At 37.0% G+C, this 218,291-nt stretch overlaps 2 protein-coding genes across 64 annotated transcripts; one reads left to right on the forward strand and one right to left on the reverse strand.

Annotated features, from left to right (window-relative positions):
• Window positions 1-1,326: 1,326 nt before the first annotated feature.
• On the reverse strand, window positions 1,327-157,289 carry ANKIB1 (ankyrin repeat and IBR domain containing 1). Of its 13 annotated transcripts, none has more exons than XM_077994890.1 (22): window positions 157,005-157,255; window positions 116,541-116,757; window positions 116,249-116,443; window positions 99,010-99,297; window positions 86,211-86,508; window positions 74,808-74,990; window positions 66,388-66,505; window positions 49,768-49,976; window positions 47,958-48,046; window positions 41,622-41,766; window positions 40,047-40,213; window positions 29,598-29,686; window positions 20,866-20,996; window positions 16,054-16,188; window positions 14,813-14,899; window positions 14,656-14,722; window positions 12,581-12,726; window positions 11,352-11,530; window positions 10,404-10,455; window positions 6,220-6,313; window positions 4,846-4,982; window positions 1,327-4,496 (listed from the first exon to the last, which is right to left on the reverse strand). In XM_077994890.1, exons 4-22 carry the CDS (start codon window positions 99,195-99,197, stop codon window positions 3,759-3,761), a joined length of 3,252 nt encoding a protein of 1,083 aa, XP_077851016.1. In that variant the 5' UTR covers window positions 99,198-99,297; window positions 116,249-116,443; window positions 116,541-116,757; window positions 157,005-157,255; the 3' UTR covers window positions 1,327-3,758.
• An 84-nt stretch (window positions 157,290-157,373) lies between these two features.
• KRIT1 (KRIT1 ankyrin repeat containing) lies at window positions 157,374-204,378 on the forward strand. Of its 51 annotated transcripts, none has more exons than XM_077994831.1 (20): window positions 157,603-157,727; window positions 157,843-158,054; window positions 158,388-158,620; window positions 159,300-159,523; window positions 161,702-161,805; window positions 162,460-162,619; window positions 165,847-165,939; window positions 167,067-167,196; window positions 167,968-168,211; window positions 168,710-168,825; window positions 169,042-169,185; window positions 177,222-177,378; window positions 178,087-178,194; window positions 180,973-181,129; window positions 182,201-182,352; window positions 189,433-189,599; window positions 190,229-190,316; window positions 190,796-191,002; window positions 202,966-203,082; window positions 203,586-204,378. In XM_077994831.1, exons 5-20 carry the CDS (start codon window positions 161,704-161,706, stop codon window positions 203,652-203,654), a joined length of 2,211 nt encoding a protein of 736 aa, XP_077850957.1. In that variant the 5' UTR covers window positions 157,603-157,727; window positions 157,843-158,054; window positions 158,388-158,620; window positions 159,300-159,523; window positions 161,702-161,703; the 3' UTR covers window positions 203,655-204,378.
• The last annotated feature ends 13,913 nt before the right edge of the window (window positions 204,379-218,291 follow it).

Raw genomic sequence — 218,291 nt, forward strand, 5'->3', positions numbered from 1 at the left:
AGTTCCTAATGTAAGGACTATCACATAATATAGTCTAGAAAGAGCCACTTCTTTCTAGAAAGAAATCTTTCATTCTGGTGAGAAGGTTGTAACAACTGACAAGACAATATAATGTTGCCAAGGAGAAGACCCAGTAATTATGCCTGTAGCACAATGTTGAGATGAAACAACTTCTGGGCCAGGCACAGTGGCTCTCACCTGTAATCCCAGCACTTTCGGAGGCCCAGGCAGGCGGATTTCTGAAGCCCAGGAGTTCAAGACTAGCCTGGGCAAGATGGCAAAGCCCCGTCTCTACAAAAAATACAAAAATTAGCCGGGCGTGGTGGCATGTGCCTGTAGTCCCGTAGGAACTCACCTGAGGTAGGAAAATCACCTGAGCCTGGGAGGTTGAGGCTGCAGTGAGCTATGATCACAACACTGCACTCCAGCCTGGGCGACAGAGTAAGAATCTGTCTCAGAAGAAAATTAAAAAAAAGGAAAGAGAAAAAAAACAATAAACAAAACAAAACTACTACTCAGTCCAAGAGCTGAGTGCATGAAAAATTTTTTCCTTTGGAGTTATTTCAGACTTAAAACACCCCCGAAGTTTGTATTATCACTTAATAGTTAGCTTCCAAGGTTTTACTCTTCAGAGATATACTATCACTGCTTTTAAATTATGATCAAACTTTAATAAATTCCAGATTTTAATTAATAACATGTAAATGATAAATATTTGAGGACTCAAAGGAGATAAAAAATGAGATTAGTAGCTGTGATGAACAACAATTAAGGAATAATTCAGCCTATGAACATTAGTAGTTAAGCTTCAGATCTACACAATGAAAGGCATAAACAAAATGACACCACTTTAAACGATTATCACCGGCAGACTCCATGAAGCACCAGCTGGGGCAAGGTCAAATGTCATGGGTTGTTTTGGTAACTCATAAGGGACACAGAAAGAGAAGCAGGCATTTTAATTCATATGGCATAAAATGTTTTTCTTTCCTAAGCAATTTCACAAAACATATCTTAAAGTTATTTTTCTATGTATTTCTATTAGAGTTCAAGAAAAAATAACATTTTTCTCCTGAAAGCTATAGTGATGTCAATAAAATGAGCACTGAAGTCATAATGTTTTAACACATTGTCATGCAGTGTTTTTGTATTTATAACTGGGATACAAAATGCTCAGTAAGTGGCTAGTGTAAAAGTATTAGGCACTAATCAATTACATGTAAGAACCAAATTGATCCCATCACATTGGAGGGATTTAATCTGAAGAAAATCAGCTTTCTGACTTGGTTAAAACAAAGTCTACAATGTAATGAGACAAGATGGAAGTAGTTTAAGTAATAAATGTTTAATCAAAGAATTTTACATATTATTAACAGCATTCATTTGGCCAAACATCTACACGTTTGTAGAATCCTACTGTATATAAAGTGGGAATGTATCAAGTATAGACTATGAAAGTGCAAATAACAAGTCAAGGTTAGATTAACTTTTTTTTTTTACATTATAAAATTAACTTGTTTACAAAATAGGCTTTGCCAAACTTCATTACTGAATTGTAAAGTCAATGACTGTGTTGTTTTTAAAATATGTACCAAGGAAATACAAATTGGATAATGATCATTTTTCATGCTCAGGAGAGAACAGCACAGAAATAAAGGATACTGCACAAGGAGCAAGGAAACCAGAACCCATTGTGTACACTATCTTCACACAGAGCATTCTTTCTCACCTTAACTGCAGTTGTGCAAGATGCCTCAATGTGATGCAAAGACTCTATATTGGAAAAATTACAACTTGGTCTAAAAACTTATTGGTGTTGATATTTTTAATCCAAAATAAATTTGTAAAAAAATCCTTTAATGGACTATTTCAGTTTAATATACAGTAATACACTGTAGATAAAGTTAATATTTCCCCCCACTAACTTTAAGAGGGATTGATATCAATGTTTCTGATCACTGGAGAAATAAAAACTAATGTGGACCTTTGATATCCATGGCATAAGAGGATTTCCACTAGTTTATCCTAAGAGGATCTGGGGAATATTAAATATTCTAATATAGTGTCCTAGCAATATGAATTTTAAGTACAAGGATATTTCAAAATCAGAGTTTAGAAAAAAAAGTAATCAAAAACCATAATCACATCTCTTGTGGATAACAATACTAATATAACTTTTTACCCAGCCCAGGATTTGCCTGTACAAACTCAGAACTGAAAGTTTGGTATCTGTAGATTTCTGGTAACAATCTGGCAAAACACTAAATTGGAGGGTTGTACTTATCTATTTTGCTTATGTTATGCTAGTTTTGATAATATTTAAGTAAAACAGCCATTCCAACAGTTTACTCTAGTTTTAATTACACACTGTACCATTGTATCTTAATTACAACTAAGACCAGTATTTTCTTCACAGTAAGACACCGATAACTAGGAAGTTGATTTTTTTCAACACTAAACAGTAATCACACAGCAAATGAGTATTGCGCAATAGAACAAACACATGTCAGCATTTGCTAATTAGGCAAACAAACTGATGGAACATTTAGTTATTATATTTAGTGTAAAAGCAAGGCCATGGGTGGTTTTATGGAGGTCTTTGCAATTCATAGCATAGTTACTTCAGAAGAGACATTGAAATTTGAATTACTCACTTATTTAACTGGCAACTATCCATTTAGGTTAGGCAAAGGCACGGTAACATGTTGCGCAGGATGTTTTATTGAATTTCTTAATAATCGTGGGATTTACTATAACTCATGAAAACTCCACTTTTTTTCTATTTTATAAAACACCATTAAAAGTAATTGCACCCATCAGTAATTAGAATGCACTGTAAAATTGTGAAAACAAATAACTATGATTGCACTTCCAATAAAGTGTCTCTTAAAATACAGCACCGCTGTTGCTAATCAACTGTATTTTAATATTAAAATAAACTGTTTTTAACAGCAGCATTAGGTTTAGTTAACTTAAGCTACAGGCTACATTTATATAAATGCAGTCTCCATGGCAACAAAAACCCATTTAATTCTGGAATATCATTGCTACCAAGTGGCACCTTTTACTCCCGAGAACGCTGACACTGCCCTGGAGCACTCTAGGATGCTGCACACCTAAATGCCTTGTTAGTCAGCGCACAAGTCAGAGTTTGGCACAGTTGGACTGTAAATAGACATGAAAGGAAATCTTTGATTCATGTGAAATTAAAACTAATCACACTTGTGGTAGATGTGGTACTAAAGAGACTTCAATTCACATTGCTCAGACAAAAAGGAAGTAAGTTACGGAAGAGCACAAAGAGATTGAAGACATATATGTTATCGGATCTATCCAAAATAAATTTCTAGAATGAAGAAAACTTTTTTTTTTTTTTTAAAGGAAAGCCACCCAAAGATTAGGCAGTAAGCCTTTAGTTTAAATGTTCAATAAAGTATTGTCAAGTCTAGGCTAAATAGAGGACTGCATTTTCTTGAAGAGTGTGGAATACAACTTATTTCATTTTTGTTTCTCTTTCTCTTGCTCTTCTTTTTGTCAGCAAAAAGGGGAAAAGCTATTCAATTAAATACAAAGGAAATTCCCTGTAAGGTTAAAATAAAAAATGAAGCTACCATTCAAGGGAACTCCTTTGGATTCAACCCTAATGTCAGTGGTTTATCACTGAGTTGGAATTAAGTGAATCAAAGTCTCTATCAAGCATACTCCACCTAGCATACCATCTGTAACTGTAATTCACTTAGAGCCCAGATGTGTGCAGTTCACACTAAATGTACTTGTTCAAGCCAGTCACTTGAGGTTTGAGGTGTTTGACTTGAAACATCTGAACCATCTCCTCTGTTGGCCGCCTCATTACCACTGTCACCAGCTTGAGACACTGCTTCCTCAGCCAGAATATTTTCTTCCGAAGGATTTTCTTCTATCTGGGTTCCTCTATCTTCACTGACACTGGCATCTTCAAACACTGAATCTTCTGGCAGCACCAGTTCCACATCCTTCACACCTTCTGACCCATCTTTGATACAGGGGAGCTGGGAATCTGCACTGATTTCTGTAGTTGCTGGAGGAATCAGGGCAATACTCTGAGGGTTCATGTCATGAAACCAAGCCATGATGTTGCCAAGAAGATTGTCATTGATGTTGGGGTCCTGGCCAGCTGAGTCAGGGTCACTAGCTGAGGGACAGAAATCACTTCTTGCCTCACTGAGAGGGTGTGAACTCAGGGTGTCAGTTGAAAATGGGTCACTCTCTGCTCCTAGTCTCGTGAGGCTGTCACCAAGTTCCAAAAGCTCAGAGCTGCTCAATGCAGCCCGAGGGCTATCTGTATTTCTGGGGACAGAGTCCAGCCTGGAAGGTAAAGAAGTGCCTATTGCACCTAAGGATGCTTCATTACTGAGGAAGTCTCTAGTTTCTTCATCGAGGGTCAGTCCAGACTCTTGCAGTGATAACTGTATTGCAAGAAGTATATTGGGATCATCTTCATCCAAGGAACTCAGAGCCTGAAGCAACAGAAAGCAAAACTACTTTAAAATTTGACTAAAGAAAAACTAATTTAACTCAATCAGGTTTACCACTCTTCCTTTACCAACGGATTATTAATTTTATTTATACAGAAAAATTATTTTATCTACTAAAATCTTGTATTTTTCTCCATGCCCATGCTAAAGGAAAAAAAATACCTTAAAATGAATCTAAAATATAGGAAAATCTTTTCCTGCAGCACATCTTTAAAATAAAGATTTTAGAATGGAAAGAAGAAACAGGAAAGTGATGAAAGTAACAACAGGAAACCACACTCAACAGACAAACAGTAAAAGCATAGGCAATGAGGCTGCTCAGAAAGGCTACCTGAAGAGAGTCCTGGTTTTCAGAGCGACTGGCAGGGGTGTAGTCACGCAGGGAAGAGCTGTGCAGCACACTCATAGATGCAGAACTTACCACGGATGTGCCAGGCCTGCGGCTGCTGCTGCCGCCTTCTGGAATATCTGTTTCAAAGCAATTGGTACCAAAGACAATTTAGTGACAAGTAAGACTCATTTATTTTTTTCATACACCTGGTTGTTTAGATTGGCAATTTCTCTTTCAGTGCTGGGGAAAACTTGTGTTGACATGTTCACTTAATCTTTCTGGGATTTCTCATCCATATTTGTCTTAATGAGCAATAATATATATGATACTATCACTTCAAATCCATGATTTTTTACCTTTTTTTTCTTTTTGAGATGGAGTCTTGCTTTGTCGACGACCTAGCTGGAGTGCAGTGGCGCAATCTTGGCTCACTGCAACCTCTGCCTCCTGGGTTCAAGCGATTCTCCTGCCTTAGCCTCCTGAGTGGTTGGGACTACAGACGTGCGCCACCATGCCTGGCTAATTTTTGTATTTTCAGTAGAGATGGGGTTTCATCATGTTGGTCAGGATGGTCTCCATCTCCTGACCTTGTGATGTGCACACCTTGGCCTCCCAAAGTGCTGGGATGACGGGCATGAGCCACCGTGCCTGGCTGACTTTTACATTTTTGCTTGCAGTCTATATGGTTCTTTTCATAAATGCAAGTGCTACTATCCATTTCTCTTTTTTTGTTAAGCAATAACTAGTAAAGGTTTTTCATTTTTAGATTTCTTAAAATTAAATAATTCGGGATTTACAATAGTCTGAACAGCAAATCTTTAGTCCCATTGATCCTGACATTATAGTCAGAAGATTTTCACTTATTAATTTGACATTTAAAAGTTGAATAATTAAAATAATTTATCTCTAATGCCAGAAATTCTCTCTTAAATAATGTCTACAGGACAACTAAGGCTAGGAGACAAATATTCCATGAACACAAAAACAGTATCAATCAATACGACAATTAACTGAGTGCTTCACTAGGTGCTTAAATGTTTTAGAAGCATTATCTAATTTAATACTCACAATGAGCCTATAAGGTGGCACTATTATTATTGTGTCTTTAGAATGTGGAAACAACCTTAGAGAGGCTGTGACTTAAGTTACACAGCTAATATGCAGCAGAGATGGGGTCATGAAGCCAAGTTTGCCTGACTCCACAGACCATGCTCCTAACTCCTCTGATTTTCTGTGTCTTGTCACAACAGAAACATCTGCATATTTATTGCATATCTAAATGACAAACTCGTTCACAAACATTTATATCAGCCAGTTTGAAAGATAAATTCAAGAGAACTATGGGATTAAACCATACTCAACCCAAGGACTTACCTAAAGTGCTTTCACTTGGCTCATCAGGGTCTGGAGGATTACTGAGTAGACTGTGAACGTCTCCTCGACGACGCTGTCTGTGCCTCCTCCGATACTGAAATTCAGCATATTCCTGCATAAACCAAAGGTTATAAAATACAAGAGAGCATGCAATTTTTAAAATGCAAATAAAATAAACTACACACTTTTTTCCAGGGGAAAAAGTTTGTGATTTTATACACATCTTATAAAATCACTTGGCTGAAACATCAGGTTTTGCCATGCCAAGGAAACACAAAAGGTAAAATGGAAAAAGAAAGTTTTCAACAGTCATTACAATTGCCTAAATTAGGAATACTTGCAAGCCCCAATGCTACATTAGAACACCCCTATTTCATATGCCTGATGATTTCAAGAATCTTGTTATCTAATTAACACTACAATCATATTACTCATTTAAGTAAGGCTTTCCTTGAAGGGAGGTTTTTTATTTTTTTATTTTTAGAGTCAGGAGCTTGCTATGTTGCTTAGGCTGGTCTTGAAGTCCTGGCCTCAAGCAATCCCTACTACTCGGCCTCCTAGGTAGCTGGGATTACAGGTGTGAGCCATTGCACCTGGACACGAAAGTGGTTTTAAAAAAGTGACTGGGGGCAGGTGCGGTGGCTCACGCCTATAATCCTAGTGCTGTGGGAGGCCAAAGCAGGCAGATCACCTGATGTCAGGAGTTTGAGACCAGCCTGGCCAACATGGTGAAACCCCATCTCTACTAAAAATACAAAAAATTAGCCGGGCATGGGGGTGGGCACCTGTAATCCCAGCTACTCGGGAGGCTGAGGCAGGAGTATCACTTGAACCCAGGAGGTGGAGATTGCAGTGAGCCAAGATTGTGCCACTGCACTCCAGCCTGGGCAACAGGAGCAAGACTCCATCACAAACAAACAAAAACAAAAACAAAAACAAAAACAAAACAAAAAAGTGACTGGGATACATGTAACAGAAAAAGAAAAAAAGGAACAACAGTAAAAAAGAACACACACTATTAAGTAGTTGCCAGATTGTTGGATTTTCTATTCTTCGGGACTGCTACATACCATATTCACAAATCGAATAACTAGATTAAAAGACAAATGTTAGGTTAGCTTTAAAATAAGATGCTTATTTAGCTTCTTTTCTATATAAGTCAATATGTGGTGCTATTTACAACACAGGTAGGGGAAATGTTTTCTATTTAGCATATGGGATGAACACAGACTTAGGCAGATGTCCTGAGTCTATTTTACATTTGTGACAATGTTTAAAGTGAGTTATCACCAGAGGGTACAACCTGGGACCATCTGCTATTACCTGGGTATAAATGTGACAGAAGGGAAGAGAATAAAAGAGAAAGGAAGAGAAGAGAGGAGGCCAGGGTACATGATACCAACATAAAAAGGCTAATTTAGACAATCATTATGGTGTTTTTCCATGATAAACACTAAGATACTCAACTTTATGATTATCCTGGTTACCCTAGAATATTCAATATGCTTATATTGTGAAAGTACTAGGAGTAGGTGAAGACAAATTTTGTATCACAAATAAAACTTTCACATCATACTACTCTGGTGACTTTATTTAAACTTCTTCATTTATATAAGTAGTTGGACTCCTAAGAAGTGGGAGGCATCCTGTTAGGTTAGAAACTAATAAATGAAAGATACTCCAAGTGCCCTGAAGGTTTATACAGGTTCTTTAAAATGCCTTGCTGAGGTGGGGCATCATTTCCTCTTTTCCTACAGGCCCATGATCTCAAACTGATGACTTATTAAGTGTCATCAAGGCTCAACAGACCGTGAGGAACGGCAGCTACATTTCTTAGACAAAGATGGTATGAAAATTTTATCTCAATTCAAGGTTTATATTAGGGATAATTTGCTGACTTTGTAAACTTGATAATGGTACAAAGTTATGCATTAAACTATTACTGACCATAGACTATACATATTTCCAATTTAAGAAAATGAAACCGTTTAAAAGCAACTGCAAAAGAAACTTGTATATCTAATCGTCTGACAGAAAACTCTCAGATGGCATTCTCTCATGATGCAACAGGCTTAAATATATTGTTCTCATAAAATTTATCTGAAAATTTCCAAGGATTCCTAAGATCTTCAAGAATGTATATTAAAAGGGTTTAGTCAGTATACTCCAAATGGTTTGAGAATGTTAAGGATACAGAGAAGACTAAAATGTTCTAAGATTTACAGAGGGAGAGGCTGTAAGGAGCTGTTTTAAGTAATAATTGCAACAATTTTGTCAGTGGCTTAATGAGATGCTTTAATCCTAGAACTTCCATGGGGTATCACCATCCACATTGTAAAGATGAGAAATTAAGAAAGAACATAGCCTAGGATCTAATAAGTTACACTTAGAACTTGAATTCAGGTGTTTCTCAGACTTTATGCTATTTCCACTGAGCTCCACTGCCTTTAAAGTAGCATAAAACAAACCTTTATGCTTGCCAGACTCAAGTTAAATTGAAAAGAGTACAATGAAATTAACTTCACTGAAAAAAATATAAATTCAATCTAAGTCTACTGAAGTTGGTAACCTTGTTTTTTCCCTCACTATTAAGGCAGAAAGCTATTTTTCAAAAATATAACTCTGGCAGTTACTCGATAGTCATACATATGCAGAATTTGAAAGTCTAACAATGTGTAGTAATTCTTTATATCTGCAATAAGGTTTATGTAAAAGCCTAGTGTTTCAATGTGTCAAAGACTAAAGAAAACTAAAAGTAAATAATTTCTAAAAAATTATCAATTCATAAAAAATAAAGTAACAGTCATATTAGTAGGCCCTCAATATTCAAGGACAAATATTTCATGATTCCTTAAGTTTCTGTCAGAGCCAGAAGCTGCAAGATGATACACATACATGCTTGTGAATACACTGATGAAGGTTTTATTTATTTTTGCTAAATAGTGTTTCTACCTTAAAACACGGAAATCATTAGTATTTTTTTTCTTTTATAATTTCAGTTTGCTTATTCTTCCTTTTATGTGGAAGTTTTCCACAATATCCCCGAAGCTGTAAATGTATTAAAACATAGAAATAATAAATGCAGGATCAGATAAAGGTTCATAATTAGTTTTAAAATGAAAATTTCATTAATATATCACAATTTTTAAAATAATTTAAGTGAATTTAAAATGTCCAGATCAGGGCTCTAAGCACAATTTTTTTCAAGTCAATATTTTCTTGGATGTATCTACCAATACAAAAACCACAGGTGATTGCAAGTATCTTCAGCAGCTGAAAAGAGCAAGTATCTGATTTAAACAAGCCACAGTCATGCCTGGATAATAATCAATTTCATTGTCTTTCAATTGCAGGTAACAAATGGGTTATACATTACAAACCAAGTTCTCCTCATTTGTTCTGTACCCTTCCAAAAATTAAGTTGAAGGGTTATCATATTATAGGCATCAAATACTGGTTAATAAAGAGCAAAGATGGAAAGACAGAAGTAGAGAGAATTGCTAAAACCATTTTAAAATCAGACTCAACAGTGACAGTGGCAATTTAAATCTCAGAAAACAGTTATGTGATTAAGAGTTTCACTCTGTCTTATTTTTATTTGCCACAACTGCTATCTGTAGTGTAATTTAGACCTTCTGTATTTTAAAACGGTATATTAATAATGACAACAAAAAAATAAGAAGAGTGTGAAAGTCTTGAAGATAAGCAGAAAGCAACTAAGCAAAGCATTTCTTTATGCATACACATTATTAATGTCAAGTTTTCCACTTTAGCAACTGATTATAAATCAATTCCCTCAGGTTGTTGCATTAACCTTAAAAATGGATCGTTCTTTTATATTTTTAATAGTTTCAGACTAAAACAATATTATGACTAGAAATGCATTTCTAATAAACTCTCTATTAACAAATTAGAAGATATTTTCCAAAAATGTATATTGTAAATTTGCCTTAATTCTGACTACTCAGTAATTGAAAACAATAAAAGAGTAATGCATTTAACAATGTGATGATATACCAATACCACATAAATAGCTAAATGTAGGCTCTGTCAAGGATTTTTGTTACAAAAGAAAGAGAGCACTGCTGATAATCTCAGTAGGATTTAGAATAGATAAGGATGCAAATGCAAGCACAATTGCAGTAAGAAAAAATACAAAAACAAAAACCCCATAAAACAATTACCTCTGGTGATGCAAATCCTAAATATTCCCAATCCCATGTTCCACCAGCAAAGCTACAAAGAAATTAGACATACCATTTGATTTAATATCAGTACTACAAAGTATATACAATCAGATCCTTGCCCTTTGAACATTACTTTAAATTCCTCTGTTGGAACTTGCTTAACCAAAGTAGATCAACTATTAAAACAGAATTAAAATGATAATTTCATTATTTCTTTCAAATTCTAAGTTTTTATGTTTCTGTAAAAATGATCAAAAAATAAAAATTACCATGTTATAACAAAGTATTTTATAACCGCTTCTATTTTTATTTTACAAGTAAATATTTACTCATAAATATTACATAAAAATAGGATCAAAGGAATTTATGTAAAATAGTGCCAAAGGAATGTTTAATGCTTATAATTATTGTAAATAGGAAAGTATGCTTCAATTTACAGAAGTAGTATGAGTATGTAAAATAAAACAACCACAACTCAAGTGATCTTTAGTGGATGAGTTTATCACTTGAATAACTACAAATATCAAATTTCTCTTTCCTTCACAACTTCTTAATACAAAAATACAAATATGACCATAACAAGCTGGCAAAGTTTCCAAATTCTACATCATGAGATGTTTATAACTATCAAATCACTACATATATTACATATTTGAAATGATACATTAGAATACTTTTAATTATGAGTTCACCTGAAATGTGAAATTAACCTAGGTTAATTTAGTCTAAGGAGCTACACAATGATAAACAACAAATAACAAGAAAAACAGAAATAGCATGGAGGAAAAAAAAAAAATCACCAAAAAAAGTTAACATACTTTTATGAGCTATCCATATTTTAGGTGTAAATAATTTCCAAGAATATGAACCCTAGTTGGATAAAACATAAAACTGCTGGCATTTGTGGCTGGAGCCAGGATGATTTCCAGTGTACATCCTTCTTACCTGCGCCTTGGAGCTTCTGGTGAGTCTGCAGGAGCTACTCCCCGAGCCACAGATGCCAGGAATTCTTGCCTCTTCTGCTGTACAAGGCATGCTGCTTTGATGATCTTGTGGCGGGGTGTGCGAAGGTAAGGCCTATTGACTTTCTGGGCAAGGTCTTCAGTGACCATTTCTAGGTCTGTCTATAGTAAGCAGAGAAAAAAAAAAGATCATAGGCTTCATAGGTTAATCAATAGCAAATCCAGAGTCTATGTGGTTTCTCAGTTAAATCTAACTCTTTTGAAGTAAGAAATTAGTTCAAATTTTGAAATAACTTCCTATGTAATGTATTTTCTATTTTGTACATGTTTTCTAGATTATGAAAGAGAAAGAAGGATTATATATAAAATCATGTGAAATTTTAAAAAAGCACTTATTTGATAGGCATTTATAGAAATGAAATTGGTATAGACTACAAAGAAGCAGTGAGTATAGCAGCTGTTTACAAGGAATTTATAATCTGTCTATGTGAAAAAAACTAATACATTTCAATGCACCATACAAGCAAATGCATGATGCCATAGTGCAGACTATATAAAAGTGCTGAAGGAATTTGAATTAAGGCAAGACAACAGTGATCGGGGTCAAGTCTGGAAGGCTGTATGGAGAAAATGAGTACTGATCCTTGATGGAAATGTAGGATATAAATTAGCAAAGGACAGTTCAAAGGGTGACATGAAAACTGTAACAGGAGAAAGTTTAGTGGCTTCAAAAGAAAAGAAATGTACAATGAAGTTATTTAGCTATAGTGATGCTAACTGGCTTAGGTGTTTTTGTTTTTTAAATACTGTAACTTTTTCAGTTGTATTTAAAAAATAAACTGGTAAATAGCAACTTTCTCATCTTGTAGGTAATATGGGTTGTTTCATCTTTGATGATAAAATTCTTAATTACATAATCAGAAATATGCCTGATTTCAAACATCAACCAGTTTAAAACAAAGACAAAAATGCTATAGGAAATGTTTGCATCACTCATAACTCATTCAGACCTGCAGAGTGACAAATTTAAACAAAGAAAATTTCAATTTATTAGTGGTAACTTTTCCTTTATTTAAAAACTATTTAAAAAATGAAAAGAAAATTATGTTACTGATCATGTCCACATGAAATAAAGTAAGTGGTTTGAAAAAGAAAAAACTCTGTATTTCGTAATAACTGCTGCTATTTAAATGTAATTAAAAAATATCTTACTTGCATTAGTTCGAAAATTTCTTTCTTTGTGCTTTTAGGTTCCAAGAAAAATCCATATGGATAAGAACACTTGAGAATGCGCCGAGTTTTTAAGAGCACATGAACTGCATCTTCAATGAAAGTGGTATCTGGACAGCCTCCTTCAGCTAAAAAGTAATTGAGGCACAGTGAATTTGTTTTTGCAAATATGCCATTTGTAATATTAATTAAACAATCATTTTTCTGAAAAAAGAAAAAAGAAGGATCATTAGGACAAAAACTTTTAAGTAACTGTCTGAAAATACTTATTTGAACCAAACTAAAAAACCACATAAAATACTCATGTGTGACATGTATGTGTTTATAAAAGAAGTATATGCCCCAGCAGCCCAGGAGCACTGATGGTATTCATAAAGGAATGCACATACTCATCTTGGATTCTGGTCTCACTCCATTGGTAAGCAAATCTAGCTTTAGGTCAACCAAAAGGTTCTAGGCTTTACTTTTTCAGATTATCCCTGGCAGAATTTCCCTGCGTAACAATGAGAACAAATGCCTTTTCTAAGTTGCTTATAAAAAAAGCCTAATTATGTAAAATCAATACTGTAAGGAAAAAGATACAACATTCTGGCAAACAACTAGACAACTAATCCTAGTTAATAAAAAAATCCAGAGAAAGAAAGAAGGGGAGGAAGAATGAGGAAGATGGAAGACGAAATTGCCTTAACATCTGAGACTTTTTGTTCTAAGAATATCATTATAACAGTCCAGGTTTTCACTTAACTGAAAAAAAAAACAAAAAATAAAAACCAGAAATTAAGTACGAGAATCTAAGTTTGCAAATACTTTAGAAAATCATATTATTTTGGATGCCTGTAGAAAGAAATTCAGTGTGTGTACACAAACTGACATACAGACTACCCTGAGATTTCTGACGTATGTGAGAAATGTGTGAAGTTTTGCTTCTTCCCTTTCAATTGCTGTACCTTCTTGTTTTTTTCCCCTAATTTGTTATGCTGCCTGGAACTTCCAGAATGCTGAATAGAAGCAATAATTCACATCTACAAATATTGAATGTTGTTAAGTGTCAGGCACAGCTGGAAGCACTAGGGATGCATTAGTGACCAGACAAAAATCCCTGCTGAAGAGCTGTATGACTTGTGAGGATTTTTTTCCTCTCAATTTATACTGTGGACAATACTTCAAGAGTCTGATATTGCCTAATACAGTTATATCTTTAATGAAGTCTAAGAACTAATAATTAACAAGCAGGCTATACTGCTATTGACATATTCTTCCCCACTCCATTTCACTTATGGTATTGTCTTGACTAGGGAATTATCCTAATGGAAAGGATTTTAATATTCATTATTTTGATAAACTGGAGCAACCCAAGTATAACATCACATTTTTCACCTTAAAATGTACTTTTCATATGTAAGCTATTATTTTTAAAAGGTGACTTTTTAAAACAAAAATAACAGAACCTGCACCTTGAGTAGTCATTGTGGGTTATTATATTCTAATGATGCTATCAATACTCAATTCATATTTTGGAATATTCTTATAAAACTTATAATTTAGGACCCACACGTTAGCTCCACCTCATGGCTTTGCTTTTTGACCCCAATGTTCATTATTTACCAGTGAAATGATTTCTCTGCAAACTGTTACTGACTTCCACATCCTTAGGCACTCTGCTAAATTTTCTCAATAATTTTTGGGTATTCAGTTACTTGACAATTGGGTAGCACGTGTATCTTGCTCCTCTAAGTCAGTGATGTCCTTTAGGACCCATCCACTTTTCCCAACATTGTAGAGCATCAGCAGTGACACAGAGTAAGCAAAATCATGAAGTGTTTTTATCTCATAACAGCACAGGCTGCATCAAGAGGAAGCGGCTAGGTGCTGGGTAGAAAATCCAATCACAGAGACCTCATCTGCTAAGCTGCATTCAGGGCTTCAAAGAACTCAAAACAGTACCAGAACGAGCTAATGGACATAATGTATTCCTTTCAGGGCCTAACCTAATAGTGAAGCAACAAGCATGGAAAGATATTTTATATTAATTATCACACATACAACTTATAACTTACTTTCTTTGAGAGCTCTGCTCAATTGTTCCATCTTTTCTTTGGCTGTTTTAAGAAGGCGTTGTTCTAGCTAAAAGAATAGAAATAAAGCATGTAAACCATTCTCTTTATTTATTCACAACAGTATAGGTCAGCTCATTTGAAATTATTTGGGACATACCTGATAACTATGCTCGTGGTTTTTAAATCTTGTATAATAGTGCATAAATCTGTCAAGTTCCTGAAATCGTTTGTGTTTTTTCTCAGCCTAGAAAACAAAAGTCCACAAATGACTTTTATAAAAACTAGTAGCTACTAAAATAGTTTTTTGGGGGAATCATTTAAAACTTTTATTAGTGATAGGTATAGTGCATTCAGATTTGTGAATTATTTTCTTGACAGAAAACAATATTTTCTTTTTTTTTTTTTTTTTTGAGATGGAGTCTCGCTGTGTCACCCAGGCTGGAGTGCAGTGGTGCAATCTGAGCTCACACAAACCTTGCCTCCTGGGTTCAAGTGATTTTCCCGTCTCAGCCTCCTGAGTAGCTGGGATTATAGGAGCCCACCACCATGCCTGGGTAATTTTTGTATTTTTAGTACAGATGGGGTTTTACCATGTTGGCCAGGCTGGTCTTGAACTCCTGACCTCAAATGATCCGCCCACCTCGGCCTCCCAAAAGTGCTGGGATGAAAAGCATGAAACACTGTGCTCGGCCTTCAATGTTTTATTATATGGCTTTTTGCTATGGACTAATGGTATTCCCTTTAAAATTCATATTTTGAAGCCCTACCCCCAATGTGACTGTATTTGAAGATAGGACCTGTAAGAAGGTGATAAAGGTTAAATAAGGTCATCAGGGTGGGCCCTATTCTGATAGGGCTGGGTACCCTTATAAGAAGAGGAAGGGGCACCAGAGGTCTCTCTGTCTTTTCTGGCCACCTGAGGAAATAGTGAGAGGGTGGCTGTCTGCAAACCAAGAAGAGCACCCTCATCAAGAACCAAATTGGCCAGCACCTTGACCTTGGACTTCACAACCTCTAGAACCGTGAGAAATAAATTTCTGTTAAGCCACCCAGTCTGTAGTATTTTCTATGGCAGCTGAGCAGACTAAGACACTTGCTCTACAGTATAATGTAATATTGTATTGTTGATATTAATGTTAAAATTGTTTTTAAGTATTTACAGAGGTAGGCTGGGATATATCACTTTTCATACGTATCTTCACCAAAATTAAAAGAAGGAAAATGTAAAAGGGAAAAAGCTCTTAAGTTTACAGAGCTATTTTGTTGAAATTAAAGGCTACTATAAAGTATATTCAATTTAATACCTTATTAAGATGAAAATGGACAAAGAAATGCAAAATAACTCCAGTAGCAATGAGCGGTTTAGAGAGATGTCTTGGCTTAATTGGTTCTCTTTACCTCCACAGTCATTTCCTTGGATTGCTCCTCCACATGCTGAATGACTTCATAGCGAGTACATCTGTAATAACCTCCAGTGGAGGAACTATGTTTTTTCCACTCTTCAAGGCAAATCCAGCAAAAGTCATACTTGCACTTCAAAAGAAAACACAGATGAAAACATCTCCCCACACTAATATGCAAATTATTTTCTGCTTTATAGCCAACCAATCTGTAAAGATTAAATAACTGTGCTTGTGTGACCAGGAACAAATCTTCTCAAAGATATGCCCTCTTTCTCCTGTTTCCTCTAGAGACATTATCTGCATTATGGAAAGATGTGGGGTAGTTTAAAATTATTGTTTATAGGAATATATTAAAATGTAAAGCATAATATTATGAAGTAATCACAAGGAATCATTAAAAATATCAATAAGATATTCTTTCCAAATAATATCAGATGCAAGTGTTTCATTTTTAAGTGCATTCTAATCTGACACTGGTATATAAAGCTCCACCAGTCTATTTGAAAAACTTCTGGCAATACTGACAAATTGGTTTTGAAACCAGAACTACGCTTAAAAGACCTCTAAGTGGAACAGCTGATATAAAAACGGTTTCCCATTTTAATGTAAATTTCACTGAATTACCATAATTATCAGACAGTGCCAAAAATATGAGCATTCAGTATGAAAACACATCCTTTTTTATGCTTATGGATTTTGAGTCAGTTAAAAAGATCTTCCCATTCTGTTGTCTTCAGGTACTCTTTATGGTTTATTTATTTTTTAATTTATTTTATTATACATTAAGTTCTAGGGTACATGTGCACAACGTGCAGGTTTGTCACATGTGTATACATGTGCTGTGTTGGTTTGCTGCACCCATTAACTCGTCATTTACATTAGGTATTTCTCCTAATGCTATCCTTCCCCCATCCTTCTACCTCACAACAGGACCCGGTATGTGATGTTCCCCACCCTATGTCCAAGTGTTCTCATTGTTCAGTTCCCACCTATGAGTGAGAACACGCAGTGTTTGGTTTTCTGTCCTTGTGATAGTTTGCTCAGAATGATGGTTTCCAGCTTCATCCATGTGGCTACAGAGGACATGGACTCATCCTTTTTTATGGCTGCATAGTATTCCATGGTGTATATCTGCCACATTTTCTTAATCCAGTCTATCATTGATGGGCATTTGGGTTGGCTCCAAGTATTTGCTATTGTGAATAGTGCCGCAATCAACATACAAGTGCATGTGTCTTTATAATAGTATGATTTATAATCCTTTGGGTATATACCCAGTAATGGGATCACTGGGTCAAATGGTATTTCTAGTTCTAGATCCTTGAGAATTGCCACACTGTCTCTTCCACAATGGTTGAACTAGTTTACGCTCCCACCAACAGTGTAAAAGTGTTTCTATTTTTCCGCATTGTCTCCAGCACCTGTTGTTTCCTGACTTTTTAATGATCGCCATTCTAACTGGTGTGAGATGGTATCTCATTGTGGTTTTGATTTGCATTTCTGATGACCAGTGATGATGAGCATTTTTTTCATGTGTCTGTTGGCTGCATAAATGTCTTTTGAGAAGTGTCTGTTCATATCCTCTGCCCACTTTTTATGGGGTTGCTTTTTTCTTGTAAATTTGTTTAAGTTCTTTGTAGATTCTAGATATTAGTCCCTTGTCAGATGGGTAGATTGCAAAAATTTTCTCCCATTCTGAGGGTTGCCTGTTCACTCTGATGGTAGTTTCTTTTGCTGTGCAGAAGCTCTTTAGTTTAATTTGATCCCATTTGACTATTTTGGCTTTTGTTGCCATTGCTTTTGGTGTTTTAGTCATGAAGTCCTTGGGCCCATGCCTATGTCCTGAATGGTACTGCCTAGGTTTTCTTTCAGGGTTTTATGGTTTTAGGTCTAACATTTAAGTCTTTAATCCATCTTGAATTAATTTTTGTATAAGGTGTAAGGAAGGGATCCAGTTTCAGCTTTCTACATACCGCTAGCCAGCTTTCCCTGCACCATTTATTAAACAAGGAGTCCTTTCCCCATTTCTTATTTTTGTCAGTTTTGTCAAAGATCAGATGGTTGTAGATGTGTGCTGTTATTTCTGAGGCCTCTGTTCTGTTCCATTGGTCTATATCTCTGTTTTGGTACCAGTACCATGCTGTTTTGGTTACTGTAGCCTTGTAGTATAGTCTGAAGTCAGGTAGTGTGATGCCTCCAGCTTTGTTCTTTTTGCTCAGGATTTCTTGGCAATGTGGGCTCTTTTTTGGTTCCATATGAACTTTAAAGTAGTTTTTTCCAGTTCTGTGAAGAAAGTCAGTGGTAGCCTGATGGGAATGGCACTGAATTTACAAATTACCCTGGGCAGTATGGACATTTTCACAATATTCATTCTTCCTATCCATGAGCATGGAATGTTCTTCCATTTGTTTGTGTACTCTTTTATGTGGTTGAGCAGCGGTTTGTAGTTCTCCTTGAAGAGGTACTTCCCATCCCTTGTAAGTTGGATTCCTAGGTATTTTACTCTCTTTGAAGCAATTGTGAATGGGGGTTCACTAATGATTTGGCTGTCTGTTATTGGTGTATAGGAATGCCTGTGATTTTTGCACATTGATTTTGTATCCTGAGACTTTGCTGCAGTTGCTTATCAGCTTAAGGAGATATTGGGCTGAAAAGATGGGGTTTTCTAAATATACAATCATGTCATCTGCAAACAGGGACAATGTGACTTCCTCTTTTCCTAATTGAATCCCCTTTCTTTCTTTCTCTTGCCTGATTGCTCTGGCCAGAACTTCCAACACTATGTTGAATAGGAGTGGTGAGAGAGGGCATCCCTGTCTTGTGCCAGTTTTCAAAGGGAATGCTTCCAGTTTTTGCCTACTCAGTATGATACTGGCTATGGGTTTGTCATAAACAGCTCTTATGATTTTGAGATACATTCCATCAATACCTAGTTTATTGAGTTTTTAGCATGCAGGGCTGTTGAATTTTGTCAAAGTCCTTTTCTGCATCTATTGAGATAATCATGTGGTTTTTGTCTTTGGTTCTGTTTATGTGATGGTTTACGTTTATTGATTTGCGTATGTTGAACCAGCCTTGCATCCCAGGGATGAAGCCAACTTGATCTTGCTGCATAAGTTTTTTGATGTGCTGCTGGATTTGGTTTGCCAGTATTTTATTGAGGATTTTTGCACTGATGTTCATCAGGGATATTGGTCTAACATTCTCTTTGGAGATAAGATCGCAAATAGATGAAATAATTTTGGCTGGATCCTCAGCTGAACAATAAATAACACTTTTGAATATTCTGCTCACAACACTGCCCTAGGTTTTTCTTCCTGCCTCTTAGAGAATCATTATTATTGCCTCACTAAGCCAGTTCATTTATGTTAATTTTACAGTAACACAGACTTACAAAAATTATTTTGTACCTGCCATTCTTTTCCAAGTATAGTAACAATCATTAAGCTTCAAAGTTAAAAATCAAGTAATACCTAGAAGATATTATTATATTTTACTGGAATCTTAACCATTTAAATTTCCTTCATGTCCTAAATTAGGAAAAAAAAATACATTTTCCTCTCAATAACTTTAAATAATCATTTTATACATAGATGACATTTCCAATGGTAAAGCAAAATAAATCAGAATATCATTATAATTTTAAACCAAAAAAATGTTCATAATGTAGGTAGGTTATTAATAATAAAATGTTATTAATAATATACCAGCAGAGTTGTTTTAAACACACTGCTGTTTCTTCCTGTACAAGTAATTAAAGAGGGTAGTTATTCTATCCAGCCTTTTGACCTCCAACATTAATCATTTATATTATTTTTCAGCCAAGTGAATCTTTGTTGGCATTTTCATTTTCAATATAATAAAGAGTTACTTATTTTATTGCTTGTTTTTTTAGCAGTCCTAAAGTCTGGCCATTGCTTTGGGTTCTTGTATTATACAGACATCTATATACAGGTGTTCCCTGGTATCCACAGAGGATTGGTTCCAGGACCTCCTGCAAACACCAAAATCTGAGAATAATCAAGTTCCCAATATAAAATGATGTATTATTTGCATACTAACCTATGCACATCCTCTAGTATACTTTCAATAATCTCTAGATTACTTATAATATCTTACAATGTATATGCTATGTAAATAGTTGTTATATTGCATTGTTTAGGGAATAATTACAAGAAAAAAAATCTGTACATGTTCGATACAGATGCAACTTTTTTCCCTAAGTATTTTTGATCCATGGTAGACTGAATCCATGAATGCAGAACCCAACAATATGAAACTCATTGATACAGAGGGCCGACTGTATGGAGACAGTATATGGACTGGATTTGGGCCTAGTTTGGGCCTTGAGTCTAAGCCGTATGCTCCAAAACCAGCTTCACAAGAGATCTATATAAGGCAGCACTTTGTTAATCATTGGATAACACACACACACACACACACATATATACATACACACACACACACACACAAACTCTCTCAAGACTCTCACTGGGGAAGGTGACTAGCAAGGAAGGATTCATGAATTTCTGATCTTCTGGTTGAATACCACAGATTTTTACCCTTACCTTTTGTTTTTGTTTTTGTTTCTAAAGAGATGGCGTTTTTGGGGTTTTGTTACTTTGCTCAGGCTGGTCTTGAACCCCTGGCCTCAAGTGATCCTCCTGCCTCAACCTCTTGAAGTACTGGGATTATAGGCAAGAGCCACTGTACCAGGCCTCCTCAAATAATATATCCTTTGGATTGACAATCAAACTAAATTAAGATTCCAAATGCAAAGCATGAAAAATCCTCTTTAACTTCTTACCTTAGCACACTGCATGTGATTGCAGCCTTCATTCTTCTGTATTGGAGACTTACAGTTGGCACAAGGCTTGGAGTTAGTTAATAACCAGAGACAATTGGCCGCATCCTCGTAGGCTTCACTAACTCCCACAACTTTGGGATATTAAGCACAAACACAAAAATAAATGATTTATTGTACAACTTCTGGGGGAAAAAAACCCTCCAGACTTTTCTTTGCAGGCTCTCAATTTTAATAAAATATTTATTTTCCGATCAGTGTCTGTGGCAACATTTTTAAACTTCTTCATTTTGAGTAGCCTAATTACAAGATAAGGAACTCTATTCCAAAAGACCTATTCATGAAACCTGGTTTAAGGGCAATTTCTACATAAACTTGTGCCCAAATAAACTGGGACCAAAAACAACATACACAAAAAAGGTTTTTTTTTTTTTTTTTTAATGCAACATATTACTCCATTTAAAATAACAATTGTATCAAAGAAAATTACAGAAAGAACAGTTACTTTAGACGATAATTTACAGAACAGGCCAGACGCAAATATAATTATCAGAAACTCTTTACCATAGTAAAAAGCAAAAAATATCAACATCTTTTTTATCCATGAGTATTCTGGATAAACTTAAAATTAATTCAATGTGACACGTCTAAAACTAAGCATCTCATTTATTACACCCTCTTTCTCTATCATATCTGGTTCCTCTCCATTCCCAGTTCTTATGCTTTAAGGTAGGGTCCTTCATACCTCTTGCCTAGACAACTAAAGCATAGAAAATCAACTTATCTCCCCAGTTCCTTCAAGGGCCCACCTCCAACTACACTGCTTGCACAGTGATTTTTAAAAAAATCTCTCCATGTGTTTTTCTTTTATTGACACAAAATATTTTACATATTTATGAGGCAGATGTGACTGTAACATGCATAGAATGTGTCATAAGTCAGGACATCTGAAGTACCCATCACCTTGAGTAATTATCATTTCTATGTGTTGGTATCATTTCAAGTCCTCCCTTCTAGTTATTTTGAAATATAAGAAATATTGTCTTCTATCTAACTCTATGTTTGTCCCCATTAACAAACTTTTCTTCATCCTCCAATCCCCTGCCAGCCACCCATCCCACAGTGATCTTCTTGGAATACACATTGCTTAAAATCTTTTAATTTGCTCCCCACTGACTATAAGATAAAATCCAGCTGCTTTTGCAAAGAATATAAAGCCCATTATGATATGGCCCATCTGGCAAGCTCCTCTCACCCTCCATCCCTAATCAAACTTATACTCTTCATTTTCTTAAACTCAAGTTATTTTACTGTAATTTGAGATCCACAATCTTAAGGAATGTCATGGTTTTTAAAGATTCTAAATTTTACATTTTATAAACTTCCCTCTCCCCTCCATGGAGAGTTAGGGGCTACAGAGTTCCAGATGCATAATTAAAAAATTTTTTCCTGCAAGAATGTCAGCAATCAAGTTGGTTTTGTTTTCTTTTCTAACTCTAAGTGCATTGAGAAGCCCTACATTTACTTTACTCAAAAAGATCCCAGAAAATCATTTTAGAATCACTGAAAGTGGCCCATCTAATCAAAGCTTTGTTTACGTGCCGACACTTTCAGAAGGGTGGAGGGGTAAATGGTTGGCTCTACTGTCAAAGCAGGGGAGAAATCAGACCCTTTGCATTTTGAAATTCAAAAAGAAGAGTTACCCAACCCCTAGATATAAGCCCCTGGGGAGGGAAGGGGGACAAAGGTTTGGGCTCACTGACCCGTGGGAAGTGGCTCTGTGTATGGATTGGAAGGGCTGAGCACCAGAAGTAGTCCTCTGATGGAGCCTAGCAATACAGAAGTGGAGCTGTCTTGCTGCAAGGAACCCCAAGAGCTTGTCTACTTAAGTTTATATTAACAACAGAACAGCAGCTACTGTTGGACTATAAAAGCATTGGTTTTTAACTCCACACAGCAAAGAGAAACAGTGGTAATGAACTGGTCAGACTTTACTCCAGTTCTGAACACACTTGGTAGAAGATGGTTTGATTAAGCTGTTGGTGGAAAGAATTATCAGATAATTTGGTGGGTGACAGGAGTTTCAATAGGAACTTAGTATATTTAGGGCTAACAAGGTCGAGCTGTGGAGGCAATTCCACTTACAAAGGGTATTGCTATAATACCTAATCATTTAAGTACACTTCACATTTAAACATCTAATTTTTGTTAAAAGCAGTGGCCTTTTTTCTTCCTTTAGCATCAACATTATTGTTAGCTCAGAGGCACTAACATATTCTTATGACTTTTATTGTCCATTGTTATAATAAAGAAAGCACAAAGCCATTAAAACAAAGCAGCAGTGTGGCCTGCAACATAATAGTTTTTTCTTCCACCCTCGGAGAGAATGTGATCTCCTAACTGCATTTTAGTGAACTGCATGAAGTAAATCATGTTCAGGGAATAACCAACTATTACTATGATAAAAACTCGTGCTGGAAAAAAGATCCTTATTTCCAATTCTCTGAACATGCTTATTCTACACATCTATCCCTTATACATACTTTTTTTTTTTTTTTTTTGAGATGGACTCTTGTACTGTTGCCCAGGCTGGAGTGCAATGGCACGATCTCAGCTCACTGCAACCTCTGCCTCCTGGGCTCAAGTGATTCTCGTGCCTCAACCTCCCAAGTAGTTGGGACTAAAGGTGCCCGCCACCACACCTGGCTAATTTTTTTTTTTTTTTAATTTTTAGTAGAGACGGGGTTTCACCATGTTGACCAGGCTGGTCTCAAACTCCTGACCTGAAGTGATCTGCCTGTGTTGGCCTCTCAAAGTAGTGGGATTACAGGCATAAGCCACTGCATCCAGCTTATACATACTGTTCTTAACATCAACAACACTGTATCTACCTTCAATCTATCGGGTGAGATTTTTTCACCTCTACTGACTTTCAAACTCTTCACTTCAGTTATAGCTCTTATTATATACTGATGTTCTTTCTTCATAATCTAGTGTGCTTAGGTCTCTTTCTAAAATGTATTAACTTCATAATAAAGTATTAAAATATCACAAAATCTAAGATCTATTAATAGAATCAACATGTATGCATGTGAAAACAGTTGCTTTTAAAAATTGAATTTTTATTTTTAATTTTTTTTAGAAATAGAGATTCACTCTATTATCCAGACTGGAATGCAGTGGTGCAATCATAGCTCACTGTAGCCTTCAACTTCTGGGCTCAAGAGATCCTCCTACCTCAGCTTCCCAAGTAGCTAGGACTACAGGCATGTGCCACTATGCCTGGCTAAGTTTTTAATTTTTTAGAGAGACAGGATCTCACTGTGTTGCCCAGGCTTGTCTTGAACTCTGAGCCTCAAGTGATCCTCTTGCCTCGGCCTCCCAAAGTGCTGGGATTACAGGCATAAACCACTGCACCTAGTCAAAGACTGAATTTTTAAATAATACAATTTGAATTCAGTTTATTGAGTATGTCCCATGAAAAATACTGGTCTGAAAAATTTATAAATTAACCATTTCATAAAAAATATAACCATTCCTGCTTCTTGCTCTAATTAGACACAACAGAGGCAATATCAGTGCTTAACAAACACTATTTAAATCTTTATATGAAATTAATTCCTTGAATTGATTTCAGCATATTTTTTCTCATTAATTAGATTTTCTCATCCTGAGTCTCATAATTCAAAGACTTTGGAAAACTGGGCATAAAGAAGAAAACTATTTGGTTAAACATGCTTATGCCATTTTTTTTTTTTGCATAAAATCCAAAGTAAAAATGCTATGATACAAAGTAATACATAAACTTAACATAGCACCTAATCATATTTTTCCTTTTTGAAATATCATTTTTGTATATTTAATGATGGGGTTCTACTTTAGTATTATAGTTGGCCAATTATTGTTCACTTTAATCCTTGCCCCAAATTTCATAAACATAAGTGGCCGTTACTGGTCACCATCTTTCAGTGTGGAAGACACAAATCAGTAGAGGAGAAAATTCCTAGCCTTTTCTTAACAACAACTGGGACTTTCTCTGCAGCCTTGGCTTGGTTTCCTCTCTGGTAGAACAAACCTCAGGTGTCTTCAGTCTTTTGTCTCCTATCATGTTTTCAGACATTCTTTCATCTTTCCAAATCAAAACCCCCTTTGGGATCTCCCTATCTCTGGCCATCAGAAGTAACCATGTATATACCATGTATACCATTTTCTAGCTTTTCTATTTCTTTCCTCCTCTTAGTATCAGGATCATTATCATGTGGAAGGTCATTTTTTCACAGTCCCACCCATAATCTGTTCTCACTAGCCAGTCCATTCTCCTTCCCCTGTTCCCTAGCAAAAACTTATCTGTGGGTATGGAATGATTCATCCAATTTTAATATGGTAAGAGATAACTAAAAATAGCCATCAATTTAAAAATACTTGCTTTAAAGAGTTTTTCTGTGTTCTGATACCAGATGTGAGATGGATTTGCTGTGTGGCAGGGCATTTTTGTTTCTCTTGGCCTTGGTATCTCCCTCTGTAAAATTGGGGTAATTTGTGAATTAAAGGCAAGTAGGGAGATGTATTACTCTAATTAGATCACAGGCAAAACAGAAGATTATAATGAACTTGAAGAATTGTGGGAAGAAACCCCAAAGTGGGTTTTGATTTGGAAAGAGGGAAGAATATTTGAAAACATGATAGGATACAAAAGACTGAAGACACCTGAGATTTGTTCTACCAGAAAGGACTACATAAACCTAAAAGATTATACCCATAGTTTGAGACTGCTTGAGTGAATGATCAGCAGTCACCTAGTAAGTGATCTGTTCTTACAGTTGGAACCTTTAAAGACGAACAGGTCTTTCAGGGTAATAGATCAGACTTGGGGATAAAATACTGGGAAAGTGATGTACAAAGCCATTTGATGCCACAGGATAGTAGCACTTTGAGAGGGTCAGTGTGTCGCTTAGTGCCCACAAGGAGATTAGTATTCACCTCGAGTTCCCAGGACCCAGGATCTAGACAGCTGTGGAGATGCTAACTCACCTCGGAGGCTGGGGTGGGAGATTTGGGGGAAAATAATAGAAAAATACTTGCTTTATATTTCAAACATTGCTGGGCATTTTCTACTCAAGAATTGAATAATATGCTAGACTAATTACTTCTTATGGTGCATTAAACCTTTCAGGCAACTAGCAGGCACACAAGGTTTACTACTTAAGGCTATTTAATATATCTTATAACTCTCCTGTGTATGCCCCCTCCCACCTGAATTACCCATCTTAAGCCTTCATATCCTCTCACCTGGCCATTCTGAAGTTGTCTCAGAACTAACATTCTTACCTAGTTTCTCAATAGTCTCCATTTCATCATCCATACTTCTGCCTGAGTGATCTTTGTAAGTAAGCATGTTCATTCACCACTCTCCTACTTAAAACTCCTTTTCAGTGTCTCAGGATAAGGTCAGATTTCCTAGCATTGTGCATAACCACCTCTTTGTGCCCAATGCTTGATTTGGATTCCTGTCTGCACAGTCTCATCTCTTAGTGCACCACTAAACTGACTGTAAGAATTATTTGCAGTCCTTGAATATGCCACGCTACTTCACAATGCCACTTCACCCTATGCCTGGAATGTCTTTCCTATTCTGGTTTATGTGAAGAGCATCTATCAGCTTTCAACATGCAGCTTAAGCATCAATTCTTTAGAAAGTGTTTCCTAACCCTCTCCCATAGATAACTGGCCTCCTCCTTCTTTGTCCTTCCCCTCCCCTAAAAGTTATCACATACATGAACAATGTTCTCTCACATTCAAAACACATTTTTCCTTAGTTTTGTATACCGTTGCCTCTCTAATATATACACTTCAAGAGCATAGAGGGCATCTTATTTTTGTATTCTAACATAAAACAGCACTCAATAAACGTTAATTAAATAGCGAAGATAACATTTAAAATCAACAATTTATTCCTAAGTTTCTTAGCATCTTTTCTGAGTTTCAGACGAACACTTATAAAATTCCACAGGATATCTCCACACATATGTTCCGTAAGTACTTCAAGTTCAGAATGTCCACACCAAAACTCATTATTTTCCCTGGAAAGTTACTTGTTTATCTGAGTTTCCTGTTTCACTAATGGCCTAATTTACCCTCTGACCCAAACTAAAAATTCATCTTCCTACCTTTAGTCTATCTTTTCTTCAATTCACCCTTCATACCCATCAGTTATCTTGACAAAAATAACTTTTCTGATACTGCCACTTCTCTACTCTACACACTTTATGGCTTATTCTATTAGGAGGATAAATTCAAACAATTTGGCAATAACACTCACAATCTGGCAACACCTACCTTTCTAGCCTCACCTCTTTGCGAGTTTCTCCTATGGACCTTAACCTTAAGTTCTTAAAGAAATGTATAAAAAAATGTAGGTAGGTGGCCAATAGCAAGCCATTCATAACAGAAATATAAATATTTCTAGCTGCCAGAAGCAAGAAAATAAAGCAAATTCCAATTGTTTTGTCACATCTAAAGGTGTTGCAGGGTAATGGTATGAATCTATTTATGGAAGACAAACGCATATACACACCCATACATATCAGGAGAATAGGGGAAATGGGTGGGTATGAAGAGCAATGGCTAGTACAATGAATCTGGGGAACAAACACAATCTATAAAGGCATTTTTTTTTTTTTTAAATGGAGTCTTGCTCTGGCACCCAGGCTGGAGTGCCGTGGGGCGATTTGGCTCAATGAAACCTCCACCTCCCGGGTTCAAGCGATTCTCCTGCCTCAGCCTCCTGAGTAGCTGGTATTACAGGCGCACACCACCATGCTGGACTAATTTTTGTGTTTTTAGTAGAGATGCAGTTTCATCATGTTGGCCAGGATGGTCTTGAACTCCTGACCTCAAGTGATCCACCTGCCTCGGCCTCCCAAAATGCTAGGATTACAGATGTGAGCCATTGCGCCTGGCTTAAAAAAATCTGTTGACTAAACGATGCATGAACAGGACAAGAACGTTTAATCAGGCTTCACTATAAAATATCCAAAGATCATCCACTTCTCTTTGCTCCTGATAATGGACATGAAGCCTTCTCAACAAGTGAAAGGGATCTCCCTCATTATCAACTAATAAGTGGCATTTTGGTTTATACTGTAGTCTCTTCTCCATGGGTCAGAATAACCCTGAGTCAGTGGACAAAATGAACCTTGTAGATCTAAAATGCTGAGGATCAACCCTCAGGCAGTGGTAAATTCCCTGATATAATACAAGCCTGTAAAGTATGATGGCTGTCGGGCAGTCTCTCTCAATGCCACTTCAGTTGCTGACAGTAATTACCTACTACTAGGCAGAGATGCTAAAATCCAATTCACAGCTCACTGCCTTCAAGAAGATTCTTTGACACCCTTTCTTCCCCCAACCTCAGTTTATCATTATTGTTTCTGGACTCTCATCTTTACTCAACTATATCAGTTATCATATGATACCGTAATGTCTGACTGCTTCCCTCTAGCCTCTGCATGCCCTGAAGTCTGGCATCATCTTTATTATGTGCTTTGCTCATATAAGTGTAGATTTTCTTTTTCTTGTTTTGAGACAGAGTCAGTCTCACTCTGTCACCAGGCTGGAGTGCAGTGGCGCAATCTTGGCTCACTGCAACCTCCACCTCCCAGGTTCAAGCAATTCTCCTGCCTCAGCCTCCCAAGTAGCTGGGACTACAGGCGCACGCCACCACGCCCAGCTAATTTTTTATTTTTAGTAGAGATGGGGTTTCACCATGTTGGCCAGGATGGTCTCCATCTCTTGACCTTGTAATCCGCCTGCCTTGGCCTCCCAAAGTGCTGGGATTACAGGCGTGAGCCCCTGCACCTGGCCCCTATAAGTGTGTAGATTTATTGGGTGAATTCTTGATCCTGACTTGCGACATCTCAAGCTAACATCATTATCTCAGTCTTTTTTTTTTTTTTTAAAGACCAGAACTAATTAATTTTCACTTACATTTTTTGAGAGAAAACAGTTGTCATAAAACACTTTAGAAGATGGGAAATTATTGCAAAGCAGATAGATTTATCTGTTAAATGTGGGAACTGCTATTAGGAAGGCTTTAAAAAGGAGTCCCCTCAGACATTCAAACCCATTCTGTTCACAAGGCACATGCCCTGTCTCATTCAACCCAATCTAAGCATTAGTCTTCCTCTGTAAAACAGGATTACTAACATCACCCTTGTATCATTTCTGTGATGATTAACAGGGATAATGTATTTATAGAAGTCTCAGTGACAATACTTATCTATATGGTATTTAACATCAGTAAATCTATAGAACCACACAACAACAAGAAATTAACTTGCTGTATCCTTCATTGGAAGCTTTCAAGGATATGAGAAGCTCACTCTCACTACAGATCATATACTACTTCCCACAAAGTACAGAACAACTGGTTGGCTCACCCTAGGATAAAAGAAAAGGGCTATGGGAGGAGGATTAAATGTGACCCCCATTTACCCTGTTTATCTTCAGCTGGAAAGTAAGTCTGTTAGAAACATGGAACTTGTCCCTGATTCCTCCTTGCCAAAACTCTATTATTTCCAAAAGGAAGTTAGTCAAAGGGACCGTGATGTTAAACAGGAGAGCGCTAGCATTAACAAATGTGAAAACCTCTTAAATAAAGACTAAAAAAGATATGACCACATTATCTTTTGAATGCTATAAGGAAATATGTAGCAAAGCAATCTAAAATTCCTTACGTTCTTCTGGTTTCATTTCGGTTATTTTTTGCAGCCAATTCTTCCATGTTTGGCAGTCACAAGGCTCATGTGCTTCACCAAGGCACTCCCTAAAGAAAATAAACATAGAAAAGACAATTTTAAAATATTCTTCATCAACATCAAGGCAAAAAAAAGGAAGTGTGTAGAGGCTGGGCGTGGTGGCTCATGCCTGTAATCCCAGTACTTTGGGAGGCCAAGGTGGGTGGATCACCTGAGGTCAGGAGTCCGAGACCAGCCTGGCCAATATGGTGAAACCCCATCTCTATTAAAAACACAAAAAATTAGTAGGCATGGTGGCACATGCCTGTAATCCCAACTACTCAAGAGGCTGACGCAGGAGAATCGCTTGAACCTGGGAGGTGGAGGTTGCAGTGAGCTGAGATCGCACCCTTGCACTCCAGCCTGGGCAACAAGAGCGAAACTGTCTCAAAAAAAAAAAAAAGTAGAAAGTATTCTTCCAATTTTAAAGTTGAAAAAACTAAGACATGGTGATTAATGAGAGATGGAGCATTTCAATGGAGGCATTGAAAATGAGATTCCAAAGCTTGATACCATTAGACCAGTTTTTAAAAAAAAATCAGTACATTCATTTACGTATTTCAAAAGTTCTAAATAGATTAATATTTATAACTTAGATTTGCAAGCCTTCAGAGCTTTAAAACATTTGATTAAATTACGTTTTATCCTCATTAATAATTTAAATTCTTGTTATTCAAAGGTGTATTCCTGGCCATTACTGAGCAGCTTTTTAGACATGCAGAAGAACAGGCCCCATGAGATTTACAGATCAGAATCTATATTTTATCAAAATTACCAAATGAACCTTCTTCATTTTAAAGTTTGAAAAACACTGTTTTAAGTCAAATTATTGTAGTTACTTTTACCTCTGCATCTCCAGGTAACAGCTAGGGTAACTCAATTTACTTTTATTGGAATTTGGGAAATTTTGATTTAAATAATTAAAAACATCAATTTATCATTTGTAACTCTATTTTATATTCTTTCCATAGCTATTTAAGAAGTCAAACACTAAAACGAGCCTAAAGCCTTGATAAACTGCCATTTTAATTCAAGATGATGCTATATTGTATAGAACAAAGGTAATTATTCCAGTCAATGATAAAATATTATTCGGAGGAGGGAACAACCCAATCTGGAAGTGATATCATCACCATCAGTGCTATTTTAAAAAGATTTCATTTACAAAGGTTAAGCTTGGGCAGGGAGGGGTGGCTCACGCCTGTAGTCCCAGCTACTTGGGAGGCTGAGGTAGGAGGATCACTTGAGTCTGGGAGGCAGAGGCTGCAGTGAGCTGAGATCATGCCACTGCAGTCCAGCCTAGGCGACAGAGCAAGACCCCATTTCGAGGAAAAAGAATAAAAAAAGGTTAAGTGTATTAAGAAGATACACCAACTGACTCATGTAGTCTTACAAACTAAGAGGTAATTAAGAATGTATTGATTATACTTCATATTTGTTAAAATGGTGATTATTTAAAAAAAAAAGAAGGTTTTGGTGTGGATGTACAAAGACCGGAACTCTTGTGCACTGCTGATAGAAATGTAAATGCTGATGCAAAGTTAAACTTAGAATTACCATAGGATTCAGCAATTTCATTCTAAGGTATGAAAGAACTGAAAGCAAGAATTCAAACTTGTACACCAACATTCATGGTATTATTCACAACAGCTAAAAGGGGGAAACAACCCAAGCATCTATCAGCAGATGAATGGATAAACAAATTGTGGAGTATACACACACACAAACACACACACATGCTCACACAATACAATATTCAGCCATAAAAAGGAATAATATCTGCATACATGCTACACTATGAATGAGCTTTAAAAACATTTTGTTAAGTGAAATAAGCCAGACACAAAAGTACAGATATTCTAGAATTCCACTTATATTAAATATCTAGAATAGGCAAATTCATAGAGAAAGAAAGTAGAGTGGTTGTTACCAGCCTGGGGGAGGAGAGGATGGCGAGTAACTGCTTAATGGTCATAGAGTTTCTGTTTGGGATCATGAAAAATTTCTGAAAAGGAAAAGTGGCTATGAGACATTATAGTTGCACTCTGAATGCAATTAATGTCACTGAATTGCATACTTAAAAATGGTTAAATGGTTAAAAAAAAAATTCACCAATTGCCTTGAAAGGGTAATTTAGTTTCCTTACACTCCTGACTTGTCACCTAATCTGACACTTGGGAGCTCCTAGCAACTTAGTGGTAGCTTAACAGATATTCAAAAAATACTGGGTTGATTAAAATATGGAAGTGAGCTGGGCACAATGGCTACTCGGCAGGCTGAGGCAGAAGAATCAATGGAGCCCAGGAGTTTCAGGCTGTAGTGTGCTATTACCACTCTGTGAATAGCCACAGCACTCTAGCCTGGGCAACACAACATGACCTAATTTCTTTAAAAAAGTGGATATATAAAGTCAGGAAACAACAGATGCTGTAGAGGATGTGGAAAAACTGGAATGCTTTTACACTGCTGGTGGGAGTGTAAATTAGTTCAACCATTGTGGAAGACAGTGTGGTGATTCCTCAAGGAGCTAGAACTACAAATACCATTTGATCCAGCCATCCCATTACTGGGTATATACCCGAAGGATTATAAATCATGCTACTATAAAGACACATGCACACATGTGTTTATTGTGGCACTATTCACAATAGCAAGACTTGGAACCAACCCAAATGTCCACCAATGATAGACTGGATTAAGAAAATGTGGCACATATAGAACATGGAATACTATGCAGCCATTAAAAAGGATGAGTTCATGGCCTTTGCAGGGACGTGGATGAAGCTGGAAACCATCATTCTGAGCACACTATCACAAGAACAGAAAACCAAACACTGCATGTTCTCACTCATAAGTGGGAGTTTAACAAGGAGAACACATGGACACAGGGTGGGGAACAACACACACTGGGGCCTGTCGGGGGATGGGGGGCTAGGGGAGGGATAGCATTAGGAGAAACACCTAATGTAGGTGATGGGTTGATAGGTGCAGCAAATCACCATGGCATGTGTATGCCTATGTAACAAAACTGTACATTCTGCACATGTATCCCAGAACTTAAAGGTATGAAAAAAAAAGTGGATACATTAGATTCACTTTAGTGCATACTAACATCAACTCTGCTTTCCAGAAATGTAACGGATACCTGTGATAACTGCTAATTTTAATTTGGCACACATGCTAGCAGACATTGAAGTAGGAAATACGCCACAGATCAGGAACAGTGTTTCCATATGGTGCCTACAAACACAGGTGGGAATGCAGAATCAACATTTCTCATGACTCATTTAAGAAAGCTTGTTTGTCATTTGCATTTCAATAAAGCTAGAAAAATTTAAAAAAAGAGCCCTGAAGTACAAAAAGCCCTTATATATCTGCAGTAACTAAAACAAACAAATGCAATCAATGAAATAAATTATTTCTATTAAGATTTTTTTCCCTGGAGACTTCTTCCCCCTGGAGATTAAACAGCATATTCAATATCCATTTCCTGGCAGAATCAACGCTAGTAAATACTGGTTTTGCTGTCAGAACATTTTCTGAAAACGTTCTGGGAAAAAAAAAAAAAAAAGAAAGAAATCATGGGGGAACAAAGCCCAGTGTTTTCAAATAAAGTCTGAAAAAAAAAAAGCCACTTCTTCAAAAGGCCATAATTGCTTATCAATGTGCTTGGCTCTCCAAGACTGTGTTGTCCTAGACAGCAAAAGAAGGTTTTCTTTTCTAGAACCTCACAGGAGGACAAAGATTTGCCGCTTCCTTGGTTGTGAGCCCAATCAGTAGGACCACTTCAGAGTGTTATAACTGGTTGGCACAGTTTCTGCTAGTTTCCAGTGCAATACTAAAAAAGGATTTAAAAAAAAAACAAAACAAAACAGAAAACAGCAGCTTACTAATAAAAAAAGAAGCTACAGCATGGACTGTGAATTAAAGAGGTTGAGGTTGCCATTTTTTTTTTTTTTTTTTTAAGATGGAGTCTTGCTCTGTGGCCCAGGCTGGAGTGCAATAGCATGATCGCCACTCACCACAACCTCTGCCTCCTGGGTTCAAGTGATTCTCCTGCCTCCTAAGTAGCTGCGATTACAGGTGCACACCACCATGCCCAGCTAATTTTTTGTATTTTCAGTAGAGACGGGGTTTCACCATGTTGGCCAGGCTGAACTTGAATTCCTGACCTCGTGATATGCCTGCCTCGGCCTCCCAAAGTGCTGGGATTACAGGCGTGAGCCACTGCGCCTGGCCGAGGTTGCCACTTAATACTATAAAATATATTTAAAAACTAACGCATCTGGAAAAATAAACTCAGAATTCTCCAAAGTATAGTAATAACAAAGTCACTAAACATAGTAGGTAATTGACATTCTAGATGATCAACATAGGGAAGAAAGGTTATTCTGAGAAAAGTAGTGAAGATGCTAGAATGCCAACTTTCTGAAGAAAGTTTATTTTCTTCTTTTTCTTTTTGAGAGTCTTGCTCTGGCACCCAGGCTGGAGTGCAGCGGCATGATCTTGGCTCGCTGCAGCTTCCACCTCCTGAGCTCAAGCCATCCTACTGCCAGCCTCCCAAGTAGTCAGGACAAGAGGTATGCACCACCACGCCCAGCTAATTTTTGTATTTTTTGTAGAGACAGAGTTTCACTACGTTGCCCAAGTGGTCTCAAACTCCCGGGCTCAAGGGATCCGCCAATCTCAGCCCCACAAAATGCTGGGATTACAGCTGTAAGTCCCTGAGACCGGCCTACATCCCTGAACAAAATTTTAACCAATGACTGTTGACAAGTATTCTAAAGTCCCTGGTATCTGTTGCTGAAACTGCATCTCAAAATGTCAGTAAAACAAGAGTATGGGGAGGGGAATCTCAGGACATAGCCTGCTGAATCTCAGCCAGAGACACCAATAGGGTAGGTTTATTCAGGTAAAAAAAAATCCTGGTAAAAGATTATAAAGAAAAAAATAGTTGCCTAATCTAAACTCCTCCACCTAGTTCAAATATGATTGGTTAACCTAACATCAAGTGATCAAGGAATGGCTCTCTTCTTGAAAATGTGCCAGTATGCACAACTGGTTGCATGACTATACAGTGGTTCTAATGGGCTCCGGAAAAGGAAAAAACCTTCCACTAACGTTTTAAAATTTATTACCTGATGGAAGAAATTCCTATCCAGAAGTTGGCAATTTCAATTAAATGCCATTTTAGAACGTTTTATTAATAAGCAATTCTGACTGAATTAAGTAGAAATCCTAATTTCTATGCTTCTCCCCTGTAGCTAACATTTTTTAGTACACCAGGTAATGTTCTAAATACTCCACGTGAACGGACTCATTTAATTCTCTTAACAATTCTTTGTAACTGGTACTATTTATCCTCATTTTAAATGCACAGAGAGGTTCAGTAACCTACCAAAGGCCACACAAGTAAAGAGTGGATAAGCTAAAATCTGAAGCTAAATAGTTTGGTTCTGGAAACTTGCACTCTATGTTGACTGCATTAGATAGGAAGGCTTTATTTATCACATTATTTTAGGAGAGGATATTTATCACCAAGCCACAGAGCTAGTTAGTGGCAGAGCTGTCTCACAGGCAGGTTCCGTCCATCTTCCAGATTATTATCACTCTGTTGAAATTTGATAAATTGAACCATCAAGCGGTATTTATGGAGATGTGTTACTCTGCAGAGAGTATACATGATATTTAAACAAGGTCTTTTGATTGAACTACCAAATAAGTAGTATCATGTTTTTATTTCTGGGACTGTGAAGAGCTGGAAAATGTTCTGCTAGTTGGCAGGAGTCTGATACTTAAATAGCTAGATACTGCCAATCTAGAAAGATCTTTTCTTCTGTAACTAGAGCTGTTAATCTAAGGGCTTAAAACTGATTTTGTAAGAAAAGATGGCCGGGCGCGGTGGCTCACGCCTGTAATCCCAGCACTTTGGGAGGCCGAGGCGGGCGGATCACAAGGTCAGGAGATCGAGACCACGGTGAAACCCCGTCTCTACTAAAAATACAAAAAATTAGCCGGGCGCGGTTGTGGGCGCCTGTAGTCTCAGCTACTCGGGAGGCTGAGGCAGGAGAATGGCGTGAACCCGGGAGGCGGAGCTTGCAGTGAGCCGAGATCGCGCCACTGCACTCCAGCCTGGGCGACAGAGCGAGACTCCGTCTCAAAAAAAAAAAAAAAAAGATGAGACACAATTATTAGGTCTACAAATACAGACTGCTTCATCTATTTTGTCCACAGGACTCCTGGCGAGTCCCTTGGCCTGTGAGGTCTGTGGAGGGGGAGATGATGCATGCAACTATTGCTCTGAATAAAGGAGTAGGTATTGATCAAAATCCTTATTGTGAATGTTGGAGAAAAAAGATACCCACTTTCAAACTTTTCTGCAAACTTGACAGGTCTATATATTGTACTCTCTGATCCACTGGAAACTTAAGTGGACTAGAAACCTGATACTGTGGTTTCTCAAGTTGTACATCACTGTGATTCAAAAATTTGTTCCTTTTAAAGACTTCTTTACACAGTTTCAGTAAATAAGTGCTCAACCGCTAGGTAATATAAACTTTATTATTATTTTTCTCTTTTTTTGAGATGGAGTCTCGCTCTGTTGCCTGGGCTGGAGTGCAGTGGCTTGATCTCGGTTCACTGCAACTTCCACCTCCTGGGTTCAAGCAATTCTCCTGCCTCAGCCTCCCGAGTAGCTGGGACTACAGGAGCGTGCCACCATGCCCAGTTAATTTTTTGTATTTTTAGTAGAGACAGGGATTCACTGTGTTACCCAGGATGGTCTCGACCTCCTGATCTCATGATCCCCCTGCCTCGGCCTCCCAAAGTGCTGGGATTACAGGCGTAAGCCACCATGCCCAGCACCATATTATTATTTAGAATATTTCCTGCCAATCAATTTCAGTGAATAAAATAGGTTTGACTGTCTATGTGTTTAGAAGACAAAATTCCAAGTAAGGTTTTCAGTTTTCAATGCACACTGGTGATTAAAAGGGACCAGAGTAAAAAGACAGGAAAGAAATGGCCACCATACCATCTTAAGTTTGGTGGCCAGGAAGCATTTCTGACAACAAATCTGTGAAGAGTTGTCTCAGAAAAGAGAGACACTTTGTGTCAGTTCAGAAGGCACAGAAGTTACACAGTAGCATATTTTACTTAATTAAAAAGAAAAAAAAAAAAGAGGAAAAGTCATTGGTTCAAGTCAGAACCCATCTAAGTTTTGAATATTGTCTTGAGATAATTTTGCCCAGATCACACAAATTGTAATTATAAAGGCTAGCAGGAGAAACCACGCTAGCTTCAGTTACTAAGGGCATGGAATTTGGTGCACAGCTAGAGAAGGGTATCCTGTGGTGGGAAGGGGAATGCCTATTAATACTACTTGTCTCCCATCAATGAATATATTTAGTTATATCCATGCAGGTATCTCTTGGGTATGGCTCAACTGTTTCTGTCATATACAGTTCCTGAAAAGAAGAAATTATTATTGTCTTTTGTTGTGGTTTTTGTAGTCATCTTTAGAAAATTATTTCTGAGCTTTTCAAGAAGGAAAGAAGCAAAACCAGAATCATTTGCCTTTAATTTGTGAAGATCTCTCTTGCAAAGCGTCTTTTTACATGAACAGATTTTGCTTCTCATTGAAATAAGAGACAAAGGCAACAGAAAGCATATGACAATTTCTACTTAGATTTTAAAATTATAGACAAAGCTCTTATACTATATGAATAAGGGTATAAAGCTAAGAATGCAAAAAAAAAAAAAAACAAAAAAAAAAACAGGAACTGTAAATTAACGCCTAGAGACATGAAGTAGGCAATGCAAAAAAATCCATCCTATAACTTAATAAATACCAAAACTGAAAGGCAAAAGATTAAGTTGAAGAACCTATCTGAGTTTGTCCTTCACTAAAACTTATTTTTATTTCATTTAAGTCCCCTTCTTCTCTTCCTCTCTGGTGCTATGTCCAAAAAGTGATGATTCTGTTAGGTTCTCTACTACCCTAATGAACAGGAGAAAGAGTAAATAATTACCAAGTGTGACCTTAGTCCATGTGGCCATTCACAGATCCCTTGAACTGGGATAAAACTCAAAGTAGGGCCCGTGATCTTGGTATATAGTCTCCAAGGCGTCTTGAGTATAACCAGCCTGATATTTTGGGGCATGAGAAAAAGTCAGCTGATGTATTTCTTCAAATGTTATTCTAGAAATTTACAGTTTATAGCATCGTCTATGTTTATAGACATATATACATAGTTTATAGAGCCTGGCCTATATTGGCAGGTTTTTCCATTAGCTTTCTTATCTTCAGTCGAACCAAACTTATTATTACTTGCAGCATACAAAGAGAATGGGGACGAACACAAGAAATTAAAAACTAAACTACACTGAAAACTGGTAAAAGCTAGATCACAGAAACCACAGTGCTTAAGAAGACACTGCCAATCAAAGTTTCTTCTTTTCCCTTCAAAACTTAACTTTTCTCTTATCTCAGCAAAAGCTAATCTTTTTATCTTTTAGACATTTTCTTAATTCATGTTTTCTTTCTTCACAGCTTCTCCAACTAATCCTCTAAATCATCCTTTTTCAACCACGATTCCTCATGTGAACCACAGAACTCAGAAAATGATTTACGGTGTACGACAATTTTTCTCAATTTTTCCCAAGGATGGTATATAATTAGTACATTTTAGATGCATAGGATGTATACAATGGGTGCTGCTTCAGGACACCAGAGTTTAATTATCTCTGGAAACCACACTGGCTCAGAAAAGAAAGCTCCTTTATTACTTTTATATACTTGTTTTACAGTAAAATAGGTTCATATTCATCTACATACCATTAATCTGCTACCAATTCAGCTCATGTACATTAACTTTCCTTCTCATTTCAAGCCTTATCTCTCATGGTGGGTTAATGAGGTGAGTTAGGAACCAAACTATTGAATAATAAAAATGTAAAACTTTAATAGAAATTTGCCTTTTAAGTGTTTTGAAAAATCACTTGAAGGCATATAGATATAACCCATTGTTCAGTATTTTGTTGCTATTTTGCTTGCTTAGTTTGATTTAGCCATGAAAGCAGTATACAGGGTTTTCCTTTCATTAATCACCATAGCCAAGCACCTAGTATAGGGGTCAGGAAAATTTTTCTGTAAAGGGCCAGACAGTAAATATTTTGAGTTTTGTGGGCCATGCAGTCTCTGTCTCAGCTCTCAATTCTGCTGTCATAGCCCAAAAGCAGGCACAGACAATATATAAAGTGACATGAAATGGTATGGCAAAATGTTATGTTTAATACTAAGTGTAGACAATAGTTTGCTGACCCCTGACTTAAGAGTCAGGGGTTAGCAGTTCAATAAATACTTTTAACTAATGATGATGGCAAAGGTAAGAAGTAGACCAGGGTAGGGACAGTTCCATAACTATACCTTCCTACTATATAGCAGTGATACAATTAGTTTCTGGTTTCTGATAAGTATAAAAGTAAAGACTAGAGTTTTATATCCACCTAAAGTATATCCATGCATTTGCGGTGATTCTGGAAATAAGCAAAAAGGAGAATAAATACTGTTGCTTTTTTTTTTTTAATCATTTAATTAGAACAGTTAACTGAACCTTCTATGAATAAGTAGAGTGCTGATGGCTGACACATATATAGTCAAAAGAGTATTCAGTTACATACCCTTTCCAATACTGATTTATCATCAGTTTGTACTTATTGAGTACTACCAGGCACTAGAAACTAAACAAAACACAAGAAACAACGAGACTGCAGTCATTGATTCCTGACTAGAACTGTGCATTAGAATCACCTGGGAGATTTTTAATTTTCTTTTTTTAGAGCCCCACTCAAAAACCTACTAAATCAAAATCTTACTTGTTAGGGCCCAGGATAAAATTTTGTAAAAGGGACTTTAGTAATTTTGGGAGCTCCTGGTGAAGAATCATTGCTTGAGGTTTATATTTTTAATGAAAGGTTAAACTCTAAACATTTTCTAATCTATGGTCAGCAATTTGATATTATAGTTTAGGCACATGGGCTTTAAAATCAAACAGCTGGGTTCTAATCCCATTTCTGCCAATTCCTAGCTGTATAACCCTGGGGAACTTCTCTGTGCCTGAGTTTCCTTATCTGTAAAATGGGCATAACAACATCAACTCAACTCAGCATTGTTGGGAAAATTCAGTATGTAAAAAATAGCTGGTGTAGCGCTTGGCACACACTAAGCACACAACAAATATGAACTATTACTACTTATTACACATTTCTTAAATTAAGAATACTATCAAGTATACTACAATTTAACGGCCTGACTCAAGGTGCAAAGTCTCTTTAATAACTATTGGAAAGAAAGGTGATTAGACTGATTCCAACTTATCTTATACTAACCAGCAGAAGAGGTGTCCTTTTCCACAATCAACAGCAGGCGCTCTCAGCAATGGGAAGCTGAGTGTATCAGATCCAGATGTATTTGACCCTTGTTTTGTTAGTCTTACTGCTCTGTCACAGCCTGGAGTAGGACACCATTTAATGGCAGGATTATTTTCAACAAAGGCCTGTTTAAACAGCAATAACAAAACACAAAAGAAAATATTTTAATGCTAAATTCTAATACAGAGTATACCTCTATGGTCATTTACTATAAAGCAAAGAAAGAAAAAGAGTGAAATAAAATGCATGGAGTTGTCAGTCTCAAGAAATTTAAACAGTACTGGAGAGTACTGAAAAAATTATTAAAGGGAAAGTGGCAATTAACTTAGTAACAAAATTATTTTTAAAATTTATGTTTTCTTTAGTCTAAAAGCTGTGTAAATGATGATAAGGTAAAAATGTAATTGTTCGCACAGAAAATATGTAATTTTAAAATGTTTTCTCATACAATGTGTCACTTTCCTGATGAATATAATTATTAAGTAGAAACATGCATGTAGCTGTATTAGAAGAGTAAATTTCTAAATGGTACCCAAATAATACATAATAATCAATACTATGATACTTTCTATGTTAAAGAAGAGGGGGCTGGGCACAATGGCTCACGCCTATAATCCCAGCACTTTGGGAGGCCGAGGCAGGCAGATCACCTAAGGTCGGGAGTTGGAGAACAGCTTGGCCAACATGGAGAAACCCCATCTCTACCAAAAATACAAAAATTACCCGGGAATAGTGGTAGGCATCTGTAATCCCAGCTACTCGCAAGGCTGAGGCATGAGAATCGCTTGAACCTTGGAGGCAGAGGTTGCAGTGAGCTGAGACCACACCACTGCACTCCAGCCTGGGAGACAGAGTGAGACTCTGTCTCCAAGAAAAAAAAAAGTAGGACTTGTCTTTTAAAAGTTCACATATTAGACTCAGTAAAATCTGCATAAAGCAGTTAAAATGTAACTTTTAAATCTCACACACACAAAAGAAAGTAACTCACTTATAACTTCTCACACACACAAAAGAAAGTAACTCACTTATAAGTAACCTACACTTATAACTTCTGAAAAAAAAAGACAAAAAAAGATGAAATAAACATTATAATTCATTAAATAAACCTATTACTTGGAATAAAAATAATAAACTTCCAAGTTGAGAATCTTTATTTCCAAATATTTTAGGAGCATGAAAGATAATGTCTTTTAAAAAACTTAAAGTAGGTAAAATCTAATTTGAACATTATGATCAATCAGTTACTAAAGTGCAACAGGCAAATTAATAAAAAGTTCTGATAAATAGTTTTATTTAAAATTTTGTAAATTACTAGTACTTTAGCCTTTCCCCTTTCCTTTTATTATTATGAAATAATGCTTTAGCTTCAAACTTTGTCACCATTCCTTTATGCAACTTTTCTGATAAAGTATTTCTAACAAAAGACCCATTATTTTGTTTTCAAAAATAAAACAAAAAGAAAAAATAATGTTATAAAGGTTTAATAAAATCAAAATTACAGAAATTGGACAGATAATTGGTAGCATACCTTACCTTAATATCAAACTGAAGGTATCGTTTGTCCATCTCCTTTGAAACTACACTTTCTATGATATCCACAGGCACAAGTTGGAAGCAATCATATGCAGGGCAAAAAATGTTGTGAGCTTCACCTTCTTGAATTTTCAGATTCAAAAACCTATTAAAATGATCAATGGACAGCAAAGGAGCAAGGATATTACATTGCACGTACATTCTAAGAATTTTCCCTTTTCTTCCTTTTTTTTTTTTTTTTTTAGAGACAGGGTCTCATTCCATCACCCAGGTTGGAATGCAGTGGCACGATCACAGATCACTGTAGCCTCATACTCTTGGGCTGAAGCAATCCTCCCACCTCAGTCTTCTGAGTAACTAGGCCTCCAGGTGCATGCTGCTATGCTGGGCTAATTTTTAAATTTTTGGTAGCGATGGGTCTTGCTATGTTGTCCAGACTGGTCTCGAACCCCTGGTCTCAAGCGATTCTCCTGCCTTAGCCTCCTAAAGCTCTGGGATTATACGCATGAACCACTGTGCCTGGCCAATTTTTCTTTATGCTGAATTTTTTGTCAGAGTATAATTAAAATAATACCAACAAGTGTGAAACAGCAACTGTAATGCATATTATCTGTTAAGCCATTCATTTTATATATCAATATATACACATACACATAAACATACACTCGTATGTTTTATGTTTCTATTTTGCTTTATTCCCTCTAAAAATCTGAAACAATCTGAAAAAATACTTTTATTTAAAATTAAAAATTCAAAAATGAGTGGCTCAGAAAGGTCATATTCAATTCTCAATATGCTATAGCTTTAAAGAAAAGGAGGCAATGGTATAGAAATGAGCCATAGGTAATTCAAGAATATTTTGGGGTGGCATTAAAATATAGCATAGATTTTTAAGAATAGGTTTATAGGTTTTCTCTTTATATTTCATTTAGACGAATATTAAAATAAGTTTTATGTCCTACTTAGGTATACTTGAGTAGTGAGGAAAAAAATGCCCTGTAAACAAAGAAGCAGGAATCCAGCCCAAGGTTAGATTAAAAGCAGGGTTCTTTTTCTCTTTCTTTTACTTTCTTTCTTTCTTTTTTTTTAAAGGTGGGGTCTCTCTCTTTGCCCAGGTTGGTCTCAAACTCCTGGGCTTAAGTGATCCTCACACCTCAGCCTCCTGAGTGAGTAGCTGGGATTACACGCATGTACTACCATGTCCAGCTAAAAGCAGTGTTTTGAGTTAGAAAATTCCAGGTCTGTCACCAACAAGGCATATGATCTTAAGCAATTTATTTAACTGCTCTAAGCCTCTGTTTCACCATACATAAAGTGGAGATAATAATGTGAACTTCCCAGGGTTGTTATACAGATTATATATGTGAAAAATCTACATGGTGCATGACATAGAGTAAGAATTCATAAATTTTAGTAAGGATTATTATTTGTTTTGTTTTTTTTTAGACGGAGTTTCACTCTTGTTGCCCAGGCTGGAGTGCAGTGGTGCAATCTCCGGCTCACCACAACCTCCGCCTCCTGGATTCAAGCAATTCTCCTGCCTCAGCCTCCCAAGTAGCTGGGATTGTAGGCATGTGCCACCACACCCAGCTAATTTTGTATTTTTAGTAGAGACGGGGTTTCTCCATGTTGGTCAGGGTGGTCTTGAACTCCCAACCTTAGGTGATCTGCCCGCCTCGGCCTCCCAAAGGGATTATTATTGTTATTATCATTTAATACTGCCCTTAGAAAAGCAAGAAACAAACTTTTGAAGTACAGATTATTGCATATTGAATTTAACACTTAAATCTAGAGAAAATAAATGGAAAACCAGGAAATTAAATCACAACTGCTTAGTCCTCACCATCATTTTATTTCACTAACTATATAGTATCTTTTTTCTTTAGTTCTCTCATTCTCTTAATTCCACTGCACTTAACAACAACAACAATAACAACAACAACAACAACAACAAAAACCTTATTGAGACCTTGGCAGGCCCATTCCCTTTGCTCCATCTTCTCTTTCATATCCTCGTCTGGGCAATTCATAGAAAAGAGAGTCCCCAACAGGCAGTTCTCTCACTCCAAGTGCTCCCTACCACACCTCAAACCTAGCAGTATCTTTAGCGTTCTTTCCTTTTCATCCCACTTACTTCTGTGAGAGAGCTTTCTCTTTTACTCCCAGGCTAATCCTCAAATCCTCTGGCCAGCTCTGGGACTTGCACTATCCAATAACCTATCCTTTCTGTCTTTTACTTTCTAATGTCTCTTACCTTGGGCACAATAAACATGCTCAAGTTTTTCCCATTTTGAAAACCCTTACTGACCACATGACTCTCTTGTGTTTCATTTTCTTTTTCTTTCACATCGAAGTTTCTTGACAAAATAGTTTATGATGATCTGTTATTCCTTCCTGAAGCCCATGTCATTCACTTCTCAATCCGCAGCATCTGGCTGCTATCACCTCTTCACCGGGCCACAATGACTACCCATTAGCCTAATTTATTAAAGAATTCACAGTTTTTATCTTCCTTGATTTCTCTAGAGCATGAGACACTGCGAACATTTTCTTCTTTCAAATTCTCTTTGGCTTCCAGGATTTTTTTTTTTCCCTTGGCATTCTTCCTACCTCTGGTAGATCCTTATCCATTTTTTCACAAGTAGTGTTTTCAATCCTGTGCTAAGGAGTGATATATAAGGTATATTGTGGCCTGACACGGTGGCTCACGCCTGTAATCCCAGCACTTTGGGAGGCCAAGGTAGGCAGATCACAAGGTCAGGGGTTCGAGACCACCCTGACCAACATGGTGAAACCCTGTCTCTTCTAAAAATACAAAAATTAGCTGGGCGTGGTGCCAAGCGTCTGTAATCCCAGCTACTCAGGAGGCTGAGGCAGGAGACCCACTTGAACCCGGGAGGCAGAGGTTGCAGTGAGCTGAGATGGTGCCACTGCACTCCTGCCTGGGTGACAGAGCGAGACTCCATTTCAAAAAAAAAAAAAGAAGTCTTAAGACTAAAAGTGGAGAACTGTTAACTGTAGAGTTCTTTTTTCACATAACAAGATTCTCTTCTTTTTAGCTATGAATAGATTCCCTGGGAAGTTGGATAGTCTCTTGTCAAAGTTCACAGTTTGCTTAGACATAGTTACTACATGATGATGTTTTGAATTTTACATATTTTAAATATATCAGAGAAGATTTCATCATCTCTGGGGAATTAAATTACAGAACTGAGAAGACCTCATTGAAGACAGGATCAGTTCTGTTGGCCATGTTATTATTTCTCATCAAGACACAATTCAATAAAAATGTATGAGCAGAACATGGAGTTGATAAGTGTCAGTAAAAGAGATAAATGTGGGGCAAACTTTACCTATATTTTTATCTTGCAGGTAAGATTCACAGATGATATCATAGGTAGGCTCTCTCTGCTTATTACAATGCTTAGGAATATGATAATAATACTTATTGAGCGATTACTACATGCAAGATCCTGTTTTAAGCACTATACATATATTAAGAAATTTAAAAAACTGACGATAATCCTATGAAGTACATACTATCATCACCACTTTATAGATTAGGAAACTGAGGAACAGGCAGGCTACCACTTACCTAAATCAATAACTAATAAATAGCAGAGTTGGAATTCACAACCCAGTGGCCTATTGTATCTAGAACCTGAGCTCTTATATTCTCAATATTAGCAAAGAAATTCTGTTCTGGCTAGAAAATAATAATTTCTATCTAATCTGTTGATTGATCGATCAATCAATTGATAGGATCTTCTTCTGTTACCCAGGCTGGAGTGCAGTGGTGTGGTCACAGCTCACTGTAGTCTTGAACTCCTGGGCTCAAGTGATCCTTCTGCCTCAGCTGCCCAAGTAGCTAGGACTACAGACACGCGCCACTATGCCTGGCTATTCCCTTTTATTTCAGCCCTTGGCATCAATACTTTAAAGCAGGGGTGTCCAATGTTTTGGCTTTTCTGGGCCATACTGGAAGAAGAACTGTCTTGGGCTACACAAAAAATATACTAACAATAATGACAGCTGATGAGCTTAAAACAAAAACAGCAAAACAAACAGCAAAACAAACAAACAAACCAACAAAAAACACAAAAAAACCTCATAATGTTTTAAGGAAGTTTATGAATTTGTGTTGGGCCACATTCAAAGCTGTCCTGGGCCACATGCAGCCTGTGGGCCACAGTTGGACAAGCCTGCACTAAAGCATCTAGCTGTACTAATAAAAAGGTTGGGAAGAGTAAGATAGATTGAGGGACTTTCAAACTATCTGAGGACCTATAAAAACGCTTCCTTGGTTTTAGATAGGAGTTTCTTTTCCTATATGCCTATTTAAAAAAACTGTGATAATTTAAAAATGATTTCATCAACATATGAATCACCCAACATGGACCTTCTTTTATTGGTGCTTGATTTGACAAACTTGGAAGGGATGGAAAGGCGAATCCTAGGTAGGCTAGAAGGTACTAATGAAATCAATAATTAGATCTTTGAAATTTAAATCTTACCATACATTTCTTATGGCTAGTTTGTGATGAGTTTGGGAGATAGTTTCCGTGATACAAATCAGGTGAGGAAGGTCAATGAAGCTCAAAAAAAAAAAAAAAAAAAAAAAAAATTCAAGAAAATCCCTGGGGGACTCAATTTTCATATACATACCAAGACCAATAGCTAACTTGGTAGAGCTCAGGTAATACTTCCTAATTCAGTACAGTTAACAACTAAGATAAATAAAATTTTACCTGGGAAGTATTTTCTGCCTCCACAACTGGGTTAAGGATAGCTTTGGATTGTGAGCTCTGACCTTTGTCAATTAGTTTACCTGTAACAGGTGTACTGATCTGATCCTATTTAAGTAGACTCTGGGTAGAATCTAGTCTATGTCTTAAATGGAACAACCAGATATTCTGACTCAAAAAGCAGTAGTTTTTCCCCCCTCCAAATGAAATCTTACCTCTGACTCCAATTTGGAAAACAGATAAAGAAATGTACTCAAAATCAAACCAGACACATTGGGGGACTGAGGTGAGTGGATCACTTAAGGTCGGGAGTTCGAGACCAACTTGACCAACATGGCAAAACCCCATCTCTACTAAAAATACAAATATTAGCAGGGTGTGGTGGTAGGCACCTATAGTCCCAGCTCCCTGGGAAGGCAGAGGTGTGAGAATCATTTGAACATGGGAAGGAAGATGCTGCAGTGAGCCGAGATCATGCCACTGCACTTCAGCCTGGGTGACAGAGTGAGACCCTGTCTCAGAAAAGAAAAAAAAAAATCAGAATGACAGCTCAGTGGTTGCCTACAAATGGGGGTGATAAAAGGAAGGCAGAAAGAGAAAAGTAGCAGGGATTCAAGGGGAAATGAGGAATTGGGAATGATAGATTCTAGGGGTTGTAGTGATGGTTTCAAGGTTGTATAGAAATATCAAAGCTTATCAAATTATTTCTTTTAAATGTGTGGCTTTATGTATGTCAGCTGTACCTCAACAAAGCTGTTTAAAAAGAAGAACTCAGAAAATCTGCTCAGGTTCTTGTCTCTCACCCACATAGTACTCCCTAGTTCCCTATATTTGCTAACTAATATTCCACACACACACTAAAAAAGTTAAAAACTTCTGATTTCTAAGATTTTTTTAAATACCAACGATATACCTCACTTAGGTCATCGAACAACACTTTGTCTCCAGAGATAACATGATATTACAGTGCTCATTATAGCAATCTTTGTTTAGAAACTTCTCTCGAAAAGTGCAACATGAGAGCCAAGTCAATGGATGGTGAAAAAGTACAAATCTTGAAAGGTAATGGGAAGCGTAAACAGAGATAAACACAAGAAGCAAAACAAATTTTTTACTGGTAAAATATACCCAACTATGTCTAGCTGAAACATTTAACTTTGCATTCACTAAAAAGGAATCTTAAACATCCATATTCTTACAGATTTTCAAGGCAATTTGATTGTCACAAAAAATTGAGACAGCACAAAAACAAATGCTTAAGATTCCTGGGATATAAGACAAACTGATTCTTGCTTGAAATTTACATTAGATGTAATATAAATTAAAATACTAAGAAAAATTATTTGTATAACTGCTTTGTTTCTAAAGGTACCTTACATTAAGCTAAATAGCATTAATTAAAATAGCTGGGGAAGATGTAAAAATAAAAACAAAAATATTTTTCCTTCCTAGTAAAGTCTAAATTCATTTCTGTGTAACTCAGAAGTCAATATAAACAATTTGTATAATTAAATACTGAAAGTAAACAATTTTATTAACAAATCAGAGTGCTATCATGCAGTAAGAAATGCTAAGGTGCTCATATACTCACGACTCCCAACATCCTCTACAAAAGTCATGTCCACAGGGCATATCCACGGGGTCTTCAAATACAGAGATACTGCACATACAAATGTCACACTGGAGATGAAAAAGAACAATGATTTAAACAGAACTATACTTTTGAAAGAGAACAATACATTCATTTTGTTCACTTTTTTAAAAGGCAAAAATACTAGTACAGTAAATAAAAGTTTTTGGAAGTTACCTTTTTCAAAGTTTTAAGGACAGTTAGTGTGCCCTTCAGTAACAAATACTATGACTACCTCACTATAAACAACAGTGGGATTTAAATGTTTTAATGCAGAAATCAAACCCTTAAATTCCAAATTTATGTATTAATCAGCAACTGTGCATTTGGAAAAGGAAGTACAAGAAATAAATCATTCGGGTCAACATCAAGTTGCATGTTGCAAAAAACCACTTCAGTATCATGCCCTTCACATTACACTTACCCTTCAAAATCTATAAAAACAGAGTAACTTTGTATTTTTAATGCAGCAACTCAAGATATCCAGACTTTCCAGGGAGAGAACCCTGTTATAAAACTAAGTATTAGGCCGGGCATGGTGACTCACACCTGTAATCCCAGCACTTTGGGAGGCAGAGCTGGGCAGATCACTTGAGGTCGGGACAGCCTGACCAACATGGTGAAACCCTGTCTCTATTAAAAATACAAAAATTAGCTGAGTGTGGTGGCACGTGCCTGTAATCCCAGCTACTCAGGAGGCTGAGGCAGGAGAATCACTTGAACCCCAGAGGCAGAGGTTGCAGGGAGCCGAGATCGTGCCATTACACCCCAGCCTGGGCAATAAGAGTAAAACTTCATCTCAAAAAAACCCCAAAAAACAACAAAACTCCACCTATGTATTACAACTATGCCATTTTAACAGCCAAAGCTGCAATCACTTTTTCACCTACCTAATACCTTCTAAACAATAGCTCTCTAGAAGCAAAATTTATCATGTTACATACGCAAATTACAGGATTCTGTTTTTCAAAAAGGCACAGATAAAATGAGAAGCACTTTCATATTTATCACATATTTCGAGTGGCTGAGTCATTCAAGAAATATTAAAACCTCCTATAACAGCACACCAATGATATGCCAATTAAAAATGCTGACAATGGCAGTACTGTTTTGTAAAATAATGAAACACTTATTTTGGAAATGCATCTAGATAACAAACTACAGAAGCTTTACTGAAACAAATACATAACTATCAATATATTGTAAATGCTTAAAAATTAGCTTTCAAGAAATTATAAAAAATGTTTTTGTATTTTTGGTTTACAGTGCCTATCACAAACTTAACTTTTTATATTTCAATATATTGTATACATGTGTGTGCGTATTTTGAGATGTGGTCTTGCTATGTTGCCCAGGCTGGTCTCGAACTCCTGAGCTCAGGCAATCCACCCACCTCGGCCTTCCAAAGTGCTAGGATTACAGGCATGAGCCACCAGGCCTGGCCTGTATTTAAATCTTCAAGCAATTGAAGTTTTAAGGGAAAATAAAATAGATGGTTTCCCTAAACTGTTTTAAGTTCTCTGTTTGGAAATGAGGAAAGAAAACCTTTTTTTTTTTTTTTTTTTTTTTCAATCTATAATTCAGAGATCACAAAAATAGTCTGTAATAACAAATATTTACTGAAGCATGGAAATAACTGAACCTTTCAAGAAAGGGACAGGATTCAATTATAAGAACACAACCAGACACTCCACGGAACAATATTAAATCATTTGAATGTTAAAAGACTAAAAACAAAGCTATGAGAAGTACAGTGAATACCAAACCATACCAAACTAGTGTCTAAGTCCCCAGGAGATAAGCTGATTTCATCTGGGGAGGTGACAGAAGAGCGTGTAGTCCTTGGAGTTCTTGGAGATGGGAGCGTGTCCCAGGCATTATACCCACTTGGTGGTGGAGTTGGCATTTGAACACCTGATCGTTGGCAGCAGTTCTCCGGGTTGGACATCCAAGCTTCAAGTAATTTCTCCCTGTCCCAGTCTTAAAGAAAAATGGAATGGATAGCTCTCAAAAAAGAAAATATGGTAATGTTTTAAAAGCTATATAATAACAAAAAATCGGAATGATTTACAAATTTTGGTCATCTAAAGAAAAAAGTATTTATATAAACGTAGTAACTGCAAATGAATGTCTAGGTATGTTCATGTTATTAGCATTTTTACACAAAATTTAAGCTTTCATAATTGATCATGGCTCACAACTATGTCAAGATCTAGCAGTATGGTCAAAATTTCCAGTACTTTCTACTAACAATCAAAACAGGTCACTCACATATCACTCTTGGAATTCACTACATTTTTGCTGGCATAGGTTTAATTTAGCTTCTTTACTCTTCCAAATATATATATATATATATATATACACATATATATATATATATATATAATTTTTTAACTGTCCTCACTGGCATCAGGTTATACATAGTTATACATAATTCACTATAGATATATCAAAATGCCAATAGCAGGTCCTAAAAACCATTTAATAAACAGCATGAAAGCAGAAGAAACTTCGGAAGACATCAGAGTTAGAAAAAAAGTTTTAGTGAATTAGGTATAAATTCTATATTAAGTGATCTTGAACCTGGCTTAACTAAAAAATATTATCTTCCTACTGTGAACATTTTAAAAATTGCCAAGTAAAACATATTATAATGTCTAGAGCCATAAAAACCTAACCCTTTAAAAACAACAAACTAATACATTTGATTACTTTGCTAGGTGTTTTACATAATTTCATTTATTCCTCCCAGCAAACTTTTCAATTATTATTTAGGTGAAGAAATCAAGACTGAAGGAAGTTACATAACTTGTCCAAGCTCACAAAGAGATTTGAAACCAATTTCTGTGATTCCAAAGCCTGTGTTCGTCCCGTGATCACACACTATTTCTGAGAAGACTAAAGGGTAAATTATTCACTGTAGGCACATTCCACAAAATTTTATAGCTTAAACACAAATAACTGGAAATTTTCTACATTTTTTTTTAACCATATTAAGCCAATGGATTTGGCAGTTTAACAGGATAAATATGACTTTGACATGTAATGAAAACAGGGGTGTATTTCCAGCTAAGGAAAATAAACAAGTACATATATAAATACAGATGCTCCTTGACTTACGATGGGGTTAAGTCTTGATAAACCCACTGTAAACTGAAAATATAAGTTGAAAATGTGTGGTTGACTAGAAGCTACAGCTCACTACAGTGGCCCAGCATCTCAAGAGTAGTATGGTTTCTACTGAATGTATATTGAGTTAGCACTATTATAAGTCAAAAAATCATAAGTCAAACCATCTTAAGTCAGGGACTATCTGTATATACAGAGTTTTTCTGGTGATTATTTTACATAAATAGAATATCATATAGGCCGGGCGCGGTGGCTCAAGCCTGTAATCCCAGCACTTTGGGAGGCCGAGACGGGCGGATCACGAGGTCAGGAGATCGAGACCATCCTGGCTAACACCGTGAAACCCCGTCTCTACTAAAAATACAAAAAAAAAAACTAGCCGGGCGAGGTGGCGGGCGCCTGTAGTCCCAGCTACTCCGGAGGCTGAGGCAGGAGAATGGCCTAAACCCGGGAGGCGGAGCTTGCAGTGAGCTGAGATCCGGCCACTGCACTCCAGCCCGGGCTACAGAGCAAGACTCCGTCTCAAAAAAAAAAAAAAAAGAATATCATATAAACTTTATCTCCTTTTCCCATTTAATCAACCTGAAAATCTCTCCAAGTAAACTAGTTTAACATTATTTCCTTCTTTTTAATGACTACATATTAATCCACTGTGTCTCACTGTGTGAAACAATTTGTGTATCATAATTTAGTCAAATATCCCCCTACTTTGTTTACAGTTATTTTTTTGCCACAACAATGAGGCTGCAATCTACATCAGTGCAGTTAAAAGTATATATTCATGTTTATATTGGTATTTCATTGGTATAAATTCCCTGGAATGAGACTAATGAGTCTAAGGCCCATCGTGTTTTTAAAAGAAAATGCTAGATGGCTTTCCAAAAAGGTTATAACAATTTTTTTTTTTTTTTTTTGAGACAGAGTCTTGCTCTGTGACCCTGGCTGGAGTGCAACAGCACAATCTTGGCTCACTGCAGCCTCTGCCTCCCGGGTTCAAGAGATTCTCGTGCCTTAGCCTCTCAAGTAGCTGGGACTACAGGCAAGTGCCACCACTCCAGGCTAAGTTTTACATATATTTTTAGTAGAGACAGGGTTTCACTGTGTTGCCCAGGCTGGTCTCAAACTCCTGACCTCAAGTGATCCGCCCACCTCGGCCTCACAAAGTGCTGGGATTACGGGCATGAGCCACCATGCCAAGGAGGTTATAACAGTTTTTACTTCTGTCAGCAATGAGGAACCTTACCAGTTTCTTCTACAGCAATGGGTGTTAACAGTTCTTTTAAACATTTATAAACTGACAGTTCACTGTTATTTTAATTTGCATTTTCTTGACAACGGATATATTAAAATATCTTTTGATGTGTTTGTTGGCCATCTGGATGTGCTCTTCTGTGAATTACCTATCCATATCTTTTTGCCATTTTGGCACTGGGGTATTTACCAATTTCTTGTCAATTTAAAGAAGGTTTTTATATACAATAAACATTAGCTAATATTGTTTCCAAATCAAAATTATGTTTCTTGACTTTGTTTATGGTATACTTACAACAAAAATTTAAAGATCCAATATATTTTAATATGTCTATCTCTTCTTTAGCTTGTTTTCTTGTCTTAGCAACTCAGAAGTTTTCCTCTGTCCTTAGATTTACATGTAAGTCTCCTAGACAAATTGATGAACTGACTTTATACCCCTCATCCTTTTTTTTTCTTGGTATTCCAATGGCCAGTCATATTAGGGCCATTTAATGAATTATATATCCTTTCCCCACTGATCTATAATGTCATCTTTACATAAATTATATTCCCAAATACTGTAAATTGGATTTACTATTCTGTTTCAATGGTCTATTTGTCTAGAGTTGAACAAGTGCCATACTGACTGAATTACAGTGGCTTATAGTGTGTTCTCTTTTCTGGTAAGGCTAATTCCTTTCACTGGGACCGAATGAGCACACCTGATCTCTGTGACCCTGAGGAAACTGAGGAAGAGCTCAACAGGTAGGTGGAGGCTTCTTATTTAGACCCAAGGTTGGGCTCAGAGTTCAGAGAGACAGTTGCAGAGAGACAGCTGCATTACAGAGAATCAGGATTAGCACAAAAGATTTCCTGGGACAAAAAAAGCCATCATTAAAACAAAAAATTCAGTGGCCAAATAAAGAGAATGGTCCCATTTGAGACACAAATTAATGTTCTTTAAGGCCAAGGGAGAAGAAACACTTCAGAGGAAAAGTAAAGAAAACACTTAGCAAAAAAACTAGAATTTTCTGATTAAGATAATACATGTAATTGAGCCCTCATCATTAAAAAAACAAACAAAAAAACCCTACAAGCAATCAAACCCAAGAAAAGTGGAAGAAGGTGATAAAGGCAAAGTAGAAATCATACGTTAGAAACTATTGATAGAAAAAATGATAGACAACCTATAAACTGCAGGAAAAAAAAGACAAACATCTAAGAACTAAAAATAAAAACTAAGGCAATCGGGAAAACTCAGCATATACACATTAAAACTGAAAATAAGATACAGCTATATGTAGAGAGAAAATTAAAAGAACTGTGACAAAATGCAATGTCTTTCAAACTGTAAACTTATTTAAGGGCAGAGCTTGTACCTATATTACAATCGATTTTTTCTCCATTATTCAGTCTAGAGCCTAGTTCAAAGTGTATATTCAATAGAAATCTGTTGAATGAACAAATTAATATAAAACCACATGCCCCTATTATTAAAATCTAACTGAAGAAGATAACATTCCAAGAAGTTGTAAATGATTACAGCTGAAGAACTCAAGAAAAGGTAGTAATTCTAAGCAGACTAATAACATTGGGAGAAACTGAAAAATACAGTAATTATTTATTTAAAAAGTATAGGGTTCACATGGTTTCATAAGCAAATTTTAAAAAATTTTTGGCAGGTCACAGTGGCTCACGCCTGTAATCCCAGCACTTTGCGAGGCCGAGGTGGGCGGATCACGAGGTCAGATCAAGACCATCCTGGCTAACATGGTGAAACCCCATTGCTACTAAAAATACAAAAAAAATTAGCCAAGTGTGGTGGTGGGCACTTGCAGTCCCAGCTACTCGGGAGGCTGAGGCAGGAGAATGGCATGAACCCAGGAGGTGGAGCTTGCAGGAGCTGAGATCGTGCCACTGCACTCTAGCCTGGGCGACAGAGCAAGACTCAGTTTGAAAAAAAAAAAAAATTCAAGTAGAAATTAATTCTTGCGTCCTTGCACAAGCATAAAGAAAAAGGAAATATTCATATATATATATATGTATACACACACACACATATATTTTCTTTTTTTTGAGATGGAGTTGCACTCTGTCGCCCAGGCTTGAGTGCAGTGGTGCGATCTCAGCTCACTGCAACCTCTGCCTCCCAGGTTCAAGCAATTCTCCTGCCTCAGCCTCCCAAGTAGCTGGGATTATAAGCACCCACCACCACGCCCAGCCAAGTTTTGTACTTTTAGTAGAGATGGGGTTTCACCATGTTGGCCAGGCTGGTCTTGAACTCCTGACCTCAGGTGATCCGCCCGCCTTGGCCTCCCAAGTGCTGGGATTATAGGTGTGAGCCACCACGCCTGGCCAAGTCACACAGATATTTTTAAAAAGCTATTATAAAAACCTGAAATGCCAAAACCCAACCTTATTTATAAAACAAATCTTGACATTATCAGCACAAATAACTGGACATGTAAAATGAAGAATTATAAAATGTAGAATTATTAAAAACAATTATATACACATAACTCAAACATTTAATAAAACATATATATTAACTTACTAATTTTTTTATTTTTATTTTGTTTGAGGCAAGGTCTAGCTCTGTCACCCAGCCTAGAGTGCAGGGGTGCAATCATGGCTCACTGCAGCCTTGGCTTCCTGGGTTCAAGTGATCCTCCTACCTCAGACTCCTGAGTAGCTGAGACTTACAGGCATGTGCCACCAAGCCCAGATTTTTTTTTTTTTTTTTTTTTTTGAGACGGAGTCTTGCTCTGTCGCCCAGGCTGGAGTGCAGTGGCCGGATCTCAGCTCACTGCAAGTTCCGCCTCCTGGGTTTACGCCATTCTCCTGCCTCAGCCTCCCAAGTAGCTGGGACTACAGGCGCCCGCTACCTCGCACGGCTAGTTTTTTGTATTTTTTTAGTAGAGACAGGGTTTCACCGTGTTAGCCAGGATGGTCTCGATCTCCTGACCTCGTGATCCGCCCGTCTTGGCCTCCCAAACTGCTGGGATTACAGTCTTGAGTCACCGCGCCCGGCCTTTTTTTTTTTTTTAACTTTTGTAGAGACAAGGTCTCACACTGTGTTGCCCAAGTATGTCTTGAACTCCTGAGCTCAGGTGATTTTCCCGCCTTGGCTCCCCAAGTGCTAAAATTACAGACGTGAGCCACTACACCTATAATCTTTTTTATGGAGGGCCAAGCCCTTTTCTTTGACTTATCACTCTCCTTCTATTTCCTATTTCTTGCCTAAACTACACCCACAAAAGATTGTCCATTTCTTATTGTTATTTTCTTAGATTAAGATTTAAAACACATTCAGATAGAAATATGAATGTAAAGGCCTAGATTTTTATGACCTCTCCCCTTTTTTTCAGTTATTTTACTAACGCATAATTTAGAGAAATGTTAAAACGAACTTGCCTTTATCAAGGCTTTCCAAAGCCTCCAACTTAGATTTCAACAAATAAATATTTACTCATGTTTTATCAGTATCATTCCATTATATCATGTAATTACTACAACAAGGTATACAACTGAGATAATTAAGTTTGTTACTGGCATGCAATTCAAGCCAGGTGCACGGCAATTCTGAAAAGGAGCCCCCTACACAGAAGCATTCAGTCTATTTGACAAAGGGAATCCTGAAAGTTAAGTTGATGTGGGCTAAGAAAGCATTTACTGTATTATAATGTCAAAATCTACATAAAATATTATCAATAGGAAACTAAATATGTATAACATATACCCCAAGCCCAAGTATGCCTTATTCCTGGAATATAAGAACAACTGAACATTAGGAAAGAAATTTATGATACCAATGTATCAAAGAAGAAAATCAGTATTATCATTTTTAAAAAAGATCTGGAAAAAGTAAGACAATCTGAAAAATTACTCCTGAATTTTTAAAAAGAGAGCTCTTAAATAGTAAGAAAAAGATACTATTTTAACATGATAAGCAGAATCTCTTTCAAACCAATAGCCTAATTCTTAATTTAAAACAAAAGCCATTCTCAGAATTTCAATTATCTATTCACTGATGCATTACAAGAATCTATTTCCTGCTTTAATGATTCTGAGCTCTAGACAACTTCTCCATTTGGAATTCTCCAAGTTTACTGCTTAGTACACAGTAAAGGACAAACTGGTGACTGAATGAATTTCCACTTAAGCCAAGAAAATAATAAGCATCACTTACAATGTTACATAGGAGTGTTAGCCAATGTAATTACACCAGATAAAAGATAAGGGAAAGCTGCAGGCACAATTATCATTATTCACAAACGATAGGATAGCCTTCCTGGTAGTCTTAAGAAAACTATAAGGGATACTCTGAATACAATAGACAGAGTTCTACTTCTGGTAATGTTAAAGTAGCTACTATCAGACCAAGTCTCCTACAGGTAATAGCTATAAATAGTGGACAAAATATAAACTACAACTATCTGAGGACACTAGAGAGCAACCAAAAGCAGGCAGAAATTGGAGAGGAATTAATGTCTGACAAAATGAAAAAGCACTATATGAGTTTCTATTTCTACAAGTTTTTCTCTGTGGGCAGACAACATTTGGCATGAGGACAGAAATTTGAAATTTTACTAGCTTAAGAACCTGAGATTAGATTCAGGGTGAAGAGAACACTTCGGACATGAGGGAGGATATCCTAGAAAGGAGAGAGGCACAGGAAGCACAGATTCTGGATATAGACTCTCCAAATCTCAAACTGAAGCCTACATATATAATGCCTACAGCGATATACTCTAAATGTCTAAGATACAATTCCAAATTACTAGAGATGTGGAAAAACTGGAAAATGTCAGAAAATGCAACAGTGGAAACCAACCTTGAGGTAATCCATATGTTGGAATTAGTAATCACCATGGATTTAAATAACTTTATGATCAAGAACATAAAGAAAAATAGTTTGTAAAGTACAAAAGGCCAGGAAAACTAAGTAAATAAATGAAAGCCATAAAAAAGAACCAAGTGTAAATTCTAGAACTGAAAAACAACTCTAAAAAAAATTTTTACTGTGTTGGCTTAACAGCAGTTTAGAGGAGATAAAAAAGAGATCAGAGGGAAAATTTGGTGAACTTGGAGACAGAAATGATCCAATCTGAAGAACAGAGAAAAAAAACAGATTAGTTTATTTAAAACACATATGGCTGTTTAAAGCAAAAATTATAACACTACATTGTGATATTTGTGATTATGTACTATAATAATAATAGTGTAAGGGATATGTCAATGTACCCATATATAGTTGCAAGATTCTTACATTTTGGGCAGGGCGCAGTGGCTCACGCCTGTAATCCCAGCACTTTGGGAGGCCAAGGCGGGCGGATCGTCTGAGGTCTAAAGTTCGAGACCAGCCTGACCAAGATGGAGAAACCCCATCTCTACTAAAAATACAAAATTAGCCGGCATGGTGGCGCATGCCTGTAATCCCAGCTACTCAGGAAGGCTGAGGCAGGAGAATTGCCTGAATTCCGGGAGGCGGAGGTTGCAGTGAGCTGAGATCGCTCCATTACTCCAGCCTGGGCAACAAAAGCGAAATTCCGTCTCAAAAAAAAAAAAAAAAAAAAAGATTCTTACATTTTATGGGAAGTGGTACTACACTAATTCTAAATAGACTATAAAATGATAAGAATGTATACAACAGCCCAGAAAGCAGCATGTTAAAGAATAAAATGCAAAGAAGAATTAGCTAAAAATCCAACAGATAATTACAATCAAATGCCAAGATTATTCAACTAATTTAAAAGACAGCAGAGGAGAAACAGAGAACAAAAAATAAGAGACAAACAGAAAACAAACAGTGAAATGGAAGACCTAAATCCAACCACAGCAATATAACATTAAATGTAAACGGACTAAACAGTCTATTAGAATGGATAAAGAAATAACTCAACCATATGCTATTTATAAGACATGCAAATAGCATAAAAAAGTTGATGTGCTATATTAATATAAGATAAAGAAAAAATAGTAAAAAAAGATAAGGGACATTTCATGGTGAGAAGAGTCAGAAAGACATAATTATAAATGTATATGAGCCTAATATCAGAGTTTCAAAATAGATTAAGCAAACTGATACCATTAAGGAGGAGCTATATGCAAATCCACATTCATAAATAGAAATTTTAACATCCCCCTCTCAACTGATGGAACTTTAATTTTTGTTAGTAAAAACAATGAGAATTTAGAGAACACCACTGACCTTAATTAACATTTATAGAACACTATGATGAACTTCACAATTACATCCTTGTCAAATGCACATGGTATAGAGTCATCAAGACAGACTACATGCTTAAACCAGTCTCAACAAATGTCAAAAGACTGAAATCTTTTTTTTTTTTTGAGACAGAGTCTCGCTCTGTCGCCGAGGCTGGAGTGCAGTGGCGCCATCTCCGCTCACTGCAAACTCCGCCTCCTGGGTTCACGCCTTTCTCTTGCCTCTGCCTCCTGAGTAGCTGGGACTACAGGCACCCGCCACCACACCTGGCTAATTTTTTTTTTTTTTTGTATTTTTTAGTAGAGACAGGGTTTCACTGTGTTAGCCAGGATGGTCTCGATCTCCTGACCTCGTGACCCGCCCCCCTCGGCCTCCCCAAGTGCTGGGATTACAGGCGTGAGTCACCGTGCCCGGCCAAAAGACTGAAAGTCTTAACCAGTAAAACTGAAGTGAAAACAATAAGACATCCAGAAAAATCTCAAATATTTGAAAATTAGACTATAATATTCTAAATAACTGATGGGGCAATGCAGAAAGGGAAATTTTGAAATATTTAAAAATGAATGATAAAGAAAATACAACATATAAATTTTTGGCCTCAACAGGAAAAAAAAGTAAAAAAGATATGAATGACAAATCACAAAAGAAATACAAATGTACAGGAACCATGAAAATACACTGGACTTTAAATGAGAAATGTACAGTTTTAATTAAGAGCTTATTGTTTGAACCTGTAATTTTATTGCTAAAAATTCATCCTAAGTAAATTAATGGATAGGCACACAAGGGCATATTTGAAGGATGCTAATCACAGCACTGTTTACAACAGCAAAAAGAAAAAAATGGTGCAAATAGCAATAGAGTATGGTATGTTTATATAATGAGATTATGTAGTCATATATGAAAAGCTTTATATCATGCATTTATTTTAAAAAGCATATTATAAAATATATGTAGATTAAGCATACTAGTGTTATAAACGTTTTCTCTGTGCCCTACTGGATTTTCATTCACATAGGTGATATATTTATTACTTTTAGTCATATAAAAATCATGAGAGCCATTTTTGTTTTGAAAATAACAACTACAGAAAAGTTCATTTTTATTTATTTTACTTTGTTCTTCTCTTATTTTACTATTTCAAAATTATTTTCAAAAAATATTTCTTCATACCTAAATCAGGAAACAATTCTTTGTAAGATAATTTTCTAGAATCTGTCTGATAGTATACTACATCTGGAACACATGCCCCATATAGTTCCTCAGATTTTCTCATTGCTGCCATTCAAAATGTTAGCAATGGGGCATAGTACAAAGATTATCCTTTGGAACCAGGAAGTCCTGAGTTCAAATTCCAGATGTTACTTATTTAACTGAGCAAAATACAGGATAATTATACCCACTTTGATTCTAACTGTTTTAAGTCTCTGTAATGCATTACAACACATAAGGAATTCAATAATAACAGCATTAAGGACTATTACCTCTTAAAAATTTATCCTTGGAATAAAGTAATCACAAATAAATGCAAGAATGAGTGCCATCTCCCAAATTTGCTTTAGCTTAGCACATCCAAACAATTTTCTTATATACAGTCATTAAAAGTGGTCATTATAATAACTGTTGAAAAATGTTTAGGATGTTATGTGAAGACTTTTTTTTTTTTTTTTTTTTGAGACGGAGTCTCGCTTTGTCACCCAGGCTGGAGTGCAGTGGCCGGATCTCAGCTCACTGCAAGCTCCGCCTCCCGGGTTTAAGCCATTCTCCTGCCTCAGCCTCCCGAGTAGCTGGGACTACAGGCGCCCACCACCTCGCCCGGCTAGTTTTTTTTTGTATTTTTAGTAGAGACGGGGTTTCACCATATTAGCCAGGATGGTCTCGATCTCCTGACCTCGTGATCCGCCCGTCTCGGCCTCCCAAAGTGCTGGGATTACAGGCTTGAGCCACCGCGCCCGGCCTATGTGAAGACTTTTAATAAGAATAATATTGGTTACTGTGTTAAAATGTGTCACATATAAAAAATGTGAGGCATACAAAGTAAAAATAACTTTCTTAGGATAGTATTACTATTTTTTAAAAATTTCCATTATGTTACTTTTTAATAAAAGTAAAAACAACTAATATAACTAATACAGAGAGACATTAAATATGCTACATTTTAGTCTTTCCTACCACAAATACTTTTCAACAAAATTTGTTTGATTCTATCATATCAGACTCCTTAGCAAATATTTCTTGAATACTTTTTATGTCCCATCCACTATGTCAGGTAGTGGGGATACAATGATAGAAAAACCAGACATAATTCCTTTCCTGTCTCCATGGAACTTAACAGTCTAGTAAGGAGAAAGACATGAGTAAAATAAACACATAAACAACACCAAAAAATCACCACTGTCAGAAACACCAGAAAGAGAGGTAGAAAACCAGAGTCAGGGAGGTCAGAGAGGGCATCCCTAGGGAAATGGCATGGAGTAAACATCTAAAGATGAGCGGGAGTTAACCAGATGAAAGGGGGAGGGAAAGACATTCTAGAAAGATAGAATACAGCATGTTCAAAGGCCTGTGGCAGGAGGGAGGGTAACACCCTTGTGAAATTAAAAAGGTCAATGTAGCTAGAGCATGGGACTAGAGAAGAAGCACTGTAAGAGATAAGGCTAGAGAAACAGGGCAGGGGCTCAGTCATGCCGGATTTTAAAAAAATAACCACTTCCATTTTCAGTTTAGGAGTGATAGGCAGTCAATGAAAACTCAGGACTAGAGATAGGAAGAATAGGCTGTCATGATTAGATTTGATAAGATTATTTTGACTTTCTTTTTTCTGTAATGTAGTTGAGAGATGATGGCAGTGGAAATGAAGAAAAAGGGCGAAGTTTAAAATTGGGGAGGTGAAACTGACAATTAAGTGATGACAGGATGGGAGAAGAAATGTCAAAATTGGTGTTCCAGGTTTCTGCCTAGAATACCCAGTTGGTTGGCTGATGCTGCCATCTATGGAGTTAGGGAACACTAGAGAACCAGGTTCAGTTGCAAGAACATGATCTTAGTTTTAAACACGATGAGTTTAAGGTAGCTTTGAGATAGATTGGAGGGGCTTTCACATAAGCAATTATATACAGTATGAAATATGGAGCTCAGAAGAGAGGCCTAGTCCAGGGTGGAGAAATGTATTACTTCCAAAAAGTCTTGGGAAAAGGTAACATTTCCCAGGAAAATAACAGAATGAGAAGAGAGGATATGGGAACACAAATGTTTAATTGCTTGGAAGATGATGAACCTCCAAAGGAGTTAAAAATAAAGCTTCAATATAAATTTATTCTAAGCACAAGCAAATTAGCCTCCATCACGTATTTTGTAAATTATATTCATTTTCTCATTAGGTAATATTCAATTACATAAGTTACTTTTATTACTGGGGAAATACTCAGAGAATGACCTTTGTATTCCTAATATACTCCTTCTTAAAATGCAACTCCATTTAATAAATACTGCTAAATATTTATGTCGTCGGCTTAATCTACATCAACTTCATTACCTTGGGATTATATTTGACAAGATAGTATAATACTCAAAACTATTTTCCTGTATAAAAATGAATGAATGTTACCAAGGATACAATCTATAAATCTTCCTAATGGTTCAGTTTAATAGCTCTAAAACACAGCCTGTCCTGGCTTTAAGAGGAATTACAGTAAACTATAGTTAATATGCACTGTCTAACTCACAAGCATCACTTACCTTGGTAAATCTTATTTGCTTATCAAATGTCACTGATACTACCTAAACAACAGAGAAGAGATGCTCACTTGAAAACCTAAATTAGCCTCTATTTTATGCCCTAATAGAGGAATGAAATATAGAACAATGCTTTAGTAAGTTATCAATGCCAAGTACGAAAATTTAGTTGGGTTTCATCTTATTGTAAAACAATTAATTTAGAGAAATATCAATAGAGTAAAAATGGAGTTGATCATTTCATAATATTTAATGATACAATGTGTTAAAAAATAGGGATAAAATGTTTCTTTTAATTTTGGTGAAATTACAGGTAAAGTTAGATTCTATATGATACTATAGCTTAAGAGTTATGACACAGTATATGATTTGGCTGAATGTAGAGACCTTTGGCAAAGATGGCCATCTGTACACAAAAATGCTATAGTGTAGAAACATTTTTTTTGTTTGCAGTTAGGTATGGCCACGTGACAGTGAGGTGTGGCCACATGACCGAATTCTGCTCAGTGAATGAAACATGTGCAGGAGTGACATATGTCACTTCCAGGAGTGGCTCATAAAACTTCCCACAATTGTTCCTTCATGCTCTTTTCTCTTTCTGACTAGCTGGCTGTAACTAGTAGGCCTCGATAACCCCCAGGACAACCTCAGAAGTGATGTTGTTGGCCAGGCACAGTAGCTTATGCCTGTAATCCCAACACTTTGGGAGGCTGAGGTGGGCAGATCACTTGAGGTCAGGAGTTCCAGACCAGCCTGGCCAAACCCCATCTAGTGAAACCCCATCTCTACTAAAAATATAAAAATTAGCCAGGCATTGTGGTGTGCACCTGTAGTCCCAGCTACTCGGGAGGCTGAGGCAATAGAATTGCTTGAACCCAGGAGGCGGAGGTTGCAGTAAGCCAAGATCGCACCACTGCACTCCAGCCTGGGTTGACAGAGTTAGACTGTCTCAAAAAAAAAAAAAAAAAAAAAAAAAAAATTGAAGTGATATTGTTTAAGATGACAACGTTCCAGTCAGTCAGAGTCCCTGACCAGAGTCTACATCCTACCTAATCTAAATGAAAATGCTTTGGACTATTACATGATTAAGAAACTTTTACTGTATTTAATCCTACATTTTTGTTTCAGCAGCAGCCTACCCTAACCAGTAACTATGATGCGGTGGCTCCCCGCTGATGTACAGCTTCTACTTTTCTGCCAGCTCTACATTATATTTAAATGCATACCTTGCATTTTAAAAATCTCAAGCAAAGGACAGAGTATACCTTCTGGTGCTATGAACCCTAACATAGGTATTTTGTGTTTCTGTACAAGTTTTTTACATTATGACTATTAAGCATTATTATGGGCTGAAACGAAAATATTTTGTTTTTAAAAACTATTCAGAATTTCTAAATTTAATTTTTTTACTCAGGTCTAAAATTTTTTCTATAGAATTTACTTTGAAGTTTATAAACATGGCAATAAAAACATAATTTTGTAACAAAAACAATGATTTTCAAAAAATATAAAAATAACATTTTTGGCATATTATCTATTCATTCCAAAACTATTTTCTGAGTGATTAATATATATTAGGTATTATGGAAACAAAAAAAAAAAATTAAAAGCTGCCATTTCAAGGAGCTTCAAGGATAATATAAAAGAAGCAAATAGATTACAATATTTCATTCTAAGTGTATGACATATACATGCATGGGATAAAATGGGAATAGACCCATTATATGGGTCCCAGTTGAGACTTTGGAAGACACACTTAGGAAAGGTTTCCTAGAAGAAATGATTTCTAAGGACAAGTTGGAGTGGGAAAGGCAAAGAAATGGGAAGACTGAGAGTCCAGGTAAAGAACTTTATGTGTCATAAAGTCTACTAAAAATTTTGGATGAGTTTAAGTCTGTAGCAAGCCAGTGAAGGGTTTTCAGCAGGGGAATGACATGCTCAGGTTTCCATTTTAAAAGAACGCAATAGTGGCGGTATGAGAAATTAGTTGGGTGAAAGAAGAATGGTAAAACTGGAGACTAGGACTCTGGGCACCTGAATTTAGATGAAAAGTAATGAAAGCCTTAAGTCAGTGGCAGTGGGAATTGAAAGAGCTAGGGAGGGTGAGAGAAGGCTGAAAGATATTTAGAAAGAGAAATAATGGGACTGTGGCCAAATATGATAGAGACAGAGGACTAAAATATGACTTTCAAGTTTCTGGCTAGGAAAATTAGGTGAATATTGCTGCCCACTAATCAACACAATGGGAGAAATGATGAGTCCAGCTGTGATCATCCGTAGATTGCGAGAAATAATAAATAGGCTTTTAGAAATACAGTAGAATACTTGATTAAAGTCAGATTGTAGACATAATCTTTATTGTTTAGGTGGTTTTTGAAGCCACAGATTTTATGAGATAAACGTGCACAGCAATGTTTCTCAGAGAACAGTCCACTTGGTAGGCTTGTTCACAACACGTATTTTTAGGCCTTACACTAGACCTTATGACTTAGATTCTCTGGGGTTATTCCTAGGAATCTACGTTTATTTTCCCAGGCAATTCTTATTTACATTAAAATTTAAGAGCTACAGGTATGTAAGGTGGGAAAAGAATGGCAATTGTAGAACTGTGGGAAACATCAATATTGAAGGTAGGCTGGGTGTGGTGTCTCACGCCTGTAATCCCAGCACTTCGGGAGGGCGAGGCAGGTACATCACCTGGATTGGGCGTTCGAGACCAGCCTGGCCAACATGATGGAACCTTGTCTCTACTAAAAATACAAAAATTAGCCGGGCATGGTGGTGTGCACCTGTAATCCTAGCTACTCAGGAGGCTGAGGCATGAGAATTGCTTGAACCTGGATGGCAGAGGTTGCAGTGAGCCAAGATCACACCACTGCACTCCAGCCTGGGCAACAGAGCAAGACTCTGTCTCAAAAAAAAAAAAAAGTGTGTTTGTGTGTGTGTATCTATATATACATATTATATATAAAATATATAATACATATATTCCATATATTTTTTTTGGTAGTGATTCTGGAGAGTTATATACCACATCATTAACAGTGGTGATCAATGAATGATAAAATAGGGAGTTTAAAATTTTCTTCCGATCAAAAGATTATATAAAAATTTTGGAAGGTGGCATTCTATTTTAGTATAGATGATAAAGATTTATAGTTATAAAGATTTATAACTAAAATCTTTATCAGGGCCTCAAAATGACTAGAATAGAAATTTATCTAGGGCCTCAAAATGACTGGAATAGAATAGCCATTTACTTTTCTTTTTAAACGTATTTTTAGTTTTTATTTTTTAAATTCTGCATTTACTTTTATCTTTTTAAGAATATTTTTAAACCAGAAAATATTTTTCTTTGAAACCAGCCAAAATGTCAAATATCATGTGGGCAATGAAAGGAGCCAACCCAGCATGTGAGAGCGCCCAGAATGCCTGTCATAAAGATTACAGAGAACTTAAAACAAACTAAGTACTTAGGAAAATTTTGTTATACAAAGTTAGTTATGTCTAAAAAAAAACAAAACAAAGCAAAATAAAACAAAAAACAAGAAAACCACCCTTAAAAGGGACAATATATTTTCAAGGTGACCCTTTAACTTCACTTTGTGACTTCATGGGAGAAACAGCTACTACATAAAATAAATACAACTGACAATACAAATAGCACAATTCTTAGGTATTTAATTGAACTACCATAATTTTATACTTGAATGACTTCAGCAAAAATTAATATCAAAACCAGGGCTAGGACTATGGATTTCAATGCTCAATCTCACTCAAATTACACATATTTCTAAAATTAGACAATCTATAATTTGCTTTAGTAGCTCAATTTCTAAAAGGAATTTTCCAATTTCTCCTCTTAGATATATGCCAGTTTATACTTCAACATACAAGATGTTATGAAGAACTGAGTATAGAAGTAACAACTGCATAAAACACAACTTAGACTTTTTTAACCAACCATTTTGTTCTGTATTCATATACAAAAATAGCCCTTTTAAAAACTCAGAAGTTTCAAAAGTTACTTATGTTATCAGAAGCATAAGACATTTCTTTCATTACCATGAGCTCGAAGTAAAGCTTCAGCAGTAAAGAGAGGAGCCTGAAGCATGTCTGCAGTTTCCACAATAAGCATATCTTTTAGTCTACGAAGATCCTGAGGCCTTAATCCTTCATATGGCTTTGAAAAGAAAAAAAAATAAAGTTAAATGGGTATTATACTCATAGGAAGTATCAAAATGCCTATAAACAATATATAGTCAGTACTATGTATCCACAGTTCTGCATTCCATGGATTGGATCAACTGTGGATTGAAAACGTTTGGGGAAAAAAAAAATAAATGGTTGTGTCTATACTAAACATGCACAGACTTTTTTTTGTCATTATTCCTTAAATAACACAGTATAACAACTAATTACATATTATTTGCATTGTATTAGTTATTATAACTAACCTAGAGATGATTTAAAGTATATGGGAGGATGGGCATACATTACATGCAAATACTACCCATTTTATATAAGGGACTTGAGTATCTGTGGGTTTTGGTATCCATGAGGGTCCTGAAACCAATCCCCACAGATACTGAGGGATGACTATACATGATTATCATTTAAAATCTTTCTATTTAAATTTGTTTATTAAACTTCAAAAGGCTTTTTTAATGCTCTACTATCATGGACTTCAAACTGCCCTTTCACAAGTCTCTTTTATGCTATAAAACAGATGCTGGGACTCATGTACCTTATTCTAAAAATAAAATATCATAGTATAAGGGCAAGACCATCTTATCTTACAGTTTTAAAATTTTGGATTATACAAAAAGTATGAGAAATAAAACCCTACAATTCCACCATTGAGCAATAATTATTCAAGTTCTTGGGTATTATTGTCCAGTCTGTTCTTTCTGCAAATCAACTGTGTATGAATATATATGTTCATTTAGGCACAGTTTTGGGTATCCTATCAACATAAAAGAAATGGAGCAGAACTTGGTGAATGCCCACAGTCTCAGCTACTAGGGAGGCTGAGAAGTGGGAGGATCACTTGAGCCCAGGAGTTTGATGCTGTAGTGTGCTACAAGCATGCCGGTGAATAGCCACTGCAGTCTAGCCTGGGCAACATAGTAAGACCTTTTTTTTTTTTTTTAAAGGAAAGTTAACCAAAACTTTTCTATATAGGAATACTATTAAGTAAGAGAGAAAGAAGCACTGTAATTTCATCCAAATTATCCTTTAAAAAGCCCCAAACTATCACATACAATTTGCTTCTAAGCTAATTTATGAAACATGAGTTCCCCTACAAAAACTTAGTAAATTCTTTAATGGTTAAATTAGTACTACCCATTCCAGTACAGAAGTCATACATTGCTTCTAGAAAATGTATTCCAAATCCAGACTTGGGATTCTAGGTACCTCTCCTAGCCTCAGCAATGACAGTGAATACTTCCTGATATTCCCAGTGGTGGCAATTGCATACTTCCTGGTCTTATATTGTAAATGTTCTTTTTCAGGTTAGCCATCATTCGACTTCATTTACGTTGAACCAAATAGGGAGAGAGAAAATGGTGAATTTAATCATGATTCTCCAGATCAGTGTTATCTAGAGAATGACAGTGCAAGTAATGTATAGGAGAAAATCAGCTTTGCTTGCAGTTCTGACATAATGTATCTGAAGATTTAATTTTAGGTAAATTAAGAAAGAAGGGATAATATGAAACAATCTGCCTAGATCCAGTTTTTTAAAATGCATGTAGTTTTAAACTTCAATAGGTAACAGTGGAAGAAAAATAATTCTTAAAGGATAAAGACACACTGCCTTCATGAACATGTAACATATGCACTCTGAATCTTCACAACAGAACTGTAATTAGGTCATGTGAAGCATTTCAATACATTGCTTAGTCCCAAGTGGGCACTACTTCTCTCTTCCACAAGACAGATTAAAATGAAGGTGCCTTTCTCTTTCCTGTTGCAAAGATAAACTGCTTCTATTTTCAGACTAAACAAACCAGCAATAACCTTCAAAGCAGTCAGTACTGACATAAAGAAAAAGAAAAACTAAATTTAAAAGAAACATGAATAAAATTACCTCTTTTGCATCAGTGCATACTATTGCTACCAAAGACCACTGAAAAATTGTGAAACAGCCTATTATACAAACTGCACTATCTTCATATTATTATAATAGTTCTCTTCAAAAATTATTTCAGAAAGGTTGTCACGTAAAGGAGTTATTAAAGTATTTGTTCTTATTTTTTTCACAAGGAAAACAGCCTCCCCTTCCTATCGGTAAAACATGTTTATTGTTAAAAGAAAAAAAAGAATAGGCACTTATTTACCCAAAAGTATCTGTAACTGTTAAAAATTTAAAAGATGTTTAGATGCTCAAGGAGAAAGGATATTTCTAATTCCCCTTAATAGCAATCTCTCATTAGCTGATCCATGAGCTTAGCTTGGGAGGGAGGGAGGAAAAAATAGCCAGGAAAGTTTTTAGGATTCTTTGACCCTTCCCTTCATTTCCGCTTCCTCTCCCCTTATTCAGCAGTTCTTGCTTGTGCATGAAGATCTAGGCTACCCTGAACCGTACTCTGAAATGACAGGAAGCCAGCAGCTTCTGCAGAGCAGAGTAGGTTAAACCTGCTAACTAATATAGTCAGCAATGTCCAGCATGAGTTTCTTGCCAGAAAAAGAACATTGAGCCTTTTAAAGTTATATAGACTAAGAGAGGGGAAGGGAAGGATGATTCTTTAGATGGGCTTTCATAGCAGCATATTGCCCACTTTTCCCTTCATATACTCGGATGTAGCCGTACAGTCCTACTCCTACAGAATCTGACCCCAACCTATGTCTAATACTTGCTAATTTTTCTGTTCTCCCTTTGGTGTTTAAATAAATTGAACACACTTTTCCTAGCCATCACTTAAATATCTCATTTAAGAATCTCTTTACAGCAGTTCCCACTCTCCAAAATTACATGTTCCACTTACTTTTAAACTTATTTGTGTGTTTCTCTCTCCCTGTTGGAACGTAAACACCTAGAATGTAGTCACTTATCTTTGTTCCTCCAAGCATCTAAAACAGCGTCTAGCAGTCACTCAGTTTTGTTGAATGATGGGAATAAGAAGTGGATTTTACCAATTTATAATTTAATTATTTGGAGGAAAAGACTAAATTAAGAAGTTATAGAAATATATTATACACTGTCCAGATCATTAACTAAATTAAAACTCAGCTGAAATATACATTTCACCTTCAGAACATAAATTTTTAAAAGTACCTAAATATATGACTTAATACAATCACACAGCAGGCCATGTAAAATCACTAGCATAAGCAAAATAATCCAGAAGTCAACCAAGGTCAAAGTAGAAGGTACAAATATAAGTTTTAAAGAAAGCACTGACGTTTTTAAAAATTCAAGGGGGCTTGGTGTGGTGGCTCACACCTGTAATCCCAGCACTTTGGGAGGCTGAGGTGGGTGGATCATTTGAGGTCAGGAGTTCAAGACCAGCATGGTCAACACGGTAAAACCCCGTCTCTACTAAAAATACAAAAATTAGCCAGGTGCGGCAGTGGGTGCCTGTAATCCCAGCTACCTGGGAGGCTAAGGCAGGAGAATCACTTGAACCCGGGAGGCGGAGGTTGCAGTGAGCTGAGATCGCACTACTGTACTACAGCCTAGGTAACAGAGTGAGACTCTTTCTCAAACAAAAAATAATTTTAAAAAAATTCAGGTAAAACTCATAACATAAAATTAACCATTTTAAGGTGTACAATTCAGCAACATCTAGAACACTTTCAGTGTCGTACAATCACCTTTATCTAGTTTCAAAACATTTCCATCATTCCAAAAGAACGTCCTATAAACATTAAGCAGTCACTCCTTATAGCAGTCACTCCATAAAGCTCTGAAATGCCCAGTTCTTGGCATTTTAGTTTTCTCTCTCCTTATTCAGCTGTTCTTGCCTGAGCATCACAGGACGCCAGCAGCTCCTGCAGAACAGAGTAGGTTAAACCTGCTAACCAGGTAGCCAGCTAAGGCAATGTCCAGCATATGAGTTCTGTTTCTACGGCTTTTATCTGTTTGGATCTTTCATATAAATGGAATCATCCAAATGTGACCTTTTGTGTCTGGCTTCTTACACTTAGCATACTGTTTTTGAGGTTGATCTATATTATATACAGCATGTATTAGTAGTTCATTCCTTTTTATGGCTGAGCTATATTCTATTGCGTGTATATCTCACATTTTGTTTACCCATTCATTAGGTGATAAACATTTGAGTTGTTTTCACCTTTTGGCTATTATAAATAGTACTGCTGTAAACATCCAGGTAATATAGGCATTTATTTGAGTATGAAAGTATTACTCTTTACATTGTGAAAACAGTAGACAAAACAAATCCAATATGCGTTGAAAAAATCTACCAAACTAGAAAAATACAGGGACATGTGATCATAGTATTAGCAAGTCACAAATTCAGAAGACAAAAAGGAAAAAAATTTATACCTCTGAATACCATGTAAGTAAAAAACTTAGGATATGGAAAAATACACAAAGTTCTCTTAGAAAGCATTAAGAAAACATACTTCATAGAAAATGCACAACTGAACAGTCAATTTACACAATAATCAGAGAAATAAACAAGGTACCATTTATTTGTCCAAATTGGGTAAATATAATAACAATGATAATATTCAATGCTAGCAAGAATGTGGAGAAAAAGATTCTCTAATATACTAATGAAATAAAAGTAAATCAATGTAATCTTTCTGGACAGTTTAAGAGCATCTGACAAAGTTTAAAATCTTATGACCCATCAAACCAATTTCTAAAGACACATAGGAACTACACTTTTAAAATGTGTATACAATGCAATAATGATGACTATGAAGTAATAATCATGATTACAGTAGCAGACAATTAGCTAATGTTGAAAATGAGTCAGGCACTGGTCGAAGCATATACATATATTAACTCATTAAGGATCACTATAACCCTATGAGGTAGGGACTGTTAACTTCATTTTAAGAAGAGACTGAGACAGAGAGTTTAAGTAATCTGCTCAAGGTCACATAGTAAGTTAGTCATTGGGCAAAGATATGAACTCAGACAGTCTGGCTCTAGAATCCGTATTTTTAACTACACTAATGGCACAATTGGATAAAGAAGATATATATCAGGCAAATATTCACTGTAGCCTTGTTTTTAAAGGTAAAAATACATAAATTACTTAGACGTTTGGCAATAGGTAAATGTTTAAAATATGTACATTATATGTTCTGACTTAGGAGAGATGTTCATGATATATTGTTAAGTTGAAAAAATATAGAATACAATATATGACATGATCTTACTTTTGCATTAAAAATTCAATATACATATATGTTTGCTTAACTCTGGTAGTACACATAAGAAACTGTTACCACTTGGGATACAGTCAGGATGAAGAAATTATTTTACATTTTTAGCAATAAATACTCATTATAAATGTCAGGAAATGCATGAAAATAGACAAAATAATAATTGTAAAGGAGATTACCTATAATCAAAATGATCGTTTTGGTATACTTCAATATTCTTCTTGTACATAGTCATTTTTTCCCATAGAATTAGTATCAAACTATTCTGTAACTTTTTTCTTAACATAATAATAGTTATATTAAGTCCATTTAGATCTTAAATCTACTGATAATGCCTACTGTTATTCCCTGATTCAATTATAAATTAAAATAAGACGGTATTTTGGGGAAAAAACTAAATGTCTTACAATTTAATTACATCAATATTATTTCTGGAAATTACTATAATAATTTAGTCTTCTGACTAAATTACTATACTAATTATTACAGTAAAAATTTCTGTTTGACTCAAGATAATGGATTGTCAAAAAGAAGGCAATATGGTAAGTGGAAGTTGCTTGGACCTGAAGTCAGAAGAATCAAGTTCAGCTCACTTTGATTCTGGCAAGTTACTCAGTTATTTTCCAGTTTTTCTTCCTCATTAAAAAAAGGTGGGGAGGAGAGGACAACTGTCATTCAAGGTTCCCATGTGGATTAAATAACCACGTGAAGGGTCAGCAAAATGCTTAGGGCACAGGCCCTCTCTCTTTCTATATGTACTTAATATGAATAAGCTTGTCTATAAAATAACCTAACTACAGAAACAAAAGATGTTTTAAAAAGTAAATTTTAATCCCAACAAACTCAGTTCTTTTGGCCATATGGAGAGTATAAAGCTCTGAAATTGTTGGGAATCCATAGAGAAAATAAACAACACGATCATATGATTATTTTTCTAAACATGTACAAACCAATAGTTACATAATACCTTTTAGAATCAAGTTAGCACTAAACACTGAGGAATCAGAATCCTTTTGGGAGGAAAAAATTTACTGGGTTATAATTTCTTTAAGAAATATCTATGGATGCCTATTTTGTGCAAGCAGTGTTTCAAACACTGAAAATAGTCTGCTGAATAGGCAGATATGGCTCTACCCTTCACGGAGTTGACAGTCTAATAGGAGAGAAAGGCAATAAACAAGTAAACAAATACATAAAATAATCATAGCATGTGATAGGTCCTATGAAAAATAAACAGGGGGTATAAAGTTTCAGATAAGACAGCAAGAATAGGTTTTGAGATCTATTACACAATGGTGACTATAGTCAATAACAATGTATTGTATATTTCAAAATAAGAGTACATTTCAAATGTCTCATCTTAAAAAATGATAGGTGAGTTAGGGATAGATATGTTAATTAGCTTGATTTAATCATTCCACATTGTATATACGTACCAAAACACAACACTGTACTCCCAAATGTATACAATTATTATTTTTCAATCAAAAATACTACTAATAAAAAAGAATTAAAAACTTAAAATAAAAAGGGCATACAGTAAAGAATATTGGGAAGAGAGGAGACCTATTTTAGAAAGAATGGCAGAAAATAACTGGGAGATTTCAGACACAGGAAAGAGCAACTGCAAATGCCTTAGTGTAGTCTAGGCATTACAATGAGAGCAAGGTGTTCTGGGGAAAAATTAGGTCTGAGGTAATGCTGGAAAGGTATAGTGGTCAGATCACATAAGGGCTTACATCCGAGCAAACAGTTTGGATTTTATTCTAAGTACAATGAAAAATCATTAAATGATTTAAATGATATGTATAACATTTAAAATGTCATTCTGAATCCTGTGTACAATATGGATTCTAAAGATACAAGAATAGAAAGAAGAAGACCAGTAAGGAAACTATTACAGTAGCTCAGATAAGAAGTGAAGGTGGTGAGCGCCTAGAGAGGTAGGAGTACAGGTTGGGAAGAACAAATTAATTTACGTTGCATTTTTGGAGGTAAAATTGACAGGATTCCCCAACTGTTTGGATGTGATGATTAAGAAAATGTGAGGAATCAAGAATGCTTCCCCCATTTACGCTTGAGCAACTCAGTGGACAGAGGTAATATTTATTGAGACCAGGAAGACATAAAGGAAAATCAGAAGAGAATGTTGTCCTCAAAGCCTAGAGAAAAGTGTTTCATTAAGAAAGGATTGGTCAATTGCGTCAAGTGCCACTGAGGAATTCAAGTAAGATGAAGGCAGAAAAGTAAAACTACTACATTTGGCAACATGTCACTCCATGACGGGGGGCAGTTCCATCAGAGTAGAAGGGAAGAAAGTCATACTGCAGTGGGCTAAAGAGTGAATGGAAGGTGAGGAAGCGGTTCTCTCCTAAGAAGATAAGAGATATGGGGCTACAACTCAAGGGGAAGAGAGACAGGGCTAGGGAAGGGTTGAGTCAATGGCTGCTTTTATGTTTTTTGTTTGGTTTTTAAGATGGGATCTACCAAAGCAAGTCTGTTGATATGATCAATCCAAAGGAGAAGGTGAGACTGATGAACAGGAGGACTGGAGTCTGGTAGTACGAGGAGTGAATCGGATTCATACCTCACATCAGCACCTTATTTATAAGTAAACACACTCATATATGACAGACAAAAGACCCATAGCTCCAGGTTTCCTAGATGTTATTATTTATTTTTAAAGTTCGAGACAGGGTCTCACTTTGTCACCAGGCTGGAGTACCCTGGCATGATCATAGCTCATGGCAGCCTTGAACTCTTGGGCTCAAGCGATCCTCTTGCCTCAGCCTCCTGAGTAGTTAGGACAATGAGTGTTGGCCACCATTCCTGGCAAATTTTTAAGATTTTTTGTAGAGATAAAGTCTTGCTATAGCCCAGGCTAGTCTCAGAACTCCAGTGCCTTGTCCTCCCAAAGCACTAGAACTACAGGCATGAGCCACCGTGGTTGGCCTAGATGTATTTTTATACTTTATGGCTATGAAGATGACAGGATATTTAGAATCCTGTAAAGAAGAACACACAAACTGAGTTTTAAAGAAGAAAAAAAATATAAAACAACATACAATCTAAAATTACATGTAATTTTTTTACTGAGAAAAAAAAAATAAACTGACCTCTCGTTTGTCTAATGCAGCATATTCAGCTTCTATTTCTTCAGCCTCAGGATCCCGTGAGAATACCATTTGAGATTCCAGATTGAGGGCCAAATCTTTGTGGTGTTGCTTTTCAGCACAATCACAAGGAGTATCTTTATTTTCATTCTCAGCAAACAAGTCTCCTCCATGTTTTACTAAAAGCTAAAAAAGTTTTTTTCAAAAACTTGCAACCACAGGTTTAAATAAGTTATTTCACGCTATTTTTAAAACATTAAAAATATAATAAAATTAACACAACAAAAATGCAACAGTATGTACAGTATGCATTTGAAATGACAAAAAAAAAGGTATTTAGATACCAGTGGCTTCTGATTTTAAGATTAGTAATTCTTGTTTTTCAGTAATGAGTTCCTCTCGTTAAAAAAAAAATTTTAAAAACCCAAACCCAATTTTTTAAACTTCAGAAATTCTTAAGCATTTTGCTTAGTCCAAAAATAAAATTTGAAAAAGTTTATAGTTATTCAGTACTTTAAATTTGTTAATTTCTAATTTCTATAAATCTTTCTTAAACAAGGACACTGCTGATACTGTTAATTTAACTACTAACGTCTGGATGTCCTGGCATGGCAGACAAAAGTTTCATTCATTATCCAGTGAAACACTGAAATGAAATTAGGACGAGCAAGTCACTGAGGTAAAGCTGTTTTCGATATTCTTCAAAGGGACTAGCTACTGAGAGCCACATTGGGAAGCTAAGTCTATCCATCTCTCTTTGACCCAAAGAAATCCCACCTTTAAAAACACATGGAATAGTGATTTGACTTGTTTAGTAATGAGGTTTCTGCTAGCTTTGCAGAAATTAAGTATGTTGTTATCAAGGGCTATAGGTACAAGTTTCCCATTATGTCTGCAAAGACATTAAGAAGGGCATGAATGCCAGGAGAGCCATATCTAAGACAACTCTAATGGACAGCCTGACAGTCACAGGATTATTTTTGTTTTTGTTTTTGAGACAGAGTTTCGATCTGTCACCCAGACTGGAGTACAATGGCATGATCGCGGTTCACTGCAACCTGGGTTCAAGTGATTCTCCCGCCTCAGCCTCCCGAGTAGCAGGGATTACAGATGCCCGCCACCACGCCCAGCTAATTTTTGTATTTTTAGTAGAGATTGGGTTTCACCATGTTGCTTAGGCTAGTCTTGAACTCTTGACCTCAGGTGATCCACCCACCTTGGCCTCTCAAAATACTAGGATTACAGGCTTGGGCCACTGTGCCTGGCCATAGGATTCTTTTATAGGATTCAGTCATACTCATAATAATATAGTAGGTCACTATTTATTGTTTTCTAAACACTTTAAAGCACACACTCTCATTTAATATTAACAACCCCATATAACAGGGGTATTATTGTATCTCAGAATAGTTAAGCAGCTTGACTAACTAAAGTTACCCAGCCAGTAAGCAGTAGAACTGGGATCTGGACATGAGTTTGATCAAGTTTTTAACCATGACTGGAAACTATACTGACTCGTAAGTAGGTAGGCTAATCATATAAATCGAAGTTAAATGCATTCTGGGTCCATCTTGAAGTTCTGCCCAGACTCTTACTTATGATCTAAATATTAACACTTTTTAGAGATTTTCATTTTGCATGAGTTAATCAAAATGGTAGTTTCTTTTTATTTTCTTCCAAATAATTTTATCTTCTTTCCCTCCTCAACAAATACACAACTTTCCTATAAAGTTCTTCGGAACTGGAACCCTCACGGTTCTCCTACAGTCCTAAGAATCCTCACAAAACAAGGGGCTTATATCAATGCCAGATCTGGAAGCCATGGGCTAACTTGACAAGCCCCCTGGATTTGACTTTAGCTTCTTGCTCTAGCCAGAGGTATGCCTTAGAGCTAAGGTGGTTTCTAAGTTGTAAAAATAAGCAAACCACCCGAGACTATGAAATATAGACCTGCGGCCACAAAGCTTAAAATATTTATGATCTGGTCCTTTACAGAAAAATGTTTGCTAAGAATGGCTCTAAATTGTCATTCTGGCAGCCACCTTCTAGATTCCAAGAGCAAGGTCTTATCAGCTGCTACTTACCACCTAGACCCTTTTTAGTGCAAGTGTGGTCTGGGGACCAGTAGTATCTCCTGGGAATTTGTTAGAAATGAAGAATCTCAGCCTCATCCCCCAAACCCCTCCAAGCCCAGGCCTCTGAATCAAAATGTCATTCTGATCTCCAAGAGATTCTTTTTGCACATAAATGTTTGAGAAGCAATGAGCCTAAAGTACAACCAAAGTTGCCATGGAAACTGATAAATTTATATTACCTAATTTATTCAATACTGGGAACTTGTAGTAAATCCAGAGACTTATCATATCCATAGCAGGATCTATTACTGTTTTTACCCTCTCTGTTTCACAGGTTTCCAACACCTAAATACAAAATATACTATCTGTTCCTGACTGCTACAGAACTAAAGAGCTGACTTTATTCTTGAGTTCTCTATTTAGAGTCATAGAAAATTATTTCTAAAATGCATGCTGGCATAACTTTCAAAATCAGGATTTGGTTTACTTTGCAACAGATATCACTATCACTGCACAAAAAAATAATAAATTTTAGAAAACAAGACAAATCATCTTTAACTTAATGCCCTAGTCTTCCTTAACAAAAGCAAAGACAACAAAATTAAAGAAGTTGTACCCTAACAGAATCTTGGTAAGGGGAACCTTATTAAAAGGATATGCCAGAATGTGGACTTCACTCATTGGGGGGTTAAAAAATGTGTTTGAAGAGGGGATGTGTGAGAAGTCATTGTTGAAGGTAACTGCTGACCATTCTTAGAACTTGAGTGAGAATGACTGGTAAACTATCTTTGCAAGGTATTCCCTAATGAGTCTGACTGCAGTTGGGGTGAGGGAACCATAAAGACCTGTATCTCATTGCTGCAATTTGGTACCTGTAGAGAAACTCATAATCAATTATGAAATGGGAGGATCCATGTTTGTAGCATTAGACTTGGCTATGAAAATCCACCTGTAGGTTACCTTGGCATGGAAGATAGCTGACAGCAATAATGCCCGACATTGAGGAGAATGTGTTAAAAAGTACTTCAGCTTGCTGACTTTTAGGGCATAAAGTCAGGAACACCAGTAAGTAAAAAGATGCATTAAGGGGAGATAGCTGCCGAAGTGGAATAAACTTAGGTGTCTTAATTTGACAAAATAGAAAGTTATGTCTGGTTCTGAAGAATACTTTTTAAATGCTTCAACCAAAGCATCCAACTAAGTATCTGCTTTCCCAGTCTCAAATTAGCTAAGGAGGACTTAATAGGAGGACTGAATGTTTTACTTAAATATGGTTGTAAGCCTATCTTGGTGCACATAAAATGTTCTACCTTAAAAGAAACCAAATTATCATGATCACAATATATCTGTTCTTCTATTCTGCCTTTCTTTCCATTCACAGTTCCAGAGGAAGAGGGAGAGGGGGCTTTAAGAGAGGTAACCCCTACTATTCAAGACAAATCCTACCCCATCCCTTTGATCACCCTCTAAATGGGTGGTGACTCTGGAATGACTTACTCAGGATCATAACTTAATCCTGCTATCTCCTTCTAGTTACTTTCCTAAAAATTTTCTATCTTTCTTGGCCTTCACATTTCTCAAATTAGTTATTGATACCGTCTCTCAATTTCCTCAGCAAATGACTCAATTATGCGCAGGAATCTGACTTCTGCCTGGACTATGTTACTGAAACAATATTCCAGAAAGTCATTAATATCTCTTAACTCTCAAATCCATCAGCGTTTCTCAGTCCCCCAATTCCTTTACTTTTCTGCAGCACATCACAAGATTGACCAGCTCCTCTCCTTGAAATTCTTCTCTTGCATCTTTGACATTGTATCATCTTGGTTCTTTTATTTCTCTATTTTTTTGTGTTTCCCTCATAGGCACTACTTCTTGTTCTCATCTCTTTGAACACTGGCATTCTTCAAATTGATGCTGCGACTTTAACTCTGTTATTTTATCTATAACCTAAAGTCTTTCCCTTGCTTCTCTCCTCTATACATTATCCTGCTTTTAATTGTTAACTTTATGTAGGTAAACTCAATTCTAAATTCTAAATGAGTGTCTATATTCTTTATTCCCTAACACTTTCATCATAATTGTCAACAGCCTGCCTATTATTTCATGTAGATAAGCTAGGATGTCAATATCCAGCCTTCTAAATGAAAACTCAATATATTCTCCCTTCCTTTCAACCAATTCCTACATTTCACCTCACTTTCCAATGTCTGTTCACTGTTAGCAGGCTTTGAAGTCGCTCGGGCTCAAAACCATGTCCATGTTATTTAAAAATAAAGTTAATTAATTTTACTCTAATTATAGATGTGACAGCAGGTATAGAGAATGTACACAAATAAAAAAGAGAATTATATCATCTAAAGAGAGCTCACTATTGTCAATATTAAACATTATAGAGCCTCCATCCTTTTTTTTTTAACCTTTCTTTCCCTTGCTTTCTTATTATCAACTGACTGAGTCACCAAAGGCTAACAGTTCTTCACAATGTCCCTGGCATCTGCCTCATTCTTTCCATCTCCAGTACCACCACACAAACCCAGATGCTTTGTCAGTTCACACCAGAATTAGCGCATTAATCTTCTAACTCCTATCACTCCTTCTAATACATTGGTTCTCAACTTACCAATGTCTGGGGTCCCCTCTCACAAATTTAAATTTTATTAGTCTGAGATTTCTGTGTAGTCACGCTTAGAACTACTGTTCCAGCACAAATGTTTTCAAACTGTGTAAGAATTATCTGGGTAGCCCGATAGTCACATTAGGTGGATCTGGAGAAGGGACTGTAAGATGTATGTATACTTTTTACAGGTGATTCCAATATAGGCAGCCCACAAATTATGCCCCAAGCCAGGGTTCTCAAGCTTTAAATAACAATCCCTTTGGGATTTTGTTAAACTAGATTCAAATTTGGTTGGTCTTGGATGGAGCTGAGATTTTGCATTTCCAACAAGTTCCCAGGTGATTGATGCCAATGCCAGTCTGAGGACGATTCTTTTGAGTAGCAAGGCTTTAAGAAATACTGCTTTGGAAGTACGCCATTCAAATCTATTGTACATTACAACCATCAGGCTAATCTCATCATATATGCTTTCATAATATCACTCTCCGATTAAAAATTCTTTTTTTCTTTTTTTTTTTTCTGGAGACAGGATCTCGTTCTGTCACCCAGGCTGGAGTACAGTAGCATGAGCACGGCTCAATCTGCATATGTCTGAGACCTACAACAGTGCTTCTCAAACTCTGCCATGCAAATAATCACCAGGAGAACTGGCTAAACATTTCTGCAATCTATTCCCAGAGATACAAGTTCAGAATGTGAAGGTCTGGTTGGGCCAATAATTTGTTAATTATAACAAGTTGTCAGAACTGATGCTGCAGGTCTGAGAGCCACATTTTGAATAGCCTCCTCCAAATACTTAAACTGAAATATTACCCACTCCAATCTTACTACTACCCATGAAACCTTCCAGGATATGTAAAACTAAAATGATCTCTCCTTCCCTTCAATACCTGTAACAGTCACTGCCTAGTTAATATAGGCCTTAGCATCGTAACATTTGAGGGACAATAATGAGATCACAACTATCTTGATTAAAAATTAGAAAACAGAGGCCCAGACAGGCAAAGTTACTCAGCTGCTGAACCGGGAATATAATTCCTGTATTCTTTATACAGTTTTAAAACTCTAGGTGCTAAAAACACAATATAATTAGGTAATATTCTTCAGTCTGACCTGTGAATGGTTTTTATGACTTTTCAATGAAATGTGAAATGCTCTGATAGCTGCCAAAGTGTCAAACAGGCTCTGTAGCTGTAAAGGAAAATGTGTGACTTACCATCTTTGGTTTCATAGTGACCTCTATTTGATCTGACATGAAGCAGCTACACTTAAAACTCTGAATAAGCAAGTAGGGCACAGGTGAGTAGGAAATATCTAAGATAACACTCATTTAAAAAAATTTCTTTTCACAAAGAGTAAAGCACCATCAAAAACAACCCCTGTCGCATTCACCATTTACTGAATCACTACTACAGGTTAAGCACTAATGGAAACATTATGAGGCCTAATGACTAGGGTTGCTCTATGGAAGTCTACCAAAGGAAGAAATATCACTGGATGTTTTACTAAGCCATGCTAATAGACCTAACCCACCACCCCTCTCAAGTCCATTCCTGTTTCCAAGTAGAAAACAAAAACTCTCAGCAACTAAGAACAGTATATTATTTATTAAATTTTTGTCAGACTTATGTTTTAATGGAGCTTTATTTTTGTGTACTGAGTATCCATTACATGGTACTTTTTAAGTCTTTCGTATAACTGAAGCTTATAGGACCTGTTACATATTGATAATGTCATTTTATGTATTTAAAATAAGCTTCAAGTATGGAGTCATCTTAGGCCAAATCAAGCCTGCTGCCTGTTTCTGTATAGCCCACAAACTAAAAACAGTTTTTACATTTTCAAATGGTTGAAAAGAACAAATAGAATTATTTCATGACATATGAAAATTATAAGCAATTCAAATGGTGATGTCCATAAATAAAGATTTATTAGAACACTGCCATTCTCTTTTGTTTCTGTATTGTCTGTGGCTGCTTTCAGGGTACAATGTCAGAGTTGCCTAAAATATTTACTTTCTGGGCTTTCACAGAAAAAAGTTTGCTGACCTGTAAATAATTTTTAGAATATTAAATAAAATTAGAATTTTAGGTGCTTTATTTATAGTCTGTCCTTAATAAATGTTTATCATATAAGCATTTCCAATTTCCAAACAATTGTAGACTATTCCTCTGTGTTATTTTTATCTCACAAATAATTTAGAATAATTAATTTGTGAAACTCCAGGATTTTCTGTGTAAGGGAGTTCTGAAAAATATGCCAAAGTGAGGATTCAACACAAAGCACTTGATGTTAGAAAGTGGCCACAGAAGTAAACAGAGGAACTGGTCCAAAGAGACAGAGGTCTACTCTGCCATGGGTAGTATGAGTTTGATGTAATTAAAAAAAAAAGAGGGAGACCCAAGGTAAGTGCAGGTATCAATACTGGATAAGCAGATAATGGCAGCATCATTAATAGAATCTAGAGTCAAGAATCAAGCACTAGTGAAGTCTCTACTGGGTAGAAAAGAAGATAGTACACTTTTTAAAATGCTGAATTTGACAGATTGTTGGATATCCATATGAGGAAGTCAACCAGGCAACAATACAGCATGAAGAAGTTCAGAGAAGTCAGGTCTAAGCATCAGTGACACAGATAACCAATGCAACTCTCTACATACCGTGTGATACCTTCACACCTGGAGGTTCCCTGAAGAACTCTATAATTAAGGGGTTTTAATTTTATGTTCTGTGTATGTGTGTGGGGGCACTTATTACAGAACATAATTATTACAGGGAGATGGGGAAGTTTTAAAATAAATATTTTATTTCTATGGTACAAAATAATGAGCTATAAGAAACTGTTTAAATTATTAAATGCCAACGATGACTTCATCATCTCTATCCTTAAATAAATATACCAGGGAGAAAAACATTTTCAACAACTAGAGAAGATATACGTCCACAGATGTAGTTAAGAAACAGGTTGGCCCTAACAATGGGAAAAAAGATAATCTCTTTGATCTTAAAGGCTAGACACTAAAAATGGGATATATTTTACTGCAATAACAGGCTAATAGAGAATTTGTGTTAAAAGGAATCTTCCAAATAAATCTAAGATCATCTATTCCAACCACCCAAGAGGAAACTATTACAGTAGCTGAGTGACACATGCAAGGTTCCACAGACTGTTACTCTGAGGACCAAGACTACAAATCAATGCTCCCTCCACCATATAATCTCTTAGTCTCATGAAACATTAATAAATATCTGATGACACTCTTTCATTCAACCCAAACCTTTATATCATGCTTAGTACCAATGAGCACTATAAACATTAGAAAGCATTATACAAATGTTAGTTATTATAACTATTATTCTTACAGCCAATGACTAAAAGTAATGATATAAAGAGATAAGTTTAGAAAAAAAAATTTTAAATTAACCATGATAGTAAACTTTGTAAGAGACATCTAAGCCTTTCCTGTTCATCATAGTAGTATGATACCACCTGAAAATAACTAGAGACTCATACTAAGAATTAAGTTGTACAGTTAAACAGGTCACATATTTTAATGTATAGTCAGTCCTCTCTATCTGTGGTTTCCACATCCTTAGATTCCACATCCCTGGATTCAACCAAAAGCAGGTAAAAAATATTTGGAAAACAAATAGGGATGGTTGTGTCTATACTGAACATCCACGTTTTTTTCTTGTCATTATTCCCTAATGACACTTATATTGTACTAGGTATTATACGTAATCTAGAGACAATTTAAAGTATAAGGAGGATGTGTGTAGGTTATATGCAAATACTGTGCCATTTTCTATAAGGGATTTGAGCATCTGTGGATTTTCGTATCTGCAGAGAGTCCTGGAACAAATCTCCCTTGGATACCAAGTGACAACTGTATTTATTGTATGCACTTGTACAAGAAAAAAAAATAAGGCTTCTGGAGATAGTTAATATATGCTTCCCTGAGAAACTCTTCTGGTTTAATTAGCAGTATGCATAATAAAAAATAATTAAGGGCCTAAGGCTGGACAAGAGTATATATAATCAACTATATATAAGAGATTAAAGATAAGCTTTATCTGAATAAAATATGCTGAAATGTTATAAAAACCAGAATAAATATAAGGTATTTATATGTTTTATATTTAATATTAAGTCAAAGAGCTCTTCTAAATACAGAAAATGAAAACAGTCATCAAATATTGTGGTATATGTGATGTGATATGCTGATAGGTCAAAAAGTTAAAGCACACACACACATTCACATGCTCACGCATACATAAGCAAATTGTCAGGCCTGCCAGATAGTACAGTATAAACCAGGCACTAATTTCTTTCACTGAGCAAAAAATAACGCTGGTAAAAACACCACTCTCAATTTTTTGAACAATTTAATAAGTATGTCATTGTCAACATACTTTAAAATCAACAACTACTAAAGCAATGCTTACAAAGTTGGAAGATATTAAAGCATTTAATATAATATATATTTTATATATATATATATATATCTTTTTTTTTTTTTTTTAAAGATGGAGTCTCGCTCTGTTGCCCAGGCTGGAGTGCAGTGGTGCCATCTTGACTCACTGCAACCTCTGCCTCCCATGTTCAGGCAATTCTCCTGCCTCAGCCTCCCAAGCAGCTGAGACTACAGGCGCCTGCCACTACGCCTAGCTAATTTTTGTATATTTAGTAGAGATGGGGTTTCACTGTATTGGCCAGGCTGGTCTTGAAATCCTGACCTTGTGATCTGCCAGACTTGGCCTCCCAAAGTGTTGGGATTACAGGCGTGAGCCACCACACCTGGCCTATTTAAAATATTTAAGAGCATTATTGCTACTATCCAGAAAAATCTACTTTCTACTCCAGTCCATTTGAGAAATATGATGCAGTCCCATCAATAATGGTGAGTCATTATAGCAGGAATTCTTCCACAACAGGTAAACATAGGACAATGTACAGAGAAGCTTGTGTAAAAAGCCTTAGGGATTCTGCTATTAGTCCCCTACCCTCCAAATCCTAGGAGATTCCTCCACCACAGTGAATCAATGTTAGAAAACATCATGGCCAGGTTTGGTGGCATGTGGGTGCCTGTAGTTCTAGCTACTCCAAAAGATGAGGCAGGGAGATCGCTGAACCCCAGGAGTTTGAGACCAGCCTGGACAACATAGAGAGACCCTGTCTCTTAAAACAAACAAAAAAAAAGCATTGCTTGAAAAATAGTTTCAAGTTAATGACCATCACTAACTAATGGGTAAAGGTTATACAAACTCAATGAAATGACTAAGACTCTAAAAGATTAACAAGTATCACAAACATTAGCAGTAAACAAAAGATAAGATCACAAGCATATTAGAAATGCAAGAACTGACACTTCAGATATCCTGAAAAATAATATGTGATGGTAATCTTCTAATATAAGAAAATGAATATTCATATTTTTGGCATACTGATCTACTTAGAAGTCTAAAGTATACATGAACAACATTAAGGAAACAAGAAATTTTCAGGTATATTTTAATCTGATTATGATAATTGCTTTTCCAATAAAGGTATATACTTTTAGTAATAAAGATACTCTGTAATCCAGTCTAATACGCTTCTCACACATACTTACACACATCTATGCAAAAGAACTTCTATGAGATATGTAAGGATGGATATGAATGTTGGTAGCTGAGAAAAACCTATTCTGTTTTATGTATGGTAGTGACGATACTATATAATGATTTCTTAACTTAGTTAAGATCTCATATGCGCGATTTTATCTAATTTGTTGTTAAATATTTTGTATATATAATGTTATATATTTATAAATGAAATATATATGGAAAAATTACAACATAATATAGTATGTATTCAGGAGCACTTTAACGCAAATTAAACAGAAAAATACATGTTTTAAAATTCCAAGTGATTTTAAAAAGACTCCAATAAATGTATTCGTTAATATTTATCCGTTGCTTAGTGAGCTCTTCAATTCTACATAAACTATAGGTCTCACTTGCCAAAAATTTGCTATACTCAACATGTATAAATTTTATAAATTGGTGACCAAAAAAATCTGCAAAAAAGCAGAATATATTTCTACTATAACTATGACTCTCAATATGATAGTGCTTAATTGATGACCAATATCTTAAGAGATATTAACAAATTTTTAATTGCTCTTGACTCCACTTCATTACAAAGGTGATTGTTCACCTGTGGGGCTTTCTCCCTCACTAAAACAACGAAATAACTTTATTTAAAAGAGGCCCTTGGCCGGGCGCAGTAACTCCCACCTGTAAACTCAGCACTTTGGGAGGCTGAGGTGGGCGGATCACAAGGTCAAGAGATTGAGACCATCCTGGCCAACATGATGAAACCCCGTCTCTAGTAAAAATCCAAAAATTAGCTGGGCGTGGTGGTGCGTGCCTGTAGTCCCAGCTACTGGGGAGGCTGAGGCAGGAGAAGCTCTTGAACCGGGAGGCAGAGGTTACAGTGAGCCAAGATCACTCCACTGCACTCCAGCCTGGCAAAACAGCAAGACTCCAACTCAAAAAAAAAAAAAAAAAGAGGCCCTTTATTTAAGAGTCTTTTAGAAGACAAAAGAGAAAAAAAAAGACCAAATTACTAAGATAATAAAAAAAAAAAAATACTGACAATTACATATTACCTGGATACACATTTTACAATGCAGAATATTTAAAAAAAAAAGAAAAGAAAAGGTTTACCTCTACACAGGCTTTCATCCCTGAGGCAGCAGCATAGTGCAAGGGTGTGTTTTTTTTGTTATCAACAGCATCAATAGCTGCTCTCTCATATTCACCCTGGTCAAGTTTTGCTCCTTTCCATTTTAAGATCATCTGCAGACAATCTGCTCTTCTGAAATCATCTTCTGTGGGGCGTGCCAAGCGAGGATGAAGGGCTCCTTCAGATATCATAATTTGAGGTCCCATACACAACAAATGCATAGATGTTTCATTGTGCACATTCCGTTTATTTGGATTTCCATCTCTACCAAGAAAAGTCCTAAAATGGAGAGGAAGGGAAAAATAAAGGATGAAAATCACTTATTTTCTACCTTGAAATACATTGAAGATAACACATTTAAAAGATAAACTCTACTTCTAAGCTAATAATCCAATTTATACTGAAGGCCTGGTTTACAACAGCTTGAATGATTAATTCTTAGTTTTAAAAAACTCTATTCTAGAACAACAATACTAAGAAAAATAAACGTAAATATCTTTATACTACTTGCTAATTAAAGGGGAGGGAAAGGAAGGGAAAAGGAAGAAAAAAGGAAGATGAGAAATGTAAGGGGTGAGGAATGGACAGGAAAAGAAAACACTGATAATTTACAGATTAATGTCAATTATATAGATGCCTAAGGGTGTATTAAGCATTGCACACTAATTTTTAATTCTTCCTTTATTGCTCTGATCTATTTGTTGCATACATAGTTATTTAATAGTGACAACTACTATATCAGTGGCAACTAATTTAAGGACAGAAAGTAATACGTAAACCTGAGACTAAATCTAGAGAAAATTTTCTCCACCAAGGTCATCAGCTAACCTTTAAAATAATAAGGATTATATTTACAGTGTCTTAATCTGCTTGAGTTATTACAAAAATACCATAAACTGAATGGCTTATAAACAAGAAACACTTATTTCTCACAGTACAGTTCTGCACACTGGTAAGTCCAATATTAACGTGCCAGGCGATTCAGTGTCTGGTAAGGGCTCGTTCCTCAGAGGCCTTCTCATTGTGTTCTCTCACATGGTGGGAGGGGCAACTACTCCCACCATGTCACTGTGCACTACTCCCATTCCTTAGGGCTCCAACCTCATGATCTAATTACCCTCCAATGCCCCATTCAGACCACAGCACACAGTATAATACCTTCTGAGGGGAGCTGTGGTTAGATCTAGAAGACTAAGATCTAATTCCACGGTGAGTGTTTATCTCAAAGACAGGTCTAGGTGAGTTGCCTTTACTATTGCCAAACCCAGATCTAAGAGTTGTGCCTAGCTCCTAAAATGAGTCACAGGATTAACAGTTGAGTTAGAAAAGGCAAGGGAAGGGATTCAACCCTGGAGCCTCCAAAAATAATGCAGCCTTGCCAACACCTAGAGTAGTCCAGTAGAATGATTATAGTCTTCTGAACCCCAGAACTGTAAGAATTGTATTGTTTTAAGCCACTAATTTGTGGCACTTTGAGACAGCAGCAATAGGAAATTAACTCAGCAAGGAACCCTGAAAATATCAATCTGGGATGTTATATAGTAAGCCTTGTATTAACAGACCTCTTCCTCTCTGGACACCAGAAGGTGGGGTGGGCTGGGGCAGGGTGGTGGTTGGGAGGAAGAATCTATCCGTGAGTAAAAGCAAATTTTCCTAGGGAAAAGATAAGACTAGTGTCTCTGAGTTTTACAACTTAGGGAATACTTCCGTGGTCTAGAGGATCATCCACTCCTCACTCCCTTCAAATGTAAATACATATCTCATAGGCAGTAAGTCTCTCTGGAGTCCTCAACGTCTATTCAGCCATAATTTAATTTCCAGAGCTAATTTTTTAGTCCAGGTTCCAAGTTTTAGTAAACTTTGCTCAGGTTTTCTCTACATGCTTATTTTCTCTACAGCTCCACGTAGCCTTTATGGTCTTCTGATGCCGGCAGTACACTCCAATACTTGCTCAATTTGGTTTCCCAGGAACTGATTCAGGCCACTTAAGCAAACCCAACACTACTTAGAAGCCTCTTTACACTAGGCTCCCCTCGTTCAGTCTGTCACTCTTTTGTCTTCATACAGCATCCTAATTCTATAACCCATTACATTTTATCATACTTTCTTACCTTTCTGTTCCCTCCTCCCAAATAGTTTATAGGCTTTTAAGGCAGGGCTTATAAATTCTGTTCTTTCTTGAATCCCCAACAGTGTCTCATACACAGCAAATTCATGCCATAATTTTGATAAATGAATTGGATGCATATTAAACTTTCATGATCCAGATCAGTGACATGGGATTGGGGATCTCTTGAGCCAGTAGTGCAGCACATTGGTTAAGAACGTGGTCCCCGACTGCTAGGTTCTAATCCTAGTTCTGTCATTTTCTAGCTGTGTCACCTTGGGCAAGTTACATAATAGCTCATAACAACTAATATATGATTTCACATCCTTTGACTGAGTAAAACTGCTCCTGAGAGTTTACCTTAAGGGAAATAAATAAAAATTTATAGAAACAAAGAAAATCAATAGTGTTACTTTGAACAGAAAAATTTGGAAATCACTTAAGCGTTTAATAATAGAAATGGGAAACATAAATCTGATATACAATAGAAAATTATGGTTATTTAAAGTCTATCCACGAGTGTTATAGCTAAGTGGAAATATAAGAATAGAATTCCCTTTCCCTTCTCAATCTTCTGAATATATATGGATAAAAACTAGAAGGGAAGATGGAATAATTCTAACATTTGTTTAGGGGAGGCAAGAATATGGGTAATTTTTTTATACAGCCATAATGTTGCTTAATAGTTAAAATATATATTTTCCCTATGTCAACTGCTGATAATAAAATTCCCAATCATATTTCCTTGTATTTATGATTGAATTACAGTGGATAGCCAAAATTAAAACCATACACTAAAACGTATTCAAGATTAATACCTCTTCTACGAGGTATGATTGACAAAAAAAGATTTCACTTTCTTAAAAATTTAATTAAGAAAGAAATTATTAAAGTTAATTCCGATTCTGTAAATACCCTGTACATAATCACATTTATCTAGCCTTTCTTACCCCATTTCCAATATATCAATTATTCTCTTATTTAGCTCAGGAGAGTTCAGGTTCTTATCACAAAGAAATTTAAGGTAAACTGAGAGGATGTCAGTTGATATGGAAGGACCAATCTCACTCTCTCTAGTATTAAATGTCTCTAGATCCTCCCCATATAGAGAAGAGAATGAGACACTCTCTTGCCAATCTGCCAGGCTCATTAATCAAACCAAACACACAGAGTGTATTATTCTGAAGTAAAAGTATTAAAATAACTTCTTTATACATATTTACTCAAGAAAGAGTCTCAAATTATTAGACACAGTAGGATATCTGCATAAATATTTCATGCTAGAACTATTTAATAAATTGAATAATTTTATTGATTCCTCTCATCTGTTTAAATTCAAAGGAGACTCTTCTTAAATTTACATAAATGTATAAATAGAATAATGAGTACAAAATTGATATGTATGTTTTAGACCCCGTTCTGTAACTATGTTAGTAGTTAAGGATTTTTTTTTTTAACTACTAGCATATGAAGTTAATTCTGGAACCGGGATAGGAGATAATTAACAGGAAGGTGGGATAGGGAAAACATTAACCTGGGGAAAAAAATCCATCCCTTTCATGTGACCCTAATAACCCATCCAGGAGCCACGTGTTTTTTCTAGATTCTTTCACTGTTAATTCTCAAGCAGCCAGTTTATAGCTGTTACCTCTATTTCTTCTACATTCATTCTCCACTTCAATATGACCCTATTCTTATCACTACATGGAAGTTTCACTCTCTCATGTAACCAGCAATTTCCTAAGAGCTAAATTATTCATCATTGTCCTTAATTTTTGTTCTACACTTTAAATTGTCAATTGCTTCATTCACCTCTTGACCTTTCTATTACTTTGGCTTCCATAATCACACTTTTTCAATAATCCTCTTAATTTTTTTCAGTACAACTTCTCTTTTACCCATGATGATGGCTCTAATTCCTACCCCATTACTGGAAGTAAGTTTCAGTTCTTAACCCCCATGTTCTTCTCCACACACATTCTCTTCTTTCAGAGAGTCCATCCACTCTGAAAGCCATTTCTCTTTCAATGGTTTATGTGAATACACTTTGTAAATTGGGAAGTATGACCAGAACCCAAATGACAGGCAGTAGTGGCAGAATCACAGATTTCCCTCAAAGGGTTTCTACTATAGATTGAGTATCCCTAATCCAGAAATCTGAAACACTTCAAAATCTGAAATGTTTTGAGTGCCAATGTGACTCTCAAAGAAAATGCTCATTTGAGCGTTTAGATTTCAAATTTTTGCATGTGGGATGCTCAACTAGGTAAGTGTAATGCAAATATTCAAAATCCAAAGAAATCTGAAATCTGAAACAATCTAGTCCCACTCATTTTGAATAAGAAATGCTCGATTTGTGTTACTTCTGTGATAATTCTTAATGCTCTATCATCCTATATGACTTCTCATCTGACCCCATACCATATTCTCACATCTTATAGGCCTCTTTCTCTTGCACTCATACTCAACTGAACTCTCTCTGAAGTAACTGTCTATTCTTCCAGAACCTCAATTTCTTGCAATAACTCTTTTTATTCCACCAGACATATATACTTAAACCTTCAGTTCCTCTGAAATATCCTCTTTCATGCAACATTGACTGAGCACTCATTATTGGCTAGGTACTATTCTAGAAGTTAGGGATATTGTAAAGAAAACAGATAAAGTCTCTGCTCTTATGGGGTTTGCATGCAAGATAAGGGGAGTTGGGGAGAGGAGACCTGTATTTCAACTTACTGAAAATAACTTAGCTCCTAAAATATAAAACAGTCAAAAAGTAGAAATCAATAACTGGAAACTCTATGTTAACTAATCCTCAAAGCTACAGACTTTGATATCAACATGTGCTCTAATAAAGACAGGCTCTAATAAATATTTTCTATTTTATTTATACCAAAAGACAAGCCCCTTTTATTTCCAAATAAGCAAAAGAGGCTGTTTTGTAGAAGATACAACTCATGAATTATATATCCAAATTAGAACACACTAACTCCAAGTCCATGGCTTTTTTATATGTTAAGCAGTAGCTACGAGTATGGATTTAGTTTCCCACAAAAGAGGCAGTGTAATTGTGATGTAATATAATATAAACACACAGCATGTGGGTTCAGAGAGAGAGATGCAAAGGGGCATCTATTACCATATTATTCTACCTAAGAAAGGAAGAAAGTGATGCCTGCTATTGCAGATACCATATAGCTAAAGGAAATAGGAATAAAATCAAGGTCTTATTCCAAATGGGTGCTTTGCTTTATAGCTAAAAGGTCCGTGACTAGGAATATCTACCTTTGCTTACATATATATGTCATATATTAGGAATCTAGGCTGGATGCAGTAGCTCATGCCTGTAATCCCAACACTTTGGGAGGCTGAGGTGAGTGGATCACTTGAGGTCAGGAGTTCCAGACCAGCCTGGCCAACATAGTGAAACTCCATCTCTATTAAAAATACAAAAATTAGCCAGGTGTGGTGGCAGGCGCCTGTAATCCCAGCTACTCGGGAGGCTGGGGCAGAAGAACTGCTTGAACCCAGGACGCAGAAGTTGCAGTGAGTCAAGATCATGCCACTGCACTCCAGCCTGAGTGACAGAGTGAGACTCCGTCTCAAAACAAAACAAAAAAGGAATCTAGCCAAGCTCAGCTAGAGTCTACACTGAAGTCTCAGAAAGGCATCCCAGATTATATGAGGCAGCATGAGAAAGTAATAGTCATCAACTTGTGAGATAGTAAAGTAGGATTAAATATAGCACAACATTTTTTTTTTTTTTTTTTGAGACGGAGTCTCACGCTGTTGCCCAGGCTGGAGTGCAGTGGCGCGATCTCGGCTCACTGCAAGCTCCGCCTCCTGGGTTCACGCCATTCTCCTGCCTCAGCCTCCTGAGTAGCTAGGACTACAGGCGCCCGCCACCGCGCCCAGCTAATTTTTTGTATTTTTAGTAGAGACGGGGTTTCACTGTGGTCTCGATCTCCTGACCTTGTGATCCGCCCGCCTCGGCCTCCCAAAGTGCTGGGATTACAGGCTTGAGCCACCGCGCCCGGCCTAGCACAACATTTTAACCTATCTAAAACAAAAATAATTAAATAAAAGTTATTTTACTTAATGCTGATAAGTAAATGCTATTTATCCTTATTTGACATGATGTAAAAGTATAAAAGAGTTAATTTCTTATAACAAAATCAATTAATTATTTAAAATAATAATCTGGCAAAATGAAAAGGCAACCTGTAGAACTGGAGAATATATTTGCAAACCATACACCTGAAAAATGAATAAAAACTGTAAAGAACTCATAAAATGCAATAACACAAAACAAATAACTCAATTAAAAAATGGGCAAAGGACCTAAATAATTTTCCAAACAAGATATACAAATGACCAACAGTCATATAAAAAATGTTCAACATCACTAATAATCACGGAAATGCAAATCAAAATCACAGTGAAATATTACCTCATACCTGTTCGCATGGCAATTATCAAAAAGGCAAAAGGTAATTGATGGCAAAATGTGCAAAGAAGGGAAACCTGGTACACTGCTCATGAAAATGTAAATTGGTACAACCATATGGAAAACAGTATGGAAGTTGAGCAAAACATTAAAAACAGAACTACCATATGATCCAGGAATCTTACTTCTGGGTATATATTCAAGGAAATAAAATCACAAACTTGGAAGAGGTATCAGTACTCCCATGTTCACTACAGCATTATTTATAATAGATAAGATACAGAAATAACCTAAATATCCATAAATGGGTGAATGGATAAAGAGTATGTGGCATATACACAATGATATATTATTCAGTCTTAAAAAAGAAGGAAATCCTGCCATTTTCGACATAGATGAACCTGGAGGACATTTTGCTAAGTGAAATGCATTATACACAGAAACACAAATGAGTGCAAGATCTCACTTCTATGCAGAATTTTAAAAAGTTGAACTCAGGAACAGAGGCTAGAATGGTGGTTAACCAGGGTCAGGGGTAAAGAAAATGGGGAGATGTTTGTCAAAGCGTACACATTTTCAGTTAGAAGATGAATTAAGTTCTGGAGACCTAATAAACAGCATGGTAACTATAGTTAATAATTATATATTATATACTTGAAATTTGCTACAAAAGTATAATTTAAGTATTTTCACCACACAGAAAAACTATTTGAGGAGATAAATATGTTAAGTAGCTTGACTGTGGTAATCAGTTCACAATGTATACATATATATTCAAAACATCATATTGTATACCTTAAATGTATCAATTATACCTAAATAAACCTGGAAAAAAATTGATTTGTGATTCTCTCTGTACTATCTAAATAAATTTCCAAAGACAAAGAATATATGATTAAAGAATTAGGGTTGTTTATTCTTGGGAAATGAGAACAATAAGGTAATTTCTGTTTCTAGCTTAATATGTTAAAAGCTTTAATTAAAAAATTATGAGCCATTGTTCTTCAAACCAGAAAAAAAAAAAGAAAATATCCAAAAACTTTTGGTAGAAGTTGTAAAAACATAAGTATAAAGTTAAGTATCATAAAAGTAACCCAAACTGGTAAGTAAAAGAGAATATACAATCATATTTCCTGTAGGTCTTTAAATACTCATTCAATAAAATGATAACCTTATGACAGGGATAGACAGATATATTTCTGCTTGGAGGAACCAGATCAGCAGTTCTTAAAATATTTTAGGTTACAAGACCCTTATACAATTTTAAAAATTACTGGCCAGGCGTGGTGGCTCATGCCTGTAGTCCCAGCACTTTGGGAAGCCGAGGAAGGGCGGACTACTCGAGCTCAGGAGTTCAAGATCTGCCTGCCAACATGGCAAAATTCCATCTCTACAAAAAAAAAAAAAAAAAAAAATTGGCCAGACATAGTGGCACACGCCTGTAGTCCCAGCTACTTGGGAGGCTGAGGCAGGAAAATTGCTTGAGCCTGAGGTCGGGGCTGCAGTGAGCTGTGATTGTGTCACTGCACTCCAGCCTGGGTAACAGAGCAAGACCCTGTCTCAGAAAAAAAAAAAAAAAATTACTGTAGGTTCCTAAGAGTTTTTGTTTGTATGGGTTATACATTAATTTAAAAAATAAACCCATTATACATTAACACAACATTTTAAAATAAAAATAACTATATTTTTAAAAATTAAGTGAAAAGAGTGGCATTGTTTTACATATTTACAAATCTCTTTTAATGTCTAGTCTAATGGAAGACAGCTGGATTACCACAGGATTCCATCTGTTGTAACGTATTGTTTTGGTTTAACTATATAAAGAAAATCCAGCCTTTATATAGTTAGGAAAGGGAGAAATGTTTTTAAATATCTGTCTCAGATAATAGTGAATATTCATATTTGATACTGTATCAAAAATTCAACATCAGTAATTTCTCAAAGATTAGTTGCAATGTAGTATCTGAAATGATATCAATGTCTTTTTTGTACTGTTACATTAAAGTCCATTGGTCTATCTTACATTTTGAATGTATTTTTCAACCATACATAATTTAAAAAAATCATACACTGATCTTCTCAAAAATATTGATTCACTGGGTTATGCAGATCTTCCAGATGTCACATTTCATTAAATAATATAAAAAGCTATAATCGTCAATTTTATCAGAAAAGTCTGTGTGGAGAAGTTGTTGAGCTGAAGGTAGTGAATACAAGTTTTCCTGGATTTTAATAATCACTTGAAAGCTCAAATTTTATCATTAGCAACAAATAACGGGCAGTAGTTGTCCCTGAATTGACAGACTCAATTCATTTTCAAGAAAATGTTAGCTAAGTACCCAAGTCTGAACAACCATTGTTTTCTTGCTGTTGCTAGTTGTAAAATGGTGTTCCATTAAAAAAGTACGCAGTTAACTCACAATTCAAACAACAGCACAGGTGCGTTTCCTCAGAGTCATTGTCGTATTTTGGTATGTAGCAGAAGTGTTTTATGTATACTTTGAAGTTGTCACAGAATATTAAAAAGATGTGTTACTTAAGGATGGAGATTAATTAAAATTAATTTGACTGTTTTCATTGAAGATTTTTTTAGGGGAAACTGCCTTTTTTTTTTTTTAAACTGCAAGTGCCTAACAGTGATGAATACAATGATTACTAATACAGTTTGGTGCAACTACCTTCATTTACCTTAAAGGTGCCAGCATTTTTATACTCTATTCTTTGCACTACCACTACAAATGCCAACACACTTAAAAAGGCAAATAGTATCTTGGTATAATTATAAAAATAGTTTTGACTTCATGTACTCTTTGAAAGAATCTCAGGATCCAGGAGTCCTCAGAACATATTTTAAGAATCACTGTACTAAATGACTTTCTTATATAATGTTTTCCACTTACATAAAGTATATTTGTAAACTCTACTATAAAGGGTTAAAAAGTATTTTACTATTTGGTTTATGTTAAAATACACACATTACCTTAGTAATAACAATATTTAAATACATTTTATATTGGTATTATAAATGTTTTAATCAATCATATATAATATTTGATATTAAATATTACTGAAGTATCCAATATTAGGAGTTTTGTAATATATCAAGTTTTATAATTTCACTTAAAATGTTCAACTTAAATAAAACAATACAAAAAGGTCATGTTAAAAAGCCTTAATAGATTAGTAATCCACAATCTATTGAGAACAAACTAGGTATCTAGCACTGTATTTATAACATTTACATTCTAGCAGAGATGAGTTTAGTAATAATAATAATAATATGATTTTAAATGTAAATTATAGGAATTTCAGAGAACAGAAATACTGCAGGTCAGAGTAGTTGGGGATGAATTCACAAATACGGCAGAAACTGAGTGAGGACTTAAAGGACAGGTAATTAGAGAAGAGAGAAGCCACTTGAGAATCCAGAAACAACTGGAATGAAGCTAAGTGGGTAGCATTCTTAAAAAGGGGAAAAGCAAGGGGGAAGTCAATCAACCAGTTTGAATGGCAAGATCATGTTAGAAAGTAACAAGAGAACAGGCTTACTGAGTAGAATGAAAGCAGAAGTAAAGAGAGTTTTGAAAGCCAAATAGAATATAATGTAGAAAACAAGGTATTATAACTTTCTCAAGACAAAAAGAACACTGAAAGCATACGCTTTAGTAAAATTAATCTGGACATTAGACTATAAGAGGAAAAGACTTGTAAAAAATACCATTTAGAGGCCAGATACTTTTAAGTATTAGGAGCAGGGCATGATTAAGAGTGAACTAAGTTTAGGGTAAAAGGAATGGAAAGAAGTAAATCCAAGAGTGAGACTTAGTGAACTCAGTAGCATGGTAGTAAAGGAGAAGAGTAAATCAAGGATGATTTAAAGATAGTAAGGATTATAGCGGTGAGAAGTAATAAACATTAGCAAGTGTATATTGTATGTTAGGCAGCATAACAGACATATAACACACTAACTGCTTAATTGTCCTGCAAGTTCTGTGAGGTAAGTATCCATTATACGGATAAGAAAACTGCAGTCCAGAGTGACTAAGTAATTTGCTTTGCTAATGAGTGACGGGCAGCCCTGACACATAGCTGATATGACTATAGAAATAAGAGGCTGTCAGTACAGTGGTTAAGAGCCCAAAGCTTACAGTCGTCTACCTGGGCAACAAGCTTTGCCAGTTACAAGTTGTGAGACCTTACTGTGCTTCAGTTTTCTCACCTACAAAGTACAGACAATAAACTACCTCATAAAATTGTAATGAGGATTCAGATAATGCATGTACAGCACTGTTAATAGCTCCATTAAACAGTAAGCCCTCAATAAACATTTGCCATTATTACATCAGCATAATATGCTGGTGTCATTAACGGGGGAAGGCCCAGTTTTGGGAGGGAAAATATAAAATTTTAAACAAGCTAAGCTGGAGGTGGCTTCTAAGTATCTATTTTTAGAGAAATAAAAATGAAAGATAAAAGCAAAAAAACGAGAAAAGAAATACCTATAAAAATCAAGATAAACCTAATAAAGTCATAGGCCTGGATGATCTAAATTATTTATGAAATTTTTCTCATTCATAAATCCTAATAAAAATATTTCTTTGTGTAATGATTTTATAGAACTTCTACTTACTCTGTGTAAAATACTATGCTAGATGCTAGAAGTACAAAGAAGATACCTTAAAAGAAGTTGTTAATATAGGTAGGCAGAGAGAAGCTATACAAAATTGTAAAACATAATAGGTAATGTACAGCAAATATGTGAGGCAGACAAACAAATGATAAAGAGCCATAAAAGTTTTTTAAAAAAGACAGAGGTTCCTATGGGTTATGACAACCTAAGTATATAGATGAGGCACACATAAGATCTTGAAGAGCAAAATTTAGATAAAAAAGACCCTTTGGGAGGCCAAGTGAGAGGACGGCTTGAGGCTAGGAGTACAAGACTAGACTGGGCAACACAGCAAGATCCCAGATCTACAAAAAATACACAAAATATTAGCTGGCTATGGTGGCCCATGCCTGTAGTCCTAGCTACCTGGGAAGCTGAGGTAGGAGGATAGCTTGAGTCTAAAAGTTTGAGGTTACAGCAAATTATGATCACACCACTACACTCCAGCCTGAGTGATATATAGAGCAAGACCCTGTTTCTATTAAAAAAAAAAAATAGGTAAGAAAGGAAAAAGTGAGAGGAGTGAGAAAGAGGGGGATACTCCTGGCCAAGAGAGCAGTATGAACATGGCAGACAGAAACCTCATGGCATGTTTTGGAGATAGCAAAAAAAGCAGCTTAATTGGAACAAGAATTTGTACATGGAAGAAATACGAAAAAGGCTGAATATTAAGTTTTTTTTTTTTATCAAGTTCAAAAAAGCTTTGAATACTAGTTCTAGAATTATATTTCACTCCATAAGAAAATAAGCATTTTTTTCCGTTCCCTTCTAGCATCAGACTTCTATACCTGCATAATCTACTTCTAAAAAAATTAACCTTGCTTTGTAATTACTGTTCTATTCTTTATTCCTTTTCTTTTATAAGCTAGTAAATATCAAATGTAATTCCCATGTGATCAGGTAAGAATCTTCATATAAACAGATTTGCTATGTCACTAAAGCTTTCTTGTTGAATAGATATTTTTTAAAGTTTCTTAGTATTTTCAGTTTTAAGAAAATGTTTGGATTTTAGAAACGTCTTTTCAAATAACTGAATCCCATTAAAAGAAAGGAAATTCAAACTGATCATGACTAGAAAAGGCAAACGCACCCATTTTTTTAACTAAAAATAGCTAATCAGAGTTTAGAACTTTGCCTTTGGCACCATTCTCTGCATTTCTTTGACAGCTGACAAGTACTGTTCTAGAATTGAAATGTTATAAATTAAATACATTATTACCAAGAATTCATACTATGAAACATTGAGGATCAAAGTATATTTATACTAACAAGAACACATGAACCTACCTCACTATTAAAAGCTTTGGACTAATTCAGATATAATAAAGAAAATTTTACTAAATCATAATAAAGAAAATCATATCAAATATTTAGGTATATTTGGTTTTAGAAAGTTTAATTCACTACAAGACCATATTACATGCACGTGTTTGTATATATATTGTGTCTGTGTATGTCTGTATTTTCAAAAATCATAGTTCTTTTTTCTTTCACCACTTTGTTACCAATTAATTTACGGTAATACCCTAATACCAATTAGTTTATAGTAATACTTACCCTAAAATTTTATTCATTCCATGTCTAGCAGCATAATGTAATGGAGTATTGTGCTGGTAGGGCTCCCCATAAGATGTATTTGGATCAAGAGATTCTTTTAGCTGAGGATTGTTTTCATATATTTGGCAGGCCAGGTTTTCATCACCATTGATGAGTGCTTTACGGAATTTGGTGGTTGTATTTCCCATGTTTTGTTTTGTTTTGTTTTGTTTTTTCTGATAGGCAGTGGCACTTCTTTCCTTCTATCTTCAGCCACTTCTGGAACACTTCTGCAACATCTTTCACATTCTAATGAAGGAAAAGTTATTCAAATTAGATGTAAAACAATAATCACAAAAGAATAACACAATTAGGAACACTAAAAAAAATCTGGGAATCATCAATAAGGGAACCAACTATATTACATTTTACCAAATTTATCTTAACAGCCAAAAAAATCTCAAAGTTTTAACACTGTCCAAATTAACTTCTTGTTAAACTGTAACACTTTCCCACACAGAGACTGTTAAGGTTTCACAGGCTGTCCTTTGGATTACAAAAATTATCTACATATGTAACTTTTCAATTTTCCTCTTTACATGGGCAGAAAATGAGCTTGACTGAATTTTATGGTTGAAAACACTTTAATTTCTGTATAAATTATGTATAAATCTTACTCAGCCAATTTGTGGGATAGTGAAAAATGTAGGAAATTTTGCCCAAACAAGAACTGCAGAAGAGGCGTTAAAATGCAGTAAAGGAAAAGTGAAAGTGCTCAGTATTTTATGAGGACATCACAGAAAAGACTTAAAATGTAAACATACAGGAATACACAATTCAATGATACTCAGATCATCACAAAAAAGTACTAAAACTGATTATACACAGAACAATACTGTGATTATTCTACCATTTAAGACTATTAAATTTATTTCTTTCTGCTGTACAGAATTCAAAACAAGTATGAAAACATCAAATGTTTATGCATACCATTTTTGGAAAGAGGTTATGATAATCATCACATGGGCAATGTGATTGCTAATTTATTTACTACTGAAGCAATGTGAAGTGGGTGGGGGAAGGCCATAGAAACAAACACTGGACATGAAGTTCAAAATACCATATTTGCCTACAACTAGTTGTGTAATTTTAAGCAAGTTATTCATCCCCTAAAAGCCTCAGATTCCCATCTGTACAGCATGGAAAATGACCATTTCTTAGGTATGGCTATGAGGATTATAAGAGTTACTTAAAGTACCTAGTACAGTCCTTAGTTAATGAGTCCAATAAATGCTAGTTTCATTCTATTCCAATAAACGTTGTTTCTGGATCTATTCTTGAGCTATGATGAAAACGAGTGACAAAGAAAACAGCATATGCAAAGGCAGGTATGAAAAAAAAGGCCTACAGAAGGAACAGTTAAGTATGAACAGAGTTCTGCATCTCTAGCATTAGACTAACAAGAGATAAAACAAAAAATAGGTTGGGACCAGATAAGGAACTTACACTTTAACCTGAAAAGAACAGATAATTAAAGGCTTTCATGCAGGGCAATGACACAATTATTTCATGCTTTAGAAAATTATTGTGACAATGTAGAAGAAAGAATAGAGGGAGGAAAACTTAGAGGCAGAGAATACAACAGTCTTTCATGTTACTCTATTAATTCAGTGGGACGCTGGACACTAAAACATAGCTTTAAAAAACAGGTGAAGGGTGTGGTGGCACATGCCTATAATCTCAGTTACTCAAGAGGATGAGGCAGGAGTATCACCTGAACCCAGGAGTTTGAAACCAGTTTGGAGAACATAGCAGATCTCATCTCAAAACAAACAACAACAATAACAACAACAAACACAGGTGAAAATAACATGCACAGTGTTCAACATAGGCTTTGTATAGGGTAGTTCTCAACCTTGGTTGTATCTTATAATAACCTGGGGAACTTCAGAGTCCTACTGACCAAACTACATCTCATAACAAAAATCAGAGTCTCTAGGGAAAGCACCCAGGCACAGGTATTTAAGCTCTTCATATGATTTTCAACATGCAGACACCACTCTATAAAAGGCTTCTGGAGCCCTGAAGCTAAATATCAGGGCAAGATGTCTGTCAAGCCTATTCTGGAGGTAGGCATTAACTACCTACTTACTATAGCAGCACAGTTTCTGGCCCACTACTACATGTAATGAGATCACCATTTGGGTTTTTTAAGGGTTCTTTACTATTGATTTTTTAGTTTTAAATATGCAAATACATACATACAGTGAACTTTTTGAATATATGAACAAAGAATTTAAAAGCTCATGGTTTACTGCAAGAAAACCACTGGTAGCATTCTGATACACAACCACGCTATTTAAATGTGTATGTGTGTGTTTGTGTGCATAAAATACGTATGCATATACACAACATAAACGTGTATACATTAATTGGATCATATGACATAATTAAGTTTTTATTTAATTTTTCAGAGGGTTGCTAAACCTTTAGCCTAAAATATTACACTTTTATTGTTTCATCTTGAATAAGAGGAGCAAATCGTTCTCTCTTACACTATATACAATATAATACAGCTACTATTTGGAAACTTTCAGTTGTTTTGGTCCTTGATAGAATACAACTCAAATTATAAACATTTTCAGAGTTCTGGATTAGATTAATAAATAGCACATTTTCTGAGATTTACACTAGCACTTTAGTGAAATATTCTATAAGAAAAATAATTTGTATTTAAGAAGTAAAAAAATAAATATCTAAGAAAGTAATGTTATGGGGTACTCATTTAAAGTAACAAGTTTTAAAAAAAATCAATAATACTCTAAATGTGCATTAAATATTACTGTTAGTTGAAAAGGATAATGGCATTGAGAAGTCATTTTGTGGCTTTCAGTTATTTTCATATCTGTTTCATTTTAAAATTTTGATCGATGAGCCTGAAAGTCACTAAGAAATGCATCATTTAAATGGTCACAGCTCAATTCCCCTCAGATTTATCTTCACAAACCTTGCCTAGAAATTTGCCACATGTATCCTTTTCCCTAGCCACAGCTATTATTGCCTGAGGTGATTGTTCTCTCTTTGTTTGAATCAAAACCTCAAGTAATATTTCTGGAACTCCAAAATATGTCTATGTATAGAGCTTCATGAGGCAAGCAAAGAGGCGAAAAGAATTCCTTATTTTGGGCTTCTAATTCTTTACAGGAAAACTGGGGCAAAGTTTCATCATCTTTGAGTGGTAAAGCACAGCACTTGATAAGTATTTAATGAGAAGAAGAAAAATGTAGCCTGGGTTGGGCGCGGTGGCTCACGCCTATAATCCCAGCACTTTGGGAGCCTGAGGCAGGTGGACCACGAGGTCAAGGCATTCCAGACCAGCCTGGCCAACACAGTAAAACCCTGTCTCTACTAAAAATGCAAAAAATTAGCCGGGCGTGGTGGTGGGTGCCTGTAATACCCGCTACTCAGGAAGCTGCGGCAGGAGAATCAGTTGAACTTGGGAGGTGGAGCTTGCAGTGAGCTGAGATCATGCCACTGCACTCCAGCCCGGGCCACAGTGTGAGACTCAGTCTCAAAAAAAAAAAAAAAAAAAGAAAAAAACGTAGCCTGTGGATGGACTCCAGAAAGTTTTACTTAATTTCTGATTAACTTTTAATTGTGAATGCCTTTATAACTCTAGCTTTCTTTTTTAAAATTTTTACTTTTGTGGATACATAGTAGGTGTATATATTTAAGGAGTACATGAGATATTTTGAAACAGGCATGCAATGCATAATAATCACACCAGGGTAAATGGGGTATCTACCACCTCAAGCATTTGTCCTTTGTGTTACAAACAAAACAAACCGATTATACTCTTTTTTTTTTTTGAGACGGGATCTTGCTCTGTTGCCCAAATTGAAGTGGAGCAGTGCAATCCCAGCTCACTGCAACCTCCGCCTTCCAAGTTCAAGCGATTCTCATGCCTCAGACTCCCGAGTAGCTGGAACTACAGGCATACACCACCACAACCGACTAATTTTTGTATTTTTAGTGGAGACAGGGTTTCGCCATTTTGGCCAGGCTGGTCTTGAACTCCTGACTTGAGGTGATCTATCACCTCGGCCTCCCAAAATGCTGAGATTACAGGTGTGAGCCACTGCACCTAGCCCAATTATATTCTTATAGTTATTTTTAAATGTACAATAAATTCTATAATCACTCTACTGTGATAGCAAGATCTTAGTCACTCTATTTTTTTTTGTACCCATCAACCATCCCCAGTTCCCCTTCACTGCACAACAACCCTTCCTAGTCTCTGGTAACCATTCTTCTACTTTCTATCTCCATGGCTTCAATTATTTTGACTTTCAACTCCCAGAAATAAGTGTATATTCTAGCTTCAAATCTCTGTCTCCCAAATGCACCATTGATAGGTTAATAATCTGTAACAAAAACTCAACAGTACTTAAATTAACAAACTACTTCTAGAAATCTTTTACAGAAGATGAAGTTCTTCAGAAATAAATAACCAAATCCTAATTCAACTGTTCCCATAAAAATATTTTTAGTAAAAATATTAACTATATAGAAGTATATAACTGACTTCCATTTTTCATTTTAACTGGATATGGGTCACACACACACTCATACTCAATTTAGTCTTCTGCAGTTATCTGCACTATTGATAATAACAACCTTAAATCTACAACTAAACTCTTTAGCCAGTAGAGAAACAAGCAGAAAGTTCATTCAGGCAGCAGGTCCCAATACACACACACACACACACACACACACACAAACACACACACACTTTCATACACATACACAATTTAGTCTTCTGCAATTATCTGCACTACTGATAACAACAACCTTAAATCTATAACTAAACTCTTTAGCCAGTAGAGAAACAGGCAGGAAGTTCAGGCAGCAGGTCCCCACACAACCCCATCCCACTGCAGGCTGAAATCAAACAGATGAGTTTCTAAGATTCCAGGAAGCTCAAATTCCAAAGAAATGCTCTAATGGTTACTGTAATAATACTTCAAGAAAAGGAGAGGATGGGCTGGGCACAGTGGCTTACGCCTGTAATTCCAGAACTTCGGGAGGCTGAGGCAGGAGGATTGCTTGAGCCCAGGAGTTCAAGACAGCCTGGCAAACATGGCAAAACTCTGTTTCTACAAAAAATACAAAAATTAGCCAGGTGTGGTGGTGTGCCCCTGTAGTCCCAGCTACTTGAGAGGCTGAGGTGGAAGAATGGCTTAAGCCCAGGAGGCGGAAGTTGCAGTGAGCCGAGATAGTGCTACTGTACTCCAGCCTGGGTGATAGAGCCAGACTTAACTTTCAAAGGGTAAGGTAAAGAAAGAAAACAAGACAGCAGAAAAAAGAAAAGTCAGTGGACAAAAAGCATGTGGGCAGATAAAATACTAAGCTCTCAACCTGTTCATTCACCCAGTCAACATGCATTTATTGACCAATGGTAATTTTGTCACTGTGCATCAGAATCACCTGAGGAGATGATTTCAACTGGTCTTAAGGGGCACGAGGCCAGAGTGGGAAATTTAAAAGCTTCTCAGTTGATTATAATGCATGTCAGAGTTTAGAACCATGGACTAATTTTGAAACTATGCTAAGCCAAAAGTAGCAGCCAGAAATGTGATGGTGAGAAGCAGTGTGGTAGGAGTCAGCTTGTTATCTAGTTTACCAAGTAACTTAACCTCTTTGAGATGTTTCCTCAAATGTAAACCAGCAGTATTAATATCTACTTTCTTCAGTCAACAAATACAAATGAACAAACGGATAAAAATCACTACATTCATGAAGTTTATATTTCAGTGGGGATACACATATGAACACTGTGAGGCTTTGATTTATTCTGTGTGCAGGTTTTTGAGCTTGATCTTTCTTGGCTCTTGCTTAATATTTTCAGCAAAAGGCATTTAAGATTTATCCATGTTGATACATAAATCAATAGTTCAACCCTTATTATTACTGAATAGTATTCCACTGTATGGGTATACCACTAGTGGTTTAATCATTCACTTATTGAAGGATAACTTGGTTGTTTCCAGCTGGGGCAATTATTAAGGCTGCCATAACATTCATATATAGGCTTTAAATGAACATAAATTTTAATTTTCTTGAGTAAATATCCAAGAGTGGAACTGCTGGGATATGTACTAAGTCACATGTTTAACTTTATAAGAAACCACCAAATTGGTTTTCAGAGCAAATGTACCAGGATTCAGAGCATTCAGAGTTATTCTGAACCCTGGTCAGTATTTAGAATTGTCAGTTTCTAGTTAGTGGGATTTTTTTTTCTTTTTTGGTAGCCATTACAATGGATGTGTAGCAGTATTGTACAGTGGTTTTCATTTTCATTTCCCTAATGATGAATGATGTTGAACATGCTTTCATGCTTATCTGCCATGCATACATCTTGATTTGTAGTGTCTGTTTAAATAATCTTTTGCCCATTTTTAAGAGGAAATATTATTGAATTTGAGATCCAAATAGATGCTATAAAAAGTCCTTTGTTAGAAATGTAATTTGCAAATATTTCACTTTGAGCAAATTTGTATGTAAGGTGTTTTGCATATAGACATCCAATAGTTCCAGCACCATTTGTTGAAAAGATTTTCCCTTCTCCATTGAGTTGCCTTTGTATCTTCGTAAAAAGCCAATTGACTGTGTTCTATTTTTCTGTGTGTCTCTCTTTTTAGCAATACTATATTGTCTTGATTACTGGGAGAACAAACATTTTAACAATACTAAGTCTCCTAATCCATGAACAAGGTATTTCTATTTATGTCTTCTGTAATTGATTTTCAATGACAGTTCTGTAGTTTGTATCATACAAATGGTACACATATTTGTTAGATTTATACCTAAGTATTTCTTTTTTGGGGGTGCTATCATGAATGGTGCTTTAGAAAATGTCAAATGCCAAGAGTTCATATCTAGAACACAGAAATACAATTGAATTTGTATATTGACCCCATATTCTGAAAATGTAATAAATTCACTTATTAGTTCTAGGTTTTTTCTTTTTCATGGATTTTTTGGGATTGTCTAAAGTAGATTTGTATTATCCATGAATGGTGGCAGTTTCCCCCCCTCCCTTTTTTTTTTTTGAGACGGAGTCTTGCTCTGTCGCCCAGTCTGGAGTGCAGTAGCGCAATCTCGGCTCACTGCAAGCTCCATCTCCCAGGTTCAGGCCATTCTCCTGCTTCAGCCTCCCGAGTAGCTGGGACTAAAGGTGCATGCCGCCATGCCTGGCTAATTTTTTTGTATTTTTCGTAGAGACGGGGTTTCACCGTGTTAGCCAGGATGGTCTCGGTCTCCTAACCTCATGATCTGCCCGCCTTGGCCTCCCAAAGTGCTGGGATTACAGGTGTGAGCCACTGCGCCTGGCCTTTTTTTTTCCTTTTATATCTGCATGTCTTCAGTTTATTTTTCTTGCCTTACTGCACTAGATGAATTTAAAAATTCGTGGACAGAAGTTTGAGAAGAAACATGATATTTGCATGGACTCAAAGCATCTCCCCCAAGATATTTCAAAATTAGAATGTAAAAAACAGCAATTCACAGTGGAGAAGCACAGGAGATAATACTCTGACCAGAAAACACCACCTGTAACCTATTGACATCCTGTACCCCAACCTGATGCACTAAAAAAGGCACATAAGTTCCGTAGTACTCTTGTGAAAAAATTTGTAACATCCACCCAATATGAGAAAATATCACAGAAACTCAAGTTGAGAGATGTTCTACAAATAACTGGCTAGTACTCTTCAAAAGCGTCAAGGACATCAAAACAAGACAGCACAACTGTTCACAGTTTAAAGGAGGCTAAGGAGAAAGAAAACTAAATGCCATATAGGGCCCCAGACTGGATTCTGAAATGGATAAAATGACATTAATGGGAAACTGGTGAAATCTAAACACAGTAAATAGTTTAGTTAGTAGTACTGTACCAATGTTAATTCCTTACTTTTGATAACTACGGTTAATGCAAGGTGTTAACATGAGGGTGAAGGGCATACAGAAACTCTCTGTACTATTTTTGCAACCTTTCCATAAGTCTAAAAGTACTTAAAAATAAAAAGGTGAAAACAATTCTAGGTCCTGTGTTTTGGGAAGAGACTGTAGGAAAGCATGAATAGAAACAGGAAGGCCAATTTGCAGGTTACTAGGGTAAACCAGGCAACAGCTGATAGGTTCTTGTACCAGGACTGTAGCAACACAGGTGTTGAGAAGTTGTTTGGATTCTGGATATATTTTAAATAGTGTTTTCTCAAAGAAACCCTTAAAGATGTACACACAGCGGTATGGGTTATTAATCACCCAAAAAAATAAAGCAACAAATGGAATAAAATAAGGATAATATCCTAAATTCACAAACCCTTGAAAGACCAGTTGTCCTCTAGAAAATAAATAGAAAGGCCACTCCAAGAAAAATCAATGTTATTTACTATGATTTTTGGCACCAAACATCGAACCTCTATGCAATCTCTTAACTCAAATTATTAAGCTGGGCCACATGTAAATCACAAGGTCCACTGGTCCCTCTACACTAGATTTCCCTGATGGTGAAAAGAGACAAAGGAAGCGGAGGAAAGGTTTAAAACAGCTGCTGGAATCTAGGTACAATATGCACACCTTCTACTAAAAGGTACACATGCTGGTAATCAGGTCCAACATTAAAATATCTCATTTGGAGAGAAATAAGGCAAATGGCCTCTTTCTGTTAGGGCACGGGGTATTACAGTCAGCTTCAGGGACACCAGGGTTCAAGATTTGACCATATTTAACTTATAGGTGAAGGGGTAGCAGTAGTCATTAAATTACCTTTCTATAAAATCGCCAATGGTTTCCTATAGGTGACAGGATAAAGGCAAACTTAGGAATTGCATAACTAAGGCTACATCACCAAAGTGTTTTTAAGCACAATGAGTTTGCCTGAAGCTGGGGATTTGCATAGGGAATAAGCAGAGGTAAAGCTGTATAGCTAGGTAGGGCTGAGCCCTTTGATTCCTACCTTAAGAGTTTGGCTTCAGCTTTAACATTCTCAAGTTAATTTTAGGTCATCATAGTTTTTAGTGGTATTTCCTATTTCTGAAATGATAGCTCATTTATTATTTTGTCTACTCTGAACTTGGCCAGTGTAATTCAGTGTTATGTATAGATCTTGTTTCCTATGCCAGAATAATTAATGCAATATAGTTTAGTGAGTTGAAAAAGCATTTAAGATAGAGCTAGACTAGAACTTGGCAAGTATTTTAATAACAACTGAGGGTTTCTCATCTAGAAAATAATATTCATTTTAGAAGGCTATTGTAAAGATTAAATTTGATAATACACACAGAGCTTCACAATTCATAATAAATTATCTAACATACCTTATCTTCCATTTAAGACTACGAAGTCCACCAATATAAAAACACGACTTATACTTTTCTATATGAAAAAGTTGATAGTATAAAATTTGTATGAATTTAAAAAATTATAGGACTAGAAAGAACTACATTTAAATCCACTCAGCCTAGGCCGGATGCAGTGGCTCACGCCTGTAATCCTAACACTTTGGGAGGCCGATGTGGGTAGATCACTTGAGGTCAGGAGTTTGAGATCAGCCTGGCCAACATGGTGAAAGCCATCTACTAAAAATACAAAAGTTTGCAGGAAATCGCTTGAACCCGGGAGGCAGAGGTTGCAGTGAGCCGAGATAGTGCCACTGCACTCCAGTTTGGGCAACAGAGAGAGGCTCTGTCTCAAAAAAAAAAAAAAAAAAAAAAAATTCTACCCAGCCTCTACTCCAAGATTTAACCATGAAAGCTCCACTCATAAAACCTCCAAACATTCACGGCTTGTTCTAAGTAAATAATTACCTTCTACGCTAGATACCTAAAAAGCTTATCCTAAATTTGGCTACAGAATGTCACTGAATAAAATAAAAACAATGTCCTAAATTCACAAACCCTTGAAGGACCAGTTGTTCACTGGAAAATAAGTAGAAAGGTCACTCCAAGAAAAATCAATGCTATTCACTACTATTTTGGGTACCAAATATCTAATCTATATGCAATCACTTACAAATTCTTAAGCTGGACCATGAGTAAATAACAAGTTCCATTTAGGACAATACATTATGTACTTCTCTATGTGAAAAAAGAAAAGAAAGAAAGAAGGAACAAACGAATGAATGAAGAAAGGTAAAAGAAGGAACAAATGAAAAAAGAAAAGAAAATGCTAAGAAAATATGAATTTTTAAAAATTAAAATGACTTAATGCTAATTTCCCCCATTTATTCTTTTAACAACTGAGATGTCAAATATTGGCAAACTAGTTTTTAAGTCCATAAAGATTTAGGAAACAAACAAAAACAATAAAAGCATTAGAAAGTATTACAGTAAGATGAAACTGGTGTAGTTCACTCAGAAAATGACTTGCAATAAAAAGGCTGAATCTGATTGACCAACTGAAAATAAATAAGGCCTTTAGAAATGTAACGGCAATCAGGGCAGAGTCAACTAAGAAATTTTATGTTCCCCATAGGTAACACACTATAGCCTCTGTTCCTTATGCGTCCTGACTCCCCAATATATGCCTCTTTATCTTCGTCCTATTACTAAAATAGATTGTTAAAATCTAAGGTATTCTATGCATTGTTATAAACAAAAAAAACTGTGCTGAGTGTAAACATTAATGAACATAACTTAAGGTGTAGTTTAAATGTCACAAATATTATATTGAAAAGTTAACTTGTATTCATCTAAAGTAAACAATAAGGAAGTGGCCGGACACAGTGGCTCATGCCTGTAATCCCAGCACTTTGGGAGGCTGAGGCGGGGGGATCACGAGGTCAGGAGATGGAGACCAGCCTGGCCAACATGATGAAACCCCGTCTCTACTAAAAATATAAAAATTAGCTGGGCCTGGTGGCACATGCCTATAGTCTCAGCTACTCAGGAAGCGGAGGCAGGAGGGTCACCTGAGCCAGGGAGACGGAGGTTGCAGTGAGCCGAGACTGCGCCACTGCACTCCAGCCTGGGAAACAGAGTGAGACCCAGTCTCAAAATAAAATAAAATAAAAATAAAATATAAACACTCTACACTTAGGCCACATTAAATTTATTTAAAAAATAAAAAAATTATACAGTGATGTTACGAGGTCATTAGGAATTTTTTCAGTTCCATTTATAATCTTACGGGACCATTGTGGTAGATCAAAATATTGTTATGAGGCACATGACTGTACTAACTGAAGGGGACACAGAATTCCTAAGTACAAAACCAGGAGCAGGAGACAGACCTTTTACTGGGAGTATGTGTAAAACATACACACCTTTGGCAGGGAGCAAAGAGGTCTTAGTCTGAAATGCTGCTAAAAATGAAGTCTGATTTAGGAGATTTGGGGCTTAGCTTAACAAACTGCATATTAAGTTGAAGTCCAATGTGGCTTTACTCTGGAAGAAGTTCATGAATACCCCGTTTGCAGGAAAACTTCCAAGTATTAGAGGGTACTGAAAATTACCTGAGCTGAGAAAAATCTTTAACCGAGAAAGCAACTTCCCTATAATATAAATTACAGAATTAAAATTCACTTTTCTGTTATTCCAGTATCTTAACATGGCAGCATTCCAAATAAAATGGCTACATAAACACAAAAGTATTATGAGAGTAATAAAAATATCTATGGCAGTTTGGCTGTCTGAGGTTTCTCAGTAAGCAAGGAGATAATACAACATATTCTGGCTCCTCTTAGATATCTTTTAGATCTACATAGCTTTCACAGTGTAAAAAAGGATACTGTAGTTAGAGAAGAAAATAGCTGCAAAAGCTATATTCAAAAGCCTGCATCTTTTTGCCAAACTGGCAAATGAACACTGAAAATAGCTACCATGAGGTCTACAAGCAGAAAACTGTTGAAACTTGGAATACAACTACTGTATGAAACATCACTCTTTTTTATTTCCCATGAAAACACAATTACCTATAATGATCACGGCTCTCTAAATAAGTAAATTTTCAGATAGCTGAAAATTTTCATAGGCAGTATTCAGCTTTTATACATTTGACTTTCCCACTACTCAAAATGTTGTGTTATACTTTAATTTTCCCTTCACAACTATTTTTCAAACTTTGAATTTAGGATTTTATACACTGACTGAAAAATAAATATTTCAAACTCTTACACTATGGTGCTGTCGGCAAAGAGTTTAATTTTAGCAACTTCAGCATCTCTATTCAGTGTTGGCTTTCATAATTTCTGAATAATTTATTGTCCTTAATGCAAAAATACAAGTGAAAATGTTAAACTGGAATGGTTTATCTTGGAATTAGGAAGCCAAGGTCTCAAAGCTGATGCATCTAAGACAGACACAAAAATTACTTATGTTGGCCGGGTATGGTGGCTCGTGCCTGTAATCTCAGCACTTTGGGAGGCAGAGGTAGGTGGATTGCTTGGCAAGACCAGCCTGGGCAACAGGGCAAAACCCTGTCTCTACTAAAAATACAAAAAAATAGCCAAACATGGTGGCATGTGTCTGTAATGCCAGCTACTTGGGAGGCTGAGGTGAGAGGATCACTTGAGCCTGGGGAGCAGAGGGTGTGGTGCACCGAGATGGCGCCACTGAACTCCAGCCCAGATGACAGAGACCCTGTCTCAAAAAAGAGAGAAAGAAAAAAAATACTTATGCCCCAAAAGGTGAACTTTTAGCCTCAACTGAGGCCCCATAAACCTAAATCAATCATATTTTCTATTAAAGAAAAAAGATAAAAATTACACACAATTATGGAAGTTTAGAAATCTATAGTCAAATATCTTTTGAAGTAATTTTTATTGCTTTTAAGCAGTGTTAAATGCTTGAAATTTTTTTAAAAAGTGAATTCTATGTTTACACTTTGGGGAACTGATTTCTCTCTAATATACCTTTAATAATTATGTACTTATAAAGTTAGTACAAGTTCACAAAATATTAAAAGACAACAATTCCCTTTCTCAAACTAACTACAAAAAACAACTACAAATTGCTACAGTACAAAACTGTTTAGATTATATTCACTGGAAAAGAACTTGTTCCACCACCCACTGTTGCAAAGTCATTAAGTCTTCCTAATTTTGCTGTGTCCTCCACCATTAGGTACTGTTTATTACCCATTATTATCACTACAGAGGAAAATCTAGAGGTATTATATTGTGTCAGAGTATAAAACTATTTCACTCCTAGGAGCTCTCCTTTTTAATTCTTCATTGTCCTGCTGAACCTAAATGAATTTATTAAGTTAAATTAAATTTATTCAACATTACAATTTCAGCCCCATTTGTCTGAGGACGTTCTACTTTATTATTTGGAAAAGAGTTAGCATAGCAGGCTTCAGAAGGTTATCCTTAGAAAAGCCTCTTGCCAGACCTAATAGACATCTACAGAACTCTCCACCCCAAATCAACAGAATATACATTCTTCTCAGCACCACATCACACTTATTCCAAAATTGACCACATAATTGGAAGTAAAGCACTCCTCAGCAAATGTACAAGAACAGAAATTATACCAAACTGTCTCTCAGACCACAGTGCAATCAAACGAGAACTCAGGACTAAGAAACTCAATCAAAACTGCTCAACTACATGGAAACTGAATAACCTGCTCCTGAATGACTACTGGGTGCACAACGAAATGAAGGCAAAATAAAGATGTTCTTTGAAACCAATGAGAACAAAGATACAACATACCAGAATCTCTGGGACACATTTAAAGCAGTGTGTAGAGGGAAATTTATAGCACTAAATGCCCACAAGAGAAAGCAGGAAAGATCTAAAATTGACACTCTAACATCACAATTAAAAGAACTAGAGAAGCAAGAGCAAACACATTCAAAAGCGAGCAGAAGGCAAGAAATAACTAAGATCAGAGTAGAACTGAAGGAGATAGAGACACAAAAAACCCTCCAAAAAATCAATGAATCCAGGAGTTGGTTTTTTGAAAAGATCAACAAAATTGATAGACCACTAGCAAGACTAATAAAGAAGAAAAGAGAGAAGAATCAAATAGAGGCAATAAAAAATGATAAAGGGGATATCACCACCGACACCACAGAAATACAAACTACCATCAGAGAATACTATAAACACCTCTACGCAAATAAACCAGAAAATCTAGAAGAAATGGATAATTTCCTGCACACTTACACTCTCCCAAGACTAAACCAGGAAGAAGCTGAATCCCTGAATAGACCAATAGCAGGCTCTGAAATTGAGGCAATAATTAATAGCCTACCAACCAAAAAAAGTCCAGGACCAGATGGATTCACAGCTGAATTCTACCAGAAGTACAAGGAGGAGCTGGTACCATTCCTTCTGAAACTATTCCAATCAATAGAAAAAGAGGGAATCCTCCCTAACTCATTTTAGGAGGCCAACATCATCCTGATACCAAAACCTGGCAGAGACACAACAAAAAAAGAGAATTTTAGACCAACATCCCTGATGAACATCGATGCAAAAATCCTCAATAAAATACTGGCAAACCGGATCCAGCAGCACATCAAGAAGCTTATCCACCATGATCAAGTGGGCTTCATCCCTGGGAGGCAAGGCTGGTTCAACATACGCAAATCAATAAATGTAATCCAGCATATAAACAGAACCAAAGACAAAAACCACATGATTATCTCAATAGATGCAGAAAAGGCCTTTGACAAAATTCAACAGCCCTTCATGCTAAAAACTCTCAATAAATTTGGTATTGATGGAACGTATCTCAAAATCATAAGAGCTATTTATGACAGACCCACAGCCAATATCATTCTGAATGGGCAAAAACTGGAAAAATTCCCTTTGAAAACCGGCACAAGACAGAGATGCCCTCTCTCACCACTCCTATTCAACATAGTGTTGGAAGTTCTGGCTAGGGCAATCAGGCAAGAGAAAGAAATCAAGGGTATTCAGTTAGGAAAAGAAGAAGTCAAATTGTCCCTCTTTGCAGATGACATGATTGTATATTTAGAAAACCCCATTGTCTCAGCCCAAAATCTCCTTAAGCTGATAAGAAACTTCAGCAAAGTCTCAGGATACAAAATTAATGTGCAAAAATCACAAACATTCTTATACACCGGTAGAGAGCCAAATCATGAATGAACTTCCATTCACAATTGCTTCAAAGAGAATAAAATACCTAGGAATCCAACTTACAAGGGATGTAAAGGACCTCTTCAAGGAGAACTACAAACCACTGCTCCGTGAAATAAAAGAGGACACAAACAAATGGAAGAACATACCATGCTCATGGATAGGAAGAGTCAATATCGTGAAAATGGCCATACTGCCCAAGGTAATTTATAGATTCAATGCCATCCCCATCAAGCTACCAATGACTTTCTTCACAGAATTGGAAAAAACTGCTTTAAAGTTCATATAGAGCCAAAAAAGAGCCTGCATCTCCAAGACAATCCTAAGTCAAAAGAACAGAGCTGGAGGCATCACGCTACCTGACTTCAAACTATACTACAAGGCTACAGTAACCAAAACAGCATGATACTGGTACCAAAACAGAGATATAGACCAATGGAACAGAACAGAGTCCTCAGAAATAATACCACACATCTACAGCCATCTGATCTTTGATAAACCTGAGAGAAACAAGAAATGGGGAAAGGATTCCCTATTTAATAAATGGTGCTGGGATAATTGGCTAGCCATAAGTAGAAAGCTGAAACTGGATCCTTTCCTTACTCCTTATACGAAAATTAATTCAAGATGGATTAGAGACTTAAATGTTACACCTAAAACCATAAAAACCCTAGAAGAAAACCTAGGTAATACCATTCAGGACATAGGCACGGGCAAGGACTTCATGTCTAAAACACCAAAAGCAACGGCAACAAAAGCCAAAACTGACAAATGGGATCTAATTAAACTAAAGAGCTTCTGCACAGCAAAAGAAACTACCATCAGAGTGAACAGGCAACCTACAGAATGGGAGAACATTTTTGCAATCTACTCATCAACAAAGGGCTAATATCCAGAACCTACAAAGAACTCAAACAAATTTACAAGAAAAAACAAACAACCCCATCAAAAAGTGGGCAAAGGATATGAACAGACATTTCTCAAAAGAGGACATTCATACAGCCAACAGACACATGAAAAAATGCTCATCATCACTGGCCATCAGAGAAATGCAAATCAAAACCACAATGAGATACCATCTCACACCAGTTAGAATGGCGATCATTAAAAAGTCAGGAAACAACAGGTGCTGGAGAGGATGTGGAGAAACAGGAACACTTTTACACTGTTGGTAGGAATGTAAACTAGTTCAACCATTATGGAAAACAGTATGGCGATTCCTCAAGGATCTAGAACTAGATGTACCATATGACCCAGCCATCCCATTACTGGGGATATACCCAAAGGATTATAAATCATGCTGCTATAAAGACACATGCACACGTATGTTTATTGCAGCACTATTCACAATAGCAAAGACTTGGAATCAACCCAAATGTCCATCAGTGACAGACTGGATTAAGAAAATGTGGCACATATACACCATGGAATACTATGCAGCCATAAAAAAGGATGAGTTTGTGTCCTTTGTAGGGACATGGATGCAGTTGAAAACCATCATTCTCAGCAAACTATCACAAGAACAGAAAACCAAACACCGCATCTTCTCACTCATAGGTGGGAATTGAACAATGAGATCACTTGGACTCGGGAAGGGGAACATCACACACCGGGGCCTATCACGGGGAGGTGGGAGGGGGGAGGGATTGCACTGGGAGTTATACCTGATGTAAATGACGAATTGATGGGTGCTGACGAGTTGATGGGTGCAGCACACCAACATGGCACAAGTATACATATGTAACAAACCTGCACGTTATGCACATGTACCCTAGAACTTAAAGTATAATAAAAAAATAAAATAAAATAGTCTGAGGCTAAGGAAAAAAAAAAAAAAAGAAAAGCCTCTTGCAAGGTTGATCCATGGCTGGTGTCTGGGAACTTGGATTTCAGGAGGGTTCCCACCACTCTAACTGATAGGAATCCTTCAAAGTGCCAAAATTGTTTGTATAAATAATGTGGTACATGCTAATCACTGCTTTTCTTCGGAAAGTCTGGAATGTCGGTACATGCTAGTCAGAAGGTATTTATGTGACCAGCTGTCAAGCAAAATCTTGGACACTGAGTCTCTAAAGAACTTCTTTGGCAGATTACATTTCATACACATTGTCATAATTCAATGCTGGAGAAATTATGTAAATTACATACATATTGTATGATTCCATGGGAAGAAGACTCTTGGAAGCTTGCGCCTGGTTTCCTCTGGGCTTCACTCCATGAACCTTTTCCCTTTGCTGATTTTGCTTCAAATCCTTTTCCCGTTAAGTTTAGCTTTGAACTATATGCTGAGTCCTGTGAGCTCTCTAAGAGAATCACTGAACCTGGCGGTGGTCTTGAGGACCCCTGAAAAAGGTGGTGTCAGAAGTGGGATTTACCAGACCATCTCACTAAAATACGGCAAATGCATTGTTTGGGAAAAGAAAGGATGAATATCACAAACCTTTGATGCCTGGGCAGCTATGGAATTATTCATAATATGAAACAGTAGGTAAGCTGCTTTTTGTTATGAGAGATAAAAGTTGACAGCGAGATTTGAGAATGACAGATCCAATGCTGGGAGAGTTCACCTGCTGATCCCCTGGCTGCTCTGGCAATTTTGGCTAAAGTTGGGGGTTGGGGGATACATCCAAGGTGATGTCTTTTGTTTCTGTTCTTTCCTGAGATAGGAGGAGAAAGAGTCCAAATATTACTAAAAGTAAGCACTGAGTGGGCAAAAAATTTAAAAGTTTACACTGTTTTCTCCTCCAAGTGCCAGGGACAGAGGTTAAATCAACTCCCAAGGCTGGAGTAAAGCTTTAGATAAACTCAGAGGAAAAAAAGAGGGAGGGGGTGCCCTCTAAACGTTTCTTAAGCCTAGCTGCTGCTGCACCAACCCCATCACCCTTGCGTTCCATCCAAGATCTACACAAATCCTCCCACCCCCACCACTGTAATATGAACCTATAAATGAGAAATTTACTGCTACGAGTTTAAATAAACGTGTAATTAAATAGGAAAAAGGAAATTTTCACAAAATCATTTTGTATTTTGTGGGCATTGCATCCGGATGTATGATGAAAGTGATGTAAAATGTTATATGTTTGTAATTTCATAAATGCTAGAGGGATCATCCCAATCAGGAAAGCTGAAAAGAAGAACCGTTAATGGGACAAAACTCCCTTGGTTTCTGCTGCTGGTGAGCAGAATACTTTTTGAGTATCAGAAACAGAGTAAGTCACCATAGCTGATGATTTTTTCCTGCTAGAATGTCTGCAGTTAACGGGAAGCAATTTCTAGACGCAGATACACATTTAGTTTTAAAAACCAGTTTTTATTTACTAATGAGCTCTTATAAAATCAGATTCTGACCCTTAGAGGCTGACAATTTTTCATCCTGATGTGTATGTGTGTGTATGTGTTTGTGTGTGTTTTTTTTTTTTTTTTTTTTTTTGAGTGGGTCAATTTGGACTCTAAGGTTGTCATGATAAAAAAGGCTTAAGAAAAAGCCTTGCTTGTCACTTGGACATGGAACACAGCTGTCTGGTTTTGCAGAGTCTCAGCTTTCTTGCTGCAAAGACTAACTGCAAGCTTTTTGGGAATGTTAAATTCGCAGGTCCTAATTACCTGGGCCTATTAGCTAAAACTGTCTGATATGGGTTGTTTCAGCCTTTCAGCATGAGCTCTGCTGAACGAAAAGCAGGAACAGGCTCAATGAACAGAACTCTGACTCTGGGACTGCTGCAAATTTAGGACACCCCTCTGTGGGCCCTAAACTATGAAAAATATCAATAGATGCCAGCTGAATTGTCTGGGTCACATCCAAATGCCCACAGGAAACGACTTATTCTCTGATGGGACAATCTAAAATTGAGCTGCTGATCGACTCTATATTTCGATGAAGTGGCTAATTGCATTCTTAATTAGTGATTCCTGCCAAAACCTACAAGTTGGGGCACATCACAAGGAGTATGACCCCTCCACACCTATTCCTGACAGACTGGACTCTGGACTCCCTTTAGGGCAGGGGTCCCCAATCCCCGGGCTGTAGCCTGGTACCTGTCCATGGCCTGTTAGGAACCAGGCAACACAGCAGGAGGTGAGCAGCGGGCAAGTGAGCATTACCCCGAGTTCTACCTCCTGTCAGATCAGTGCAGCATTAGATTCTCATAGGAGCGCAAACTCTATTGTGAACTGCACACACAAGGGATCTAGGCTGTGTGCTCATTATGCCTGATGATCCGAGGTAGAAGAGTTTCATCCCGACACCATCCCCACTCTGCTGTACGTGGAAAAACTGTCTTCACATAATCGGTCCCTAGTACCAAAAAGTTTGGGGACCACTGCTCTAGGGGATGTCTCACCGCCTTTGCCTTGTGCTCGGGTTTCTTGATTCGCTGCAACTTACAACAATAGACTGATAAACCTGAGTCTACTTCCCTTACCTTTCTCCTCGCACACACATCTTAGTGAGACAGTTTGATTATTAAATGAAGCTTTCTCCAAAAAGGGATTTTTTCCTAGGCTGCTCACCAGGTAATTGGTTAGGAAAAAAAGAGTAGGGAAGTTATGTAAATTCATTATGAAAATTTTTGAAAATTCAGAGTTCATCCTGACCAATTCCTGAATATAATATGTCTTTCTGGTCAAATTACATAAATACATTGTTCTAAGAAAATGCTTTTGTCCCTCTTGCACTCAAACTTTTGGGATAAAAACTCTGGATAAGAACAAGAGATAGCTGAAAAATTATGAAGTTAAGATTGTTAAATGGGACACATTTTGTAACAAGACATAAAACAAAAACCTGGCACCTACGGAGGCATAGGAAATGATTTGTTTTTCAGAACTGTTTTTGGAAGTGTTCCTCTTTTCCTGAAGGAAAACTGCCCATGCTGCCTTCCTAAGTGTCTTCAGCACTTTGAACTCAAACTGACTGCTGAGCCTATGATTACACCTAACAGCCCTGACTACGAGACAGCAGAGGCCGGCCCACCTTCTGCACTTTCTTTTTCCTTTTTAAAAAAATTCTTTATTTTATTATTTATTTATTTTGAGATAGGGTCTCATTCTGTAGCCCAGGCTGGAGTACAGTGGTATGATCATAGCTCACTGAAACCTTGAACTCCTGGGCTCAAGCAATCTTCCCACCTTAGCATCCTGAGTAGCTAGGACCACAGACACGCATCATCATGCCTGGGTAATTTTTTTTTTTTTTTTTGACACAGAGTTTCACTCTTGCTGCTCAGGCTGGAATGCAGTGGCATGATCTCTGCTCACTGCAACCTCCACCTCCCAGATCCAAACCATATCAGGTACTATGACTGTCCTCTGGAAATGCACTCCTTTCATGTCTACCCTGATTATCAGGACACTGCTGAAAAGCCTGAAGAACTTACATGATTCAACTTAACCAGATACGTGCTGTCCAAACTGATGCTTCAGGCCAGATAAAAACGAAACTAAAATGCAGAAACTGAAGGCGGAAGCTACCTGGCTTTCTATGACAGACCTTTATAATCAATGAAATTTGTTTTAACTGGCTGAATTCTGGACCTCTAAAGAGCTTAGCTGTCAAGGTACCTTGGCTAAATGCCAAGGCAGTGGACCGTGCAGAAAAAAGTTAGCATATCAGGCTTTTGACCTTTTAAGGTTTCCATAGTGGAGACAGGAATTTTTAAAGTTTTAGAAATAAAGATGGCGTCAGTATAAGTATAGTGTCTGTGTCTGTCACAGATGCCATTTCTACCTATTAAATTGGTAAATGAGTTTGGAAACACAAATTGAAGCCATTACTCATTGCTGGTGGAGGTACAATTTGGAACAATTGTTCTGTAGAATAATTTTACAGTATTTGTTCATGTTGAAGACAAATATGCCTTGGACCTAGAATCCTGACTTTACATATATTCACCTCTATATATTATCTAATATATGTATTTTCTGTATCTAAATGAGATGTAATGAGACCAACTTTTAACAAGCTAAAAATATCAGTGTACATCTATGTACTAAGTATAGTTTTGTAAAACTTTTTATATGTAGATGTAGATATATCACACACAAACACATACGGCATGTGTATGTGTACATAAGGTTGTGATATAAAATTACTTATTGTGGGTTATAATTTTGAAAAAGTAATGGATATTATCCTAGGATAATTCCTGTAACAGGTACACAGAGAGACATGTACAATGATGCTTATTTTGGCATTATTTATAATAGCAGGGGTTAGGCAACCAGCAAGGGCTACTGTAGGATGAAACTGACTTGGTGGTTTTATTATGTATCCCAACTGTCAAAATCTTTAGGTCTATTTCTTTAGGCTAAGTGGAGGAAAGAAGCTGGGGGAGGTCTCGCCATTTAGTTTGTACACTTTTACTTAATCCCAATTCCAAAATGGTGCATCACCCCCCGCTCTATGTCCCTGTCCTTCTGGCACACTTTTTCCAGGTTAATATACCTCCTGTCTTCTTCCTGCCATTTGGGATTGAATTAATTTTTCATTGTGTAGGACTATCCCTCACATTTTGCAATGTTAATCACCCCTGACCTCTGCCAATTAAATATCTGTAGTGTTTTCCAGACACTGTTACAATTTTTTCCAGGTATTTTCAAATACCCTCCTGAGTTGATGATAGGCAGCACCACCCCAACTCACAGGAAGAAATCATTAAAACAACTGGGAACAATACTTTTTAAACATCTGCTCATTTGATTCAAAGTAGACTTACATCAGTAATATCTAAGTACAGAGATGTCTATGTCATACTCCCCAGTAATCAAGTAAAAATGAAAACTTAGTCAATATGCTCCTTAAATCCCATTAAATGAGAATAAATTAAGAAAAAAGGATAAATCTACAAGGTCGAAATGCGAGGAAACAACAGCAGATGAAAACTTTCAAAAAAGCTGGAATTTTTTTTGTTTTTTTAATTTCAAGGAAGCTGGAATTTTGAAAGCTGGAAAACAAATACACAAAAGGCAACTAGTTTAGCAAACCTAAATTGAGAAAGCAAAGGTCAAACCTAATTCTATAACCAAGAAAGAAAAAAAGGCTGCCTACTTTTTGTTAAAGAACACCAAGAACACCAAAAAGTCTCAGAAATTGGAGGTATAGGTAGCTTTGAAGTATGGGATGTGGCTAAAAACTGCAGAGACTGAAAAAATATATATATTTTTTGAGACAGGGTCTCATTCTGTTGCCCAGGCTGGAGTGCAGTGCGCTATCACAGCTCACTGTATCTTCACCTCCTGGGCTCGGACATCCTTCTGCCTCAGCCTCCTATGTAGATAATTTTTTGTATTTTTTTTTTTAGTGACAGTGTTTTGCAGGCTGGGTATGTTGCCCAGACTGGTCTCAAACTCCTGGCGTCAAGTGATCTTCCCTCCTTGGCCTCCTGAAGTGCTGGGATTACAGGCATGTGCCACCACACTTGGCAAAAAAATCTTATAAGGAGTTAAGAATGACCAGATTCTCTGTTCCAGCTAATGCAGCTGAGCTAGTGCTCCTGTTCTGAAACACTGATTTTTTTTTTTTAATGACCGCAAAGAAAATTACTAGATTTACAAAAGTATGTATGATAAATGTACATGGCAAACATCCTTATGCATCTAAAATGCAATTTCCATACTTAAAATCCTTCAATATAGTAGTTACTGTAAATTTTTTTAAAGGCACACTCATATAACTTATTACAGTGGAATTTACAATCTTAGGTTCTTTATTACAAACTAATTTTGACCTAAGCATAAATTATCTTTTATTACTGATATTTTGTGTAAATTTCCTACTGCTCTAAGGTGAGTTTAGGTTCCTTAAAGTTAGGGACTACATCTACACTCTTGTTTTTGTTTTTTCAAATCTGCAGTGCCCAGTAGTGTTTTGTATATTATCAATACAAACTTTAAAAATTGTTTGTAGGTACTCGAACTTTAGGAATAAATAATAATACCAGTAGTTCAGGGGAGGGAGGTAAAACAAATTCTTGATTGCAAACAGAAAAGTTTAACTATTAAAAAGCTGTCTGAGACCACAGGTGGTGGCTCACACCTGTAATCCCAATATATTCAGGAAGTCGAGGTGGGACGAATGCTTGAGCCCAAAAGTTCAAGACCAGCCTGGGCAATATAGTGGGACTTCATCTCTACAAAAAATAGAAAAATTAGCCAGCCATGGTGGCACACACTTGTAGTACCTGCTACTCAGGAGGCTGAGGTGGGAGGATCGCTTGAGCCCAGGAGGTCAAGGCTGCAGTGAGCTTTGATCATGTCACTGCACTCCAGCCTTGGTGACAGAGTGATTTTCTATCTCAAAAAAAAAAAAAAAAAAAAGTTGTCTGAAACATTAACCAATATTAAGTAGTGAATCTTTATTGCAGTCATTTCCCAAGTGCTACAAACCTCACTCCCTCTCTATTAGTTCTTGCCTGCCATCCTCTCCTGCCTAGCAGACTATAATCACCCATCTTCCATCTGTTTTCCCTTCTATAAGCATCCACTTATTTTCCCTACATTTACTTCATCAATGATTCTAGTAGTTATTTCTGTAACAATGATTCTCACTATTTAGGCAACGCAATCTTGATTGTGAGGCACAGAGGAACTCTACTGGGTGATCTAGGAGAGGTTTCTGGATCACAAAATGAACCCCATAGTAATAAATCATTTTTTCTGTTTATGGATGTTGTCTAGAGACAGAAAGGACAAAGCTGAAAGTGGAAGACCAGAATATGCAAAGAATCCTAATTCTTTACAATGTCATTCAATCACTGAATTAACCAGTCCTTGATCCATCCTATCTGAGTTCCGCTGAATAAGATGATAAATCATTCTGTTTATGCCATTTTGTGTGACAAAATAAATTTACCATTGTTCATGCTCAAATAAGTTTTCTATTTCTTGAATTTGAAGGCATTCTAACTCATACATAAATTTTCTTTCTTGACTTTCCTGGAATTGATAACTGTTACCTTTTTTGCACTTACGGGGGCCACCATAATATATGCAGTCCATTGTTGACCAAAATGTTATATGGCAAATACTGTACTTATATAGAGTACTATATAAATCCAATAATACTGTATTTTCACTATACTTTTTCTATGTTTTGATATGTTTCAATAGACAAATACTTACCATTTGGTTACAATACAACTGCCTACAGCATTCAGTACAGTAACATGCTGTAGAGGTTTACAGCCTAGGAGAAACAGGCTTTTACATATAACCTGGGTGTATAGTAGGCTATACCATCTAGGTTGGTGTAAGTATACTCTATGATGTTCACATTACAAAATCATCTAATGATGTATTTCTCAAAATGTATCCCCATTTTAAGTGACACACGACTATATTCTTATTTTTTCCAAAATGTTCCATCAGATTCATCATTATCTATCCATATTATTCTCCATATGCAAAATAATCTATCATAATCCCTATTGCACTCCCTACTCCGAGATCCCCTCCTACACCAATCTGGGCCAGATACTCTATGGGCCTGCTGCACAACTGTCATCCTAGGGCTTTTCATTCTGGATCTGGTTCTGCTGTACAGTCTCAGGCTAAATCTTCCTCCCTCTTGAACTATGCCTTCATTTTGCTAGAGCACATGCTCTAGTAGCCTACTGAGAAAGAAAACAATTAAAGGTAAAGTTTTTGTCCTTTTCTTCTACTCTCTCCTTCTACAAGGTTGCTGACAATTTTGACGTAATTACTTTATCATCATCTAGCATACAATATTACTGCTAGGTATCTTAATTCTCAGTACATTTAAATGTCACTCGTTTTGTTCTCTGTGGAATTTTCAGGATCTTCTCTTTATCTCCCCATGGATCTCCATAGATATAAAATTTCGCTGATATGCCTTGGTGCGGTTCTGTTTTTTTAATTGTGGTAAAATATACATAATATAAAATTTACCATTTTAATCATTTTTAGGCATACAATTCAGTGTTTTTTTAATTGTGGTAAAATATACGTAATATAAAATTTACCATTTTAATCATTTTTAGGCATACACATTGTTGTGCAACCATCACCACCACTCAAGTCCAAAATTTTTTCATTTTCTAAAACTGAAAGTCCATACCCACTAAGCACTAGCTCTTCATTTCCCCTTCCCCTAGTAACTACCATTCTCTTTTCTATCTCCATGAAATCATGTGGTTCTTTTTAAAATTCACTTTTCTAATACGGAGATCCAGCTCCTTCATTCAGATCTTGGATAAATTATTTGATCAATTCTGCCTGTCCATTTCATTTCCCTGCTCTACCTTTTTGGAACTCCAATATTTGGATGATGGACCTCCTAGCTAGAGCCTTTACTTTTCCAATCTTTGTCTCATCTTTAATCTCTTTACCTTTTGTTCTACTTTAAGGGAAATCTCCCTAACTTTATTTTCCAACTATTCTACTCAATCTAGATTCCTGCTATCATATTTTAATTTCCATAGCTCTTTCTTGTCATCTTGTTATTCCTTTTCCTATAATATCCTATATTTGCAGCACGGACTTAACGTCTCAGCTATACAAAGGCATTAAATATTCTTTTAAAAAAGTTTTCCAGGCTCAACATAGTTAGAGGTGTCAATTCTCCCCAAACTGGTCTATAGACTGGATGCAATTACAATCAAACTCTTGGCAAGAATTTTTATAGATACAGCTGATTCCAAAATTTGTATGGAAAGGCAAAGGAACTAGAATAACTAAAAAATTTTTAAAAAGAAGAATAAGGTTCAAGGAAACACACTAACTGATCTTAAATCTTACTCTAAAGCATAACAATTAAGACAGGGTCATATTGGCAGAGGGATAGACACAGATTCATGCAACAGAAAAGAATTCAGAAATAGGTGTATACAAATATGGTCAACTTATTTTTGACAATGGAGCAAAAGAACTCGATGGAGAAAGGGTAGTTTTTTCAACAAACGCTGCTGGAACTATTACACAACCACATGGAGAAAAAAAAAGTGCCATCACCCTAGATACAAGGACAACTTATACAAAAATTAACTAAAAATGGATCATAGATTGAAAAGTAAGACTTACAGACACATGAAAAAATGCTCATCATCACTGGCCATCAGAGAAATGCAAATCAAAACCACAATGAGATACCATCTCACACCAGTTAGAATGGCGATCATTAAAAAGTCAGGAAACAACAGGTGCTGGAGAGGATGTGGAGAAATAGGAACACTTTTACACTGTTGGTGGGATTGTAAACTAGTTCAACCATTATGGAAAACAGTATGGCGATTCCTCAAGGATCTAGAACTAGATGTACCATATGACCCAGCCATCCCATTACTGGGGATATACCCAAAGGATTATAAATCATGCTGCTATAAAGACACATACACACGTATGTTTATTGCAGCACTATTCACAATAGCAAAGACTTGGAATCAACCCAAATGTCCATCAGTGACAGATTGGATTAAGAAAATGTGGCACATATACACCATGGAATACTATGCAGCCATCAAAAAGGATGAGTTTGTGTCCTTTGTAGGGACATGGATGCAGCTGGAAACCATCATTCTTAGCAAACTATCACAAGAACAGAAAACCAAACACCGCATGTTCTCACTCATAGGTGGGAACTGAACAATGAGATCACTTGGACTCAGGAAGGGGAACATCACACACCGGGGCCTATCATGGGGAGGGGGGAGGGGGGAGGGATTGCATTGGGAGTTATACCTGATGTAAATGACGAGTTGGTGGGTGCAGCACACCAACATGGCACAAGTATACATATGTAACAAACCTGCACGTTATGCACATGTACCCTACAACTTAAAGTATAATAATAATAAATAAATTAAAAAAAAAAAAAAAGAAAAGTAAGACTTAAAACTATAAAACTTTTAGAAGAAAAAACACAGGAGAAAATCTTCATGACCCGGGATTAGGGAGAATTCTTAACATAACAACAAAAGCATTATCTATAAAAGAAAAAAATTGACAAATTGGACTTGATCAAAATTATAAACCTGTACTCTGCAAAAGAGACTGTTATTAAGAGAATGAAAAGAAAAACCACAGACTGGGAGAAAATATTTGCAAATCACACATCCAGCAAAGAAAATGCTACAACCTAGATGAATCTCAAAGGTATTATGCTGAATGCAAGAAACCAAGTCTCAAAGGGCTATATACTATATGATTCTATTGATATGACATTCTCAAAAAAATATATATATATATAGCAATGGAAAACAGACCAGTGGTTGCTAAAGGCTAGCGAGTGGGAGAGGGTATGACTATACAGGGATGGGACAAGGGAGTTTTCTTGGGGTGACAGAACTGTCTGAATCCTGATCATGATGGTGGTTATACTAATCTACACATGTGTTAAAATTCATAGAACTGTATATCCAAATATGTCCATTTTACTGTATGAGAATTTAAAAAGAAAAAGTTTTCTTCTACTACCTGAATTACTGAAAATCATCCAGGTCTCCCCTACCCCAACTTATTTGTTTCAGCCTCTCTATGTCATGGTACAGAAGTTACTCAAGTGTCTTTTTGGCTCATTATTCAGTTAAGAGTACTTCAAAATGACACCACCAGGTGTGGTGGCTCATGCTTATAATCCCAGCACTTTGGGAGGCTGAGGCAGGAGGATCGCTTGAGTCCAGGAGTTAGAGACCAGCCTAGGCAGCATAGCGAGACCTTGTCTCTACAAAAAATTAAAAAATTAGCCAGGCATGGTGGCATGCGCCTACAGTCCCAGCTACTTGGGTGGCTGAGGTGGGAGGATCATTTGAGCCCAGGAAGTCGAGGCTGCAGTACGCCGTGATGACACCACTGCACTCCAGCTTGGGTGACAAGGGTGAGACCCTATCTCCAAAAAAAAATTTTTTTAAAAGACCAGAAACTGTTCTCATTCATAGATGGGAATTGAACAATGAGATCACTTGGACACAGGGCAGGGAACATCACACACTGGGGCCTGTCGGGGGTGCGGGGGGCTTGGGGAGGGACAGCATTGGGAGAAATACCTAATGTAAATGATGAGTTGATGGGTGCAGCAAACCAACATGGCACATGTATACCTATGTATCAAACCTGCATGCTGTACTCATGTACCCTAGAACTTAAAGTATAATTAAAAAAAAAAAAAGACCAGAAACTGTATTATAGATAGTTATAGAAGAGATAGTTGAATACTTTCAGTTACAGGAAAGAAAGAAGACACAACACCAAGGTAGCCAATATATTTTAGGTGATGCCTGCTAACCCCTTGGAAGGTATCAATGAATCAAGTTACTACAAGCTTATACAGAATAAAGTCAGAATAATTCTAGTCTATACAAGGGCAACAGGGTCCTATAAAATGTTTGTTAACAGTAAATGGGTTTTCCTTACAGAGCTTTCTCAAAAAATCACAAACTTACATATTCTTCACAAATTCAGATGCTATTACTGAGTAATCAGTATGTGAATGAAAGCACTAGATAACACAAAGACACTTTTCTAGTGGGTCTACATACCTTCTCTTACCAAAAGAACAAATCACAAGATAATACAAAGACATTTACTTTTCTGTTGGATTCTACTTGCTTTTTAAAATTTAAGTGAAAGATTATTTCTGAATCGTAGGCTTACCTGATAATAGCCAAACTCATATTGCTGAACAACTATAGCCCTCACCTAAGGAAACTGGTTTAGAATCAGGGAATATTTTATTATTTTCCTGTCCCTCAATGTTATCCCACTGATTCAATTGAAGAAACAGGGTAAGACATGCTATTACAAAAGAGATTTCAGGAGAAAGTGAACCTATGCTATAGGTACTGCATAATACTTTCAGTTGTATTATAAAATGAAAGATACTTCTAATGCTCTTCCTGTTTAAAGTCAAACATCAAGAAGAGTCTGGAAAACACTGTGGCCTACTGCCACATTTGCAAAAGTATCTTCTTGTGATGAATAATTTATACTTTAGAGTAATGCTTTCCCCAAACACTCTACCACAAGCTGTTCTAAAAATGAAGGGTATTTCTCCCTTAAATCCCTTAAACTTACTAAACAAAAACTTAATGTAAGGTACAGCTAGATGAGATGCAAGCCAAAAGGAAACAGCTAGTCCATTGCGGTAGTGTTACTATTAAGTCAAAGGACACCAATTAAGACAGGCCAAGTGTAGTGGCTCACAGCTGTATTCCCAGCACTTGGGAGAGGTCCAGGTAGGAGGATCGCTTGGGTCCAGGAGTTAGAGACAAGCCTGGGCAACATGGTGAAACCCAGTCTCTAGTAAAAATACAAAAATTAGTCAGGTGAGCTGGTGCACGCCTCTAATCCCAGCTACAGGGAGCCTGAGGTGGGAGGATCACTTGAACTCAGAAGGCGGAGGTTGCAGTGAGCCAAGATTGCACCACTGCACTCCAGTCTGGGCGACAGAGTGAGGCCCTGTACTCTCCTCCACCAAAAGGAGTAAAGACAAATTCTAAAAGAAGATAATGCCTTTTATAATATGATCGCTTTAGTTTTTAATTCGCTGATTTTGCAAAAATACAATCATATGCCTTTAAACATCAAGGGGCTACAAATACTTTCTTCCGTTATATTCCAAATATATTTACCTGACAGCAGTTCCATCACTTCTCTATTAAGAACAATCCAATTTTTCACCACAGTCAAGGCATAGTTTAGTAGGGCTGGTTCTACTCCAGGTACAAAGTAACTCAATGGAGAAATAATAGGTTTTTCAACAAATGGTACTGAAACAAGTAAATACCCATGTGCAAAGAAACCTTTCCTTCTTGACGTATCTTCTCAGGACCCATCTTTATCTCATAAACAAAACAAAAGTATACAGAAAGAATTTTTTCCTCTCCTCATAGTCAAATTTACAAACCAATCTGTACTTGAACTCATTTTTCTCTTCTACCTGTCACAACGAAAGCGCACATCTTTAGAAGCAAAGGCTGGCCGGGCGCGGTGGCTCAAGCCTGTAATCCCAGCGCTTTGGGAGGCCGAGACGGGCGGATCACGAGGTCAGGAGATCGAGACCATCCTGGCTAACATGGTGAAACCCCATCTCTACTAAAAAATACAAAAAAAACTAGCCGGGCGAGGTGGCGGGCGCCTGTAGTCCCAGCTACTCGGGAGGCTGAGGCAGGAGAATGGCGTAAACCCGGGAGGCGGAGCTTGCAGTGAGCTGAGATCCGGCCACTGCACTCCGGAAGCCTGGGAGACAGAGCGAAACTCCGCCTCAAAAAAAAAAAAAAAAAAAAAAAAAAGAAGCAAAGGCATATGTTCTATTTATGCAACAGATTCCCTTCCTTTTCAAAAACCTTTCCTTCCTTTCCAAAAACTATCTCATTTATCTTAACCCATTCCTATACCACCATTTCCCTAGAATCTAGAGAATGATAAAGGCCTAGATCACCTATCAACATGTAAACATGTTTTGTTATTTTCTATCATTAAAAAATCTTCTGGCTTAAACGATGGTCTTCTCAATAGATGCATGGTCAACTGCATATCCACACGGAAAAAATAATCTTGAACTCTACCCAAAACCCCACACCAAAGTCAAATTCCAGATAAACTGCAGATGTATATGTGAAAAGTAAAACAATAACGCTTTCAGAAGAAAACATGAAGGAACATCTTCATGACCACAGTGTAAACAAAGACATACAAGACAAAAATCTCTATGGAGATTTTTAGGAGTATATACATCATTTAGGAGTAGAATGAATGAAAATACATAGATTAGCATATACTACATGATTCCATTTATATGAAGAACCACAACGGTAAAACTGTGTTGTTGAAGTCATGATAATAGTTACTCTTGGGAGGCATAATTTTCACTGGATGGATGAGGGAAGGCTTCTGGAGTACTAGTTATATTCTATATCTAGATATGGATGCTAATGAAACCTTAGTGAATATTTATTGAGCGGTATTCTTGATTTGTATGTTTTTATGTATGTATGTATGTATATTCAAAAAGTTTCTTACATTCTAAAAAATTAAATGAAACAAATACTCTGCAAATATCCCACACAGTAGCTACTACACCTTAACTCTGCTCTACCTAACAGTATATCTTCTTCTTGAAAGAGTTGTTTACATACCTGTTCCATTCATCATTTCCCATTTGCTCTTCAACTCACTGCAATCTGGCTTCTAGTCTCACCACTCCCTGACTGTTTATCAAGATGAACAGCAATATCCCATGTGTGCCAACTGTCAACGTATTGCCTCTCAACTCAAAATTCATCCTCCATTACCTGCTGCGCTATAATGAAGGTGGGCATTGGAAACTACTTTCCTTTGCTGGCTGTCATGCTGTTAAACTTTGTCAGTAGAGGATATGGGAGGGACATTACAGGAGAAAGGATTCTTTTCCTGGTTTTGCTCTGTTCCTCTCAGTAGGCTTCTGCAGTGTATGGATGCTAATAGTGAATGGTACTTTCCTGTCGGCAACTTCTCCTGGGATCCTGGAGGATGGCTTCTAAGCACTTATCACCCCCATGAGTGGACTCCCAGAGAGGTCTACAGTTTTTTCCCCCAGCACCATACAAGGTAGCTTTCCAGCAGCACACAGCGCCCCCAGTGAGTTTCGCTGGTGGAGCACTTCCCATGAGCTATTTTCCCTGGCCCCTCAGAGGAAGATTTTCTACAGGTGAGTTGAGTGCAGCACCCTAGAGAACTTCTCTGCCATCCCAAGGGCCATAGTTATGCCCTTTCCAATGATTTCTGAATCTCAGTCCAGGGGTGCTGGAGGGAGGGTTCTTTCAGATTTGTTCCTTCCTTGGGTGCACTGCCTCAGGCCTAGTAGTAACGGTTGCTCCCTATATCTGCTACATATATATACATATTCTTTAAAGTTCTCTTTTCCCCTCAGTAGGTAATCTCCTGTTATAGTAAATAATTCTTTATATTAAACTTTCCCTTTTCAAATTACTTTGCGGTTTCTGTCACTTAACTAGATGCTGATCGTATCACAGAATCCAGTATATTTTCTCCTACTCTCATCCTATCTGAACTCTTAGCAGCCCTCTGAACAAATGTTCTCTCCTCCTTTCTGAAATACTTCCCTGTTTCAGCTACCAAGATACCAGGAACTCCTGTCTTTCCTCCAACCTCACTGGACACCTGGTTCTCAGATTCCTGATGGAATTTATCTAAATGTTGGAGGTCCTCTGAGCTTGCTCCTAAGCCTCACACCTACTTCTTCAACTATATTTTCCCCTGGTTCATCTCATTCTGTTTTAGGAGTTTAAATACCACATATACTTACATATACAGATGATTCCTAACTTCTGAACTATTGACCTCTGTTCTGAAATCCAGACTCCTGTAACAGTGCCTACTTGACATCTTGTACTAGAGGTGTAACTGGTTACCTCAATTCTTTTGATCCTTTCCACCAAGCTATTCTTCCTCCAATCTTACGCATCTCATAAATGACATTGTCACCTGCTCCCTCAGGCCAATAACAGAAAACTCATCCTTGAGTCCTTTCTTAGTCTGAAAATATATTATGAATATGACCAAACCTTCCCATCTCTTGGATAATCCCAGCTCAGGTCACCTTCACCTCTTACCTTAACAACTTCAACAGCCTCATTCATTTGTCCATTTCTACTTTTGCCCTCTCATCACTACAATCTATTTTCCACACAGCAGTCAGAGAATAGTTATGTTTTGCTTTACAGCATAATTAAATGGCTTGAAGCTGCATTAGAATAGTATTCAAATTCCTCCCACATCGTGCTTAGGTGCTTAGTATGCTCCAGCTACACTGGCCCCTTTTTTGCTCCACGAATATATCAACTCTTTTTCCTTTTTTTTTTTTTTTTTTTTTTACTTTTAACCCTTAGGGCTTTTCATACGCACTTCCTTCTGCCTGAAATATTCTTATCATTACTCCCTCCTCAATTCTTAGGCTTTAACATCTTCTAATCCTTCCAACTTTGTCTTAAATATCATGTCCTTCACTGGGAGTAGTGGCTTATACCTGTAATTCCAGTGCTTTGTGATGGTAAGATCGCTTGAGGCCACGAGTTCAAGACCAGCCTGGGTAACACAGCAAGACTCCATCTCTACAAAATGTGAAAAAAATGAGCCAGGTATGGTAGTGCATGCACACATGCAGTCCTAGCAACTTGGGAAGGAGGAAGGCAGGAAGATAGATTCAGCCCAGGATTTTGAAGTTATAGTGAGATATGATAGCACCACTGCACTCTCTCCTGGGCAGCAGAACAAGACCATCTCCAAAATAAAATAAAAAATATCATGTTCTCAGAGATACTTTCTTTGAACACCCTATAAATTGGTCTTTAATCCTGTTATCACTCTATCATTGGATCTATGTATCCCTTCAAATCATTTGCTATAAATTTGATTTATTTATATGTTTAGTGTTTGTCTATCCTACTAGGTTATAAGTTTGCTAAGGGCAGAGACCATAATTGTTTTATTCACAGGTGTAACAACAGCACCTAGCATTTTGGCACATTAAAAAATTTAATAAATATTTATTGACAAATTAGGCCGGGCACAGTGGCTTATGCCTGTAATCCCAGCACTTTGGGAGGCCAAGGTAGGCAGTTCACTTGAGGCCAGGAGTTCGAGACCAGCCTGGTCAAGTGGAAAAACCCTGCCTGTACTAAAAATACAAAAAAAAAAATTAGCCAGGCGTGGTGGCATGCACCTATAGTCCCAGCTACTCAGGAGGCTGAGACACAAGAATCGCTTGAACTCGAGAGGTAAGCCAAGAGAGAAGAGCCAAGAACACGCCACTGCACTCCAGCCTGGGTGATAGGGCAAGACACTGTCTCAAAATTTAAAAAAAAAAAAAAAAAAAGACAAATGAAAGATTCCTGAAAATATTGTCCTCCTCCTCTGAATTGTTACTATGATTAACGTTAATTTATTTCATGTCCATGATGCCATTGCCTCTTCCCCCATAACTGTAAAATTTCTTATTTTTTTAAACATGTAACTTAGCTTTTTCCTCTGCTACAATCCCTTTCCCTCCTTTTCACTTCCAGGGGAAAAAAAAACACTATCCTGAAGTTTGTTTCTTAAAATGCAGAATAATCTAGGTGTTCATCACTAGGATAGATAAAATAAGTGATGGTTAATCATACAATGGAACACTGTTCAATAGATATAACACATGAAAAAAATTTTTATATGTTCACTGTCTTAAGGAATATTTTATTTGTCCAGTCAAATTGTAAACTTGTGGGCAATGGTTTTATACTTCTTTATATTTCCCACAGATAATACTGTCCATATTTTCCAAATCCCAAATTAAGACACATAATTAATAGAGAGACCAACTATATTAAATAATACTTGAAATCATACTTGTCCTGGATATTCTGGAAAGTATGTTCATTATACCCATAAGCAACAGCATAACAATGAACATAAGAGTAAGTAATCTACATCTATACATGTATGTATGTATTTTGGTGACTATAATGGTAACTATCAGCCAGAACCCAATCTATCATACTTTGGTGTTTCAGCAACTTTTTTACACTAACTTCTAAACAAAAGTATGAAACTTGAGAGAGGTATTGACAGTAATACTTCTTTTCCATTTGCAATAATATTCCTGACCTTTAGCTACCCCAGGGATATTAACAAATCTGGGAAGAAAAAACTGGATATGCTTACTGTTTTGGCTATTCACATGGTTCAGAACTCAAGTAAGGAACAGAGGTCCCTTCAAATCCCAGCAAAATATGAGGTTTGTTAAGACATGTTTCAAGGAAAGTGAGAAATATAAGCTTTACCTCTTTTAACACAGTATCATTTATCTTTATGTAATCCAAGCTTTCAAAAAATGACTGTAAAACTGTACTGTGTAAACACAAAAACAGGACAAAATGTTAACCAATGGACTAACATTGCTCTTCTTTGAAGAAATGCAACTTACAAGTTTAATATTACAGAATTAAATCTTAGATAATGTTGTTAAATGAACATATTTAATAATAAAGCTTGAAGAATACATGTGTAAAAACCTAATCCTGTGGTTTATGTACCTCCTGTCATTTCATTCCCATACAACCTGGCCTGCATTTTACAATAAGAAATCACAGGTTTTGGAAGTTCAATCATTTTGGAAAGACCTTATAGTATACTAAGAAAATTATGAACACAAATCTTGGTTTGAATCCTGGCTCTACAATTTATTAGCTTACAAGCTACTTAAAGTTTTTGAGTCTTTCTTCCAGTATGTAAAGGCAGACAATTAGGCCTCCCTTGCTTGGCCATTACGAAGTAAGGGTGATAAAATGTGCAAAATACACACAATGTAAGTTAAATAGTAGGTACTCAGTATAATGTAGCCATTATCACTGTCATCACTAATTAATTAACTTGCCTAGAATCACACAGCTGTATCTGTTTCTAAAATTTTTTTTCTTTTAAAAATAATAAAATTATAGTTAGTTATCTAAACTGGAAAATATATGGAAAAGTATAAAGAAGTAAATAAAAAGATCATTATAATCTCCAAATCCTGAATTAATCAGTGTCAACATATTGGTATATTTTCTTCTTTCCTGTATGTATATAGCCTTCTTTTAATTGCAGAACCAGATCATGTTATATACTTGGAATCTTTTCTTTTGTACTTACTTTCTCATGAACATTTCTCCATTTGGTTAACTACCCCTTGAACACATTTTAATAATAATCAAATTCTGCTATACAGATAGTTGAGTTTTTGCTTTACATTTAAGTTGGTTCTAATTTATCACTATTTTGGGTAAAGTTGTATTTATCTTTGAACCTAGGCTTTTTTTTCTACAGAGTGTCTTAAGTCATGTAGCAGTATCTGTTTTCTCAGCAAAGCCCCTATTACTATGCATGTTGACATTCAAGTCCTGGCTTGGATATGAGAAAAAGAATTAATTTATACTGTATACATCTTCAGCTATAGATATGGAATCTTAGCATTAAGCACATTCTATTGCCATAACAACAAAATATAACAGTTACATTTAAGAGGGAGTTAAGAGCTCCCATGTCTACTGTCTGTTGCCAAGGTCATAGATCCAGTCTGAGACTAGAACCTCTCCAACATCAGAAATAAGAACCGGAATCCTATGTATTTGACTTAATGTCTTTGAATTCACTTATTTTCTGCATATCTTAATGAAGTAATGAAGGACAAAGTATAACAGCCTGTAACACCTCTTTTAAGATATGAAGAAGTGAGACTAGAGTCACTGTGCTTCCCTACATCCTGAAGAAATGGCAGCAGGATGAACGTTAAGTGCTACAATGACTCTTTCAAATAGAAAATTTAGAACACGATTCAAAATATGATCTGACAATAGTGCAAAATACCTGAAATGAAAAATCTGAAGCATATGACGACTTTCATAGCAAGTACATAAAATCCAAGTTTGAGTAAGAGAGCAAGGTGCTTCCATGGAACCTAACTCCTCCAATTCAGGCAGTTATTAAGCACTAGCTACACAAAAATACTAAAATGAACAAAACCCTCAAAAATCAAAACAGGAACAATACTCTCAATCTAGGCTTAAAGGAAGAAATAGGTATTAACATTTCTTGGAGAATCTGAAAAAAACCTATGGCTTTAAAGTTATAAATCATGACATAAAGTCATCTAAAAGCAAAATGCATACCAAAATATCTCTACCAGTGTTAGCAATCATCACAGTCAATGATAGCAACTAATAATTCATATACCTTAGAGAGAATGAAAGGATTTATGCCAGGGGTAGTATGTTGCCAAACAAAACAAAACAAAACAAAACAAACAGAGTAATCTCAAATCCAAACAAGAGAGGTGTAGGACTTTTATCAATTTTAGAAAAAAGAAAGCAGAGTAAATGTTGGAAGTCAATAACTGGTAGCCTACGTTAGAGTTACAGGATTTTTTTCCAGTGTACTTCTCAGAGGAAAGGAATACTCTTCTTGACAGCTAAAATAATAAACTGCAACAACTATTTATCAACCACCTATCATGTGCTAGGCATTACTGCAGGTGAAGGGGAATGCAGCAGGAACAAAATAAACTAAACTCACTGCTTTTTATTTTTTTCTCAAATAAAGCCAGCAAGGAGAGTTTTGTGGTGCTGTAATGTCTAAAAGGGTAGTCAGCAAAGCCCTTACCAAAATGACTTTTCTTTTTCTTTTGAGACAGGGTCTCACTCTGTGACTCATTATGGAGTAAAGTGGCACAATCATGACTCGGCACCCTCAGCCTCCCGGGCTCAAGTGATTCTCCTACTTCAGCCTCCTCCTGAGTAGCTGGGACTACCGCCATGTACCACCATGCCCAGCTAATTTTGTTTACCTTTTGTAGAGGGGAGGTCTCACCACGTTGCCCAGGCTAGTCTTGAATTCCTGGACTCAAGTGAATTCTCCTGCTTCAGCCTCCCAAAGTGTTGCGATTACAGGTGAGCCACCGACCAAGCCCAAAGCGATGTTTCATCAACGAGCTAAAGGTGATGTAGTGAGCCATGTGGTATCTAGGGGAAAGAATATTCCAGATAGAGGAAATAGCCAGTGCATACACAGGACCATACCCTAAGTGTTCAAGGAACAAAAAGGAGGCCAGTGTTACTGTAGCATAGAGTAAGGAAGAAACTAGTAGGATATGAACTCGAGAGAAGTAATAGGGGCAGGCAACTGTTTAGGTAAGGTCTTGAAGGTCACTGTAAATCACTACCCTTTCATTCCCGGTAAAAGGGGAAGTCATTGGAAGGTTTTTAGCAGAGAAGTGAAATGACCAGACTTACATTTAACAGGACCAGCCTAGCTGTCTGTTAAGAAGACTAATGGGGGTGAGAAGAAAGGCTAGAAGCAGATCATTTAGGAAGCAGCTGCACCAATCCAAGTACAAGGTGATGGTAGCTTAAAGGCAGGAGGTAGCAGTGATGGTGGTGAATTCTTAAGTCGGATTCTTGATGTACTCTGAAGGTAAGAACCAAAAAATCTACTGACAGATTGGAAGCAGAAGTGAGAGAGAAGGCAAAAATAAGAATGACTCCAAGGTCCTGGCATGAGCACCTGGAAGCAAGGGGTTACCACTACTGAGAGAGGAAGACTGCGGGAGGTGAGGTTTGAGCATGTGGGGTACAATATGCTTATATTTGAACAAGTTACATTTGAGAAGCTTATTAGATACTAGGTAGGCAAAAGGATATACTAGTCTGAAGCTGAAATGTGAGATCTGGGTTAGAGATACGACTTGGAAGTTGACAATGTATACATGGTATTAAATTGCTGTATAAAAAATTTACAAAGATATAAATCCCCTGATAATTTCCTTATATATTTTTCCAGATTTAAAATGCAGAGATTTTCATCCTGCCCATCTAGACTTCGAAATCATAAATTATTTAATATACAGATATCAAATCGAATACAAAAAAAAGCCAGAAATCCAATTAGGGAGACAGAAGTATACAGAAACTACAAGAAGAAGTAAGGAGTATTGATAAGGAAGGTGGTAAGAACCATGGAGAAAGGCAAATACTATACAACTTTTAGGTTACGACCTAGCACATGGACACTATGGCATGTGCTATATTTAAAACTGGTCCTTGGCCAGGTGCAGCGGCTCACGCCTGTAATCCCAGCACTTTGGAAGGCTGAGGCAGGTGGCTCGCTTGAGCTCAGGAGTCCAAGACCAGCCTGGGCAACATGGCAAAACCCATCTCCACCAAAAATACACAAAAATTAGCCAGATGTGGTGGCAAGCATCTGTGGTCCCAGCTACTCAGGAGGCTGAGACCGGAGGATCAGAGGAGCCCGGGAGCCAGAAGTTGCAGTGAGGCAAGATCGTACCACTGTACTCCAACCTGGGTAATAAAACAAGACTCTGTCTCAAAAAATGAAAACTCCAAAAAACAAACAAAAAACCTGGCCTTTGATGTGTGGTTGATGCTACTTCCATCTAAGGGCCAAAAATTCCAGATGGAGAGATCTCTTTTATGATTATTTAAATCATAATCTAGATAGTAGATGGATGAGAGAACCTACACTCTGTCTTTTCTCATTCCAGTCCATCCTGCAAATGGCTGCCAGATTAATTTTTCTATGTCTATTCAATTTTGTTTTCACCTTCTCTTATGAGCTGAGGTTTGGAATTATAATTAATTTCATCAATTAAAAAAATTATCTAAGTTTCTCCGTCAGTGTTTCTCATCTAAAGCACAGAATACAGAAAAATGATTTGAGGAATGATTTCTAAAATTTTTCCAATGATTGCATATAACCAGTACCATTTTAAGGCATAGAAGAGAAACAAAATAATTTCATACAACAGACAACAGCAATTAGCAACAGCACTTGGGAACTTGTCCGAAATGAACTCTCAGACCTCATTCAGACTTACTGAATTAGAAACTTGGGGGGTGAGGCCCAGCAATGTGCATTTTAACAAGCATTCCAAGTGCGTGTGATACACATTAACTTTGAGAACCTCTGGCTTAGCACATTAACACTCAATTCTCTCAAGGATTATCAGTAGAAAAGACTACTAGACTATAAAACCCCTGAATTGGAACCTTATTATTTTTCATTTTCTCTTGCCTTATGCATCTGACGTTTAATCCACATTCAGAGTTTTTGAGTAGTTAAAAGATAAGTATCCCCTCTGAGTTTTCCTGTTTCTCCTCATCCTGTAATACCAAATTATCAGCCCAACCTTTATCCTTCCTTTCTACCTCTTCCTATTTTATAAGTAATGTTTTTCCAATCAGAATATCACATCCTAATTTTTTAAGTAATTCTGTAGATATCATGTCAAGTCACATTTCAGAGCAAGAAAGACTCTCAGAAGATTACTCAAATACATCAACATACAGGTAAGAAAATGTCACCACAAGGCAAACACACGTCTTACAGAAATAGAAAGAGATCAAAGAATAAATTAGCCATCTTTGTAAGGCCTGAGTCTCAATAGTTGGTTTAACAGATTTAAGAGTTAGAATGGTTGAAAGACAGATGTCCTGTCCTGTCCTGTCCTGTCCTGTCCTGTCCTGTCCTATCCTATCCTATCTTATGTATTCTGACGGAGTTTTGCTCTTATTGCCCAGGCTGGAGCACAATGGCACGATCTCTACTCACGGCAACCTCCACCTCCCAGGTTCAAGTGATTATCCTGCCTCAGCCTCCTGAGTAGCCAGGATTACAGGCATGTGCCACCACGTCCAACTATTTTTGTATTTTTACTGGAGACGGGATTTCTCCATATTGGTCGGGCTGGTCTTGAACTCCCAATCTCAGGTGATCCACCCACCTCAGCTTCCCAAAGTGTTGGGATTACAGGTGTGAGCCACAGCATCTGGCTAGAATAATCTTTATTTGTACAATTGCTTTCTGGAAATAAAAGCAAATACATAATCAAAAACCACCAATTCTTTATTTACAGGCAAAAGTGCATGCCCTTTTTTCATTCCTTGCTCTACTTATAGAAAGAAGAACCTTAACATTAATAAGTATGCTATCTAGTTATCTAATGACATAACACATCTTGTCCCCCACTGTCCTATCAGTTCAATACTAAGTTTCACAGAAACTAATCTCAAGATTGTTCATAACAACTTCTTCATTGTAACAATTTTTCTTTTCTTTTTTCTTTTTTTTTGAGACAGAGTCTCACTCTGTATCCCAGGCTGGACTGCAGTGGGGCTATCTTCTCGACTCACTGCAACCTCCACCTCTCAGGTTCAAGCAATTCTCCTGTCTCAGACTTCTGAGTAGCTAGAATTACAGGCACGCACCACCATGTCCGGCTAATTTTTGTATTTTTAGTAGAGACAGGGGTTCACTATGTTGGCCAGGCTGGTCTCGAATTCTTGACCTCAGGTGATCCACACGCCTCGGCCTCCCAAAGTGCTGGGATTACAGGTGTGAGCCACAGAGCCTGGCCAGCCACTTGTGACAATTTTTCTAACCAACATTTATTTTTCTGGTTATATTCCATCCAACAGAAACCACCTGGAGAAAGCCAGAGTGGATATCATATGATACTTGGTATTCCAAGTTGAAAATCATTTTAATTGTACTCTAATCTTATGTCACAAGCGTTCTGAGGTAACATACAGGTAATAAATCAAGTGGTAATAAGCGACATGGGAAGCAGTGTAGCATACCTGGAAAGAATATGGGCTTTGTAGCCGTGAAGATCTTTTGGCTTCAAGTCTTAATTTTAGCTTTATCTGCTCTCATTTTATAAGATAGAAGCCATAACATTAGTATACTGCCTCATATTGTTGTTACCAAGTTCTCGGTTATTTTAAAGTACAAACTCCTTGAAAATAGGAATTATATGTTTTACATACCTCTGTATTCCCACACCTTATATTTACACAGGTGCTCAACAGATATTTGACTACTACTGGAATAGATTTTAACATATTAGATAAACTCCTTAATAGGCAGCCCTTGCTTCCAGATCCCACCCCCAACTGAATTTTCCCTACTATAACCAAATTAACTTTATTAAAAGGCAAATCTGGAAGTGGCACCCAAGATGGCCGAATAGGAACAGCTTGAGCCTCCAGCTCCCAGTGTGAGCGACACAGAAGATGGGTGATTTCTGCATTTTCAACTGAGGTACCGGGTTCATCTCACTGGGGTGTGTTGGACAGTCGATGCTGGTCCGTGGGTGCAGCCTGACCAGCGAGAGTTGAAGCAGGGTGAGGCATCGCCTCACCTGGGAAGCGCAAGGGGGAAGGGAATTCCTTTTCCTAGCCAAGGGAAATTGAGACACACAACACCTGGAAAATCGGGTCACTCCCACCCTAATACTGTGCTTTACCAAGGGTCTTAGCAAACTGCACACCAGGAGACTATATCCCACACCTGGCCCAGAGGGTCCCAAGCCCACGGAGCCTCCTTCATTGCTAGCACAGCAGTCAGAGATCTAACTGCAAGGCGGCAGCAAGGCTGGGGGAGGGGCGCCCGCCATTGCTGAGGCTTAAGTAGATAAACAAAGCCGCCAGGAAGCTTGAATTGGGTAGAGCCCACTGCAGCTCAAGGAGGCCTGCCTGCCTCTATAGATTCCACCTCTGGGGACAGGGCATAGCTAAACAAAAAGCAGCAGAAACCTCTGCAGATGTAAAAGTCCCTGTCTGACAACTTTGAAGAGAGCAGTGGCTCTCCTAGCATGGAAGTTGAGATCTGAGAACAGACAGACTGACTGCTCAAGTGGGTCCCTGACCCCTGAGTAGCCTAACTGGGAGACATCCTCCACTAGGTGAAGACCGACACATCACACCTCACACGGCTGGGTACACCCTGAGACGAAGCTTCCAGAGCAAGAATCAGACAGCAACACTCGCTGTTCAGCAATATTCTATCTTCTGCAGCCTCTGCTGCTGATACCCAGGCAAACAGGGTCTGGAGCGGACCTCAAGCAAACTCCAACAGACCTGCAGCTGAGGGTCCTGACTGTTGGAAGGAAAACTAACAAACAGAAAGGACACCCACACCAAAACCCCATCAGTATGTCACCATCATCAAAGACCAAAGACAGATAAAACCACAAAGATGGGGAAAAAGCAGTGCAGAAAGCTGGAAATTCAAAAAATCAGAGCGCATCTCCCCCTAGAAAGGAACGCAGCTCATCGCCAGCAATGGAACAAAGCTGGACGGAGAAAGACTTGGACAAACTGAAAGAAGAAGGCTTCAGTTGATCAAACTTCTCAGAGCTAAAGGAGGAACTACGTAACCAGCACAAAGAAACTAAAAACCTTGAAAAAAGAATGGATGAATGGATAACTAGAATAATTCAATGCAGAGAAGACCTTAAAAGAACTGATAGAGATGAAAACCATGACACGGGAACTACCTGACAAATGCACAAGCTTCAGTAACCGACTCGATCAACTGGAAGAAAGATTATCAGCAATTTAAGATCAAATGAACGAAATGAAGCGAGAACTGTAGAGAAAAAAGAGTAAAAAGAAATGAACAAAGCCTCCAAGAAATATGGGATTATGTGAAAAGACCAAATCTACGTCTGATTGGTGTGCCAGAAAGTGACGGGGAAAATGGAACCAAGTTGGAAAACACCCTGCAGGATATCATCCAGGAGAACTTCCCCAACCTAGTAAGGTAGGCCAACATTCAAATTCAGGAAATACAGAGAACGCCACAAAAATACTCCTCGAGAAGAGCAACTCCAAGACACATAATTGTCAGATTCACCAAAGTTGAAATCAAGGAAAAAATGTTAAGGGCAGCCAGAGAGAAAGGTCGGGTTACACACAAAGGGAAGCCCATCAGACTAACAGCAGATCTCTTGGCAGAAACTCTACAAGCCAGAAGAGAGTGGGGGCCAATATTCAACATTCTTAAAGAAAAGAATTTTCAACCCAGAATTTCATATCCAGCCAAACTAAGTTTCACAAGTGAAGGAGAAATAAAATCCTTTACAGACAAGCAAATGCTGAGAGATTTGGTCACCACCAGGCCTGCCCTACAAGAGATCCTGAAGGAAGCAATAAACGTGGAAAGGAATAACCGGTACTAGCCATTGCAAAAACATGCCAAAATGTAAAGTCCATCGATGCTAGGAAGAAACTACATCAACTAACGAGCAAAATAACCAGCTAACATCATAATGACAGGATCAAGTTCACACATAACAATATTAACCTTAAATATAAATGGACTAAACGGTCCAATTAAAAGACACAGACTGGCAAATTGGATATAGAGTCAAGACCCATCAGTTTGTTGTATTCAGGAGACCCATCTCACATGCAGAGACACACATAGGCTCAAAATAAAGGGATGGAGGAAGATCTACCAAGAAAATGAAAAACAAAAAAAAAGCAGGGGTTGCAATCCTAGTCTCTGATAAAACAGACTTGAAACCATCAAAGATCAAAAGAGACAAAGAAGGCCATTACATAATGGTAAAGGGATCAATTCATCAGGAAGAGCTAACTATCCTAAATATATATGCACCCAATACAGGAGCACCCAGATTCATAAAGTAAGTCCTTAGAGACTTACAAAGAGACTTAGACTCCCATACAATAATAATGGGAGACTTCAACACCCCACTGTCAACATCAGACAGATCAACGAGACAGAAAGTTAACAAGGATATCCAGGACTTGAACTCATCTCCGCACCAAGCGGACCTAATAGACATCTATAGAACTCTCCACCCCAAATCAACAGAATATACATTCTTCTCAGCACCACATCACACTTATTCCAAAATTGACCACATAGTTGGAAGTAAAGCACTTCTTAGCAAATGTAAAAGAACAGAAATTATACCAAACTGTCTCTCAGACCACAGTGCAATCAAACGGGAACTCAGGACTAAGAAACTCAATCAAAACTGCTCAACTACATGGAAACTGAATAACCTGCTCCTGAATGACTACTGGGTACATAACGAAATGAAGGCAGAAATAAAGATGTTCTTTGAAACCAATGAGAACAAAGATACAACACACCAGAATCTCTGGGACACATTTAAAGCAGTGTGTAGAGGGAAATTTATAGCACTAAATGCCCACAAGAGAAAGCAGGAAAGATCTAAAATTGACACCCTAATATCACAATTAAAAGAACTAGAGAAGCAAGAACAAATACATTCAAAAGGTAGCAGAAGGCAAGAAATAACTAAGATCAGAGCAGAACTGAAGGAGATAGAGACACAAAAAACCCTCCAAAAAAATCAATGAATCCAGAAGCTGGTTTTTTGAAAAGATCAACAAAATTGATAGACCGCTAGCAAGACTAATAAAGAAGAAAAGAGAGAAGAATCAAATCGACGCAATTAAAAATGATAAAGGGGGTATCACCACCGACACCACAGAAATATAAACTACCATCAGAGAATACTATAAACACCTATACGCAAATAAACTAGAAAATCTAGAAGAAATGGATAATTTCCTGGACACTTACACTCTCCCAAGACTAAACCAGGAAGAAGTTGAATCCCTGAATAGACCAATAGCAGGCTCTGAAATTGAGGCAATAATTAATAGCCTAGCAACCAAAAAAGATCCAGGACCAGACGGATTCACAGCCGAATTCTACCAGAGGTACAAGCAGGAGCTGGTACCATTCCTTCTGAAAATATTCCAATCAATAGAAAAAAAGGGAATCCTCCCTAGCTCATTTTAGGAGGCCAACATCATCCTGATACCAAAACCTGGCAGAGACACAACAAAAAAAAGAGAATTTTAGACCAACATCCCTGATGAACATCGATGCAAAAATCCTCAATAAAATACTGGCAAACCGAAACCAGCAGCACATCAAAAAGCTTATCCACCATAATCAAGTGGGCTTCATCCCTGGGAGGCAAGGCTGGTTCAACATACACAAATCAATAAATGTAATCCAGCATATAAACAGAACCAAAGACAAAAACCACATGATTATCTCAATAGATGCAGAAAAGGCCTTTGACAAAATTCAACAGCCCTTCATGCTAAAAACTCTCAATAAATTCGGTATTGATGGAATGTATCTCAAAATCATAAGAGCTATTTATGACAGACCCACAGCCAATATCATACTGAATGGGCAAAAACTGGAAGCAATCCCTTTGAAAACTGGCACAAGACAGGGATGCCCTCTCTCACCACTTCTATTCAACATAGTGTTGGAAGTTCTGGCTAGGGCAATCAGGCAAGAGAAAGAAATCAAGGGTATTCAGTTAGGAAAAGAAGAAGTCAAATTGTCCCTCTTTGCAGATGACATGATTGTATATTTAGAAAACCCCATTGTCTCAGCCCAAAATCTCCTTAAGCTGATAAGCAACGTCAGCAAAGTCTCAGGATACAAAATTAATGGGCAAAAATCACAAGCATTCTTATACACCGGTAACAGACAAACAGAGAGCCAAATCATGAATGAGCTCCCATTCACAATAGCTTCAAAGAGAATAAAATACCTGGGAATCCAACTTACAAGGGCTGTAAAGGACCTCTTCAAGGAAAACTACAAACCACTGCTCAGTGAAATAAAAGAGGACACAAAAAAATGGAAGAACATGCCATGCTCATGGACAGGAAGAATCAGTATGGTGAAAATGGCCATACTGCCCAAGGTTATTTATAGATTCAGTGCTCCCATTAAGCTACCAATGACTTTCTTCACAGAATTGGAAAAAACTGCTTTCAAGTTCATATGGAACCAAAAAAGACCCTGCATTGCCAAGACAATTCTAAGCCAAAGAACAAAGCTGGAGGCATCACGCTACCTGACTTCAAACTATACTACAAGGCTACAGTAACCAAAACAGCATATGGTACCAAAACAGAGATATAGACCAATGGACAGAACAGAGCCCTCAGAAATAATACCACACATCTACAGCCATCTGATCTTTGACAAACCTGACAAAAACAAAAAATGGGGAAAGGATTCCCTATTCAATAAATGGTGCTGGGAAAACTAGCTAGCCGTAAGTAGAAAGCTGAAACTGGATCCTTTCCTTACTCCTTATACGAAAATTAATTCAAGATGGATTAGTGACTTAAATGTTACACCTAAAACCATAAAAACCCTAGAAGAAAACCTAGGTAATACCATTCAGGACATAGGCATGGGCAAGGACTTCACGTCTAAAACACCAAAAGCAACGGCAACAAAAGCCAAAACTGACAAATGGGATCTAATTAAACTAAAGAGCTTCTGCACAGCAAAAGAAAATACCATCAGAGTGAATAGGCAACCTACAGAATGGGAGAAAATTTTTGCAATCTACTCATCTGACAAAGGGCTAATATCCAGAACCTACAGAGAACTCAAACAAATTTACAAGAAAAAAACAACCCCATCAAAAAGTGGGCAAAGGATATGAACAGACAGTTCTCAAAAGAAGACATTCATACAGCCAATAGACACATGAAAAACTGCTCATCATCACTGGCCATCAGAGAAAAGCAAATCAAAACCACAATGAGATACCATCTCACACCAGTTAGAATGGCAATCATTAAAAAATCAGGAAACAACAGGTGCTGGAGAGGATGTGGAGAAATAGGAACACTTTTACACTGTTGGTGGGACTGTAAATTAGTTCAACCATTGTGGAAAACAGTGTGGCAATTCCTCAAGGATCTAGAACTAGCAATACCATTTGACCCAGCCATCCCATTACTGGGGATATACCCAAAGGATTGTAAATCATGCTGCTATAAAAACACATGTACACGTATGTTTATTGCAGCACTGTTCACAATAGCAAAGACTTGGAATCAACCCAAATGTCCATCAGTGACAGACTGGATTAAGAAAATGTGGCACATATACACCATGGAATATTATGCAGTCATAAAAAAGGATGAATTTGTGTCCTTTGTAGGGACATGGATGCAGCTGGAAACCATCATTCTCAGCGAACTATCGCAAGAACAGAAAACCAAACACTGCATGTTCTCACTCATAGATGGGAATTGGAACAATGAGGTCACTTGGACACAGGAAGAGGAACATCACACACCAGGGCCTATTGTGGGGAGGGGAAGGGGGAAGGGATAGCATTAGGAGATATACCTAATGTAAATGACGAGTTTATGGGTGCAGCACACCAACATGGCACATGTATACATATGTAACAAACCTGCACGTTGTGCACATGTACCCTAGAACTTAAAGTATAATAATTTTAAAAAATTTAAAAAAAAAAGGCAAATCTGATCTTGTCCAATTCCATTTTAAAACCTTCTTAAGGTTCCCAGCTGTAATGAAAAGTCCCTGCTAAGACCAGCATTCATCTCTTCACAGCCTATGACTTATAACTCAGTTTCGCCCACTAAACTACTAAAGCACGTGGAATTTGCTTCCTCCTCCCTACTAGCTCCTCCTGAAAAGGGTAACTCCTACTAGTCCTTCAAGTATCAGCTTAAAAGTTGTTTTCGCTATCAAGTTCCATGATAATAGCTCCCCATCCCTCAACTAACTTCAAAGTCCTTCCTCCATAACTTGATACTACACTCAACTCACCATCTAAAACTATAATTAAATGTTTATCTGCTTCCTGAGTTATCTGGTAAACTCTTTGAGGATGAGGATCATACCATATTCAGTTTTTATACCCATTGTTTAACATAGTTACTGACACACAGAACACCCTGAATAAATATTACTTATTGAACATAATGCTGAAGTCCCAGGTTCCCAACATTTCCAATTTGAGAATGTAATCACGTTTATTTCCCTGTTTGCTTATAAATAACTTTAAAACATGACAGCCCAATAGGTTAAAGAAAAAAAATTCTGGGGCTTTATCCTGAAGACACATTTATTATGGCACAGAAAGCAAAATCAGCACTATTTTTTTCAAAGAACAGAAAAAAAATATTTCATAAGAACTTGTTATTCTGGGGGAGGGAAGGGAGCTGCTTTATCTTGGCCCCATCCCCAGAAGTTACAGTCACCAAACTGGATATGATTCTCAGTTAAAACAAGCAGAGCCACGGATAGCAAAAGAATATAAAGAAACTACTGCTCAGTCTGGAATGCCATCTGAAGACCACGAGGTGACAAGCCTGGATGACTAAACAGAAAGACAAATGAACCTGCATTCCTGATAGCACTGTGGAACCACTATACCAGCTCTGGACAGTCTACCTCTAATTTCTCATTACTTGAGGAAAATAATCCCCCTTGTTTATTTATACGACCCTTTTTTGGATTTCTGTGGCTGCTGAACATGATTCCTATTTGATGAGAAAGTTAGAAGAAAGTTTAGGAAAAAGTTCGTTTAACCTAGAGAGGAGAGAGAGATTCTCAAGACAGGAACATCAAAAAGTCTTAAAAAGACGGATATAGATGATTGTATTAGTCCGTTTTCACGCTGGTGATAAAGACATACCCAAGACAGGGAAGAAAAGGAGATTTAATTGACCTACAGTTCCACATGGCTGGGGCCTCACAATCATGGCAGAAGGCAAGAAGGAGCAAGTCACATCTTACATGGATGGCAGCAGGCAAAGAGAAGAGAGCTTGTGAAGGAAAACTCCCCTTTCTAAAACCATCAGATCTTGTGCAACTTATTCACTATCACGAGAACAGCACAGGAAAGACCTGCCCCCATGCTATGATTCAATTACCTCCCACTGGGTCCCTCCTACAACATGTGGGAATTTAAGATGAGATTTGGGTGGGGACATAGCCAAACCATATCAATGATTACGTGAAATGACAAAAGAAAAATTTACAGTAAGTGATACCATAAACTAAAACAAAAGTAAACTAACAAAACTTATTTGTAAATTAAGTTAAAGGACGATATCCATAATAAGGATATCGAAGAACACCAACATATTAGTAAGGGAAAAAAATCCAACAGGAAAAAATGAGTAAAGATATGAATAAGCAATTCACAGAACTGAAAATCAAAATGCCCAACAAATACATTGAAAGATGGCTAGCCTCATGAGTAGTTAGGGAAATGCACCACAGGAAACTTTTTTTAAAAACTCATTTTATTATAAAAGAAAAGCATTCAGTGACAGTCAGTTGATAGAGGAAATAATTACTCTCAGACATTAATGGTGACAATACAAATTGTGTCAATATTTCTGAAAAATAATTTAGCATTAAGTATTAAAATTAAATTGGTATATACTATGCACAAAGATATTAATTACATATTATTCATAATAGAATACTAGAGACAATCCGTATGTCCAAAATGAACACAGTTAAGGTTTCAGGTATCTACTGTTACAGAACAAACCATCCCAAACTTAGTATCTCAAAACAGTATGTTATTTTTCACAACTCTGTGGGTTGGCTAGCAGTTTCTCTGCTGTTTTCATCTCTGGTTCCTGTGTGTTCAGCTAAAGGGTCAGCTGGGCTACTAGGTGCTAGATAACCCACTTTCACACCTGCTGGTTGGTGCTTGCTGTTAGCTGGGGTATCTCGGTTCTCCGGCAAGACACATCTACTGCTTCCATACACTAAACCAGCTTCCTCACTCTCAGCAGCAAGAAAGTACTCCTTGAAGCCTCGTTAGGAGTTGGTTCCAGAACTCATAGATCACTTCTATCATATTCGTTCATCAAAGTAAGTCATGAGGCTAGCCAAGACTCAAGAAAGAGATGGAGAAATAGATTCCTTTTTTTTTTTTTTTTTTTTTGAGATGGAGTCTTGCTCTGTCGCCCAGGCTGGAGTGCAGTGGTGCGATCTCGGCTCACTGAAAGAGATTCTACCTCTAGACAGAAAAAGCAAAGGCACACTGCAAAGAAGAATGACTACCAAAACAGGAGAAATTTATGACTGTTAAACATTCTACCACTGGTAGGCAGGTGTAGGTGTGTGTATGCGTGTTTCTGGATGTATATACAAACTCACATGCACAATGAAATACTACGTAAGTTGTTAAAAAGAATGGAAAGGTATTCAAGATAAGTAAAAAAAAAAAAAAGGTGTAGAATATTTAATATAGTATGTTACCATTTGTGTGTGGGGAAACTATGTGTATATATTCTATCACATATATGTATGTTATAATTGTAAATTCTTGAAATAGATTTTAAAATTAACTATTAGAACATGTAAAGGTGTCCACAAGCTAGCTGAAGATGTACGGCAGTGAGGTCATGTTGGGAAGACTACCAAAAGTGCAGGCTAATTAGCCTAGAGGCGAGGACAATGGGTGTTGTGTGGAAACAGAGAGCTGCACAGAGTCATAGGCTCAGTGAAGGGTTGTGGATCCACAGACGCAAAAGCCAGCAGGCCCAGCAGTTAATGATGCATATTAGTAGGGGTAGATGAAGGTGGGAGATGGTCTACGTGGCAGGGAGAATGGTAGCCTACTGGGCAAATAAGTAAAACAACTGGGGAAATGATAAATATATTGAGGCTAATGCGAAGCCTAGTTTCTTATTGCCGCAGAAGGCATTCATCAACACTTAAAGGGAGAAAGCTAGGAAAAACCCTGGGGTGTTGGACTAGAATTGGAACTACAGGAACAACTTTATGATTCTGTAATATGTACACACAGGTACAGAACTAATTACATATGTATATGAGTGTGTGTTTTGTATATGTGTGTATATAAACCATATACAAGTGTCCTAATTCTGTCTTCTATGACGGCTTGGAAGCAATGACATTCCAGTAGCAATGAGCAAACTAAGCCCCCAAATCTTTGTTTTAAATACCATCTTTCAAGAAAAAAAAAAAAAAAAAAAAACCCAAACAACCAACCCACAAAAAAACAAAAACAGAGCTCCTTGGAGAAATGGCTGATTCCAGGGCTCTGGAATCTACTTTGTCTACTCTAGTAGACAAAGCACAAGATGAACCAGGAACAGCTTGTTCTGCCAGAAAGTCCCAAGAAAATGCACAATGAATGAGATAGGGGCATGATATACGGGCAGAGGAGCCAGCTTGAAGAGGCTACCACTGGCTAAATCAGGACTACCTTAAAAAGCAAAATAAATAATAATAGCAACAAATCAGAACACATTTAACAAAATCGAAATCCATGAGTCTTTACTGCTTTAAGTTTAATAAGTGAGAGAGAAAGAGGTGAAACCCCGTATCTACTAAAAATACAAAAATTAGCTGGGAGTGGTGACGGGTGCCCATAATCTCAGCTACCCGGGAGGCTGAGGCAGGAGAATTGCTTGAACCTGGAAGGTGGAGGCTGCAGTGAGCCAAGATCAGACCACTGCACTCCAGCCTGGGCAGCAGAGCAAGACTCTGTCTCAAAAAAAAAAAAAAAAAAAAAAAAAAAAGTAGTACCTTATGACATAATACCAACTAATATGTATAGAAGAAATAACAGAAATAAAAAAAAATTATTTGGCAATCATCATAAAAGTGGTTAATTCAGGTGGGAGTCACCAATGACACCCACCAAAGCTAATGAGTGGAGCGTTGATGAGAAACGCGATACTAGCATAATTTTGGAATGTATCTCCACAAACACTAATCAATCACAAAGGGCACAAATATAATCTTGCCAATATCACTATTAGTGGCATGGTTTTACATAGTATGCCTCAAGATGCAACACACTGAGAAGGGCACAGCAGCATTTCTGTGGTATTACTGCCAGGAATGCATGACCTGATTGGAGTCATGAGGAAATATCATATAGATCTAGGATGAGGGTCACCACACAGAATACAGGGCATATACTTATTAAAACTATCAAGGACATGAAAGATGGAAAACTGAGGCTAAAGAACTATGAACAGACATAATAACTAACTGTAACACGTATTCCTGGATAGGATCCTGTGCCAGAAAAGAGAGACAGACTGTTGGAATAGTAGATGAAATTTGTATAGATTCTTTGGACTAGATAGCAGTGTTGTATCCATGTTGATTTTCTTCTTTGGACGGTAGTATGTTGGCTGTATAAGAGAGCGCTTATTTTTAAGAAACAGACGCTGTAGTGTTTAGGGGTGATGTGATACCATGTTGGCAGTTTGCTCCAAAAGGTTCAGAAAAAGACTGTAATGAGTATGTATGTATGTATGGAGACACAGAGAGAGAGGGCAGGCAATGGAAGTAAGCAAAACATTAACAATAGGAGAAATCTGGGTGAAGGGGATATAAGAGTTCTTTGTGGCCGGGCGCAGTGGCTCACGCCTGTAATCCCAGCACTTTGGGAGGCCGAGGCGGGCAGATCATGAGATCAGGAGATCGAGACCATCCTGGCTAACCCGGTGAAACCCCATCTCTACCAAAAACACAAAAAATTAGCCAGGCGTTGTGGCGGGCACCTGTAGTCCCAGCTACTCAGCAGGAGAATGGAGTGAACCCAGGAGGCGTAGGTTGCAGTGAGTCGAGATCGCACCACTGCACTCCAGCCTGGGCGACAGATATAGGCTCCGTCTCAAAAAAAAAAAAAAAAAAAAAAAAAAAGAGTTCTTTGTACTGTTCTGGCATTTTTTCTTTAAATTTGAAATAGTTTCAAAGTGATTTTTTCATCTGAAAATAAAGATGTGATACAGAACATCTAGTGATAGAGCAAATGTGAATCACCTATTGCCTAAGGCCAAGAAACAGAAAGAAAACCCTGACTGAATTATGTTGATTTACATACTTTCCTTTACCATACTCTGAAGGGACACATTAACAAGAAGGGCAATGTTTTTATGCCTATTTGGAGAACTAAGAGCATCTCAATGAACTCTCCCTTCTCTTCATGGATTTTAAATGAGTATTTTACAGCTCAGTGAGGAAAGGAATCTTGACTTACTCATCTTTGTAGTCCCAGCACCTAGCCCATTTATAACTTAGTCATTGTTAATGTCCTTGAACAGGAATTCTACCTCCAGTACTGTTTCAATGAGAAAAATATAGTGACTTGAGTAGCAAGGACTTTGCTACACTGAAAGGGAAGGACTGTCTATGATAAGGTAAAATTGTATGTCAGACTGAAGACAGAAAAATATCAAGGATTAACTTTCTTAGGAACTCAAGTATTAAATATCTGCTCTAAAGTCCTAAAAACAGAAGAGTGCATAACCAGTAGTAAAAATCATTTTCCTAAGAATAGCAAACTGCTAACAGTTTTTGGTTAAAAAGTAATGATAGAATCAAATGTTTAGGATAAAAATAAGACTTTTGGAGAAAAGAGTTGACAGTGGAAAACCATGTTTTAAAAAATGCTGAGTGTCCGAAAAATTATTAGACTGAACCATATCAAATTGCTGATAAAGCATATATCCTACCAATAATGAGTATGATAATTTTCAAATCTGAAAGAATACACTTTCATTGCAGAAACTAAAACTCTCCAAGGCCCTTAGTTGCCAAAATTAAACTCAAAAATTTTTAAAGCTGAATAGATTTCACATGGCTCAATACCCTTCCTGGAGAATACACACATTTCTAGCACATCTTAAAAGCTTGTGGGCCCATTGCTGAACTAGAAGGAAAAAAAGGTAAACATGCCTGAAGATCTGTTACAGTTAACCATAATGAACTTTAGAATTATGTCTTTTCAAAAGTTTAAACAACGACTGAAAATTAATTTTGATAGTATATAATTATCTGCCTTATTTATTTATTTTTAGGCAGAGTTTTGCTCTTGTTGCCCAGGCTGGAGTGCAGTGGCCTGATCTCGGCTCACTGCAACCTCCGCCTCCCAGGTTCAAGCAATTCTCCTGCCTCAGCCTTCCGAGTAGCTGGGATTACAGGCATGTGCCACCATGCTCGGCCAATTTTGCATTTTTGGTAGATATGGGGATTCTCTATGTTGGTCAGGCTGGTACTGAACTCCTGATCTCAGGTGATCTGCCTGCCTCAGCCTCCCAAAGTTATGGGATTACAGGCATGAGCCACCGAGCTCAGCCAAATTATCTGCTTTAGAACGCAAAATACACTAGCACCTTATGAAATTAGGATTTTTCTATTCAAAGCAATATTAGAGAATTAAAATCTGTTAATGACTATACGACAGCTTCTCCCCTGTAAGGACTGTAAGTCAAATCTTTTCGAGAATATTACAAGGGAAAAAAAAAATCCAGTAATACTATACACCAGATTCTGTATCGCTTTTTTTTATTATTATTAGTTTAGTTTATTTGTGTGTGTGTGGGGGGTCTTTAAATGGAGATAAAATATATTTTGGGACTGTTCTAAGGATTAAATGAGATAATGTATGTAAAGCACTTAGCACGGTGACTGGCACAAATTAGGCACTCAGTAAATGGCATCTATCGTGCTTATTCTTATTTATTTATTTATTTACTTTTTGAGACGGAGTCTCACCCTGTCACCCAGGCTGGAGTGTAATGGCGAGATCTCAGTTCACAGCAACCTCCGCCTCCCAGGTTCAAGTGATTCTCCTGCCTCCGCCTCCCAAGTAGCTGGGATTACAGGGGCGTGCCACCAAGCCCAGCTAGTTTTTTGTATCTTTAGTAGAGACAGGGTTTCACCATGTTGGCCAGGCTGGTCTCGATCTCCTGACCTCATGATCTGCCCACCTCGGCCTCCCAAAGTGCTGGGATTACAGGCGTGCGCCACAGTGCCCGGCTGCATATTCTTACACAGAGAATATGAAACAATCTAGAAACAGGGTCAAGTGGCTTAAAAACCTGTAAGAGAAGCCAATAAAGGCAAGTGAATAGAAATCACAGTCAAATATCTAGACTGGTAACCTCAATGAGGAAAGGAACCTTGAATAATTTACCCTTGTAGTTTCAGAACCTAATGAAGTGCTTGGCACACACAGCAGATGCTCAATAAAGGTTTATGGAAATGAAATAGACATGAAAGTATCTGGAAGACCAGGTGCAGTGGCTGACGCCTGTAATCCCAACACTCTGGGAGGCCAAGGCAGGGGGATCACCTGAGTTCAAGAGTTTGAGACCAGTCTGGCCAACATGGTGAAACCTCGTCTCTACTAAAAATACAAAAATTCGCTGGGTGTGGTGGCAGGCGCCTGCAGTCCCAGCTACTCGGGAGGCTGAGGCAGGAGAATCACTTGACCCTGGGAGGCGGAGGTTGCACTGAGCTAAGATCACACCACTGCACTCCAGCCTTAGCGATAGAGTGAGACTGCATCTCGAAAGAAAGGAAAGGAACGGAACGGAACGGAACGGAAAGGAAAGGAAAGGAAAGAGAGAGAGAATCTGGAAAAGAAAGAGGAAGTCTGAGGTTATCTGAAAAATAAACTGAGAATCCAAAAATTACCATTCCCCCAAGGAAGCCACTTTGAAAAGTAAATTAAAAACCTAAGCATTTTTAGATCAACGTATAAAAAGTCCCCTCAGACTGGTCTCTTTAATAGTGACTTAGTCCACTCCCAAATCCTTTTTGGCAAATGTGTCAAATATTTGAAGGAAATATTTTAAAACTTAATCTAAATAAATGTTACATGCATCCTCAAAGGGGGAAAAATTACCTAAAGCATTGAGGAATCTTTTCCAACTTCATTTCAAGGACGTTCAGATTAACTTAATTCATAGTTCTTCCATTTACTTATATGTGAAAATGAGCTTGCACTTTTATCTACAAGCAAGCTGTAAAGACACATATTTCACTTTCAGAAGTTTGAGTGCATACCCCAGAAAAGAAAGAGGAAAGAAAACTCTTTGAGAAGCGGGCAGTGCCATAGGAGTACAAAAGAGTGGCTAACAAAACTTCCCTCCCATGTTTCAGGAGTCACCTACCTGTTAGAGCCCTTGTTTACAGCACAGTCTGCACAGTTTCAGACTCCTTACATATTGAAAACTCAAAATTCTCGGTGTAGTGGTCAAGGGAACAGTGAAATAGGAAAATATGGTCCTATCTTCCCCATCCTACCCCAAGTAAAAGAGAGAATCAACAACATTTTTTCTAAGACTTCTCCAAGATAGCGCCCATCACCTCACTAGAGCACCCTACTCTTATTCAGAAACTGAACAATTTTACAGAAAGCAAAAGCCACACCCTTAATAATACACTCAACTCTGTACAGTGCTTGGCTTCTGTGCTAAGTACATTTCCAGAGAGAGAGTTGGAACTACATCTCCTGAGCCTACTTCAAATTAAAATCTGTGAACAGTGAGAAGTTACAAATCAGATTAATAGCCCAAAATTAACTGCTGAAAGGAGGTTGGGGGGAAAAATCATTAAATACATCCATCTTTCTTAATGAAATAACAATGTTTTTCAGCAATACAAAACACCAAAGCTACCAGCCTACACTACACAGTAGTTTGCAGAATAACAACCTGCAGTACACAGTAAAATTATTCTTAAATCATCGTTTGCTTCCTATAGTGCTCTAAAAAGTAGCAAATGCATAAAGTCATATAAGAGCTATTGTCCAATCACTGACAGCATTAAAATTATTTTTAAATCTAATTTCTGGAAAGTTCTGCAGTAGCAGTTTAAAAAGCAAATCAAATTCTAATGAGAAAAAACGTCTAGTTCCAAACTCTGAAAATACACTGAAGACATTCACAGTTTAAGAAGCAGGAAGGTCACAGGCACCAATGTGAGTAACATCTGTGAGTGGCTGATACAAAAAGATTTCTCTGGAATTAAGAATTCAAAATAATTATCAAATACAATCTAATATGATATTTAAAAGTCTCTTGTCTCAAAAGCAACAAAGCAAAAGCTTGTAACAAAGCAAAAGCTTCCAATACAAAGATTTTTACACCTTACACATACCCACATACTTCACAAATTAAAAAATAGATGAAAATTAAAACAATAAAATTTAAAGGTATCTAAAATACACTACTTGAAACAGCAGACTCTTATCTTTACATTTATCTATCAGCTCTACCAGTAAAGCTCTTCTGAAATGGATGGTCATTTCAATACAAGATTGTTCGATATGCCATTCCGCGTGAATCGAGCTTCGGAGACTAATTCTCAAAATCTCCTCAGGAGATGCTTTATTACGGCTCTAGTTTCAATTTCCTGCGACTCAAACAGCTACGTACAGAAAACAGCTCATATATAGGCAGAACAATCAGAATACAGGGGAGCGCTCCATTCTTTTGTTTTGGTGGCAGAAGCTGCAAAAATAAAGGTTCACTGGAGCCATCTGCACCTATCCCCACCCATCACAGCCCTGCAGAGCACTTTTACCCATCCGCTTCTCAAGACTGTCTCTAACCCCCGAGGTCGGCAGAACCCGTGGCTTTCCACGTCTCAAAGGATGGGGGGATGGGGGGGGTGGGAGGGAGGCTGCGAGGAAGGACACAGATCCTTTGAGGACAGAGGGACAAGGAGATGCATCCAGATGGGGAGGATGGGACGCGTCACGAAAACCCGAGGCTTGCAAATTCGCTGGGAGAAAAGCCCTGTGGGCGGAGAATGCTGCCTGTTCAGGGATGGGGACAGACAGAGGGACAATGCTCCAAAACAGGAGACAGGCACACTCCTAGTAAATCCAGGAGAGTGTGAACTAGATAGCTCTGAACTCGGAGCCACAAATGGGTAGAGGCAGCCTCAAACAGATTAGTACCGCGAAGCTGAGACTTACGGTTACTTCTCCCGCTGAGGGTAAGGGTCGGTGGACCCAGCAACTCCGCAGTTCCGCCTCGGCCGCCCCTGCCTCTACAGCCGAGCTGGTGACCTTAGGTACCCTGCCCGCCCCACCCACTCGGACGGGTGCCCCTTCCTCGCCGGCCCGGGTGCACCCGTCAGGAGGAGGCTGATGTGGCCCAGGGTGCGCAGTGGCGGCCCGCGGGAAGCGCTGCGTGAGCCGAAGGCGCCGGCGGCGAGGCTCAGACTGGGCGGGCGCCCCCCATCCCTCTCCGGCCGCTGCGCCGCCTCACTCAGGGGAGGGGAAGAGGGGGCGGTGGCTCTTGCCTCCGCCTCGCGGTCAAGTCCGGCTCATGTTCCAGCCTTGCGCGCGCGCAGCCCCTGCCGCCCTCTTCCCCTCCCCCGCCTCCGGCTCCTACTCAGCCGCTGGCACCCCCGCCGCTACCACCCTAGTCTCCTAGTCGCCTGCCACCAGCCCCTGAGAGACTGCAGGTCCAGAGAAAAGCAGCAGGAACGGCAGCAGCCCGGCGGCCGACCCGGAAGCTCTTCCCCGCCAACCGCGAGGCTGCAAAGGGTGTGAACCCGGAAGCGATTTCGTAGCTACGGTAGCGGCTGGGTGGAAACCTAAGGCCTTTGAAGACCTGGGACCCCATAGTTTTGGGAGAGGGTGAAGGGTGAATGGTGCTGAGGTGCGAGGAGAGGGAAGGACAGTAAAGAGCAGGTGGGCAAGAGGGTCTCCGATTCCAGAGACCTCAGCTTTTGGGGTGCCGGGTGGGGAGCGCGCGGGAACCCTCAGGACGGCTTTCTTTTGGCGACTGAGGGTTTTTCTGTCACAGGAAGCTGGGCCGGGCTGCTGTGCCTGGGAGGAGGGAAGGAGGAATGAGAAAGCGGTGACGGTCCCTGTGCCTCCTCGCCAGGTGACTGTCCCACCCATTTAGTTGAATGTAGCGGCCGGAGAGGCACTCGCGGCAGGCCATACGGGTGGGACCTCTCGGTGTCCTTCGGGAAACAGGAGGAGCAAGTTCGACTCCAGCGAGGGAAAACAGAGGTGGGAGACTGAACTATCTCCACATCTAGTTGCCCCAGGCAAGGAGTTTATTTTTCACACGTAGTTACCGAGAAACCAAAGCCACTTTTTGGGTGGAAACTCTTTGAACAAAGAGGCTTACATTTTTCCCCGGTAGTAGACGTTGATGGGTGGTGGCGCAGGAAGAAACCTCCCAGGCAGAGTGATTACGTATTTTTGTCATTGCAGGGACAGGGATTCACAGCTTGTCATTCTAACTCACTTCTCCCCCTCTAACTCATTTCTCGCCTCTACACCTTTCTCCACCTTTTAAGGTTTTTTGCTTTCATCGCTTTTTCTACATGTTGTTTTTAGCCTCACCAGAAGTATTTCATCTCGCTGGTCTAACCCAAGATCTCAGCCTCATTATTTTCTTACTCTTCTGGAGTGCTTATGTGCCTTTACAGTTTCTGTTTGCAAACGCTGTCTAGCATACTAAGAGGATATTAACAAACCTGTTCCATGGACACTAAATGGCAGTTGTACATCTCCCCTCATCAGTCATAGTGACAACCAGAAATGCCCTCCATATTTTCCAGTGATCCCAGGTAGGTGCCACTCCCCAATTAAGGACCACTTCCACTAGTTTATACGGTCTTATTACTTAGGCAGCATATTATCATTTGTGCCTAACATTTTCCAGAATAGAGTGAGCCATATAACAAAATGCCACGTTTCCTCTACTTATTCACTTGAACCCTCTTCTCAGACTCAGTCTAAACATATTGCAAACTCTAGTTATACCTTTCTCGTATTTTAGTTGAAGCTACTCATTTTCTAGAAACTCCCTCTCTATCAATTTGTATGTGTTTCTCCCTTAGCAGTTTTACCTTCCTATGTTAGTTACTTTTGTTATTTTCCTGACTTAAGCCTTTGTTTCCTTCTTTCATGTCACTGGAAGAATGTAGATTTTTAGTAGTCAAGTACGAATAGTTCTTGAAAATGAATTTTAAGAATATTTTGGGGATATGGTAAAAAAAAAAAGTGTTTGGTTTAAGAAAACCAGATACTGTTACTTTCATAGTTACGTCTTTTTAAAATCACATTTGTTTACCTTTTAAAAGTTCAGGGTTCTGTGCAGTATTAATTAAATATTCTAGAGAAGTGATGAGTATTGACAAAGTACTTTTCTAGTAAATGTTTTCTTAACATGAGTTGACCAAGATAGGAATTGATTTGCTTTAAATTGTGTTTAGAAAACTAAGAATTACTTGATTTCTCTTTTAGGTCCTTAATAGAAAAAATGGTTTCTGTAACTGTGCCCTATATCACAATACAATGTCTTTCTTTTTGGGGCTTGCAGTCTTCAATGCGTCTGTCTCATAATTTGTAAAGGTTTATTATCTCCAAGTCATTGTTAATCTGTGGTGAAAAGTAATTGCTAAATAGAAATTCTGAGAAGAAAAAGGCCTCATCCTTTTCACATGATGTAGGAAGGTCTGGTGCATGAGGTGGGTTTTAAGAATGATCTTATGAAAAAAATTGGATTGAAAAAAATTTCATGAAGTATATAATGATAAAGAATGAAATGTCCTCAAAACTTTTCACACAATGAAATGTCTCTATCCTAATGTTTTACTGTATTTTTTCTAGTGAAAGATCCATAGGGTTTTTTTGGATCTAAATCAATGGAAAGTTTTAGAATCTAAGATAAATTTGAAAATTACTTAAATTATTTTATGTAAAATTTTCGTACAATAATTTTAATGGTTGTTTTAATCTTAGGCTAAAGTTTGTGTAAAATGCCAAAAGCTACTGTATTTTAACAGAACTTCTTCTTAAGGTAATTTTACAATCATAAGGCACTTTTTAATTGTTATTTAGGGAAGTGAATTAAAAGTTACAGAGTGGTATTTTCAGCTGCAGTGGACAAAACAGGATAATTACTCTATCTCCTCTCAAATAACATTCAAAACCCTTTCTTCAAAATGGTCTATCTTGAGAGTTGCAGCAGTAGGGAACTCATTAAATATGAACAGATAATGTTAATGCCTAGTGGTTTTTTAAAAACTGAAGAAGTTCATCTCAACATAGCCGGGAAAGAAGCTCTTTCTTTAATGTTCTTTTAGATATTTGCTGACAAATAAATGACCAGAAGCTTTTTTTAAAAAAAAAAAGAGGCCGGGCGCGGTGGCTCAAGCCTGTAATCCCAGCACTTTGGGAGGCCGAGACGGGCGGATCACGAGGTCAGGAGATCGAGACCATCCTGGCTAACACGGTGAAACCCCGTCTCTACTAAAAAATACAAAAAACTAGCCGGGCGAGGTGGCGGGCGCCTGTAGTCCCAGCTACTCGGGAGGCTGAGGCAGGAGAATGGCGTAAACCCGGGAGGCGGAGCTTGCAGTGAGCCGAGATCGCGCCACTGCACTCCAGCCTGGGTGACAGAGCCAGACTCCGTCTCAAAAAAAAAAAAAAAAAAAAGAGAAAGAAAATAATCAGTACAGAAAGATGCCCTTTAGTGTAGCCATTAAAGAAATTTACTCAATGAAGATAACTATTATACAACCAAGATTGTAGTTGAAATTCAGTCACTTGTTGAAAATTGCGCAATGGAGTCTTAAGATTTAGGGGGACAAAGTGTATGCATGTACACACACATACACCCGGACACATATACACACACACACAGTGAATATATTTGGAATAAAAAATTTGGATTATTGACAGGTGTGGTGGCTCACGCCTGTAATCCCAGCACTGTGGGAGGCTGAGGCAGGCAGATCATCTGAGGTCAGGAGTTTGAGACCAGCCTGGCCAACATGGTGAAACTCCATCTCTACTAAAAAATACAAAAGTTAACCGAACATGCTGGCACACGCCTGTTAATTCCGGCTACTCAGGAGGCTGAGCCAGGAAAATCACCTGAACCCAAGAGGCGAGGGTTGCAGTGAGGCAAGATTGTGCACTGCACTCTGGCCTCAGCGAAAGAGCAAGACTTTGTTTAAAAAAAAAAAAAAAAATTGGATTATCAAGGAATTCGATAAGGGAAATGGAAGATTCTTAAATCACCGTCATAAGTCTTTTATTAACTGACCAAATAGTTTTGGTTCTGTGATAAGCAACTCGAAAGAAAATTATATACTATGCTTTAGCTCATCTAAATGTCTAATATCAAAGTTCTCCTTGCTAAAAGTTCTGGAATAAATATCAATGGATGTAAAACATCTACCATTTCCAACTTCCAAACTGTTAACAGTATAACTAACATTCACTTTTGTAATTTATGGAAAAAGTGTGTATTATTCTGAATCACTATTTCAAGTCATTATTTACAAGATATTTTATAATCACTTTTTTTTGGCCCCAAAGGCAGATTATTACTATGCAGTTAACACCTATGAAAATGTATAACCCTATTTTAAAAGGAAAAAAATACAAAGGAAATCTTAAATTATCAGCTAAGGTTTTGAGTAGTTGAACAGTAAAGATGCAGTCAAAGTCATTCCTGGCTTGCCTTTTAGGCACTATATATTCTAGGATAGAGAACATTTTATTTTTAAAAAATTTTTTCAACATGATTATGTGGAAATAAAATTTTTCAATTTAAGATGTGTTACTTTTTTTTTTTTTATGTTGCCATCAAATGTGTCATTTAATCTTTCAAGGGATTTTTTATTTGTTTTATAAAGCAATGGGAAATCCGGAAAACATAGAAGATGCATATGTTGCTGTTATTCGTCCAAAGAATACTGCCAGTCTCAATTCTCGGGAATACAGAGCTAAGTCATATGAAGTAAGAACATTTAATAATAATTTATTTCTACCATTGAATGTCATTCTGTATTATCATTCACATATAAAGCCTTATTATATCTTGTAAATTCGTATTAACAAGCCAATTATTTTAGGTCTCTGCCCATTATTTTGTCTTTTTTCTGCTGCGTGCCTTTTGACCATTTGCTATTTATTGACACGTAGGTTATTAGTAGTAAACATGTAATTAAGACTATATGTACATACATATACATGTATATAACTGAATTGTTACCTTTTTTATGCAACAGATTTCAAGCAATATGAAATACTTATAATTTAACCTAATTTATCTAGCATTTCCTTTAAACTGATTTTTTAAGGTTGTCTGAAACCTGTTAAAGGGTACTGTGGGGTATCTCAGTAGGCTACTGCTTCAGCAGTGCTGTAGCTTACCATTTCTCACTCCTGGCTGCACTGTAGAATCACCTGGGGAACTTTTAAAACTGTAAGAACCAGACCCCAGACATTCCCATCCGTGTGGGATGGGGCTGGGCATTGCTATTGTTTTAAAGCTTCCCAAATTATTCTAATATGCAGCTAGAGTTGAGAAAGACTACTAGCTTATTGTAGTTTTCTAGGGTAAGTAGACTTTATTTTAAGCTTTCTCTTAATGTTGTTTTTCTCATCTAAGATTTTGTTGCATGAGGTCCCCATTGAAGGACAGAAAAAAAAGAGAAAGAAAGTTTTATTGGAAACGAAACTTCAAGGCAACAGTGAAATAACACAAGGCATTTTGGATTATGTAGTAGAAACCACTAAACCAATTTCTCCTGCAAACCAGGGTATCAGAGGTAGGAAACTTCTTTTTTAAAAAATACATTGTTTAAAATACTTGTGGAGATAGATTCTTTTAAAAATATACACATATTAAACCAATTTCTTTTTATATTCCTTTACATTTAACAAACTTGCAAAAAAAACTTAAGTGTTTTTTAAGGTACACCCCAGCCCCTTCAAGATGTAACTTGACAAATTTTTTAAAAGTTGAAAAGTATTTAAAGAATTCACAATGTTGGTGTGAAGTATAGTTCCCTAGGTAAGTATCTTTTAACTACTATTCCTATTTCTCTACTTAATGACAGAGGAAACTATACTCATCTCTCCAAAACTAAGTAAAAGTTAATATTCGTGGATTAGGGAAAGTCCTCTAAATTACCAGGTAGCAGAGGTTTTCTTCCTATTTGGTCATAGAAAGAAGACCCTTTTCAGAAAGTCAGACTGAATTGTGGAAGTATTAACCCTGAAAGATTGAGGCCCCCTTTAAAATATTACATAATAGCCTTTGAACGTGATTAGAAAGTAATGATCCATTTTCTCAGACTATAGAAACAGATAGCAGTCAAATGTTACAGAAACTACAAACTACATCCAGGATTCAGTTACTACAATTTAAAAAGTAAAGCCAATTCAGTCAAGCAGCAGTAGAAAACAGTTGTTAGTGAAGTAAAGCATACCTCTCTATGCCTACTTTTTTGGTTTTTCAAAGCTTATTCAGTGTACATTTTTATAGGGATTAGTTGTCTGATTCATCTGTTTCAGTAAGGAGATTATTTTTGTTGCAGAGATACAGCCAAATCCTGTGGTTTGACTTATTAGTTATTTTGGATATTTGTTTTCTAGAGATACATAACTGAGCTATAAGCCTGTGTTTCTTAACTTTTGGAGGTACCATTCACTGTATTTTAGCTCCCTGATAGGTTACTTCCCCTAATAGAGCCTGAAGAGTTTTTGTGGGTTGGGACTGTAAGGATTTTAACTCAGGATTATAAGTAGTTCCTGTGGCCAGGCACAGTGGCTCACATCTGTAATCCCAGCACTTTGGGAGGCTGAGGTGGGTGTTTCACGAGGTCAGGAGTTCGAGACCAGCCTGGCCAATATGGTTAAACCCCATCTGTACCAAAAATACAAAAATTAGCCCAGTGTGGTAGTGCACGCCTTGTAGTCCCAGCTACTCAGGAGGCTGAGGCAGAAGAATTGCTTCAATACGGGAGATGGAGGTTACAGTGAGCCAAGATTGTGCCACTGCACTCTAGCCTGGGCAACAGAGTAAGACTCCATCTCAAAAAAATAAAAAACAGTTCCTGCATATGATCTCTGATAAATACTCTGAGTCTCACAAAGAGAATTCCTTTTCTCTAATTACCAGATTCACTGTATAATAAGAAGATCAAGAAAGCAATCTTAGCTTATTAAAAAGGTGGAGGGAGCTATCCTTTTTTGGGAATCAAGGCATGTGAAGACTGTCTTTGGATGCCACAGATTGGTCAGTCTCATCTACCTCAGTCTTGGACTTCTCTGATAAATTTTTATCTGAACTTATTCTACTATTGCCAGGTCATTATAGTTATCAGCATCTATCCTGACACCAAATCCCCGAGACAGAAATCTGATTATCTAAATCACATATTTGAGCTGACAAATCATTATAGACAAGTCATAATTTGTTATGCATTAACTAAGCTCTGCCACTAGGTCCTTTTACCCAGAGGGATATGGAAGAGATCTCACTGTTAACAAAAACTTGCCCTGATCCAGAGGGCTGGGTAGTTTCCCTTAGGAGGAGTTATGAGTGGACAGTCACCGAGAAACATATCTAGCACCATTTTGCCCTGTATACTCAGACATAAAATGTACTAATATATTTTCAGGGAGCTTTTATCAAGAAACTAAAGTAGAAAAGCATAATATATTAATGAGCCATACTCTATCCTGAGTATCCTATTTGTTTTTCTAAGTCTATAAAATATTTTTGAAGTAATATGATTCCTTATGTAAACATCACATGAAAATCACAAATGACTATTAGCAGTGGTTAGGCTTAATATTTTTGTACTGTGTTGTATGTCATTTACAAAGCACTACTACACTTATACATGAAATTCTTAAATTGATCCCGTTGATAGGTAGTGATTTTCACATCTGTAAAATGGGAATGCAGGCATAGGCTGTCTCCTCCTATAAGCATTTCCATTGGTAGAGGAATTAGGACTAGAACTTTCATCTCCTAACTTGTCAGTGCTTCCCTGCCCCACTAACAGATCTGATAGTTACATATATAATTTGCAAAATAGGCATTTAAATAATAGATCATAACTGGATCTGGGGAAACAGCAAGGCAGGAAAGATTAAGTAGAGACAAGACTTCAAGCCAGGCAAAAGAAATAGTGCCTCTGAAGTATATTAGAATGTTCTGTATCTAACACTTATATTTTGTACAAGTGTTCATTTCGTGAAATAATTGGGGGCTATAATATAGAAGGTCTTAATAATCACAAATATTGACTCTGATATTTTGTGAATAAATGAATCTATTTGAAGTCTTGCATCATTTACCTGCCCACAGAAGGCATCCCACCTGCCTACTAGGCATTTCTACCTTGGTCAGGAACGAGGTTCTGTTTCTTAGGGTGAGGAAATTGGAAGCATTGAAAGTATGACAAAGGTCTAGAGGATGAGGGGTTTTAGAATACAAGACTTGTAGGTTATTATTCATTAATAACTTACTGCCAATTCAGGAAAAACATTAAGAATGGTAGTTACAATTCAGAACAATAGTTTGTAGCCCAATCAGATTTTAATAAAACCTGAAATTGAGGATGGAGGTTAAATATTAAATGAAGAGCCACTAAACATTAAGACTTTGAAACTTACATATGCCAGAATATAATAAAATTCTTACTGTCTCTATCCTAGTTGAGTGAGGTGGTATATGCCTATTGACCCTGCAGAATACATGGTTGTTCTGCCTTCTCAGCTCTTAGCAGAACAGTTTTCCTAGCTTTGCTTAGGAAGCTTCTCTTCTAGGGGGTCAAGACTAGGACCCTAAATCTACAAGGATTGTCCACAGAATGATTTTGCATTTATCAGTTTTTTTTAGTACATATAATAAAGTTGACTTAGTATATTTCAGTTCCTCTTAATGCTGCCTTTTGAAGTATCTATTTTCTAATTCTCAAGGTAATTTATAAGATTTAAAAGTGTATTATTTTTGTTTTGCTAACTTTTTAAAAATGATTAGGAAAACGAGTTGTACTAATGAAAAAATTTCCTCTGGATGGAGAGAAGATGGGCAGAGAAGCATCATTATTTATTGTTCCATCAGTTGTCAAAGGTAAAGTCTAAATATATCTTACAAATCTTCATATACTTTAGATGCTAAGTAAAGGTCTACTGAGGAACTTAGGAATTTGCATTCATAGTTACTACTATAATATTATAAAATACATATTTTAAAATTAATAGAAGAAGGGAAATATGTTAAAGACATTTTGATTTCAAAATAATATACAGGCTTCTTGGCTCAACAGTAATGTTTTTGTTTTAGTTTTTAAAAGGATGAAGAAATGAGGAGGGAAGGCATCATTGAAATTTAAAGTGCTCAGGTTACAATAAAGGATTTTTCTAAAGATATGCCATAGATAAAATAAAAATTGATCCTGAAGTATTCTGGAAAATTAACAGATTATGATCAGAACCTATCTTGTATTTGGGACAAGAATCAATAATAGTTCTAATATAATCTGCCTAATAGTATCAGTAATATTTTAAAAAAGGAAACCTAATGTGAAAATGTAGTATTTTATTCCTTTGACACCCTGGCATAATAAACACATTGAGTTTCAGTACAGACCTTGCAGCCCTATAATTTTGTGACCTTGGGCAAATCTCCTCTTTAGCTCTTTATTTGTAAAATAGGGACAATATTGCTACCTGCTTCCACTTGTTTCATGGTGCTGGAAAATTCAATGAGGTATTAGATACGAAATAACCTTGGAAACTACAGAGCACTAGCATCATGTAAGATAGTAGTAATACTGATGATATACTGTATTAATCACCTACTGTGGACATCCCATCAGCCTGCTGCTACACAGTGCTCACATGTATTTTATTAGGCAGCTGCAGCATTCCAGATATATTTTTCCAGGCATACTTAGGTTAAAAAGTTCAGTATCTTAAGTAGCGTTGGAAATCTTATTAATGAGTTTTACAACATTGTTGAGGAAGATAAAGAGGAAACAGTTTCTGCAGTCCTCCAAAATTCTAAATGTTGCATTTACCTGAGTGGACAAGGTCACAGAGTTAGTCATCACTTGAATCCAGGCCTTCTAATCCCAAATCTAGAACAATTTATTTTATGCTTAACAAGTGTTAATTTTGTAACATATATTTTTAGATGAAAACATGCAGATGTAAACCTTTTATATGGTAACATAATTCTTCATTTTTCTTTTTCAGATAATACTAAATATACATATACCCCAGGATGCCCAATTTTTTACTGCTTTCAAGATATCATGCGAGTCTGTAGTGAATCCAGTACTCACTTTGCTACACTTACAGCAAGGATGTTAATAGCCTTGGATAAGTAAGAAATGCCATTAGAAGTATTTTTTAATTAATCAAATACATGTTTATAGTAGAAGTTAGTTCTGATAGATACAGACACTTTGAGAAGACAATAATGAAAATAATATATGTATTTAAAAAATGGTAAGTTTTTCAATTCTAATATAAAAATGAAAAACCCCAAGATAAGGTTGTCCTGGCCTGGGTACAGCATGTTAATTTTATTTTTCAGAAATGGCAAACACTGCCGTGGCTTAAGAATTGAGATTCCCCTGTTATGAAACTATACATTTAATATTGAGTTACTCTTATCAGTGAATAAGTCATTCAACCTCTTATGCCTTTGTCTTTCTGTAAGAAGAGGGCTAATGTCACCTACATCTCAGTAGTTTGAATTTTAACAGTACTTTTATGTTTTTTGAAAGGAGTTTTTATTACTATAATGGCATATACATTTAAAAAATTTATTTGCTGTATCCATTAAGAAAACTTTTATTAATAATAAATGAAGTATTTGTATACTGACTTGATCTTTACAGATCATATGAACGTATTATCACATGTGCCCCGAAAGTATGTACAGTATTATGCATGTTTTCTTAATTGTTAAAATCAATTTGCAATATAAATAAATTTTAAAAATAATAAAGTACTTAACTAACACTGAATTAAAATTATAAAAATCTGAAAGTAATATCTACAAGTGTCATATATCAGAGTTGGATAGTAATCTACCTTTTTGATCTTTACTTTCGAATGGCTACTTCTACCTCTATTTTTATTTTGCCAGGTGGTTAGATGAACGTCATGCACAATCTCACTTTATTCCAGCTTTATTCCGACCTTCTCCTCTTGAGCGGATAAAAACTAATGTCATAAATCCTGCATATGCTACTGAATCAGGTCAGACAGAAAACTCACTACATATGGGCTATAGTGCACTAGAAATAAAGAGTAAAATGTTAGCCCTAGAGAAAGCAGATACCTGTATTTACAACCCTTTGTTTGGATCAGATCTTCAATATACAAATCGGGTAAGAATTGAATGAATTTTAGCTCTGATTTAAAAGACGTTTTATCTCAAGTGTAATTTTTTTTCCTGAGATATATACATACATTACTAATTATAAACATGAAGGCCTGGTGCAGTGGCTCACACCTATAATCCCAGCACTTTGGGAGGCCAAGGTAGGCGGATTGCCTGAGGTCAGGAGTTTGGGACCAGCCTGGCCAATATGGTGAAATCTCATCTCTACTAAAAATACAAAAATTAGCTAGATGTGGTGGCGTACCCCTGTAGTCTTAGTTACTCCAGAGGCTGAGGCAGGAAAATCGCTTGACCCTGGGAGGCAGAGTGAGCTGAGATTGCAGCACTGAACTCCAGCCTGGGCAACAGAGCAAGACTCATTCTCAGTAAATAAATAAATAAATAAATAAATAAATAAATAAATAAATAAATTTAAAATATAAACATGTAAACATTAAGAGGACAAAGCTCTTAATGGGTTTTTGTTATTGTTTTCCCTTTCTAGGTAGATAAAGTGGTAATAAATCCATACTTTGGTCTAGGAGCTCCAGACTACTCAAAAATCCAAATACCTAAACAGGAAAAATGGCAGAGAAGCATGAGCAGTGTCACAGAAGACAAGTACTGTTTCAGTTTTACTCCACATTGCTTTTATAAAAACTTACATTCTAATTTAAACTATTGTTTAAAATTATATATGCAATTTGTATGCATTGTAGTCACTACTGAGTTTACAGCTGCTCGGTGATATAGAGCTTTCATAGATGTGTCACATTTCTTTTGAAACAATTTTAACAGTCCTGTTTGTATTTTTCAAAATTTCTTTTTAATGATTAGGGAACGACAGTGGGTAGATGATTTTCCTCTCCACCGAAGCGCCTGTGAAGGAGATTCAGAATTACTAAGCCGTCTTCTCAGTGAAAGATTTTCAGTCAACCAATTAGACAGTGACCACTGGGCACCCATTCATTATGCCTGCTGGTAAATGGAATATTTATTCTTTTCTATTTAGAAAGAATACATTTTTAATTATAAATGTTAGTACTTCTTTTCAAAACTGTTCTCATTCCAGATACTTTTTCTCTACCCGTTTGCCTTAGGAGTTTTCTGTTTTGATCTTAGATAATTGTATATGTGCTAGTGTTCAGAATTGTAAGGTCTGCCCCATGGGGAATGTACTGTTAGTGTTCTTAGGCATTGCCAGATGATATAGTAGGATACTTAAAGACTAGTAAATGTCATCGTAGAGTACACGGTCATGTATTCACCTTGCAGTTTCTCTTGTTTTGTATTGGGATTATGTTATGCTTATCCTTTCTGTGAAGTTTGCATATGTTAACTACTTACAGTTTGACCTTGCATCTTGTTATAAAAGTATCCTTTTAGTGCTTTGAGAAACTTTGGTTATCAAGAAGCCCTCAAAAGCCTTCATTAGAACCACAGCTTTCCATTATGTTAGATACTAGTGTTGGGACAGGATTGGGGTTAGCTCTTTCCACTAGTTTCCCAGTGTAGCTCTTGGTCTCCTTCTCCTCTCACATAATTATTTTTCCCCTCAGTTGGGCTGAGTTGTTAGTGTTTAGAGTAGTAGTTAACTGTTTACTTTAAGTCATCTTCTAGAAAGGATATAATAAAGTTTTTTACATTATTTCTGTGGGAAAGTTGCTCTTCACCTATTGTTTAAGTTTCCTTGGCTAATTTAAGAGGTACCAGCCAGGTGCAGTGGCTCACGCCTGTAATCCCAGCACTTTGGGAGGCCGAGGCGGGTGGATCACAAGGTCAGGAGATCGAGATCAACCTGGCCAACATGGTGAAACCCCATCTCCACTAAAAATACAAAAATTAGCTGGGCGTGGTGGTGCATGCCTGTAATCCCGGCTACTCGGGAGACTGAGGCAGGAGAATCGCTTGAACCCAGGAGGCAGAGATTGCAGTGAGCCGAGATTGTGCCACTGCACTCCAGCCTGGTGACAGAGAGTGAGATTCCATCTCAAAAAAAAAAAAAAAAAAAAGAAGTACCACATTATTTATTGCCTTGTTAAATGTCCACAGTGTCTTAGTTGTATTATATTGAGCAAGGTAATTCACTTTACCTCTCTGCATCCAGTTTATTTATCCATATATAAAGTGTAATAATTAGATCATTTCTAGAGTTTCTTCCAACTGAAAATTCTTTTATCTGATTTTAATATTTGTAATCAAGCAGTTAACTATAGTTGCTTTATGTGTGTGTATATATAAAGATCTTTTTTCTGTTTCCTTAAAAATATGCTCTTATGTTTCCTATTACATGGAGTTTTTATATTAAGAGTTACCCTAATCATCTTTAACTGAGTTAATAGTTGTTTCTTCAGATTACAGAAAATACTGGCAGCAAAAACAATACTAAAAGAAATGACATGCAGCCGGGCATGGTGGCTCATACCTGTAATCCCAGCACTTTGGGAGGCCAAGGCGGGCAGATCACGAGGTCAGGAGATCAAGACCATCCTGGCTAACACCGTGAAACCCCATCTCTAGTAAATATACAAAAAATTAGCCAGGTGTGGTGGCGGGCACCTGTAGTCCCAGCTACTCGGGACGCTGAGGCAAGAGAATGGTGTGAAACCGGGAGGCGGAGCTTGCAGTCAGCTGAGATCACGCCACTGCACTCCAGCCTGGGCGACATAGCGAGACTCCGTCTCAAAAAAAAAAAAAAAAGGAAAGAAATCACATGCTTTACCAGGAGCTAAATAAAAAGAGGTAGAGAATATAGTTCAGATTCCAACAAAGTGTACTATAGATTTGGAAAAGGCAAAGGCAATGAATTTTAGTTGAGGAATCCCAAGATGATATTTGACTGTATGGTTGCCCCTTTTTGTGGCAGGGGTGTTTTTTTTTTTCTCTCTAATGAAAGAATGGTAATATTTTCAACTATTACATAAAAACAGAAGCACGGGCATTGTACTTACTATGCTTTGGAATGTACCTATGTTTCAGTACCATTTTTAGTTCCTAAAATATGATCTTTGGTGTTACTTTATGTCTCTAAGGGTCTGTTTCTTTATCTATACAAGATGGGCTTAAAAATGGTACCTTCCCTAATATTAAAAGAAAAATTACAAGTAATGTGCTTTGAGAGCACATAATGAGCACTCAATAAATCTTGGCTTTTAAGAGTAAGTTTTGGCTGGACATAGTGGCCCACACCTGTAATCCCAGCACTTTGGGAGGCCAAGAAGGGCAGATGACTTGAGGTCAGGAGTTTGAGACCAGCCTTCCCAACATGGTGAAACTCTGTCTTACTAAAAATACAAAAATTAGCTTGGCGTGGTGGCAGGCACCTGTAATCCCAGCTACTTGGGAGGCTAAGGCAGGAGAATCGCTTGAGCCCAGGAGGTAGAGATTGCGGTGTGCTGAGATCCTGCCACCACACTCCAGCCTGGGCGACAGAGCAAGACTACATCTTGGGAAAAAAAAAAAAGGAATAAATACTGTAAAAATGTAAAGATTTTGATGTCTAAATCTAAAATTTATTAATCTGTAATATTTTCATTTGCAAATTTTTGTTACTTGAGTATGCCAAGGAAAAGAGTTTTATACTTGCATAAATTAATTTTGCATCAGCTGGATAATCAACTTTCATGTAACAGGAGTAGTATGGGTCACCTTGCAATACTGTTAGTCAGATGCCTCATTTAATTGACGTGAATTCAAATAAAGAATGATTTAACTATTCAGTAAGGAATTTAAATTTATCTTGGAAATATACTCTTGTTCACTAATTGGTACAAAGACTGAGGAGGGGACACTGGGCTCTTGACTGTGATACAGTGAAGAGGCTAGGGTTTAGTCCTATTTTTGTAAGGTTAGATAAGATATTTTACCTCACTTGGTCTCTTTTCTCATCTTTAAAGTGAGGATTTTAATTAGATTAGTGGTTCTCAAACTTTTGGGTCTCAGGATACTTTTTCACTCTTAACAGTTACAGGATTCCGAAGAGTTTTTGTTTATGTGGATTAAAGCCAGTGTTAAGATATTAGAAATAGAAACTGAAAAATATTTCGTGTGTGTTAAAAATAATACCTATATATGTTAACATAACACAATTTAATGAAAAAAACAAGAGTTTAAAATTCAAGATTGGTAGCCAGACACATAAAAACCATTCCTTACTTTCTAGAATCATCGTTTTCCCGAAATATTTAAAATGGCTTTTACCCCATGTGGAGAACTTAACAGCCACTCAGTAAATGTCTCAATGACATTTCTATTCTCTCACTTCTTTATTCTTCCTGTACCCCTATGCCAGACCCTCTATTTTGAATCAAATCAGTGTCTTCTTTCTCTGATAGTACTTTCAGACTTCAGAGCATTGTTAGTGCTTTCCAAACTATGATGATTTGGCTTCCTACAAATTATTTCATCCAATTTCTTTTGGAGCTTCCCTGTATATTAGCTATCTGTACTCTTTGTTTCATTCAGCCTTTTAGTCCTCCCCTTCCAAGCTATTCTAAATATTTCTACTCCTAAATACTTAAACTTTCACTGCTTTCTGTTTCTACTTTCATAATCCCTATACTCTTTTTTGCCCCCTATTTTCAAAGAAAATTTAATGCTTCAGAAATGTTCTTCTCCATCCCTGATAATCACTTTTTGTCCCCATCTCTCTTCTGTATCGTAGGGTATACATGTAAAAATTCTTCTTATTCCCCTTAAATTCACTTTTTTTTTCCACACCTACTTTCTTCTTGCCCTCAAACATGCATGATTCTCTTCCTTCTTGAAAGTTACCTTCACCTGAACCTACTTCTTTTAGCTACCATCCTGTTTCTTTCCTTCCTTTCACAGCCAGATTTCAAAGGTGAGTGGGCGACACACTCTGCTTTCTCTTTTTCACTCTTCATAAACCTTAACTTTTTCTGAGTTGTTTTTTTTTTTTTTTTTTTTTTTGAGACAGAGTCTTGCTGTGTTGCCCAGGCTGGAGTGCAGTGGCCGGATCTCAGCTCACTGCAAGCTCCGCCTCTCGGGTTCCCGCCATTCTCCTGCCTCAGCCTCCCTAGTAGCTGGGACTACAGGTGCCCGCCACCTCGCCCGGCTAGTTTTTTGTATTTTTTAGTAGAGACGGGGTTTCACCATGTTAGCCAGGATGGTCTCAATTTCCTGACCTCGTGATCCGCCTGTCTCGGCCTCCCAAAGTGCTGGGATTACAGGCTTGAGCCACCACGCCCGGCCCTTTTTCTGAGTTTTTGATCTCTTTCCTTGCTCTGCAGCATTTAATTCTTGCCCACTCTTCATTCTAAGAACAAATTGGAGTTGAAAGGGCATAATGAAGCTATAATGAAGGTCAGTACAAATGCAAGGTATTATTGCTATCTTATCATTGCTATTGAAACACTCACTGGCCTCCATTCTGTGATGCAAACCTGTGTCTTAGTAGTAGTACTACTAAGATTCAGAAAACTGGCTTCTAACTCTGGCTAGTCACTGTGAGACTTTGGGCAAGTTATTTAACTGCATCAAGCTTCATTTTTCTCATCTGTGCAATAAAAAAGTACCTCCACCTACTTTATAAATTTCTATGATTATATTAAATAATTATACAAGAAGGTAGCTGGGAAATTTTAAGGCGTCATACAAAATGTATGTTTGTATTATTTTTATTATTACTTCTCGAATTGCTCCCTCACTATCTTTTCCTGTCTTCCCTTTTAGATGTATTTCATTGTTCTAAAGTGATCATATTATTTGTTCTCAGAAAGATTTCATCCATTGTTTCAGACCATTTAATTCTTTCCAGTGAGATGATTTTACATATTCTCAGATAGATAGTCTAACCTTTTGCCTTCCACCTAAGTAGTTTCAAGTTGCCTACTAAACATTTCAGTCACTTATCTTTTGTATATAGGCACTTTGGAGAATATAAAGACACTGTCCCTACCCTCAAGGAGCTTCCAACCTAATAGAGAAGAGGTGTGGATAAACAAGGATGAAATTAGGTAAAATAAGTCGCAAAAAAAAGCAAAAATAAAATGCTAAAACGTAGTGGGAATATAGAGAGGATAGACTTTAAACTGTTTCAGAGGCATAATGGAATTTAACCGGAACAAAATCAGGAAGGGGGAAAGAATGTCTTAAGAATAGCAGAGAACATTGTGGCTTTGATTTGCGTTTCTCTAATGATCAGTGATATTGAGCTTTTTTTCATGTGTGTCTTGGCTGCATGTATGTCTTCTTTAGAAAAGTATCCATGTATTACCCACTTTTTAATGGCGTGGTTTTTTTCTTATGAATTTGTTAAGTTTCTTATAGATACTAGATATTAGACTTCTGTCAGATGCATAGTTTGCAAATATTGTCTCCCATTCTGTAGGTTGTCTGTTAACTCTGTTGATAGTTTCTTTTGCTGTGCAGAGCAGCTCTTTAGTTTAAGTACCATCTCACACCAGTCAGAATGGCTATGATTAAAAAGTCTTAAAAATAACAGATACTGGCAAGGTTGCCGAGAAAGGGAGCACTGTTGGTGGGAGTGTAAATTCGTTCAACTATTGTGGAAAGCAGTATGGCAATTCCTCAGAGAGCTAAAAACAGAATTTTCATTTGACTTAGCAATCCCATTACTGTGTATATACCTAGAAGAATATAAATCATTTTGCCATAAAGACACATGCACACACATGCAATATTCATTCCAGCACTATTCACAATAGCAAAGACATACAATCAACCTAAATGCCTGTGATAACAGAGTGGTTAAAGAAAATGTGGTACATACACACACACACACACACACACACACATATATATATATAAAATAGAATACTATGCAGCCAGAAAAAAGAACAAGATCATGTCTTTGCAAGACCATGGATGGAGCTGGAGGCCATTATTTTTAGCAAACTGACATAGGAACAGAAAATACCGTGTGTTCCTACTTATACGTCGGAGCTAAATGATGAGAACTCATGAGCATAAAGAAGGGAACAGCAGACACTGGGACCTCCTTGAGGGTGGAAGCCAGGAGGAGGGAGAGGAGCTGAAAAAATAACTATTGGGTACTAGGCTTAGTACCTGGGTGGTGGAATAATCTGTATGACACACCCCCATGACACGAGTTTACCTGTATAACAAACCTGCACATGTACCCCAGAGTCTAAAATTAAAAAAAAAAAAAAAAAAAAAAGAATAGCAAAACCTGAGCAAAACAAATCACCTGAATAAGGTGTAGGATGAAAGTATCTTATTTGGAATATAGAAAAGGCATAGTATTTGTGAAGGGGAAGAAAGGAAAAACAGATGGAAAATCAGTTCTAAAGATGGGCTGTTTTCCCCTCAGATGTTCCATATCTAAAACCAAAACCAAGTTTCCTTTCCTCTTCCCACCTCACCCTCTTATTTCCACACGATAAATTAGTTTCTACCCTTGCTTCAGATTGCAGCCTTACGTAAGTCTTTGGCTATAACCAAGAGGTTGACTTACTCACTGTGTGCGTATGCTTTGTACTCTTCTGAGACCTTTGCTTACTCCTTTACTGTCTACCTAAAATATTTTACCTCTCTTCAACATCTCTTCAGTTCTTTCCTATTTAAAAATCCAGTTTAGGCCGGGCGTGGTGGCCCATGCCTGTAATCCCAGCACTTTGGGAGGCTGAGGCAGGTGGATTGTTTGAGCCCAGGAGTTAGAGGCCAGGCTGGGCAACATGGCGAAACCCTGTCTTCCCACCCCACCCACCAAGATGGAGTCTTGCTCTATCACCCAGGCTGGAGTGCAGTGGCGCAATCTCGGCTCACTGCAACCTCCACCTCCTGAGTTCAAGTGATTCTCCTGCCTCAGCCTCGCAAGTAGCTGGGATTACAGGCATCTGCTACCACACCTGGCTAATTTTTGTATTTTTATTAGAGACGGTTTCACCATGTTGGCCAGGCTGGTCTCGAACTCCTAGCCTTGTGATCCGCCCACCTCAGCCTCCCAAAATGTTGAGATCACAGGCGTGAGCCACCACATCTGGCCAAAACCCCATCTTTACTAAAAACACAAAAATTAGCTGGGCATGGTGGCGTGTGCCTGTAATCCCAGCTACTTGGGAGGCTGAGACACAAGAACCTCTTGAACCCAGGTGGCAGACATTACAGTGAGCTGAGATTGCACCACTGCAGTCCATCCTGGGCATAGAGTGAGACTCAGCCTCAAAAATAGTAAGATTCAGTTCAATTTGTTCTTCTATCAGAGCACTTCACAGGACCATCTAGACTGAATCATATCTCGTTTTCTGGGATTATATCTCTGGAGCTGGGATTACAGGCACGCGCCACAATGCCTGCCTAATTTTTGTATTTTTGGTAGAGACGGGGTTTCACCATGTTGGTCAGGCTGGTCTCAAACTCCTGACCTTGTGATCCGCCTGCCTCTGCCTCCCAAAGTGCTGGGATTACAGGTGTGAGCCACTGCGCCCAGCCTCTGATATTTTTTAAAGCATTGACAAACAATACCATACTTAAATTTTACAGCATTATGTAACTTATCCATGTTTATGTTTTGCCTCAAATTACACTGTAAACCATTCAGGGTAGAGACCACATAGTTTATATATCTTTGTCTCTCTCACATTGTCTAATATAGCAACTATATATAGAATTACGTCTTTGGGCCTATTTTGTAGACAGCCAGGCCTAAGTGAAAAGCATTCTTACTAAGTTATTTTCTGTTTCTGAAACGATATTTGGCTAAAAATTTTATCTAACTTTTGTACTTCACATGGGATGTTTCTCTGTCATCTGCTCTATCTTGTATTTGAGGTTATATTTTCTTCCAGTTTATCAGAAATAGAAACAGTTTAATTAAACCAGAATAATTAATAAGAAACCCCTAATCATTGAAAACATTATGTCAGTATCTTAATAATCCTTTGCTCTCTGTCCTAGAAAATTCTTAGATTTTTTTGAGATATCATCTAAAATTTGGATTTTTAAAAACATTTCAGATGACTTTTTTAGGTAAGTTTTTTTTGTTGTTGTTTTTTGTTTGTTTTTTCATACAGGTATGGAAAGGTTGAGGCCACTCGCATATTGTTAGAGAAAGGAAAGTGCAATCCGAACCTTTTAAATGGACAACTTAGTTCTCCTCTTCATTTTGCTGCTGGAGGAGGACATGCTGAAATAGTACAGATTCTCCTAAACCATCCAGAAATTGATAGAGTAAGTTGTTTTCCAGGTTTTTAAAAGTAATATTCAAGCAGTGAATAACAAGTAATGACACTAAAATGTTCAATTGTATGCTTGAGAGTTCATCTGAAAAATAAAAATAAGTTCCATTACTTTATAGAATAAGTAACAGAATATATGAGTTGTGCTTTGTAGAATAAGTAATGGAATATATGAGTTGTGCTTTTGAATGTACTTTTTTTTTAGATTTTTTTAGATTTTTTAAATCTAAAATTTATGCCTAAATTTTACATTAACCATTTTTAGGCATTAAGTACATTTACATTATTGTACAACCATCACCACAGTCTGTTTTCAGAATGTATGTAGAATTTAACCTCTTTTCATTTTGTATTGTATTTCTCCAAAAACATCTTGAAAAAGGAAAAAGATTTTCCAGAATTTCATAAAAGAAATTCATAAAAAGTATATCATAAAGAGGAAAATAGTATTAACAAAACCTTTGTTATGTCTTTATCAGAACTTTTAAAAAATAGTAATCACATTGATTAGTGCTTTGAGTCTTTTATCTTGGCAACTCTTGTTTATTCTAAACATAATACATACTAAGTGTGGTTAATATTTACTTAGTACTTGACCAGAGTCTCTTTTTTATGAAACTTTGATTAATTGGATGACATTTTCCTTTAGAATACCATAATATGTAATGCCTTTTTGTCCCCTCCCCATCCACATTTCTAGCATATAACAGACCAGCAAGGAAGATCTCCATTAAATATTTGTGAAGAAAACAAACAAAATAACTGGGAAGAAGCTGCAAAATTGTTGAAGGAAGCCATTAACAAGCCAGTAAGAATTATCTTCATAGTTAGAACCAAGCATAGTATTTAAATTAATAAGATTTAAATTTGAGGATCTGTGGCAAGAGTGGAAAGACAAACGATTAGATGGCGTCTTTACTGCTATAAAACCTCATTGTGGTGCGGGCATGGTGGCTCACGCCTGTAATCCCAGCACTTTGGGAGGCTGAGGCAGGTGGATCACAAGGTCAAGAGATTAAGACCATCCTGGCCAACGTGGTAAAACCCCATCTCTATGAAAAATACAAAAATCAGCTGGGCATGGTGGCATGCGCCTGTAGTCCCAGCTACTCAGAAGGCTGAGACAGGAGAATTGCTTGAACCCAGGAGGCAGAGGTTGCAGTGAGCCAAGATTGTGCCACTGCACTCCAGCCTGGGCAACAGAGCAAGACTCCGTCTCAAACAAACAAACAAAAAAAGTTCATTGTAGACTGGATAGGTATCACATTTGTTATTATCCCTAACATTTGGATGTTTATTCTTGCATAACAAAATAAGACTTGCAAAAATAAGTAAATAAAACTTTCAGAACTCTTAAATTTTTCATATAATTTCATCACTTGATATGTTGATTATGCTTTTTTTTTTTTTTTTTTTTTTTGAGATGGAGTCACCCAGACTGGAATGCAGTGGCGTGATTTTGGCTCCCTGCAACCTTTACTTCCTGGGTTCAAGAAGTTCTCCTCAGCCTCCCAAGTAGCTGGGACTACAGGCGCCTGCCACTACGCCTGGCTAATTTTTTGTAATTTTAGTAGAGATGGGGTTTCACTATGTTAGCCAGGATGGTCTCAATCACCTGATCTCGTGATCTGCCTGCCTCGGCCTCCCAAAGTGCTGGGATTACAGATGTGAGCCACCACGCCTGGCCTGATTACACATAATTTTAATCTATTCATTGATGTATATCCCTCTACTTAGGCCTTTTAAGCAACGTTCTGTATTTTTAAATATAAGTGTTGCACATCATTCATTCATTTAGTCTCAGCAAGTTAGTTTATATATAACAGACTCATTTTCCTCCTCATAAAAGTAAAATAGGTGTTTCCAAGCTTTTTTATTCTGCTAACTCAACCTGGCCTTTCCATCTAATTACAACTGGAAATAAACTCATAAATCGAATGCTAGCACACATAGCTATTAAAATAATAATTGTATTTAGAGGCATAAAGCTTAATTTGTAATTGTAGTGACATTAAAATACAGAAGGTTAACAATGAGAAGAAACTCAATTATGCCTAAGAGTTATAATGATTATAAAAATCATTAATTTAATTATTTTTATTTTTATGAGACAGGGTCTCACTATGTTGCCCAGGCTGGAGTACAGTGGCTATTCACAGACAATGATAATGCACTGCAGCCTCAACCTTCTAGGCTTGGGCAGTCCTCCCATCTTGGCCTCTTGAGTAGCTGGGACTGCAGACATGTGCCACCACTCCTGGCTATCATTAGTTTAAAAACTGTTTGAAATAAAAAGATTTATACCAACAAAGGATAAAGGGTTTATACTAACAGATATAACCCATTTACCTAAGCCTCTCCAGGCATTAACCAACAACTATACAATAAGTATTTGTTGAGTATCTCTGTGGATTTAACATGACAAAATGCTGAAAATTATAAGGAATATATGGTCTCTGCCTTTAATGTTACACGCATACCGCACACTTACGCATTTTGTCAAAACACTCCAAGAGCATAAGACAGAGTCAAGGAAATAGACAAGCAGTACAGGTACCCTTATGTTATACTTCATTGCAATTTATTTTCTAACTATGTAGTTTTAACTCATTTTTATCCCTGATATAGTCTTTATATTGTGAATGAATAAGGTAGGAGAGTTGAAGTTCTTTTATCCAAAGTGCACTGACCTGAAAGTTATTTGGGGACATCAGTTACTTCCTATAACAATAAAAATCCATTGAGAAAGCTACTACTCTGTGCAGTTTTCTAAACTGGGGAAAGGAAACTGGCTCAAAGTTCATTGATAACTTTTACCTGCAAAGTGTTCCATCACAAATTCCTCTTAGGACAAGTTATTGGTGGTATACATTTCTTTTGTATTATTTGTGACCCACTAGACTCATGAAGTACTCAGCTAACACTAAATTCAGTAACCAAGTTTGTGTCTCTTGTATGATATTTACATTGTACATTAAAGGTGCTAAAACATCCTGTCAAAAGAATTTGACTTTGAGTATTTTTTTAAGTCATTCTCCTTAGTTTCCCAAACTTATTTCTGGAACATCCATAAGAAAATATTTTAGAAAATACAACTAATGGAAGTAAAATGTTTTTTGTTTTTTGAGATGGAGTCTTGCTCTGTTGCCCAGGCTGGAGTGCAGTGGCACGATCTCAGCTCACTGCAAGCTCCGCCTCCTGGGGTTCACGCCATTCTCCCGCCTCAGCCTTCTGAGTAGCTGGGACTACAGGCACCCACCACCATGCACGGCTGATTTTGTGTGTGTGTGTGTGTTTTTAGTAGAGACGGGATTTCACTGTATTAGCCAAGATGGTCTCTATCTCCTGACCTCATGATCCACCCGCCTCGGCCTCCCAAAGTGCTGGGATTACAGGCGTGAGCCACCGTGCCTGGCCAGTAAAATGTTTTTAAAATATCACCAACAGATTCTCACTTGTAACAGTGTTTCTGATATTTTTCATGTTAGAAATCTATAATAAAGCACATGAAGTTGAAGGAAAGTATCTTGTTAGATTGTGATGTATAATTTTTTAAGCTGCTTATGTAAGTTATCATTTCTTGTAGTATGAAAAAGTTCGAATATACAGAATGGATGGGTCATATCGTTCTGTTGAATTGAAGCATGGAAATAATACCACAGTGCAGCAGATAATGGAAGGAATGCGTCTCTCTCAAGAAACTCAGCAATATTTCACTATATGGATTTGTTCAGAAAACCTCAGTAAGAAAGTTTTTGTTATGTTTTAGTAAACCTCATTATTCCTTTTTGGGAGTGGGTTGGTAAAAAATATAACTTCTTTTTATTCTTGACTCTTAAATTTTGAATAAATACAATGTTCTTCTCTTTTATATAAATATAGAGGTAAGTCCCTGCCCACCCCCTTCCCTGCTTCATTCAAAGCATTTTTTAATAATTAAAAAAGAAAACTTTTCTTCTATGGCAATAGCATTTGATTTGAATGCCATTAAATGTTGTGCTCATGCAACTTGCCTTTATTCTTTGTGCTCGTTTTGAAATAATACAAATGTTCTTTTGTCTTACATGAGTTTTCTATTTTTTTTTTTTTTTTTTTTTGAGACGGAGTCTCGCTCTGTCGCCCAGACTGGAGTGCAGTGGCGCGATCTCGGCTCACTGCAAGCTCCGCCTCCCGGGTTCACGCCATTCTCCTGCCTCAGCCTCCCGAGTAGCTGGGACTACAGGCGCCCGCCACCACGCCCGGCTAATTTCTTTTTGTATTTTTAGTAGAGACGGGGTTTCACCGTGTTAGCCAGGATGGTCTCGATCTCCTGACCTCGTGATCCGCCCGCCTCGGCCTCCCAAAGTGCTGGGATTACAGGCTTGAGCCACCGCGCCCGGCATGAGTTTTCTATTTAAAATCAACCTTTTTATTTAAAATCAACCTAATGACACTATATATTTGTTCTTCAAAGTATTACACATACATACAGAATTTAATTGATGGATATGATTGGATATTTAATGGCTTAGTTGTATCTTTTTAACTAGGAATTCTACTTATGTCATAATTAAATAGGCTATAATGGAATTAAGGATTTCATATACGTTTGATAAATTTTATGTAAGAATTATTTTTAATAATTCTTATGTTCTTAATGATAAGCAGTTAACCACAAATTGGGTAGTAATATTGATTAAAATGTTAATTTTAGATTTAAATTTAATTTGTGAGTATTCAGTACAGAAGTGCAGATAGTTTAATACAGAGTTTCTATGCATTGATATAATTGAGTTTTTTACATTATCATTTATAAAAGGAAAGATGTTTTTCAGGCCTTCAACTCAAACCATATCATAAACCCTTGCAACATGTTCGTGACTGGCCAGAAATACTTGCTGAATTGACTAATCTGGATCCTCAAAGGGAAACATCTCAGCTTTTTCTAAGAAGAGATGTGAGACTTCCTTTGGAGGTTGAAAAACAGGTTTGCTTGAAATCTTATGTACAGTTATTTAAATGCACAAAATCTATTGAGTTTCTATTGTAAGTACTGGAGGCAGAAATTGTGCTTACATCCTTATATCGACCCTTACATCCTTATATCGATCCTTACGTCCCTGTAATAATTGGTGGAATTTCGGTTGATCTACTTACAAAGCCCTTGGTTGGGATTTTTCATTTCCACTCCCATTGTCTTAAGAATACAAAAGAAATAGGGAGGCTATCCTAAAGAAAATTAGCAATCAGATGTGGAGCCAAATTATACTGGAAAAAAATTGTTTAGACTAGTTAGGAAGTACACTGTCAAGGATAAACTTAATAAAGGGCTAATCAGTTGTATACATTTTGAAGGAAGAAAGAGAAACACTGGTGTGGGAGAGAACAGAAAAAACATCCTGGTATACTTGCAAAGGGAACAATGCGAAAGTCATTCTTAACAGTCCATAAGTGGCTCATTTTTTTTTTCTTTTTTTTTTTTTTTTTTTTGAGACTGAGTCTTGCTCTGTCTCCCAGGCTGGAGTGGCACAATCTCAGCTCTCTACAATCTCCACCTCCCAGGTTTAAGCAGTTCTCGTGCCTCAACCTCCCCCAAGTAGTTAGGATTATAGACGTGTGCCACCACACCCAGCTAACTTTTTTTGTATTTTTAGCAGAGACAGGGTTTTGCCATGTTGGCCAGGCTGGTCTTGAACCCTTGGCTTCAAGTGATCTGCCAACCTTGGCCTCCCAAAGTGCTGGAATTAACAAGCGTGAGCCACCGTGCCTAGCCTAAGTAGCTCATCTTAACTCAAACAGGGAACTCTGTACATAGTAAAAAATGAGAATAGTATTTACATTTGATAAAAAGAAGTCTGTCCAGACAAGTATATTTCTATTTGAACTACTGTGAATTTTAGAGAGGAAGAAGTGACATAATGCCATAAGAAGGATGAATGGGCCAGGCACAGTGACTCATGCCGGTAATCCCAGCACTTTGGGAAGCCAAGGCGGGTGGATCACGAGGTCAGGAATTTAAGACTTGCCTGGCCAAGATGGTGAAACCCCGTCTCTACTAAAAATACAAAAATTAGCCAGGCATGGTGGCGGCCACCTGTAATCTTAGCTACTTGGGAGGCCGAGGCAGAGAATTGCTTGAACCTGGGAGGCGGAGGTTGCAGTGAGCCGAGATCGTGCTACCGCACTCCAGCCTGGATGACAGAACGAGACTCCATCTCAGAAAAAAAAAAAAAAAAAAGGAAGGATGAATGGACAAGGGAGAGATTGATTATAACAGCTTAAATTAGGCATGATAATCTAAATATGGTGAAATTGTTTCATGGTCTTACAGTGTTAGTGAAGAAAAAAATAGGATACATTTCTCAGTTCTTTATTCTCAGGGAATATTAAACAAACACAGTTAAACAAATTTTAGCACAAGAAAATTTCAACAGCCATGTCCAAACTTGTTTAACATTTTATACATAACTATGTATATTGCTGCTTTTATATTATCAAGCCAAAGATAGAATTGATCCTTTCAGCCAGATACACTAGGAGTCACGTAAAAATTGCTATGAAATTTACCAAAAACTAAGGGCTTCATTATTTGTTAAAAATGTGTTAGAATCATATTAATAGAATGAAAGGGAAGGAAGAAAACACGAGATCCAGAAAGGCATATGACAAAATCCAACACCCTTTCATGATTTAAAAAACTCTCAGAAAACTAGGAATTCAAGCGAACTTCTCAGCATGATAAAGGGTGTTCACAAAAAACCCACAGCTAACATCATATTCAACGGTAAAAGACTGAAAACTGTCCTCCTAAGATAAGGTACAAAAGTAAGATACCCACTTTCACCAATAATCAGGACCTTAGTTTTTGGCAAATGACGTATACATAGGAATTCCCAAAGAATCCACAAGAACACTAGAGCTAATAAATTAATTCAACGAAGTTTCAAGATATAAGCTCAACACACAAAATCTGTTGTCTACACACCAGCAAAGAATAATACAAGAAAGAGATTAAGAAGTCCATTAAAGTAGCATCTAAAAATATAATACCCAGGAATAAATTTAACAGAAGAAGTTCAAGACTTGTACACTAAAACTAAAACATTGCTGAAAAATAAGACCTAATAACTGGAAAGACATCTCTGTGTTCAATGATAGGAATAGTTAGTGTCATTAAGATGTCACTACTAGCAAAGTTAACTACAGATTTAATGCAATCCCTAACAATATTCCAATAGCCTTTTTTGTTAAAGTGGAACAGACAGTCCTCAAATCCACATTAATTGCAAGCGGCCTCAATAGCCAAAGCAATCTTGAATAAAGCAGAATCAAGTTGAGAGACTGACATTACTCAATTTCAAAGCACAGCACAAAGCTAAGTAATCAAAAGCATTGTGGTATTCTAGCATAAGGATAAACATACAGACCAATGGAACAGAATTGAGTTTTCAGAAATAAACCCATACATGTACAGCCAGTAGATTTTTGACAAGGCTGCCAGGTTCATCTAATGGAGAAAGAATAGTCTCTTCAACAGATGGTGCTAGTATAACTGTAAGTTCACATTGCAAAAGCAGGAAATTGGACCCCAACCTCATGCCATATAAAAAGTTAAAATGGCTGGGCGTGGTAGCTCACAACTGTAATCCCAGCACTTTGGGAGGCCGAGGCGGGTGGATCACTTGAGGACAGGAGTTCTAGACCAGCCTGGCCAACATGGCAAAACCCCATCTCTACTAAAAATACAAAAAATTAGCCAGCCGTGGTGGTACACCTTTGTAGTTGCAGCTACTCAGGAGGTTGAGGCACGAGAATTGCATGAACCCGGGAGGCGGAGGTTGCAGTGAGCCAAGATCGTGCCACTGTACTCCAGCCTGGGTGACAAAGTGAAACTCTGTCTCAAATACGATAATAATAAAATGCATCAGTGACCTAAATATAAGTGCTAAAACCATTAAACTCATAGAAGAAAACATAGGGATAAATCTTCATGACCTTGGGATTAGGCAGTGGAGTCAGATATGACAACAAAAGCATGAACAACAAAAGAAATATTGGGTAAGTTAAACTTCATCAAAATCAGAAACTTTTGTGCATTAAAGGACATTATTAAGAAAGTGAAAAGCAACAGAATGGGAGAAAATATTAGGAAATCATAGATAAGGGTTTACTATCCAGAATATACAAAGAACTCTTACAACTCAACAATAAAAAGGCCAACAACCCGATTAAAAATGGTCAGGGTTCGGTGCAGTAGCTCACTCCTGTAATCCTTGCACTTTGGGAGGCTGAGATGGGAGGATCATGGGAGCCCAGGAATTTGAGACCTGCCTGGGCAACATAGTGAGACTTCATCTCTATAAAAAACTTTAAAAATTAGCCAGGCATGATGGCACACACCTGTAGTACCAGCTACTCAGGAGACAGAGGTGGGAGGGTCGCTTGAGTCTGGGAGGGAGAGGTTACAATGGGCCAATGTCGCATGACTGCACACTAGCCTGGGTAATAGAGCAAGACTGTCTCAAAAAAAAAAAAGTAGGCCAGGTGTGCTGATTCACTTCCGTAATCCCAGTGCTTTGGAAGGATGAGGTGGGAGGCTCACTTGAGGCCAGGAATTTGAGACCAGCCTGGCTGCATAGTGAGACCCTGTCTCTACAAAAAAGTTTCTTTTTTTGTTTGTTTTAAATAGCCTGGCATGATGGCACACACCTGTAGTCCTAGCTACTCGAGAGTGAGACGGGAGGATCACTTGAACCCAGGAGTTCAGGGTTACAGTTAGTTATGATCATCCACTGCACTCTAGACTGGATGAAAGAGCAAGACCCTGTCTGTAAATAAAATAGGTCGAAGGACTTGAATATATAAATAGCGAACAAGCACATGAAAAGATGTTCAACATCATTAGTTATTAGGGAAAAGCAAATTAAAACCTCAATGAGAAACCACACCCACTAGGATGACTATAAAAAACAAAACAGAAAATAATGAGTTGGTAAAAATGTAGAGAAATTGGAACCCTGGTACATTGTAGGTGGGAATGTAAAATTGTGCAGCCACTGTGGAAAACAGTGGTTCTTCAAAAATCTAAAACTGGAATTACCATATGATCCAGCAATTCCACTCCTAGATATATGCCTGAAATAATTGAAAACAAGAATTCAAACATATTTTTATGTCACTGCAGCATTATTCATAATAACCAAAAAGGTAGAGGCACCCTAAGTGTCCATTAACAGATGAGTGGACAAACAAAATGTGGTCTATACATACAAATAGAGTAATTAAGGAATGAAGTTGTGATATATGTGACAACATGAGTGAACCTTGAAAACATACTGAATAAGCCAGACACAAAAGAACAAATATTTAATTCTACTTTAGTAATCTAGAATAGGCAAAGGCATAAAGGGGAAAAATAGATTGGAGGTTATCAGAGGTGCTGGGCTGGGGGAGGGGAGGGAAGTTCTTACCAGTTAACAGACTTTCTCTTTGGGGTGATATAAACTACATGGAACTAGATAGTAGTGATGGTAGCACAATGTTGTGAACATAATTAATGCCACTGAATCTCACACTTAAAAATGGTTCAAATGACAAATGTTATATCTGTTTTACCCTATAACTTAAAAAAATGTATGATATCTATAAAATCTGCACATAATCTAAGTATACTCAGTCTGCCTTCTCATCCCAAGTAATATTTTAATAGTTCACTGGTAGAGAAAAGGAGCACTAATGATAATACTTGGATGATAAATAAATTGCATAATTTTAAAATAAAGGAGACTCAAGTAAAAAGGAAGCAAGGTTTAATAAGTTCTTATGGTAAACCAGAATGTCATGATAATCTGGTAAAGCAGTTGTGTTCTTTCACTTATTATATAATTAAGAAATTCCTGTTTGTACCATCTGAAAAACAGAATTACACATATTGTTTAGCATCATCCTTTTAGGATGAAAACATCCTGATTTCATTAGAAATGAAAAAAATGGAGACTAAAACTCCTTGAACATGGTATTGGGAATTGTAACTGTTATTATCTACTCATATTCTTCAAATATACGATGTCAGTTTTTATTAGAAAACATGCTTTCATTCAGTCTTTTTCCATTTTATTTTGAGAAATTTGAAAAGCCATAGGCATATTAAAAAGTAATACAGTTTACACCATTTACCATTCATTAGATCACTAGTTGTTAACAATTTGCTTTACTGTATTTACTTTCTTTGTGAATAATTTTAAAGTGAGTTGCAGGTGTCATTCCTACATATTTTGGCATGCATCTTCTAAGAATAAGGACATCTCTACCTATCACAATAACATTTCCAACCTAATAAAATTAATAATTCCATAATTACATAATATCTGATTCAAATTCAGATTTTTCCCAGTTGTTCCAAAATACTTTTATACCTCCCCGCCCCAGGACCTAGTCAAGGCTCATGCTTTATATTTGGATGTCTCTTTAGTCTCTTTTAATCTAAAACAATCCCCTTCATTTTTTTCCCATGAAATGTTTTTTTACTATTGCATACAGTGTTTTGAGATAGAAAAATAGTATTATTTCAGGTAATGTTGTAAAAATAATTTTTTATTTTTTATTTTTTTAGACAGAGTCTCTCTCTGTCACCCAGGCTGGAGTGCAGTGGCGCAATTTCGGCTCACTGCAAGCACTGCCTCCCAGGTTCACACCATTCTCCTGCCTCAGCCTCCCCAGTAGCTGGGACTACAGGTGCCCACCACCACGCCTGGCTAATTTTTTGTATTTTTAGTAGAGACGGGGTTTCACCGTGTTAGCCAGGATGGTCTCAATCTCCTGGCCTCATGATCCGCCCGCCTCAGCCTCCCGAAGTGCTAGGATTGCAGGCATGAGCCACTGCGCCTGGCCGCAAAAATCATTTTTATTCAAGCTTGGGATCATTGTGAATTGTATGTGGAAATACTTTAAGTATTTATTCAGAAACTTTATAACTGGTGACTGTGTACAAGTAGGAATGCATTCTGTAGGCCAGGAGTTCTCAATCTTTATTAATCTTATTGGATAAACTTTAAAGTTTTTAAAATTAAAAAAAAAAAAAAAAAAAAAAGATCTAGGCTAGGCACAGTGGCTAACACCTGTAATCCCAACACTTTGGGAGGCTAGGGTGAGAGCACTGCTTGAGCCCAGCCTAGGCAACATGGCAAGACCTTCTGTCTTCAAAAAATTTAAAAATTAGCCAGGTGTGGTGGTGCACACCTCTTGTCCCAGCTACTCGGGAGGCTGAGGCAGGTAGATAGCTTGAGCCCAGGAGGTCGAGGCTGCAGTAGGCCATGTTCACGCCACTGCACTCCAGCGTGGCTGGCAGAGCAAGACCCTATCTCAAAAAACAAAACAAACATTTACTCTTCTTGAATATTATTAATATTTGAAAGTACATAGTCTTTTTAGTCAAAATTTAAAATGTCTTACAACAGACTTTTTAAAAATGCATTTGTCCTTTGGAAATTAAGATACTTCCTTTTATCTTCTTTGAAGTCCACTGCTGTATTGTTTGAAGCACAGTTAATAGAAAAATGTTTCAGTAATACAAAAGTTTAGGTAAAATTTTGCTAAAAATTATCCATATTTATAAACTGATGATATTCTTAGACAACCAAGTTAGCAAACTATAGCTTATAGCCATATTTTGTCAGTTTTTGTATACCTCACAAGCTAATTTTTTTTGTTTTTTGATTGTTAAAAAAATCAAAAGAACAGTATTTCCTATCATGCGAAATTGTTTGAAATTCGTATTTCAGTGTTCCTACATAAAGTTTTATTAGAACACTGCTATACCCATTTGTTGATGTATCACCTGTGGCTTTCTTTGTGCTACAGTGCCAGAGTTGATTAGTTGCAACAGCAATTATATAGCTTCCAAAGCTTAAAATACTACTCTCTGGGCCTTAACAAAAAAATGTTTGCCAACCTTTGCTTAACAGCTCATTTATATACAAATGTGTAGTTTTTGCTTTTGCCATATTAAATTGTTCATTTGTAAAAAGAAATTGTAGCCTATAACCAAATTATACTTTTTTCTCTTAAGATTGAAGACCCGCTAGCTATTCTTATTCTCTTTGATGAAGCTAGATATAATTTATTGAAGGGCTTTTATACAGCTCCTGATGCTAAGTTGATAACATTGGCAAGTCTGCTTTTGCAAATAGTCTATGGAAATTATGAGAGTAAAAAACACAAGCAAGGTTTCCTAAAGTAAGTATTTAATATTATGCATGGTCTTGTGCTATGGTCAAGATTCTGTTTAACCAAGAAAGTTTAAAAATGTTATTAGAAAATATTTATATGTTACATTGGTTTGGAATTAAATAAGATAAGATGTAGAATGAGAAAAGAAAACATTATAGTAAAGCATTCTTAAAGTTACATTCTCCAAATGTACTTTTCTTATATTTGACTATAGTTTGATACACTTTATATTTTATCTTTTTTTATGCTTAAATAAGTTCACTAAAACCTGACTTGAATAAGTAGTAAAAACTTTTATAAGACAGATGTACTTAAGAATCCCACCATAAAAACTGGTTTGATGTTCAGTCTTTGAGAGAAAATACTGAGGTTTTAAGCATATCTGAATTTGGTTATTGTGGTTTTCAATTTTCAAAAATAGTTTCTGGTTATTGAAAGAAGAAACATTTATCTAAATTGATAATATGAGATTTGTGGCTTTTTGCTTAACATTTTTAGAGTTCTCTGATATTTTACAGCAAAGTATTTTTCAGCTTAAAAATTATGTTACTGAAAGCCATTTGTAACAGAATGATTACTATACTTTAGCTACTAAAGATGATTTATTTAAAGGATGTTGGTATGTGTGCTTACAGTGAAGAAAATCTAAAATCCATCGTACCTGTTACCAAACTGAAAAGTAAGGCACCTCACTGGACAAATCGCATACTTCATGAATACAAGGTAAGCTGTTTAATAGAAATGAAGATGCTTTATAGGCTAGTTGAAACTTTGTTAGTGTTATTAATATTTTAAACATAGGTAGATTAAATTTATAGTTCTGAAATTAAAAATGTATCTTCTAGTTCACAATGCTTGAAATTGAAAGTAGCAAGGTATTTTTATTTTTAGTAATATATAATCTTTTACTGAATACCTTCTGCATGCCGAATACGGTGGTAAGGACTAAACATAAAAATTTGAAATAATACACTATCCATGCCCGTGAAGCAATTAAAACCCAATAGCGTAGACAATATTTTTAGACCTCGATTTTTTTTTAATATTAACATCACAAGAGAAAAAGTATTCCTGATGTAATGTGCCATAATTTTATTCTTTGGGGCAGTCTTGATTTTAGAAACTGCTTAGTTGATCTATTTGGATTATCAATGGTACATTTTCCTTTCATATCTCTTATTTTTAATTTACTTTGTTTTTAGAATCTCAGTACAAGTGAAGGTGTCAGTAAAGAAATGCATCACCTTCAGCGCATGTTCTTACAGAATTGCTGGGAAATTCCTACTTATGGAGCAGCATTTTTCACAGGACAGATATTTACAAAGGCAAGCCCCAGCAATCATAAAGTCATCCCTGTGTACGTAGGAGTGAATATAAAAGGACTTCATCTCCTCAACATGGAAACTAAGGTAGATTTTCAGCTTTTTTTTTCACAAATCATGTTATATAATATCTGAAACAACAGTACTAACCTACATGAAGAATTTAGAAATGGCATATTTACAAGACTGTTCATTGCAACTCATTCATTACATAAGATGAAGGGGGACACTAAATCACTGTCAGTAAGGGGTTAATATTATATTACATTTCTGCTTTGGAATACCCTTCAGCCATAAAAAGGAATAAAGAGTATTTTTGTGTAGAATAATCTGCAATAGATATATTTAGTGAAAAAACAAGGTGCTGAACAATATGTAATATGCTGCCTACTCTTGGTATTAAAATGGGAGGAAATGAGGCTGATCTTTACATAAATACATATTGCTTGTGTATGCATAAAATATTTCTTGAAGCCTTTAGAGAAGGGAACCAGATAACTAGGAATAAAAGTAAGGAGGGAAACTTTTCATTACATACCTATCTAGTTCAGGCCACTATAACAAAGCCCGATAGACTGATTGGCTTATGAACAACAGAAGTTTATTTCTCACAGTTCTGGAAACTGGAAGTCTGAGATCAGTGCGCTAGTGGGGTTGGATTCTAGTGAGAGGGTTTTTCTGGGTTGGAGACTGCTGACATCTCCTTGTAGCCTCATATGGCAGAAAGAATGAGGGAGTTGTCTTGGGGTCCCTTTTATAAAGGCGTGAATCCCATTCATGAGGGCCCTGCTCTCATAAATTATGACATAATTACTTCTCAAAGGCTCTACCTCCCAATACCATCACACTAGGGGGTTGGGATTTCAACATACCAATTTTGGGAGGCAGGGCACAAACATTCAGTCCATAACAAGGCCATTTTGCAACTTAAAAGTTTTAACTCTGTGATTATGTTGCCTGTTTAAAACATTTGTTAGGTTAATTGAAAAAGACATGAAAAAAATATTATATGTGACACAAGGGCTTCACTTTGAAAAATTATAATTAGTACAAGAACCTTTTGGGGAGCAGGATGAAGTATGGAAGGGACTGAATATCCACTGGAATACTTCAGAGCTTCTTTATTGTTTTTTACATTTTAAAATTTTTTGATTTATGTATTTATTTTTTGAGACAGGGTCTCACTCTCTTCCCCAGGCTAGGGTTCAGTGGTGCAGTCATAGCTCGCTGCAGCTTTGAACTCATGGACTCAAGCAGTCCTCCTACCTCAGCCTCCTGAGTAGCTGGGACTACAGGCACATAACACCATGCCTGGCTTTTTTTTTTTCCCCCAGAGACGGGATCTTGTTATGTTGCCCAGTTTGGTCTCAAACTCCTGGCCTCAAGTGATCCTCTTGCCTCAGCTTCCCAAAGTGCTGGGATTACAAGCATGAACCACTGGGCCCCACTCATTTTTTAAATTGATACATAGTAGTTGTACATATTTATGAGGTACATTTCATATTTTGATACATGCATACAATAAATAATGATCAAATCAGGGTAATTAGGAAATTCACCTCAAATATTTATCATTTCTTTGTATTGGGAACATTTCAACTCATCTCTTGTAGCTATTTTGAAATATACAATAGATTATTAACTATAGTCACACTACTGTACTATGAAACACCGCAGCTTATTCATTCTATCCAACTGTATGTTTGTACCCATTAACTGACCCTCTCCCTATTCCTTCCTACGCTACCCTTCCCAGCTCTGGTAATCGTCATTCTACTCTCTACCTCCGTGACATCAATGTCTCACATATATGAGAACATAGGATATTTGACTTTCTGTGCCTGGCTTATTTCACTTAACAAAATGACCCCCAGTTCCATTCATGTTGTTGCAAATGACAGGATTTCATTCTTTTTTATGGCTGAATAATATTTCATTGTGCACACATACCACATTTTCTTTATTCATTCATCTGCTGGTAGACACTTAGGTTGATTCCATATATTTGCTATTGTGAATAATGCTGCGGTCAACATGGGGTTGCAGGATCCCACTGATTTCCTTTCCTTTGGAAGAATACTCAGTAGTGAGATTGCTGGTTCATATGGTAGTTTTATTTTAGTTTTTGAGAAACCTCTACACTGTTTTCCATAATGGCTCTATACTAGTTTATATTCCCACTAACTCCATATAAAAGTTCCCTTCTCTCTGCATCCTCACCAGCATTTGTTATGTTTTTGTCATTTTGATAATAGTCATTCTAACTGGGGTGGGATGAAATGTCATTATGGTTTTGACTTGAACTTCCCTGATGAGTACTCATGGTGAGCATTTTTAAATATACTTCTTGGCCATTTGTATGTCTTCTTTTGAGAAATGTTTATTCTAATCATTGCCCACTTTATAATGGGATATGTTCTTTTGCTGTTGAATTGTTTGATTTCCTTGTAAATTTTGGATATTAGTCCCTAGTCTAATGAACACTTTGAAAATATTTTCTTCCATTCACCACATTGTCTCTCACTCTGTTGATTGTTAACATTAACTGTGCAGAAGCTTAATAGTTTAAATAGCCCCATTTGTCTGTTTTTGTTTTTGTTGCCTATGCTTTTGAAGTCTTTGCCTAGACCAATGTCCAAAAGCATTTGCCTTATGTTTTCTTCTACTAGTTTTATACGTTCAGGTCTTACATTTAGGTTTTTTATCCATATTGACTTGATTTCTGTATATGGTGAGAGATGGAGTCTAGTTTTATTCTTGTGCATGTGGGTATCCAATTTTTCCAGCACCATTTATTGAATGGGGTGTTTTTTCCCCAATGTTTGTTCCTGGTACCTTTGTTGAAAATGAGTTGGCTGTAAATACATGGATTTATTTCTGGGTTCTCTGTTCCATTGGGATCTGTATTTACAATAATATCATGCTGTTTGGTTACTGTAGGTTTGTGTAGTTTATTTTTTGAAATTAGGTAGTGTGATGCCTCCAGCTTTGTTCTCTTTTTCTCACTATTGGTTTGGCTATTTGGAATATTTTGTTATTCCAAATGAATTTTAGAATTTTGTTTTATTTCTGTAAAGCATGTCATTGGTATTTCAATAAAGATTGCATTGAATTACTTGATTGCTTTGGGTAATACTGCTGTTTTATTTTTTATTTATTTATTTTGAGACAGAGTCTTGCTTCATCGCCCAGGCTGGAGTGCAGTGGCATGATCTCGGCTCACTGCAACCTCCATCTCCTGGATTCAAGCAATTTTCCTGCCTAAGCCTCCCAAGTAGCTAGGATTACAGGCTTGCACCACCATGCCCAGCTAAGTTTTTTGTTTGTTTGTTTGTTTGTTTTGGTTTTTTTTTTTTGGTATTTTTAGTAGAGACAGGGTTTCACCATGTTGGCCAAGCTGGTCTTGAATTTCTGACCTCAGGTGATCCACCCACCTCGGCCTCCCAGAGTGGTGGGATCACAGGCATGAGCCACCACAACTGGTCTATATTGCTATTTTAACAATATTAACTCTTCCAATCCATAAGCATGGATATCTTTCCAATTTTTGGTGTCCTCTTGAATTTCTTTCATCAGTGTTTTGTAGTTTTAGTTACAGAGGTCTTCCACTTTTTTAGTTAGATTTATTCTCAGGTATTTAATTTTTTTTAGTAGCTATAGTAAATGAGAGTGCTTTCTTGATTTCTTTTTCAGCTGGTTCATTATTGGTGTATAGAAATGCTAGTCATTTCTGTATGTGAATTTTGTGTCCTGCAACTTTATTGAATTTGTTTTATCAGTTCTATTAGTTTTTTGGTAGAGTCTAGGTCTTTCTGTATATAAGATCATGTCATCTGCAGAGAGGGACAGTTTGACTTCCTGTTTACCAATTTATATGGCTTTTATTTCTTTCTCTTGCCTGATGGTCTGTCTAGGACTTCCAGTACTTCCAGTACTGCGTTGATTAAGAGTAGTTGAGGCTGGGTGCAGTGGCTCATGCCTGTAATCCCAGCACTTTGGGAGGCCGAGGCGGGTGGATCACGAGGTCAGGAGATCGAGACCATCCTGGCTAACACGGTGAAACCCCGTCTCTACTAAAAATACAAAAAAATTAGCCGGGCGTGGTGGCGGGCGCCTGTCCCAGCTACTCGGGAGGCTGAGGCAGGAGAATGGTGTGAACCTGGGAGGCAGAGCTTGCAGTGAGCCGGGATTGTGCCACTGCACTCCAGCCTGGGCGACAGAGCAAGGCTCTGAGTAGTTGAAAGTGGGGTATCCTTGTCTTATTCTAGTTCTTATAAGAAAGGCTTTCAGCTTTTCCCCTTTCAGTATGATATTAGCTGTGGGTTTGTCATATATGGCCTTTATTGATTGAAGTATGTTCCTTCTATGTGAATTCGCTGAGAGTTGTTTTTTTTTTCATCATGAAAGGATCTTGAACTTCATGAAGTTCTTTTTTCGCACTTATTGAAACTATTGTATGGTTTTTGTCCTTCATTCTATTGATTGTATCACATTTATTAATTTGCATATGTTGAATCATCCTTGCCTCCCAGGCATAAATCCCATTTGATCATGGTGTGTTATCTTTTTCATGTGTTGTTGGACTCAGTTTGGTAGTATTTTGTGGATGATTTTTGCATCTGTGTTTATCATGACTGCTGGACTCTTGTTTTCTTTTTTTTGTTGTGTCTTGTCTGGTTTTGTTATTGAAATGATGCTGGCCTCATTGAATGAGTTAGGAAGAATCCTCTTCAGTTTTTTGGGCCATTTTGAGAAAATTGGTATTAGTTCTTCATTATAGGTTTGGTAGAATTTAGCGGTGAAGTTACCTGGTTTCTGTTTGTTGAGAGACTTTTTGTTTCCAATTCAACCTCATTACCAAGAATTTATCTGTTGAGGTTTTCTTTTCCTTACTGGTTCAATATCGGTAGGTTGTCTGTGTCGAGGAATTTGTCTTTTTCCTCTAGGTTTTCCAATTTGTTAGCCTATCATTCATTGGTCCTAATAGTCTATAACGATTCTTTATTATTTCTGTGGTCTCAGTTATAATGTCTCTTTTATCATTTATGATTTTGTGTATTTGGATTTTCTTTTCCTCTTGGTTAGTCTACCTAACAGTTTACTCATTTTGTCTTTTTGAAGAACCAACTTTTTATTTTGTTGATCCTTTGTAATTTTTTTTTCTTTTTTCTTTTTTAGTCTTTCTTCCTTTTAGTTCTGGTCTGATCTTATTTCTTTCCTTCTGCTAATTTCAGGGTTGGTTTTTTTCTTGCTTTTCTAGTTCCTTGAGGTGCATCGTTAAGTATTTGAGATCTTCCTACTTTTTTGCCATAGATGTTTATTGCAGTAAACTTCCGTCTTACACTGCTTTTGCTATATCCCTTAGGTTTTGGTATATGGTGTTTTCATTTTCATTGCATTTGAGAAATTTATTTCCTTCTTAATTTTTTAATTGACCCAATGGTCATTCAGTAGCGTGTTGTTTAATTTCCATTTATTTGTACAGTTCCCAAAATTTCTTTTGTTGTTGATTTATAGTTTTATTTCATTGTGATCTAAGATACTTTTACAAAATTTATTGGGACTTGTTTTTTGGCCTAACAGATGGTCTATCCTGGAGAATGTGTATTCTGCAGCTGATGGATGAAATGTTTTGTAAATGTCTGTTAGATCCATTCATTTATTTGTTTGTTTGTTTATATTTTTTTAGAGACAGAGTCCTGCTCTGTCACCTAGGCTGGAGTACAGTGAGCAATCTCAGCTCACTGTAAAACCTATGTCTCCTGGGTTCAAGCAATTCCCCTGCCTTAGCCTCTTGAGTAGCTGGGATTACAGGCGTGTGCCACTACACCTGGCTAATTTTTGTATTTTTAGTAGAGATGGGGTTGTTGCCCAGGCTGGTCTCAAACTCCTGGCCTCAGGTGATCCATCCACTTTGGCCTCCCAAAGTGCTGGGATTACAGGCGTGAGTCACTGCACCTGGCTGTTAGATCCATTTAGTCTAAAGTGCAGTTTAAATCCAGTGTTTCTTTGTTAATTTCTTTTGATCCATTCAGTGTTGAGAGTGGGGTGTTGAATTCCCCAACTATTATTGTATTGGAGTCTGTCTTTCCCTTTAGATCTAATAACAATGGCAAAAATCGCAGTTACTTTTGCACCAACCTAATATAAAGCCTTTTTTTTTTTTAACTTTTAGCATTTTAAATACATCATGCTAGGCTCTTCTGGCTTGTAGTTTCTTCTGAGAAATCTGTTGTTTGTTTGATGGCAATGTCCTTATATGTGACCTGATGCATTTCTCGTATGGTTTTTAGAATTCTCTCGTCTTTGAGTTTTGACAGTTTGACTGTAACATGCCTTGGGAAAGACCTTTTTAGGTCAGATCTGCTTGGGTATATTTGATGTCTACATCTCTTATAAGACTTAGGGGGTTTTCAGCTGTTGTCTTTCTCCATTTCTTCTCCTTCTAAAATCTCAGAATTCAAACGTTTGGTCACTTTATGGTGCCCTCACATGTCACATTGGCTTTCTTCATTTTTTTAATTTCTTTTCTTTTCTTTTCTTTTCTTTCTTGTCTGCCTGGGTTAAGATACCTTCAGGTTTACAGATTCTTTATTCTGCTTGATCTAGTGTATTGTTGAAGCTCTCAGTTGTGCTTTTTATTTCATTTATTGAGTTCTTCCATTCTAGGATTATATACTTTTGTTATCTTATATATCTTAGATCACACTGAGTTTCTTTAATATCATTATTTTGATTTTTTTATTAGGCTTTTCAAAATTTTGGGGGAGGATCTATTACTGAAGAATTATTGTTTTCCTTTGAAGGTGTCATGTTTTCTTGCTTTTCAATGTTTTTTGTATTCTTATGTTTATATCTGTACATCTGATGTCACTTCTTCCTATTTTATGCCTTGGCTTTTGTAAGGAAAGACTTTTTCCTATAGATGTAGCTATAGTGTTGGTTAGATACGGTGCTTTGGCTTTGATTCTGGGTGAGTGCAGTAGTATAGTCTCCGTATGATTTCTTCAGCTTTAATGAGCATTAGTTGTGTCTGTGAGTCCCTCAGTGGCTTAGACTGTGGTTGTTAATGAAGGCTGTAGTAGGCTTTTCTGGGGACTGTGACTCCAGGCAGGCCAGTGCTCAGGCACTAGTAGTTGTGCCAGTCGGCAGGGGATGCCTTTCCTCAGGCCCCTAGATAGTGCATGTGGGCACCAGCAGGCATAGGCAGAGCATAACAATCCTTAAGCCCCCAGATGACATGTACAGACACCAATAGCAGGCGGAACAGGCGTGTCATCAGGCCCTCTGATGGTGTGTGCAGACAATGGCAGCAGCATGCTAGTTGAGTCAGTCCTCAGGCCCTTAGATGCTTAGGCACAGTTGACAGTGGCAGTGGGCAGGGCTTGTCCTCAGGATCCTAGACAATGTGTGCTGGTGGCAGTGGTGGGCATGGCAGGCTTGTCTCCAAGCCCACCTCTGGTGTTTGCAGGTGCTGGTAGCAGGCAGGTGGGTTGACCTCCTGGCACTATGTGCACAGGTGACAGCAGCGGTAGGTGGGTCAGACCCTTTTCAATCCCACTTTAGAGCTCTTCAGTTAGAAGTTAGTGTATGGTGCTCCTTTTTCTAACCATAAGTCATTATAAAATACAGGTTTATCAATTATTTTTTAGCATATTTAACACATTTAAATGGGATGAACAGCTTTTTAGTTTATAATAGGAAGCTAATAAAAATCAAATCTAATTTGTTTTGTTTTTTGAGACAGAGTCTTGCTCTGTCACCCAGGCTGGACTGCAGTGGTGTGATCTTGGCTCACTACAACCTCTGCCTCCTAGGTTCAAGCAGTCCTCCCACCTTAGCCTCTCAAGTAGCTGGGCTTACAAGCATGAACTACCATGCCCACCTAATTTTTGTGTTTTTAGTAGAGACAGGGTTTCACCACGTTTACCAGGCTGGTCTCAAACTTCTGACCTCAAGTGATCCACCTTCCTCGTAATTTGTTAATTAAGATTTGTTAAGAATAGACCAAATCGGTTAAAGTAATAAGCTTATGCATTTTTTAAAGGCATTTAGATTAGGAAATTTCATCGTAGTTTTTATTTTCCTCATTTTTGTGTCCTTTTTTTTTTTTTTTTTTTTTTTTTTGAGATGAGTTTTGCTCTTGTTGCTCAGGCTGGAATGCAATGGTGCGATCTTGGCTCACTGCAACCTCTGCCTCTGGGGTTCAAGCGATTCTCCTGCCTCAGCCTCCCAACTAGATGGGATTACAGGCATGTGCCACCATGCCTGGCTGATTTTGTATTTTTAGTAGAGAGGGGGGTTTCTCCATGTTGGTCAGGCTGGTCTTGAACTCCTGACCTCAGGGTATCCGACCATCTCGGCCTCCCAAAGTGCTGGGATTACAGGCATGAACCACCGTGCTCACCCCTTTATGTGTCTTAATAGGTCTTTATAATCACATAACTTCCTGAAATATCCCAGTCATAGTTTAGTCATTTTATATTAATTTTCAGGGTCATCTTTAAGGGCAACAGTTACTTTGATAGATATACGTGTGAATGGAGATAAACTATCTGGGAACATAGGGTGGAATAGGGTCTGAGTTTAGTAATTGACCTGGAGCTTAATTGCTTGAAGTCTCTTCTAGCAGGGGTCCCCAACCCCCAGACCATGGACTGGTACTGGTCCATGGCCTGTAAGGAACCGTGCCACACAGCAGGAGATGAGCAGCAAGCGAAGCTTCATCTATATTTACAGCCACTCCCTATCACTTGCATTACCATCTGAGCTTTGTCTCCTGTCAGATCAATGGTGGCATTACATTCTCATAGGAACATGAACCCTCTTGTGAATTGCACATGCAAGGGATCTAGGTTGCATGCCTGTTAGGAGAGTGTAATGCCTGATGATCTGTCACTGTCTTCCATCACTCCCAGATGGGACCATCTAGTTGCAGGAAAACGAGCTCAGGGCTCCCAGTGACGTTACGTTATGGTGAGTTGTATATTTCATTACATATTACAATATAATAGTAATAGAAATAAAGCGCACTATAAATGAAATGCGCTTGAATCATCCCAAAACCATCCCCCACACCCGTGTCTGTGGAAAAATTGTCTTCCACGAAACCGATCCCTGGCACCAAAAAGGTTGGGGACGGCTCTCTTCCAGTCACCTTGCTTTTAGGTCATTTGCTTACCATTTTCTTTTTCTTTCCTTTTTTTTTTTTTTCCTTAGGACACAGTCTCACTCTGTTGCCCAGGCTGGAGTGCAGTGGCACCATCATAGCTCACTGCAGCTGCAAACTTCTAGGCTTAGGCAATCCTCCTGCCTCAGCCTCCCAAGTAGTTGGGACTATAGGCATGTGCCACCACACCCTACTAATTTATTATTTGTAGAGATAGGGTCTCACTTTGTTGCCCAGGCTGGTCTCAAACTCCTGGTCTGGGCAACAAATTGAGACCCTATCTCTACAGGGTGATTCTCCCACCTTGGCCTCACAAAGTGCTGGGATTACAGGTGTGAACCACCACACCATCATTTTCTGTTAAAACTATTTTGCCCACACAAAATAGGCTACTGTTTATTAGCATGTAACCACTTTTCTATATCTCTTGTACTAAGTTAATTAAAGGAAATGAAGAAGAAATGCCCCCCACCATTTCAAGAAATTTTTCCTCTGCTGTTTAAGAGCATTTTATACCAACATCTGCAAATCGTTCTTCGTAGAACTGGATGGTGATGCTGTGCCATTTCTCTAAACTATATTTTATGTTTGTTAGCTTTCCAATTTTTGGCAGTAATACAAAGTTTTATATAGTATTCAAATGAAGGTTTAGCAATATTATTTAACACTTAAATATACCATTTCATATTATATATAATACTCTGAGCCAGGAGTCAAATAAATGAGATAGCAGTAACAGACAGAAGGATGACAGTAATATTCTTAATTAACAGTCTGCTTTTTTCTTAGATAAGAGATTCAGTTTCTTGAACTATAAATAGGAATGCTATTCTTGGGTATCTAAAAAGGTGATTGAACCAAGGAGTAAAGATATTTTCTATCCATCTAGTCATTACCTTGTTCTCTGTAAACCACTGATAAATTTATGGCACCTTTGAAAGGTTTAAGATAATTACATATTTCAGCCATCAAATGTGGGAACAACCAGCTCGTCCTCAGTTGTCTTAGATTCACCAAGATCTATTAGGATTGCATTCCACAAGCTTTGCAAAAATAGAGCAAACACCTTCATCTGCAAAAATACCTTCATTTGCATTTAAAACACTACATGGGATACATTAGCATCAGAGATACTCAGGAAAAGCCATGGGACACAGTTGTGTTTTTTATATCAATTATTTCTACCTTCTATAACTACAGGCTCAGTACTTTTGTTGGAAATTTGACTTCCATAATTGAGAAGTAACTATACTACAGTTGTATTTTTTTCTGTATATTGAGCTGTTTTGAAGCCATATTCATGGACTATTTTGTGGCTTTTGAATAAAGAAGTTTCAGTTGATTGATTTAAAAGAAAAGGCAGTTTAAGGTAGTATGATATCTTGACTCTTTCAGTCTGTACCTTGATAAGTAGCTATTTTAGTGTATTCTATGTATAAGGTTATATTTTACAATATAAATGTAGATAGCCATTTTTAAAAGATACTATTAGTTTTTCCTTATACTTAATGTATACTCGCATAAATTATCTGTGTTTCATTCACAGAACCTCACTTTATTTTATTTATTTATTTATTTATTTAGACGGAGTCTCACTGCTGCCCAGGCAGGAGTGCAGTAGGGCAATCTCGGCTCACTGCAACCTCCACCTCCCAGACAGAACCTTACTTTAAAAATCTCCTAACCCATTATCTTTCTGGCATATTCTTAGTTTAGTATTTGTGGTCAATATTATAAGAATTGCTATTTATAGAAAATGTTTCTAAACATAGGTATCTTAAAAATGCCATGGACCACTTCTTTGTTTATATGTACACAAAGAATATACGTTTAGGGCAAGAAAATGGAAGTTACTGCTAGGAGAGAATTGTTATTAACAAGGATATATTGAATGCTTATATACAATATTATAATAGGAAAGTATAGGAATCATTAATACTGCTTTATAAATAGTTCTGTTGTTGGCTGGTCCTTGTGCAGTAGTGTTTACAACTATTTGATCACAACCAATCACAGTTCTTCCCCACTCCCATTGCTTCACTTGACTGTCCTTAAAAAAGAAAAGCTCTGTTGAATTTATGAAAGGTATGTTAGTAATTTTTTAAATTATGCTTACTTTTACAATAAATATATCAGTGTACTTATTTTCAGTGGGATAAGATTGTCTAAGTCAACATGTTAACCCAGTTGCATAAACTACAGATCTGAAAGTACTATGTAAATATCCAAAAGAAAGATACTGAATAAAGAGATAGTTTTTAACCTGCAGAAAGAAAACAAAGGTGGTACCTTTCATTATCCTGAAAGCCATGGATAGAATTGACATCTTTAAAAATTTTTGTCAATCTTATACAACAAATATTGCTCACGGCAGTCTCCTGAGAGTCTACCAATCTATATGATTCTGTGCTGCAGGCTGTGTGAGGTTAGTGCAGGGTGCTTTGAAAAGGCTTCATTAAAACATTCTGGGAAACCATCATTCTCCGCAAACTATCACAAGAACAGAAAATCAAACACCGCATGTTCTCACTCATAGGTGGGAGTTGAACAATGAGGAATATGTGGACACAGGGAGGGGAATGTCACATTCCAGGGTCTGTCAGGGGGTTGGGGGCTAGGGGAGGGATAACATTAGGAGAAATACCTAATGTAGGTGACGGGTGGATGGGTGCAGCAAACCACCATGGCACGTGTGTATATCTATGTAACAAAACTGCACATTCTGCACATGTACCCCAGAACTTAAAAGTATAATAATTTTTTTAAAAAAGCATTCTGAATCATTATATTTAGACCAGACTACATCAGTGTAGATAGTAAGAAAAAATAGGTGATGTTTTTAATATATATTTTAATATAATTATTTCCAATTATGTTGCAGGCTTTACTCATCAGTCTTAACTATGGTTGTTTTATGTGGCAATTGGGAGATGCTGATACTTGTTTTCAGATCCATAGCATGGAAAATAAAATGAGCTTTATAGTACATACAAAACAGGTAAGTATCATTTATTTTGGACTTGTAATAATGAACTATTGTGTTAGTAAAGTTACTTCTTTTTTTTAAAGTGGCATCCATGTAACTTCAAGGAAAACCTGTAATATTCCATGAAATTAAAATATTTAAGACCAAGGAAAAAAGCCAGGCCTTCTGAGCAAGGAAGAATCAGAAACTTATCTGAATAGTTTGTTTCAGTTTTATAACAAACTCTTTTGCCATGTCTTTTCATTCTGGTCAGTATTACCTGTCTCTTTTATCAAGTTATTAGGTAGTCTTCCATCTCCTTGACCTACCTGTGCCCCCTAGCTGTATCCAGCAGATTGCGTCTTAAGTCCCTTCAAAAAGCCTGAGTAAATATCCCCTCTATACTCTTTCTTAACAAGCTGTCTCATGATAAGAAAGTTCCCTTTCAAATAGATAGGGAACTGCCCAGTGTCATGAATGTCCTTTAAACATTCTTACATGTTTTATATTTATTATTGACATGTTTTACTTTGTAGGCTGGTCTCGTGGTAAAACTGTTAATGAAGCTAAATGGACAGTTAATGCCCACTGAAAGAAATTCATAAAAGAGAAGTAACTGTTACTCAAGCCACCACATTTTGTAATGCAGAATTTTTTTCCGTGAAAGACTTCTTAAAAGATTACTTTGGCCAAGCATGGTAGCTCGCCCCTGTAATCTCAGCACTTCGGGAGGCTGGGGCAGGCAGATCACCTGAAGTCAGGAGTTTAAGACCAGCCTAGCCAACACGGTGAAACCCTGTCTCTACAAAAATACAAAAATTAGCTGGGCGTGGTGGCGGGCGCCTATAATCCTAGCTACTAGGGAGGCTGAGGTGGGAGAATCGCTTAAACCCAGGAGGTGGAGGTTGTAGTGAGCCAAAATTGCGCCGCTGCACTCCAGCCTGGGTGACAGAGCAAGACTCCATCTCAAAAAAAAAAAAAAAAAAAATTACTTTCAACAAGGCATTTAGTTTCTTGTAATATATATGTACACTATTACATTGTACAGAATCTGTACTTATGTTTGGTGTGTAATATACCAATTAGTTTTATATAATATCCTCATAAGCTATTCTAATTTTTGAGAGAAACACAAAAAGTTATAGATTGATAGTCTGTATAATAGACAAAATAGTAAGCTTTATAAAAAGTTATTTTTGGTAAATGGTAAAGAATTTGGAGTGGAATGTGATGAGATTAAAATGTAGCTTTGGTATAACTTCATGTGTATTTCAAAATATACTGAACGTCAACATGATTTGAATAAAGAAAATGTATTTTCTACTTGAACCATATGACACTTATTTAAAACAGTTTTCTGCAGTCTGTAAACATTTCTCAACATTTTTTTAAAAGTCTTAAAATGTAAATCTGATATATGGTAATGTTTCTCAAAGTATAGTACATGAACTTGCATCATAATTACCTATGTGCCTTTTAAAAATGAAGATTTCAGAGACCCACTCCAAACAAGAGCATTCACTCTGGAAGTAGCATGGCCTTGTGAACTTAACTTTGGTTTTGTTTTTGCTTTTTTGCTGTTAAAATAAGTCCAGACCCAATAAGGAATTTCGATTACTAAAGCTGAGAAATTTCACAAAACTGCCTGGCACACAAGCACACACACATACACAGACATATTTTAAGTGATCATCTCTTGATATCAGAAGTTGCATTTGTTAAATACGTGCTGTATTTTTTGTGAGTTGACTTAATAGTTTATGTATATTGACTTTACTTTGTAGGAAGTAAATCACCAAGTATCTGTTTCATTTAGGGAAGTAGTGATATAGATGAGGAGGCAACTTGATAAATGTGCTATTCATAAGCTAGAAACTACAGTATTTCCAAACTGATAGACTGAAGAATTCTAAATAAGTTCAGAGATATAGTTATATTTAAAGTTGTCCTACAGTTTGCAGATAATTTTTATATTACTACTCTTCACATTAACTTCTGTTTATTTTTAATGGTACTATGTGTAGGCCTTATTAAAATTACGATTGTATGGTTAAGTAAAGTTAACAGGAAAACCTGATTTATCTTTAATTCTGTGCTAGATACTTTTGATTCTACATGAACAATACCCTGTTCAGTTCCCTTCATTCTAATGTCCTCGACTGTTACCAAATACCCTGTTGACTCCCAAACCTAAGATTTTAGCTTCAATTTCTTTTCTGAACTCCAAATCTTAATTTCCAAGTTATTCTTGTTCTAGGTCCATCTAAATGGTCTACAAAGAACTTCAGTTGAATCGTAACTGGAAATAGAATTTATTTCCTCTGTTTGCTCCATTCTATCCTTCCACTCTATTCCCTGTTTGGTTAATGACATCATCAAACTGCATTCAGTTGCTTAGCCTGGAAATACTGTTATGGTGTTCAGCCTTTCCCCAACTTACATATTTTGTGGATCAAAGTCCTGTCTGATGTTTTGGGAGTCCTTTCTCGGTTCCTTCCTCCCTGCTTGCACTGCAGCCAGTCTAGTTCAAGTCCTCACCATCCATTCCTTAGCTTGTAGTAGCTTCCTACCCCTGACTCAGGCTCTATACGCTTCCTGCCTATCTGCCACACTGATGCCAAGTTAAGCTTTCTCGTCAGTCTGATTATTTCATTACACTGTGAAAATCATTAGTGGTTACCACTATATGTAGAATTAAATTCCGAATTATTTAGTATTGAAACCAAGGCCCTTAGTACACTGTTGCTAAGCTGCCTATCAAGATTATTGTCTGACCACTTCTCCCATACTCATCGTACGCTCCCATTGTTTCCTAACTCCTCAGTCGTGTGGGGGAATTCAGTACTTTCTGATTCAATAATTTTAGGGTGAGGCCCAAGCATTTCTGTTCTAAAAGTATTCTATATACTTATGATGTACAGCTAGGGATTAGAACTGTAATTATAAGCAACTTTAGGAGATAGCCTAATGAGTTTCCTTTCACAGAGAGAGGTGAGGATGCAATGATACCACATCAAACAACCTCCTGCTCTGTGGAATACAGTTTACCCTCCTGGGGATGTACAGTAGAACAGCCCTAATAAGAAAGGAATAGGAGACTATTAGAGTAGCATAGCTATTAAAGGCTTAAAAATATATAGCATTAAAATTCAATTTTAAAAATTAGTATTGAGAAAAAAAAATTGATCATTATCTTTCAGACCATAACAATCCAGAAATAAAAATAGAGAAATCTAAACAGCTTTTAATGAATGCCTAGTATTGATCAGGCATTATATGTGCTCTAGGGATCAAGATAAGATACCATTTTCTTTTCATCATTCTTTTAGTAAATTTGAGTGCCTTTTATGTGCCAGGGACCCAGTGGTAAGGAAAACAAAATCCCTGCTTTCAGAGAACAAAGTCTGAGGGAGACAGTAAATTATCATGGAAATATATAATTATAACTCTAATTATTGTGATGAAAGAAAAAAATCTCAGTGTAACAGGAACCGTTGATCTAGTAGGGATCAGGAGAGGCTTTCCTGAGCAGGAGATGCTTGAGTTGGCATCTGACATGTGAACTGGAATTAGTTATGTGAACACAGTACAGCTGGAAGGGAAATGAGATGAGATGTTTTGACCCCAAAAGACAGACCTGGAGAACTGATAAGGGGGTTTACAATTACTCATTTTCAGTTGTGATCCAAATTCAAGTAATTGTTTATCCAAATTATAACAAATTAATTTTTATTATACAAATAAAACCAGAATAGTTAATACTGCACATGATAAATGTATTAGAGAAAACTTACCGAAGAACCACAAGATTAAAAATTGCCAAAATTTAGCCAATGATGGGCAAAAAAAGAAAAAATAAATAAAAAAGTTGTCAAAATTGACCCTAGAAAAATTAGACTTGATGGAAATATTCAACAAAGTAAAACATCCCAGTTATTGACCAAATTTAATAGAAGAATTGCATTAATAAAATTTAGATTTTTTATTTGATCCTGAGAAATCAATGGCAAAAACTCTAAAAGAAGATTGATTGATTGAGACGGAGTCTCGTTCTGTTGCCCAGACCGGAGTGCAGTGGCATGATCTCAGCTCACTGCAACCTCCAACCCACCAGGTTCAACCAATTCTCCTGCCTCATCAGCCTCCTGAGTAGCTGGGATTGCAGACGTACACCACCATGCCCAGCTAATTTTTGTATTTTTAGTAGAGACAGGGTTTCACTATGTTGGCCAGACTGGCCTCAAACTCCTAACCTCAGGTGATACACCCTCCTCGGCCTCCCAGAGTGCTAGGATACAGGCATGAGCCACTGTGTCTGGCCTTCCAAAATAATTTATATATGCAAAAAACGGATTGGGGACGCAATATGTTGCCTTATCATTAACACAGAAAATGGTATTCTCAGTGAAAATAATTTCTGTCGAAGCACAATTTTTTTTGCTGCAATGTATAGAAAACTGGTAAGGCACTTAATTGGCTTGAGGCTGGGCATGGTTACTCACGCTATAATCCCAGCGCTTTGGAAGGCCAAAGTGGTAGAATGACTTGAGACCAAGAGTTCAAGACCGCACCAGCCTGGGCAACATAGCAAGATCTCCATCTCTACAAAAATAAAAAATAGCCAGGAGTCGTGGTGTACACCTGTAGTCCCAGCTACTCAGGAGGCTGAGGTGGGAGGATTTCTTGGGCACAGGGGTTTGTGGTTGCAGTGAGCTATAATTTCACCGTTGTACTCCAGGCTACGTGACTGAGCAAGCCCCTGACTCTAGGTAGGTAGGTAGGTAGGTAGGTAAGTAGGTAGGTAGATAATAGATTAGATAGACTTGTGTGCATGCAAGGATTAGATGATAGACAAGATAGGCTTGAGTGCGTGTGAGGATAGATGGATAGAGACAGAGAGAGAGAGAGAGAGAGAGAGAGAGAGAGAGATAGGCTTGAGTGCATGCAAGAAAATATTTTCTCACCAAAAATCCATTTATGATGGTATGATTCTCATTTAATGTTTGTATTCATAAGCATGTCAGAAAGCCTCTAGTGTTATTTATGGTATTTGGAGAGGGAGGCATAGGCAGACTGTAAAATCCCTAAAGCAGAGGCATCAAGCTTTTGGGGATCTTAGAGGCCAGAGTATTTAAGACAAAGAAATATCTTTCAGACATCTTAGGGTATAGATGAGAAAAACAGTTTCAGTACATTGTGCTAATTTCTGTGATAAAAGGAAGCACCAGGTTGTTCAGGATTCATTAGAAGGGTACCCACGTGGGTGGGAAATTAGGAACTTATGTCCCAATTATTTAAATTATAATAATAGCTACTACTTTAAATGATGCTTACTACACTATTGGCATTATTTGAAGCACTTTTGGGATACTAATTCATTTATTCCTGACAACAATCACTATGAGGCAGATACTATTATTCTCATTTTACAGATAAGAAAATTGAAGTTGGGTTAAATTACTTTCTAAAGCTAATGAGTGGTGGAGCTCAGATTCATACCTAGGCAGCCAAACTCCAGAGCATAAGTCAATTAGATACATGATGTATGGTTATAATAAAAACATAAAATAATACTTGTTTTCTATCTTTAAAATCTTAGGAGCCATAGTTTCTAACAAAGTGATGTAAATGTTTTCATTTTTGTATATTGTATAACTTTGAACACAGCTGTAAAGAGAGAGGCTATGTTATTTGTGTAAGGTCAAAAACTAGTAAGTTGGAGTGTCAGAATTCAACATCTGGCAGTCTGGCTTCTGGATTCAGACATTCGTCAGATAAAAGAGAGATAGGTGGAGTGGTTAAAAAAAAAAGGATCAAGTTTTGAAGGGTGTTGTGTTTCCTGTTAATAAGGAGCCATTGGAGCCCTTAGGACTTGATTAGCTCAGATGTGTGTGTCGAAAGATCACCCTGGATCAATGTACAGAAGGGCTCAAAGAGGTAGTTCTGAGCAAGAAGGTATAATGCAATCTGGCCTTAAGCTGAGATAATGGCAATGGGAGAAAAGAATATTTTGACAAAGCCCAGTGACCTTTTAGATATGGGAAATAAGGAAGAGGTAGGAGTAATGAGTAATTATCCTCTTTCTGTCCTGGACATCTGGGAAAATGGTACCATATACTGCCTAAAATAGGGAATAGAGGAGGAGGTTTTGAAGAAATGTGTTGAGTTCCTGACTCCCAAGGGACACATAGATGGAGATGGTCAATAGACAATAGGGTTCCCAGGTTCAAAAGGCTCTCAGGAGATGACAATTGAAACTCCACGAATAGATTTGAAGCCACCCAGGAAGAGAGCACAGTGAGAAGCAAGCAAAAGAATGAAAACACTTGAGAAATGGACAAACTTAGGACAATCTACAAAGCATCCTGTTAAGTGAATATCAGTATAGAAAAGAAATAGCTTGGCACTATTCTCCATACTGTGTGTCCAATAAATTTTATATGGGCAAAAATTAAATATTAAAAGAACATTTAATATTGCTAGGGAAAAGCAGACCAGCATATTTTAGTGTCAGAGCACATTCGCTTATGTATATTTCTTAAATGAGTATGAGGGATAGGTGAATAAAATGCTTTTTAAATGTACATGAACAAACATCAAAAACAAAACAAAAGAATGAGGATCTGGAGCAACTGGAACTCATAGATGGCTAGTAGGAATGCAAAATGGAACAAAGATTTTGGAAAATAGTTTAGTTTCTTGTAAGTTAAATGGACCCAGAATTCTGCTCCCAGTTATTTATCCAAGCAGCTAAAACTTATATTCACACAATTCATATGCAGATGTTTGTAGAATACATTAATTTTTTCATAATTAAACTGGAAACAACCCAAATGTCCTTCACTGAATGAATGAATAAACTCAGGTACATCCATATAATGGCATACCATACTCAACAATGAAAAGAAACTATTGATGAACAACATGGATAAAGCTCAAATGCATTATGCTAACTGAAAGAAGCCAGACTCAAAAGGTTATACTGTATACCGTAACACTCCATTTGGATGACATTCTGGAAAAGGCAAAACTATAGGATCAGAAAGCAGATAGTGGTTACCAAAGGTTAAGGATAGGTGTGGGGGGAATGTGGAAATATAAAGGGGCAGCATGGAGAAATTTGGTGGTAGGGGAGAGGATGTTCTGATTGTGATTGACATACTCAGTATATTTGTCAAAATTCACAGAACTGATTATCAAAGGAAATTTTACTGGACAAATTTCAAAATACACTTAAAGAATCAGCACTTGCTAACCAAGTTCTGAAAATTCAAAAATATAAAGTTGGTTTTTGTTTTTTGTTTTTTGTTTTTTTTTTTTTGAGACAGAGTTTCACTCTTGTTGCCCAGGCTGGAGTGCATTGGCACAATCTCGGCTCACTGCAACCTCTGCCTTCCGGGTTTAAGTGATTTGCCTGCCTCAGCCTCCAGAGTAGCTGGGATTACAGGTATGGGCCACCATGCCCAGCTAATTTTTGTATTTTTAGTAGAGACAGGATTTCACCACATTGGTCAGCCTGGTCTCGAACTGCTCACTTCAGGTGATCCACCCACCTCGGCCTCCCAAAGTGCTGGAATTACAGGCATGAGCTACCGTGCCCAGCCAAAAATATATAAAGATTTAACTGGAAATATATCTGTACCCAAAATCCATTTAGTGAGTGGTCAAAGAAGATTAACAGAGAAGTTGTATGCTTGGAAATGCAAATGAATTTTAGAAATGGGGAAATACAAATTTTCCTAACAAATATGGAAAACAGAAGCTTATTAGTTAAAATTATATGGAATAATAAAAACTGATTGCATTAATAAAATTCAATGATAGCACAAGACTGAGACAACATAGGGGAATATATTTTGGCCAGCCCTGAAAAGCAGTCTCAAAAATGTTTCTGTTTTTGAGAGAGTCTCACTCCGTCACCCAGGCTGGGGTGCCGTGGCACTATCTCGGCTCACTGCAACTTTCACCTCCTGGGTTCCAGTGATTCTCCCATCTCCCTAGCAGCTGGAATTACAAGCGTGCACCACCACAGCTGGCTAATTTTTGTATTTTTAGTAGAGGCAGGGTTTCACAATGTTGGCCAGACTGGTCTCAAACTCCTTGCCTCAAGTGATCTGCCCACCTCAGCCTCCCAAAGTGCTGGGATTACAAGCATGAACCACTGCGCCCAGCCTCAAAAAGGTTTACTGCCACTCTTTTGATGCTCCCACATCGAGGACCACCTAAGAATGAGCTTGCTGCCCCCATTTTCTTATTTGCTGTGCTTTACTGGTATTTTTCCCTACTTGCCTGGGGAGTAAATTGTATGCATTACAATTCAACAAGGAAAAAATTATAGTTTTCTAAAAGTACCCTAAAAAATGAAACAAAATTATGTAGTTTAAAATAATATAGCTGGATGCAGGGGCTCATACGCGTTATACCAGCACTTTGGGAGGCTGACGCTGGCAGATCACATGAGACCAGGAGTTCGAGACCATCCTAGCTAACATGGTGAAACCCCATTTCTATTAAAAATATAAAAATCAGCCAGGCGTAATGGTGCACATCAGTAATCCCAGCTACTCATGAGGCTGAGGCATGAGAATCACGTGAACCTGGGAGGCAGAGGTTGCAGTGAGCCAAGATCATGCCACTGCACTCCAGCCTGAGTGACAGAATGAGACTCTGTCTCAATAATAGTAATGATATATCCTGCCAAACTAAGCTTCATAAGCGAAGGATAGATAAAATCTTTTCCAGATAAGCAAGCGTGAAGGGAATTCTTTACCACTATACCAGCCTTACAAGAGATCCTTGAGGGAGTTCTAAACATGGAAGTGAAAGAACAATACGTGCTACCAAAAAACACATTTAAGTACATAGCGCATAGACCTATTAAGCAACCACCCAATAGAAGCTACAGAGCAAACTGCTAACAGCTTTGCAATAGGATCAAAACCACACATAACAATATTAACCTGGAATGTAAATGGTCTAAACACCCCCACTTAAAAGTCCACAGAGTGAGGCCGGGCACAGTGACTTATGCCTTGTAATCCCAGCACTTTGGGAGGTGGGCAGATCACCTGAGGTCAGGAGTTTGAGACCAGCCTGGCCAATATGGTGAAACCCCGTCTCTACTAAAAATACAAAAATTAGCTGGGTGTGGTGGCCTGCACCTATAATCTCAGCTACTCGGGAGGCTGAGGGAGGAGAATCTCTTGAACCCGGGAGGCAGAGGTTGTGGTGAGCCAAGATCGTACTACTGCACTCCAGCCTGAGCGACAGAGCAAAACTCCATCTCAGGAAAAAAAAAAAAAAAAAGTTACAGAGTGGCAAGTTGGATTAAAAAAAAGAAGACCCATCCATCTGCTCTCTTCAAGAGACCTTTCTCAAACATGAAAACACCCATAGGCTCAAAGTAAAAGGTTGGAGAAAGATCTGTCACACAAACAGAAAACAAAAAACAGAGGTCGCTATTTTTATATCAGATAAAAGACTTTAAACCAACTATAGTAAAAAAGGATGAAGAAGGGCACTACATAATAGCAAAGGATTCAGTTCAACAAGAAGACTGAACTATTGTAAATATATACACACCCAATATTTGAGCACCCAGGTTCATAAAACAAGTACTTCTAGACCTGCAAAGAGTGAGTCACACAATAATAGTGGGGGACTTCACCCCATTGAGAGCGCTGGACAGATCATCAAGGCAGAAAACAAAGAAATTCTGGACTTAAAGTTAACACTTGACCAATTAGACCTACTGGATATCTACAGAGTAATTCACCCATCAACCACAGAATATGTATTTTTCTCATGTGGACATGGAACATACCCCAAGGTCAACCACATGCTCAACTATAAAGCAAGTCTCAATAAATTCAAAAAGTCAAAACCGTACTAAACCATACTCTCATGGGAATAAAAATAGAAATCACTACCAAGAAGATCTCTCAATACCATATGACAACATGGAAATAAAACAACTTGCTCTTGAATGATTTTGGGTAAATGACAAATTTTAAAATTCTTTGAAATAAATGAAAACAAAGAACATGCCAAAATCTCTGGGATGCAGCCAAAACAGTTTAAGAGGAAATTTTATAGCACCAAACACCTACCTCCAAAAGTTAGAAATATCTCATATTAACCATCTAACATTACACCTAGAGGAACAAGAAAAACAACAAATGAACCCCAAAGCTAGCGGAAGAGAAGAAATAACTAAAATCAGAGCCAAATAGAATGAAATTGAGACCCAAAAATCTATGCAAAGGATCAGTGAAAAACAAAACAATTTTTTTATCTTTTTTAAAAAACTTTTTTTGAAAGGATAAGCAAGATCGGTAGACCGTTAGCTATATTAACAAAGAAAAAGAAGATCTAAATAAACACAGAAATGACAAGGATGACATTACAACCATTCCCACAGAAATACAAAAGGTCCTCAGGGACTATTATTAAATCTGTATGCACACAATTTAGGAAATCTAGAGGAAATGGTTAAGTTCCAGGAAACACAATTTCCTAAGATTGAATCAGGAAGAAATTGAAACCCTGAACAGACCAGTATTGCGTTCCAAAATTGAATCAGTAATTTAAAAAAAAAAATCTTTAAAAAGTCCCAAACCAGATGGAAATCTTTAAAAAGCCCCAAACCAACCCCAATTCACAGCTGAATTCTACCAGACATAAACAAAGAAGAGCTGGTACCAATTCTACTGAAACTATTCTTTAAAAAATAAAATAAAAACGAGGAGGAGAGATTCCTCCCTAACTCATTCTGCAAAGCCAGCATTATGTTGGTATCAAAACCTGACAAAGACATAATGAGAGAAACTACAGGCCAATATCCCTGATGAACATAGACACAAAAATCCTCAGCAAAAATAGCAAATTGAATCCAGCATCCCATTCAAAAATTAATTCACCATAACCACAGGTTTCATTCCTGGGATGCAAGGTTGGTTCAACATACAGAAATCAGTAAATGGGATTCACCACATAAACATAATAAACATAATTAAAAACAAAAACTGTATGATCATATCAATAGATGCAGAAAAAGCTTTTGATAAAATCCAACATCTCTTTATGATAAAAACCCTCCAGAAACTAGGCTTCGAAGGAACATACCTCAAAATAAGAGCCATCTATGACAAACCCACAGCCAACATCATACTGAGTGGGCAAAATCTGGAAGCATTCCCATTGAGAACTGAAAACTGATGCCCACTCTCACCACTCCTATTCAGCATAGAACTAGAAGTCCTAGCCAGAGTAATCAGGTAAGAGAAAGAAAGAAAAAGCATCCAAATATAAAAAGAAGTCAAACTTTCTTTGCTGAAGATACGATTCTATACCTAGAAAACCCTGAAAACTCCACCAAAAGGCTTCTGGAACTGATAACTTCAGTAATTTTTCAGGATACAAAAATCAGTGTACAAAAATCAGTAGCATTTCTGTACACCAAAAATGTTAAAGCTGAGAACAAAATCAAGAACATAATCTCATTTACAATAGCCATAAACAAAAATAAAATACCTAGGAATGTATCTAATCAAAGAGGCGAAAGATCACTACAAGGAGAACTACAAAACACTGCTGAAGGAAATCATAGATGATGTAAAGAAATGGGAAAACATTCCATGCTCATGGATTGGAAGAATCAATATTGTTAAAATGGCCACACCGCCCAAAGCACTCAACAGGTTGAACACTTTTTTTTTTTTTTTTTGAGATGGAGTTTTGCTCTGTCACCCAGGCCAGAGTGCAGTGGCACGATCTCAGCCCATTGCAACCTCCGTCTCCTGGGTTCAAGTGATTCCCCTGCCTCAGCCTCCCTTGTAGCTGTGATTACAGGCCCACGCCACCACACTCAGCTAATTTTTGTATTTTTAATAGAGACGGGGTTTCACCATGTGGGCCAGGCTGATCTCAAACTCCTGACCTCAAGTGAGCCACCCACCTTGGCCTCCCAAAGTGGTGGGATTATAGGTGTGACCCACCTTGCCTGGCCCAGATTGAACACTTTCTATCAAGCTACTAATGTGGTTTTTCACAGGGCTAGAAAAAAAAAACATTCTAAAATGTATATGCAACCAAAAAAGAGCCTGAATAGCTAAAGCAATCTTAATCAAAAAGAACAGAGCTAGAGGATCACACTACCTGAATTCAAATTATAAGGCTACAGTAACCAAAAGAGCATGGTACTGGTACAAAAGCAGACACATAGACGGATGGAATTGAATAGAGAACCCAGAAATAAATCCACACACCTACAGCTATCAGATCTTCAACAAAGTTGACAAAAATAAGCATTGGGGCAAGAACTCCCTACTCAATAAATGGTGCTGTGGAAGAATGATACTTGATCCTTACTATCACCGTATACAAAAATTAATCCAACATGGATTAAAGATTTAAATATAAAACCTCAAACTATAAGAGTCCTAGAAGAAAACCTAGGAAACACAATTCTGGACATCAGCCTTTGGAAATAATTTTGACTAGGTCCTCAAAAGCAATTGAAACAGAACTAAAAATTGACAAGTGGAACCTAGTTAAACTAAAAAGCTTCTACACAGCAAAAGAAACCATCAACAGAGTAAACAGCTTACAGAATGGGAGAAAATATTTGCAAACTATGCATCTGACAAAAATCTAAAATTCTAAAGAATCTATGCAGAACTTAATTGAACAAGCAAAAAAAAAAAACCCTATTAAATGAGCAAAAGACATGAACAGATCTTATCAAAAGAAAACACACAAGCGGCCAACAAACATGGAAAAATGTTCAACATCAATAATAGACAAACGCAAATCAAAAACACAGTGAGATACCGCCTCACACTAGTCAGAATGACTATTACTAAAATGTCAAAAAACAGATGCTGGCAAAGCTTTGGAGAAAAGGAAATGCTTATACACTATGAGTGGGACTGTAAATTAGTTCAGCCACTGTAGAAAGCAGTTTGGAGACTTCTCAAAGAACTTAGAACTACCCTTTGATCGTTAATCCCATCACTTGGTATATATCCAAAAGAAAATAAATTATTCTCCCCAAAAGACACATACTACTGTATGTTCATCACAGTACTATTCACAATAGCAAAGACATGAAATCAACGTAGGTGCCCATCAGCGGTGGATTTGATAAAGGAAATGTGGTACATACACACTATAGAATACTACACAACCACAAAAAAGAATGAAACGATGCCCTTTGCAACAACATGCATGCAACTGGAGGCCATTATCCTGAGTGAATTCGTTCAGGAACAGAAAACCAAATACCGCATGCCCTCACTTACAAGTGGGAGCTAAACACTGGGTACTTATGTACATAAAGATGGCAACAATAGACGCTGGGGACTACTGGAGGTGGGAGGGAAGGATGGGGGTAAGGGCTGAAAAACTATTGGGCACTATGCTCAGTACCTGGATGATGGGATCAATCATACCCCAAACTGCAGCATCATGCAATATGCCCATGTAACAAATGTGCACATGTCCCTGAATTAAAAATAAAATTTGAAATTATTTTTAAAATTTAAAAAATCCAAGGCAATTGTTTTTAAAACATGTCTCCCCTAGAGCATACCAAATGCTTTGCCACAGAATTATGTAATTATGCCATGAACTCAATTTTATGAGCAAATAAGGTAAGTATAATTTCAGTCCAGTAACCAGCAAATCATTTGTTGACTTTTGGAATGTGCTATGTTATGCTTTTGTAGCATGCCTTCCTAGTTATATTTTACAGATGTTGGTATTTTTGTTTGTATTTACTGATTATATACCAGTTGGACAGTGGAAAGGAAAGAACCAAAAATGATATATCACCTGCAGATAGAAAAATGAGCGAATAATTTTCACCTAAATCAAATGTGTGCCATTTTCCCTTTCTGAGTTTTTTGCTTTAAATTAATACTAAATTTAGTTTTGTACAAATAACCATTAGGAGGAAGAAAAGCCAACCTGTATCTTTATTTTAGCCAGTTCACTAACAATTAATTATATATATATATTTAAAAGTTGTATTTTATCTGAGCTTTGGTTTACCTGTTATTTACTATTTAAAAATACATGGGTGTTCATACACCATATATTTTCTTTTGTATAACAGTTTGAAAGAGTTTTCCTGATTGCAGTAAAGTTAATGTTTCCCCCTTTTTTAGTCATTAACAGTCAAATGGATAGTTAAATATATCAATGATACAGAAATAGAAAATCTCCAAGATGGATTAAATAAACACTATTATAGGAGTTACTATGACTAAATGTTTTGAAACTTAAAACTTTTGAGTTGTAAATAAAATTATTAAAGATAAAATTCCAACCTGTTATCTCATGTGGAGTTTAAATCACAAGTCGGAAACTTAGGATTTAAGCTCTCTAAAGAACAGGAATGTAAAGGGGAAGAAAACTGTCTGTATTCCAAAAACAAAAGGTTACATAAATTGCCAAATTAAGCTTAAGAAGGTTTTTTCACCTCTACCCTATGCGGAGTAAAGAAGGTAAGTATACTAAGCAGCTGCTTTTAATGCCTTTTATATAAACAAAACAACAAAATCCATAGACTTCTGGAATACCAGCAAATTGTATGTGTTCTCAATTAGTCATCATGTTATATTTACAGTTCATTAAACAAATGACAATTTGTAAATTCAGTCCACAAAATAGCATGCTGAAAGGCTACACAGGTAGAAGTATTAGATAAAAGGAACATCACTGCCCTTCATAAATTCTAGAAAGTTCATTGCATTCATTATTCACCTTTAAATTCAAAATTGGAATTTGATGATGATTGCAACTGCAGCTGAGGTCCACAAACTAAAACAATTTACTGGGTGTGGAAAATGGGGCTGAGAAAAGCCGTGGGCTAACCATCCTGTTAACAAGGAGTGTCTCCTCATCAAGGTGGCAGCCACCAGAACGAGGTGCACCCTCCTACCCTCCAAATAGCAAGGGCTCATGCAAATGAAAAGTGAACCTTTGAGATGAGTCTGGATAATAATGCTTTGGAGATTTCCTGTTAAACTAGCACTCTTAAGAACATAGTGGCATTTTATTTCAATCGTAGTATAAAACTCATTGGTTTATTCAATTTTGTTATATTTTAGATGTTGGTATTAATAAACCAAGCAAGATTCTTTTTAAGTTTTCTGTTTCCCCTTTCTAAAAACTCTATATCGGGTTCTTCAATTACATTCTCAAATTATACAGATACTACATGTTTTTTGACAAATACC

The sequence above is a fragment of the Macaca mulatta genome, chromosome 3 (genome assembly GCF_049350105.2).
Source record: "Macaca mulatta isolate MMU2019108-1 chromosome 3, T2T-MMU8v2.0, whole genome shotgun sequence".
Classification (NCBI taxonomy): Eukaryota; Metazoa; Chordata; class Mammalia; order Primates; family Cercopithecidae; genus Macaca; species Macaca mulatta.

Excerpts from the sequence above, each read along its gene's own strand:
- ANKIB1 (XM_077994886.1), bottom strand. The coding sequence starts at position 99,197 with ATGGGAAATACAACCACCAAATTCCGTAAAGCACTCATCAATGGTGAT. Across the intron at positions 16,189-20,865 it reads ATCACATGCAGTGTGCTAAG|TGCAAGTATGACTTTTGCTG; the intron begins GTAAGAAGTTAA and ends TTTCTTTTGAAG. Across the intron at positions 12,727-14,655 it reads GAGCAGAGCTCTCAAAGAAA|CTGAAGGAGGCTGTCCAGAT; the intron begins GTAAGTTATAAG and ends ATTACTTTTTAG.
- KRIT1 (XM_077994855.1), top strand. The coding sequence starts at position 161,704 with ATGGGAAATCCGGAAAACATAGAAGATGCATATGTTGCTGTTATTCGT. Across the intron at positions 162,620-165,846 it reads TGCAAACCAGGGTATCAGAG|GAAAACGAGTTGTACTAATG; the intron begins GTAGGAAACTTC and ends AAAAATGATTAG. Across the intron at positions 169,186-177,221 it reads CCCATTCATTATGCCTGCTG|GTATGGAAAGGTTGAGGCCA; the intron begins GTAAATGGAATA and ends TTTTTCATACAG.